The sequence below is a fragment of the Nilaparvata lugens genome, chromosome 2, assembly GCF_014356525.2.
Source record: "Nilaparvata lugens isolate BPH chromosome 2, ASM1435652v1, whole genome shotgun sequence".
Lineage (NCBI taxonomy): Eukaryota > Metazoa > Arthropoda > Insecta > Hemiptera > Delphacidae > Nilaparvata > Nilaparvata lugens.
The window spans coordinates 67477703-67765076 of record NC_052505.1 but is presented as its reverse complement, the minus strand read 5'-3'; the positions used below and the strand labels follow the sequence as shown (position 1 = coordinate 67765076).

The 287374-nt window shown below is 34.6% G+C and overlaps 11 protein-coding genes across 17 annotated transcripts; 5 read left to right on the top strand and 6 right to left on the bottom strand.

Annotated features, from left to right (window-relative positions):
• The first annotated feature begins 7675 nt into the window (after positions 1-7675).
• LOC111062077 (proclotting enzyme-like) lies at positions 7676-51525 on the top strand. Of its 2 annotated transcripts, XM_039422541.1 has the most exons (8): positions 7676-8000; positions 38122-38345; positions 39260-39811; positions 43153-43241; positions 46184-46319; positions 46957-47095; positions 48484-48629; positions 50343-51525. In XM_039422541.1, exons 1-8 carry the CDS (start codon positions 7904-7906, stop codon positions 50493-50495), a joined length of 1536 nt encoding a protein of 511 aa, XP_039278475.1. In that variant the 5' UTR covers positions 7676-7903; the 3' UTR covers positions 50496-51525. The 2 variants fall into 2 exon arrangements, with proteins under 2 accessions (XP_039278475.1, XP_039278476.1); XM_039422542.1 differs by lacking the exons at positions 7676-8000; positions 38122-38345; positions 39260-39811 and adding exons at positions 40485-40745; positions 41660-42211.
• Positions 51526-52366: 841 nt separating this feature from the next.
• On the bottom strand, positions 52367-64458 carry LOC111062076 (MIP18 family protein galla-1). The gene is made up of 4 exons (XM_039422539.1): positions 64064-64458; positions 59751-59830; positions 56979-57165; positions 52367-53305 (listed from the first exon to the last, which is right to left on the bottom strand). The coding sequence occupies exons 1-4, from the start codon at positions 64251-64253 to the stop codon at positions 53205-53207; spliced, it is 558 nt and encodes a 185-aa protein (XP_039278473.1). The 5' UTR covers positions 64254-64458; the 3' UTR covers positions 52367-53204.
• A 28540-nt stretch (positions 64459-92998) lies between these two features.
• Positions 92999-103230, top strand: LOC120349668 (paired box pox-neuro protein-like). The gene is made up of 4 exons (XM_039420165.1): positions 92999-93094; positions 98301-98346; positions 102932-103152; positions 103219-103230. Exons 2-4 carry the CDS (start codon positions 98334-98336, stop codon positions 103228-103230), a joined length of 246 nt encoding a protein of 81 aa, XP_039276099.1. The 5' UTR covers positions 92999-93094; positions 98301-98333.
• Positions 103231-104822: 1592 nt separating this feature from the next.
• LOC111048234 (paired box protein Pax-1) lies at positions 104823-122198 on the top strand. Its single transcript, XM_039420163.1, has 4 exons — positions 104823-104898; positions 104975-105195; positions 112679-112934; positions 121885-122198. Exons 1-4 carry the CDS (start codon positions 104823-104825, stop codon positions 122196-122198), a joined length of 867 nt encoding a protein of 288 aa, XP_039276097.1.
• Positions 122199-124364: 2166 nt separating this feature from the next.
• On the bottom strand, positions 124365-149232 carry LOC111048238 (putative glycerol kinase 5). Its single transcript, XM_039420162.1, has 10 exons — positions 148892-149232; positions 143820-143913; positions 140475-140644; positions 139900-139989; positions 132538-132855; positions 130699-130875; positions 129937-130062; positions 129137-129300; positions 128524-128657; positions 124365-125562 (listed from the first exon to the last, which is right to left on the bottom strand). The coding sequence occupies exons 1-10, from the start codon at positions 149030-149032 to the stop codon at positions 125405-125407; spliced, it is 1572 nt and encodes a 523-aa protein (XP_039276096.1). The 5' UTR covers positions 149033-149232; the 3' UTR covers positions 124365-125404.
• Positions 149233-151449: 2217 nt separating this feature from the next.
• On the bottom strand, positions 151450-181683 carry LOC111048239 (trimeric intracellular cation channel type 1B.1). Its single transcript, XM_022334110.2, has 8 exons — positions 181123-181683; positions 164372-164528; positions 162188-162283; positions 161683-161771; positions 159286-159373; positions 157769-157889; positions 156286-156452; positions 151450-152064 (listed from the first exon to the last, which is right to left on the bottom strand). Exons 1-7 carry the CDS (start codon positions 181241-181243, stop codon positions 156297-156299), a joined length of 828 nt encoding a protein of 275 aa, XP_022189802.1. The 5' UTR covers positions 181244-181683; the 3' UTR covers positions 151450-152064; positions 156286-156296.
• Positions 181684-182037: 354 nt separating this feature from the next.
• On the top strand, positions 182038-192777 carry LOC111048240 (osteoclast-stimulating factor 1). Of its 2 annotated transcripts, none has more exons than XM_039422538.1 (6): positions 182038-182232; positions 185677-185723; positions 186897-187014; positions 187390-187601; positions 188796-189031; positions 191749-192777. In XM_039422538.1, the coding sequence occupies exons 1-5, from the start codon at positions 182202-182204 to the stop codon at positions 189024-189026; spliced, it is 639 nt and encodes a 212-aa protein (XP_039278472.1). In that variant the 5' UTR covers positions 182038-182201; the 3' UTR covers positions 189027-189031; positions 191749-192777. The 2 variants fall into 2 exon arrangements, with proteins under 2 accessions (XP_039278472.1, XP_022189803.2); XM_022334111.2 differs by having other exon boundaries at positions 182056-182232; positions 188796-189027.
• Positions 192778-194326: 1549 nt separating this feature from the next.
• Positions 194327-237810, bottom strand: LOC111048241 (vacuolar protein sorting-associated protein 11 homolog). Its single transcript, XM_022334112.2, has 21 exons — positions 236952-237810; positions 227819-227887; positions 225278-225451; positions 219855-220053; positions 218365-218531; positions 217367-217456; positions 216734-216891; positions 214401-214634; positions 213606-213759; positions 213202-213348; positions 208947-209132; positions 208019-208135; positions 204051-204164; positions 203149-203372; positions 201223-201395; positions 199000-199201; positions 197856-197951; positions 197166-197253; positions 196759-196888; positions 195845-195964; positions 194327-194755 (listed from the first exon to the last, which is right to left on the bottom strand). The coding sequence occupies exons 1-21, from the start codon at positions 236964-236966 to the stop codon at positions 194505-194507; spliced, it is 3108 nt and encodes a 1035-aa protein (XP_022189804.2). The 5' UTR covers positions 236967-237810; the 3' UTR covers positions 194327-194504.
• A 2813-nt stretch (positions 237811-240623) lies between these two features.
• On the bottom strand, positions 240624-244280 carry LOC120350124. 2 transcript variants are annotated; one of them, XM_039422536.1, is made up of 4 exons: positions 244217-244280; positions 243063-243610; positions 242120-242710; positions 240624-242081 (listed from the first exon to the last, which is right to left on the bottom strand). In XM_039422536.1, the coding sequence occupies exons 1-4, from the start codon at positions 244250-244252 to the stop codon at positions 242009-242011; spliced, it is 1248 nt and encodes a 415-aa protein (XP_039278470.1). In that variant the 5' UTR covers positions 244253-244280; the 3' UTR covers positions 240624-242008. The 2 variants fall into 2 exon arrangements, with proteins under 2 accessions (XP_039278470.1, XP_039278471.1); XM_039422537.1 differs by having other exon boundaries at positions 240624-242089; positions 242128-242710.
• A 1015-nt stretch (positions 244281-245295) lies between these two features.
• LOC111048242 (adenylyltransferase and sulfurtransferase MOCS3) lies at positions 245296-263064 on the top strand. Of its 3 annotated transcripts, XM_039422534.1 has the most exons (9): positions 245331-245519; positions 246480-246692; positions 253682-253826; positions 255446-255538; positions 255778-255898; positions 257172-257473; positions 259734-259960; positions 261594-261828; positions 262879-263064. In XM_039422534.1, the coding sequence occupies exons 3-9, from the start codon at positions 253745-253747 to the stop codon at positions 263028-263030; spliced, it is 1212 nt and encodes a 403-aa protein (XP_039278468.1). In that variant the 5' UTR covers positions 245331-245519; positions 246480-246692; positions 253682-253744; the 3' UTR covers positions 263031-263064. The 3 variants fall into 3 exon arrangements, with proteins under 3 accessions (XP_022189805.2, XP_039278467.1, XP_039278468.1); XM_022334113.2 differs by lacking the exon at positions 246480-246692 and having other exon boundaries at positions 245296-245519; XM_039422533.1 differs by lacking the exon at positions 246480-246692 and having other exon boundaries at positions 245308-245453.
• A 2249-nt stretch (positions 263065-265313) lies between these two features.
• LOC111048243 (serine/threonine-protein kinase TBK1) lies at positions 265314-281934 on the bottom strand. Of its 2 annotated transcripts, XM_039422532.1 has the most exons (4): positions 280618-281934; positions 272504-272943; positions 270990-271262; positions 265314-267907 (listed from the first exon to the last, which is right to left on the bottom strand). In XM_039422532.1, exons 1-4 carry the CDS (start codon positions 281693-281695, stop codon positions 267500-267502), a joined length of 2199 nt encoding a protein of 732 aa, XP_039278466.1. In that variant the 5' UTR covers positions 281696-281934; the 3' UTR covers positions 265314-267499. The 2 variants fall into 2 exon arrangements, with proteins under 2 accessions (XP_039278466.1, XP_022189807.2); XM_022334115.2 differs by lacking the exon at positions 272504-272943 and having other exon boundaries at positions 280178-281934.
• Between the last annotated feature and the right edge of the window lie 5440 nt (positions 281935-287374).

Here is a 287374-nt window from a genome sequence, read left to right as displayed (position 1 = left end):
CAATTTGATGTATAATTTCACAAGATTTACGGACATCCCCACGACTGTTGCAGCAGCTTCAGTGTTGAGTGTGAGATCTTCAGTTATGCAAAAACCCTGAAGGCTTAGTTAGGCCCTGAAACATCAAAATATAGGATTAAAAGCTGTTATTTTAACAAGTTTACAATTTTAAGAACGTATATCACGAAAACTGTTGGATATATCAAAAATCACCATGGAACAAAATAGTGTAGAGAATTTATCAAGCTTCATTTCTGAATAGTTAGTCATGGCGGTTGAATGTATTTTTCTCAAGATATGAGCGTGTAATCAAAACATTGAAAAATGCAACTTTTAAAACACCCTTATCCCTTTAGCACTAGGGGTAGTGGTAGGGACTTTCCATATGTTCACCCCCTAACTGGTCCCAACAAAGCTGCGGAGTCAAAAATTGTGTTTAAAAAATGTTCTTCAAATTCCTTTGTCAATTGGTCTATTTTTGCATAACTGAAGGTATGATTTAATATATTTAGTTTATTAAATAATAAGCTATAATTTATATAAATTGTGAAGATCTCACACTCAACACTGAAGCTGCTGCAACAGTCGTGTGGATGTCCGTAAACTTGTGAAATTATACATCAAATTGAAGAGAATTTGATGCTCTATAAACTCATGATCAGAATGGATTTTTCCCATCGATATTCAAAAAGTTATAAGAGCAAAAATAGCAGAAAAATGAAGGAGAATGTGCTTTTTTTCAAAAATGTCACATCTTTTAGAGGGGATATATCAAAAATTAAAAGAGATATAGAAAAAAATGTTAGATCAGTAGTCTATTGTAGGATATTATGTGATCTTTAATTTCTTATGGAATAGTCTTGTCTGTAAAATTCCTAATGTTCTAGTTATATGCGAGAAACCAAAAAATGTTACCTTTTGAACCACCCCCGCCCCCTTAGCACAGGAAGAGGGGTGGGAACTTTTGATATGTTTACCTCCTCACTACCCTGGACAGAACTGAGGGGTCAAAAATTGTCTTCCAAACTTTTCCCTCCATAACACTTCCTTGATTGGGCTAATAGGTTAAATAAGTCCAGGAAATATGAGACATACGATGAACCAAACAGAATTCCAAGGTACCTAAAATACAAGGTACTGGCCACGCGCATCTCGCTCTTTTAATGATCAGAGTCAGATGGTCGGTGTGACCTCATTGGTGCTCTAAATATCTATTGTTCCTATCTGTTCAATATTGAGCAACTTTGTAAGTCTTTTTCACAAAAAGTAAATAACTTTCAAGTCCCATCGACATCTCCTACGATTCACACAATATTTATCTTCAATTTTTCTATAAATTGAATACTTTTGGACAGCTGGATCTTTCAGAATGATCGATTTTGTAAGAGCCTGCACATCGAATACCTGTTGCTCTCTTATTAAAAATTAACTTGCTTACCATTGCTCTTTTGTAATTCAATTACTCAATTTTAAAGAATTTGATAAATCGATCATTGAATAAGGAATTAAAAACGTGGAAAAATTGATTGTACTATAATATTATTTTTCTAAAAATTCTTGAAATCTTGCCGGTCAACATCTTTAAGGCAGTGCAAAGGCTAAAAATAAACTTTCTAGTCGTGATATTTTTCAAAGTTTTTCTATTTGCATATCATTAAGCTATCAAAATGAGAAAGTTTTCTCAGGAAAAGTTTTTTTCTGATCATGACTTTTTGAGATATGAGCGCCTAAAGATTAAATTTTTGGGACAGAACATTTCAAGAGATAAATCCATGAGATTTAGAGGATTGATTTTTCATGGTATTTTTGATCTAGTAAAACAAAAATTTTCTGAGAATATCAATTTTAAAGATAGTTATTGAATAACTTTTTCTAAAATTGATATTTAAAAAAAAAATATTTGTTCTACTAGATCAACAATACCATGAAGAATCCATCCTCTAAATCTCATGGATTTATATCTCACCGAATTTGAAATGTTCTGTCCCAAAAATTCAAACTTCAGGCGCTCATATCTCAAAAAGTAATGAACGAAAAAAAATGTTTTCTTGAGAAAACTTTTTCATTTTGATAGCTTCATACAAGTTGAATTACTTAGAAAAATATCACGAGTAGAAAGTTCATTTTTAGCCTTAATGCACAGCTTTAATCCTTTAGCACTCTTATTAATTCAGGAAAAAAATTATATACACATATATCCACATACTTCAACCAGGTGATAGTTGTGTGTTGCGGTCATATACAATATTTATCATTATTTTTCTCGAGCAGCTTTGTTAATCTTTTTCTAGAAAAGTACATAGCTTCCAAGTCCCATCGACATCTCCTAAGATTTAAACAATATTTACCTTAATTTTTTTTAGAAATTCATCACTTTTAAACTCCCAGATAATCCAGAATTCTCGATAATGTAAGGGCATACCGGTTTGTAGATAGGGAACTCTCATTTGATACTATGAGAAGGTATACTCGTAGAAGGAATCAGTAGATTTGATTTGGCAACATTTGAAAAGATGAATGTCTTCAAAAGTTTTCTACTGGGAGTTCTCTATTCAAAGTTTCAATTTCTCAACTTATAAAGTTAAAAAAAGGTACTGATTGTAGCCTATTTCTCCTAGTAATACTTTGAATGTTAATATAAGCCTATATTTTTCCAATCACTGTTTCATAATCATAAGAATAAGGCTTGGCATGGATACTTTAATAATATCTTGAGCTTTCTTGTTATTTATTACGTTGTACACATTCGCGCTGTTTCCTTTGTTCATTGTGATATTCTTCTGCAAACTCAACCAATATCTATTCTTTCAAAACTGATTCCAATACCAATATCAATTCAGAAGACATGGGAAAAGCTAATATTAATTTCATTGAAGTGAAATCAAGAGCGGTTGCAGAGAATAAAGGTTGTTAGTGCAGGGTTTTCCATCAGTGATTTGGAAGGAGAATGTGGATGATCAATGGATGAAAATGGTAAGTGTACCACTTTCCTTCCTTATGATATTTAATGATTTTGTTTTGTTATAAAGGATCAATTGGATTGATAAACAATTATTAAATTACAATTAAATTTTTGATAAAGAACTTTGGATTCAAAATTATTTCTACTCAGTGTCCAACTAACAATCTAGAAACATAATCCGAGCTGGTTGAAGAGATTGTCATCCTTTCGTAGTTTTTCAAACAAACATTCAACCGATCATTCGTCTTATAGAATTATCAAGTTTATTAGAAGGAATACTATATATTCAATGTATGATTCATTTTCATTAAATACATTATTATTGGATCATGAAGAGTTGCTGGTTTTCCCTTTCACAATGAATAAGGAATGAGAGTTTTACAATAAGAGAACAAGTATCAAATTAGAATTCCTCTTACAAATAATAAATAAGAAATATGTGTTTCACAATACGAGCAAGTATTCAATACAATAATTCTCAATTATTGAGAATTCCCCACGCGGTATGCATGCTTAAATAGAATTAATTATATTAATCCCATTATATTTTGTTGTGGAGAGATTCAACCAGAAAACTATTTCCTGATCAAGTATGTGAAAGCCATAATAATTTTCCTGAAAAAAAGATCCTCCTAAGGGATTAGGCAAGATGTTCTATTGATTCTACATATAATATACAGTACACAGACAAGATTGTGAGAGAAATAATATTATAGTACAATGAATTTTTCTAAGTTTTCAATTCCTTATTCAATGATCGATTTATCAAATTCATTAGCATTTAGTAATTGAATTACAAAAGAGCGAGGGAAAGCATGTTAATTAACAATAAGAGAGCAACAGGTATTCAATGTGCAGGCTCTTACAAAATCGATCATTCTGAAAGATACAGCCGTCCATAAGTATTAAATTTATAGAAAAATTGAAAAATTTAAATATTGTATGAATCGTAGGAGATGTCGATATGACTTGAAAGTTATTCACATTTTGAGGAAAAGACTTACAAAGTTGCTCAATTTAACATTGAAAAGATGGTTTGGATTTGTTACTGCGCATCTTTTCGTGGCCGCTACCTTGTATTCTAGGTACATTGCAGAATTCCATATTCTTTCCATCTTCCATTTTAGGTTTTAGGATGAATATCAGCTAAGCTAAATTTATAAAAAAAACTGTAAATTATTATGTAATTTTCAATAATTAATGAATGCAGTATGAACAACCTCTTTCATGAGGTTAATAATTTTTTCCAACACATTTTCCAGTTTCTCAATGATAGGGGATTGATAATAATATTTGTATAGGTCTTCTAAGGAACCATTATTTACAGCTGGCACCAATCAACTATACTTTAATACCAAACTACCGTGAGCACAGGTGACCTGTTTATTACAGCTGGTAACTTTAAATGTTTAATCATATTATCACAACATGATCTTGAATCATGATAGTATAGACATTTGTAACTTTTCAATAAGTATTATCAACAGGTTGCATATAATCTCCAAAAGTCACTGAACACTAATACTTATAATACAACTACATTAAATGCTGAGCCAATTGAAAGGGTATTAAATCTCATCCATTATCAAGAGATGAGTTGTCAAGAATAATAAAAATTTTGAATAACAAAAAACAGTAGGATTGGATGGGGTCTCAAGCAAAATTTTAAAAGAATGTGAAAATGAATTACTGAACCTTTATTGCATCTCCTTAATACTTCACTAGAGCAGGGTATTTTCCCTGATGATCTGAAACAAGGAAAAATTTTGCCAATTTTCAAGAGCGGTGATTCTGAAAGAGTTGAAAATTATAGACCATTAGTATTCTAAATGTAATAATGAAATTTTGAAAGAGTAGTTTTAAATAGGCTATTGCTGCACCTGAAGAAATTAATTTCATATGTGATGAACAGCATGGGTTTCAGAAAGGGAAATCTACTAAGACTGCAATAGTATCCCTTGTTGAAAGACTAATAGATATAATAGATTCAGGTGAGAAGGCAGCCGCAATATTTCTTGATTTATCCAAAGCTTTTGATTGTGTGAACCATAGAATATTATTGGAAATACTAAAAACTGTAGGTGTGAATGGTATAGAACTAAAATGGTTTGAATCATATCTCATAGGTAGAAACCAGTGTGTTGAGCTTACCAAGGTGGATGAGAATGAAATAGTACAATGAATTTTTCTAAGTTTTCAATTCCTTATTCAATGATCGATTTATCAAATTCATTAGCATTTAGTAATTGAATTACAAAAGAGCGAGGGAAAGCATGTTAATTATCAATAAGAGAGCAACAGGTATTCAATGTGCAGGCTCTTACAAAATCGATCATTCTGAAAGATACAGCCGTCCATAAGTATTAAATTTATAGAAAAATTGAAAAATTTAAATAATATTGTATGAATCGTAGGAGATGTCGATATGACTTGAAAGTTATTCACATTTTGAGGAAAAGACTTACAAAGTTGCTCAATTTAACATTGAAAAGATGGTTTGGATTTGTTACTGCGCATCTTTTCGTGGCCGCTACCTTGTATTCTAGGTACATTGCAGAATTCCATATTCTTTCCATCTTCCATTTTAGGTTTTAGGATGAATATCAGCTAAGCTAAATTTATAAAAAAAACTGTAAATTATTATGTAATTTTTCAATAATTAATGAATGCAGTATGAACAACCTCTTTCATGAGGTTAATAATTTTTTCCAACACATTTTCCAGTTTCTCAATGATAGGGGATTGATAATAATCATTTGTATAGGTCTTCTGAGGAACCATTATTTACAGCTGGCACCAATCAACTATACTTTAATACCAAACTACCGTGAGCACAGGTGACCTGTTTATTACAGCTGGTAACCTTAAATGTTTAATCATATTATCACAACATGATCTTGAATCATGATCATCTTTCCGTTCTTCGGTAGCCGCTTGGCCGGCAAGTACGAAAACATAGGTCTGTAAAATGGATAAATAAATAATTAATATCGGGGCACAGAGCTTCACTCGTTATTTATTTATTGATAAACAAAACACAATTCTTTAAAATGATTGGGAAAGGACTAATATGCACAGCCCAAAACTGTTTCTTCCCTGAATTTTTATTTATACACTATAAATAGTCCAAAAAGTAGGTTATGTTTCATGCACTTGAATTCAGGTCCAATTCCCAACCCAAACATTTGAAAACAGAAGAGTTCCAATTTAGATTGTTTGCAAACAAAATTGAGTAATAAAATATAACAGTAATCACTTAAAACTGTGAAATAATGATTAACTTTGAAAATTCTGATATACTTTAATTTAGAATGATATACCATGTTACGTCAACAAATCCTACTTTGATCAAGTGGATTGATTAAGCTGATTGATTAAGAGCCCTCCAGCAGCTGAGTGCATCTGCTAAAAAAGTTTTATGGTTGAAGGATTAAAAGAAAAATGAACTTTTTTGATGAATTTGGAAACATCGCAGAAATATGTTTTTATTTAAAATTAATATAATTATTATTTTTGATCAATAATGGATAATTTTACCTTTCAAACCCTTGAGGTTTCTTTATCTTCCAGGTCGTGTTTATATTTTACAGCTGGCTATACGTCAGTTTATGAATTTCGGGGATGAGATATTTTGATTTTCCTCGATGCACTCGCTCACTCTCCTTTAAATTCTTGTGAGGGGGGGCTCAAAATTAAATCTTCGGATGAAAGAATAACCGTGCAAGGATCTTCCTTCTGATTCCCACAGGGGTAAAGGGGTTTGTACCCGAACTGCGTCCTTGAAATTCCTTAGAGGTCAGCAGTGTTTAGAATTACTACTGACGACATTTTTTGGGTTTTCAATTCAATTTTGTGGAAGGGTTTGCTTCCTTGTGCTTGGGGGGGGGCTGTCCTGGGAATGAGAATATTTTTTTTATTTCAATTTTTGAAATACTCAACTCTCCTCCAATCCTCTTAACTTTCCTGATCACTTCCACAGATTTTTCCAATTATCGTGCCATACAGGCTACTATTGTCATGTTCCATTCTATCATCATCAGCTCCCCCATTCTGATAACAAGGAATCATGCTTTGCTCCAATCCATTAGGCCTACACCCCAATACAACAAGTTACAATTCAACTTCCAAATCATTCGATATGTCTATCGTTCAAGTTCACGAATTTTATTCCTATAATTACTGCGATGCTGTCCCATCATTATTTGTAATTTCATTCAATTTCCTACCATTTTCACTAAGGTTTAGTGACATAACGTGTTTTATGACTTTAATTAACGCATTTTTGTGCCTCTCTCACTCACTCACTACATCAACGTTTGTCAATATTTACAACTATTTACATGCTGGCCCATCAATTGCAATTTCGTCTGATTTCCCACTATTTTCACTGAGCCTTAGTGACAGATCGTACTTATCATTAATTCTCATGACGTATGTTTTATCCTTATCTCAATTACCTATTTACCTCACGATTTACCTTTACCCAACTTTACATAGTTATACTCATTTATCAACTACTTTCATTCACCTGTTTAAAAACAACATTCCTGTCAATGAACAACAAGAATGATAAAATCGAACTGTGGTATCATTGGTGAGATGTACTGAATGCGACAGGGGGGTGGGAGGAGGTGTCGCCGACTTGCAGAAAGTGGCAATGAACTCTGTGTGTAGGGTGGGCGGTGGTAGCTGTGGGGCAGAGGGGTTTATTCACCAGGTGGGCGCGTGCCATTCAGACTGAGTGTGAGGAGAGAAGTTTGCTTGTATACTGTGTGGTGAAGAGTGGTCAGTCCCCATCCTGTGCTCTGCTCTGTTCTGCTCTGCTCTGCTTCTGCTTCTGCTCAGAGCGTCGCGTTGCCTTGGCCTTCATCCTGGCAGCCGCAGCCCCTCAGTTGGCGGCCGAGTGTCAAGCAGCAGCAGCATCCCGCTCAGTGTTCAGCGATGTTGGCTTTTGCTCAGCAATCGCTGCTGATAGCAGCCTCAGCTTTCCTCGTCCTTCCGCCAGTCTTCGCCTACCAAGATGCCATTGTCATTGACGGTAAGTGGGATCATATGTCCACAAAATCTTCAAAATGCATTCCGGCCGCGAATCAGGGTCTGTAGTCAGACCGGTTTCACTGGTCACATTTGACAGAAGTGTGATAACTTTAAGGAAACAACGCTTGTGAAACGACTGGATGAAATGAGCCCTCGAGATTTTGTTGTTAGGTCTTCACTATTAGCATTCATCAAACTTGTAATATGGAGGAAGTGGTGAACAAAATAAAAAATCAGCCCTTTTTCAAATCCTGTAGTAAATAAAGTATTGTTACTTGTGATGTTACTTTTCAAACCTTGGAGTAACTGAACGTGCGTTAGCGAACTTCTCACTTTTGACTTACTAGAGCCCAAAGTCGTTTTCTGTCCGTTTGTATGCTCGACAAGAACTTTAGAGAGAATTGATCAATCAGAACAAATTTGAAGTGCATAAGAAAAAAAATGTTCTAATTAATCATTTGTCAGTCAGCTGGGATTATTTGCATGCTATTTCTGTAATTTTTCCATTCATAAGAATGCTATTATTCGGCAGTTGTCACACAGACTGTCTGTATGCGCCGACACATGATCTCAGATGAATAGTACAACATTATTTATAAGTTCTACATTAACTCACTTCCGTTAACGTCTGGCTGCCTGTCTGTAACATACGCGTAATTAATATTACTTGTGATAGCCGTTGCTATTTCTGTTCAAAGTGTTAAAATGTGAGTAGAAGCTACTATTCACTAACACTTGATTATTCAATGTATGGGTACCGTACTCATTCATTTAATTTTTGTATCATTTACTAGTAGGCCTACCTTCAAATATTGAGATCATTGGAACGGTTTGAGATATCGCCAATAATTTTCCTTTGAAATTCTGTATTGAAATCATGTATCACATGACCACGTTCCCATTTGAAAAAAAAAATGAATTCAAAATGGGGTTGGGTCCATTTATGACGGATCCAAGATGGCGGAAAAAAGATTTGAAGCGACAGAAAGTTTTTTTTCAACTGGAATAGGATTTCCATGCAACCTACACTACTGTAAGTTGCAGTACACATACTACATATACTTGTAGAATATATATTTAGCTCTTTCCATAATAATTCTCACCAACTCTGTATAATTACAAGTTGTGGATCTCAGAGATCAATACAACAGTTCATGAGCGAGTTCTTCAACCCAGGGGTCTGTAGTTAAAATATTGTTGGCTCCATGAAAATAATGATAAATCATTATAAAGACAAATTAATAAAATGGAGTGATAAATCATTCAATAAAATTTCATTTGCACGTTTCTAAACTCAATAGTAGGCCTACTTTTACCCAATAAATTATATCTCAGAACTCCAATAGAAGTGTTGAACTCAATTGAGAGAAAAACTATTCATTTGTCAGAATGTGATTATCGTATACAATTTTAAAGGTATTAACCAAATTTGTATCAGTAATATGTAAATAAAACACATTTCAATCAGATTGCATCAATTGTTTATATAGTCTGAATTCAAACACTTATAAAGAATAAAAAAACTTAAAAATAAAGAATATAAAAACTTAAAAATTATCTACTTCTTATCTAAACTCATGCTGGTTGGTACATGGCCTGAATGTCATTTTTTGTGGAGAATGCCCGGATCTGGAATATTAAATAGAAATAAATTGATCTTGAGCACACAAATACAGCTCCCACTTTTCGAACACGCAGCGCTATTGAAAAATAGTCAGGAGTCAGGAAGCTGCTGTCAATGAGTTATTGATGATTGATGTCTTCCTGTGAATTTTGTCCATGAAATTTCCCCAAACGTTCAAATTGAAAATGAAGTCACAAACTAATGTGTATGGCAATTCAAACAGATGACTTTCCAAGTTCAACAACAGCAGCAGATTATTTTCAAGTTCTTTCTATACAACCTTACAATGCTTCAATAGAAAGGTTCTATCTCTTAATATTAGCTATCGATCTCATACTTCTCAGAGCTAAATTCCCAATCACAAGAATCAAAATGCTCCCAAGATAAGTCTCAAAACTGTTATTACAGACACAGAATATTATTCATCATAATGTCTCATAGGGACGGGTAGTAGAAGTGAAAAACTTAGTTTATAGGTACGTAAATTCTAGTTTATTCATGTGAGCTATTGGGTATGCTTAAATGAAATTCCCAACTTATTACAATTGGTGTATCGTGATTAACTCAGCAACTCCACCAAATATTCAGTATACCGTTATCTAGAGATTTATTACTGGAAGCTACTTTGTTAGATACAATAGTTGACCGAGCGAAGTGAGGTCTAAGATTCAGGTCGACGGTTTGGCATTTCTCTTAATGTTCAAATGTTTAAATGTTTGAATGTTTAAATGTTTGAATGCTCAAATGTTTGAATGTTTAAATGTTTGGATGTTTATATGTTGTGCATTTACGGCGAAACGCGGTAATAGATTTCCATGAAATTTGACAGGTATGTTCCTTTTTAAATTGCGCGTCTACGTATATACAAGATTTTTTGAAATTTTGCATTTCAAGGATAATATATAAGGAAAAAGGAGCCTCCTTCATACGCCAATATTAGACTATAGAATTATTCATCATAAATCAGCTGACAAGTTATTACACAGATGTGTGGAGCACGGTATATAGAAGAAGTATATAGAGGTATATATTTTCATCTAAATACCGTGGTGTGGAGAAGCCAGTCTATTGCTGTATTTCCATAAGGTCTACAGTTTCAATCAGGTACTCTTGTGAATGAGAATACTGCGTGAGGTCTACTGTTCACAGAACTACTAGTACTTTTTACTTGAAAGAAAAAAACGTTGATGTTGTCAATATCACTATTTCTGTTCAAAATAAATTTAAATTACAGAGCTGGGTTTCATGGCAACATGGCAACACCTGCCACATCTTCAGCTGAACAGATATTTAATTGATTTTGAACAAAGTTGTGGTACTGACAACATCAACTTCTTATACTTTCAATTATGGAGCAATAATCATTCTAGAGCGATTATCGCAATCATAAATGAGAGAATGCATTATTTCATTAAAATTCAAATGGTTCTCGTTTAATAATATCGTAAACGTCTATTCAATTCCAACTTGACAAAATTTTAGTGATTCAGATTTGAGCTCGTATATTATCAAGCTAAATAGGTAGTTAAATAGGTGTTTCCGAGCATTGATGATCATTTTTTCTATTATGCTCTTGCAGAATGAGTCATTTGAATTATTTTGTTCAGGAAAAAAACAAATGAGATTTAATATTCTCTAATAGGGGAAAATTGTCTTTTTCTTTCTTCGTCTTTGCCATTATCCCAGCATTTCAAGTGAAGACCACATTTCCTTCACACAATCTTCATAATACGAGAAATCATTGATTATTTTCGTTTATTCGTATTTTGAGGTGTTCGACACCCATGAATAGATTTTCATGAAATTTGACAGGTATGTTCCTTTTTAAATTGCGCGTCGACGTAAATACAAGGTTTTTGGAAATTTTGCATTTCCCAGCATTTCCCAACAATCAAAAAATCAAGCATTCACTTCGGCAAAGTCTTGTTCAAATAAAGAACAGTGCACCTCGCAACCTATGTGAAAACAACACATTTGTGCTCTACGTCAAAGCAAACCTTCTTGTTATGAGTTTTTTTCCGGGAAATGTACGAGTTTGAGTGAGAACGGTTTCTGTCAAATTTCTGTACATTGTCGCACAGCTCAGCTGCTTACAGGAATCATGTCTGAGGAAACTCATGTCTGAGTGTCTGACGCACAAGTTCGACTGTTACCTACATCTGAAAACAAAGCCATAGTGCATTCGTGTTACGTCAGCACAGGTAGGGCTCCTACACCAATAAAAACACTAGCTGATATAGATATATACCAACGAATTTTATTGGTGTAGGAGCCCTACCTGTGCTTACGTCACACGAATGCATTACGGCTTTGTTTACTGAGGTAGTGCTGTTACTGCAAGCTTCTCCTTCTTCCCTACTTAAACCTGAATCGTGCGGGTTTATGAGCTCATCATTGGGTTTGCAGAATTTGGTTGATGGTTGTGCACAGAACATTGTCCAACGTCGTACATTGCGCCACAATTCATTCGTGAGCAGGGGTTTCCACTCATTGTGGAGCACCGTCGGAGCTGAATGCGCAGCCTAAAAATTCAATTCAAATCAAAATTAGAAATATTTATTTTGTTTCAAACATTTCCTTCATTTCACTATGAAACAAAGAATTAATTCAAAAATAAAAATACAGTGAAAACTCTACAGTTTAAGAAACGTTATCTGTATCTGTATTTACTCTCTCCCCACCCCTCAAGTATGTTATTATTGTTTTGATAAATAAATAGTGAGCATCGGTTCAAATATCAACAAAAATCCAATGATGCCACTCAGCATCGGTCCAAATATCAACAAAACTTTATAACGCCATTACATGCAAAGCATAAGATTCCACTAAACACTCTGTTCCAATCCTAAATCATCCCTGAACGATCAAGCATCACATGCAAATAAAATGAGTACAGAATCGAGTCGCAACCGCTTACTTCGTCGAGTGGAACAAGTTCTGTATGAAGGGCAGAATTTTCGTGCTCGACTTTTATAAACCGGTTACATCTTTTGAATATTCTTTGGACCCGCCTAATTCAACTTCTTCCACATGACATTTGAACAATCTCGAATCTGTCTTGTACTCATTGTTGTTGTTTTCTACTCTTTCTGCATTTTCCATTGAACTTGAACTGGCTGGATTAGCCTATATTGTTGGTTCTGAATTCTTGGCCAAGACAACTTGTTTTTTTTCCAACATAAACAAAACAGTTCCTTTTTCCAACATGACAATGTACGGTATTAGATCCATGAAAATAACTTATTGCTATGATAAATAAAAATAAGGTATCTGGTAATATAGTACCCGAAATCAAATTGTAACGTAATAAAATGAGAGAACAATAGATGATATTTTTATCTATGAAATACAGAGGTCATCGTAAACTGGGGCGAAGTTGATCAAAAATTATGTTTTTTCATGATAAATTCACTTCTAAAGTATTTTTTCCGTTCCAGTCTTAAGCCGTAGATGTCATTCCTTGTACTTCATCCCCAGGTCAAAGACAGTTTACAGGTATGTCTCCCCTCTAAATAGAATCCCAAGATTAATGAATAGTCTCGGATATGGAATAGATGTGTTTGCGGATGGTCTGAACACCTTCAAGAGGAAAGCACTCAGTGCAATCCAATGAGTTTAGATTAATCAGTTCATCTTGAAAAATGCTTCCATGTGTCAACTCCTTTAATACCGTTTTTTCTCCAGTATCTTCTTTTTTTCAATTTCGTTTATTAGATTTAATCGAGTTCCTAGTTTATAATAATTAATTCATCATCTCATTTTATTTCTTTCCCTGTACTGATCATCAATTTATTATTAATTTCATCTTCATTGATTTTTCCAAGAAATTATTATTCTCATTCATATCATTGTATTTTTTTTATTTAAAGATGAACGATTTTCTACTGTATATGTTTACAATAATCAGTTAATCATTATGATTTTGATTTTTTTAATGTATAAGTTTTTATTCCAAGTTTATATATCTTTATAAAATTTGTATTATGTAACTTGTGTTAAGGAGGCAAGTTTTGGGTTTTACCTGTTTGCCTCCACATAAATTATTTGTATGAAAATAAATAAATAAATCTTGAAAAATAAATCTTAATGAACTTATTCATTCAATCCAAATCTCGTGCATATGTACGACACATTTCTATTATATAGATTTAATATGAGAAAATTCAGTACCTCAATTTGAACACTATTGGATTTATTCTAGTTCAACAAAATTGGGTTGATATTAACTCGGTTGGATTAACTAATTGAAAATTATTCTTCTACTCTGGATCAATCAGCCCCTACAAATCGGCCTGATACGAGGCTAGTTGGATGATTTGTAACAGAAGACATTGAAAGATGTCGAGTAAGTGAAGACTTGTCTTAACTTGGAGAATGATCAAATTTAATGCAATGCTTTCAGCACAAACAGTTGAACGAGCCTAACTCAATTTACACAGAAGTGGCGTATATCAAGGACGTGGCGCTGACTATACTCACTTCCACGCCATTTCCGTTTGCATTGGATCATATACTTATATAATATAGGAGATATGAAAAAAGTCCGTATCACGATCGTGTCAAGCGCCTTGTTTAACCTGGGCTTTAATAACACGTTTAAAAATCGACAAGACACTGCCCGGAAAAGTGGAATATGTTTCTATGAATACACAGATGGTTGTTCTCTTCAACAATTTATTACTTGTTGAATGGATTTGTCGATGCAGAAATCACTCTTGATTTTGCTACATTCAGAAGTTGCATCAGCAACATCGACTGATACGGACGGATTCCCATGCATCAGTATCAGTGAAAGTGTACGGTATAGTGTCCCATAGGCTCCAATGGGACTATTCATACTGCTCGGCATGGCTGAGTGGGAATAGTCCCATTTGAACTTATGGGAATAATATTCTAACTGTACCGGTCACTGACTCTGATACCCTGATATGTGTGAATTCGCCTTAAGCAGGCACTGTTCAAAGAGGTGAATGTATCTATCTAAAAACTTGTTTTTTCGCCTGCTGTTTTCCTTTCGCGGTCAAAGGATGTATATAAACAGAACGATGACAAACTTGATGTGTGGAAGCCATATCCGTTATCAGATTGTGTTACTGTTACACGACGTCGTATCTCTAAACGAAGATGCTCAGCTCTAGATGCTTTCTCATGCTATCGTTGCTCATCTCTAAACAGATTCCTCGTGTGCACGGATTTCACCAGGGTGGGGCAGACACGCTGCCCTTTGATTTATTCAGTCGCGAGCTCGGCTTTTCATTATCCTGGTTGGGAGCACTCGCCCTAACCTAGCAGAACATGGTTTGGAGAGAGGCGTAGCTGAGGACGACAGGCCTAGCAGGAGGAGGCGGTGAGGGGACCTGTTATTGCAGCAACTGGATCGCCTTCCAAAAGATCAAGGCCACTTATGGCCCTCCTCAACTTCACAGAGGAGACATCCACTGCCGCGGCGGTCGGCCGGCCGGCGCCCTCTTTACTTCTCACTTGGCACTGCAGGCATCGGGCGATGCCCTCACACCCTCCCGCCCTCACACCCCTCCTCACACATCACAGCCATGTCAGTGCATTCTCCAAACTTTTCACGAATTTCCAAAATAAATAATTTCAAGAAAGCTTCCCATTCTACTTCGTTATTGCCCAACAATCATCCATATTGAGATCAACGTTATAAAGTCATTATAGAGCTTGGCCTGACAAGGCCATCGGAAATGATAGGAAACAAAGTTGGCAATTTTCATATTTCCATCGTCTCTTCTAGAACATGTGATTCAAATAATGTTTGTGATTTTCATTTCTTGTCAATAATGACCAATTTTTTCTCAAATATTTGTCAAGAAATAATATCTCTCTATGATTAAATAATGTAATAAAAAATTCCCACAATTGAGATTGAATTTTTTGATAAGCCTAATTCACTAAAGGTCCCATTCGCAGTTGTAGAGCTGAATTTACTGGCGATCCTCTCACAAGATGTCAACCTATACCTCGTGAGTGGAATAATTAATATCCAATTACTTACTTCTCAACAAGGAATAGTGGAAATTCATGTCATGCGCTGATTAATACAGGCTTGGAAAGATCATATTTCATTTTCAAATTAATTTGATAATTGAATATAGGACAGTATATAGTGGGCTATTTACAATGAAGATTATATATGTCCGTCTGTAGCACTCTAATTTTTTTAGTGAAAGATGAGACTTCATTGAATTATCTATCTTTGCGCACTGACGTCTCCTTTCCATATTACCATATCACTAAATATACTACTCAACTGGTGTTCATCCATGATCTATCCATTGAATTAATAAATTCATTCAACATTTCACGAGTCACAGAGGATTGGGAGGGATACAAAAGGCTCACAAATTTCAGTTTTCAGCTCTATTAAGACGTAGTATGCCGATTTTTTTTCCAAATTATAGCTTCTCCAAGATAATTTTCATAGAGTGCTGGATTAACAATTAAATGCGATTCTGACAGTATTGGAGTATTTTCATCATACAAATCAGTTGAATGTTCATTCGATTGCTGAGTCTTCTGCTTGAGTGAATTTTACTGTATTATGTCTTTGTTAGTTGTATTTCTTTCTCTTTCTGATGAGGGAAATTTATGACATCCCCACCACGTATGATGCCTGGAGTGTCATCCTTAGTAGTGGGTTAAAAAGGGGTATTCTGCTACCCTTGCATTCAACTTAAACTTTCCAAGTCCAAATTGCTTGCTGGAATTTATTTTTCTTTCTTTTTTTTTAATTTTTTGGTACCACGCTGGGACCCGTGGTAAAATTAATGTTCAGTAATATTTTCACCTGAAATTGAAATAAGCTTGAAATTTAAGAAAATGTGATTATTCAATTGAAAACTGTTGGCTACTGTTGATTCTATTAAATCATTCACTATGAAGAGATAGCAGATCTCGTGTGTATCCAGCGTTATTGTCCTGTCACCAGCTGGCTCAGATCTTTGAATAGTAGACTTGAGATGCGCGTGAACACTAGCGTCAGGTGATCAATTTTCATAACGGCAAGGAAAGTTATGTGAGTGCGCCACACCAGATTTTTGTTTTCTACAGTCAACTCCACGTGACAGTGAATAGCAAAGTAAGTACAAGTGTTTACTATTTTCAAGTAAGTACTTTGAGAAAATACATCAGTCTGATGAGACTTCAGTTCATCTGTGTGTTTTATGGCTTCAAGATCTTCAACCAGATTAGTTTTTGCAAATAGTGTTTTCCTTGTTTGAACTCAGTAATATACACCAGAAACTATCTCTGTTTATGTTATTGAAGCTGAAAGTTTTGATTGTAATAAAAAAGTCAGTTTCACATTAGCCTCTAAGATTTCTTCCTTGAATTGTTCTAGTTAATTGACCCAGGGGAGTGAGGTTTGAGATTGAAGTCGATGGTTTTGCATTTCTCTTTATGTTTAAATGTTTGTATGTTACGCATTCATGTCGAAAAGCAGCAATAGATTTTCATGAAATTTGTCAGGTATGTTCCTTTTTGAATTGCGCGTCGACATATATACAAGGTTTTTGGAAATTTTGAATTTCAAGGATAATATAAAAGGAAAAGGAGCCTTCTTCATATGCCAATACTAGAGTAAAAATCAGACAATAGAATTATTCATCATAAATCAGCTGTCGAGTTGATCATAAATTGCATGCCATGACGCATGCAATTCATCATCTCAATGTAACTTGGTGAAAAATCAGCTGCTGTGTGGACTCACTAATTACATGTGTCATTGAATGCAATTTTTATGTACGGTACTATTAAATGAACTATTGAATGCATGCAATAACGCATCCAATTAATAACTAAAATTACATAGTATTGACTCTTGAACTTTCCCTGCTTTGAACTTGGGCTGACCTGTTGCCAGTATGTCTTGAAGGAGATTAGCTTTTGATGTTTCTCTTTATGTTTATGTTTATTTTCATGTTCCGAATTTATGGCAAAACGCAGTATAGATTTGATAGTAGCATAGTTGCTTACAACAAATTATTAGCATTTTTGATACACCAACCCCAACAGCCATTAGCTGTTTTCACACTGATATCTCGCTGACAACATACAGACAGGATTTACTCTGATGGAAAGTATGAGAGGAGGCTGTGGTTTATAACTGTGCGAGGTCTACTGTTCACAGAACTACTAGTTTGCCAAGATAAAATTGTGAGAGTAGGTTTTTTGAAATGTAATTCATGCCAAAAGTTAGTGTAGAGGAAATATGATGTAGGCTTCGCTGGGTCCACAGGCGCCCCTGCATACTTGTTGTTGGCGATGGCATGGCAATGACGCAGGTTTAGTTGTAATTCCTCCTCTGATACCCCGTTCAATGAACATGAACATGTTGTACTCGGTTATCAATTCCAGCTCTACTTTTGTATACTTCAACATGACATCAAAGGAGGATACAGGAGATGTGAAGTAGTGTGCACAGTCCAAATCATATATTCATGCACTCGTCTCTAAACTTCTCAAAAACATCGGCAAGCAGTAGCACATCTGTCTTGAGGTAGAGGTTGCTATACTCTCCAAGGTCCTTGCATTTGAATTCAGTCGACACACTTTTTGCATGTTCATAAGCTTTGTCACTTGTGTTTGCATTTGTAAGTTGACTGAAGAATGATTCTTTAGGTGGAAGGTCAGTCTCTTGCAGTTTCTCCCATGAATCGCAGTACTCAGAGGGGAACACACGTTTTCTTGTCTCTAGTCCTAGCTTGTCGCCAAATTCTCTGGAAGTGTGTGGCAGCACTGCTGCCAATTCTTCAGCATTGGTGGCAGACTTGGTAAAGTTGATGACTAGGTTATCCAGGCTGTCAGGTGTGAATCTGAAGGTGTTGATGAAACAGAGGTGCAGCCGCTTGGAAACTTGTTTGGTGAATGTTGTATATTTCTCTGATGAATTTGGGATCACTGAGAGTTTTGATGAATCAGTTCCAAGATGGGGAATGATCAGGAGAGTGTCATAGTTTGAAGAGTTGTAAAGGAACACTGGTATGAATGTTTGTTGTCATCTAAAAGGTTGCAGGCACTGCATCGTGTATTTCGATATATTCCTGTAATATGGCCAGGCAATGGTCAATTACTTTATAGTTGTTGAATTTTTTGTTGCAGGCTTTGCAGAGCACTTGCCTCGCTTCCTTCACTTTTGTGAGTGGAAGGAGCTTTATTGCTCGGTGGTCCATTGCTTCTTCAAGATCTTTTGCACACTGTGTGAGTATCTTCATAAAGTGTTTAGCTGCATCGGGTCCCCTGTAGACAATTGGTTCTACAGGAATGAGGTTGGTGATTGTGAGCCATGATGGATTCAGATCCTTGCTTTGTGATACTGGATGACTTTAGTAGCTTTTCCAATCCATTTTTGCCATCTTTCTCAGGTCTTTCCAGAATGCATTTAAAATATGCATATGCTACCAACTGCAGTCTGAACTTATTCAAGTGCTTCTCAGATTTCATGGTGGGCTGACTCCCATCTTTTCCAGGCTGGGGCATGATGATCCGGGCAGTCTTGTTGTTGGCACAGTACTCATCATGCTCCTTCATCAGGCATTCTCCATCTCTGTCAAGGGTGTAGTGGGTGAAGCACTGTCGACAAATGATAATTTTTCATAATTTTTTGTAATCTGAGCTCTAAAAAGCTTCTCGAAATTTTTTTATAGCAATAGTGTATGTTTACTTTGTAGTTATTGCTGTCCTCAGATGTTTTCATCTTACTGAGCAGAAGAAGATCTATGTGGTCTGCCTTGACCTCCTTGATGACACGTCTGGGGTGAGTCATGTTGTCTGCATCCACATTGTACACATTCACTGATACTTTGGGGTTATTATTATTATTATAAAATCGATCAATTTGATTGATTGTTACTGGAAATGTCAATCCATTTAAGTTGTATTTGTCAGCTAATTGATGATAACGGGTATTGACATGTTGTGGATCACGCCCCTCAATGTATTTGGCAAGGATCACCCACTTGAAGCTTTGCTGGTCTGTGTTATGAGGGTTGATGATGGCCTTGAGTGCTGCTATCTGAGGTGGAAGCTCAATGTAGGAAGATCCTCTTAGTGGTACATGCCTGTTAATGTCGATGAGCAGGCCGTCAATGACAAGTAGAGTCCACCCGCTCGACTTGCCCTCAAACTTGAGCTCCTCCTCCAGCATCCCCTGACAAGCAGTCTCGACCAGGTCAGAGACTTCATCGATGCAGAACACTGAGTAGTTTCGGGTCTTGAAACATCCTGAAGCTTGTCTTTCTCCTGATTCTGCTCATCAAGGCTGATCTTGTAGTATGTTGCCTCCAGCATCAGATTAAACTTGATGGCTCCATGGGTGATACACTCCTGGGTGATGGCATCTATGATCTGGTTCTCCAGGCTTTCCAGTAGAGAAAGGGTTGGAAGTCGATCCGTTGTTGTGGAATAGGCTGCAGAGGCAGGAGTTGAATGCATCCTCCAACACAATGAATTTCCCCTCCTCAGTCAACTGACATCTTCTGGTCTTGGTCATCTGTTTCAAACAAAGTTTTATCATGTATATAAACTGTTATACCATGTGAACACAATTATATAGTAGATCGTGCAAAGGCAATAGAAGCAATGTTACATTGCTGTTTACCATCTATTGAAAGGTGAACATTTGTCTAACCTGATTATTTTATCTTCTTGATCTTGCCTCAAGGTGAGCAATAGGGATTAGAGCTTTGGCTGGAGGGATTAGGAAAGACAACTTTAGGAATGTCTTTGGTGAAGGAGAATGGGGGACTGATCGGTTCGATTAATTTCAAGCCATCCTGAAATGCATTCTTTGCAAAACTGGCATTTTGGGGATGTATGGATGCAATTGCTGCATGCACGGCAATAGGAGGTGACACAGATCTGCCATGTTTTTTTTCTTGATTTTTATAGCACCTAGTTAAAGACTAATTAGCTATTTCATTTTGGCTTAAATTGATAAGAATATTGTTTGTGAAAGTAAAACCCATTGGTTAAGCCTTCTTTATTGGTCAAGGATTAAATTGAAGATTATTTTTAGCATAAAAGGATACAATATTCTGCCTTTGCACTTCCAATCGAACACTTTAGCACTAAACTAATTCGTGTGGCTTTCTGCGTTGAAGTCTTCTTACTCCATGCATGTTGAGCAGCTTGATTGCTTCCATGTTCACATGTTGATGAAGTCTTTTCTCATGTTTTTCTGCAAATCTTTGGATTTCACTTATGACTGTCGCCACTCCCAGGTCGCGGTGGAGATCAGAATTCCTGATGTACCAAGGAGCGTCTACACAAATTCTGAGTACTTTATTCTGGAAGTGCTGGATGATGTCGATATTGAATGGTAGGGTGCAGCCCCATAGTTGAAGTCCATAGGTCCACACCGGCTTGAGAATCTGTTCGTAGAGAAGCAATTTGTTATAATTTGACAACTTTGATGTCCTCCCAAGTAGCCTGTACATTTTCTTGAATTTTATGCCAAGTTGTTCTCTTTTCTTCTTCACATGCTCGCTCCTTCCACCTAAGCTTGGCATCCAGCATCATGCCTAGATACTTTGCAGTATTTAAATAGGGTACAATATTCCCATTGAGTGTTAAAGGGGATATATTGAGCTCTTTTGTTTGTAAAGTTGACTTGAACTGACTTTGCTTCATTCAATTTTATAAGCCAGTGCTTTGTCCAAACATTGATCCTGTTGACTGCCACCTGCAATTTCTCTGTAGAAACTTCAACAGTTTCACCAACTGATAAAACTGCTGTGCCATCAGCAAATGTTGCTACTGTTACGTTTTCGGGTTGAGGTATATCAGATGTGTATAGGAGGTACAAGAGGGGACCTAGCACACTTCCTTGAGGAACTCCAGCCCTGATTTCTCTGAGAGATGAAAAAGCATCATCTTGTTTTATCCTGAAATAACGGTCTTGAAGATATGATTTCAGTATCAGACTGTATTCTGTTGGTAAGAACTGTTCCATTTTGTAGCACAATCCTGAATGCCATATTTTACTTTGTCGAAAGCCTGTGCTACATCAAGGAGAATTGCAGAGCAAACTTTCTTTTCCTCCAATGTATTTTCGATAATATTTGTTATTCTGTGCACCTGATCTATTGTACATGTGATCTGCCATGTGACACATTGTTATATAGTGATATCTATGATCTGTATGATCTTCTTCAGTATCACTATTATCCAGCCTGTGTAGAAAATAGTTGGGCTCTAGGTGTAGGTGTGCTTTTAACCAGATCAGTGTACACCTCTGTGCTTGTGTTGTGCACGCATCTGTGCTTGTGATGTGCACACATCTGAGCTTGTGATGTGCACGCATCTGTGCTTGTGATGTGCATGCATCTGTGCTTGTGATGTGGACGCATCTGTGCTTGTGATGTGCAATTTACATCCATCAATGGAGGTGTTGGGGGAATCATGTCTAGGTTTGTGGATGAGGATGATGGAGTTAGTTAATCAATATCTAACATTCTCATTGAACAAGAGGGTTGGTCCGCACTGTATATCATTGAGAAGAATTGTGGCGAACTTGATCGGGGTGTGGATGGCTCGAAAATTGATGCTGACCTTGAGGCCGATGATTGAGATGTATATTGCGGTGGGAACTGGTGATTGGATGGTGACCTTGGGCGTGGTGGTTGGGAACTGTATTGTGAAGGAAACTGGTGGTAGAGAGGGGAGGAAATACTGACTGATCGGTGAGTAAGTGGAATGAATTCACTATATGGTGGAGGTGGGCTATCAGATTGTGAAGAAGGAGGAGTAGGAGGGTTTTTGAGTTGAAAAGAGGGTGATGTATTGTGTTCCATAACCATGTCTGAAAACGACATACACGCCATTATTAGGGTTCTCTACTACTCCTACTGATGACAATTAAAAGTTTCAAGTGTATATTACTGAGTTCAAACAAGGAAAACACTATTTGCAAAACAAAATCTCCTAATGAGAGTAACTTGAATCCCAAATAGTACTTTCTTAGGAAAAAGTATTTTTAAAAGTGTTTCATAGTTTTTCTTCTTTGTTACATGCAGTCACAATACAATAATTATCTTCAGGACTTCAAGTTGATCTAAGCATTCCATTTAAACTGCAACCTCTGTACGAATAGATTTTAAATGTTCACCTTCATTCATCACCTCCTCCGCCAGCTGCCGATCCTTGCGTTCCATCTCCGTGTGGTCCATACTCTCAGTGCAGAGACATCGGAGGCTCTCCATGCTGCTCTTGTCTACCAGACTGCAAAGGAACTCCTCCCAACTGCCGACCTGAGTGCATCATCAACTCGGAATGTCACAGCAACTTGGCCTGTCTGGAAGGAAAGTGTCGAGACCCATGTTTTGGATATTGTGGAGTCGGAGCTGTATGCAACGTTATCAACCACACTCAAATCTGCAAGTGTCCTGAAGGAATATCTGGCGATCCGCTGGTGAACTGCTTCCCTGAACCCCCTGAAAGTAAGCATTATTTCTAACAACTATATTTCATTAGTAGGTTCCTTATTTTATGTACATTTCTGAAATAATGAGAATGTAAATTTCACCTCTGATAAGGGTTGCAAATACAACAAACATGGCTGACTAGAAATGATGACTTGTGACTTAAGATAATGAACATGATAACTTGTGTCAAAATAGTATCAATAAAATGCATTTCATTAATAAAAATGAAGTGAGAAATATGCATACTGCTCTATATTTTTAACAATAGTCTTATGAAAAGAGAGAGCTAAAACGAAACAAGACTGAACAAGAAATGAAAAGAAATTAAAATGAGAGAAAATATATTTGAAGATTTTCATTCCCAACGCATCCTTCTGAAGTTGAAATGAGAGAAAGAGGTATTCAAAGGATCTCATTCCCAACACATCATTCCAAAAAACTATTCATAAATACACTAGTTCATGTTCTAGGTATTTAATATATTTTTTACTACAATCTCATTGAATGCTGTTGAATTCCTGTATACTGTATATCCTTTTAACTGTGAAACTATTGAATAACACTAGAGCGTTATATCTGTATATCATTTAAACTGTGAAACCATTGAATAGGGCGATTTGTATTCTTATTAAATGTATTCTCTTCTATCTTCTGCATTATTTGTTCGGTTTCCTAGCTGCAGCACCTTTGGAAACAGGCATATACTTTACTTTGAAGTGAATTGGAATCATATTATCTTTGATAGCTCAATATAAAATCAACCTTTACATTATTATTACAGAATTACATTATTATTACACCTGACATTATTTTTACAGCAATTGAACCAGTTGTGGCTGATGATCTTTGCAATAATTCGCCATGTGGGCCCGGCGCTCGATGCAACAACAGCATCTGCACCTGTCTACCCAAATTCCAAGGCGATCCCTACTCGGGATGCAGACCCGAGTGTATGCTCAACTACGATTGTCCTCGCAACAGAACTTGTATTAGACGGGAATGCACAGACGCATGCCCTGGCACTTGTGGACAGGGCGCCCAGTGTGAAATCATCGATCACATTCCTATGTGCACATGTCCTTCGGGAATGGCTGGCAATCCGTTCATCCAGTGTCTCCCACAACAATGTCATTTCGTGAAACCATAAATTGTATACTTAGAAAAAAGAAGATTCAAGAAATAAAAGGATTTGAAAATATTTGTATACAATCAATTAATATTCGACTTATATGGGCTTATGTGGGATGGTCGGGAATTATAACGATAATTTCATATCATTATTCTTCACGTTATATTATAACCGCAAATGCTGGCACATCCTATTTAGCAGAGTCTATTTAGCAAAAAACTGAGAAAAATTGTTGTTTGCATCAATAGATTGAGATTTGCGATTAGAATCGAGTTAGTTCTAATATGGAGATGTAAACTAATAACAATAATATTGTTACATTGATTTTAATTCCAATAAGAGGTACAATGAGATATAAGAGGATACTCTGAGAATATGTGATATGAAAGAAGAAAGAAGGGTTTACATGCTATTTGGGTTCCAGCAAAACTTGAAAATGGTGAAAGCTCACACCCTATTTTATTATTATTATCATCGCTATTATTATTATCATTTTTTTTCATCCCCTGTTTGAGGTTTTGCTTGACCACCCTTTCCCTGGGCTTCGACCCCCAAGGAAGAGCGACAAGCGATTTTTCCAGAGTGACTGCTCCACATGTCCATGTGGTAAACAATCATACTGGGTCCATTACCATTAAATCATTTGCTCTGAGTAGACGTAATGAACCAAGAATGACAGCCTTCTGCATCTGACCTGCAAGTACAGTAGCAGGTCTCTCACAGGCTGGAATCGTTCTAAGGTTGACCAAAAATGAGGGTCTCATGCCCCCCAGTACACCTACAATCAACACCACCATTCTCACAGAGTAGCCTGGGTTTAGCCTGCGCAGCTCTATTAGTAGGTCATGATATTTCGTCTGTTTTCCTCCTCTTTGGTGACAATGTTACCCTCAGCTGGTGCTGAAAACTCAATGACATACATTGTCTTCGAAGTGATGTCAAGGAGGACAACATCAGGCTTTGTGGCTCTTGAAAGCCTGGTGGTGGAGAATGAGTAATTCCAATAAATTCGGCACCTCTCATTCCCCACAACAGATTCAATCTCCCCTGGGGCATAAGGCAGCACTGGTGTTTTGTCGATACCATATGAGTATCTAAGATGGTAATAGAGCACTCGCAGAGCAGCATTATCGTCTCTGGTGCTCTATGACACACTTATTATTATTATTATATTATTATTATTATTATTATTATTATCATTATTATTATCATACTTTTATTTTATAATTATTGATGGTTCACGTTTTAACTCTTCAACAAATTGTCCCCAATATGAGAATTCTTTAAACTGGTTGGATGTCACCATCCACTGATCTCATTGGTTTGAATTCCTCCGTCATTTACAGTATTCCACATTTCATCATCACATTCGTTTCTTTGAAAAAAGGAGGTTCCATGCTAAGATTTACTGCTAAGATTTCCTCCTGCTTATTTTTTTGAGTGATCTACAAAGAGGGCCGATTTCTTCAGGAATATAAATGAGAGCAACTGAAGACCAGCATGAGTACCGAGATAACTCCAGCCAAGGTCACATCACTTATGGCTGTTGGTGAGTCTAATCCTGTTTGATTTATTCGCTCGAAACAAGCGTGAAGAATAAATAGCATTTATAATGACGCCAGCCAGGTGGAGTTAACAAAAGCGGCCAATGAGAAAATTCAGGCCCAAAACGAGTCGCACATTTTCTTGTTTAACGTGAGGCTTACTCAACTGGAATAACTTGGATAATACACTACAACACAATGGTTTTGCAAAGAACTTTCGGTAATTGAAGTTTTGTGGAATCAACACGGATATCATCACAAAAATAAATATAATATTATTTATCCAATTCGACACTTAAACGCAAAGCGTTTATGTGTGTAGTCCCTATCTCAATCATCACTCCGTCCCATATATTCATTGATGATTGAATTCAATAAATTTAAAATCATCACAATGATTGGGAGAGAGACAACTGGTCTTACTCAATGAAGGTACGAGTAAACGGAACGAGTAAGTGAGGTGGAGATCAATGCCAATATAATACAGCTATGCAATGATAAAAACAATTCGAGTCATTGATAAAGATATTATAGATATATCGAAGGACGCTAGCAAGCTGAAATCTCCACCTCGATCTGACCGTTCTCTTCGTACCCTAGCTCTGTTCCTCCTCCGACTTCTGAAGAAAGTAAAAAATATAGAGTGATATTTTATCATCCAAGACTCAATTCAATTCAGTTTCCTGATGAATTTTCTGGAATGAGAAAGAAGTCCTTGAAAAATGTTGCCTTGCATATGATTAAAGGCCAAGAATTGGTCCATGATAAATAATTATTGTCATTGATTATAAATACAGTAATATAATTTCATATTGATAAACATGATACTGGGGTGAAATAGGCTATCTGGATTCCAATATGGAATTTTTCACTGCACCATCATCCACAAAGAAAATCTTACTTCCTCTTTTCTTGACTGTAATTAACTATGAACTGACAGCATTCCTTATACATTAAATCAATGCTTCATGTTTGATCAAATACTGCCATTCAATTCAACGTGTATTTCACTATGGAATCTATTATCGGACTGGTTCTAATAACACAGGAAAAGATCCATTGGTCCATCAGGCATTTCTATAGCTACTTGGTTGGCGGAATGAAAGTCTCCTATACAGAAATCATTTACGTATAGGGTACCTATAACACTCTTCTTTTCTATGATTGGTCACGGTACGCCGCTTCTTTTCATCAAATAAATCATCAATCTGTTAATAACAATGCATGCAGCTCAAATGCATTGATTATCCTGACCTGTAAGTAAAATCTGCGGGTGTCTATCATACAGATTCTCGAATTCAAACGCAACTCCATGGATTTATTACTTTTTAAGATCAGACCCCCAAAAATTTCCACCCAAGCATAGGCTAATAATGCATTGAGTTCAAGAAGATATTATTGTGAAATTGTCAAAAGCTAGTTATAATACCCTTTACAACTTACAGGCTTCTACAAAAGTTAGAAATGAGAAAACCCTTTTTCAGATGAACCAAAAACCAAGAAATCAGAGCTTAAAGTGAGAGGAAAACATTGTTTATCCGGCAGAGTTAGTACTAGAAAGCTTTCTCGACCTTCAATCTCGAGGTATAGGACCTCTATCTTTCAGCTCTGATGATCTCTGAACTTCACTTCTCCTATTTACATATTTTAATTAAATGATGACTCCCATACCATGAACCTCATTTCATTCCATTGGTTTCATTTTTGAATATTGTTAGTGGATTCTGACTGGTTGATGGGCAAAATATGACAATGCTTTGTTTGGCCACTAACTGGGTCTGGGCTCGGGGCGCACCCATTCGCTGGTCCAAGTTCAGGCGGTGACCTTTGTCTATTGTTCTCTGTTGGTGACGCGATCCTTGTCACGCGTGACGCTCCATTGATCAGCTTGATGATAACACCAACACATTTACTCGACACACTCTCTTCGGTTCTGACAACATGGTTCAAGCAAAACGTGCGATCTGGCCGATAACCGTCTTCGTCCAATGCAATGCGCCCAAATATTCTAACAACCTGATTCGAGTTCAGACAATCAGAGTTTCTTGTCATAAAGATGAGATAAAGTGGTCTTTCATTTTACAATAGTTTTTGGCTTATTATAGACAGTCTTATCCAATGCAACGGAGTAGTTTAATGTGAACAGTTAATGTAGTAATTTAATCTCATATCAATAAATGAGTATATCTTTTTACAAATACTTGTTTGCTATTTCGTATGATAGTGTGATTTGTTTAATCACCTCGGTAAAATCATTTCTAGGCATTTTGATATGAATAAGCTTTACCTTATTCTCTTACCTTATGCTCCTGAACTCTGGAGCAAATGCTCACGTATTTTTAAGATTTTTCATCAGCTGATTCACTTTTGTAGCCTTTATTACTTTGTTTTTATAGCTCACGGAAGCGCTAAATATGCAAGTAGGGTGCACCGCTTGTATTTGCGTCGTCTGCTCTGTATTCTATTTATGAATAGAGTTTTAGGTTGATTGAGCTTAGAATTTTGAAATAATAGCGTGAAAAAATGTCATCTCTATAATAATCTTCAGCATATTCTTATAATATCAATAGCCTTCATATAATCGTCTACACTCTCATCTTCTTAAATGCCTATTTCCTATTTTGTGATGGCTATCTTTATAACAGGTAGCTTTTGTATTTATTCGTTTGTAGGAATAATGGTGATTTATAATTATCATGGTTGAATCTAAAAAGAGTTTTATAGTTCTGAACTATATTGGTTGTGATCGTATCTGGTATAGTTTCCTCTTCCTCATACGAATTAGTTTTTATTATGAGCAAAAGGTGATAAGCTACTCTAGACTAGACGCACCTTTTTTGAAGCATTCGCTTCAAAAGTTTTGCAAATGCTCTAGATTATTCATACAATTTTGAGCAAAAGCTTTTACTTTTGAGCAAATGCTCAAACTATTTTTTTGATGAGCATGAGCAAAAGGTTTTGCTCACGTTTATTCATAGAAAATTAAGCAAATGCTCCATATTTTAGAAGTATGAGCAAATGCTCAACTTTAATCATATGGCCCAATCACTTGTTTGATGTACATGAAAAAAAACCTGAATGAATATAGTCGAAATGCATTCATAATTATCCAACTAGAGGCAGGTTAAATCTCAGAATTGATTCTCACCAATATGCGAGTACCCATAGGAATTGGAGAAACATGTCCATCAAGTTATTCAATGAGCTTGCCCCTGAGGTGAGACTCTTGAGTATCTCACTATTCAAATCACACATAAAAGGCTTACTTATAGAAAGATGTATTTATTCTGTTGGAGAATTTTTTGAATAGCTTCAGTGTTCATCCGTTTAACTGTAACAGCGTTGTTGTGACTTGTATTGGAAATACTGATATGGCCTACCTATAGTATATTAATTAAGTGGACCCCGGTTTTTTAACTACTATTTATCAATTACTGTTGTTTATTACTATTCGCCAATTTTGTTGTACAAATGTTTTTGACTGTTTTTAATTTTATTGTACGAGTATCTTGACGTTTGTTGCAACACTTTGTGTTCCATGACAATAAAGGATTATTATACAATTATAAGATATTCGGAAATATCTGACTAATTAAAATTTTGTGAAAACGTTTTGATTGATGAGTTTGGTTGCTGACATGTTAAGAGTATGCTCAGGATGTACAGTATTATTAAAAGACTTTTAATAAAGTCCGTAATAGAGTTCGTAGAAATTTGTACATGCAAAATCATGTCCCCGACAAGATTGGAGGGTCAAGATTATTGTCAACTGAAAGGGATATCTCTTCCAAGATTTAAAAGAATTGAAGATGAGAGTTCAACTGAAACCCCCCTCAAGCTGAGGCGTGAAGAATAGGTGAACCTATTCCTGATCAAAATACTCTTCCAAAAAAAGAAAAGGATATTATAGCAAAAGCACTATAATTATGACATTTATACTGTCTGTCAAATACATCGAATGATATTCTCAGCAGTTTTGACAGATCAAAGTATCAAGATAAGTAGTATAAAATGAGTGGTGGAGAAGAGGATAGGAAGGAGGAAGAATGGACTATCATTCAGGCTAGTAAATTTGATTGTTTTTGGAATGTGATACTGACAAGTCCGACAGCGGATACATTGCCCTTTTCGCATCAAAATACATTCACACTCACACACATACAAGAACCAGATACTATTGCGTCGTTTCTTACGTACCTTGCACGAAGCATAAACCCTTGGCAAAAAACCAGTTTCCAAGTTCGTCGAACCTATGTCATCCAGTCTTCATGGAAATATCATCATCATTCAACCCTGTTTCTTTTATTTTGCGGCACATCATAAGTATCTCAGACTACAACATGCCGATTGAAGTAGCATGATTGTATGCTAATTTCATGTCCTATCTGAAGTGATCGAACCGCGGCAGCATTTGCATTTGGACCTTAATAGGTCGCTATTCATTCTTCTATCTTTCGATAACAATCAGCAATGAAAAAATCAAGAAGCTTGAAACTAGTCGTTTGATCGATAGTGTTTGCATTAATACTGTGAGGCTAGGAAGTTTATATGATATGCATTGATAGAATAACGTGTTTCCAACGTATGTGGAATGTCGAGAGTGTGAAGAAAATAAATTATATTTTATTGAATAGGAAATTAACAGAGTGGAAATATAAATTAGTGCTCCTTATTTATCAAATCTAGGATTACCATTTAGCAGACCATACTAGTCGATCATTGTCGTCGTCCAAGTCCTCTTCTACCTAGATATATTATATTTTGAATGCTGATAAGGCATGAGATACTGATTTTCTCATCTTATATCTAGGATATTTAAATGAATCTATCAACCGATTCTGTAGATTATACAATACAATAGAAAGTATTTTGTGAGAATTCTACACCAATCAGAAATTGATAGAGGATTGATTAAGTCAAATGCCAGGATTGATAGTAGGGAAATTCTTTTTCACACTGAATGTACAGCAATGTTACTGAAAACTGTTGAGCATATTCAACTTTGGTTAGGTTGACTCAACGTAAACTACCGTACTCTTTACGTTTCAGTATATCAAGTGCTACAAAATCATGAAGCTCAAAAAATATTGCACTCTCATGGTGGAATGAATTATAGAAATAATTTCCAATTGCACGCATCCCAATAGTCTACTACTTTGGGCGTCAAAATTTAGTGGATATAAGAATTTTTCAGCCTTCAGGTAGTGTGTTAACAATTAAACGTGGGTCGGGTCGCAGATGAATTAGGATCACAATCCTTGATTATCAATAGTTAGGAATGTTTTATTTGTCCTCTCTCCAAACAAGAATAAAAACGTGTAAATTTAGACCTACTACTCCTGCAGCAACAAATTCATTTCTGCGGTGTAATATTCTGATTTCTGTAGGGTCATTTCTCCTAACTCCTATTTGCTTTCTCCACACATGGATTGGGAATAGTATAAAATTATAGAAACTCTTTAGAAATCCATCGATAGGAAGAGTATACCACTGAATGCAGTTTTTTATATGATCATAATATAGGCTTCCAGCTTTAGAATGATTTTCATGTGGGACGGACAGAATGCCAACGTGGGTTACACGTGTGGAGATAGGATGTAGGAGAAATTATCCTACATTTAATGGGTGGAATCAGAATTGTAGGTTATCCTCAATTTCTATAGTAGGGTATTTTTAGATTTTTCCCTCAAAATAAGCTTTCTTTTTATTCTCCTCTCAATAATATATGGCAAACCACTTAACTCATTAGTGAGCAGCTTGAGCTGGAGACCTCGCTGAAAAGTCCACTATTTCAGTCAGCTCAGCTTTTCTATTGAAATCAATAGGAAGTGAACAGGAATAGTTCAAGTTGCATTGAGTTATCAATTGCATGCATCATTGCATTCAATTATTAGTCCAGCTCAAAGAATATGTGTTGAAAATTAGAAGTTGATTGATGAAAGCAATCGAAATTGGTCTCAACAGACAAACCCACAACCTCACAAAAGACAATGACTCTAGGCTCTAGTCTTCAGTAGCAGCTTGCTGCGCTTGTTCAAAAGCTTGCTCAAACATGGCTAGAATTTTCATTCATTCATTGATTCGATGTTTTCCAAGTATAAAAGTCCGTATCGAAAGTGCATGTTTTATTGCAATGGTCTGGCAGTGAGCTCAGTAGTGTTGCGGGTGGCGTGCGTTCACACGTATTATTTATGTTGTAACGCGACTTGACTTCTTAATTTCACTCATCAAACGACCACTGAATATGAATGCTCTTCAACTTTCCTCATCAATAACAATATTGACCTGGCCGCTCTCTCTCCACACGTCAACAATGGCGAGATGTCTAGGATAAACACTGTCAAACTGCTGACGCCTGCTGACGACGGTTTCCTACCAAAATAGTTGAACAATAATATCATAAGAAATGAATTGAGTAATAAGTTTTATTTTTATGCTAAAGGAAAACAGAGATTTCAAGGTTTTGAAGTTGAATTTGTTCAAGTGGTTTTAGGCATTATATTTGAGAATTGGAGTTTTTCCAATTAACAAGTTTAAACCAAACCTGGTTGAACCAAGCTGTTGAATTATATCAAGATACAGTATATTGTTTCATAGACTATAGAGTGTCTCGTTTTGAAGTAAAAGCCTCATTAATGAGCACATTCTTCAGCTATTCCAATTCAGTTCAAACCTAAACCCTGTAACTAATGACAAGATCTGAGAGTGGACGTTGATCACATATGGCATTTAAATGGATGATAAAGAAAATTCAAAATGATGCTCAAACTAAATTTCGTGTACTTATTCATTGATGATCTGATTCCTGATTCCTTGATCAAGAAAGACTACGTAATCAATCGAATTTTCATTGATCCACTTTTAAAATGAAGGCGTATCTCGAAACTATTTTGGACCGTATACTCGATTGAGAGATTTCATATTAACTCATCAAATTAGTCACATTTTTCACATACTACCTAAATTAAGTTTTTCATGTTAGTTTGAGAAGTATCGCATATCTGATGGAGAAAATTATTGTGTTCAAATTAAGTTGCAGAAAATTGTTTCGCTTGTTGGTCCATCACTGTCATTTAACAATTAATTTTAATAGACGTTTTAGTTGCCTCCGGTAGAGAAGCTATACTCATCATGGAGTTTGAGATGTTTACGGCTGACTTAAAATAACATGACATTAGCATCGAAATCATTATTCTGCCGACAGCAAGGAGTTGTTAAAAGAACTAACCTGAGTTGAGAGCTTCTTAATTCCTACCGAGCAGACCAATGTTTGTTGCATACCATTTATTATCGGCGCCAATCTTCTTCTTGCATTGAAACCTATTTGTGTATAATAATTATTTTATAATCATCATATTTCCAATAGAAATGAGTTCTATCGAGCTCCGCTAGACAGAACGGTGTTTTATAAGCAGTTTGATAGTATTTTGTTCTCAGGGATGTATTTATTAATGCATTCTACGAGTCGAAGACTATCTATTCGCATTCTAATAGGCCTACTACAGACTCTCTCCCTCAAACTTCTTCTCTATTATAATCATAAATATGAACACGCCTATTCTATCTGTCTCCATCATAAACTCTTGAAATCAAGAACAACTAGCTACTTGAAGCTTAAAGCTCATAATAGATTAAATTTGATAAACGATTATGCTTCCACGTCCAACAACCTTATCCATTTATTTTTTCCTGTTCCGCAGTTTTTGTCTTCTTATTTGTTTTCAAATGTAAATTATTGAAAATTAGTGCAGCGAACTCGATTGCACCAATCGAGAGGTAGCATAAGGAGATTGATTGATTGATTGAGTACTTTATTTATGTAGATTACAATATATACTGGCTTATACACTTATATACAATAGCTTACAATACAGCAAAATTATACATGAATTTACATAATATAGACTAAGAAAATAATTATTGAACTCTATATGATATGAAAAAGCAATTTGTAAAATAATAACTATGGATAATAATTATATTGTTATGCATCTACATAAATTGGCGGAGCTTTGGACATATCAATGTCCATTCTTTGGAAAGAATATTAAAAATATCCTCCCTCTCTACAAAACAGAGAATGCTGAAATTCTCATCAATAATACATTAAGCCCTTTGTAAGCCCTTTCTAGGATCGCATTGGTTGAGATTCTAGAGATCTGTTTCAATATGTTATTCAACCCTCAGTCGAGTCGAATCTATTGGTAGAGTAATATTATTGGGAACATGAGAATATTATGTTTTCTCAACAGAAAATTCCCATCTGAAAATTAAAATAACGTTTTCTTATTGATTTTTTCACGGAGATTTTGAACCTCAATCTTCTCCAAGAACTGATTGAAATCAATCCACGTCCAACAGCAACAATATCCATTTATTTTTTCCTGTTCCGCAGTTGTTGTCTTCTTATTTGTTTTCAAATGTAAATTGAAATCAATCAGTTCAATAGAATAGAAATTTCTCGCCAAGTTGTCGTTGTTGGTTCTAATGAATAATTCTCAATATATCTGTTAATAGTTTTTTCTGGAATTAAGCTATTATAATTATTATTATTAATGTCTTCTGAGAATAGTCCATCCTTTAATAAATTCAGAAGAAGTGAATCATTGATTCGTGATCGAGGAACTTCTTCAGCTCTCTCTACGCGATATAAAGAATGTCGTTAATCACACATTAGAAAGATAGATCATTGTAACCAATGTACTAGGTCCTCTCCTCAGTGACCTGTGACTGTTTTTAAAACGGTTTTAACAAGAGTGAGAAGAATTGGATTTTGCAGAATGCTTCAAACCGGTTCTCTACAACTACCTACCTACAAAATTCGCGGAATATTAGGTCTGTTCCATTTATCATCCTACAGATACTTGAGGATTTAGATAAATGGTATTTGCTCCAACAGAAAATAAGTGCAATGTCAGAAGCTTCCAAGTATGATTTATCACCAACCAACATTGTCGGCTCTAATGGACGACTGTTGTGGGTGGTTGGGTGGATATCAGCATAGGATTAGAGTGAATTTATGGGCTGTGTGGTCAGTTGTTATTGAGAAACATTATTTTTGGATGTCTGAAAGGAGAAAAGTTGATATAATTCAATAGTATTCATTTACTGGTGGGTATTTGCATATTAATATTCTCAGCTATTGATAAATACATATGACAAAAATATCAGATAACAAGACGTCGAAAGCAATTTTTATTTTATTTTCATCTCTCTAGGGAATGCTCCCTTTTAATTTTGACAATGGAAGTAGTCGATCAACACATTAGAAATTAGCAAAATCTCTTGCATAGGTGTCCGCCGCCGCTATATAAGAAAATCCGCTTTACCACAAAAGGATTTTACATCCTCCTTCTCTGTGGCTTTATCCAGATTTTCTGATGCACAAGTTTAAAGAAGTCGAAAATTTTAGAAAGGTCGAGTACAGGCTGTACTAAAACTAAGAGATAGATCATCTAATTACTATGACGCTACATCATATCAGCTTGCCAGTTTGAAAAATTATTCACTCGGCAATACTAGCGAATATGAAGGTTGTTATAGACAGAGTACCTATATAGAGACGGCAAGCTACTAGCAGTCAGTGCTTTTAATTTCGCCACTTTCCATCAATTTCTATCTAGACATCAGTTTTGTAATGGAAATAAGTGAATGTGACGTAATAAAAGCACTGGTCGCTACTACCCTGCCATCTTCACTCTTCCAGTTTTAAGATCTGCTGTATTCACTATTAGTCCAGTCAAAGAAAGGTTATAGAGGGAAATTTTTAGGAGACAATCTTTGACCCCGCAGTTCTGTTTAGGGTAGTAAGGAGGTAAACATATCAAAAGTCCTCACCCCTACCCCCTGTGCTAAGGGGGTGGGGGTGGTTCAAAGGTACCATTTTTTGGTTTCTCGCATAAACTCGAAAACTATGTATCCTACGGATATAACTGTAATATACAAAATTGAAGCTTACATAATTTCCTACAATATTCATTTCACAACTTTTTCTATATATTCTCTAGTTTTCGAGATATCCGCTCTTGAAGGTGTGACATTAAAAAAACACGTTTTCCTCCAATTTTTTTTCAATTTATGCTCTTATAACTTTTTAAAAATCGATAGGAAAAATTCATGCTGATTAGGTTCTACAAACCTACGATAAGCATCAGTTTTTACGATCCAAACTATGTATCCTACGGATATAACTGTAATATACAAAATTGAAGCTTACATAATTTCCTACAATATTCATTTCACAACTTTTTCTATATATTCTCTAGTTTTCGAGATATCCGCTCTTGAAGGTGTGACATTAAAAAAACACGTTTTCCTCCAATTTTTTTTCAATTTATGCTCTTATAACTTTTTAAAAATCGATAGGAAAAATTCATGCTGATTAGGTTCTACAAACCTACGATAAGCATCAGTTTTTACGATCCAAACTATGTATCCTACGGATATAACTGTAATATACAAAATTGAAGCTTACATATTTCCTACAATATTCATTTCACAACTTTTTCTATATATTCTCTAGTTTTCGAGATATCCGCTCTTGAAGGTGTGACATTAAAAAAACACGTTTTCCTCCAATTTTTTTTCAATTTATGCTCTTATAACTTTTTAAAAATCGATAGGAAAAATTCATGCTGATTAGGTTCTACAAACCTACGATACGTAGGATACATTGTTGGAGAAAATCCTGTTGTTATAAGCCCTGAATGAGCAAAAAATTGGATAATAACCTGTTTTTTCAACAATTACACCCTTCAAGAGCGAATATCTCGGGAACAGTTGGAAATATCACAAAATTCCACTGAACAAAAGGTGTAGAGAATTTATCAAGCTTCATTTTTGAAAGTAAGTTATGTCGGATGAACGCATTGTTCTCAAGATATGAGCGTGGGAGCAAAACGCTGAGAAATACAACTTTTAAACCATCCTCAACCCCTTAGCACATGAATTAGGAATGGGGACTTTTGATATGTTCTTCTAACTAGTCTTAACAAAGCTGCAAAGTCAAAAATTTTGTTTAAAACATTCCCTCCAAATTCCTTTGTCAATTGGTCTATTGTTGCAAAAATTGAGATTTCACACTCAACACTAAAACTGCTGCAAAAGGTGTAGGGAAATTATTAAAATTGTGAAATTATACATCAAATTGAAAAGAATTAAAATTTTATTGCATTTAATTGCAATAGCATTTAATGATCTATAAGCTCATAATCAGCATGAATTTTTCCTATCGATTTTTAAAAAGTTCCTAAGAGCATAAATTGAAAAAAATTGGAGGAAACGTGTTTTTTTTAAATGTCACACCTTCAAGAGCGGATAACTCGAAAACTGGAGAAGATATAGAAAAAGTTGTGAAATGAATATTGTGAGAAATTATAAATATGTAGGAACTAGAGCACGTTGACTATGACGGGATTTGAACCTGCAACCTACAGCTACAGCATCAGGTACAGACGTCTTAATGCACTCTGCTATTCAGGCTTGGAAAAGAGGGCTAATTTTTTGTGATCTTGAAACATTATCATCTTCGGTACCGCTCGGCCGGCAATTCAAAACATGGGTCTGTAGAATGTATTAATAATAATTATTAACCCCCTATTGAAATTTCTGATCAGAATCCATCCCCAATATTCACACAACATATCCCCAAAGTTTCATGCCATCTGTCAAGTAGTTTTTGAGTCTATAGGGAACAAAAAAAAACTTACAAACATACCAACAAACAAACAAACAAACTAACACACAAACAGACATTCATTTTTGTATAATATAGAGATATCGGGGTACTGAGCTTCGCTCGTTATTTTTATTTATTGATAAACAGAACACAATTCTCTCAAATGATCGTGTTTATATTTTACAGCTGGCTATACGTCAGCTTATGAATTTCGGGGATGCGATATTTTGATTTTCCACAGAATCACTCACTCACTTTTTACTATCCACAGACGACGAAAGTCTCAGGTCTCAGCTGTTTCAGCCAAGGATGAATTATCCTTTTAATGTCGTTCAGCGAGTTTTCCCAAGGATGAGACCTAGTGCAATCGAATTTTTATATCTTAAACCTACTATGTTCCAAATTTCGTGAAACCATTAGATCCGTTCAACGGAGATCCGTTGAACATAAATAACCAGACATAAATATACAGAAATTGATCACTTAATATAATAGGATTATTATCATCTACAAAAAATTATTGCATTCAATTGTTTTCTGAAATCCTTGACAAACTTTTTTCATCAAAAAAGTAATTAATTTGTTCATTTATAGATTTGTTGAGGCATACTACGAAAAAAATGTAAATTATTCTATACTATTCTAGTATGAAATCCTTCAGATACATTTTTCATGTTGATAATAATGAATTTGGTTGCATTTGTAGCGGCGAGCAACGCGAGCGCACGTGATAAGCGACAGGGTGGCGGCTTCTGGAGCAACGGCCTGGTGCCGATTGGACCCTGCTTCAACAGCAAGGGTGACTTTGGTCAGTGCACGAGCTTCCGCCAGTGCTATCCCTACTTCAAGCTGCCAGACCTTACCACCTGGGAGACCTGGGTGCTCGGCCTCTATGACACCTGCACCTACTTCAGTCCCACCGGCAAACAGGCAAGTCTACATCACCAGTTGAACACAAATTACCGTAATGTTTTCCGGACAGAGTTATGCCACATTCAAACTCTCTATACTGATTCTCTACTGTTGAATCAGCCTTTCCTCCAAATTCAGAGAGAATATGATTGTCGGTTTTCGATCTTTATCAATTATATTTTTCAATTCGATTAATTGAGAAATGAAATTAGAGAGCCGAGTTCCTCTAAATTTAATATACCGACCATATTAACAAACTTATCTACAACTACAAAGTGGGTGTATTTGGTGAACATTTTCAATATTACTCAAATTCATATTAAATAAGAAACTATCATCATTTCTTGTGATAACTTTTTTATGTTGTAGCCTATACTATGAATAAAACAAGTTGTTACATGTGCAAAGTATAATACGTGTTTCCAAATTATGCGAAGTTCAATATTTTCATGCAAGCCCTTATATGACTATTTATATACTATTTGTCAACAGTCGATGCAGAGTTGTCAAATTAGATAAGATAGGCCTATATCCAGTCATATGGGCTTGCATTAAACGATCAAACAATTGAGATACCTATATCTATATTATATAATAGAGGAAAGAATAATTGGGATAGGAGATTCATGAATGACGCATTATCACGTCTGAACTATTGGATTTTTTGCTTATCGAGGATAGTTATAGGCCTATTTTAAATTCTTCAAGATTTCAGTAGGTCAAGTTTTCAGTTTGTCAAGTTTCCAACTAGACCCTTGCGGAGCACGTGTTACCTAGTTATCAATAGATCTGAATATGAATTAATTGATTATTATCGATTAAATTTTCAATATATTATTAATTCAATGAATTGAAATATTTCGCACAATGTCTCAGTTTATTCTATCAAGAGAAGGCCTATAGCTGTTGAATAGAGGTAAATTGTTTTGCAGATGTTTGGTGTGTGCTGCACGTCAATGAGACCAGTGGCTCCCAGTCCACCGGAGGCGGGAATGCCGCCAACAATGCCCGAGGTGGAGGAGGCCGAAATGGGTGGGGGGGCACCCAAGCCAGGGCCCACGGTACCCAACTGGCCGCCCCCTCTACCCACGCACCCACCCGACCACACCATTCCCCCCCTGCCGACGCACCCCCCGTCACCGGGCTGGCCCGACGCCACCTCACCTACTCAACCTACCCTCAAACCGACTAAGCCCACCAAACCACCAACCTTCAAGCCCAAACCTCCCCAAACTATCAAACCTCCGCAGACCGTAAAACCACCTCAGACCGTGAAACCCCCCAACTGGCCTCCAGCTCTCCCACCCCACCCCACTCACCCTCCAGTCCCTACTCACAAACCTCCACCCACAGTGCAGCCCATCACTGACGCCCCACCACCCGCGGTCATATCTGACGCATCATGCGGCGCCAAAAATGGTTACCAGGATCAGGAGAGAATTGTCGGCGGACAGAATGCTGATCCCGATGAGTGGCCGTGGATGGTGAGTTCAGCGTTATTGTTATTCTTGTCGTTACGAATGTGATATAATAGAAAAAAATTGGGTCCAGAACTGTAATTTTTAAAACAATACTTATTTTTATATAAATGCGTTTCATTCCTTCGGATTGGTTAAATCTTTTGTTACAAAAATTTACAACCGTATCTTAAAATCAAGAGAGTTTAGTATGCTTATGATTTTTCAAGAGACAGTATGGCTTCAAGGTGGAAAATTGATTGAGTTCATGTTTTGACATACAGTGGAACTTGGTTAAAACATAATTTAAGGGACCGCACATTATTTTGTGACGCTATATCAGGGTGACACTATAAAAGAGGCTTTTAACCGTAATTTTAAATGGAGGAAAAATTAAAAGAATATAGTTTTTATACGGAAAACACACTTTTATATAATATGTATTTCCTTAATTATCTTAGAAATACATACTTGAACATAAATAACCAGACATAAATATACAGAAATTGATCACTTAATATAATAGGATTATTATCATCTACAAAAAATTATTGCATTCAATTGTTTTCTGAAATCCTTGACAAACTTTTTTCATCAAAAAAGTAATTAATTTGTTCATTTATAGATTTGTTGAGGCATACTACGAAAAAAATGTAAATTATTCTATACTATTCTAGTATGAAATCCTTCAGATACATTTTTCATGTTGATAATAATGAATTTGGTTGCATTTGTAGCGGCGAGCAACGCGAGCGCACGTGATAAGCGACAGGGTGGCGGCTTCTGGAGCAACGGCCTGGTGCCGATTGGACCCTGCTTCAACAGCAAGGGTGACTTTGGTCAGTGCACGAGCTTCCGCCAGTGCTATCCCTACTTCAAGCTGCCAGACCTTACCACCTGGGAGACCTGGGTGCTCGGCCTCTATGACACCTGCACCTACTTCAGTCCCACCGGCAAACAGGCAAGTCTACATCACCAGTTGAACACAAATTACCGTAATGTTTTCCGGACAGAGTTATGCCACATTCAAACTCTCTATACTGATTCTCTACTGTTGAATCAGCCTTTCCTCCAAATTCAGAGAGAATATGATTGTCGGTTTTCGATCTTTATCAATTATATTTTTCAATTCGATTAATTGAGAAATGAAATTAGAGAGCCGAGTTCCTCTAAATTTAATATACCGACCATATTAACAAACTTATCTACAACTACAAAGTGGGTGTATTTGGTGAACATTTTCAATATTACTCAAATTCATATTAAATAAGAAACTATCATCATTTCTTGTGATAACTTTTTTATGTTGTAGCCTATACTATGAATAAAACAAGTTGTTACATGTGCAAAGTATAATACGTGTTTCCAAATTATGCGAAGTTCAATATTTTCATGCAAGCCCTTATATGACTATTTATATACTATTTGTCAACAGTCGATGCAGAGTTGTCAAATTAGATAAGATAGGCCTATATCCAGTCATATGGGCTTGCATTAAACGATCAAACAATTGAGATACCTATATCTATATTATATAATAGAGGAAAGAATAATTGGGATAGGAGATTCATGAATGACGCATTATCACGTCTGAACTATTGGATTTTTTGCTTATCGAGGATAGTTATAGGCCTATTTTAAATTCTTCAAGATTTCAGTAGGTCAAGTTTTCAGTTTGTCAAGTTTCCAACTAGACCCTTGCGGAGCACGTGTTACCTAGTTATCAATAGATCTGAATATGAATTAATTGATTATTATCGATTAAATTTTCAATATATTATTAATTCAATGAATTGAAATATTTCGCACAATGTCTCAGTTTATTCTATCAAGAGAAGGCCTATAGCTGTTGAATAGAGGTAAATTGTTTTGCAGATGTTTGGTGTGTGCTGCACGTCAATGAGACCAGTGGCTCCCAGTCCACCGGAGGCGGGAATGCCGCCAACAATGCCCGAGGTGGAGGAGGCCGAAATGGGTGGGGGGGCACCCAAGCCAGGGCCCACGGTACCCAACTGGCCGCCCCCTCTACCCACGCACCCACCCGACCACACCATTCCCCCCCTGCCGACGCACCCCCCGTCACCGGGCTGGCCCGACGCCACCTCACCTACTCAACCTACCCTCAAACCGACTAAGCCCACCAAACCACCAACCTTCAAGCCCAAACCTCCCCAAACTATCAAACCTCCGCAGACCGTAAAACCACCTCAGACCGTGAAACCCCCCAACTGGCCTCCAGCTCTCCCACCCCACCCCACTCACCCTCCAGTCCCTACTCACAAACCTCCACCCACAGTGCAGCCCATCACTGACGCCCCACCACCCGCGGTCATATCTGACGCATCATGCGGCGCCAAAAATGGTTACCAGGATCAGGAGAGAATTGTCGGCGGACAGAATGCTGATCCCGATGAGTGGCCGTGGATGGTGAGTTCAGCGTTATTGTTATTCTTGTCGTTACGAATGTGATATAATAGAAAAAAATTGGGTCCAGAACTGTAATTTTTAAAACAATACTTATTTTTATATAAATGCGTTTCATTCCTTCGGATTGGTTAAATCTTTTGTTACAAAAATTTACAACCGTATCTTAAAATCAAGAGAGTTTAGTATGCTTATGATTTTTCAAGAGACAGTATGGCTTCAAGGTGGAAAATTGATTGAGTTCATGTTTTGACATACAGTGGAACTTGGTTAAAACATAATTTAAGGGACCGCACATTATTTTGTGACGCTATATCAGGGTGACACTATAAAAGAGGCTTTTAACCGTAATTTTAAATGGAGGAAAAATTAAAAGAATATAGTTTTTATACGGAAAACACACTTTTATATAATATGTATTTCCTTAATTATCTTAGAAATACATACTTGAACATATATATTTATAGCTATAAATATTATCTAAAAACTCAAGTCTAAAAATCAAAATATCCCTTTGGTTATATTGCCTTCTCAATTTCGGCACAATTCTATTGACGTTATATAAGAGGTTTTATAATGTACTGACGGTACATCCAAGGTTTTCACAATGTAAATTACTTATGGTTTGACGGGAGCAATAAAAAAATGACGTTATATCCGTGTTGACGCTATGGCCTAGTCCGCAATAAGCAAGTTACACTGTATTTCCCACTTGTGAAAGCTCTTCTGGATGTGTTCCAGTTATTTTCAAGTTCCGTATGACATTTTCACATAATTTTGTATGTACGCTGATGAACCAGGGGTATCTACAGAGGAGGAGAAGGTTGACGAAGAAGCATTGAAATTCTTGGGGGCTTAAAGACTGACGCCTCCTGGATAAACAATAAGCATGAATTTGTCCAATTGTAGCTGTATAATGTTGTACTGAATTATTTGATTGGCAGGCAGCTCTGTTCAATGGAAATAGGCAATTCTGTGGCGGATCTCTGATCGACAACACCCACATTCTCACAGCTGCACATTGCGTCGCTCAGTAAGTAGAATAAGCTTCTCAATATTTCTTATCATTCTCATGTAACATAATACAATTTTTATATTCTATTATTTTAGGCCATGATTTGATTTATGAAACCTTTTGGATATTCATTAGGACTGATATAAATTTTACTTGCTTTATAAATGAGATCGGATAAACTATAAAAATAGAATAATATATAGTTGATGTTATGGAAGATGTTGTAGTTTCTACTACATAATGAAAGAAAATTACACTGTTATTGTTAACACAGGTTATAAGTAGATTACTGTTGCAGGTTTTACCATGAAACCAAGGTACATGTAATGTGTCTAGTTTTTTTTTATACAGTGGTATTCATTCCAAAATAATGGTGACATTTTCTTTTCATAATAATAGCAGCCTGAGTTCATCAATCAGGATTAGGATGAATGAATATTTTTCTATAAGTTTAAATTGATAATTTCATGAATTCAAAATATAAGATAGAAATAAATCTATGTTAGAAAATAATATCACATTTATAAAATCCTAACAATGATAAAATAGATGGGTTGAGTCATATTACTAATAATTAATAATCTAGTCCAGGCAATGAATGCTCAAAAAAGGGTATAGAAGGAAAAGTTGAGAAGGCAATTTTTGACCCTGCAGTTCTGTTTAGAGTAGTAAGGAGGTAAACATATCAAAAGTCCCCACCCCTACCCCCTGTGCTAAGAAGTTGGGGGTGGTTTACAGCTACAATTTTTTTTGTTTCACGCATAAAACTCAAAAACTATAAATCCTAAGGACTTGACTGTTATATAACAAATTAAACCTTACATCATTTCCTACAATATTCATTCCACAACTTTTCTATATCTCCTCTAGTTTTCGAGAAATACGCCCTTGAAGGCGTGACATTTTTGAAAAAAAGCACGTTTGCCACCAATTTTTTTCTATTTTTGCTCTTATAACTTTCTAAAAATCGATGGGAAAATCCATATTTAGCTCAAAGAGCATTGAATTCTCTTGAATTTGATGTATAATTTCACACTTTTACGCATTTCCCTTTACCTTTTGCAGCAATTTTACTGTTGAGTGTGAAATCTCCATTTTTGCAACAATAGAGCAATTGACAAAGGAATTTAAAGGGAATGTTTTCAACAAAATTTTTGACTTTGAAGATTTGTTGAGACTAGTTATGAGGAGAACATATCAAAAGTCTTCATTCCTAACTCAAGTGCTAAGGGGATGAGGGTGGTTTAAAAGTTGCATTTTTCAGCGTTTTGCTTCCACGCTCATATCTTGACAACAATGCGACCTTCTGACTCAAATAACTATTCAAAAATGAAGCTTGATAAATTCTCTACACTTTTTGTTCAGTGGAATTTTGTGATATTCCCAACTATTCCCGAGGTATTCGCTCTTGAAGGTGTATAATTGTTAAAATAACAGGTTTTCATCCAATGTTTTGCTCTTTCAGGATTATAACTCTCCAACAATGCATCATAAGAACTGATGCTTATTGTAGGTTTTTAAAGCATTAAATTCTCTTTGAAATGATGTATTAGTTCACTATTCAAAGTTTTCCTTTCATTGTTACAGAAGCTTCAATGTAGGGGGTGACATTTTCATTGCTGCAACAATAATTGATCGTTTGACAATGACATTTAAAGGGGGTGTCTGTGACACAATTTTTGACATTGCAGCTTGATTTGGACTAGCTAGTAGGTGAATATAGCAAAAGTGCGCATCTTTATCCCCTCTGTTGAAGATGTGGAACCGCTGAGTTGACACTTGTTGCAGCAATGAAAATTTCTTCCCTTCATTGAAGCTGCTATAACAATGAGAGGAAAACTTTGAATAGTGAAGTAATACATCATTTCAAAGAGAATTCAATGCTCTACAAACCTACGATAAGCATCAGTTTTGATGATGCATTGTTGGAGTTATAAGCCCTGAAAGAGGAAAACATTGGATAAAGTTCTGTTATTTTAACAATTACACACCTTCAAGAGAGAATATCTCGGGAATATGTCGGTTGAATGCATTGTTCTCAAGATATGAGCGTGAAGCACAACGCTAAGAAATGCAACTTTTAAACAACCCTCATCCCCTTAGCACATGAGTTAGGAATGGGGACTTTTGATATGTTCTCCTCATAACTAGTCTCAACAAAGCTCCAAAGTCAAAAGTTTTGTTAAAAACATTCACTTTAAATTCCTTTGTCAATTGGTCTATTGTTGCAAAAATGGAGATTTTACACTCAACACTAAAGTTGCTGCAAAAGGTGAAGGGAAATTCGTAAAAGTGTGAAATTATATATCAAATTGAAGAAAACTCAATGCTCTTTGAGCTCATGCTCAATATGGATTTTTCCCATCGATTTTTAAATATTTATAAGAGCAAAAATAGAAAAAAATTGGTGGCAAACGTGCTTTTTTCAAAAATGTCACGCCTTCAAGGGCGTATTTCTCGAAAACTAGAGGAGATATAGAAAAGTTGTGGAATGAATATTGTAGGAAATTATGTAAGGTTTAATTTGTTATATAACAGTCAAGTCCTTAGGATTTATAGTTTTTGAGTTTTATGCGTGAAACCAAAAAATTGTAGCTTTAAACCACCCCCAACTTCTTAGCACAGGGGGTAGGGGTGGGGACTTTTGATATGTTTACCTCCTTACTACTCATCTTACCAAAAAATGGTACCTTTAAACCACCCCCACCCCCTTAGCACAGGGGGTAGGGTGGGGACTTTTGATATGTTTACATCCTTACTACCCTAAACAGAACTGCGGGGTCAAAAATTGTCTTCTCAACTTTTCCCTCTATAACCTTTTCTTGACTGGACTACCGGTAATCGGAGTATCCATTCTACATAATTATTCGAAATATGTTTGAAAATATATAGGCATAATTAAATTCTGAATCAATTGACTATAGAAGATGGCATTCTTATCAATAATTAATCTATTGCAGCATGACATCGTGGGACGTTGCTCGAGTCACTGTTCGGCTGGCTGATTACAACATAAAAACCTCAACAGAAACTAAACACATCGAGAAAAAAGTTAAAAGGGTCGTCAGACATAAGGGCTTCGATTCAAGAACTTTGGTAAGAAGTTTTACATTAAATAATTTTGTCACTTTTTAAAAGACAGAAAATGTTTACATGTTGTTACTACAAGAGCAATAATTGATAAGTATGATTGTTTTAATAATCAGATAATTTATAGCAGAATAATCATCAATTATTGAGTATTAAATATAGTTCAATTACATAAGTTTTGTAAATAGGTTATTAATAGAAAGTATAAGTGCGAACATTCAAAATATTTACGAGACTGTTAATATATGAAATAATAATGGTTATATTTTAAGTAATAACGTTATACATAATTATGAAAATGATGTTTAAATATATGTTGAATAGTGTTACAATGGCGAAAATAATTTAATTAAAATTATCTATTTTGGCCAATTTTAATTCTGAGTTGATAAAAATTTGTTGCTAGACGTTCATCACTTGAAAAGTTCAACCTCCAAATTTGTAATACATCAATCATATATTTAATTATATAATTAGGACACTGGTAGAGACTTGTCCTTATACCATTGAGGAGTGTTTTAGAGCATTCATGTGACTCCATTCTAAAAATGACATGTTGTATGCCACTTGAGCACCGCTCAGAATTTGTGGCTTCACACAACAAAAATATAATAATAATAATTATTATTATTATTTTTTGCAGTACAATGATATTGCCATTCTCACCTTGGACTCACCAGTTTCATTCAGTAGAACAGTGAGAGCGATTTGCCTTCCGTCGGGTGCAGCGCGGTATGACGGCAAAGATGCCACTGTCATTGGATGGGGAAGTTTGAGAGAAGGTCAGACCAATAAGAAAATTATCGCTAAATATTGAATACGTTAATAAATAAGTAGAATTTAATTAATTGAAGATTTATCTATCTGTGTTTGCTTCTACTTCGTTGATTGACAGAAAAAATGTTGCAGCATCATTTTATTAAATTCATTAACATTGAATACTACTATTATAATCTGTCAGAGAGTTTTAAAAATACTTTCAACCTACAAGTGAACATGGTGGTGGTTAGACCAAACGAGCATTGAGCAAGAGCATAAAATATTAACTAATAAATAAATTAACTAATAAAATAAATTTTAGAATATTAACTTGAAATGAAATCAAAACATCAACATTTACTACATTTATGATCATATGTTTTGATGTTTACATGGGTTTGTGGATTTGAGTGAAATTTTCAATATTTTTTTGCAATTGTAAAGGAAGAGTTTTGTTTGGATTCGTATTTGGAAATTGATCAATCTAATAAATTCAAAATTGTAGTAGATACATTTTTTGGACTCAAAATTGTGTACGAATTATCATTTAAGTTACGTAAGTATCATAACCTTTAGACTGTCATAATGTATTACAGTAAGTAAAGAATGAATCCGGTATTTCAAATACAAATGAAAAAGTATAATAGTATGGTGAGCAAGAAAAGTATGATCAAATCGAAATATAGCCTCATAAAGTATAAAACAACAATATCTGACAAATTATTTTTCTACTTGTTAGGACGTTTATCTAAGAGTGCCTTGTAAATGCCCAAATGATCCATTCCACAGCATGGTGGATCACCCGCCAAGTGATTTTATAATTAATCAGATTGGATACCTCATGATTCATAATCTTCATTATAGTTTAAATCAATTTTTAACACTGACGACTTGCAGACTACTTCGTATATAATTTATTGTGGAAAAAAATTAAATATTTAATCACTGACTGAAGCAACCTTTTGAATCACATGGAATTCATTGTCAACAGTGTTAAAATTCGATATAGCAGTTCAAAATGGAACAAAATATTCATATTATTCAACAAGTCAAAGTTAAAAACTCTTCAGTAGTATCTGAAATGATAAAAAAAATATATATTTTTGATAAATTAATATTGACTACTAATGAATGAATGAATGTATTCTAATCAAAGCTGAAACCCCTTCAGTTGTACCACACAAATAGAATAGCTATGAGAAATGAGATGATAGAAGGAGAATCATTATTTGAAAAATAAATCAGAGTTGAAACTCTTTCAGTTGTATCACACAAATGGAATAGCTATGAGATGATAGAAGAAAACCCATTATTTAACAAAAATTGAGGTTGAAATCTCTTCAGTTGTACACCAAGTGGAATAGCTATAATATGAGATTATAGAAGGAGAATGAATATGTTTGATTTGCAGGTGGATCACAACCAAGTGTTCTACAGGAAGTGAACATTCCGATCTGGAGGAATGAGGAGTGCAAAGCGAAATACGGCGCCGCAGCACCGGGAGGCATCATCGACTCCTTCCTTTGTGCCGGCAGAGCTGCCAAGGATTCATGCAGTGTCAGTATTTCTATTCAATAACTTAAATTTAGTTTACCTTCATGGAAAACATCATGGATCAACCTATTAAGGAAAAATAATCTACAAATTCTTAATACTCAGGAGAGTAACATATTTTATTCTCTTATAATTTACTGAGAAGTTATACTTGACTAGTTCATCAGCCATTATATCAATATAACTAATTCCAATGTTGAGTTTGATTGCACTATTTTGTGTACTGCATGCTGATAATACAGCAATTGCTGCTTCAGATCCACGGGTAGAAAGAGTTGAAATTAAACTTGACAATGCTTTATCTGCTGCCAGGACTTGGTATGAGGTAACTGGCTTAAAGTTAAATGAGAATAAGTTATATTTATAATATTAAGGGCGATTAAGGGAATGAAATCAAATATGACCAAACAAATTGCTATAAATATTCAACGGTTATCATTCTCGATGATTAAGGAAATCAAACATGACAAAATCATTTGTCATAAATTTGAAAAAAAACTCCAGAAAAAGAAACAAAGGAGAAATATGGAGGAGTTCATATAGTATAAAAAACATCACTTCAACACCTTCAACTATTTTCAAAGGTGTAATAATACTGGTAATAAAAGTATAGTCTAACTCTAAATGCAGTTTAATGGGTATGCATCTAGTCCCCTACATGGCTGGCCTCTCAACTCAGGAATAGACAGTCTCACAAAAGGTGGGTTTAGCTAGGCTGTGGGTAAATGGATTATGCCATCCTTTATGAAAAAATACGTCTAAGGCTCAACTCACACTACCTCGACTCAAGACTCCAGTAGAGGATATCCCAGTCTCTCGACCTTAGGATATTCTTGCTCATTGTCACTATTTCAGTTCCATGCTACTCCATTTCTAACCTCAATTCACCTCAAATTTTATTGTAATTATCATGAATATACTGTCCTATCTAATTCTTATCATTGTCTTACCTAGAATGATAAAACAAGAAATAAACTGTTTCTAATCTGTGCTTTAACCATGAAAATGAAACTTCAAAGTTCGAATTCTAACCTCACTTCATCAAAAATACATGGGACTATGCAACTCAAGTCGCTTCTCGAACAACACGTCGAGTCACCGCTTGACTCACTCTCACACTCGTGAGCTTGCATAGACTAGAATCGACTGGTCTGAGTGTCACAATTTGAAAACACATGCTGCGTTGCGGATGGACAGGAGTTGCATAAGTGTGAGTTGAGCCTAAATGTCTGAATCATGTAATGAATATTCAAATTGAAGCTACTAACCTAATTTTATTCTAGACATGTATATGTAATGCTAAAGTGATTTTTAAATAGGCCTACTGAAAGTAGAATACGAGCGAATATCAATACAAAAATAGCGTCTTTTTCAGATTGCATCCTCATTTTTCCTGTTATTTCTTTTCCATTTTCCCATTGTACTTTTAATTTTTTATTGACCTACTTTAGTTGATTATCTTTTGTTTTGCTTGTTTAATTATCGTATCTTTGATTAGACTGTTTTCATCGATGTGATCGGTTAAAATAATTGACATAACGAAATAGAGGAGGTTTTCTATTCTATTTACGAACTAGCCTTAATCAGCTCTGGTTCAATTGTTCTAGGCTAATTATAACCTTAATTTTTGTTCTAGTTATGAAATGACTTGAAGTATTAGCTTATAAAGCGAATGATGAATGTGACAATAAATGCATTAATGTTGTATGCTGACAGGGGGACAGCGGTGGGCCTCTGATGGTTAATTCTGGCAAATGGATGCAGGTTGGTATTGTGAGCTGGGGAATAGGATGCGGAAAAGGCCAATATCCAGGAGTCTACACCAGAGTAACGTCCTTCAAGAGCTGGATAAATAAGAATCTCAAGTAATGGATTAATGAACCAAACATCCAGGTTTCAAATACAGTGGAATTGAAATGGGACGGGTGTTTCAAGAGCATCAAAGGAAAAAATTGAGGAAAGCGTTATATTACTTAAATTACTCAAGTACTTAATCAAACTCTTATCAAGCAATATACAAATAGGAGTTTGATAAACTAAATGGCATGTCCGGAAATGATAAATGAGAACAATGAAAGTATGAAATTAAAAACTTCCTCCAATATAAGAAGTATCACTTTGCGATACTATCAATGATATAGATCAAGTTATATTCGATATAGATCGATTCCTTGTCAAGTGTCATTTCGGAAATATTCTTGCAAAAACATTGAATTGTTGATTTATGAATAACTTTTCCCCAAAAATATGAAAGCTAGTTAGATATATGGAAAAAACAACAATTCAAGCCACAAACCAATAATGAAAACATTATTTGCGGTTAAAATTGAATCGCACGATAATATTTTCAAATAGAAGTTTCAAAAACATATCTTAGCATATTTGAAATATAGCATAATATGTTTACTAACATTTTATGTTATAATAAAATTGCTTGGATTGATTAAACTCGAATCACTAAGAATCAGATAGAACTGAAACGTACTGATATATCGGAGTAGTTAATTCTCGTTGGTACAACAGTGAATAGAGAAGGCTTCAATTTTTACAGACATAATTAATTTTATTGTAGTAACTTATTACCTCATTGAATTTATTTGAGCCATATAATTTATATTTATTAAAGATTTCAAGTAAGAGCAGTAGGCTAAGTTTGCCAGACAGTGCAGCCTGAGTAACAACACATTGAACTACTATGGTATACTAAATGTTACGATAGATACCCTATGATTCATACTATTTCAATTGAAGCAAACAATCAAGTACTGTAAATTTAATGTAGAAAAGGAATTGAAGCAGAACAATCTTAGAGTTCAATTCAATGTGATAAATGTTTGTAAATTTAAGGAATGATAGTGGAATAGAATGTTTGTATTGATAATAAATGTATTAACTTATTCGAATGACTTCATTCTTTATCCTATTTTTCAAATTTACTTGAAAATCAGATTCATTTTTCAATTCAATTTCATTTAAGGGTCAGCGATAGTAAAAATGAAGTTGCGGTGATAAGATTAATTTTGAGAAATGAGGTGTAGAGTAATTTTGTCGAAAGAAGAGTAGCAGTATGAATAGTCCAGATGAAAGGGTAAAATTAATTGATAATAATAATTATGGTTTGTTCAAGAAACCATGTTGACGTCTCCTAACTTTCATTATGTAATTTTGTGGTTTCTACAAGTCTTGGTAATCTAATTGGGTAAGATTATAAAAATGTGTAGGGGACTTGGTAGGCCTACATCGAACTGCTAATCACTGAATAAGAAGTATATTAATATTCGAATATTGGTATACAATAGGCTATTATTATTACTGCATATTAGATATATTCAGTGAATATAGATTTTACTATAAAAACTATATAATCTGTACTATTTCTAAAAAAAACATTTTTTCACCTTGGATGTTCTTTGAAAATTATTCAAAGAGAGGAAAAGAATATTTCTAAATTTAAAATTTGCATCTCATATTTATTTTTGGACGAAAGTTGACCTTGAACTTCTTACAGAACAAACATAACCTATTTTTTGGACATGTAATCAAAATTTGGGAATGGAATAGTTTTGGGCCAAGCCTGTTGTTCCTTCCCAATCATATTTATATGATTTGTTATTGTATCCACGTATAAATAAATAAATAAACAGTAGTTCATACAAGATTGCAATATTGCGGAGACTATCGTGGAAAACAATGCAAGACATTCATCAGTCATGGAATTAAAATAATATAATAGAAAATGGTTTATAGAAAAATAACGTTTTATTTATAAAATATATAAATTTCAACAAGTTAACATTAAAATATTTATGTAATTGACATATAAAATACTCAATTGTTGGTTTAATTATATACAGTAATAATTACAATGACTTCTATAAGGAATTACAAATTTAAAAAAAACTTCAAGTTTTGCACTTGTTGCAAATAATAAAATATTCAACTCTTCAAAAATAAAAATTCAAGATTTAAAAATCAAGAGTTCCAACAGATTCCGGTATATTTCAAGTGTTTATTATAATTAAAATGTATACATCATATAATCAGCTACTTACTAGTAAGGGACGAATAAAATTGTTTGTACAGAAATCAAGGAATCAGACTGCATTTAGTATCAAAATTGAATTTTGTGGACAGTTATTCTTATAACTTTTGTCAAGGACAGTAGAAGACTATCAGATTGATTGAGTCTAGATCGATTGGTCTCAATTTATACTCTAATTTTACAGTCTAAAAATAGAAGCAATAATAATAGCATTTAAAAATGGCATTCGCTCAACTCATTGTTTTTTTTAGAATTACAGTTTTTTTTCAATAGACTTTAGACTTTTTTATTCATTATTGGAGCCTTCAGAGATGATTTTTCGTACATTATCTCGCACATAGAATACCCAAGTAAGGCATTGCTAAGGCAACTATTCAACCTAAACAAAACCAAATACAAATTTTTCACATATTTCTGTTGCACAGCAAGTTTTGAATTACATGTTAATATCAACAGTTGAAAACATTATGCTATTACGTTGAAAATAATCTTACATTATAATACTTAACAATATCAGTCAAACGTTTGAGCTTGTTTCAATCGTCGCATTCTTTAATGCAGTTCTCGACCATTTCTCTGAGATTTGGATTTTCCATCGCGGCTGCCACTCGTTCCTTATCATTGACTTGCTTGTTTACTGTAACATATCATATCACATTATTAGTCACATTTATATTATTTTCAATGTGAATTAATGCAAAACACCCTCAGATCCTGTATCTCCTATTTAGGGGTCTCATATCATGTATCCTATCATTTCACCTGTTTGTTGACTAAAAATCCTATATTAATTATTTTCAGATCGATTATCCATCGTTTTACTTGTTTATTGACTGTAACAAATCATCTTCTTCTATATAACGCCCGTCCTTGACTGTTCAGCCATTAGACGCCTTGCCTTCCAGTAGAGCCTTGCTTTTTCTTCCATAGTGTTGCTTTCTCCTTCCAGAGCACAACACCTAGCCAGACGGTCGGCTGTTCCCTCATCACCGATGCACAAAGGGCAGATTGGTGAGTTTTCAAGTCCTATCCTGTGTCCTCTCAAGATGGCTCTGGAGATAGTTGTCAGGTTTTCATCCTGAAGGTAGCAACAGCTATACTCCTTGGCAAAGTATGAGATATTGCATTCGTTGTGATTAATTCCCATCTTTTGCCAGTAGCTGCAGCCTCCCAGTATGATTTTACTTTTCCTTTGATGAAGATTTAATGCGACTGGAGATTGTGGAGAAACTGACTGGTAGCCTTTCTTTGGCATTGAGCAGCCCGCTTTAGCCAGTCTATCAGCCTTCTCATTTCCCTGTATATCACAGTGCCCAGGCACCCACTGCAAATGAACATCTCCCTTGGACTGCAAACTTAGAAGACGTTGCTGGCATTCTATGACAAGTTTGTTGTCCTGCTGTAATTAATGGTGAGCTTATAACTTGTAGGGCTGATGAAGATTCAGATAGGAAATCAATATTATTTACTTCATTCCTACTCAGCAGCATATCTGCTGCTTCACTATCTTATGGCAACGATCTCACCAACAAAATTAGTACACATATGACCAACGGGGAATGAACCGTACTGGAAAGAGTTATGGTAGCCAGCACCGCACTTAACACTCATTGCTGAGCCATCAGTGTATATGCAAGCCCAGCTTGACTCAGGATAATTTGTCTCAAGCATCTGTAGAGCAGCAGCTTTTAACAACAAGGGGTGGGCATCCAACTTCTGCTCTGTGATTCCAAGAAGGAGCAGGTTAACCTTGAAATCAGGTGTCTCTTGAACTTTGTTGGGTCTCTGGAAAGGTTCTCTTTCTCCTATATCAATGTTGTATTTTTCTAGCAGGCAAATTGCATCGGCAAGAGGTGTGCATTGAGTCTTGAGATGAGAATTTGCAGCTCTATTGTTGTCCCGAAATTCATATCCAATCCTATGGGACCTCTCAAAGAACTTCATTACAGCCATGTTTCTACGAGATTCTAGTAGCTCAATTTGAGTTTGACCCTCTAGTGCTACAATGGGTGTTGATGTAGCTGCATCACATGCTATTCTGATGTTAATATCACGTTATGTCAGATCATTTTTTCAGATGTATTATCACTATCAATCAATTGCAACCGCCCCAGATGGGCCGTTAGAAAATCTCTAAAATAATAACGGGCGAGTTATGGGACTTGATATACAACAAAATTTTGCTTTCTATCTAACTTTCAAATTTCATTGAATAAACTAATCTACTCAAAATTTTAACAACAAATAATCGAAAACATTTTATTGCACATTCTATAAGTCAAGAAAGCAGCCTGTAAGATTTTGCTAACTGATCTCATACTCAACTATTTACGAAGGTAGCGTGGACTCAACTCATTTTACTATTGCAAATTCATAATGCTAGGGACTCGATCATACAAGGGTTTTTAGCATGAACTAGAAAATATAAAGGCACTCACCATTTTTCAAATTATAATTCCAACACTATTGGAATTTTCACTATATTGTTGACTCGCTAATATTAATCTTCAACAAACATTCGCACATTCACTTAAATAATTCATAGACTACTTCAACATAACTCACGGCGGGAAGAAAATAAATATTAACAAATACAACAAACACATTAATTTTGAGCCGTCGAGGCTACCTCTGGATTTTGATGTGATTCCACCCACGGCCTCATTGGAACTGGAGTTGTAACGCGAATTATGTTCCCCTTCCAACAACAAGATGACGGTCCACGTGGAGAAAGAGCATAATTCCACGGGAAGAGGGAAATACCAGTGTATTTCCCATTGCTAACGGGAATACCGCTCCATGAGAATACCTCAAACCTGCATAAAATTAAAAACTGACTGACTTCCCGGACGCGAGTTAGCAAAATCTTCTGCTAATCTTTTGGGAAAATTATTTTTCAACAGAAAAATTGATTTCTCACGATAAAAATTCTCACAGAAAATTCAACTACATGAACACAAGAGTCTGATTGAAAAGGTTCCAATCCTACACTTTCCCAAAAAAAACACAAAAAGCAATTAGCTTAATTTATTTTCAATATTATCACCATCAGGCTACACAATCATATCACATCGATTCAGAGGAAATGCTTAAATTTAAGTCATCAGAAAGCAATAATAAATATGAATAACATGTTAAATTGATACTTCATTTAAAAATTAAAATTACTCAATCCATACCATGAAATTAATTTTCACTAGATTTCATTATCAAGGTAAGATTAAATTTCAAAAACAGTTTCATGACCATTTCTCAAAACACTAGGCATACATTTACGACCATAAATTGAAATAGATAAATCAATTTATTTATTTACAATTGAAGACATTGATGAAGTAATCAAATTATGATCCGAGGGGTCTAGACTCTACAAGTAAACAGGGCGATTTTTAGACATTCATTCATGTACTTAGGACCTAATATTTACAACAAATTGCCAATTGAATTCAGAAGGTGCGATTCCTGTATCATTTTTTGTTACAGGATAAAGAGCTGGTTATTTACAATAAACGATATATGGATGGTTAGAGATGTTGTTAGATAACGGTGCTTGTTGAGCAGGTATTGTTCAGCGGCACTATTCGGATAACAATATTCATTTTGATAATTGGATCATGTTTAATTGAATCGTATTGTTGTCAATATTTTTGTTAATGGTATTATTCGTATTATTTACAAAGCATACACATGTTTTGTTTTAAGGTGTTTCTGTTTTTCTTATCATGCTCTACAGGCAGTAGTTTTTGTAATGTTTTGGTAATTGAATTCAAAACCTTAGACTAGACTCACATCTTTTAATCCTTACTTATACCATTTTTTTCTTTCTATTATTTATTATATTTCATCATGTTTTTCCCTTGTTAATTGTTTCGTCTATCAGCTATCTGATCACACTACTGGAAACGTGATCGGTCAAATTTCCAAAATACTATTCAATTTCTAATAATATGTTATGTAATTTGAGGAGGAAATAAATTCATTTATTCATTCATGTCTAATAGGGGTTTTTAGAAGAGGGATACGCCCTCGAGAAAACGATTTAAATTTAGCTACATGAAGGGGTATTTTCGAGTTATTTGGAAGCAAAGAGAAATTTCATCAATTTTTCCTGAACTCTGCAAAAAAGTAAGACCATCCCTAATTTGCAGGAATGCTGACATTCTAAGTGAATCTCAATATTCTTACTAGAGTTTGTATTTCTAGAGTTCTTACTTGTTCTACAAGCTCAACAACATGCAACATACACAATTCAAAGAATTGTAAATCGTCAAAATTCTCTATACAAGATTCACATTAAAATGATTACTCACTTTCATCTTCTGTATCATGAGCACCCTTTTTGATAGTAATGTCAACCTTGATTGCCTGAAGCAATGTTCTCTGCAACTTGATTCTCATGCAGAGGCCAATGAGCGTGGCCAAACTGCAGTGCGGCACAGTCGGGTTGAACTCGACGTGAATCACGCTCGCCGAGTTTGCGCCACCAAGCGATTTCACCTGCAATACCAACCAAACAATACATATATCTTTCTGTATCAGATCTAACTCTGTTCAAGTTGAGAGAAATATCGATAATATAATAAGGCAATGGTAGTTTATGTGAGTGAAAAATCAAATTTACATCTCAAACCTTATACCGAACAGTCTATAGTTAATTTGGTAACCTCCTATATAAAGCTGATGTAGCACTGCATTGTTATTACTATATTACTAGCTATCAGTTTAGTCGTTTTTTCAAGTCAGTCTGTTGCAAGAGTCTGTAGCGCGCACATCGCTTGTCATATGTGTTATGTTTCAAATCAAAATAATTTATTTGCCAATCATAAAAATAGCAATAATAAATGAAAACAAATACTTCATACTTATACAGATCAAAAATAGAATTTAAACTTAAATTTTTAATTGGCGTTGCCAGCAAAACCTAAGTTTGTGTGCTAGCAACGAGTACCAAAAGATGTCATTTAATTCAACATAAACATAAAAGATGATTTTATTTAAATAGTAGTAATAATAAATAAATAGATAAATAATAATAATCATCGTAGTAATATAATATCTGAAAAGATGTAACTTAGTGAAAATAATATCAAAGAAAAAATTTGTTTTAATACAGTAGATTCTAACTGTACATGAGGCGAAAAACATTGTTATTTCTAATCTATCTCTCTATATTTTTAATAACTGATTTATTAAATCTATCTGAAATCAATAGGCCCGGCAAAATATTTTCCAGTTTATTACTCATGTATATGAATTTTTTTGTGATTTTTATAAAAGTGTTTTCATAACCTCATTTGGTCTATTTTTATCAAAATTGGGAGAGAAACAGTTTTGGGTTTATCCTGTTGATTCTCTCCCAATCATTAATTTGATATTGTGATTGTGAAATAGAATAAATAAAAGAACTGTCTGTGACATACTGTTAAATTTGTTCTAGGAATGCGGTAATGAGATAATGAACGGAAATTATATAACGGAATGTTAGTTTCAAAGAGATTTTTATGCTTATGAACGGCTAGAATTAAATTTTTCACGTAAAGTTGTCTCACTGTTGAAATTTGGAAGATATTGAAAAAACTCTGCAAAAGGCTATTGCTGGGCTATCGTCTTGGTCTTCCAAGTGCAGCATTCTTTGAATTACGAAGATTTTATTAAAATGGATGTCCAATACCCTAATACCATATTGCAATATGGACTGGGCATATGCTGAATAAGAGTGTATTCTGATACCAGTATTAAGAATATCTCTGGGGAGAGAGCTCACTGCTGGCAAGAATACCATATAAACACTCTTATTGACATTCAGCGTAAGAATGTGTTGGTCAAGCTCTTACTCTTGTTTACTCTTATTCATGCTTTAACAAGTGTGAGACCAGACTCTGCCAAGCGCTTCGCTTCATCCCAACTTGAACCAGTAAAGACCAATGCCGTGTCATCAGCAAAAGAGATCGAATGACAACCAGCTATATCAAGTCTCAATAGGTCATTGATATATAGGAGAAGTAGAATTGGTGACAGAACCGTTCCCTGTGGAAGGCCGAATTCAGTTAAAGTTAATTTATTTGTTTTTCCATCTATAGTTAGAATTTGTGATCTGTCTATAAAATAATTCTCAAAAAATTTCAAAACTGTGCCACGAAAACCTATACTTTCCAACTTTCTCAAAGGACGGATTCAAGGATTCAAAGGTTCAAAGAGCCCCACACGTCAACCGGAACTTATGCCCCATTTATGTTAGTTGGGCAAAGCAATACCTGTGTCCTTTACATGATCCAGGAGTTTTTTCTATACTTATATACCTATATAATCTTATTCATTGGTTGTATCATCTTATTCATCACCTGGTTGCTTGCAGCCAAACAGAGCCCTTCTCCTTGCCCCTAGTCTCTCACAATCCAGTGTGATATGCTTGGCAGTCTCTTCAGACTGATTGGTCCTCGTGACCTACGTGAATTCCACTCCTGGCCTTCTTTGTAGGTCCTTCCGCTGAGGAAGGGGTCGCCAAATTGCCTATAGGGCGCCTGGCCACCCTCGACTCAGCCTCTTAACCTGCATTTGTGCCTGGAATTTTACCCATCTCTGGTCTCTTTGCTCTTTCAATTTGACCTCCTAAACTCTGCAGGGTCAAAAGCCTCACCTCTCCCAAGAAGTTTTGCCTGAATGGCCGCCCTTCTTTGAGCAGTGGTGAGGTTTGGTCTCTCCACCAGCAAACTCGTGACCTACGCGAGTTCCACTCCTGGCCTTTTTGTAAGTCCTTCCACTGAGGGAGGGGTCGCCAAATTGTCTTGTGTAAAGGTCAGCGTCATCCATAATCAGTTTGATGTTGGATCCAAATATACACTTCGGTTGATATCAAAAGAAGTACAAGTTAAGTCGGGGACACACGTATCATGCATCGTTCCGATCCTATCCGGATAGCAACGGCCTGGAATGGTACATGCCACACGAGTTAGTCAAGTTGATCTGTTCTTAAACCATCCCTCAATCCCACAAAAACATTGGACATAAATAGGATCAGAATGTTCTGTGACAGGTGTGGCACCGGCTTAATTTATTACAAGTTCTTGTTAATTTAACCTTACCTGTACTCCATCTTCGTAGACAACTTCCAAGTCTTCCAGAGTGGCTGGCTTTTCTGGATCTTTGATAGTACGAATGCAATCTGTACAAAAAATGACCATAAGAGTAACTATTAGGAATTATATACAGATTAGTTTTAAAATTAAATTTGGAATATCAGAACCGCAGCGGCTTGAGCACATAATTTACAAATTCATTAGATTCGATGATTCGTTGGATTTTTATGTTGTAACTTATAAACGTTATGGCGGTAGGGATAGATGAACTGGAGGTATTGACTACCGCGCGGTTCGAGTCGTCTCTAAGGAATCGTTCCTTAATATATCGACAATTTTTTATATTTCAATAAGATGCTAGTTTCACCCTCATTAGAGGGTAGCTCTGTTAGATATTGGTACCTCTGGAAATCAAGGTGGTATCATCTGCAAAGAGTACTGCACCTTGACTACGATACATGTAAAGTCGTTCAAAAGCAATTTGAACCTAAATCATTTATATTAATGGTACTAGATGCTTTACATCTTGAAAATTTCAGATTAGCTCCTCTCATTTGGATTTCCAGGTAAGATATCACTCTCATCCTAAAGTTGTGCTCAGAGAAAGGTCGGAGAAACGAGTTAGGATGGGTTTAAATGAAATATTCACTAACGTGGTAAACAGTAAGCTGTTAGTTGACTGAGAAAACCTTTTAGATGCATAGGAAAAGTATCTCTTGTGCCCGCTCAGGATAATTAGTAAGGCTTGAACATAATCAAAATATTGCAATACAGTATATTAAGTAAACAGTGGTGTATTATATCAGTGGTGTTTTCTCAAAGCTAGCCTAGCTAGCTGGGAAGCCCAACTAGGCTAGTTATAAGAAATAAATATAACTGCAGATTTATTATTCAAAGTAGAAAGCTTCGTAAAAACAGCAAAGGCTTAATGTTTCAACTCATATTTTGCGTTTGCAATGAGGCGCAACAAAGCAAAGCTAGCTCTTTCTGAGCGGTAGACGATGTTGCTTTTAAACGTTTGTTAGCTTTCATAGGTCTATTTTTTTTTGGCAAAAATTCGAATTATCATAAATTTCCTGATAAGTTATGAAGTTTTTGACTTTTGAAAAGTAATTTTAAAATAAATGACTGGGTTTGAAGTCTAGCCGGTGAGCTACTGCTGTTATCTCAGTTATTATCAAAGATATCGACTCAATTTTTCAAAATAAGAGAAGAGGAAAAAATAAAGCGCACTAGCCTATTTCGATACAACATCTTTCAATTTAATCATTAGAAATCGCTGTTTCAAAACTATCCTTATTTGCAGAAACAATTTTAATGAAATAATGCAAAATATGTTCATTCAATTGCAGTTTAAATGATCAAATGATTAATTTTAGTTTAGAAATGGCATGATTATATAGTTGGTAATCAAAACGTAACAAACGTATTATTAATGCAGCAAGATTCAACTCACACATCAGTAAAAGGAAAGGTTAGGCTTTTGCTTTTTTTTAAATGACAATAGTTTATGTTTATATTTTTATGTAAATTCTTACAACATGAAAGGAAAGGTAAAGAGGTTAGGTATTTGCTATTAAATGACAATATGTTGATATTATTCAAAATGTCCAATCACAGTGAATAGTGTCTGTGATCACAAAGAACGTTTACTTTCAATGATGCGCATGTGCAATATATACGGTACTGCGTAAGGTCAAGATGGTTATGGTTGTATCAGATTATTGCAATGATTGTAACTTCAATCTTCTAAATCATAATATATATTACCTATAGCAAAGAGAAATTAATGTAATCATGAAATCATAGGATTTAAAATATTGTATGAATATTATAGAGTTTCAATGTATTAATAATAGTCCAGGCAATGAATGCTCAAAAAAGGGTATAGAGTGAAAAGTTTGGAAGACAATTTTTGACCCCTCAGTTCTGTTTAGGGTACCTAGTGAGGAGGTGAACATATCAAAAGTCCCCACCCCTACCCTTCAAAGGTACCATTTTCTAGTTTCTCGCATATAACTCGAAAATTATGCATTTTACAGACATGACTATTCTATAAGAAATATACATCAAATTGAAGAGAATTTGATGCTTCATAAGCTCATGATCAGCATGGATTTTTCCCATTGATATTCAAAAAGTTATAAGAGCAAAAAATTAGAGAAAAATGTGTTTTTTCAAAAATGTCACATCTTTTAGAGCCGATAGATATCTCGAAAAGTGAAAGAGATAGAGAAGAAATTGTTGGATCAATATTGTAGGAAATTATGTAAGCTTTTATTTCTTATAGAATAGTCATGTCTGTAAAATGCATAATTTTCGAGTTATATGCGAGAAACTAGAAAATGTTACCTTTGAACCACCCCTACCCACTTAGCACAGGGGGTAGGGGTGGGGACTTTTGATATGTTCACCTCTTCACTACCCTAAACAGAACTGCGTGGTCAAAAATTGTCTTCCAAACTTTTCCCTCTATAACACTTCGTTGACTGGGCTATAATAGTAGGTATTCAAAAGTTTTTCAAGTGATAGAATTGGAATTGATATAATTGAAAGTCGACGTTATTCAAGGTTAGTTTTGAACCAGCTATTTCTAATATTATGCATCAGCTTGAATTGGGCCTTGATTATGTTAATGTGGTAACAGAATTCATATAGGTGGAGAGTTTAATGTACACCTAAACAAGGATAATGTTAAATCTCGTAAGCTACAGAATGTTTTGAGGATTTCCAACTTGTTCTGGACTGGCACCGACAAGAGGCTTGAATTGCCTTGATGGAGTAGCAACCAATGACAACCCAAGTGCAAATACTGTGATCATTGTGGACCCAATTTAGCTGATCATTGTGCAGTACTTGATGTGGAACAGCACGTGAAGGTGAGTACTGACTGTCCTGCCTGGGTGGCTAATTATAAGTTCTACAGCAGAAGGCTGCCTGACAACAGTGTAGATGCTCTCAGGAGGTGCCTGCAAGGAATTGACTGGACATTTCTGCAGATTATTGTTACAACCTATAAATGTTCAACCTGCTGCCGGGCTCGATGAGGGATCTTCCTATTGTTGTTTTCAAGAAGAGACTGTCAATGTAACTGATTTAAGGAAGCTATTATAGAGTCAGTGATTTCCTTGGGGATAGCTTTGAGGGACTGTGATAACACGCCATTTTGATTAAAGTTTTTTATTTCTTTAAAGCTATCTAAACGGGAACACCTGGCTAACGATCAAGACTTTGGATATTAAAATTGAATTAAATTGTATCAAAATAGGCTAGGGCGCTTTATTTTTTCCTCCTCTTACATTAAAAAAAAATTGAGTCAATATCTTCAATAACTGAGATAGCAGGGGAGCTCACCGGCGAGAATTTTGCTCTTTAGGCTATTTTTGCTTCTCTATAATTTTAAATATAGATTAAAAATATAAAACAGCGGTAGCTCACCGGCTAGACTTCTGCCTTAACAGACTTAATAGTAATCTATGAAGGTTTTTGACTTTTCAAATTAACCCTAAAAATACACACTGGGGTGTTTCACACCCGTGTTTTTTTTCTATTCTGCAGTTGACAATATCAAACAGATGGGAATTTATGGCCAGTCTAAATTAGGTTTGTAGTATTGTCAACTACTCTCCACCACTTCCAGTAAGTAATAGTATTCTACAAGGTCACCAGCTCATCTTGTTCTTCGTTTGGGGTGACAAACACCCCAGAGTGTCTTTTACGTAGGACTTTTATCAAACACTTTTATTACAACTAGATATACTTGTATTGTCACCAACAATGTGGTATGGGACGATGGATCAGATTGGAATAAATGCTGATTCTCTACAACTTGAGATTCAAAGCAATAAAATGAAGAGACGTGAGTTTTTAATGAAGTTGTCATTGGCAATGATCAAGCCATCCGTTCATACCGGATTAGGAGCTCCAATATTTAGGCGGAACATACGTACTTCTAAAATTATTATAAATATTGATAAGCAGTGCTCTACTTTTTATTTATGTATGCATTTGGAACAAAAATGAATAAGAAATGATAAAGTATGGTCTAAGTACTTGTTTTTTCATATTTTTCAAAGAAAAATGCAAAATTTAATTGGGTTGTTCAACACCCCAGTGTGTCTACTGTGTTAGCATAAAGTAGCCTAAGTGTGTCTCTGTAGGGTTAATGTGTGGAGGGGAGGTGGGTTTATTTGACAGAAGAGCTAGCCCAAGGTAAGGCTACTCTACTGAAGTGAACCAATTTCATGATTGTCAACAAAAATTCATAATTTCATTTATGAAACAAATTAATTATCATACAAGGGCATGGAGACTCTTACCATAAACTTGATCTTTTAAATCTTGTTTCCGTTTAGAAATTGTTTCCTCATCCAAATCATCCATTTCTTGATTCAAAAATCTTGAAGGTCGTTGTAGAGCTCTATTTACATTATCAACAAGCTCACCATGAACCATAACCTCATTCATGCCAACAAATGTTTTTGTTTTGTTGAGTAGAAGAGCCAACATGTTACGTAGAAATTATTTAGCTACACAATTAAAAATAAAGACACTATCACCTGAAATTCACTTTATTCTAAAAAAACTAATGTTTGATTAATCAAACATTATTAAATTTTGAGCAGAAATACTGTAATACGATGACTGAAGACTGATGGACAATTTTTCCAATTTACCAGGTGAGGTAATACCAACTCAAAAAACATTAAATTACAAAAGCATGTCCACGGGAGAGAGAGAATGCAGAAACCACTCTCGATCTTAGACAGCACCGTATCGCGCATGCGTTAGTAACGGTTTTTTCCTGTTCCATTCAGTCAGTTCTTTGAATGTAACGTTTTTTTGTGATGATGGTTACCGAGCACCGTAACTGGAGTACTCTTCAATAATATAATTAATAGAATATAACGGTTGTTATTCAACTAATGTTGAAAAACACTACAACTAAGTCACATTATTGTCATTTCAAAGCGAAAACCTTACCCCCAAACCTCCCCTTTTATATTCAAAACATTAGACTGATAAACATAAATCTTGGTAAAAACCTGTAATCCCTTCCAGAATTTTACAATTTCAAAGCAAAATCCTAACCCCCTAACCTATCTTTTCACCTTTGAAATATCAAAAACCATAATCCTTTCTAGCATATTAAATTTTAAAGCAAAAACCTAACCCAGCCTTATGAAACATTATCAAATATAACTTAGAAAACCTAACCCCTAACCCTTTCACATTCAATACTTTGAATTTCAAAGCAAACTCCTAACCCCCCTAGCCTATCTTTTCACCTTTGAAACAACAAAAAACATAACTCTATCTGGACCCCAGCCCCTTCTAGCATATTGCAATTTCAAAGCAAAAACCTAACCTATCCTTATGAAACATTATTAAATACTGTATAACCTAGATAAAACCTAACCCTTAACCCTATTTTGTCAATTAGTTGAACTTCCACATTGTTGATAATCGATGTGGCAACCTTGCAATGCTTGAAAGAGATAGCGCCATCTGCTTTGTTGAATGATACACAAGGATAGCAACACCATTGCAAATCACACGCTGCCATTATAACGTGGACCTCACTATAGATACTAAAAGAATACTTTTGAATAACTATGTGATAGCTGTGACCGTTACTGGCCGTTACTCTGAATCTGAGACAAAGAGAAGCTGCTGAGAAGGGTCGCATGAATTGGGAATATCTGGAACTCTCAATACCAAAAGTTTTTTAACCAGATCACTCCCGTGTTATCGGATGGGCACGTTAAATTGTCGGTCCCGGCTGAAGTATGACAGTCGTAAGGCCCATTGATGGCTTAAATTATATATTCAGGCGATGGGACCTTCCCGCAAGGGACTCCCCACCAACAAAAGCCATACGAATTTACTTTTACTTTTATCTGGAATTCAAAATATCTTGCAGCTGTCCGGAACAGTGGCTGAGAATGCCGTCTGAATCTGATTCCAACACAGTACCGTGATTCGCAGCGCAGGAAACGTACACATTCAATCAGTTCTTTGAATGTGATGCTCTTTGCTATGACGGCTACTGATTGAATATTTTGAATGATATCAATATATTGACATTTAGAAGATGAAGCCTCTTTGATCTCTTCTCTCAACTTGTGAAAATCCACATCTAAATCACGATTTCAGTTAAATCTTGCCGTCACGAAATCAGTTGATCGATACTCGGTCGCAATCAGCTGACAGTTGCGTTACCGGCTCGGTACTCTGTATATTGAGTTTTGATTAAGTACTGGAATCTGACTACTCTGATGACGGAAGAAATGCTCCTCCAGAATAGTGAAGTATGCGCAGGCGCTGATAACGTATTTGTTACAGCAGTTCCGTTCACTGTGATAACTGTTACTGAGCTGTGACTGGCATTCAGTGAACCTGCAACTGATTCGCCAATGCACGAAAACACAACATAACCTCGTTATGTCAAAATCGAAACCTTAGAACAGTACTAGAATAGACACGGCCCATTGTATATTCATACTGAAAGTCGATGAAGCCAACATCTACTGCCATATTGCCAAATCGTGACGTCAGCATCGGATAGAAAACTTTTCTGTAGAGTTTGTTTACATTGTTTTACATAGCAGATTGTGTCTATTCCAGCGGGAGCACAGCGGGAGTTTACCATTCTAATGAATAATAATTTACATCCTTCTGAAATAGACACAATCTGAAAGTTTTCTATCCGATGATGACGTCATGATTGGTTGATACGGCAGTAAATACTTCAGAGACTAGACTCCCCAGCATGTCTATTCTATAACTGGTCTAAGATCGAAACTTGTAACATAACCTCTAGTTCAGTCAAATAGTTGTTTTTAAGGTAACAGCCCAAAGACCTTAAAGAGATATAGACCCACAATGCCTATGCCTTCCCAATGATAGCTCTTACTTGAAATTGAAGGCCGCCATTGGGGTATTTTAGCACGAGATATTATATCTATATATATTTGTAATACAATAGGTCATAAAGGCATTGGTATGTAATAATCATTGATATATATAGTTAGATGACTAAGCTATACCTTCAAGCGTTTGGAAGCATGATGCCTCCTTCATTTCTCGTCGCCATTGAATATCCGGCAAGAAGTCAGGCGCCCAGACAGACTTATATGGGAAAACATCAACTTTCATTGCGTTATATCTTTCGACATACTTGATGTATTTCAATATAATTTTTTTTCAACTTTTCGTCATTTCCATTACCATATGATACAATGATTTGTTCATTGAACATTATTTTTAACTCGACCAAACATCTAATTTAGTAAACCTACCTCACTTCAGATTTTGATCCATTCTATTAGCAAATGAATCTCATTTTCACAATATTTCCCTATTACCATGTATTTAGGATATGGAAAATAAAACATTATTTTATTATAGATCACTAATATTACCGTATATTTTATTAGATGGCAAATAATAAATTAACTGTTATCACAATATTTCATGAAACTGTTTCCATTCGTTTTGCAACTTAAGTATAGGTACCTAACACTATACTCTATACTCCTATATTTAATATAAGATAATAAATAACTACATATTATAAGAACAGGAAAAATAAAACAAAAATTATAGATCGCTAATATTACTGTATATTCTATTAGATGGCAAATAATAATAAATTAACCGTTATCACAATATTTCGTGAAACAGTTTCTCATTCGTTTTGCAACTTAAGTATAGGTACCTAACACTATACTCTATATTCCTATATTTAATACAAGATAATAAATAACTACATATTATAAGAACAGGAAAAATAAAACAATAGCAATAATGAAGAATTTATAGACAATTTTAGCAAATAATCTATTTTTTATAACACAAATTTAGCATACAATATTTTCATAGTTCACAAAATATTTATTATAATATTACCGAAACTTATATTTTATTACTTGGCAAATAATGATAATGAATCAACCTAAGCACAATATTCCTTGAAACGATCATTTGGCACTAGGCTTAGCCTGCTTGAAACATGACTGATGAAAATATAAAAATACTTATGTATGAAAAGAAATATTTTTATCTGGCGCATGCAGATTCGTTCATCCATAAGCACTGCATGAAACTACCATACTTTGAATATTTTTTATTGCTTCAATAAGAAAATATTATCATTTGAAAAAGGCTCTTTTTCTACACAGCGAATACAAATACCCGACTTCTTGCCCGAAATTTCTGGTAGCTACACTAGCGCAGTGGCATCATAGCAGACTTCGCTCTTCTTAATCTTATTCTCTTTATCAATGGTAATAATCTTATGGGTTGCCCCCTCAATGGCGGATTTCAATTCCAAGTACGACACTAGCACTGTATGTGAGTATATGCATCTTTAAGGTCTTTGTAACAGCCCCAAAATAATTTTTCTCGACGGTTCTATACATATTTTGAGTCGCTGAATTCGAATATGGAGTTAGTTGACATGCCAGAGGGCGGTTTCACCCCCAAAACCTCACAGAATTTCGGATTTTTCCAATTTTTCCATTAATCTCGAGAGCCTCGAGTTTTTCGAGAAAAAGCATACTCTAAAAAATTAAAGATAATAAGATTCCTAATAAATTGAGTCGTTGCACAGGATTCTACCATTTTTGGTTCTGGAGCTACAAGTTTTCAAAAAAGATGTATTTTTATGGTTTTTCAAAATTATTCAATCCTACAACCTCTATCCTATACAACTTGGATATATTTCTAGCAATGATTAAAAAAATCACACATCACATGAAAGAACAATCACATAAGTGTGGCAATGTAATTCACTCTTCATCTCTAGCACCATCATCATCATCATCATCCAGCTCATGCTAGACTTTAAATACCTATGTTAAATGAGTTGTCTGGAATAAATCGAAATTGAGATTTGATAATAAAAAATAAAATTCCTCCTTGAGTGTATTTCAACTCATATTCCAATACAAAAGAAAATGGCAAATTTATATATTCAAAACTGTGTATCTCAGTAACCCTAAATGATAAAGAATGGTAAATGGTCTTGATTTGAAGAACAGAATCTCCTCTTTCATGTAAAGTAAATTATTTGAGCTGCTTTCATAATTTTTACCAACTCTGTATAATTAAAAGTTGCGGATTTCAAAGATCAAAATACAACTATTCATGAGCAAGTTCTCAACCCAGCAGGTCACTAGTTTAAAAGATTGTCAACAACTCAACTACATCTTATCATCAATACTACTACTCTCTACATCAATAACTACATCTTACCAAATAACTTACCATCTTCAGAAGCAAACGTAAATTCATCGATTGATGGCTGAAAATCATGCTTCTTTGTCAAGTGTCCTACTAACTCTGAATGTTCACTGCTTGGAGTTTTTCTGCAGTCTTCGAATGGACATATTGCTACTTCTTTCACATGACTATTACTTTTATGGAAATTTTGTAGATGCTGCTGTAAATTATAATTAGTGGACAATTGTTTTCTACATGAAGTACAATATTAGAACTAGATGATTTCACAGACATAATAGCTTCACGTGTTCACTCATTCACAATGCCTGCCGACTGTAGGCCTACATGCTCATTCGTTCACTGGTTCATGAAAACAAAGTAACAGTTATTTTTCCAAGTAGCAGGTAGCAAACTGCTCCAACGAATGTGTTACTCAAACAGATACTACGCTTGCACAGTAGAAAGAAGCAGTTCTACAGCAAGCCTCTCCTCTCTGATGAACTTAGACCAGTTATAGAATAGACAAGCAGGAAAGTCTAGCCTCTGAAGCCAACATGTACTGCCAAATCCACCCATCTTGACGTCACAACAGTGACGTCACGCATCGTATGGAAAACTTTCAGATTGTGTCTATTTCAGATTCATGGTGTTTTTAGGTTATTTCTTGCTATGGGCAAAAACGATATCGGTTAAGTTATAATGTGTTATGTGATATCGGCTTCAAAGTTATAATGTGTTTTGAAAATAATAAGGTACAGTAGCCTACAAAACTAATTTATTGTCATGCTGCAATGAGTTCACTTACATCTTAACCAAGGATAATAATATTACAGTTACAACTTACAATATTTATGTGTATAAATTTCAACTTATGCATGAAAAGATATTCCACTTTTTTCCTAAAAATTTCATTGTAATTATATGCTGCACAGGAGATTATCATTTTCATAAATAATAATTACATGAATAAATAACAATCTACTATGGAAAACAAGCTATGTTTAACAACAATGCATTGTTTAACAACAATGTAAGTTATACACTACAAACACTTACACAACAAACTCAAAAAAGTTTTCTATAATTTCTATACGATGCGTGACGTCACTGTTGTGACGTCAAGAAGGGTGGATTTGGCTGTAGATGTTGGCTTTATCGATTTTCAGTATGAATATACAATGGGCCGTGTCTATTCTATAACTGGTCGAAGCTGATGAACGCCTAATGTCCAGTATTGACGGGCGTACAGATTCGTGCAAGGTAGGCCTCGGCGAGGCAATGTGTGTTCTTCAGTATGCATTCCACACATGCATCGCCATTCAAAAAGCTATCTGATTAGCACATAACAAACGTCGCATGATATCAGCTGTTGACATCACGAAGGAAGAAAGACAGAAAAGACAACACTAGAGGAAGGAAAAGAATATAAGAAAGAGAAGGAGATAAGAATAGTGGAGAACGAAATAAGAATAGTGGAGAACGGAATAACCAAAATTATTATGGAGATGAATAAGCAGGCCCGGACCCAGGGGTGGGCGGACTGGGCGGCCGCCCAGGGCGGCAGGTTTTGGGGGTGGCAAATTTAAAGGAACGGAAAATTTTAAAATACAAATAAATAATAAATTCATAATATAAAATGTGAATGGTAAAATTATATAAGAAGCTTTTCAACCTCGAGCTAATGAAGACTTTTCTGAGACCAACATCCTCCAGATGAAGGAAAGAGAGAAGAAACGGAGATGTTCTATGACAATCTTCAAAAAATAGTGCAAAGGATATGCAAAACAGATCTTGTGGCAATTGTTGGAGATTTTAATGCAAGAGTTGGAAATATCCAGGTGTAGTAGATACTCTAGGAGAAACAGCAGTGAATCACAATTGGCAAGAATTGAGACAATTTGCTTCTTTTAATGGCCTCAAAATTACAAATACATTTTATGAGAAGAAAGATATCCACAACTATACCTGGAGTGCTAGAGGCTCGAGATCCATCATTGATTACATCATTGTAAATGATAAGATGAAAAGTCTGGTACAAGATGTAAGGGTATATCGAGGTTGTGATATATATACTGACCACTATCTCCTGATAAGTAAAGTGTTGATCCTCAAGAAATGAAGAACTGTCAGGAACAACCAAATTCAGAAGAGTGAAGTCTTCAAGATTAATCTTTTACAAGATGACAGTATAAAAGACTTGTACCCTAGGAGGTTGCAGGAGAATCTCTTGTTAGTTTCAACTGCACAGGGTATAGAGACAGAATGGAGGAATATCAAGTCATGTATCCAAAAGGCAGCAACTGAAGCACTTGGAAAAAGGTTGAAGAAGAGGAGTAAAAGACGAGTCAGAGTTTGGAACCAGGATATAAAAACTGCCATAAACGAGAAACAAAAGGCCTACCTTATATTTTTGCAGAAGAAAACGCAAGAAACTAGAGACTATTATATGCAAAAGAGAAACATTGCAAAACAATTGGTGAGAAAGGCTCAACAGGACTCCTGGGAGAGGTTCATTAGTGTCGTAGAAAATGATATACATGGTAGACAGCAATGCACTTACAAAATAATGAGATCTCTCAATAGGAATGAAAAAGATAATGCTGCATTGAACATGATTTCAGATGATGGATGGAGAGGACATTACAAGGAACTCTGGTACTCTGATAAAGAAGGCATGACCATTCCTCAAGATTCCGCAAGAACAATTCTGTAGATTTGATAACAATGGATGAGCTGCAGCTAGCATTGAAAAACATAAAAAACAGGAAGGCTGCAGGCCTAGATGGAATGAATGGAGAGCTTTTCAAGTACGCTGGGTTGTTCTTGGGATTAAGATTCTTTCATCTTTTGAATGAATGTTGGATGAAGTGCATAATTCCAAAAGAGTGGAGCACAGCGGAGGTTATATCTCTGTTTAAAAAAGGAAAACGCAATGACTGCAAAAATTATAGAGGTATAAGCCTTTTGAATGCTGGTTATAAAATATACTCGAGAATACTGAATTGTAGAGTTAAAAATATCGCTGAGGCAGTTTTGAATGAAGAACAATGTGGATTCAGAAAAGGTTGCTCATGTTCAGACAACATTTTCTCCGTAAAAAGAGTGATAGAGAAAAGGAGAGAGTTTAATCTTGAAACGCATATGGCTTTCATTGATTTCGAAAAAGCTTTCGATAGAGTGAATAGAAGTATCATGTGGAAGATTTTGATTAGAAGAGGTTATCCTTTTCATCTCGTAAATGCAATGAGATCACTGTACCATGATACACAAATAATAATCAATACAGGTGATAAACGACTGGACGAAATGGTAGTCAACCAAGGAGTGAGACAAGGGTGTAGTTTATCACCCACTTTATTCAATATATATCTTGACCACATTTTCCAAAAATGGAAATGTTGAGTAGGTTTAGGAATAGAACTTGAAAAGAACGTTCACCTGAATGCATTGTTATTTGCTGATGATTTCTTGATAGTGCAGGACAATGAAAATGACCTCCAAAGATCAGTCCATATCCTCAATGGAATAGGTCAGAAATATAATTTAAAAATATCAACTAAGAAAACAAAAATTATGGCATTCAGAGGCAAATATCCGGCCAGATCAAAAATTGTTATTAATAATACAGTTTTGGAACAAGTTTCTCAATATACATATCTAGGAAGTGACATTAGTTACAAAGATGAATTAGATATTGAGAAGAAAATAGGAAAGTTCCAAATGATAATATGTGGAAATATCAGCAGGACTTTGGGTAAAAAAGCTAGAACAGATACAATTATGAAATTTTATAAGGTAATGACCGCTCCAGTCCTCCTCTATGGTAGTGAATCATGGGTTACTACAAAGCCACTTGAAAGTAGAGTGCAGGCAGCCGAGATGAGATTTCTCCGAAGAACCAAGGGATGTGTCAGAAGAGATCATTTCAGGAATGAGGATATTAGGAAAGAATTGAAAATCTGCAGCATGAATGAAAGAGTTATGGAGAATCGGCATCAATGGAGGGAGCATGCTCAAAGAATGTCAGCTGAAAGAATACCATTAAAAGTCTATAATTATCAGCCAGTAGGCAAAAAAGATGTTGGCAGACCACGCAAGCGTTGGCAATAATAGGATTTTTTATGTTTATTTAAATAATTGGCCAGATGTGAGTCGGAACAGGTTAGAGCCTAATCCTTGTTTGTAAGAAGAAGACATCTAGATTGTAATTGGGATATATTGTTGATCAAATACTATATATGATCAAAATTGATTTTTTTTTCTTAAAATATCACTCATATTTGAAAAATCATAACTCAGTACTCATTGGAGATAGAGAGTTCCGAATGATCTCATTTCATTCAGAATTTTATAATCTTAAAAAAAGGCTGGAGCAAATTTTTTTGTCCGATCACTGATTTTGCCGGAAATAGCTGAAAACTGGAAAATGAACCTAAAATACGAGGTTTTTGGGCCACTCTGTATATAGCACAAGGAAATTTTGCATGATGAATTTTGGTTCTGAGCCTCTCTCATGTATCCAAATAAAATATTGAACAATCAGAACTACGATATAAATTGCAAGCACACCCCCTTTTTTTATTCAACTACATAGTAAATAAACTAATAAATATTATTCCAGAACATTTTATAAAAATAAAACCCTCTAAAGCACTTAAAACAAAAATTGAGAGCTGGATCAAGACCGAAAATGTTGTAGTCAAACTATTTCAACTCTAGGCATTCATCGATTCTTTATTATCATGTTTTATTCAAATTATTTTCCCCTTTACTATCTGAAAGTTGTCTATCAAACTAAATTCAATTTATATAATGCTATCCTGCACTTAAGGAATGATGCATATAATTTGCGTCCCTCCAATCCATTACAGTTTGATATTGACTTTACCAGCTTAAGTGTATGTAGACGTCAGTTTGAATATCAGTGTTACTTGTTTATAAATAAAGTCCCAACTGAATTCATTATTAATAGAATTAAAAAACCCATAATGAATCTTATACTGGATTGGATTAGGATAAATGCTTATTTTAAATAGTCTATATCCATTATGTAGTGTTTCATTCTTGTGTTATAAATTTAAAAAAAATATTTGTCATGGCTTACTTGAATTCGTCTTTTTGAGCTTGTCATTTGCTTATGATTTTGTTACTTTTTCTTATCGTTTGTGGGTGTTGAGATGTGACCTGGTTTCCATGGTTTTATTTATTCTAGTGGTTTGAATTAGCTCTTTTTTTTCTATTGACATGTTTGCTGTACCTAGTTGTTCAAACTCACTGCCGGCGCACAAGTTTTCTTTGCCGGTGGTGCCATTTTGTAAGTTAAAATATTTATTTTATCAATCTGTATTATTTTATGGCAAATAAATGAATATGTATAGAACGGTGCTCTTATCTCAGTCTCAGCTGTTGATAGTAAACTTTATTGCTTAGCAGGTAACAGTACATAATATTTTATACTCTTTCTAACTCTAACAACAATAATAATATCTTCTATTTCTTTGATTTATTCCATTTCATGGTTTCAATAAATTCAGGATGTCACAATGGATAAGGTCTAGGTTTGGAGCAAATGCAAAAGTTTTATTGTTGGTTATCCATCTTGATTTCACTATTATTATTACTATCAAATTTTGTAAAACTTAGTAAAAAAAAGTAAAAAAAAACACTCACATTCTTTGATGTGGCGACGTCCATTTCGTGCTGGTATTGCACATTTTCAAGCCAACTTTCAACACAAGTTTCTGTTTGGCTTGAAAATGTGCAATACCAGCATTACCAGTAACAGACAAGTTGAGAGACCTTACAAATGGAAGATATGAAAGTCACTCCTATATTTAAGCTATTTTTTTAAAATTCAGAGGGCATAGACAATATTTATAGGATATGTGTAATTATGGGTATGATAAAGGCTGAAGAAGTAGTTCCTCAGTAACGATTCTGCCGCAATATGAAATTTTTAAGTCTGGGTAATGGGGACACTAACAAATTCTGCCAGAAAGAAGAAAGGTTTAAAATTTAATTGTTGCTGGTCCCCACGTCACGATCCATTGTACTGAAAGTATAGATGTTCAACCGAAATGCTACAATTTTGGAATGAAGCTTGCTGCCAATATATTGTAGAGGGTGTGTTGTAGGGTACTAGTTGCAAGCACTTAGTAATAAAGAAATAAACAATTCTATTTGTCTCAATAGCTGATGAGGTGGATGGTGTTGATGGAATTACAGTGTTCACCATAAATAATTTTTCTCCTATTTTATTTTTATACAGCAGATAATCTTCACACTCTCAGGTAACTCCCAAGCCACACCTTTCTTGAACATTCTTAATCCATCATAAATGATTTGCAAGTCAACATGAATTGACTAAATGATTTGACATGATGATTCACAAGTCAACATGAGTTTTGTGAAAAATGGCAGTAAAATCGTAGGTCCACTACAAGCCACGCACAAGCCCAGAGCTAATCAAAGAATCATCATCGACAGAAAATAAAATTTCAATCAATTATAGCAGATCTAGGGCAAAACGTTTTGAAAATTGGAAAATTGGGGAGTTCAGGTTATTTGCAGAATCATTTCACAATATTGCATTGTCTTAGGACGAGAGCGTAGAAACGCTGTTGGTCAAGCGAGAAAGATTGAACAAGGCAAGTGACTGTAAAGAACACTGCTGGCAATTATGTGGCGAAGCAGTAGTGGCCTTGTCATCATAACGAGTGGTTGAGGAGGCCGGGGGCCGTGGATTAGCTAGCGCCGCCTCTTAGGGGAAACGCCTGGCCTGTCTTGTCCCCCGGGAATCCTATCGGCAGCGTACAGAGCGCGTTCCACGACCAAGCCAATTATTACTGCCGCCGCCTTCCAATCAGCCCTGTGAAACCTCCAGCGCGGCGCATCCCCCTCGCCTTATCAGTCTTCTGCGAGGTAAGCACCCAAGCCCGGTTTGAGTTTGTCGTCGACTGCGTTATCTGCCTTTCTCGGCGATATTGTCACCGCAAATCCACCTCTGATGAGCCGTTGAGCTTCACCTATTAACAATCAATGGATACAAAGTTAAAATTGATTGACAAAAATTCTGGTAAGAGAGAAAACGTCGACAAACAAAACGTTATTGGCAAAAGTACAGTTGAAAAGCCTTATTCAATAATAGAATGGTGATAATAGTATTTTAGATACAATATGGTATCTAACAAATAATTTTGTTTGGAGAAAACAGTCATTCTGTATTTCAGATTTTCGTGTCTCTAGCGACTTTTTTGAAATCAATTCAAACCCTTATTTAATATAAAGAGCTGATAAGAGCAATGAATGCACAGTAATATTGAAATACTGGTAGGTAATACGAATGGAAAAGTTATAACAGATTGCAAAGTTGGTTCAAGTTTGATGGTTCAGCGGCGGGAAGTTAACGTTAAAGGATGAATGATTGGCACGAGAAAAGAACGCTTAGGTCGCTTATCGTAGTGAGAAGGCCAGGCTGGATGCGTTGAGGGATTAGAGTGTCTGCCCGGGCGGGCGAGAGGCGAGAGCAACTCATTCACGGCACAACGATTCAATTAACCCTGCCTTGGGAGCTGCCTCTTCCACCCTCTCCCTCTAAACAAACCCCCCCCCCAACCTTACAATACCCTCACGATCAACTCTGCGCTTTCAATCTTCTCCTAATCTCAAACTCCGCTCCAGCATGCCAAGATGCCGTTCCAACTTTATTCCGGTAAAGTTTCGCTACTTTCATCCCTTTCCACCACTCTCCTCCCTGCCATCAGTACGCTTCTTTCCAGTCGCAAGCTTCTTTGCTTGAGGAAAGTGGAAACTTTCCATTTGATCCGCTCTCCTTATCTTCCACTCACTGGAGCCAGTTCACTTAATTATTTCCGACTTCATATTACTCTCATAGTTATTCTAACGGATAGCCGCCAACCTGTCTCCCCGACAACTAAGCAAGTACCGTAGATTATTGTTTTATACTGTTGTAATTCAAAATTTCAATTTCAATTTCAATTTATTTATTCACACACACACACACATAAGATACATCAATGTGAAATAAAAATTAATTACATCAATAAAAAAACATTACAGTATAAAATAAATAAAATAAATATGAGAACACATTACAATATTAGAAGGCAACTTATACATGTTATGTGGTGAAGAAGGGTAGAGGATCAAAAGTTTTTCCAACTATGGCTATCCATGTCATAGGAAGGCTTTTGATCCTTGGAATTTTTGGAAAGGATTGGGAAAGGGATGTGATAGAGCACAAGTAGGGGAAGTGAGCGCACTAATCAGAAAAGTTCTCTGTTAACTTATTATAGTTCTCAAAGGTAGAAGAAGTAGTTAATTTTGATCCAAGCATTGATATCTGTTTTTACTTTTTTTGTTATCTTGGCACAGCTAATAATTTGTTCAGGAATTTTATTTATAATTTTAGTGCTTAAATATTTGAGTTGTCTTCTAAAATGATGAGGAGAAAAGAATTAAAGAATTTATTTCAAAGGATGATCACTAATGTAACGTTTCACATGTACGTTACGACTGTACAGCCGCAAACCAGAACGTTAATAGCAATTCCGACTGCTCTTTGACAACAGGTGTTACAGAACACTCGTCTCAGTCGAACATTAAATGTTCCGATGAGACATTATGTTAGTGGCTGTCTACAGCATTTTTCCGCAAATGATAAATTAATATCGGGGCACCGAGCTTCGCTCCGGAGTACAAAAGCATTGAAGCATAAAAGCATAGTTTATATTTATTTATTGATACACAGAACACAATTCTTTCAATTGATTGGGGAAGGACCAACAGGCACAGTCCAAAACTGTTTCTTCCCCGAATTTTGATGTATACACTATAAATACGGTAGTCCAAAACGTGGGTTATGTTCCATACACTTCAAATTTTTAGTCCAAACATTTGAAAACAGAAAAGTTCGAATTTGGATTTTTCACAAACTAAATTTAATAAAATAACACCCATTAATCACTTAAAACTGTAAAATACTATAATATTAAGCGAGCAATTTCTGTATAATTATGTATATGGTTATTTTATGGTTACATGGTTATATATGGGTATATATTTATGTCCAACGGATCTCGATAACGGCTCTAACGATCTTCACGAAATTTGGAACATAGTTGGTTTATGATGGAAAAATTTGATTGCTCTAGGTCTTATCCCTGGGAAAACTCGCTGAAGAACATGAAAAGTATAATAATTATTCATCCTTGGAAAAACAGATTTTGTCGTCTGTCGATAGCAGAAGATGCGAATGTCTGTGTGGGAAAGTGACAGAATTATGTTCAGCTGTTGAATCAATCAGCTTATCTCACGGGAAATATTATTTAGAAATTTTAATCGACTTGATCAAAATAATCTGATGTGTTGACATGATATATGGTATATCATTCTAAATTAGAGTACAGTATATCATAATTTTCAGATTTAATCATTATTTTACAGTTTTAAGTGATTATTCAGTGCTATTTCGTTATTCAATTTGGTTTGTAAACAATCTAAATTAGAACTTTTCTGCTTTCAAATGTTTGGACTGAAAGTTGGACCTTAATTCAAGTGTATGGAACATAACCTAATTTTTGGACTATTTATAGTGTATCAATCAAATTTTGAGGAAGAAACATTTTTGGACTGTGCCTGTTGGTCCTTTCCCAATCAATTGAAAGAATTGTGTTCTGTTTATCAATAAATAAAATAATGAGCGAAGCTCGATGCCCCGATATTAATTATTAACTTTGAAAAATTTTATATAGATTTGTACTTTAAATAAAAAAATGATGGATCTTGAATGAAATCATATTGTAGGTCATGTCAACAAATCAGATAAGGTTGATCAAGTTGGTTTATCTATAATTACCAGTTAATACTTCTCATGGGAGAACTACAAGGTCTACTGGATCAAGTAGTAAAGACCAGCGAGGAGAGAGGGCTAACACTGAACACCAAAAAGATCAAATTTATGACAATAACGAAACACCGACAACAACCAGAAACACTATGGATTGGAGGCGAGCTAGTGGAGAAGGTCTGCAAATATAAATACTTGGGAACAATTGTCACTGACAACAATGACTACTCCGAAGAAATAAAATCAAGAATTGGACAGGCTAGAGCTACTTTTAATAAAATGAGGAGCGTACTGAGTAGTACTGATCTTAGCCTGCATCTCAAATTAAGAATGCTTAAAGGCTACGTATTTCCAGTTCTATTATATGGAATGGAAGCCTGGACTCTTAAAAAGAACGACACCGACCGGCTAGAAGCATTTGAGATGTGGGCTTATAGAAGAATTCTCAGAATAAGCTGGACTAGCAGAACAACCAACAAGGAAGTATTAAGAAGAATGGGAAAAGACAGAGAAATCATGATCACCATCAAAATCAGGAAACTGCAATACCTGGGTCATGTAATGAGAGGAGAGAGATATACACTTTTGCAAAACATCATACAAGGAAAGATACAAGGCAAAAGAAGTATAGGAAGAAGACGGATCTCCTGGTTAAATAACTTGAGACAGTGGTACAACAGTAGTTCCATTGATCTTTTCAGGGCGGTTGCCTCAAAAATCAAAATTGCCATGTTGATAGCCAACCTTCTTAAAGGAGACGGCACATAAAGAAGAGACTTCTCATGGGATCCGCTGATTTATTGCAATAATTCAACAGCTGAACATAATTCTGTCTCTCTCCCACACAGGAACTCGAATCTTCCGTTATCGACAGACGACGAAATTATCATTTGTTTTTCCAAGGATGAATAATTACTATACTTTTAATGACCTTCGGCGAGTTTTCCCAGGGATGAGACCTAGTGCAATCAAATGTTTCTATCATAAACCTACTATGTTCCAAAGTTCGTGAAAATCGTTCGAGCCGTTTTCGAGATCCGTTGGACATAAATCAATACCCAAATATATAAATATAATTATACAGAAATTGCTCGCCTAATATACTAGGATATTGTTGAAAATAATTTTTGCAGTAGCTAGCAGGAGAATTACACAGCCATTTTAACTACGGCTTGAAAATATTATTGCGTGTCGTCGCCGTCACGTCGTATCGTGTGTGCAAGTACATTTGATTATGTGCTTTATAGTACATATGTTGTGGAAGATATACATAGGCAATAATACGACTTGACATAAGCACTTTTATTGATATACACCGTGTGTCACGAACAGGTTTACACGTTTGATTTTATACTACGTGCCCATTCATGCACCGAACGTTTTTACATTTTACACAGTTCACAAAGTAGGCTCTGAAAATATTCTGGGAAAATTCCAACTACAACTCCAAATTGAAAAACGATACTTTGAAAACTTTGAAAAGGTGTTTTTGGTTGAATAGAATATTTTTATTGTTGTACTTTAGGGCAATATAACTTTTAAATAGAAAAAAAACTAGAACATAGCCTAATGTAAAACCTTAAAGTCAAAAATTATTCAAATTGAAATCCATCCACAGCAATACACTGATAACAGCGAAAATGATATAACAGCAGAAATGTTTCGTAAGCTCTTACAAAAGAAACTCCGCGGTTTCCGGAGAAGTTCTTCTATTGATCGTTTTAGTTCCTCATCATTATTGAAGTATGAACTATGGGTATGAACTTTTTCCTTCAAGTAACCCCATAAAAAGAAGTCACGAACAGTTAAATCTGGTGATCGGGGTGGCCAATCTAAAAATTCACTTCCACGATCAATCAACGGCCATGAAGTTTGTCATTTATTAATATTGTTTGACATGAATTGCGGAATGAGGTGGAGCACCATCTTGTTGGAAGATTGTTTGATCCATTTCTGGTAGCATCAAATGAGTCAAGACTACCGCAACGTAGTAAACAAATCAGATGATAACTCATGAAAGTAGTTTTTAAAGGAAGCGAATTGGAAAAATTTTCAATATGCCGCCATTTTGTTTCTACGTAGGTTAGGGAGCTGATATTTTCCCAGAATATTTTCAGATTCTACTTTGTAAACTGTGTGAAATTTAAAAAAGTTCGGTACATGAATGGGCACGTAATATAAAATTAGACGTGAAAACCTCTTCGTGGGACTCGGTGTATAATCGAGTTACTAGATTATCTATTTGTCAGTAGCCACACCACTATCACTCTCTAGTAAAATTCTATGATTAACCTAATTTCATTCTCCTAGTTACTCTAACAAGCAAATTTGGTTATCCATGAATATTATTGAACAAACGTAGCGATGAGCGTATCGACGTAGCGAACTTGGTTACTTTTGACAAGAAGCTCCAGTCATTGTCCGTTTAAGAGCTTGTTTGTATGTTGGACCATAACTTTCGATTTCTTTCATCAATCAACACATATTCTTTGAACCATTATACAGATCGATATCGTTGGCCAACATAATTGACTCACTCCTCCGTTATTTTTGAGGATATAACAGGATAACATTGGAAGTGCATGATAAAAATATTTATTTATTTATTTACATTAAAATATTGTAGAAATGTATGATTACAAATCACAAATCAGCTGTGAGCTGGATGCACGCATTATTGCATTAATTATGCATGTAATTGATAACTCTATGCCAACGTTAGTAGACAGAAGGTTGATCACTCACAGGTGTAAAATTCGAAGTGGTGGGGGGAACGCCAGCGTGACGTCACGTGTAGTAAAAATGTGATAGAGTAACCACACTGAGCATACAGTTTATTCACTGTATCTTAAAATACCATCGTCGTTTAATCCCCTCAAGATTGACCTAGAACTTAAAAATTCTCCATACTCATAGCGAATGAATCACGGATTCTAATGATGTTGTTAAATATTTCGAGTTCATTCAACGTGTACGGTATGAATAAAGTCAAGTTGAAAGTTTTTCAAGAATCTAAAAACGTGACACGAGATTATACTATTATAATCTCAGATTAACCCATAAAAAATCTTGATAAGCCAATGCATTGCAATAAACCGATCCCAATAAATCCGAAGAATTTCATTCATATAAATGCACTGAGCACAAGCTGGTATCGAGCACTTGTTCAACGAGAATCAAAATATCTCATCCCCAAAATTCACAAGCTGATGTATAGCCAAACTACAAAATATAAACACGACCTAGAAGATGAAGAAACCTTAAGGGTTTGAAAGGGAAGTTTAAGAGGTGGGGTTTTTGCTTTTATATGGCAAAATACTCGTATTATTCAAATGTTTTGATAATTATTGTAAAGCAGAAACAGAAATCTTGCATATCAGAAAATGTTTGTGTTATATAATTTGACTATACGTCACCATATGATTTTCAAGAATGCGATAATCTGCCTACTCTGTACTACAGCCTACGTCACGGCTGCAGTTCCCCCACTCCAATTGCATTTCAACTAAAATACTATAGATGAGTGACCAACCTTCTGTCTACTAACTTTGACTCTATGCTACTTTTGAACTATTTTTCTTGAGCAGGACATGCTATAAACCGGACCTGTGCCTACAACAAAAATGACCGCCGTAGTTGATGGCCAGCTTTAATATTTCAAACGGGAAGTAGACGAACTGTGATTTCGACAGACTGAGATTCTTCCAAACAGCTGATTAGTGATTTTTTCATAGTCAAAGGTCCACGAACTACGGTGGCCATTTTTTCTAGACTCTGTTCCGGTAGTATAAATAGGAGGTCCTGTCCTAACTTTCCACTGTTTCCACATGGAAAAGCTGACAGAATATCAGCGGCTGTATGAGCGAGCTCTCCAGCCCAGAGTCTGAATGAATAGAGCATTGTTATGTACAACTTTTAAAAATTGAGAATGTTTACATAGATCTCGTGTGTAGGCTACTATTCATCAGATTCTGGACAAACGAAAACCTTGTATTTTTTCTGTTTCTTGCATCCCATTTACATTTGCTGATTTGTTAAATGAAAATTAAACTTTATAATTCTCGGGAAGAATAATAAATTGGTTATGTATCTCGAATACCTATGAACCTATGATACCTAATGTACAATATCGGGGCACCGAGCTTCGCTCGTTATTTTCATTTATTGATAAACAGAACACAATTCTCTAAAATGATCGTGTTCATATTTCACAGCTGGCTATACGTCATCTTATGAATATTTCAGGGATGCGATATTTTGATTTTTCACATACTCACTCGCTCACTCACTTTTTTACCATCCACAGCTGTTTCAGCCAAGAATGAATTATCCTTTGAATGACGTTCAACGAGTTTTCACAAGGATGAGACCTAGTGCAATCGAATCTTTATATCATAAGCATACTATGTTTCAAATTTCGTGAAAATCGTTAAAGCCGTTTTCGAGATCCGTTAAAAATAAATAACCAGATATATAAATACAGACATTACTTGCTTAATACTAATATAATAGGATAATGTACAAATGAATCTAATAAATAGATTCCAGGTACATTATTATTGGTAATATACAAACCGGAAATTCTTATCAGTTAGCAAGAGTTCATTTGAATCAAAATCTATTTTCAACTTTCTAATAAGAAATAATCTTAGATAATTCTGTTAATTTTTGAAATAATTCTGTTGGTATATCTTTTAGGGCTGGTTTTCGAGCTCGGGATTTAGCTAATTTCTAGACTTTAAACAGCTGGAGTCAGAAAATTGGCTTTCCGAAACTGAAAAATAACCTATTTTAACCTATGTATAATATTAGGACAATTTGAAACTGAATTAGGAAATTGAAGAAGTTTTGGGCAATAGCCTGTTTTTTTCTTTTCCGATCATTGTATTGTTTGTGATAACCTAATAAATAAATTAATAAATAAGAGATTGGCGATAAGGGGATGAGTATTTTCAACAACTGTAATTCGTATTCTTATTCTAAATGAAAATGCAGACTCAATTTGTCGATTGCGATGAGCTAAATGAATTGATGGGTCTGTAAATTGGTTAGCCCACATTTCGACAGGTGTGCATTGTCTTTTATCATTTTGGCAGAAAATAATGACTAGTATTGAGAGGAGGAGGATGAGGAGGAAAAAGAAGAAAAAGAAAAGGGGGAGGAGGTCAAGGAGAAGGAAGAGTGTAAGTTTAGGGAGAATAGGATGTAGGATTGTGGAAGATTATGATAGTGGATTGGAAAAAATGAAATGGCAAAAGAATGATGGTCGAAAGAGAAGTTAAATTGCTTTTTTGAGACTAGCTTACAGGGCCACACTTTCATAACATAAGTCTTTTGTCAATAAATTTTTCTAAGAAGGTATCCGTAACTCTTTTTCCATCTTAGATCAGGTAATTTAGTTTTAAATTAACCAACTGATTATCATGAAGACCCACTCTGGATAAATCTCACTGAATCACACTTCATTAGAGCTGAAGTCCACAATTAAAATGCATAGTTTCTGGATGAAACTCTTTGTGTTTTCAAATCTATTGACATCATCCAATTAATATCTCAGAAATACGGTGAACAATTTAACAAAAAATACTCATTACTTACTTGTTTCCTTTGTACAGATTATTAATAATGCAACAACTGACTCCTGCGTTGTTGGAAAGCAGGTTGAAGCTGATTCGGGTAAATGGCACGTTTCTAATGTATTCTTCAGCTGTTGGTGAGAATATTCGATTGCACAGAAACAAGTATTTTCGTTGATAAAACGTGCACATTGAATGAGTTTTTGCAAAAGATCATGAATCCGTACTGAATCGATGACGTGACTGGTAAAATTGATAATGTAACAGTGCACCAACCTTTTGTGATATTTCGATCACTAATAAGAATAAAAAAGTGCAGGTACGCGAGCCAAATTAATGCCGCTGCTTCTTCTCACTTGCTTTTGTTCCAACAATTTACTGTTGAACAATCGATCAACTTCGACAATTTCCTGCAACTTAGTAATACACTCTGTTCTTAGTATTTTCCCCTTTCATCCTTGATTGTCATGAAAACAGCTTCTCTTTAGTAATTGGATGACATTCTGAACCCTTTTCATTCAAAAGTCTTTGACTAACTGTCTCTGAAATAATTGAATTCCTTCAGGACTGGAAGAATTGGAACAATTCCATTCATGAAGAGAGGATGACAATTGCTACGAGGATAGCAGCGAATTCAGTCAAGAACAGAGGTGTAAACTGAGAGCATCCGTAAGATTTTATGGCTCTTCTTCATTTGAATCATTTCACATTTCGTCAAAGAAGTGTGAATGAAGAATGATAATTTTACAGATATCATATTTGTATTATAATTCACAAAATCCTTTCAATTTTATTATACTATCCCACCACAGTATAAAGGTCAAACCAAAGTCATGTTCTTTCTACTACTCTACTACTCTTGTTTTTTAGTCAATCGCCATCGTTATCCTGTCAGATAACATAATCGTAACCGAAACCAATAAATAGAAATAATTCCACTGAGTATCGAGTAAAAGTCTATCACTTTAGTAACTGGCCTTCTGGAGGGGTTTGTAGTCGAGTGGATATACGACAATTCCTTCCCTACATCCCTAACCCTGCAGCTCTCTCTCTTTCCGTCTCTCAATATTTGCCTGTCTGTTTCCCTCGACCCCTGGATCTTGTTGCTATCAGATTCTTGTTGCACCTGCTGTCGCACCTAATGAGGGACGAAGCTGAGAGCAACCCACAATTATTGGTCTTCGTTTGTTGAAGCTAGCAAACAGCTAGGCTGCAGGTTTGTTTCTTATTTTTTAATTATCATTTGAACCACCCTACCAAACCGATTGAATGTAGACTTATCATAATTTCACATCTTCTGTTGATGTTTTCATAATTTCTAAACACTTCCAACAGACCTGGACTGACCTAACTCAGCAATAATTAACGAAACTATGAAGTTGCTTCACGTTCGTATATCATCTCACATTATAGATCTCACCTTTCCTGTTTGTTGTTTAAGTGTAGGCAGCAATAAATGGTGCAATTTTCACAATCAGACAATAAATCAATAAAGAGGCTACTATCGCTGGAATGTGGCTCAATTTATTCATTATTGATTTCCTGAACAGAATCGATGATTAGAAACTAATGAAATAGGCATGGTGTCAATGACTAATGTAATTAGTTAGTGAAATTTGAAACCGGCCGAATTTTTCTAACAAATCAGTAACATGGTTTTTTAAATATTTCCACATCGCCCTGAAATTGACTAACTGATAAAGTAATTATTGAGGAGAACTTGATCAGAATGTCTCGATTGTAATTGAAAATAGATGCTAGAAACAATACAACCTTTATTGGATATCGAAATCTAATATCAATGCTGTAATTTATTATTTTATCACTGAATTGCTATTGCTATGCTATGCTATGAATGTACTGTAGCTTCTTTCAATTCATTTTATAGAAAATGCTGATTGTACTTTTCCGGATCTACCTTTTGTAACCATTATTCGGGAAATTACTCTTCCTTATTATTTTTCTTCCTTTAATGTTACAAATTAACTACAGGCGAACTTAACACATTTTTTCATCGTAGACATTCCTCATGTAATTATTCATTTAAGCAACTTCATGAGGTAACCGGAGGTACACTACTTATGCACCTCACGATTCTAAAAATCAACTTTCTGATCTATGATTGGTTTAGAGCGTCTTCGTGGATCTAAACTCTAATCCTTTCAGTTCATCTGATAGGAGAGAGCTTTATCACTAGCTGGAATTCAAAATAATAGTTTTTTGGTAAGATACCAACTGCTGAATTATAAATTAAATGAACAGACTTGGTATCGGCAAAACCAATAATTTATTAAAACAACATAAAATACTAGTTTTGGTTGCCACATCATTAACAGTCTTCAGTAAACTGAAAGTTTAAACATTAAGCAGCAGAATATATTGTATGGATGAAGCTCTACGATTGGCCATTAGTTTTTGACCAATGGAGGTTGAGCTCTACTGTCATTGGCCAGGACACGCTCAAGTATTCCAATTACGGTCAGCAGAACCGTTACAAAACAACCAATGAAGAAAAACTCTCTGAAGAAGAATATACAATTTGAAAACCAGTAAACATAGAAACACAAAAACTTCAACAAAAAACAAAGGTAGACAAATTTATAAGAATAGAATGGCTGTCTTTATTTTTTCCTAGGAGAGCGAAGTTAAGGCGCAGCCGGCCCTCTCTTACACTTAACCCTCCAATACAACGCTGAATAATTCTATGTTACAAAAGAAGAAGAAGAAGAAGAAGAAAGAAGAAGAAGAAGAAGAAGAAAGAGAAATTATAGATATTGAATTGTTTTGAGAAATAGAAGAAAAAGAAAGAAAAACTCGCCAAATAACTCGCCCAAAACTCGCCCTGTACTAGGTCCAGCAACCCACACCACCCCTGTTCCACCTGAAAACAGCCGCGCCAAACCGACGAGGTTCCTCAATTCGTCTCAACTAAACAGGCAATGAGTTCCACAATCCACAAGCCGTCACAAGAAAGGACTTGTTAAGCATGACTGTCCTATGAATTGGGACAGCCAGCAGATGGGAACCATGCCGGGTACCACCCCAACCAAAGTAGAAGCCGAGATCAAATTCAAAAATAAACTAACAAGACAGTAGAAATTGAACTCTAATAATTTAGTGAGTGTTGTACTGGTTGTACTGTTTCATAAAGCTGTTAAAATGAATCATAAAGCAATTTGAATTACTTCTTCCTCTTGACATACAATTGATAACAGTAAGTTCAATAAAACAAATATTATAAAAGATCAAATATTCATTTATAAACACCCCATTGTTTTCAATTATACAATTCAGCTCTACTAGTTTTGAAACGTGATATTTGATGCAAACTATAAATTTCTTGTGAGAAAACGATTGGCCAAAAAGGAAGAAAACCAGCGAAGAAGATCAGGATGCGAATGGAGTGTTTAGTCTTGCAATTATTTTATATGCCTCGCAGCTCGAAGCGAGCGATCAATGATCTCTGGTTCCGGTGTCCAGATTTGGTCACCTGCAGTCTTTCGGTCTGTAATTCATGTTTTGAAACGAGTTGCCGTTTTTGCACTCACTGGAAGAATGGGGGGTTGAAGAGAGAGAGGATGAAGGGTGAGCGCCGGCGCGTGCCTCAGCATTGGCATCCAATTACGTCAGGCGGCATCCAAAATTACATTTGTCCTAAGCAATAATAGCCTCAATAAAATATCAAGTCGGCAATTTCGGTGGTGGCGAAAAATCTGTACAAATCGCCCTATAATTTTAGCTTTGCTAAGAAACCGATTTACTATCTTTCTTACGGTACGTTTTTGCTCTTCTATCACCTTTTCTCTCCCTTCGCGTGAAGCATGGACTGATGCTGGAACTAATCCAATTAAATGAATTAAGTATGTTGTCCTTGAGATTTGTTGTCAATTACAGAACATTTGAATTTAGAAGAAGTGATGATAATAATGAATTGAGAGATCATTACACTTGTTGCCAATATGGTAGCCTACCTCATACCGATTCTCTGGTAATTAAAAAATGTGGTTTGGCGCACTCACACAACTTTCCTTGCCGTTATGAAAATTGATCACCTGACGATAGTGTTCCAGCGCATCTCAAGTCTACTATTCAAAGATTTGAGCTAGCTGGTGACAGGGCAATAACGCTAGAGACACACATGAGGTCTGCTATCTCTTCATAGTGAATGATTCAATAGAATCAACAACAATTTTCAATTGAATAATCACATTTTCTCGAATTTAAAGCTTATTTTCAATTTTAGGTGAAAATGTTACTGAACATTAATTGTAGAGATTTTCATGCTCAATCTACTCCACTTGATTTTTTTTGTTTAAATTGTATCTTAAGCCTAATAATTGGGAATCTAAAATCGAACTTTGCATTGATAGGGCGGAGCTCCTGAAATTTTTACAAATATGGGACTTGTGGCAGTTGATAGAGCTTATCGATGACACACACACACATCACACATACAGACCAATACCCAAAAACCACTTTTTTGGACTCAGGGGGACCTTGAAACGTATAGAAATTAAGGAATTTGGGTACCTTAATTTTTTTCGGAAAGCAATACTTTCCTTACCTATGGTAATAGGCCAAGGAAAGTAATTATCCAAATTTCACTCTTGTGAGCCTAAAGGCGTTCTGTAATTACATAACTGGATGAAATGTTTCACTAACTCAGGCAATATTAATTTGAACATCTTTCAAATCATGAATGCTTTAGTGTGAAAGAAATGCCACTAGTCAAATAAATTATTCCCAGTGTAGTCATCTCATTTACGAAATAAATTAGTGATTTATAAGTATTATCATAGAGAAACAATAGCGTGAGTAGATATCCCATGATATAGGGAATTTATGTCGCAACTTTTACTGTTATCTCAAGCCGATTACTGTCGATTATTGTCAATTTTTACTGTTTTGTTGGGGTGATAGTGTATGAATGGCACAATTTGAGAGACTACCAGCGTCACACAGCTGCATAGGAAAGAACTATGTGAACTATCAGCTTGGGATAACAGTAAAACTTGCGACATAAACGCCCTATACCATGGGATATCTACTTACGCTATTGTTTCTCTATGGTATTATGTTGAACGATTGACCCTAGATCTTTGAATGATTACAACAAAAAGTCTAGTGTTCAGTACTGCGAAATTTGATCAACACATCTTATGGAACAATAAGACGTTGTAAAAAATGCAATTTCAACTTCTCTAATTGAATTTGATGATCATTCTTGATTTAATTGTTACTTTATTAAATTTCTCACAACTTGACTAATCATATGCCAACAAGCATGTGTTATAGTCACGTTATAACATCACGTTAGAGTGCTCTTCCATTCCCCCAATTTTCAAGAGAAATCTTACACAGAATTTTCATGCAAACTCCTCCACAAATTGAAGTATAAATAATATCAGAGCGTTCTCTTATTCCACCTCATGAGAGAATTTGAAAATAATTATGTGCCTTGTAACGTTAGTTTTATAAGTTTAAGCTACGTAACTCACGATACTGCATGACTGTAAATGTATCTATGTGCAAGTTTATATTATTTAGACTGTATCTACCCCAGTCAACGAAGTGTTATAGAGGGAAAAGTTTGGAAGACAATTTTTGACCCCGCAGTTCTGTTTAGGGTGGTGGGGAGGTGAACATATCAAAAGTCCCTACCTCTACCCCTTGTGCTAAGGGGGTGGGGGTGGTTCAAAGGTACCATTTTTTTATTTCTTGCATATAACTCGAAAACCAGGCATTTTACAGACATGACTATTCCATAAGAAATTGAAGCTTACATAATTTCCTACAATATTGATCCAACAACTTTTTCTATATCTCTTTCACTTTTCGAGATATCCGCTCTAAAAGATGTGACATTTTTGAAAAAAAAACACATTTTCCATCAATTTTTTTATATTTTTGCTCTTATAACTTTTTGAATATCGATGGGAAAAATCCATGCTGATCATGAGCTTATAGAGCATCAAATTCTCTTCAATTTGATGTATAATTTCACAAGTTTACGCACATCCCCAGGACTGTTGCAGCAGCTTCAGCTTCAGCTGCTGCAACAGTCGTGGGATAAACTTGTGAAATTATACATCAAATTGAAGAGAATTTAATGCTCTATAAGCTCATGATCAGCATGGATTTTTCCCATCGATATTCAAAAAGTTATAAGAGCGAAAATAGCAAAAAATTGATGGAAAATGTGTTTTTCAAAAATGTCACATCTTTTACAGCGGATATCTCAAGTTGTTGGATCAATATTGTAGGAAATTATGTAAGCTTCAATTTCTTATGGAATAGTCATGTCTGTAAAATGCATGGTCTTCGAGTTATATGCGAGAAACCAAAAAAAGGTACCTTTGAACCACCCCCACCCCCTTAGCACAGGGGGTAGGGGTGGGGACTTTTGATATGTTTTCCTATTCACTACCCTAAACAGAACTGCGGGGTCAAAAATTGTCTTCCAAACTCTTCCCAATATACCCTTTTTTGCGCATTCATTGCCTGGACTAATCACTGTACCATCAGGAAATCTATAATAGAGAAGTAATTGTTGTATGTTCCACTTTGAATATTTCAATATCGGGGCGCCGAGTTTCGCTCGTTATTTTTATTTATTGATATATAGAACACAATTCTCTAAAATTATCGTGTTTATATTTTACAGCTGGCTATACGTCATCTTATGAATTTCGGGGATGCGATATTTTGATTTTCCACAGAATCACTCGCTTACTTTTTACTGTCCACAGACGACGAAAGTCTCAGCTGTTTCAGCCAAGGATGAATTATCCTTTTAATGTCGTTCAGCGAGTTTTCCCAAGGATGAGACCTAGTGCAATCGAATCTTTACATCATAATCCTACTATGTTCAAAATTTGGTGAAAATCGTTAGAGCCGTTTTCAAGATCCGTTGAACATAAATAACCAGATAACCAGATATAAAAATATAAACAGACATACAGAAATTGCTCGCTTAATATAATAGGATTAAAAATTATCTGGAACAGTTCAACTATAGTCCAGAAAGAATAAGTAAACTGGAAGTGTTCCTAGCAAATTGAATTACCTCCAAACGTTTCAATCGAAGTATTTCTGGAAATTCCGTGATGTCATTTTACCATAAAGAGAACATCTCTGTATACTTACTTTATGACATAATGATAAATTTTGTTATTTCTTATTTTTCAAGATTTTGAGACTATAAACATTTTGCGTCAACCAAGGGCTCCTTTATCAACTTATTTTAATCACACCATATAGTAAAATTAGTTTCAGAAGGGATTATAATTAACAAGAACTGTTATTTTCTCCAGTGTAATTAATTTATTTTCAATATTATATTAGAAGGGTCTTGGCCTGGCGTGGCTTGGCTGCTAAGAATCTTCCACGAATTCGCGAAATCACTAAAATTAAATTCAGGCTAATGGGAAGGAAAAGGGGAGATAAAAGAAGGAAGTGTGCTCTCAACATTCGTACTGTCAGTATGCCAGTTGCTAGAAGGCAAGGGGTTCTGCTATTACTCTATTCAAGATGAGTTCACTTCCCACTAATGTTCAACCTCCCTTGAAAATATTAATATCAAGTTGGACCTATGGCACACTCGGCCATGGTGACGGTGGATTTTGGTGGACACTCCACCAAAACTACCACAAAGTGGAGGAAACTTCTTTATAAACTCAAAAAAATATATATTTAAACGAACCAAAGATCAAGAATATGGTAGTGGTGGACTTATAATTTTCGATTTTGGAAGCTTAATGGGACATGTAGGCCCACCATAATTATGATTCAATGAGATTATTTGGTCGCGCCACCAGCTGGTGGATCAAGAAATCGGGGCCCACTGCCACCACACTTTTGATGGTTCGTTTCAATTCAATTTCAATTTATTTATTTATTTCATACACACATACACAATACAATCACAAGTTTGTGACGTATTAACATGTAAACATCAACAACTATACACAATAAACCAAAATAAAGAGAAAGTGGTGCAAAAAAAGATGGAGGATTGAAGGGTTTTTCCAACTATGGTTATCCATGTACGTCTGGTAGCGCTTCCAATACGTAGTGTGACATGCTCCTTTAATTATATGATATCTTTTGGTGACTCCTCCATGATGGCCGAATGGTGTGCCATAGGTCTAATTGTAAAATAATCAATATAAATTAGCCGAGTTTGCATGATTTTGAACAGTCAATGTACGCGGGATACGGTTATCATTACTATTGACATAAAATTGTCATTTTGAAGAGTAGCTGAGCTCGTACAATGTTCTCGCTTTATTCAGTGTACAGGCTATGGTTATCATTATTGATTAATGCATATAATGTGTTTTTAGAGAGAGGTGTCAGATAGCTGTGTCCAGATGAGCAGGGGTGACGGAAGAGAGGAGTAAGAGTGGTGAAGGGGGGAAGTTCCGCGCGTGCCAAGCGTGAAGATGGCTCGGAGGGAGTGGCTAGAAAGAGAGGGTGACGAAAGCGGAGACCCTGATTGGTGGATGGCAAGGTGGCACGTGGTTAGGAGGGTTGGGGTTGGTCGAGCTGGTTGCCCCTTGCCCCCCGCACAACATGTATTAGCGTGTCGAGCGAGCGTGGCTGCCTTGAAACGGATACACTTTTCAGCTGCCGACACACTCACAGCACTGACAACTCTCCGCCGTTTCACGCTCTAACAGGTAATTCATCATTCCCGATCATCGCATGCTTCTTGTATCCATTACGGGTACCCACGGTACCTACTCCACTAAACATCCATAAAAAACATTCAGCAAAAACCAGTAAAATTCTTCCTCATTAAGAATGAATTACAATTTTTAAAAAATATTGTGAACAATGAATGATACCACTATTTACTGATATTGTAAATAATTATATTTGCAATATTCATAGATATTGTTTGTTATGTCTCTCCATAGTGATACAGTAGTGCTAGTAGAAGTTGGTTCCTATCCTAATCTAGTATGTAGATGACTGAAACTATACAAGTTTGTAAATTACTCGTACATTGATCTATTTCATTCATTTTCACTTCCATAAAGGCACAGCAGAATCCAGGAATTCAGCCAAGCTGTTATTTTTCCAATTCATACAACAGTCCAAATCAAGATCATTAGTAGGCCACCTAGTATGTTTTAATTGAATGATTCTTACTTGAAAGCCAATCATTTCCAACTCTTATTTCATGAGTAGTTTCAAATAGATATAGGCTCTATTTTTGCAAGCCTATGCAGCCTAGAAGTACAGTTTAAGGTCCCATTGACCTTTTGAAAAATAAAAGTACATCTACTATCATCAAACTGATAATAACTGCCGTCAAATTCTTTAACTTACTCATAATTTGTAATTCGTTTATAGAATTGTTGGGAACAATACATTTCAAACTTAATATGGAATAAGATAGGTTTCTACTTTTTCTTATCAAGTAGTTGGATAGGAATCCACTTTATGGTAAAAAACTATAAACCACTCACCAATATACATGAGTTGCAATCGCTTGATAAATGCTCTCATTTTGAAATCTTCCGTGTCATGAATCGAATTAATTTCGTCAAAGTCGAAAGTCAATGTGTGTTATTTCAAGAATTGTTTTCTTATAATTTGATAGCTGCAATTGAGTATGAATCTAAATTAATTTAATTCAATTTCAATGGAATAAAGTTCAAGATTTTGTGATCAATGAATAGCATTGATTATTTATTGAGATATTTATGATTCATCAACTTTAATACTTGAAAAATGTAGGTTCTTGCACATCATTCTATTAGACCACAACGCAACTGAAAAAGAATCAATGTGAAAACTTATTTATCTGTATTATCTATTTGAGTAGACTATATCACTTATATATATTTTCACGAGAAGAGAACAAGCTCAATAAGAAAAAAAGTTTTCCGTAATCGGAAAACTATGTACATAGTAGTCATTTTTTCTGGCTCCAATTCATGATAATTTCACAGGCAGTCTAATAAACTGCAAATAGTCATAATTATTATTAATAGACATGAATAGCTTTTTCATTGGATGTTTAATTTCGCATGGTAGCCTACATTGATATAGAACAGTTTATTAATGTCAAGAGTTTATGATATTAATAGCTGGAAAGAAACTTTAAATTAGTAGGCCTAATAGCTCTAATTTTTATAACATCCGAATTCAAATACATGGTAATCCCTAACTTATACGTTTTTCTGCAGTATTCAGATTAATAGGCTACTATCCAGTTACTGTATTGCACGTTGCGTTAATTTGAATGAAGGCGGCGCTCATTATGCTAAGAAAAGATATAGACATCTATTAATTGCCAGCACCAAGTAGCCCTATCAGAGATAATTAATCTTCTAGAATGAGCATTACTATTACAACTTAAAATTCCCACTCACGAGCTTTGCTATTTTCGCTAGGCCCACGAATGAGCTAAATAGTAGATGATTCTTAAAGAAGTCCAAGCACGTTGAATGAATTGCCTATATTTTTAGTTGAACAGAAAATAATCGGGAAACATTCCATTAATATGAGAGACTTTGAAATGTAAAACTAGATAATTATGAACCTTCTTACCATCCTCATCTTACCACCTTACCTTACCTCACCTGGAAAAAAAAATTGCTAAACTGGACCAATTTGCTTGGTAAAGATTATTAGAGGGTTTGACTCCAATACCTTAAGCAAAAATTTGATAACCTTTCAAATTTGTTATTGTATCAACTCTGCATCATTCTTATTGAAAATGTTAATGCTCCTGTGTTCCCATCAATAATCTAGTATCGGCTTCAACCAACAATGCCTTTGCTATCTGTTATGTGAAGAGAACTAGTGCATTACCATTCATGATGCAACAATTCAATTGGTTTAACCATTTTTTAGAGTCAAAATCAAATCATACCTAAGTTAAATCATCTAGAGCAGATTATTATCACTTTCAGTCATTGGACTGTTTCTAACAATTTGGTTTTGAAAATGGTTTTCAAATACGTTATAACTACTGGTAGGCTCGCTTATAACACATTTCGTTCACCTGAACACTCTGTGTCCCCGGGGCGAAACTATTGAAACTCAAACGCCTGTGCAGTTTTCAAACTTCATAGATCTTGATAATTCAAAAATCTTCCTCATAGTTATCAAATACATCTACTTCCAGTGAAGTTTGAGGCATTCGCAAAGCAACCAAATTCGCACTCCCTCAGCTGCACCAGTTTAAAAAATGTATACTGTGAAGTTTCTGTCAAGACGTTCACAAAAGTTAGAAAAATCCATCAGCACGAAGAAATCGTTGACTCCAGGTATAAATGTAGAATATTTTTAAAAAGTTACCTACTCCTAACCAGATCCTGTGAATTTAAAAATTGGCCTCGATCGTTCACGAAAAAGCGAAAAAATGTAGAAACGCTGTTAACGCGGAAAACGACTTCATCCTAGTTCCGAGCTAAACCTGTAGTCTAAACCAAATACATCTTGTTCGCAGGAAAAGTAAAAATATAAAACAATGTAGAATAGTCGATAGAACTCTTTTGGACATGACTCTGATATTGTGATATTTCTAAATTCATCCAACACTCTTTCCGTAAAAATTCAAACTTGAACGCTTACGGATGAGATGTAAGCATCTTCATTGAAGAATCATAACTCTGTGAAAATTTCATTACTCTCTAATGTAATCCTTTTCCAGTCCAAAAAAAAAACGGACTGAAAATGATCACTTTCCATAGTCATTCACGAAGAAGGTGTCAGAACGGAAGAAAACGGATAATCCTAGAATATATAATAAATAACGAATAAAAAAAAAGCGACTGAGAAGATAACGATTTACAAATTAAAATAAAAAATTTATTGGTTGGAAGAATAATACTAGTCAGCATCCTATTATCTAGTTTAAACTCATTTATACTATTGGCTAACCAGTCTGGAATTCTAATGTCTACATGATATTGAACTAAAAAAATCATTTTTTCAATACCGTAACCGATGAAATGAACAATCACTCTTATTTTATAATTCTATGATATTTAGATATTCGATTACTACAACTACCTCTTGATCGTGCGATGCATTAACATCCTCTTGTAAATATTTTCTTGTAAGGCTACTCTTTTCAAGAGAGAAGAGAGAAGAGAAGAGAAGAGAAAGAAGGCTCTCTCTACTGGCTATCGGTATATTTTTATCAATTAAACTCTCAATAAGTTTTCCTAAATTGGTTTCTTCGCATGCTACAAATCTTATTATTATTTGATGGATATTCCGATGAGTTAAGACTATGATAAATCGTGACGAGCTCCCATCGTTGAATTTATTACAGTATCATTCTCCCAGTCTTCCATATCGTTACACATTATCACGTACATGTAACTCAAGCCATAACTGAAAGATGCACAACTCTCCAAGGATCAATAACACTATTTTGGAATGATTACATCGGCTTATTATTGATGGCAAAACAGGTCGCGCTATATGTTGAGTGCAAATAGGAGTGATCCGTGGAGCGTGGCAGCATAGAGCCACCCCGCGTGACACAATAGTGTTGACTCGTGGGCTTAGGAGTAGCGTCGACCCGTGAACAGCGCCTGTATGTTTGACATGAGCAGAGGAGCGCCAGATTGGCCAAATCCCGAACATGTCGTTCTGGCCCATGGATCACGTCGCCGCTATATCTCGTCACGCAACGTTGCCATCTCACGCTCCATCACGTTTGGCCGCCGCGTCCTCCTATTATGCGGACCGGGTCCGCAGTGGCTGAATTCTGCTGATAAAACCGCGTGTCAATTAAAACGTCGCTCGTGCTAAATACCGGCAGCTTCAATTTCACCTCGCTGCTCGCTGCTCCATGTTCACTGCTCTCCTCGTATCATCCCCGTGTAGCCTGGATACCTCCACTCATCCCCTATCACCATTCATCCCATATCACACTAATATTGAACAAAGTGACTTTCAGCGGGTTTCACTCATTGTTTTATCTTGATATTCGATTTCATAGATTTATCAGTCATTATTTGCTCACAAAGCAAAATACATTTTCAAGATACGTACATAGTTCATCCATGAAATGCTTAGAATACTTCATTCTTCTATTTACAAATTGGCTTGCTGTATACACACTTAATAATTCAATTTAATTCATTGCCATCTATAAAAATAACACAAATTTCTTTCAGTGTATTCTAAAATCAGTGTATCAATATCTACAATCAATGTCTAAAATCAATGTCTTTCAGTGTATAATATGAAAAAAATAATGCTAGAAATACATAAAATGAAATACAAAGCTCTTTAAACTCTGATATTACTGAATATGGAATTTTGCTACTTGAATTTCCTTGCAAGAAATGTAGTTCATTATATACTTCATATTATGGAAAGAGGGCTAGACCTCTCAAGAAGGAACTGCAACCAGTATATGTAGAGTAAGAGTGAGAGTAGATTTGGGCTAGTACTTAGAGAATCATAATTGATGTAAATTCACATACAAATAAAAGAAAGATCCAAAATTTTTCATTAAAAATTTGAAGAATCAACAAAACTACATTTCTTCAAGAAATTTACTGACTTGGGCTACTTTTGTTACCGTCATGTTTCAATGTTACTATCAGAGTCTCACATTGTTTTTTTACATTCTCTTACCCACATTTGTTACTACATTGTTTCTTAGTGTCTGACTTACATTGTTTGTTTCAACTGTCGCACTAATTCAATGGCATTCATATTCCACTTCCTGAGAGACTCAAGATAGTGAGAGACAAACCACTCACTAAAAAAAATGAAAGATGAATAATTATTGAATTCCTCTTTCAAAAACTCTGTCACATGTTATCAAAATGATCAACGAGGAACACACAAAGCTTGAGCACAAATTGTTTCAATTTGATGAGTTTGATTAAATTGTGTTTTCAGCTATTGTGAAGAAGTACCAGCAGAGGGTCTCCAATGCCACACACTGGTAAGTATCAGTTATTGCAATTCTAGATGTTTTTCTAGACTATAGGCCGAGAGCGAAAGAAAATAACAAGGAAATTTTACAAGTATAATAGCCAAAGATATGATCGAGCAATGTAGTCTATTCAATTATCCAATTATATTCGTAGGATATATTTATCCAATGATAGGTTTGAAAGTATGATATAATTGAAGTTCGTTATAATACAACCTACAGCTTTTGAATACTTCCTTGATTTCGTTGATCAACTCAATTAAATTTCAAAAACAAGTACTCAGCAGACTATTTTGAACTCATAGCATAGAATAGAATAGAACAGAACACATTTTGCAGATTAGATTAAACTCATAGGATGGGTTAAAAATGTGTTTGCCCACAGAGGAAAATGACACAAATTTTATTGATTCATTGTTTTTCCAACCCATTCCAATTTTCTGTAATTTTGACCACGCTTTCGATGTAATTCTTATCCGGTAGTCTTGTCTAAGTGAATGGTGCAGAAGTCTGTCGAGTGAGGATGACGTAAAGAGAGGCATTAATCAAAGTTTGAGTGAAGAGCTGAAATTTTCGTAATTGACTGACTGAGTATCAGTAGTTGTACATGGACTGCAACAATTATTGGGGCTCAATTCTATCATTAGCCGGCCTGTTATTATTGGAGACAGGTTTGGGTTGATGCCTGCTTGCAGGTGATTGGTTCGCTCACGTACTTGGATTGGCCAAAAAGCAGACCGCTGTTAGCACGTGCTCCAAATGCATACGTCTCATGGAAATTGGATGCACTCTGAGTGCTTTCATCAATCAAATTGTACCACTGACCAGTTTTGTGTAATTGGGTTACAATCACTCGATAATAATTCAACATAATGAATTTAATCACAACGGAAATCAAGAGTTGAGTGGCAATGTATTGTAGCTCCTTTATTCTTGTAAATTCATTAGACATTTACTATATACCGTGTACAGCGTTTTGTATTTTCGAAAAAGTATATATTAAATATGAATATAATTCAGGTAGGTATTCAGAAATAAGCTTGATCTTAAAGCTTGAGAATTGTATGTTTTGTTTTACATCCTGTTCAAGTAATTTCTTCTGAAAAATATAGTAGCCTCAATGAATAAATGAGAGTAGGTGTATTACAAGTAAATGACTCGGAAATTGATGAAATAAAAACTGTAAAATAGAACTGAAATAAAAACACAACTCGGAAATTTATAAGAAACAGAAAAGTGATACTGTTTGGATTTTCATTCCATGAAGTATGATAAAAGTATACTCAGGACCGAAATACACTTCTCCGATATTCATATGAGACAATAAATGAGTGTATATCAATCAAGGTATAAAAGTATTCAAACTGATAGAGTAGTCTGAAAATGATAGAATGAATAGTGGTGACCAGTAGACTTGATAGCAGCTATGAGCTACTTAATGACTTTGAAGACTGTGGGTTGAAGATGAGCCAACAGGTAAAAGAAATCAAGGGTTGTTGATAATTATGTTATTTTCATTGGTCCTTCCTGGTTTGAGAAGTCCCGTTTGTTGAGTTTCTTCCTTTGGTAAACAGAAAAAGTTAATTTCCAGGCCACCCCAAAGTTAACAAGGCCTAAGGGATGTCAGTAATGAAAGGGGTGAATCAATTTTGGTCTTCCATACTTTTGTCTATAAGCAAGATTACAGGATAACGGTGCCTAGATGCAATAGGACTTCCTTAGGTTTCGATATGTCATTGATACCTCTTTTTTGTGAAACCTATGATTAGATATTTTTCGGAAGTGGCTCATTTGTAATTCGTTGTCAACGTTAGTGGGTGTTCTTTAGCCAGGTATGACGATGAAGTTATTAGGTAGTTTAACTTCCGATTTGTAAAAGGATACAATATTATTAGTAAGGTGAGAGAGAAATTATTATTAAGCCAGGTAAGATAAAATGGTAAGATATTTCCATCTGGAAGATTCTGAAAGCATAATTACTTCACAAAAAGAATTTTTTGCGTTAGAATCTTTTGTAGTATAAAACTCCGCAATGTGTAAACCTTTGCCTAAAATAATCACGTTCTAAGCATTCACAAAATGGAAATCCTGCCTCTCATGAATAACAAATTGATTTTTTATAATCAAAATATGCCTTCATGTCAGCATAATTATGCAATTAATTTTTGTGTTCCATGAATTTTCATATTGATGGCGCTCAATGCAATTTTACGTATAAAAACTCTAGAGTTTTCCTTGAGATCAAGAGACGATCAGTTAATGAGATGCAATTCGGTTATTTGCAAGAATTCATGAACGTGCAACTTAATGGCTCAGTTACAAAAATACGGAACACTTGATTATTGTCCTCGCAGACTAGCGTCGTATCGCACAAATATGATAAGCCCCGGCTCTTCGCTCTCCAGTTGGAAGGGAGCTTGCTGGCCAGCTTTGTTCACACACAGTAGTTATGAGCTTACGAGTATAAATCACTTACCAGTGATTAGGAACTCACCTAAAACTGTAGGTCCATCCATTTCTCATCATCATCCCTTAGCCTAGCGCTTAGTATCATAAGCAAACAGACGAACAAAACATTATGTAGCAATCTTCTTATCTGGCTTTTGAGGTTCCCTCAGAGAACATCTGAAATTCATAGAGTAAGCTGGGGTTTCGTTTGTGCGTAAATGCCGTCGTCGACCACGACAGGGTGAGAATCTCAGATTGGGTATATTTCAATTTGTCTAAATAACCTAAAATATGCTAAATTATGTTCTAATGTAAGATTTTGTGTTTATAATTTTTTATACTCTCAAATGGCAATATGTTTATTTTATTAGAAATGTTTTGATTCTTGAGTAATAAACACAAATAATGAATTTAGATTTGAAATTTGCACAATATGAATATCAACCATGCTTGTCGTCATCGACTGCGGAAGTTTACGCACAAACGAAAATGTACCTTTACCAACAGGCTTTCGATGAAAGAAGCTCACTACAAGAAATTTAATCATTCAATGCTAGTTATAAGGTATATATAATAGTCGCAAAGATTGATGAATAATTATTTAAAATTTAATCATTCAATGCAATATTGATGAATAATTATTTAAAATTTAATCATTCAATGCTAGTTATATGGTATATAATAGTCGCAAAGATTGATGAATAATTATCTGCCGATAACTCTTGTTACCACATCATCATTCAACTCAATTTGAAATTCTCTTTAGTACTAGCCTTGGAAATGGTTCATCTATCTTTTTGGTTTCCTATATGTTACTCATTTATCCCATACATCAAGTATCTATTGAAATCATATTATCATGTTTCAGTAGCTTTAGGTACATCAATATTTTCATTGAGAGTGCTTCACACTATTTACACTATTAGTTTCCTTAGTTCCGTACCTACATGAAACGATGTTATCGAGATCGAAGGTCTAGTCCAAGAAGTTTTGCTGGTATGCAAGATTTTTATTAAAATATTTGGGTAAAGTCGTCTCAACACTCAATCGCACACATTGTATCACGTCTCAGCTGTTGCTACTTTTCATTATCCTTTCTTCTTCAATCTGTGGTATGCAGGATTATTCACTCTGTGAATGTCTGAGACCAGTCTGATCGCCCGCCCACTGCGACCTTTCATATTAAGGTTCACCAAATGATACACATTAGAAGCCCTTTTGCCCTAAATATCAGGTGTCAGAATTACACGTTATTATTACACTGCTACCGGCGTTGTCGGCGACCGTCTCTCTGTCTTCTAATTTATACGTAATCAAATAAAATTTCGCCCATCACACAAAACCAGGAATTATGTTCAACTGTCTAGAGAGAAACGACACCTAAAAAGTAAACGTCCTGTGGTTTTGATTTGTTGAGATAGGTTGGGGTCCAAAGTCAGGTCAGGCGTCATTCACTTGATTTGTTTCTGAATCCATGATTAATTCACTCAACTTACTTTCCAATATAATTTTCAAGGAGAATAAGCTGGAAAAGAAGAATTTTCCCAGCATTATAGAAGTAACAGTGATGGCGATTGAGCATTATTAATTATTCATACCCTTAGGACATCGGAAACAACAGGTAAATACCAAAATATGTTTCCTTAACACAACAATAAGTACAGTATACAGTTTGATTGAAACAAAAAAAAAGATACTAAAACTAAATAATGCTTGAAAAGAAAAAAAACAATAATGATTGTTTTGGTACCGGGGATCAAATTCGGGACCTCGATCTCTCGCGGAGAATTCTCTCCCAGTTTCCTGAAAACTGGAGTACACTAGTCCAATCAACGAAGAGTTATAGAGGGAAAAGTTTGGAAGACAATTTTTGACCCCGTAGCTCTGTTGAGAGTAGTAAGGAGATATGAAAAGTCTCCACCCCCAGCGCGACCGAAACTGAAAGCTACACATCGACCTGCTCGTTCTGTTGATACCCCTGCTTATGCAAGAGAATAAGAAACATTTTATTGTTATTTGAGTGTTATCCCAATCAGCAAAATCAGCTGGATTCAACTTCAGCCTTGATTGGCAAGTGAAGGCTGCTTCTAATTCAAGCCTTGAATCAAGCCTTACTGCTGACTGGGATGTATTTCGTTTTGAACAGGACAAGCAGGTGTGAACCAATTGGGAGGTGTGTTCGTGAATGGGCGTCCGCTGCCCGACTGCGTGCGAAGGCGCATCGTCGAGTTGGCGCTGATGGGCGTCAGGCCATGCGACATTTCGCGTCAGCTGCTCGTCTCCCACGGCTGCGTCTCCAAAATACTCACCCGCTTCTACGAGACAGGCTCCATCAGGCCTGGCAGCATTGGAGGCAGCAAGACCAAGGTATCAATTGCCACAAATCACACACCATATCAATTCACACTTTTTCAATCGATTTGGTTTTTACAGTCATCGAACTAAACTTAAAAATTGAAAAAAAATTAAAAGATCTTGATCATTTTTCATTCAAAATGTTTGAGTTGTATAGAATTAATGTATGTGTTTGAAAAATCAACCTCTTATTTGAAAAATAGATATGTCTCATGCTCACTAGTGCCTCATCTCCTCCCCTTATAATTTTTATCCATGGTGCTTTTTTCTAGCTCTAAAGCCCATTGTGGGCTTTGTCCTACTCCACAACATTCCTCCAAGCACCTCTATCTTCTATGAATCTTCTCCATCCTCTATAACCCATCCTTATTGAATCAACACTGATCTCATCTTCCCATCGTATTCTCGGTCTGTCCTTTTCCCGTTTTTCTTTGAACACTACTTTTGGCATTTTGTTTCCATTCATCATGTAAACATGTCCGAACCATCTTAGTCTCTGTGCCTTTATGAAGCGTACTATACTACGGTCTTTTATTAATGTTTTGAGTTCAGCATTAGTTCTCCTTCTCCACTCTTCTCCTTTTTTAACAGGACTGTAGACTTTTCTGAGCACCTTTAATTCGAATACACTCGAATTGTGATTGTCTTCCACGATTCAGAACCACAGGTAATACTACAGGCTACTTATAAGGTATTCATGAATCTTAAGTTTGGTGCTTCTAATGATGAGCCTGTTGTTAAGAAGCCTCATGTTGCTGTAATATGCTCTATTTCCCGAAAATATTCTTTGTTTAATACTGGTGCTCATCATATTTTGATTATTAAATTCAAATCCAAGATAACTAAAGCTTTTCACTCCCTCAAACACTTGAATACTCTGTAAACTCTTCGTGTTTGAATTCTATATATTTTCATGTATTTGTTTCATTTTCATTGACTATGAAACTTTTGTGCTTCTCTTTTGAGTAATTTATATTCTGGAGAATATCTTTTCTTCTGTCATTCATGGTACTGTGATCCGATAAAAATATAAATATCTTTTGCAATTGGTTGACTCAATCTGTGAATCCTAATATGTAAATCAATATGAATTTTATGAAACAGTATACATATTCTATGATATCCGTATTTAAAATCCTTTTCGTGAATATAGAATAGAAACCACCGCAAAGCATTTGCGAAATGGAGAACACTCAAAAGAAGGCTAGAATCTATTAAGATTCATCAAATCCAGCGCTCCGTTATTGAAGTAACTCGGAAGCAGGTGTGCTCCTATAATTGGTGAACTCATTGGCACTATAATAACATGTCATCACTACTCGAGGATTGTTTGACACTCGCAATAGAAGCAAAATTCAAGGGAATGCATAGCAAGCCATATTCAAGATCAATTCAAATCGGCTTTAACTGACAAGGGGTTTTCAAGGCAAAGTCAAGACTTGTTTGACCCATGCAATAAAAGCTAAATTCGAACAAATACCTATCGAGCCATATTCAAGATCAATTCCAATCAAGTCTGTCGGCTTTAACTGACAAGGGGTATTCAAGGCAAAGTCAAGACTTGTTTGACCCATGCAATAAAAGCAAAATTCGAACAAATACCTAACGAGCCATATTCAAGATCAATTCCAACCGAGTTTGTTAGCCTTGAAAAACAAGGGCATGCTGCTTTCGATTCTAGTATGGAAATTCAAGGGGATTCCAAGTTGAATGTCAAGCAAGATCGTTTCCAGCTGGATTCAACTTCAGCCTTGATTGGCAAGTGAAGGCTGCTTCTAATTCAAGCCTTGAATCAAGCCTTACTGCTGACTGGGATGTATTTCGTTTTGAACAGGACAAGCAGGTGTGAACCAATTGGGAGGTGTGTTCGTGAATGGGCGTCCGCTGCCCGACTGCGTGCGAAGGCGCATCGTCGAGTTGGCGCTGATGGGCGTCAGGCCATGCGACATTTCGCGTCAGCTGCTCGTCTCCCACGGCTGCGTCTCCAAAATACTCACCCGCTTCTACGAGACAGGCTCCATCAGGCCTGGCAGCATTGGAGGCAGCAAGACCAAGGTATCAATTGCCACAAATCACACACCATATCAATTCACACTTTTTCAATCGATTTGGTTTTTACAGTCATCGAACTAAACTTAAAAATTGAAAAAAAATTAAAAGATCTTGATCATTTTTCATTCAAAATGTTTGAGTTGTATAGAATTAATGTATGTGTTTGAAAAATCAACCTCTTATTTGAAAAATAGATATGTCTCATGCTAACTAGTGCCTCATCTCCTCCCCTTATAATTTTTATCCATGGTGCTTTTTTCTAGCTCTAAAGCCCATTGTGGGCTTTGTCCTACTCCACAACATTCCTCCAAGCACCTCTATCTTCTATGAATCTTCTCCATCCTCTATAACCCATCCTTATTGAATCAACACTGATCTCATCTTCCCATCGTATTCTCGGTCTGTCCTTTTCCCGTTTTTCTTTGAACACTACTTTTGGCATTTTGTTTCCATTCATCATGTAAATATGTCCGAACCATCTTAGTCTCTGTGCCTTTATGAAGCGTACTATAATACGGTATTTTATTAATGTTTTAAGTTCAGCATTAGTTCTCCTTCTCCACTCTTCTCCTTTTTTAACAGGACTGTAGACTTTTCTGAGCACCTTTAATTCGAATACACTCGAATTGTGATTGTCTTCCACGATTCAGAACCACAGGTAATACTACAGGCTACTTATAAGGTATTCATGAATCTTAAGTTTGGTGCTTCTAATGATGAGCCTGTTGTTAAGAAGCCTCATGTTGCTGTAATATGCTCTATTTACCGAAAATATTCTTTGTTTAATACTGGTGCTCATCATATTTTGATTATTAAATTCAAATCCAAGATAACTAAAGCTTTTCACTCCCTCAAACACTTGAATACTCTGTAAACTCATCGTGTTTGAATTCTATATATTTTCATATATTCTGTTTCATTTTCATTGACTATGAAACTTTTGTGCTTCTCTTTTGAGTAATTTATATTCTGGAGAATATCTTTTCTTCTGTCATTCATGGTACTGTGATCCGATAAAAATATAAATATCTTCTGCAATTAGTTGACTCAATCTGTGAATCCTAATATGTAAATCAAAATGAATTTTATGAAACAGTATACATATTCTATGATATCCGTATTTAAAATCCTTTTCGTGAATATAGAATAGAAACCACCGCAAAGCATTTGCGAAATGGAGAACACTCAAAAGAAGGCTAGAATCTATTAAGATTCATCAAATCCAGCGCTCCGTTATTGAAGTAACTCGGAAGCAGGTGTGCTCCTATAATTGGTGAACTCATTGGCACAATAATAACATGTCATCACTATTTGAGGTGTAGCAGCAAAGTAGTCCCTATATTTCAAGCACATTTGGCAGCCTGGTCTCACCGATATCAAATCTCCTATTAATCAATCCAAATTATGTGTTTCTTAAACGTTTTCGTTTGCCAAAATTTATAGGCATTGGTGTTGTTCTAATAGTTTTTTATCATCCACAAAATTCTTGCCCGAAGCAAACGCATTCCAACCTATCAAGATTTCTGAATGCCTGAGTTATCCTCAACTTTGACTATCCGTTGCAAATGAAGCACTTTTCAGAAAATCAAAATCTCTAATAAATTCATTCATATGCAACAATGAATTAGAGCCATATTGTGGAGTAATACCAGCGATGGAAATTGTTTTGAATATCACAATTATGCAGAAACATCATTGCTTGAGAGATTGCTCAAGCCCCCCGGTCTATAACTAGGCTTAGGGCAACTTCCCAAAGCAAAAACTTGTTGGCGCCACACTTAGTCGATGCAAATTTTTCAATTTCTTTCACGTATTGTATTGAACTCGAAACATTTAATAAGAGAGGTTAATAAACACTCTGAATCATTATCCAAAAAAATAAATATAAATATTAGGTCTCAACAGGACATTCATTAAACCAAAATGTTTTGGGCCTAAGAAAAAGGTCGTAAATGAGCCTAGGTTGCCCATAGTACAGCGCTTAGACCGGGCCCTGACCTGGCCTAAGAAATTTCAATATGTGTCGAAAATAGTTTCAAATATCAATCTTAACAGTGCAAGAACATGAGTGTCTAAAATCAGATAGAATTTATCGTCGAAAAGTGAAAAACTTATTTTCAACTTAGTTACGATTAGAAACTATCATTATTAGGTTTGGTTTCCGATAAAAGAAAAGCTACGGTAGTGAAAATAATCGTTTAATGTTAAATAGTTAACAAACTCTGATGATCTCAATGGATACTGTATAGTATCATCTTAGATACCGTACTAAATTTCTTTGATGAGAACTAGTAACTTACATCGTGTGATCGTCTGGAATGACTGCTTAGTACAACCTTACTAACCAAACACGAGGAAACTCCGTTACAAGAGTTTATGAGGAGAAAATCTATTCAATATTCAATCATTCAATGTTAAATAGTTAAACTCTGATGATCTCAATGGGTAGCCTACTGTATACTATCATCTTAGGCTACATCTTAGGTACTACATTTCTTTGATGAAAATGAAAACTAGTAGACGTACGGTATATCAGTTGTGTGTTTGAAGTTGATGTGAAGGGTGTGAAGTGTGAAGCGTGGCCTCTGGCAGATTGCGTGTCGCGATGCAATGCAGTGTGTGATAATACAGATGTTGACCGTAGGGGTGAATCAGGATGGAGGGGAGAGGGTGTTGCACTCGTTAATTGGCATATCGGTCGACAACAAAACGATGCGCGATGTAATGGTGCCGATAACCACCACTAGTGGTACCGGTCAATAATTGATGAGCTTTCTCATCGATTTTCGGGTCAATCGCGTTAGACACTTTCAAACTTACATCGTGGGTCTGGAATGCCTGCTTAGTACAACCTTATCAAATAAGCATAGGGAAACTCTGTTACAAGAGTTTATAGGGAGAAAATCTATTCATTTTAAATATTGAATTGAGCAGCTTTGTATGTATTAAAAAACTACATACTTTTCAAGTACCATCTTACACAATTCATAGTGAATTTATATTTAATATTCTAGAGCTTCAACACTCTTTTAGACGGCTAGATATTAGTTGACTATACTCTGTAAAAAATTACTTCTTACTTGGGATGGACATGCGCAGCAGAGAAGGCATACAGCGGCAGGGATACAACGGCGGCTATGTGCCGTTCTGAACTGGTCAGAGTTCTCTAATTTCCAGTGAGTATTCAAGCGCTCATGTTAAGTTATGAAGTTTCCTCTCAGCAAGCACTGACTCGACTGACTTTAATCGACAAAATGACAATAGCGCTTCCACCTATGACTCTATCCATCACTGTAATTGGCTGATCTCCCTCCATTTCTCTGTGCCGCAAATTCCTCAAAGTCTGGAGTAATTTTGTATGGAGTATAATGTTGTTGCTATACATATTTTATTAGCTTTCTGAAGAGTTGATCGGTGGACCAATTTACCCATTCCACAGCATCAATATGCTATTAAGCATAGCAATAACATTGATCAAAGAGCGGAGTTGTTGTCAGCTATTAGAGTCAAGCAGTCTAAACAAGCTGTACCTAATTCTATAATATTTTATTTATCATTTATTTATTTTTCTAATTTTAACAAGAAGCACTGAATATTAAGACAGCACTCAGGCATGCGCTGTTGGCTTCCTTCAACCTCAGCCCTCTCCCGTACCGTACCAAAAATCCAGGGATCAACTTGTCAGTCCACATGTACCCTTGTTTGAAATCAATTGTAGGGTACTGGCTGTTCTTGTCCTATTATTATGTATATATCTTTTCACGAGTACGTGGTAGCAGACGACCATATTGAATTGATGTCCCATAAAACTCATGGAACATATCTTATAGCACCATTATTATTTATAGACGAAAATTCACGTATTAAGCATCATTCGAAAGAGAGTGGCCGTGGTCGAATGGATTAGATGTTGGCTTTTTAATCCAGAGGCCCGGGTTCTAATCCCAGACCGGACAAGTTTTTTTCTCAGGCCACTCCCATGTTTCGGATGGATACGTTAAGCTGTCGATCCCGGCTGCTTAATAAGCAGACGTTAGGTCATGTCAGAGGCCCTGGAATTGATCAGTTGCGACCTAAAATCTCTGACACCAGACCTGGGCTAGCCAGGTCACTCGATATTATATTGGAAAGAGAATAAAATTCTTTAAAACTTGTACTTGTTACTTACAATTCACATTTATATACTACTTTTATAATTAAATCAAAAATAAACGTTTTGAATTTAAACATTTTTTAGGCTTTCTGGGAGCAATAATTTAAATTTGAGAAAGCTCATGCCTTGCTACACTAAGGTAAATTAAGTACTTTATTCAATGTTTTTCCAAGAAGATCATATATGTGGACTGTAGACGTGATGTTCCAGGAGGAATGTATGATTTGACTGTTCTATTGGTGAAATGAGACATCAATTCAATATGACTGCATTACAATAATATTCAAGGTCATGACTGCTACCGCACACTCTTGGGCTGGCCACTAACGGAAGAACATGCATGATACACTCACTGGCGCCGACTCCATAAGGCCTGGGTGGGCTCAAGCCCCCTCAAAAATAATTTTGGGGGGGCGGAGCCCCCCCAAAATTTCAATTGTCTAACTTAAAGAATCTGTCAAAAGTATACAGTTGACCGAGTATCGGAATTATTGAAAACAGAAAACAGCATTTTAATAACTGTTAAATATTCTTGTCATCCTTAAAATTTAAATTAATCAATTTCAATGTTTAGAAAGTAAAGACAAAAGACTTCATAAAATAAAAAACCCGCAACTGTAGTGGTACCTGGAACATCTGCCAGTCCCAGTAATAGTGACAGTTTAGATTTGAACAGCAATAAAAAGGTAATCGGTAAGGGAAGATCCTTTCAGAAGTCATGGGTATCTAAATATTCTTGGTTAGAATATGAAAATGAAACTGACAAAGCATTTTGTAGGTCTTATCTAACATTAAAAAATGTGAACACTTTTCCATCATGGTGGATGAAACAAGTGATGTTTCGATCCACGAACAAGTATCATTTTGTATTAGGACAGTAAATGATGATTTGACCACCAATGAAGATTTTATTGGATTATATGAAACGCCAAACACTGATTCTAAAACTTTGTTTACTATTGTCAATGACATTCTGTTACGTTTGGATTTGCCCATTGAAAAATTGAGAGGACAGTGCTACGATGGTGCTTCTAATATGAGCGGAAAGTTTAATGGACTGCAAAAGTTAATTTTAAACTTGCAACATCAGGCCATTTTCGTCCACTGTACTGCACACAGTCTTAATTTAGCAGTTGAAGACAGTCTTCGGTGCCTGACTTGTATGAGAGACATTATGAACCTTGCAAAGGATCTAATTAATAATATTAGAGAATCCCCAAAAAGGATGGAACTATTCAGAAGTGTAATCAGTGCCAATGCTACCGTTCTACATGATACATCAGGAATTCGACCACTTTGCCCAACTCGATGGACAATGAGAGCATCAAGTGTGCAACAAATCTTGAAGAATTATGAAAATATTTTGGAGTTGTTTGAAACCATCTCTTCCTCGGATAAGAACGAAGCAGGTTATAAATGTGCAGGCTTTTTGGAATCAATGCTGACTTTCAAGACTTATTTCCTTTTACAGGTTTATTGCTATGTAATGAACCCAGTTGAAGAGGTAAATCGCAAAGTTCAATCACCTGATTTGAGCGTAACTGATTTAGAAGATATGTTTATTAACCTAGTCTGTATTTTGGGAGAAAAGCGTGGAGGGTTTGAGGACTTCTGGAAGTTTTGCCTATCAGTGAAGCCACCATCAGTAGCTGAACCGGAACTAGCAAGAAAACGCCGCATTCCTCAACGGTATGAAAACAAGGAGGCTGGAGCACCCCACACATTCAACACACCAGCTGAATTTTTTAAAATCAAATACATTGAAATTTGTGAAACTGTGAGGTCTTGTGTTGCCAGCAGATTTGATGCAACAGGACTGTCAAAGGTCATTGCAGTGGAAAGGGAGTGTCTGTCTGTTTTAAACGAAGGACAAAAAAGTGATATGACACGCTCTAAAGAGTTTTTTCAAAATGATCTGGACACTGACAGATTATTCATTCTTACATTTGTCAATGTTAAGTGACATTTCCAAACAAAAGAAGCTGCAACTTCGTACGTTGAATGATGTTAAAAAGTACTTTGAAGTTTGAACTAGAACCCAGTGTGAAGGAAATGTTACCAGAACTTGTGAAAGGCTTGAAACTGCTTCAAGTTGTGCCGGTGACGTCAACAACTAACGAACGTTCATTTAGTGCCCTGCGCCGCCTCAAAACCTACCTTAGAGCTACAATGGGACAGAAAAGACTCAACAACTTAGCGATAACTCATGCTCATCAAGATATTTTGGAAGAAATAGACATTTGTCAAGTCATCAACGAGTTCATTAAAAGGAATCCAGTCAGAAGATCCAGTTTTGCACTCTTCTAAGGACAAACTGTTCTGTTTTCTCTTCTAAGGATAAAAGTTTCAGGTAAAGCCTCAAATTCTGTTTACTTTACATTCTAATGTCAATTTTTCATGTCATGTTTTTTAAAGACAGTTTTCAGCAATTCTTTATCTCAGAATTCTGTTATTTAGGCTACAATAATTTCATTCAATACTACTTAAATTATTTTTTAAAGAGGTTGGCTGTATTTTAAACACAAATACAAAAACACACATACATTTAAAATACAAGAACTTAATTTTTGATTGAAACTTATGTAACCTTTACCTAAAATAAATAGCTTTTGAACCTCTTAGTAACAGTCAGTTTTGTTACCTATTTTTTCATCCATACTTGATTTTCTAACTTTGAATTCTAAGCAAATTATCCTATTAAAGAGCTAAGTTGAGAACAAAATTTTTCAATAGGCCTAGGTTTCATAACAGGCGATGGACCTATTTATTAAAACTTATACATGAAGTTGATTGGTTTACTGTTAATTACACTTTTAATGTTGTTATAAAAGAACAAAAACAATGAGCAATCTTCACTTAAAAAGTTGAAAAAATACTTCAAACAAATTTTATATGCTCAATAAAAAGCAATTTTTTATTTTATTTTAGTCAAAACTTGATTGTTACTCATCATCCAAACAAATTGTATTGTGTTTTGAGGTTTTTTTCCCTGGTTTATTAATACTGTGTAAGTAAAAAGATAGCCTAAAAATGCTTCTGAGCACCTTAAAATTTCAAAAAATTTTCGGGGGAGTGCCCCCGGACCCCCCTGTTCCTGGGGGGTATTCCATACCCCCCAGACCCCCCGGTGCAATTGAGCCCACCCAAAGTTTTTGATAAGTCGGCGCCCATGGATACACTGGCGTCTACATTGTTGTGTAATCACAGCGATAAGCTTTGAGCCTAACTTTTTTAGGTCAAGTTATGGTATCTCTGATTTTTGTAGTTAATTTTTTCTTTGCTGCTCTATCTGGTTGAATTATTTGTACGAATGGTTGAATGTTGGTGGTGCAGCAGGTGGCAACGCCGACCGTCGTGAAGAAAATCCTGCGCTGCAAGCAGGACAACCCGGGCATGTTCGCCTGGGAGATCAGGGAGCTGTTGCTGACTCAGCGTGTCTGCGACCCGGCCGCCATTCCGTCGGTCAGCTCTGTCAACCGCATTCTGCGCAACAGTGGCATCTGTCCACCTCCTCTCGTCGCCCCCTCCACCCCCGACCATCACTCACCTGCCCCTGCCGCCACCGGCCATCATCACCTGCAACAGCCTGGTAAGCTAGAACACAGAAAAATTAAGATTGTGTAATATTACATTTTTTCTCACATTGGAATCGAATCTTCAATTCGAGATCTATGAAACTTTATAGTAAATATCAGAGTCATTGATAGACAGACAAACTTTTCGACTGAGAATTTTTTTTATCGTAAATGATTGTTGCATTGTTCCATGGTGTCACCGAGGCTGGGTTGACAGAACAGAATTAATAGATAAATAGTTTATTTAAATCGAGATGATATATAAAAATTTAAAATAACAGTTTCAAAATAAAGTTTTATTGAGAACAAATATAAAATGTGAGTTCTAAACTTGTAATTTATAAATTTGTTGTTGACGTGTCATGAAGTCATCACTGATTTTGAGGTGCGTCTACAAAGCTTCCTTGTAGCTTTGTCTTTTCCGGCGTCTCTCTGAAACATGGCTGGCTGTTGGGTGTTGCAATTTTGTGCTCTTTAAATAATTTTCATTTAAGTGAATTTATTAATGTTTTAATTTGAGTTTTAATCAGTTTATAGTGTTCTATTTTGTCTGTTTATTGAATTGTATGTATACAAGCCAATAGCCACTGTTTTTTCAACTGTAAACTAGATAAGTATTTTAGTTCGTAGTAACTGTAGATGCTTAGGCTGGTAAGATATAATTCTTTGTCTATTTGTATAATATTTTGCAAAAATTCATCTGAAGATTATAAGTTCATTTGCTCTGAAAACTGGATTTCTCATTCATAGGCAATAGATCCATTCATAATTTATCAAGAATCTATTACATTGGAGCCGACAACTATCCTTAGGTTAATAGGTGTTAAATGCTATCCAGCCGATTTGGGAAAAATTGGTAGCACGGCAAATGGTACGCCCTGGTGTGGGACTCAAACTACAAAATATATCCCTGGTTATAAAAAAATTATTGGTAGGATAGATATCTTGATAGGTTATGAATGGTATACTGCTGAGTGGGAAATCGGTTCAAGAGAGATCAAGTTTTAATGAATAGATATCAGTGCATATTACAAAATGGCAAACATTAAAAATGATCTGAATCTTATAGCATTCTTAACACAAAAGTTTGATGATTTGAAACAATATCAAAGTGCTAGGTTTGATGAGCAAAATGCTAAGATTGATGAGCAAAATGCTAAGTTTAATGCTAGGTTTGATGATATGAAGCAAGAATTTGCTAGCATAAGACTAGAGCAGGTTAGTATAAACCTTCTATTGAAAAATGCACATGAAACATTGAGTGATAATCATGAAGATGAAAACAAATTGAAGCAGGATAATAGTAGTGTTAAGATACAGGATCAACTCATTCAAGTTTCTGACAATGTAGGCCTAGTTACTGTTGTTGAAAAAGTCAACCTTAATGAGATAGTAGAATTGAGTAAAGAAGTAGGTAGGGAGTTGTCTTCACTGAAAGTCAACTATCATGAAAGTAATATTGCTACATTGAAGGTTAGGAAAACTATAAACAAAGTGAATGATTACATGAGACAGGTTTCTGTGGAGGTTAGGAATAATGTGAACAAAATGAATGTTGCTTTGAGTCAAGTTGATGAGTTCAACTTTCAACTGAGAATTGAAAAGGTATATGCAATGCATTCTCAAGTGAACATGACTAACTTTTGTAAGCAAAATGGCTTTGTTGAAACAAATGAACCCATGAATAAAATCATGTTCTTGAAGAAAACAAAGCACAAAGTTTCCATTGATGTATTAGTATTCAAAGGTTGTTTCAAGTTGCTTATTTACAAGATGATGACAGTAAATCACATGATGAAAGGGTATTCCCCAGCACACAATGATTAGGGATCCTGTGTTATGCCGGGATTCAGAATAGCATAATCGCTACGCAGTGTATGGTAAGAGTCCATAATTGTGTCTTTTTTCTTTCCTGTAGCCTATTTTTCTTGGCCCTTAATCTTTTCAAATTTCGATTCTTTCCTGTCTTTGTGTAATGTTCAGTAAAATTCTTCTATGATGCATATCTTAACCAATCTTGTCCATAGTCATTTAAATTTGTATTTTTTTTCTGAAATAATTTTAGAAGTTAAAATAGTAGCTTATTTTCCTAATCTTTAAATTGTTGATAAAACTTAACTTTTCTAAAATCTATCCATTGTAGTGTAAATAATTGTTTGCTTGCGGTATATTTTTTCATCATGTATTACATATTTTAATCATGTCTATTTTTTTTTAGGTATCATATTAGGTAATTAGGTTTTTCAGAGCAAATTTTGTCCCATGTTCTCATCTTTCATTGCATATCGTGCCATAAGCCATATGTAATTAGGTTATAGTTTCCTTCTGGGCTTTTAACCCATTTTGCATTTTATTTTTTTTGCTGTCCAATACTTTGGATTTTTGGTAGACAAGTAGGTGTGATTCTTTTAGAGGTGTGGACGTGAACCACATATGGCTGGACTCGATTATCTGACCTACTTGTTTGCGATATAAAAACCTTAAGACTGCAACATCAAATGTTTGTAAAAACTTTTGCATACTTTTGTTCTTGTGGTCCGATACTAGAGTCTGCTATCACATTGCCTTACAGACATCTAGGAACTATCCACCCAGTCACAATAGTCAACATTTTTTTTTTCCTTCACCAGTTGTTTTTGTGGGAGTGATAGCTCACAATTATAACAAATTAGAGTCATACTTGGAATTTACAAAATTCCATAGTAGTATATTTTTATTAAATATACTTCCTCATGAAAGTTCAGTACTGACATGTAGGATAGGCTCTAATTAAGCTTTCTCTTCTTTGTATTGTTTTAGGAAATTTATTTACCCAGTTTTCTTTTTCTCTTGTTTGTATTTTTTAGGAAACTTATTTACCCATTATTCATCTTGATCGTCTTTGTATTATAATCTTGAAATGTTTGTACTTATTATACAGTCTTTAAATTATAAATTATTTTAAAAAATAAATGGTTCAATTTAGAACATGCTGAAATCTATTCTTATGTATAAATTCTTTTGTTATAATAAATAAACTTCAAAATTTGAAAGTATTAATGAATTGTGTAGCCATATATATGTGATGTATTGATGAAAGTTAACTTGAATAATAATGTTTTCATTGAATAAAAACGTTTTGTTATATTATTAATTGAAATAAGTTTTTGTGATTGATGTCTTTTTCTAAATTAAAAAAAAAATTGTTTGTTCTATAAATTTTGATATGATTGATTATCGTTTGAAATGGATGCTGGAGTGTATGTAGAATTTTTAGTGGGGTTTGTTGATTAGAATTTTGCTGGTATGTGATTGTTTTTTGAGATGGAAAACCATTATTGCCTAAAGAAGAAATGACCAGAAGGTTATGACTTAGAGAGGCAGTAATGAGATAATATTTTTTGTGTTGACTACTTATGTTGATTGCCATAGATGCAAAATGATGATTAATTATGAATATTGATTGCCTTTGAAGCAAAATATTATTGATGTTTTGAATGATTTCTTGTTTAATGATTGATAGTAAAGTTTTGTCATGAAATGTAGCTTGTGTTTAGAACATTGAAAAGTCGAAATAAACTATAGTATCCGACAAACGATGATTAATAATATTAAATAATTTGCTTTTTATACAATTTTTGAACACAAAGTTAAAACTAAATAATTTTGAAACCCTGAATGATAAATCATAAATGTGAAATGAACTTGCTATAAATGAAATGTTATACTAAATGATAATGAAATGCAGATATATTATGAAATGATTGTGAATAGAAGACCAATTGTCTGAAATTATTGAAATATATATTGAAATTAATTTTTGTTGTGATGATCTGATGTTTTTTACAATTTTGATAATGATACAGGGTGTTATGAAATTCTATTTCTATTTTGAAGAATGGATTAAATTTTGATATTTGAACAATGAATAGATGGAAATGAAATTTTTTTTTATATTGAAATTTATAATTGATATCTCCATATTTCACAATTTATGTATTGCTGACTGTATAATAAGATGTTAACGAATTTCAATTTTATATTGATGACTATATACTTGAAAATAATTTTCATGTGTATTAGATTGTATTGATAGCCTAATCAAGTTTTTCTTCTTAGTTTATAAGCATTTTAAGATAACAGGTACAGCACAGACATTAACATTGAAATAATTATCATGTGAATCTCGAAATCGGCAACAAGTGAACGCCATGAAGAGTGTTAAGAACATTTGGGTGATTTTCGAACTAGTGTGACTCAACTACGCCTAGATCTACGCTGATGCCTACACTAATAACTACGCCAATGTCAACGCCAATAACTACGCCAATATCTACACCAATATCAACACCAATAACTACGCCAAAATCTATGCCTGTGCTGATGCCAAATCTGCGCCAATGCTGATGCCAACGCCAATAACTATGCCAATGTCAACACCAATATCAACACCAATAACTACGCCAAAATCTACGCCAATGCCTATGCTGATACCAATGCCAAAATCTACGCCGATGCCTGCGCCAATGCCAATGCCTGCGCCAATGCTGATGCCAATGCCTGTGCTGATGCCAACGCCAATATCTACGCCGATGCCTGCGCCAATGCCAATGCCTGCGCCAATGCTGATGCCAATGCCAAAATCTACGCTGATGCCTACACTAATAACTACTCCAATGTCAACACCAATATCAACACCAATAACTATGCCAAAATCTATGCCTGCGCCAATGCTGATGCCAATACCAAAATCTACGCCGATGCCTGCGCCAATGCCAATGCCTGCGCCAATGCTGATGCCAATGCCAATATCAAAGCCGATGCCAATGCTGACACCAAAGCATATGCCAATAACAATGCCAACGCTTATTGCTGACTTTGTATCTCAAACTTCAACACTACTACATTACCTGGAGGTAATTGCCATCCATGTTCACATTCGCAACTTTGAATTCAGAATAACAGTCACAGTATCATGAAAGAATTGATTCAAAAATCCTCTCCTAAATTATTCCTGTATGCAGAACTCTAAACCTTGAAAGCTGAAAATATCAAAAAACCAAACCTTACCTAAATTAATCCTCACCTAAATTAATCCTGTATGCAGCATCTATCTCTTTTCCAAAAAACGAATTACATTGTCATTTCAAGCCTGAAATGTACATTGTACAATTACAAATATGATACAAGATTTACGTGACTCTGTATCGAGTTTGGTATGCAGCCGTCTACTACAAGCATGAGGCAATGCTAACTGAGATGTCACCTGTATCGAGTTTGATATGCATCAGTCGACTACAAGTATCAGCCCAACACTACGTGCATCCAGATCAGCCCAACACTATGAGTATTCGTATCAGCCCAACACTGATGTCATCACACTGGAGTCACACTTAACTGAAAATCATACTGAGTGCCTTAACGGACTGTTTTCCAAAATGTGCATCGATAAAATCAACCGCGTCAATAGTGAAAGAAATGAACATTTTTTGATTTATTGAAATTTTATGTGAAAATTAAATGTAACAATTCATCAATTCATTTAAATAAATAAATAATAATAATACATTTTTCATTCAACATACTAATTTTTTTATGCAATAAAAAATTGAATTTTTCTATCTATTAAATTTATGTGCAATTTCAAAAAACTATTCTTTACATATTAAACTTTCTGTTGAGATATTTTCCTTTAAATTATAAAGCTAAATCAAAAGTAATTTTGATATTCTATACTTTGAAATATTGTTTGGAAACATATAACAAATGCTATTGATGAATTTTTATAATAATTTTCAATTATAGTTGACATGTAATGTTTTAAAAAAAAAATTGTTACTGTTCTCGAATTTACAATTCAAAATTTTCATTAGGGTCAATGTAATTTTTTTTTCTTTAAATTTTCAAACAGTAAAATTTTTTTATGTCAAGAGGGGGGTATTTGTAATATTACATTTTTTCTCACATTGGAATCGAATCTTCAATTCGAGATCTATGAAACTTTATAGTAAATATCAGAGTCATTGATAGACAGACAAACTTTTCGACTGAGAAGTTTTTTTATCGTAAATGATTGTTGCATTGTTCCATGGTGTCACCGAGGCTGGGTTGACAGAACAGAATTAATAGATAAATAGTTTATTTAAATCGAGATGATATATAAAAATTTAAAATATCAGTTTCAAAATAAAGTTTTATTGAGAACAAATATAAAATGTGAGTTCTAAACTTGTAATTTATAAATTTGTTGTTGACGTGTCATGAAGTCATCACTGATTTTGAGGTGCGTCTACAAAGCTTCCTTGTAGCTTTGTCTTTTCCGGCGTCTCTCTGAAACATGGCTGGCTGTTGGGTGTTGCAATTTTGTGCTCTTTAAATAATTTTCATTTAAGTGAATTTATTAATGTTTTAATTTGAGTTTTAATCAGTTTATAGTGTTCTATTTTGTCTGTTTATTGAATTGTATGTATACAAGCCAATAGCCACTGTTTTTTCAACTGTAAACTAGATAAGTATTTTAGTTCGTAGTAACTGTAGATGCTTAGGCTGGTAAGATATAATTCTTTGTCTATTTGTATAATATTTTGCAAAAATTCATCTGAAGATTATAAGTTCATTTGCTCTGAAAACTGGATTTCTCATTCATAGGCAATAGATCCATTCATAATTTATCAAGAATCTATTACATTGGAGCCGACAACTATCCTTAGGTTAATAGGTGTTAAATGCTATCCAGCCGATTTGGGAAAAATTGGTAGCACGGCAATTGTTTTATTCTATGCCTGGAGCTAGTTCAAGGAAGCTAGCTCTGGAATGAAGGTTGTCAGTTCGATACTCGCCTGAGCCAAATTTTTTGCAATGAATTTTCAACTTTGATGATGATATCCGCATGTAGTTTTCACAAAATAATGAAAAATTATTCTATTTTTGTATATTTTTCAATAAATTCCAATATTGACCATTTTGTAGACTTCAAAGTGAAATTGATAAAATAAAACTTTAGATTTCCAGCATGGAACTATAAAGATGCATCCAAGGTAATTGCTCCTTTGCAGAACATGGGTTACACCCAATTTTTCTAAAGATAATGTTGTTTTCCTTCACCTTCTATATTTCAAATCGTATTTCACTCTTTGGAACAGAATACTAATTTGTATACTGAACTCAACTTCTTAGACAAGTATTTATCAATGATTGTTTTAAATTTTACCTGTTTTGCAGTTTTGCAAGATGATGGCCTAACCATATTATTCTATGAATAACACAGTAAAAAATCTACTGAAAATTATCTAATTGAATTACCCTTTATTTTATCACAGCACAACTAGTTGCAACTCTTCAAGAGCCATTTTCAAGTAGCAACTATAAAAAAAGTGAATGATTAAAACCTACCTTTATACAAGATGCTGAAAGTATACATACAAGATATGAAAGTTTTAAAATACCTAATTATACAATCTCTAAATTAATATTTATCTTCATGATAGATAATTATTTAATAAACATGAAATGCACTAAGAAACAAAGATAATATGTTTTTCTAGGTGGTTCAACACCCATCTACAGTAACTATATTGCCCGTAATATAGTTACCGTACTGTACACCTATCTAGTCTTAGCATCATTAGACCTGTTGGATAAAACAGAAGGAACTATAAATTGAACTTTAAAATTCTTGAGAGTGAAATGTTACCTATAGTCCGGGCGCAAATGTCATGAATGAGGCACTCCGTGCCTAGATCGATATATCTTCATGCGCTGTACGTCAAAAACTCTGCATGATTTCTGGTGGGTTTTTCCATAGGCTTGAGGTAACAAGCTAGAACTATAAAATCGATTTTTTATGACTACTTCAAGATAGAGATTTGAAAATGGTCTCAATCTCTTCGTTACAACAATACGAATAAGAATATTCATGATGGAAACAACGAAAATATTCGACATCATTGAAAAATTCAAGATCGCGGTCATTATTGACAGAAATTTTTATATCGCTTGCTATTGAGTTATTGTGAGAGATATCTTATTGGTTTCATCACCAAAGTGTTAAGAATTAACCAAATCATGATGCTCGAGAGAATCGTCTCATTTCGACCACTCTTTTCATGATTTATTCAACTTCAAAAACTTTAAACATACATTTTCGGGGACAATATTCCACTTTCCACCCTGTAAATTTATTCGCAGTACACTAGTGTTAATGGTACAGTGTTTTAGATTATTTCCAAAGCTTTAAAATGCCATCTGGTTGGAGGCTGTAGGTACATATTCCACGGCTGGAGCGTCATCGGATAAAGAGATTATACGTGATGGCAATCTCAAAAATGTTTGTCATGATGAAAAAAACAATATTGCGGAAAAAATATGTCGATTTTCAAAAAATCGTATTTAATTCTGATAATTTCGAGGATATCGGATCAATTCAGCCACCTGGAAGCTTCAAAATAATCATACTACAATATCTGAAAGATTTATCTAATTCCAACAACTTTTACTATGGTGAATATAATATATGGGCTTTAGACAAAAAAAAATATGCGTTCTAGAGGAAAATTTTATAAAACGAAAATTTTAGAGGAAGATGTTTTAAATATTTTCGTCTAAAAAACGTTTGAATATCTTGAACGGTTATTGAAATAGAAGCGATATGGCAAAACCCTGAACATTTTGGCGACCATCTTGTTTCCGAGGTGTTTGCCTGTGATTTTGACTTATCATCATCACTATATACTATTATATTTTGGAAAAAATTGTGATAAGAACAGTCTTAGGCTAAGCCTGGTGCTCTCTCCCAGTCATTGCTTTATGATTTGTAAGTGTTTTGATGAATGAAATAAATAAATATAATACAATCTACAATATTTAGAATAGTTCGTGTATGATTGATTATTCTTCTTTTGTATGATTACGGATATGGAATATTTATAGTTTGTAATAGTTTCGGCATTCATAGTTGCTCAAAAATGTTGGTTTCTATTTTGACAGGATTAGCTGAAATGCCAGCACCGATGCCGTTCCCAATCTACAGCAATCCAAACGTGTACTGTACGGCGGCAACAACAACAGCAGCTGCAACAGCAAATGCAACAACAGCAAGGCGTTGCAGCAGCAGCAGCAGTAGCAGTGAAGAGGAGAGCGAGCCACCGCCAAAGAAGAAGAATCCCTACTCCATAGAGGAGCTGCTCAAGAAGACACCGGAAACCAGCAAACGCTCACCCATACTCCTCTATCCTCCTTGCTGTATCAACCGGCAAAGCATCTATCTCTCTTCCAACATTATTATTCCCTACTCAGGATAGAGATAACTACCTTAGGCCTACTTCCTGCTCCCAACACTAAAATCTTCATACTGGTTTCATAATAAGAACACATATTTAAGAGTTCAAAGAAGCATTACCTGAAAATGAAGCTTGATAATATGATTAATGGATACTACAAATATCATCCTAGAAGAATAAATAATATAAACATGAAAAGTTACATTTCATTACGGTAAAATCACGTTTTACGGTTAAGGGACTCAAAATTTTGGCAAATTTAAAAAAATCTCAAAAATACAACAAACATTACCAAAAAATTACCCCTCGAACCATAAAAATGAGAAGTTGCACACACAGAAATAGCCTTCGTATAAATATTCCTTAACTTCCCTAAAAAGTGAAGTTCTTTCTGATGAATTGACCAAACCGGGATTAACATTGAACAGATGCTGATCACAGATTAAATTGATTTTGTTTGGTGCAGTCCATCAATTTCTATTTTCTGAAAGTTAATACTATTCAAGGCAATACTTGCCAATACAGTGAGTAGAACCTCGATATAATATACACCGTATAGTACATTCCTCGTTATAGTACATTTTTGAGCGGTCCCTTGAGATGCACTATATCGAGGTTGAAATGTAACGTAATCAAATAATGGTTACTTTCAACACTTGAAATTAAACATTTCACATTGGGTTTAGTGTGATAAAACTTTCAGTGTACAATAGGCCTATCTAACTTATCGATTGTATTGCTTTTTATCGAACTAAAAATCCCTATATCGGCTATCTATCTTGTTCAATCATGTATGCATTTGTATTTCCACCACTCTCTAGCCTACTTTCCATGAATAAAGTTTTGATACACATTAGAAAAATATTCGATCAAGAAACTTCATATCGTGAATAAGATACATAGGTAAAATAATCGATTTGGATTTTTTTGTTTAATTATAGGAAAAAGAAATTGCATGAAAGGGGCAATAGCTAATCAATATTGTTTCATTGAAATAATGAAATAAAATTATTGAGAAGCGAAAAATCATATCTACATAAATTGACACATCGGTACCACCTACAACTAAGAGACTACATCGATTAACTATATAGTTACGAATATTTAATCATGAATAGTATTGAATCCTTCATTAATTACAAGCTGACAGTGAGCCTGCTGCAACCATTTATTAGATGATTCAGTCACCAGAAAAAGATTGGATGGATTTACGACTCTGCAGTTTAAACATTCCGCCCTGACTGAAACATCTACCTATAACAGTTAATCTGAGCACCGATTCTTGTGAACCAAGAATCAGTCTTATAGTTGAGAAATAACATACATGGGAATAATATTCAAGAATTGTAATTTTCCAACAATATTTCTAGCGAATTTGTGTAAACCCTCATCAAATGAAATTAATCCAAGCTTACAATAATTCATACTCTTTAGTAAGGGAAATCTGAAGAGATTATCTGAAACTATATTGTTAATCTATATACTAAAATAAATAATAAAAATTACATGTTAAGACTTCAGTTTTCATTCATTATTAAGTGTGAGCTTCCTCCTCAATCGAATTTCATATTTTTATTATCATTTGTGACATATCAAACCCATAATTATTGCAGTCTTGACTTTATTATATGGTATAGCACTACCCTACTTTCTTATAAAAGAGATTATTATTTATGAAGAATCTAATGCTCTTTTAGTATTTCTTAATTTGATTGAAAATTATGTTTTTTCAGAAATATGATGACCGTTCCCATACAAATATTGAGAAATCATATTTCGAAGTGATATCAATATTTTTAAACTCAAATCTTACTTTAAATCTATCCTCTGTATGAAAATTATAACTTTAATGAAACGCTATTGTACATTTAAATCAGCAAATGTCCAAAATTTTATTTCAATACATTGTTACAACTTTGTATTGTAATCAAAGTTTTCAAATTGATACTACAATAATTTATATTTTTATCGAATTTACAGTTTTAGCCTTATCATGAAAGCATCATTTATTGTGTGAATAACATGATAAATTTATTCAAATATAGATTGTACCCTATGTTTATTGAGAGTAGCTGGTAATTTTTTTATAGTCTCAAGTAATCAATTAGTACAAATTGTATAGATTGTTGGACTTAAATGTAAGATGAGGTTGACTAGAAGAAATCTGGAAAAAAGGAAACACCGAAACCCATCAAATGTCCTTTATTGGAACAAATTGATATAATTTAATACCAATAAATTGAGCAATCAACATCAGACATTAAGATGTCCATAGGCTAGTAATATAAAATCTATTTACTATTGAACATGATGATCCAAATTATTGAATAATATGATCACAATCACAACAAATATAAAAATATTTATTTTATAACATTGAAAAATTCAATTCATTCAATTGTATAGAATATTTAAATCGTATAACAACAAAAATCCACTACCCACTAATCACAAGGCTTTGATTATAGAATTACTGATATGTTCGTCCCAAAATTAGTTCTAGGCCAGAATAATTAGTTTTCAATGCACAACAGGAGTATAAAGCTATCAACTTACAATTAATATATTATTGCACTTGACAGGAGATTAGAAGACTCAGTTCCAGTTGTCTTTTATAAAAACGAATTATACGCCTTTTTTAAAAAATCACAGAACAATCACTCGATTAATCAAGTAGGCTATAAATATAATGATTTCCTCAATTTCCGAATAATCTTGAACAGAATTCGCAAAACTGATCATCAGTTTAGGTGGCTTATTGCAGATATTTCTAAACAATGATAGCGAGAAAATTCGAGGTGAAGCTTCAGGGCTTGGATTCGAAATCCAAGAAATCCGTGTTTGAGGCATTAAAGAATAATTGCCAGAGAGAACATTGTATTACTGATGCTTAATATGGCAGGAAATCAACTTATAGTTATTAATCACTTTTAAACAACTAAATTACGACATAGCAGTCAGGTATTTATAAATAAAAGCTATTAGCTTATACTCACATTAGTGAGTATAGCTAATATATACTATACTAATGTGAGTTTAAAAGTGATTATTAACAAGCAGTTCGTAATGGAAACAAACATTGAAGAGTAATAGTTATTGTCTTTTCAGTTCAGGAATTGATCATTTTCTTGATAACTTTAAAATATACTGTAAACTATGTTGAGGATATAATAGTTACAGAAAAATAGTATTGCCAACGACACTATAAGTGTCGTGTTTGGTAATTGTCATGCAGTCTCTTGGGCATACCATCCAGTGAATCTTCCTACAGCTTTCTTCCAGTTGTTGAAAACAGAGGCATATTCTGATGCAGTATCCTTTCGAGGTTCAAACTCCCTGTCCACTTTTCTAAGTGCTTTCAACTCGTTTTGGTCTTTCCATATACCTGAAAAATTATTTTGATTAAAAATTGCTATGATAAAAACTTAAGACAATTGAATTCCATTTAATTGTTTCCAGAATATAGGCCTAGTTGCGGATAGATTTTGGAATTATTTTGAATGAATAGGCTAATACATTTTTGATCAGCATCTTTTACCACACTCCATCATAGCTGGAAAATTTAGATGAGATCTAAATGACACTTATGATCTTATTACATTATTAGATCTTATGACACTTTAGTGTCATAGAGTATCGGACTAGATCAGGGAGTGTGTTGATATTGGCTGAAGAGGAAACACAGTTTCTTGAAAGCGTAACTAAATTGTAACTACAGTTTTTATCTAGACCTAAATTGGATTATAAATCAACAATCGTTGATGTATCAAAACGATCGTTTCAATAAAGGATGAAGAATTCAGAAGACGAATAACATGTAGCAAATCTAATAAAATATAGTGATAGATTCGATCCTTTTTCGCTTGAAATGTACAATGAAAATAAATCATAAAAATTCAACTGAAATGCCAGAAATAGCTGAAGAAATTTCTAGTCATGCAAATAATAAGGCACCTAAAATAAAAGTTGCATTATCTCAATCAACTAATATGTTCAAAACAGTGATACTCGAGATACTTCGGAAAGGAGGAACTCCGTGTAATTGAGTTGAATCATTGTATTTTGGAAAGTATTTTTTCCTCCAGCTCCTGTCCAAAGTGCTTACTTTACTCCCTGGAACATAATACTAAAGTGTCACTTTTTCGCTCTCGGGAGGAAAAAACAGGAAAACTCCCTAAAGCGTAAAAGTGAATCCATTTAAATAACATGGAAAGCATCTCTATTTTAAAAATGTATATTTGAAATCTCTATTTGTTTTACAAAAGTTAGTTATCAAAACAATAATGAGGTATCCGAGAGATTTCCCAAGTGTCACATTGTTTCAAAATTCCAATCTGTTCACTATAAGACAATTGTTCATTTTAAAGACTATTAAGAAACATGTGCTCAAATTAAAAAAATATTCAGAATTTTCAAAGAGTAACTAGACAAGTCGCTCAAAACTTAATCACAATTGAAAGAGTTGATAGCACCCTATCCCGTAAAAGTATTTCATATTTGAGAAATAAACTCTATAATAAAGTTCCAAGAGGATGGTTGATAAAGAAGCCTAAAATAAAAGATTTCCATACCTGGGTGAAAGAAAATTATTTTTATTCAATTAATGATTTGGTTTAATATTGATTGATGTTGTATGAATCTTAAATTCAGCTTTATGTATATCTTTAATTTATTGTTATTTCTTAGAATGGAATATTTAGTTGGTTGAATGTTAATTACTGTTAGCCTATATTATAATATTGTAGGATCATTTTATATATTAATATTAATGTATAAGTGAATAAGTTATATTAAGACTCCACGTCGGCGTACAAGTTTTCTTTTGCCGACGTGTAGCACAAAGTTGTCAATTTCCTTTCAGTTGTATTCTGTATATATTTTTGTGCAATAAACGATTTGATTTAATTTGAAATAGGTTAGAAGGTCTAAGCTCAGATGAGGAAGCATATAGAGTAGTCATTAAACCAACTAAATTCAATACCTCAACCAGAAATTTGATCAATATATGAAATTTATGTTTGTATGCTAAAATTATTACAAACTTCATATCATTATATTAAAAAAATGTATACATCTTTTTTATTCCATGTTATTCAAAATATCAGCCAACGAATATGCCTCATTAACTAATCAAATTTGAAACGGGAGCTTCATCATAGCTGTAGTTGTGGCGGCCATTGTTGTTACAACTTTTGCCGTCAGATAGCGCTGTCGGCGGAGAACTGTGACAAGGTCTATAAAATACTGGTCATGACACTATTGTTGTGAGCAGCCATTTTATGGGGTCTTTTTGGCGGTACATTTGAAAAACCAATCCAATTCAATTTGCTCGTAACAAAATTATGCATTTTAAAAACAATATTCTAGTTCAGATAATATGTGAATTCAGGTTTTCAATTTTTTAATTATGAAATTTCAATAATAAATGCTTTGATAATTCATTTATTTATTATTAAAAAAAGTTCTTATTCTTGTAAATCAAGGATTATGATTCAAAAGGCATTGGGACAAGACAGAAATATGCGAGGCCAATTTCAAAAAGAGTTTTAAGTTCCCGATCAATTAAATCTAAAAATCAACAATTCAGTTCCTAGTTGGAATCTAATTTATTATTATTCTGTCGGAACAATTTATTTTACAATTCAAAGCCAAGCAATATCCCTTGAACAATATTACAAAATAGCACATCATGTTGTTCAATCCATAATGATAACAGCTGATAAATTTGAAAATTGGTGAACTAGGACCCCATAAAATTGCTGCTCACAACAATAGTGTCATGACCTGTATTTTATAGACCTTGAACTGTGATTACAAGCCAGCTGTTTCTGTTTACTTTTTAGATTATGTTGTAACACATTGTTTGGTCACGTACGTTTTTAAAAATGATTTTATTTGCAGTTTTTATAAAAATGTAGGTGGAGGAAAAATGTTGTGTATATCACGAGTGAAAAATGTTTTTTCTCCCTCAGGAAAATTGTTGCCCTCGGCTTCACCTCGGGCTTCAAACTTTTCCCACAGGGAGAACAGTACTTTTCACTCTAGATATACAAATAACTATTTTCTAATTACTCAAGAATTATTACTATGCTACACAGATTTAGCATTTATAATCAGAATTTTACTCATCACCAAATAAAATTTATCATGTGGATGATTCACGATCTAGAGAATGGTGTCTTTGAAATGATAAATTTTGAATCTTCGACTGGCAATTACAGTGAAGTACGGTACTGTATTCAAAAGCTATAGAGACAGTACATTTTCATCTATGCTTAATGATTTACAATGCCTTTGATCGCATATACTAGGTTTTACATGAATATTTTTAGAACGAGCGACTTACCTGCTGCTAATCCAGCAAAGGTGGCAGCTCCCAAAACTGACATTTCTGAACTTTTGGCGCGCTCCACCGTCGTGTTGGTCAAGTCAGATATCAACTGTACTATAAAGTCATTGCGAGACACTCCTCCATCAACTCTGTCAAACAAAAAAGCAAATTCAATCAAATTAAAAATGGAAAAATTTAGTAAATAGCAATGTAGATAATGGATAACTCACTAAATATTTTTCATTAAACTGTAATTCATTAAACTATTATGAAGTCTTTTGAAAATTATCAGTGGTTGAATACTTTATATATTAACTTCTGTATTAATTATTCATCCAAGGATTCGTATAAGTATGATTTTTTAAAAATTAAGAGAAAAGGGTAATTTTACATGAAATATTCTATCTCCATTCGGCAATATTTAATAAACCAGATATATCAAAGTAAAATATCCTATGTTCCAAAACATCATTGACAAAAATACAGTTGATACTATATTTTATTGACGCAGAAAAATGCCACAATCATCCAATGTACCTGTACTATCCAATTTCATGTATTATGCTGATATTTTTAAGAAGCACAATTATCATAGAATGTTGAAATATTTTGGATGTTAGTACGGTACCTTATTTTATCAATTTTGTAACTGGTTTCACCGACTAGACAGGAATGCATCTCTACTATTCGGAAAGCAATGCTTTCTAGAACTGCACGCAGGAAATGAGGAGGCCGAGTGGTTCGTTTCACTCCTAGAAATCCGGCTGCCGACTTGTCATCATTTACTGGAGCCTGCAATGTTCCAATGAAAATAACTTTCAATAGATTTATTGAGTGGAAAGCAATAAAATCATTCAAAATATAAAATATGAGAATTGGTCAGAATTTCCCAAGCAAAATATATTCATAAGAAAACTGAGATTCTCAAGGATTTCTAAAGCAGAATAGAAAGCGCAAAAAATGATATTTAGAATATAATATGTGAATTACGTGAATAGAAGACGTGAATACTGGAATAAAGTGGTTCAAAAGAATTAGAAAACAAAAGTGTAATCTATCCATTATTATTCAGGAAGCAGGGGTGTTACTTGCGCCTACGATATTGGCATGGTTTGAGGTTTTCAGGTTTTTGTGTCTACGATTCCTTATTGTTTATTTTTCAGCTGTTCTATTATTTTGAGGTTAACTTATCAAATTGACTGATGAAAACATTGTAGCGTTTGTATGTTCTTTCAGGTGAGATATTATGTACTCGAGGACTTTTCGTCTTACAGTCATATTGGACATGTGAAATGTTAGTGGTCGGCCTTCTATATTATCTACTTCTAGAGACCATTAGTACTTCACATTCAGGCAATTTATCGGTTGTTAGTGGATGTGCAATTCGTCTTCAGCAACTTTATGGAAAATTGAATAATGAAAATTTACCTGTAGACCACTAAATGCTGGAACAAAATAGACTCCGTCGTTATCCGGTACTGAAGTGGCGATTTTCTGTGATTCAGAAGGATCGTTGCCAACATAACCTGTAAAAATAAGATAAGGACAATTTTGCTAGAAGAGTCTTTATTTTGTAGTGCAAAGTATTACAATATTCTATTGTTCGAAAATAATATTTATTGTTGTTTGAGCTACCCAATAATTTGAGAGTGAGTTCTGCACAATCCTAGCCTGAAAGATGCTGAGGTAATCTTCCATGGACGCATCCACGACTCGGTTTCAAATTACAAGTGAACCAAGTTTTGAATTTAGTCAAATGATGATCAGCCTGGATTTCTTTTAAAGTTTTAAAATTTTGAATAATCAATACAGTACTTTCCAGTTATCAGTGATGATTTAGTGACATATTTTTATTAAATTTGGTTTTCAACTTACCTAAATTCTAAATTCCTAGTTTATATATATTTTGTACTCAAAATTGGACAAAACTTACGAAGTAGTGATAAGCATAACCTTTTTTTGGACAATTTCTATCCAAATTTGGAAAAGAAAGGAAGAAATCAATGATCAATTTTGAATATGATTAAATTATCAATAACTGCATGCTGTTGAGAAGGAAATAGTGGGTATTATGAATAATCATAGAACGGAGTAATTTCACATTAGTATTAAATAATGAATAATAAATTTTACATAGTAATTTATTTTTTAAAAATTATTTCTAGATGTTATGGTTTTTCAGAACAATACACAAGTTGAGAAAAATAACAAAGTGAAGTAACTGCTTAGTAGAAAAGTACCTGCAATCGAAGCGTGAGGTTTTCTGCCAGTATTGACATTGAGGAATGATCCTGTGCCTATTGTCACCTTGGCATCGCCTTCTTGGAAGCAGCAGGAGCCAAACAGGGAAGCCGACTGGTCTGACAGCTGCAACATAGTGCCAAACTTCAACTTATCCATTGATGGATGTAACAGACAACATTTAGTCAGAGGCAAGTATTTCTTCGTCAGCCTCTTGGTTACTCAAATTTATGAAGGATGTCGAACTGTACGCTAGGATTTGTACAAACAGATTGGCCGCGCAAGCACAATTTAAAAAGGAACAGTTACATCACCTGCAATTTAGTCACCCATCAACATATCTCAGTGAAATGTTTAGTGTTTTTTTTTTCACTAAAAACCTCTAAAATGTATTTGGCGAGTGTAGATATTAGATTTAACAGCACGACTTCGGGCCCATAACTTAAATGACCGTTTTCAGCTATTGGAGACAAGCTCTTTTTGTTGACTCTGCAACGAAATCATGTGTTTAATTGGGCGTTTTTAGTGTTAAGGGAGCTAAAGTTTACTTTGACATCTTTGCAACGAAAAGTGGAGTTATGGCTTTATAAATAAGTTAAATGCCTGATTTTAACTTTATGTGACGACTCTGCAACCGGGCATAAGATGTACAAAGCAGTGTCAATAATGTCAACTAGTTTGTATTAGAAATGTTATTCTAAAACTTTCTAAATAAGCTACTGATTATTTCAGTTTTGCTCATAATTATTGGAGAATAAGGGGACCGTTTTAAAACCAGTTGTTTTCAACGTATTAGTAATTTCATAGACCTACTACTTTATTTCTTAGAAATTTTAATGATTTATAAAAATTATTCAACAAACAACAATTTATAAGCAGATACAAAATGAACACTTTGAATACATTGATGAACACTTTTGTTATCAATAGCTTACAACATTTTTTCAAAAAAATTATGTAATGAATACTCAATAATCAATGAATAGTTGAGCTCATTATATCATTCCAAAACTTGGAGATTCAACTACCCACCTATTAATAAATCATCAAGAGTTTTCAAGATTTAATAAGACAATAACATAATTTGTATAAGGTTTATTGTAAGTTATTCGTTTACTGTAGATTAAATTCATTGTATTCAACTGTTCTACAGTGGGATTCACGTTATAAGTCAGCACCTGATTAAACATTAGTTAGCTATCCTTGTCTGTCATCGGACAAAGCAAATAACTCTTCTCTTAGAGTAAATATGTTGCCAAAGTGATTGTTGACTATGAAAAAATATAACGAATTACTAGAATATTTAATCTCAATTATGAAAATTCATTATTGAATTATGAGTGAATATATTTTCTTGGCGAATAAAATATATCTAAAATAGAATTGATCTACAAGAACTAACAATTAATATTAGATCAAATAATAGCGAAAAAATTTAATTCACAGCTACATTTCGAGTTACCACATTTATCATGAATGACGTCGTTGTTCTTTGAGAACATGTATAGAAGAATTTTATTATTCGACTGTATCTACTAGAAGGCAGTGGTAACAGAAATTTAGCAACTACCATTCCAATCAGTCCTATCATTTCCACTGACTTTATAACGTGAATCCCACTATCTACTAAAAAAGGCAGTGGAACAAAAAATTTGCAACTTTGCCGTCTAATCTTTTTTTCCACTGGGTTCATAAAGTTAATCTCACTATAGATGAATTCTATAACAATTTTCAATAGATTCCGATAAATATCACCAATAGAATTCAATAAACAATATTGCTATTTACGAGAGAAGCGATGTGAATGGGTGCTCCGAAGAGGCAGGGGTCAGTGTGGCCGAAATGGTCGCCGGATGAGTCGCAGACGGCAGGCATCATGGAGCGTGGCAGCTTGAAGAGCGCGAACGCCCAGTCGGCCCAGGCCATGGTGAACGGGTCGAAGAGGCCGGTGGCGCTGGCACACGACACCTCCGTCACAAACACGTCGCCACCCGTCAGCCGACGCAGCAGCCACGTGTCCACTGTGCCGAACATCAGCTCGCCTCTGTCGGCTGCCTCCCGCACCCCCGTCACGTTCTGCAGCACCCACAGCAGGCGCAGCGTCACCTACAACACAACACCATTCCACCAAAGAACACTTTACATTCAACTAGTGTATTTATCATCTATAGTGACTAGTCCACTTTAAAGTACACAATCAATCAAATCATTTTTTATTTTGACAAAAAACATAGTACAATAATTGAAATAATTTACTATCACTAACTCAGTGAAATAAAAATATAAACTTCTATACAGTTAGTTCCTGTCACAACAAAAATACTACTTGCCAAATTATTCTTAATTTGTATGCAAGTAGGAGGTCAATGAAAAAAGTTTGTTGATGCTAAACTCACACATATTTCTATTTCAAATCTGTATTTGCAAAGCAGGTAATAGAAGTATCACAATAGAATGGAATTCAGATAATTACAGAAAAATAACTCTCAATAGTTTCAGGCAGACATCCAATAAGTCATTTAAATATTTTTTTCAAGTATTTAGTTCTCAACATTTCTTACTAATTCTGTATCATTCTCTAACATTTGCCGACTTCGATTGCTTGATAAAATGTAAAAAGATTATAAGACCTTGAAAACATATTTACAGCGCATTGGCAAACAATTGAAATATTGGAAAATAGGGAAAGAGTGTTTGATCCTTCTCACACCCTTCATACACCGTACTATGGCTTTTTGAAGCCAAACAACTAGTGTATTTATTACACACACGATACAATACAAAAATGAATACATGCAAAACAAACAAAAATCATATTATACCAAATCTCTCTGTAGTGAGAGATTTCTCCACTTTATTCTATGTGTTATATTCTATTCTCTGAGGAGCAAAAAAGGGGAAGGATTGAAGGGTTTTCCAACTATGATATAAATGTACTACTAGGAAAACCTTCAATCCTTGAGAGGTTAGAACAAAGGTATCAGGAGAAGTAAATAGAAGGTAGGTATGAAAGGATGGGATGAAGGGGGGTAATGATGAGATGAGAAAAACGATAGGACTAGGTGGTTTAAAATAATTTGAAAGACTAGAGGATTTACTGAGGATTACAAAAGTCAGAAGTATCAGAAAGCAAGCACACAAGTCAGAAGAGTACTGCTAGTGATAGTATCTCATCGATAGAAAAAATAATTGCTCTTTTCCAAGTGTTTAGGACTATATTGACTTTTTTAGTTATTTTGTCACAGTTGATATAATGTTTGGGGATTTTATTTATAATTTTATTGCACACGTATATAAGTTGTCTTCTGATAGTTTCAATGTTAGCATTGTAATCAAATATTTATTTTATAAGTTGCCATTATTACGAATGAAATCTACTCCTGTTCTCGAAGAATATGTAATAACGATTTTGACTATTATTTCTCCTTACAATAAGCACGTGAGTGTATTTGTTTCATTCCTTGATTTATTTGTTCTCTCTCTCACTTATTGATTCGTACATTTATTTTAATAGATTTATTAATATCGTTTAAATATATTTATTTGATATTCATTTCACACATTGATCTTTGTAGATTTGCTCCTTTTGTTTCTTCTCCAAATATTCATTCATTTTATATTTTTGAACTTGAGCTTTGAATAGTAAAAACATAACCAATTTTTTAGACATGGTGTTATTGATTATTAAGATTTGGGAGTAGAATAGTTTTGGGCCAAGCCTGTTCTATTCCCAATCATAATCATATGAACTGTTATTGTATCCTCAAATAAATAATTTTTTCTCTAAATTGGAATTGGAATTTATTAATTTTTGTCTGCCTGCACTGCTAACAGATCATGTTTTGTTATATTATGATGATCATTCACTATTATATAAATATTGGTTATTTAAGTTTTAGTCTATTTATTCGATCGTTTGTTTAATCGCATTCATTATTTTTTTAAATTCATTGTTTGTTCATCACTTCAATGCCGATTCATTCATTCATTTTTTACAATGTATTCTTTTTTATTATGCACGAGAAATTAGTTCAACAAACATTTTGATGAATTAATTACAAAAGAATTGATCTTTACCAAAAGATTTGATGAATTAACTTATTGTTTGTTCATGACAATTACATAGTGAAAAATTTACGTTGAGATTTTACTAGAAAGATTACATACCATTTTTTTTTTTATTATTATTATTTGAAAATTAGCACCTAGTCAGAGACTAATAAGCTATTTATTTTATCCTAATTTTACTAAATGGACTTTTTCAAACCTCATCCTATGATTCAGTTTGTCTAGTTTTTGACTACAATTAATAAATTAGTCTAGTTTGTATCCTATAAAATATGTTCATACAATCAAGTTAGTAGGCCAATAATAATTTGTTTGGTTTGAAGGGATGAACATTTCACTATCACTAACACCAGCTTCAAGCCATCAATTCACAACACAAATTTCACTTCACTAACTCATGTGGTTTTGTTCTTTTGAGCCTCCTGACCAGATTATCAACATCAAGCAGCTGGATTGCCTCTATATTGTCGTGCTGGTGGAGTCTCTCTTCATGCTTGGCCGCAAAGTGCTCAATAACTTTCGTGATGATTTCGTGAAGGTCGCGGTGAAGATCAGCATTTCTGATGTACCAAGGAGCGTCAACAATATTTCTTAGTACCTTATTTTGAAATCGTTGGATGATTTGTACATTGGATGGTTTAGTACAGCCCCAAAGTTGAATGCCATAAGTCCATACTGGTTTCAGTAGCTGTTTATATAGTAGAATCTTGTTGTATATGGACAGCCTGGATCCTCTTCCCAGCAACCAATACATCTTTTTGAATTTAATTCCTAGTTCTTCCCTTTTCTTCTTGACGTGTGCTTTCCATTTGAGCTTGACATCCAGCGTCATACCCAAATATTTGGCAGTATTAGCACGTGGAATGACTTTCTCATATATATAGACTGGAATATATTGAATTCTTTTATTAGTAAAATTCACATGTACAGACTTGGTATCATTTAGTTTAATTAGCCAATGATTTGTCCATGTGTTTACTTCATTAACTGCTCTTTGTAGCTTTTCTGTAGATTCCTCAATATCTTCTGCGACTGAGAGAATAGCAGTATCATCTGCAAATGTAGCTATAGTGACTCCTGATGGCTTTGGAATGTCACTAGTGTACAGTGTATACAAAACTGGTCCTAGGACACTTCCTTGGGGTACACCAGCTTTAATTTGCCTTATTGTAGAATATTCATTAACCAGCTTCACTCTGAAATATCTCTCGTCCAGGTAAGACTTCAATAATTGGCTATATGCTGTGGGTAGGATGGCACAAGCCTTCATGCCAAACCTTGTCGAAAGCTTGGGCAATATCTAAGAAGACAGTAGAACAAACTTTTTTCTCCTCAAGGCATCTTTCTATTACTGTTGGCAAGATTAAAACCAATTCTATAGAATTGGTTTTAATCTTGCCAACAGTAATCTTTCAAAAAGTTTTGTTAGTACCGGTAAGAGTGATATTGGTCTATAAGAGGTTACTTCATTTAGTGACTTTCCGGGCTTAGGTAGCATTATAACTTCGGCTACTTTCCATAAACTTGGCACGTACTTTAAACGGAAAGCTGCATTGAAAATATGACTCAATTTTACAATTGCTTTTCTAGGAAGATGTTGAAGTATTTCTCCTGTTATGAGGTCACATCCGGGTGATTTCTTCTTTGCCATATTATTTATTTCTTAAGTTCTCTTGGCGATGTTGGAGGGACATTATCCAAAAGTCTTGGCTGTATGATTACATTTATTCCATCATTGAGCACTCTATCATCATGAGGAGTAAATGTTTTCTCAAGATGGTTTGCAAACAAAACCACTTTTTCCTTACTGTAGGAAGTTGTAACTCCTTCCCTTTGGTTGTGGTTAGTCTCGAGCCCCATCTAGTATTCTTCGAGTTGAAGTTTCCACCGATGATGAATTTTCCCGTGAAATTTCTTAAAAAATCACTGTAATCTGGTTTCTTTAAGCTGAATCGAGGAGGGCAGTAGACAGCTGCGATCGTTATCATTCCACTCGAATGGCATGTAAGTTTCACTTTTACAGAAATCGACTGGAACTCTTGCAATTCTATTTTCTTATACTCATGATGAATTAATTCTTCTTTAACCATCACCGCACTTCCTCCACGAGCACTGTTCTGGGGATGTACTGCATGATATATTTTGTAACCTCTCATTTTCAAATTTGATTGCTTTGTGAAATGTGTTTCTGAAATTAGGCAAACATCAATTTTTTGTTCAATTAGAATTGCCAATAGATCATCTTTATGCTGTAATAGACCATTGGCGTTCCATGTCATTATTCTAAATCTACCTTCCATATTTCTTGTAAGTGCTTTCTTTCACTTTAGTATTTTCTAGTTTTTCTAGTCTAGAAAGAATTGTTTTATTGAATTGCTCCTGCCTAACTAGCTTTTCAAGAATTAATTGGAGTTGAGAGGCTATATTCAATCCTAAATCTTCACCTAAGCTCTGGGATATAAGTTGGGTTTTCTCATTCATTTTGTTAACTGGGACTTGTTTTACTCTATCCGAATAAGACTGATTCTCAATAACTCGAGCATCTTTTAATACCCTTTGAGGCACAGTAGTTTTATTTCCCTCGTTGGTTTTTGGTTGTTTCTTCTTATTCCGAAGTGCTTGCAGTTCTTGTGCCACTAGACACCCTCTATAATTAGCTGGATGTTCCATTCCACAATTGTAGCACTTTGCTTTTTCTTCTTTTGGCTTTGTACAGCTGGTGGTAAGGGGGGGACCGGCACATTTCACACACCTGGGATCTTTCCTACAATATTTTTTAGTATGCCCCCAGGCTTGGCAATTTTTGCATTGGGGTAGGAATTTCGGCTTCTTAATTGGCACAACCTCAATTTTCATGCCCATGATTGCATGGATTTCATAAATTTTATTTATATTCTCTGAATTATCAAAAGTGAGCATAAAAATTGGAGATTACATACCATAAGAATTAAAATCTACTCTCAAGCAATGTATTCTATATTTAATATATTAATACCAATAATAAATGTGGGAGAGGAATGTTGAAGAGGTCACCTGTTTTTCCTTTTCCAATACGGTACCATTTTAATGATAAGTGGTTATGTACAAATTGAAATGGATAAATGAATAAATGGATATATTGAGGCAATATTTTAGCTCGGGCACCCAATAGTTTAATAAAAAATTATTAGTAGCCTAATATTCTTGAGAGAGAAACTGATGAAATCGAAACAACAATAATATGCATCAGATTGATATTAAATAATAATTATTATAGCATAACACAAAAGTAGCAACTGATATAGATAAGTCAGTCTTCTCTTATATAATACGGTATATTTAAGCCCGGCCATTGACCCCAACTTCATATCAGCCACTAATATTACTCAATTAGCTGTATCTTTGTTCTTCATGATAAATAAGAGGAGCAAATTATTGATTAGAAAAACTAGTTTCAACGTAATAGAAAAGTAGTTTTTTACCTACTTTAGCGAGTTGAATTTTAATATTTAGTAACATAGGTCTACAAGAGGATTGGTTGAAAAAATCCCAAAGTGGAAAGTACAGCAAAAAAGTTTGGGTCTATAGTAAAAATATCTTGCTATTAAATAGTGTCAACTTTTCAGGCTATCCAATTTTGCAATTAAATAATATTTTGGCCTACATTTTTAATTATTGATTGCTCGATATAAGTTAATCAAATAAAGTAGAGATGCACCAAAGGTGTCTAACTGCCAGATAATTATTTTGATAACAGATCCATCAGTAAATTATACACTTTATGACTAGTAGTTCTGTGAACAGTAGACCTCACGCAGTATTCTCATCCACAAGTTGAAACTTTAGACCTTATGGAAATACAGCAATAGACTGGCTTCTCCACACATCTGTGTAATAACTTGTCAGCTGATTTATGATAAATAATATTCTATAGTCTGATTTTTACTCTAATATTGGCGTATGAAGGAGGCTACTTTTTCCTTTTATATTATCCTTGAAATTCAAAATTTCCAAAAACCTTGTATATACGTCGACGCGCAATTAAAAAAGGAACATACCTGTCAAATTTCATAAAAATCTATTACCGCGTTTCGCCGTAAATGCGCAGCATATAAACATTTAAACATCAAGAGAAATGCCAAACCTCTACTTAAATCTCAGACCTTACTTCGCTCGGTCAATTATTTAAAATGAATCAAAATAAATAATTTACCTGGGCATTCATGAGTTGCAGAACACTGCCAGCGAGAAATCTTCTATTTCTAGTAATGAGATGAAGACATTTGGAACCCATGCGCAAGGCCTAAACATAAACATTGTATTACTTGTTTGCAATTATTTACATGGTATTATTATTTGCAAAGGTAATGAGCAGTCATTAAAAATATTGGAGGTTGGAAAGCCTTCAGTTTCTTATATTGATAAAGAGGATTGTACTGCATTTACTGCACCTAAAATCATAACTATCTTTCAACTCAATCCTCTGTTCAAGTTTGAGATGTACTAAAAATTTAAATTTTAAGTTCTCAACTAACACTCGAAAGTAAAATAACAAAACATGATTTTTCATCCAGTCGTATCTAAATCAATGTTTATTATATCGAATGAAAATAGACACTACTGCAGAATATAATATGATGTTAGACAACAACTGAAGAATTAGAATACTGAGAACTACGATTATAACTACTATTACAAATATTTATATTCTCCACCCGTGATTTAGGAATTTTCAAGATGGAAGGGTTATCAAAATAGGACTGGCTTCTCCACACATCTGTGTAATAACTTGTCAGCTGATTTATGATAAATAATATTCTATAGTCTGATTTTTACTCTAATATTGGCGTATGAAGGAGGCTACTTTTTCCTTTTATATTATCCTTGAAATTCAAAATTTCCAAAAACCTTGTATATACGTCGACGCGCAATTAAAAAAGGAACATACCTGTCAAATTTCATAAAAATCTATTACCGCGTTTCGCCGTAAATGCGCAGCATATAAACATTTAAACATCAAGAGAAATGCCAAACCTCTACTTAAATCTCAGACCTTACTTCGCTCGGTCAATTATTTAAAATGAATCAAAATAAATAATTTACCTGGGCATTCATGAGTTGCAGAACACTGCCAGCGAGAAATCTTCTATTTCTAGTAATGAGATGAAGACATTTGGAACCCATGCGCAAGGCCTAAACATAAACATTGTATTACTTGTTTGCAATTATTTACATGGTATTATTATTTGCAAAGGTAATGAGCAGTCATTAAAAATATTGGAGGTTGGAAAGCCTTCAGTTTCTTATATTGATAAAGAGGATTGTACTGCATTTACTGCACCTAAAATCATAACTATCTTTCAACTCAATCCTCTGTTCAAGTTTGAGATGTACTAAAAATTTAAATTTTAAGTTCTCAACTAACACTCGAAAGTAAAATAACAAAACATGATTTTTCATCCAGTCGTATCTAAATCAATGTTTATTATATCGAATGAAAATAGACACTACTGCAGAATATAATATGATGTTAGACAACAACTGAAGAATTAGAATACTGAGAACTACGATTATAACTACTATTACAAATATTTATATTCTCCACCCGTGATTTAGGAATTTTCAAGATGGAAGGGTTATCAAAATAGGAGTGACTTGTTCATAGACTTGATACGAACCTTCATGGTCATAGACTTGTTCCATTGCTGGACGAGTGAGTCGGCTCGTAAGTCCTGCCAGGTAATAAAGTTATGATATGGCTGGCCAGTAGTTTTGTTCCATGTTATAAAAGTCCCCCTTTGACATGAAATTCCCATAACGGTAATGTCAGATGCTTTCAATCCCGCTTCTGAAAAATAATACAAAGGTAAAAACGATATATTTAAAAATACTCAGTAACTTTTCAGATTTCAACTTATGCTCACGACCAATATTTATCGGAAATCTTTATTTGAAAAGGTACTCTAAGGGAATGCTTAAAGTACTCTTGTCATTTCAAGAATTCCTGCTCCCGATTTTTTTTTTTCAAAATTAGGTACCGAAAGGAATAAGGAATTATTACTTGGAATTCATACTCATAGATTAAGACGATGATTCAATAAACTTTAATACCACAGATAATTGTGACTTTTTTAAATATCTTCAGCAAATTTTCATTGTTATTCTATATAATTTTTGAATTTTAGCTATGACATAGTGTGAAACAAGTCGTTATTTTAGATTAAAAATAATTGTGCATCTTATGCTTCATCTACTCTCGCTCTAATAGGATTCAGCCTCGTAATGAATAACCTACAACTTCTTATACGATGTGCAAAAATTTCAGTAGTTCAAGGTATCACAGGTTGTTTTGAATTCATTATCAAAGGTTGTTTTGAATTCATTCCAATGCAACAGTTGTTAAGATAAAGCAGAAATCTGAAGCTCCTACAGACTAGATTACTGAATTAATTCAAGGCCAGTAAGTTATTCCAAAACTGAGAGCGTGTGTTTTGGTTCAGTTACTGCTAATAACGAGACATGATATCGTAGCTATCTTCTATTTTCAACAATAATGTTACAAATAAAAGGGTACTGGATTATTTTTGTTTCATTTCAATAATAGCTTAATAGTCTAATAGCAAAATAGCTAAATACTCTCCTCCTCAACTAAATTCTTGGGACTTGTAATCGACCAGAATTTTTCCTGGAAGGAGCACATTAAGAGCTTAATGAAAAAATTGAATCAAGCCTATTTTGTAATTTAAACTCTTTCCAACTCACTCGACAGAAACACATTATTGACCGTCTATTATGCATATGTTTACTCCCACTTGAGCTACGGCACAATATTTTGGGGTAATTCTGTAGACAGCCGTAGAATCTTCATCATGCAGAAAACGATATTGAGAGCTATCTGTAGACTGATATCAAGGGACTCATGTAAAGCATTTTTCAAAGACCTTAACATACTCACACTTCCTTCCAATTACATTTACCAGCTAGTAGTTTTTGTTAAAGTAAATATCAATAAGTTCCAATTTTGTACAGATAATCATAAATATAATACTCGAAATAGAAATATTATTGCATTTCCAATCCATAGAAATGTAGCTTTTGAAAAAACTCCATTTTATTCAGGAATGAGACTCTATAATAGGCTGCCAACAGACATTCGAAACATTGAATCAGTCATTTTATTCAAACAGGCAGTCAAAAAATGTTATTAGAGAAAAGCCTATACGCAATCTCAGAATTTTATTCACAAGAAAATTGAATTTTTATATATAATATATATCATTACCATCCTTAATGATACTTGACACTTGATACCTGAATAAATATTTTATTATTTTGATTGTATGTATTTTAATATTAGGATTAGTATTAGTACTGACAAGTTACCTGTCAAATTTGATATTCCCAAAATTGATGTAATGTAATGATTATTAATAAATAAATAAATATTGTAGTAGCTAGTATCAAGTTGACCTATAAAGAAAAAGTGAGTGGTTCTTCTTAAAATTTGTCATAGTTACACAGTCATATAGCTCATACTGGCATTTTATATAGGCCTACTCACTTTTCTTAGAAACCGTGTGATTCAGTAAGTAAGGACAGAGAAATTATGATGAATGAGGATATTTTAAATCTCGAACTTTGAAGGTTATTTTCATTATTTCCTGGAGTTACACCTTTACAAGATGATCCTACATTGAATTATAAAACTCCAAGAAATTATAAAAAGAACCTTCAAAGTTCGAGATTTAAGATATCCTCATTCATCATAATATGCTTGGAATAGAATTCATCAACAAATATGTTTTTCACAAAACCCGATGTTTGTTAGTGTGTAGTCATAGCTAATTAAGTATTTATAATTTATTAAACAAAAATATAAGTTGTAATACAAGAATAAATTCTATTGTGCACAACCCTCCTCACACACAGGCTAGTTTTTAAGTGAGGAGTAGGCCTGCCATTCTACATAACAATATTTCTGTCCCCGATTACTGAATCGCAAGACGGCTTCTATATGACCTTGAATAGTAATTTCAGCCAGCCTTGATGATTACTCAGCATAATAATTTGGATATTCTGTTTCCATTAAAGTAAATAACATGATAGTATTGTGTTCGTTCTCATTTCTTTCAGACTTGAGTTGTTTTCAAACTTTAACAAATATTATTTCTAGATTGGAAGAACGATTTTTGCAATATTTTCAATCCAACTATTATGAACAATTTGTGATAATACACTTTTATTTTCTTTGAAGAACATTGTATTACATTCAACTACAATAATTCATTAAAACTTTGAAATTTAGAACTTCATTCGAAATTGAGATACAGAACTACTTGTGTAACGGCCGCAATAAAAAAGCAAATTTCATCCGGTTGTTTAGGATAGAACAATAGTTGTGTTGCTTTGTTCTTAGCTTAGAGCGCATTGATCAGATTTTACCTTAAGTTTTCTGTAAAGCAGCATAGGTATACAATGAGATAATAAATTTTGTATTACAATAGCTATTAGTCATGAAAGTGAACAATGACATTTTTAATCTCTAGCGATGATATATAATAGCATTTCAACCTACGACGATAAAGCAGATGGTCCCTATGCTGAGACGTTATCGTTAGTCTGAAGTTTAACAAATGGTCGTTCTAACAGACAAGACTGCCTTATCGCACAAGCTGAGATAAGCGCCGTGCTATGGGCTTGCCCGGTTAGAACGGTGTCTTGAGGCCAGTCATGAGCTGCAAAATCATTTCACGGTGGTTCGGACCTCACCTTAAGCTGTAGGTTTACTCATCTCTAACCACCATCCCTAACATTACTCCCACAGCTTATGAGGGCATCATCCACAGCAAAGAGTGACATAGCGTCAATATTCCGAGCCTTAATGAAGGTAGATTTACGTTGAGGGTATAAATTAACACATCAAAATGTTTCCGTACGTCGAGTGCAAGTCTTATATTTTTCCTGTGTAATACACACAATACACCCAACAATTTATATTTTTGTTTCTGAAACATGTTACTTACCTTTGATTGCATTCTTGATCACTTGCACAATAGAGTCGAACAATGTATCTGGTTCAATTTCAACTCGTCCATATGAAGGACAATGTAATATGACCTGGAAAATAAAATAAATCAAGTAAAATTATCGAAATACACTAAATAATAAAACTAGATTATTCCAAGCAGAATAGAAGGATAACACACTTTAAAGAATTGTATGTAGAAAACAAACAAAAATTATAAATAATCTAGACACTATCAAATTTATATATTTTTTAAACCCTTTCACATAAGAAGAAACATTGAGTTTATCTATTATGGAGGTTTGCATGAGATCCATTGGAAATTGAATTCAATTAATTTATTGCTATTGGAAATATTAAGAAGTAAATAGTTAGTATTCAGTTTTAATTATATTTAAAAAAAATTGAAAGTAAAGCGATAGTAACTAATTGAGAAAAAATTCAATAGCCATGAGTTGGAAATTATTGGAAAGCAGCCATTAACAACAAAGTTGTATCTCAGGAATCGGTAGAATTCATTTATTAAGAAGTTAGAAACACGTTTGCTGGTGAACAGAAAAACAAGTTCTACCAGATAAGAGTGACATGGTAACATTAGGCTACAGTATGATGTACAATAAGTAGGACAAACAACTTGCTCAGATGTTGAACTGCAGAAAATAAATTTTCAGTTCAGAGCTGCTATCTTCCAAGTTTAATGGAGCGATACAGAAAGAATCGTTCATCAGTCCTACTTAATTATCAAATTAAACGTTGCTTTTCACTTCGCAAGTCACGTTGAAGATAATTTATTATAATTCAGAAATTGTAATTTAATAGTCAAACAATTACACTGCAGTCACTACAGTGTAAGCCGAATCGAATGCTATTCTTTATTACTAATATGCTTGGAATAGAATTCATCAACAAATATATTTTTCACAAAACCCGATGTTTGTTAGTGTGTAGTCATAGCTAATTAAGTATTTATAATTTATTAAACAAAAATATAAGTTGTAATACACGAATAAATTCTATTGTGCACAACCCTCCTCACACACAGGCTAGTTTTTAAGTGAGGAGTAGGCCTGCCATTCTACAATTGCATTTATTTCTCCATTGTTTGTGAATATGATTTTTTTAGAATACATTTTTTATCTCTTTATTCTTACTTTGTTATTGATTTTTGTGAAATGAATGAAAGCAGTGTTTGGTTTCGACAAAAGTTCTCTTGAGTAAAGCATCTTACATTCATATGACAAGAATATTTTATATTTTATGGTTGAACAATGAAAAATAATAAGTACTGTAATAACAAATATTTTAATATTGGAAATCTTTGTTTCAGGGTTTTCAGCGTGACGTAGGCCTACTATAAGTCTTCAGAATGGAATATATTATGTTCGATTCCATGTTTTCGTCATTTCTGTTAACATCAAAGAATCTAAAATGACATATCATCTCAAATAAAATCAAATCAAATCGTTTTTTATTTTGACAAAAAAACACAACTCAGTGAAATAAAGATATAAACTTCTATAAAGTTAGTTCCTGTCAAAATAAAAATACTACTTGCTAAATTATTTACAATTTGTATGCAAGTAGGAGGTCAGTGAAAAAAGTTTTTAATGCTACATTCACACACACACTCACACATCTTTCTCTTTCAAGTTGGTATGTGCATAAAAGGTAAAATTAGTATTATAATAGAATGGGAATCAGATAATTACAGAAAAATAACTCTCAATAGTTTCAGGCAGACATCCAGTAAGCCATTTTGATATTTGTTTTTTCAAAAGTATTTTGTTCTCAATATTCTTATATAATCAGGTAGATAGTTGGAAAATTTTGGCCCCAAAAAGACAAAGGATTTCTGAAAAAAAGTGTTATACACTCTGGGGTGTCTAGCTAAATTTTCAACTACTCTTCTAGTTCTGTATACATTATCATTCTCGAACATTTGCCGACTTCGATTGCCTGATAACATGTATAAGGATGATAAGACTTTGAAAACATATTTATAGCGCAATGGCAAACAATCGAAAAATTGAAAGATAGGAAAAGAGTGTTCGATCCTGCTCACACCCTTCATACACCGTACTATGGCTTTTTGAAGCACAATTAGAGGTGCTAGATGGGTTTTGTAGGTGGATCCCCAGCAACTAATGCCATAACTTAATTTGGAATCCACCAGAGCAAAATAGAGTTGCCTGAGCACAGCTGAAGGAATGAATTTTCTAAGGTGGTAGATTACTACCACCACAATCACAATTGATTTGACTACAAGAAATTGTATGAAATTTTAATGGGTGAAGGAGTTGCCAAGGAGTAGACAATGTGAATAATATATATTTGGTTTTAGAGAGGTTTAGGGCTAGGCCATTCTTATTGAACCAGGAAAGCATTCAATGATTATTTGTTGTAAATTATTATGTACGATGGTCATTGACGATTATCCAACAACTGTAAGATTAGTATTGTTTGGAGTCCCTCAAGGCGATTCTTGGTCCCCTGTTTTCCATGTAAATGATCTATGACATTCCCTGTTGTGTAGCGACTGAGTCCTTTCCCTATACAGATGATACTTTTTATTGATGTCGAGTAATAGGAATTTAGATGGTTCGAAGGTTGAGACGGAAATTCGGAAAATAGTCGAGTGTGTTAAGAACCTAAATTCAGCTTATATTCAACCTAATAGAAATAATTTCATTAGTCATAATGCCAGTAGTTAGTACTGTTTATTAAACTTTAGTCATTACTCAGTATGCCAACTATGACGCTATTGACGGCCAATTGGCTCACATATCTTGAATTGACTGTATAAGGTGTAAAAAAACTTCAACAAGTGAGAATTAAGTCGACGTGGAGTAGCTTACATGCCTACATGTTATGATTAATAACATGCATTCCGTAGTTCCGAATTATGTGGACCCCATGGCTGCTGGCTCTTTGAAAAAATTCATTCGAATAAAACATTGTTGTTTCATAGTTGGTTTGAGCAAACTAAGAAACTGTTAATTATTATCAGTGTTTAAATACATTGATTTTCAAGACAATCTTGAAATAGTTGGAAAATTACTATTCTTAATGTTTTATAAGTTTGACTAAGTTTAGTTAAATAAGTGTATATTATTGACATAATCAACTCTACGACATATAATACTACAACTCTACAACTCTACGACATAATCAACTCTACTCATATAATCAACTCTACGACAAGGACCAAGTCAGGTCCACTTTCTGACACAGTCAATCCAGATATCTGGTCATGACTAAGGAGAGAAGTATGAAGTACCGTATTGCATAATATTGCAACTCGGATGTTGCTAACTCCCTATGTAGTGGAATACAGCGGTGAGCGTACATGTGTTGTATGTGCCAAGTAGAATATCTGTGTGTGCGATACAATATTGGTAGACATGGGACGAGCATCTGCTTCAAAAATGTGTTCTGAACATTCCCTCCACATTTCTCTGTGAACTAATCAATTGTTGTAAAAACTAAAGATTTTACACTCAACACTAAAACTGCTGCAATCGTAGAAAGTTACATTCTAATGTAATGAAATATTATACAACAATTAAAGATTAAATAGGCTATTAAACATCAATCGAAGATATTTTGATGCTTTATAGCCTACTCTATCCTCATAATCATAATTTTTTCTTATGTTTTAATTAATCTTAGAAAAGTTATGAAGCTAGAAAGAGCAAGAAACTGAAAGCAAAACAGTTTTTTCAGAAATATTGCACATTCAAGACCAGATATATCATAAACCATAGAAGGTACAAACATGATTTCAGATAAAACTTGTAGGAAAATGTGTAATATTTGATTTTTTATAAAATGGTTAGGTATGACCGTAATACACATTGTTTTCGAGATACAAGAGAAAAACCAAAAAATGGTAGGCTAACCTTTAAACAACCCCACCCCCTAAGTACAGTGGTTATGGATGGTTAACTTTTGAATTTCCCTAACTATCTTTAACAGAGCTGCGGGGACAAAAAGTGGGTTCCAAACTTTTTCGTCTACACCTTCTTTTCAGCATTCTTATCCTTGACTATTAAGTAGGATCTTTCATTGAAGCGGGATTCTTCAAGAAAATATTTTTTTTTAATTTATTGCTTATATAATTATATGAAGTGAAAAACATTGTCATTTAGTTTACTGTTTGATAAGTGAAAAATTATTTTTTGAACATAACAAAAATTTTGTCCATTAATCTATGCATTTCTCAAGTTTTCCATGACATATTGCAGCATATTTATACTGAAATCGTTGATTTCGTGCTGTGATCGTTTTTCTTCAAGAGTTCAGGTTTGAGAAGTGTGGCTTGACACTTCAAGAATTGCCATGAACGTTTTCAATGCTTTGTTTACAAGACATGTCTCTTCCCAGAAAAGGGTGCCTCCTCAAATAAACTTGAAGAATTAGTTACTGAGTGAAATTATAAAGAAAAGTTAACGTTAATTTTTTTATTATTTCTCTCTGGTGTAATATGTCCCGTTTCACTGAAAGACCCTATATTTCTTTTGTATAAATTATTAATAGTAATTGTGAAATGAATAGAGTTTGGACATTTTATTTTTATTCTTGATCAATAATAAACTTCATGAGTTTTTTATGTCTGTGAAAATATATTATGTCAGAAATAAAATCAGTGCTTATTCAATGTGTTTCAAAATCTATCGCCCAATTTAAATGTTAACCTCATCCTAAATATAAATTGATGTTAGTACAAAAATAGGCAAATACACTTCCCAGAACGCTTAAAACCGCGTTTGAGAGGTTTATTTCTGTTTTTTTTAGGGAGAGTTAGGCTTGTAGGCCTCCCCCCATACAAAGTTTTATGTGAGCGCCAGTGATGTAGAGATGTTAATGTCATGACAAAAAGGAAAATTAGCTAACTAGCTAATAACCAATATGATTGAACTAATTTACATATTTATTGAGATGAAATTAAAATAAAAGATTGTTCACTATATAGAATACTATGGCCTAATGTATGGTGAGCTTAAGCAGTTTTATTACAAAAACCCTGTTTATTACAAAAAAAGAGGTAAAGGTAAAAAAATAATAATTTACCTGTTCAGAGCTGTCTCCAATAGTTTCACCCTTATTGTTTATTATATGACATCGGACGCTTGTGGTTCCAATATCTAAAGAGGCCACAAATTTATTTCTAGAATCCAATTGTTTACCACTGAGCGCATCACCACTCTCCATTTTAAAGGTTCAAATTTATTAGTTGAATCAATTAATAGCCATGTGCAATTGATAATTTGACAACTTTTGAAATGATTACACTTGTAGTAAAGCTAAAACTTTATATAATGGAATTATTCTAATGTCAACACTATCGGCAACAGAATCAGAATGACTACTTTTGAGTTTTGACAAAAGACGAACAGACGACGACAACATAACCTACATTCTCAACATATGATTTTGTTTTGAAACTGAGTTAGTTAAGTGATCGCTAGGTAGAGCCACTTCATCGAGCGCGGTTTTATGATACTCCGCTCTTGCTGAGACAAAGAGAGGCAGAATACATACAAATACAGGCCCGGTTGCACAAAAACCGGTTAAATTTTAGCCGTGTTTAATTTTACGAGAACCAATCAGAGAAGGCTTTGTGGAAATAATCACGCTTAATTAATTTAACCGCATTTTGTACAACCAATCCCTGATTGGTTCTCATGGAATTAATCACGGTTAATTAATTTAATCGGTTTTTGTGCAACCGGCACACAAAGTTGGTGGAAAATTATGGGAACAGCTTGATTTTCCTTTATCAGTCAATCGTATAATGGTATCTATTGTTACTCCTATACAAAGCCGAAAATAAGGAAATTTTCACCTCATAATTTTATAATATAGGTACGGTATCTAATATTTATCTAATAAAGGTTTACGCTTCCGTGTATTGTATAAAACGTATAACTCATATTAAGACCTTTTCAAAATGATGTATCACAATAATACCTTTCTTGAGCTAGGACGCCTATTTAAGTAAAATACTACCACCAACAGGTGTTTTCCGGGAAAACATTAAATGTGTTTTTTCTGTTCTCAATGCAATATACAAATACTTTGTTACTTAATTATTTTTATACATTGTTAAAAAACGATTCGGCAACGTTGCAGAGCAAGAAAATGATAATAGTGCTATTTTCTTTGTAGAAGGATAGCAACACCAATTTTAATCAAATGCTGCCATTATTTGGTGGAACTCACTATAGTATTGAGCTTGGATAATGGAAGGAAGGTTAATGATGATATGTAAAAGGAACTACAGTTTTATGGTTTTGAACAACCGGGTGAGAAGCTATGATATAACTTCATCTTCCAATCACCCATCCCAGAGTCCCAAGAACGCAAGAAGTACGGAAACAACAAGACCACTCATTAATGGTCAATCACACTCAACTTAGGTATACACAGACAGAATGGATCACTCTAGGGTCATTTCTTCCCGAGTTCCGATGCCAACATAAGACAAGTGGTATGGGGGCATTGGTCAACAGTACTGAAAAGTGAACGCTGGTTTAACATGAAATGTAACTAATCCTTGTGATCCATTACACTTTATTCATCCTCACAGTGCTGGTGCTACCAAACAGTTTTTCAGCAAATCAAGTAAGATATTTTTGATCACTGGCCAAAAATAAGCATACCTAACTTACCTGACTTGGCCACTAGTAACTTGAAACTTTTCACCAAACTGAAGACATGATTGGTGGGCTACGCTTCCTAACTAACGAGGAGATGCAAGACAACGTCATAGATTACTCCAACTTAATTGATTATATAATTTTAAGAATAGGGTTTTGTGGTCTGGTCCACTGGTATGGCAAATTCCTCAATCTTGACGGCAATTATGTAGAAGAATAATCTTACGTGTGAGTAACTTTCAGTGATGATATTATTATTATTTATTTATGGTCAACAACATTACAGTTATTAGAAAATCATGATAGAAGATCCATTAGAATATAGAATACGACTATTCCCGTGATATGGCATATAACTTACTTCTGAACGAGAAAAAATTATAGTATGATACCATCAGTGAAAATTAATTTGCTTTCATATACAGTAGGTATTGCGAAAAAAATATGTTTTATTATTACTAGTTTACTATGTGCTATCTTAAACATCATGAGTAGTAAATAAAATATAGAAGTGATTCACCGAGACTGTGAGATATAAATATGATATCTAGTAAATCTAGATATCAGTATATGTAGATATCTAGTATATCTAGATACAAATATGAATCTAGTAAATTTTTGATAATTATATAAATGCACATACAAAATGTGATTAAATATATGCTTTGATAACTCAGTCAGATAAGGCTTAATTAGCCTTTGTCTAATGCCGGGTCAAAATGAATTTGGACGCCGCCAAACGCTACACTTGGATGATGACATCGTCTCACCATCAGAATGGACTCAAATTACATATTTATACACTCTTTCTCACTTATTAATAAGTTTTCACAAACTAAGTAGCATTAGTGCAAGCAGGCAGTAATTTCTGGAAGATAACTTCGAGATCACTAGTCTATTTTCTCAATGTTTCTCTGTTCGGTGAAATAAAATACAAACGAAATGTGATAGATAATGAATGATACAAACTCAGGTTTTGAATATTATATAATTACAAAATGGTTAAAAACGTTTTACAACTGTATCATACTTGCAGAAAATTTATATAGAATACAACAGTATTTTAATAATAATTGCAGTCAATACATTTAAAACAAAGAATATAGTACGTCAATTCACATTTAAAATTCATACAAATGAATAATACTGCATTATTCATGTTTTGAAAACTAATTACAATAATATTTCAATTGGTGGGCGAGTAATTCAACGACGTAAGGAGATTGCACCCACATCCAATCTCAATCACAGAAACGAACAGTTGAATTACTTGCTCAACAATAGTAATATTGTTTGATTCTTTTGAAAAGAACAATAAACTATTTGATACTGCACATACATGGTTCAATACAGACAAAGAAATAAATCATACAAATCACATTTAAACTAATTAAACAAAAATAAACATTAGAAAACAGCAAAGTTAATACTAATAATGTTAACTTGAACTGTTGTTGTTGAACTCATTCAGAATTGAACAATTCTGAGTCGGTCGTGTTCGCGTCGAGTGTTCCCTTTCCATATCTGACTAGTCAATCTTTTTGGCTTTGATTAAATTGGTGTTATTTGATCTGCCTGGCCACCCTGAAACAACATTGCAACTAGTCAGTGTTATTTTGTTATTTAATTTGGTTTTTAAACAATCTAATTTCAAAATTGGACTAGAAATTGGACTCAAATTCAAAAGTATATGGAACATAACCTACTTTTTAGACTATAGTGCATAAATCAAAATTTGGGGAAGAAACAGTTTTGGGCAGTGCCTGTTGGTCCTTCCCCAATCATTTTAATGAATTGTATTCAGTAGGGGTATTCACAATGTTGGAATTAGCTGGCTAAGTCGAGCTATTCGCTAACTCTTGCTATTTGCTAAGTCTGTGTTAACTCAATGCTATAGTATTATGATAGAAAAAAATAACAGACGAGATAGCAGATAGCGTAGGTTTGAGTCCGCTAACTCTAGCTAACTCTGTTAAAACGTCGGCCATATATTTTGTTCTGGTCATATTTGGTAGCAAAAGTGAGGTTATAAACTTTGAGTTACACAAATTATCCGCTTGAAGCGCTATTGCAGTTAGCTTATAGATTAGACCAGTTATGGAATAGACACGGCCTATTGTATATTCATTCTGAAAGTCGATGAAGCCAACATCTACTGCCATATCTCCAAATCGTGACGTCAGCATAAGATAGAAAACTTTTCTGTAGAGTTTGTTTACATTGTTTTCCATAGCAGATTGTGTCTTCAGCGGGAGCGCAGCTGGATTTTACCATTTTATTGAATAATAATTTACATCCTTCTGAAACAGACACAATCTGAAAGTTTTCTATCCGATGATGACGTCACGATTTGGAGATATGGCAGTAGATGTTGGCTTCAGAGGCTAGACTTGTCACACACCCAGCGTGTCTATTCTATAGCTGGTCTAAGGCTTATAGCAAGGTCTATAAATACAGGTCATGACACCCATGTACCTTATGGAGCAGCCATTTTATGGGGTCTTTATGGCGGTACATTTGAAAAACCAATCTAATTCAATTTGATCGTAACAAAATTATGCATTTTAAAAACAATATTTTAGTTCAGATAATATGTGAATTCAGGTTTTCAATTTTTTAATAATGAAATTTCAATTATCAATGCTACAGTTATTCTTTTATTCATTATTAAAAATTGTTCTTGTTCTTGTAAATCAAGGATTATGATTCAAAAGGCATTGGGACAAGACAGAAATATGCGAGGCCAATTTCAAAAAGAGTTTCAAGTTCCCGATCAATTAAATCTAAAAATCAACAATTCAGTTCCTAGTTGGAATCGAATTTATTATTATTCTGTCGGAACAATTTTTTTACAATTCAAAGCCAAGCAATATCCCTTGAACAATATTACAAAATAACACATCATGTTGTTCAATCCATAATGATAACAGCTGATAAATTTGAAAATTGGTGAACTAGGACCCCATAAAATGGCGATTTTGCAATGCATCACGGGATTGTGTCATGACCTGTATTTATAGACCTTGGTAGCAAGGTAAATTGGTAGCAAGGTAGCTGATAAATTTGAAAATTGGTGAACTAGGACCCCAGAACAGGTCTATAAATACAGGTCATGACACAATCCCGTGATGCATTGCAAAATCGCCATTTTATGGGGTCCAAGTTCACCAATTTTCAAATTTATCAGCTGTTATCATTATGGATTAAACAACATGATGTGCTATTTTGTAATATTGTTCAAGGGATATTGCTTGGCTTTGAATTGTAAAATAAATTGTTCCGACAGAATAATAATATTTAGATTCCAACTAGGAACTGAATTTTTGATTTTTAGATTTAATTGATCGGGAACTCTTTTTGATATTGACCTCGCATATTTATTTCTGTCTTGTCCCAATGCCTTTTGATTCATAATCCTTGAGTTACAAGAATAAGAACAATTTTTAAAAATAAATAAATGAATAATTGTAGCATTTATTATTGGAATTTCATTATTAAAAAATTAAAAACCTGAATTCACATATTATTACTGAACAATATTTTTTTTAAAATGCATAATTTTGTTACGAGCAAATTGAATTAGCTAGATTTTTAAAAGTACCGCCATAAAGACCCCATAAAATGGCCGCTCCTTAAGGAACATGAGTGTCATGACCTGTATTTACAAACCTTGGCTTAAAGCAAGGTCTATAAATACAGGTCCTGACACAATCCCGTGATGCATTGCAAAATCACCATTTTATGGGGTTCTAGTTCACCAATTTTCAAATTTATCAGCTTTTATCATTTTAGATTGAACAACATGATGTGTTATTTTGTTATATTGTCCGAGGAATATTGCTTGGCTTTGAATTGTAAAATAAATTCTCCGGACAGAATAATAATATTTAGATTCCAACTAGGAACTGAATTGTTGATTTTTAGATTTAATTGGGAACTTCAAACTGTTTTTGAGGCTAGCCTTCTGTCCCAATGCCTTATGAGTCATAAAGTTACAAGAATAACAATAATTTATAATAATAAGAAAAATGAATTATTGAACCATTTATTATTAAAATTTCATTATTAAAAAATCAAAAAAACTGAATTTACTATTATCTGAGCCAGAATATTGTTTTTAAAAAGCATAATGCATGATTGTTTTTATGAGCAGATTGGAATTTCAAATGTACCGCCATAATGACCCCACTTAATGACCGCCCATAAGGAACACAAGTGTCATGACCTGTATTTATAGACCTTGGCTTATAGCAGTTGGTTTTCGATGGGGCGTTCAAAGCCCCACAAAACAACATTGTGAATACCCCTCTTGTATCAATAAATATTTTAATCACAAAAATCCAGTAGGCTTAGTTATTTAATAAAGATGGATTCTAACAGATATGTTTCTAATTTTATAATAAATGATAGATCTGAGTTAATCCAATCAACAAGAGAATCAACTGTATTCTGAAATATATAACTTGCAGTTAAGCTGGATTCGCACATAACAGTGACAATATGATTCCCATAATATAAATTGGTATTATTAATACTCAGCTGAACTGAGTGAGAATAGTCCAATTAGAACACGTGAGAATTATATTTTTACTGTTCATTGTCACTTTGGTGTACAAATCCAGCTCAAGTTACGTGTTTCAGAATTCAGTAGATTCTCTATTTGATTGGAGAATATGTGAATCCTGGAATACATCTAGTTATACTGTATGTGCATTGGTTTTACTTCATATAGGTGAGCAAGTCAGAATCCAAATTCAAGACGGGACGGCTGAATAGTGTTACTGCGCATAAAGTTCAGCCAGTCTGTGTGATAACTCTTGAATAACAAATCAACAGTGAGCTGGATGATAGGTTACTACAATTTTTCTCTTATTAACACTTATTTTTATATTGTTATATCCTCAAACAGAACAAAGGAGTGGATGAATAGCGTTGGCTAGCGATCCGTGTATGGTTCGTATAACATTTGTTGAAAATTTGAAGTTGATTGATGAAAGCAATGAAAAGTATTCTTTGTACAAACAAACCCACCCACGGACAACGAATCGAGTCATCAGTCAGAACTCGCTACGCTCGTTCAATAGGGTACTTGATGTTTTTTTTTATTTCTTCAATTTACATCAATAATGTAATCTGATCTAATTTAGCAATCAAAGACATCATGAGAACAGATTGTTTAGCAAGAATACGCTCAATGTATTATAATATAGTCTTTATTATATCTGGAAAAGGTGTATTCTTTGGAATAAAGACTTTTTAGGCTATTATATTCTGCTGAAGAAATTTGAAGATTGCATCAAGTAATAGCAAAAGCATTGGAGCAAGGTTTTAAACCAAGTTATAACAAGTTTTATTTCTTTGTTATTCTCTCTATAAAAAAATATTCTCACCTGCAATTGGAACAATTTAAATGGTATACATACATTAATAGGTTATACATTCCACGAAGAGAAATACTTCTTTAAAAATCTATAAATTGATGCATTCTACTGATCTCAAAGCAATATCTTTGCTGTTTTCGAATCCAAATTGATAGCTTGGCATAACAAATTAGACATGGACATTTTCATGAATATCAGTTGTTATCAGAAGTGAACAATAATTATCATTATTCGAGCACATCAGTATCCACAGTAAAGAATACGCTTAAAGTCTAGTTACGAATGCTCATTTCAAGAATCGCATTCTGTACAGATGAATTCAATCCTTGTACCTTAGATTTCCATGAAGCCTAGAAAGATATTTCAAGCAAATGTTCAAGAAGGAAATTATCAAAGATTTAGTTATCCTGGAAATAATACTCACAAATCATATTATTACTCTTTTTTCTTAGCATCAGTTTTCTCATCTTTAGCCGCACCGTGTCCGAAAAGTTTGGCGAAGGAATCGAATATGCCACCCAGGAACAATGCACAGAACAAGTTTTCGAATGGCACGAATGGATCATGTATTCCAAGAAGGATAGAAGAAAGCTGAAAAACGAAAAACAATGCAACAACAGTTGATAGAATATGTTTTCATTATCGTACTTGACAATTACTAGCATTTTAAAAAGCTGTTGTTGATTTCAAGATTATATCCTTAATTGAGTTGATTGATTCAAAGTTGTGTGGGATATGCAGCCATTCAGAGATCATAGCCACCTCTAAAGGTGCGTACAGATTTACGCGCCGCGAACATGAGCAATTCACTTTTAATCAGCTGATGCCAAGCTTTTTATAACACTGTATCTTACCGTTTCTGTTAAAATACAGATATAGTCAGCTGATTAAAAGTGAATTGCTCATGTTTGCGGCGCGTAAATCTGTACGCACCTTTATACAGAGATGCATTGGCACTGCACTAGACAGGGTACTTATTTGAATGTTTCCTATGTAAGATTGAGAAAGTTGCAGTGTCAAACTAACGTCCTATCAATAAGAGCTTTCAATAGATTACCGTTGTGTTCCAGGAAACTGAGTATATTTGTATATTTATATCTCCAGTATCTGTATTCAAAACAGATGTGAAACGGATGCTTTTAGAGAACCAACTGTACCAGTGAGTGAACAGTGTTGGTGAGTTTTCTTTGATCTCCCTTGTGATATTGTAAATAGTTTCTTCCAAGCTGATTGGTTTACAATATTTATTTAATTACCGGAATTGTTAAGTTATATTGATTAATGTTTAAAAGTATTGTAATCTGTTTTCGTTATATTGAGATTGATATCTGTGAATGTACCGTATTCCGTATTCAAAAACAGATGAAAAATCTTCAGAATTGAATATCAACCTACTAGTGATGGCAATTTATAACATTATTAGATTATATAATTGTAAATCGAGTACACCCAGAAGGCAGCCATTATCCTGTTATATTAAGCGAGCAATTTCTGTATATCTGAATTTTTATATTTGGTTATTTATATTTATTTATGTCCAACGGATCTCGAAAACGGCTCTAACGATTTTACGAGATTTGGAACATAGTAGGTTTATGACATAAAGATTCGATTGCACTAGGTCCCTGGGAAAACTGAATGTCGCTGAACGACATAATTATAAAGAATAATTATTCATCCTTGGAAAAACAGCTGAGACTTTCGTCGTCTGTGGATAGTAAAAAAGTGCGTCTGTGGAAAATCAAAATATCTCATCCCCGAAATTCATAAGCTGACGTATAGCCAGCTGTAAAATATAAACACGATTATTTGAAGGAAATTGTGTTCTGTTTATCAATAAATAAAAAAAAACGAGCGAAGCTCGGTGCCCCGATATTAAATGTTTATAGCAAAACGAGTATAGTTACCTTGAAATAAACGAAGAATATAACAATTCCAAAGTAAACCAGTGCATGAGGAGCGGAGATCAAATCAGTTTTCTTATCCAAAACAAAAATAATAGATGCCACAATGCACGCTTTGGTTGGGCTGAAAAATAAAACGGATCAATAAATCAATGCCATTCACTATATAGATACGATTCTTGAGCACAACATAGTTTCTGCTTTCACGACACAACAGGAGTATTTATACAAGCACTTTCACATGAATTAGAAATTTTGTAATATCAGAACTATTAACTTCAAGAATCCTTCACACTGGACAATTATAGTACAGTATGATTGTAATAAGTAGTTGGTAACGAGTGCTTCATTAAGGACGCAACCCAAAGTTGAATAATAAAACTTATGGCACTACATATGTGTATATGTGGATTCTTTATGACAGTATTAAATGATGAAATTGGTTATGGCCGCGAGGCACATGTTATCCCGCACTTCCAAGAGGCTGCCTGCGTACTGCATATACCGCGCGCGAACCACTCAAGTCGGTAGACAAGTATCAGCTTCAGATGATAACCTTCTCAGCGAGTCTTTTAGTTGACTCTGCAACAAAAAATGGCTCAGATTATTTATAACTTCCGCGATCAACATTGTTGGCCAGCAAGTTAGTTTCTTATCATCTTACACACTACCAGTTGTACGAAATTTATTGATCAACCATATTTTGTCGACTTATTAGGAACTGTAGTATGGGGAAACTCTATTCGAAACTTAATCATTCTTGTTATTATTAATCGAAACTTACTTATTCTTGTTATTACTTATTCGAAACACTCCATTCTTGTGCAGATTTGTAAGATTCACACGCAATACAAGTATTTAAAATAAGCATGCTTTCATCTGTGGAATAAACACTTCTGACACATTTAAACTAGCATTTGACTTTCAATATACTGTTGCCAGCACACAAGTTTGGGGACTTGAAAAATTTTTCCTAATGTATTACTATTTTCTTCTTACAATTTGGGTTGCGTCCTTAATGAAACACTCGTTATATTTCATAATAAGTATATAACTTACTTTCAGCTGTTCCTGTATAATTGGTCTTATAATTTTTTGAGGAAGAGTTATTCGTCAAGTAAGGGTATTTCCAGAGAAAAAACCACACATGTGGCAAAATTTCTAAAGAGAACAAAATATACGACGTAATCCAATTACTCCAACAGGAAGATTTGATGTTATTGAAGCTTACAAGTTTTTGGAAATTTAAAACAAATGGAACTAAAAGTACTAATTGGTAGGCTACATGCTTCGCATCCCATCGAAAGTTATCAAACATTGGCGCCTCCAGCAAACTATTTTTTTGGAATTTGTTTTACCAATTGAGTTACATAGTACTTGAGTATCAATTAGAGTTGCAAAATACTTCAACTAACTTATAATTTGTTTCTACAGTATAAATAAGATATCAATATCAATGTCATATTATATCATCAATTACAATGAATAAATTAAACTAAACTGAGTAGGAATATACTTACAAACTAGGCTGCATGAACTCCATGGCAGTTGGGGTCCAAACACCTCTTATCAGTCTTTCAAACAGTTTTGTAAAACCAGCGCCATTACCTGAAAGTGATAATATTATTGCATGTGAATCACAAATTTTATTTAGAGGTGCATAAAATTTCGACCTAATCATTTGATTAGTGAGTGGTTAATCTAAAAGTTTAAATTTTATGCTATAGTTTACTAGGTTTCATAGATTCCATTCATAAAATTTAAATTAGATTATTCCACACAAGTGATACAGATTGAACTTGACATAAAAAATGATAAGGGAAACGTTTCATGGATATTTGATGTGATAAATGTTGTATTAAAATTGAATAGGTGAATGTCAATAATTTCTGAATAGACTCTTGAACTATAAGAGATCAACATCTTCTTCCATTCCCGAGAACCTAACAAATTCCTCAAAGTAGAGTATTTTATTTATTTGGAATACAGTATACGCTGATATTCAATGAGTTTTAAAGCCTAGTCAAATAATAAACCTCATTTATTTCACAAGACCTATATTGAGGCAAATCTTTATATCCATACAGTTTGCACTAGATTGCAAAAGCTAATAGAATAATCAGAATTTCATATAAATTCGCATGTTTGTAAAATACATAGAAAAAAATCTGGTGTGGCGCACTCACACAACTTTCCTTGCCGATATGAAAATTGATCACCTGACGCTAGTGCTCACGCGCATCTCAAGTCTACTATTCTAAGATATGAGCCAGCTGGTGGCAGGACTATAACGCTGGAGACACACGAGGTCTGCTATCTCTTCATAGTGAATGATTTAATAGAATCAACAGTTGCCAACAGTTTGCATCACATTTCCTCGAATTTCGAGCTTATTTCCATTTTTAGGTAAAAATGTTACTGCACATTAATTGTAGAGATTGTATCTGAAGACTGATAATTGGGAATCTAAAATCAAACTTTGCATAGATGGGGCGAAGCTCCTGAAATTTCTACAGATATGGGACTTGTGGCAGTTGATAGAGCTTATCAATGACTATTATAGGTATAATTTAGCCGCCATCTTGAATTGCATTTGATTGAAATTGTTCGTGTCCGATACTTATAGTGTTATAGTGTAAGGACCTTAAGTTGCAAATTTCAAGTCATTCCGTTGATTGGAGACGAGATATCTTGTACACAGACGCACATACACTCATACACAAACACACACACACACACACACACACACACACACACACACACACACACACACACAAATACCCAAAAACCACTTTTGGACACAGGGGACCTTGAAACGTATAGAAATTTAGAAACTGGGGTACCTTATTTTTTTCGGAAAGCAATACTTTCCTTACCTATGGTAATAGGGCAAGGAAAGTAAAAGAATTCTTAATACTGTATTAGGTAGATGAGTGAAACCAATACCTACTATTACTTCAGGCCCCACAACTGGAGTTCTGATACACTATGACGTCACTACATGCATGAGATGACATCTGAAGTAATAGTGGGTATTGGTGAAACTCGCATCCATATACGAAACGTACACTTACGAGCAGTTATTAATCTATTGATTTGCAGACCGAATGTTGTGATTTTTATCTGCTGTGATGTAATAAGAATAAATTTTTCTTAATTTTTTCCCTAAAGGTTTCCCAATTAATTTGTGTTTTATCTTCAAATATTGTTCCTTGGATGTTGTTTCTCAAAGATTCTCTGTATTGATTATATTTATTCTTCAAGATTTATTTTATTTGTTTGAATTGTTAATCAAATGGTTTACTTTTCAAATTTATGAAATTGTTTCAAAATTCAAAGATTCCAACATCGAATGTTTAATGAACAAATCCTGATGAAATTGAGGTTCCAAACCAATAGGTTTTTAAACTTCTTTAACCTTTTAGAGATGTCATGCTAGTTGCATATTGAGAAAATGTTGCATGCCATCATTGAAAAATGGTTTGACAGCCCTTTGGCTTGTCCCAAATTCTATTTCAAACCATCCCAAAAATGATCAATCATGTCCAGCGTACAAAAAATAATTGGTTCTTTTATCGTTGTTCAATTCGTAGAAACTAAGAATTAATTCATAAATTGTCCCCAATTCTATATTTAGACCCCATTTCAAATTTCACCAGAACAAAAACTTGGTTTGAGCAACAGTTGATTCTAAACCAAAAAAAATATTACAGAACCAATTTAAAATTGTCTGACTGGATCCAACTGCCGCTAAAATCTAGTTTTCTTTTTTGGTGAAATCAGGCCTTAGAGATCACATCAATCACCTACGCACTTTTCATTACCCACGCAAGGCAGAAAACCTACGTGGGCATCATCCATAATGGAAAATAATATAGATCACAATAAATTGTAAAATATTCTATCAATATACTCACCTTTCAGAGTTCCAATAAGGATCATTATTAGGTAGGCGTTGGGATAAAGCTTAGCGGCGTGTGTTACACCATCATAGACTTTTTTACACCTGAAAAATTAATTCATAATAGTAAGTTTAAAACAACAGTATTAACTGAAACATTAAATAGGCAACATGGAAAGAATAAGTTTGGTCTCATAAAGGTCTCGTTAACAAACTGGTAAACTTACAAAGAGTCTCACCACCAATTCAATCAACAATCAATAATATCAATTTGCTAAACTGAAAAACTAAAAATAACCAAACTTTATTATGATGCATATTACTTGACTTGTGGCTTATCTAGGTGTATGTTTCTATTTATCAAGGGGTATAGGTATGCTTATCATCGCAGCGTTGAATGTGAACTGTGAAGACTTCAATTTGATTTTAAACTCAATTCAGTAATATTTTAATTTAAATATTTATTTAATCATAGCTCTGATTTAATAATAGAGAAGCTAATAATGATAATTGTATATTACCTGTAAATCTCTTTCATGGCTGAGAACACAAGTTTGACGGGTAAGAATTTTGCTGCTTTGTATCCTATGTCGAATGGTGTGTAAAAAACTACATACCTGAAAAACAAAAATTAAATTAATCAGTTGAATGGATTCTTGTACTCAATGACAAAAGTGATCTAAATATTCATTTCTGATTCTGAAAGTGTTTGATGTGAATAATGTTTTTATTTCATTTTTTTTGTACTATCAATAAACCTTGATTAAAATCCTTCCGCCTGGGTTTAAAAAAGGTTTGATTACTATATCTTGATCATCAGAATTGTTTGAGGCATAATTCATCTGACTTACCGTATATCTTGTATTTTCAAGACTGGGAGGAATCACGTTTATCGGTTGCCTCTTCATGTATTTTCGGAACGGCAAGTGGAACAGTATCTTTAAATATTACTTTGGATGGTATTTTCTGGAATTTTGAGAGTACAGCCTAATATTCTACTCAACTTGAATCTTTGGAAGCTGATTTCGAAATACTTTTGGAACAATCCTCATCTGCAACTTTATCATCCTCAGGGTTTCCAAAAAATTGTTGGTGTTTAAGTCAGTTTTCTCAGCTAATTGTTTAATTTCCTTGTTTTCAAAACTGGATGGTTTTAGGTGAGTTCCGAACCACCTGAGAGCCCTAATGCATGATAAAATACAAGTTTAATAATTTCCTATTCTAATAACCAGCTGACTATACTGGTATTATTAGTTTGTATTTATAAATGCAATAGGCCCCGTAGGCCCCTGGAAGTGAACTTAAAAGGACATGACTAACTTGGAGAATTTTAGTCAGCAATCAAACTGCCAGCCAATAGGAGCATTAGGCTCTCGTTACTTATTTAATTTTGAGTGATCGCTTATCAACGCGACCGCTGAGCTGACCACTAATTCAGATACGATGCTGATCGTTCGACAAACGAATTCCTAAAACTTATTTATCATGAATTATCAAGTTTTTTCTGTATATTCAATGTTCAATGAGTAGTGTTATAAAAATTAATTTATTTTCAAAGTTTCGAACATCAAACAATTTTCAATATTAGTAGATTAAGTAAAAACACTTACTATTTAATAAGGCATAAAAATATATTGTAAGACAATCATTAAATAATATGGTAGGGAAATACGTTCATTTTTATAAATTTATTATACGGTGCAGTAATGATTCTAATATTTTAGATTTGTCATCCGTGGAAAGTATTCATTTCTGCATTCAACAGTAAAACTGGATTCCCACATATAAGTATCAGAGTCCATATCCGGTTCCGTGAAGATATTATTCTCATAAGTTCTTATTCATACTTACTCGGTCGGGCTAAGTGAGAATAATCCCATTAGAACTCATGAGAATAATATTTTCACTGTAACGGAAACGGACACTGATACTGATATGTGGCAATCCGGCTTAGTATTTGAAATTTGATCATCCCTGGAAACTATTAATTTGCGCACTCAACACTAAACAGTTTACAAGACCTACTACTTGAGGACTAAATTAATTAATGATAGTAAATGAAAGATATCACTCTTTCACTTTCAAGAGATTTAAGATATGTTTTCAAGCACGATATAGTTTGATTCGCCATCAAACATGTTGTGAGTAAACAATTTTACCTTCCGGTAGTCGCGCCCTACTCAATCACACGAGCAGTCGCGTGTTGTATTTTGTACAACATCCAATCTTCCGAGTGTTATGTACTCTGTTTACTGTTAAAACATATTAATTAATTGTATAATTACTTTTTCCATCTTCTTGGATTATTTTACGACTATGAACATTTGGATGATTACCATTTCATAGCCCAATAAGGTTATCAAGCAAAGCCATCAATTCGGTGTTATTGGTTCGTTTACAGTCCCCGTATACACAGTCTTTCCCTATCTTATGCACAGTGCGACTTAATATGCACTGTCGCGACTAAATGGCACCTAAAGACTGAACCATTGCTCGGTTGATACTGCAACTCAGTGCAGTGATGGGGGAAAAGTTTTGGAATCCATAGTTGACTCATTCACTGACACCACCCCATTCAATAGTTTTGGGCAGCAAAAAACCTGACACTGTTGTACTTTTTACAACAGCGCGACTGCCGGAAGGTTAAAAAGGGATACTGGATTTCTATTTTTATCACGATATAGTTTAATGAAAGACAACTCTACCAAACAATAGTGGCGACAGTCAATTGTTGTGTGTTTTTCAGAGGTGCTAGGATAGGTTCTCCTAGGAGTCCATTGCAGAGCATGCCACCAGCAAACACCACAAGCATTGTGGATAGCCAACATGACATGGGGTGTTTCCTCGAGAAAGCTTGTGCTCCTGAAAGAGAGAAATGAGAAAACATCAATGTCAATCATCAATCAATCATGTCACAACCACTACTTTGCAAAATACCTCATCAAGTTTCAAGATCATCTACTTATTCATTTGAATTTCTATGAAGGGGTTCTATTTAATTATTTCACCGTTTCCATTTTGAAAGCAGACGGAGCCGTTTTCATGGATAATGACAGCGCAGTGAGCTGAATATGATCTAATGCGATGAAGCCCTTCAAAATGCAGACACGTATATCACGAAGGACTGAATTTGCAGGCAGTTGCTTTCCATTGAATCGATAACAACAGATTCAAAATCAGCACTCTCTTCTAATCAAAATGAAATCTTTCAAATACTATACATAGTTTGTTTCTACTTGAAAACTTCTTTCTTGAGGTCTCATGATCTTGATTCTTGAGATCATTGATTATACAGAGTGGGTGAAAAGTCCGAGAACCGCTTAATATCTCATACACAAAAGTAAATTGATGGAGGGTGTGATTGGGGATCCTACTCAAATTGAAAAACTACTTTACAATGACTTTAAAAATCTGGTCCGCCATCTTTGATCCGCCATATTGAATGCAACTTCATTTTTTTAAATAGGAAGGTGGTCATGCGATACATGATTTCGATAGGGAATTTCAAGAAAAAATGAATGGCGGAAACCGCATATCGATATCTCAAACCGTTTCGAATATATTCACATTATTAATCAATACTATTCAAAGCAGAAAGGAGAGAAAAAGTCTGAGAACGGCTTAGTATCTCATAAAAAGAAGTGATTCCAAGATGGGTGTGATTGGGGATGTTACTCGAATTGAAAATACTACTTTACTATGACTTTAAAAGGCTGGTCCGCCATCTTGGTTCCGCCTTTTTGAATGCAACTTTATTTGTTAAATAGGGAGGTGGTCATGCGATATATGATTTTGATATGTAATTTCAAGAGAAAATGGATAGTGAAAACCGCACTTCGATATCTCAAACCGTTCAGAAGATATTCATATAATCAATCAGTACCATGCAAATCAGAAATGAAAAACATGAGTTAAGTTAAAAATTTAAGCTCCCTTTCTACCAGAAATATAATAAGATCCAGAGGTTTAATGACAATTTCTATTCAGTATATTAACAATAAGTTTAAATTTTGAAAATTTGTAGCAAAAAATAACTGAATTCATAGACAGGTAACCGAATTTATTTTGTTCACTTCATTGTTATGAATCAATTCACGAGATTGATTGCGTTACAAGTCTTCTGGCTGATTTTATTGCAAATTGAGATGAAAAGCAATAAATTTTCGTGCATGATAAGCACACAAAGTGGTTGAAGTTCGTCGCATATGTTGGAAAAATACGAGTAATGAACAGAGTTCACCACTATGTTTGTTTTAATAGGCTATATTATAGCTCAGAGAAGCATGCGACTGGGAGAGAGACTCTAAATATAGCTCTTTTCAAACAACAGCCAAATGACTTCAACTTTCAGAAAAATCTTCCTACATCATTCACTGGTACGATTATTTTTTTATTAAACCAATGTGACGGTTGGATGTGCATTTTCTAATATTTTTAAACAATTTACCACTGATAGTTACAGTGTTGGAAAACAGAAGAAAGAATACTTATACATAACAATATAAGTTGAATACTTATAACAATATAATTTCGATCAGATTGATGGTTCCAGAGATATTTTGGGCTGACTGAAAAAAGTACCAGCCTTATTTTAATGTGGCGGCCAAAAAACAATTTCCCGACACGAGTCGGATTTTTGGGCGGTCGAATTTTTACACGTTGTAGAGGAAGGTATCATACACAGCTACCATTTCCGCCAACAATCGTTATTGTTGCAATTTTTTTCAGTTTGAGCACGTATTGAGCCACAACCTCCGTACAAGGAGGTAGTGATTGAGCTGATATAACTATATTATTAACTAGTTTTGAGCAGTACAGATTTTTATTTTATCTAATTATAATTAATCTTTTAGATACAGGAACTCAATACTCTGCAATAAAAATAAGAAACAATGCAAAAAACTACATTGGGATTTTCAATCTCAAATTTCATTTTATAACAATAAAAATAATCATTACATTGGAAAATTTGACATTCTATTAATCTACTCTACTTTAGCCTTGATCATTGCCAAGCCATCAAAAGAGCAGCAGCTGCTTATGAACGTTTGATAACCATCATAAATCAACAACAAAATTTTAGCCAAAAATCATAATAATTGTAGTTTGATAATATTGCAGGTTAAAAATTGCAAGTGTTCTAGAAATATGGCGACTGAATCTTTTTCTCAATTTAAAATAGGCCTAGCTCATGATTATTATGTAGAAATTCATTCAGTATTTTACAAGAAAAATGAATTCAGGGAAATGCAACTGTAAAAGATTGGTAAAGAAGATTAAAACAAACAAGGCAAAAATGTTAATAAGTGGTGATTCAAAACTAGAAGTATATTCTATTTTAGTGGGTATTATTTCAGTGGCAATTGTCTACATAATTTACAACTACGAGATACTGGTAACACGTTTTAGAGACATTTTTGGACATCGCGAACAGAGAGATTCTGGTAATAGAAACAGTAGAAATTGAATATAAAATCAAATAATGTGTATAAAATAAAAATTTTAATCCACCTAAATTTTTATAATTCTAGCCTATTCTCTCAATGGATTTAGTGCCAATAACTACCAATTAATTTAGAGGTGTTTATTTATTAAGTAAAAATAAACTGGTTATCCAACTCTGGTCTTTAAGCCGGTGTCGCATGCAGAGATGGAACATCGTGAGGAAATCGCTCATGAATAACGTCAAGTGTAAACGTCACCGCTATGACGTCTACACCGGCTCTAATGCATGTGTAGAGGAGCCGTTATAATAAACTTAAATGGTTCTTGCAAAAACCCAACATTTTTTAATAATATATATTAACATTTATTTCTACAGGGCTAATTATTGACAGTGTTATTATATGGAATTACTAGTGCTCTTTTATTTTATTTTATAACACAACCGGTTTCAGGTAGGTTATTAATCTCATTATTAAGTGTCCAAATATATATGGGTTTGTACAACATGCATTTGTGAAACAGTTTATGGGTTTATCCTGTAGATTCTCTTCCAATCATTTATTTGATGCATGTTGTAATTGTTCAAATGGAATAGTAAATAAATAAATAAATATTTTATTGGTCATAAATATTTCCAGAATATATAGACCATGTCAGACAATCATAGAAAATAAAAGGTTTACACATTTTTTAAAACTACTGTATTAGTAAAATATACTAATTATTAGAAAGTACTTAGGAATACATATTATAAATGAATAAATATAATCTTGAGGCGGAACTAAGACTGTAAAGTGTTCTTAGCAGTCCATCATCAAATACAGTATATTTTTCTCTTTTTCTATGTTTTGAACGGAATTTTGCAAAATTCGTTGATAAAGTATTTGATTGGCCCCTCCAGCACAGCCTGGAGAGGACCAACTCGACGAGCACATGTGATGAGGCGAAAATATAACCAGATTAGTCAAATGTGCTCATTTTTTGTTATTGCCGCAGAGGAGATCGGTTTTGTTAGGAGGATGGTGAGGAGAAGAGGGGGAGCAGGTGGAGACCCAGCCGAGGTTTAAAAATAATCGACTCAGGCCAGAAGGGAATGCGCCTGCTTTACGGCCTGACTCAGCTAGCAGAGAGACACTTAGCTTGGCAACAAACAGTATTCCAATAAAAACAATCAAAGTACTAGAGTTGACAAGACAACTGTTAGACAAATGATATATGAATTAAAGCATTTTAGTTTCTAATTGGAAAGAATAATCTTTGTTGGAAACAATATTATAAATGAACCAGGTAAAATGAAAAGCAATTAATTTAATTAATTGATTTCGTTTTGATTGAAGACTTATGTACACCAATGCGACGGTGACTATTTCATCTGGATCTAAGCTGGATTCGCAGACAAAAGTGATTATGAACAGTGAAAATATAATTCTCATAAGTTCAAATGATATTATTCATACAGAATATGTTGGGCTGATCCAATTAGAACTCGTGGGCATTATATTTTTATTGGTGTGCAGTAATATCAGGATTAGTGTACAGTTAAAAAATAATTGCCATAAGTTCTAATAAAAATATTGCCACTCAGCCCGGCTGAGCGAGTATGAAATAATAGTCCTAATAGAAATTATATGAACAGAATTTTTACTGTACCGGATACCTACACTGATACTAATATGTGAGAATTCGCATTTAACCGCCGTCATAAATTCTGTCCCTCCCGTTGCCATAATGTGGATTGCAGTGGTGTGCACAATTGTGGCACAGAAGGGACTGTATTTGCAAATTGCGAACATTAAAACAAAATATACAGAATGTTTCAGAAGTAGTGTCGAAAATTTTAGGGTATTGTTCCTGGATGATAGGAGACTACAAATGTCGTATTTGAAGTGTCCAAAACTCAGCGGTTATCCTTATAGGTGCCATTTTGTTTTTCCACTTAGGAATTTTTATCTCAAGAACTAAATGTTGTATTGATCTGAAATTTGGAATGAATATTTATGCTATACAGACTCTAATTTGAAAAATAAAATAAACAATTTTCTTTATAAATGTACAAAATGGCGGCCATTTAAAATTTTTAATTGCAAATTTCACGAAAACCGTTCACTTTACAAAAAATTTACAAGAAGCAAAAATGTTATCGAATTTTATCATGATTTCAAGGATACCTAATTGACCGAGCGATGTGAGGTCTAAGATTCAAGTCGACGGTTTGACATTTCTCTTAATGTTTGAATGTTTAAATGTTGCGCATTTACGGCGAAATGCGGTAATAGACTTTCATGAAATTTGACGGGTATGTTCCTTTTTAAATTGCGCGTTGACGTATGTACAAGGATTTTGGAAATTTTTCATTTCAAGGATAATATAAAAGGAAAAATGAGCCTCCTTCATACGCCAATATTAGATTAAAAATCAGACTATAGAAATCTTGTGTAAGCATGATCTGATCAAATAAATAGTTGGTGTATCAGTGTGGATGTGCATAATTATGGTTTGGGACGTCGTTCAGCTATAAATTTTATTAATTCTATTGATAAAATATTTGTTATTATATTCCTTAATTGACCGAGCGAAGTGAGGTCTAAGATTCAAGTCGACGGTTTGGCATTTCTCTTAATGTTTAAATGTTTATATGTTGTGCATTTACGGCGAAACGCGGTAATAGATTTTCATGAAATTTGACAGGTATGTTCCTTTTTTAATTGCGCGTCGACGTATAAACAAGGTTTTTGGAAATTTCGCATTTCAAGGATAATATAAAAGGAAAAGGAGCCTCCTTCATACGCCAATATTAGAGTAAAAATCAGACTATAGAATTATTGATCATAAATCAGCTGACGAGTGATTACACAGATGTGTGTAGAATCCAGTCTATTGCTGTATTTCCATAAGGTCTATACTTTCAATCTGGTACTTGTGGATGATAATACTGCGTGAGGTCTACTGTTCACAGAACTACTAGTTTATTAAGATTGATCAAAGAATAACAAAGAAATGATCTCTTTTCGCACTGCATGCATGCACAAGACAAACAAGATCATCTGAAAACCATTGTGAAATCAGCTGTATGGTCATAATGTAACTATACCGAGTTTCAAAGCTTCATCATAAATAAAATTGGAAATATTGATGTGTCTAAATGGTGAGAAGTGGTTAAGCATGCAGTACGAAAAGTATTAATTTCTCTGTTATTATTTGACCAAACTTAATAAATATGGTATCCTTAAAGTCTTGATAGAATTTGCTAACTTTTTTGTCTCTTGTAAATTTTCTGGAAAGTGAACGGTTTTTGTGAAATTTGCCATCGAAAATTATAAATGGCCGCCATTTTGTATATTTATAAAGAAAATTTTTTATTCTATTTTTTAAACTTGAGTCATAAATATTCATGCCAAATTTCAGATCAATACAACATTTAGTTCTTGAGATGAAAATTCCTAACTGAAAAAAACAAAATGGCACCTAAAAGGATAACCGCTGAGTTCTGGACTCTTCAAATACAACATTTTTAGTCTCCTACCATCCAGGAACAATACCCTAAAATGTTCGACACTACTTCCGAAACACTCTGTATAGGATAAATTTGAATGTTTATTTCTTAATTAAAAATGTATCATTTAATCATGAAAAATTATGTATTTTATTTGTTTATGGAGAAAACAGGTAACCCCATTATTTTTTGAATATAATGTCCTGGTGCATGAAACCAATTTCAAAACTCTTTAGTACATTCCAAAAAGTGAGTAAGTAATCAAATAGCAAACCTCTCATAAGTGAGAATCATACAAGGTGGGGCTGTTGCCATCGTCAAAAAAATGTGGAACATTTCAGTATAAGGAATTTCTATAATGACCTAATTAAAGTGAGTGAATGAGTTAGTCAGTTAAGATATGTTTTAGTAGATTGTGACATTTTACATGCATAGAAGGACGATGTGCCTATGTCCTGGAGGGACTATGGGATGACCAGGTGACACGAGCGAGCAAATTGACACTCTGTCGACAAGATGGCACCTGCCAGTATTCAGTAGGTGACATGAATATCAGGTGACGGGAAGTAGACGGGTGGACACCCAGTCGCGTACCGATATCTCTCGGGACAAAAAAAATGAATTAAAGAGTTTTGAACCCTTTTCTTTAGAATTCTCAAACCTTATGTTTCCATACTCCCCAAATAGCTTAAGACTTTTTCTTGATGACAGCTCTCTGTGTAACTGGCTTTTAGACTGCTACCGTCATTTAGGCTCCAATGTAGATCAAACGTTCATGGAATCAATACCCGACATAGGCATGACATCAACATTCCTTTTGTCCGTCTGGAGAGGCTGAGGTTCAGTCATTTGATCATGAGTAAACGTTTATTTAATAAATTTACCCTCAAATTTAGAACAAGAGTATTAAAAAACTACATACGTGGCTCTGCTTAATCCCTTTTTATGATTTTGAAGAATTTTTTTCAGCTGCCTGGTTCCAGCATAGACCTGCAATGCTTTACAACCGCTGAAACCATATAGGCAATTCATTCTTAATTGAGACGCCGAGTAGTAAACATCGTTGTTTAGAGCTGCGGAACATAATAACAATTGTGTTGTGATTATTGCAAAAGTGAGTTATAGCTGATAGACTAGTGAATCCATCCGTTACGTTACGTATGAGATCACCGGTCAGGGCGCCATATGGATTAATTCCGGAATTCGAGGAAGTGGGAGAAGAGCAGGAGCAATCATCATCTTCAGGACAGGTCCAGGAGTCCCCTACAATGGAGAAACCAGCAGAGCAATCTACATCAAAGGTAATCAGCAATGAATTTTCAAAGGATTATGAACTTTTAAAGCAGATAAAGCACGAACTTAATCTATAGGCGGAAGCGGAATTTGAAAAAAGAAAAGTTCTGAGGGCTGATTTCGACATATTTTCAACAAAAACTTTGCTATCTCTGAACTAGGAAAAGAATCATTTTTAAACGGATGTAAGCCTCTCTACAAGGTTGGACCAAAGAACAAGGAAGTAGTTCATTGGATCATTGAATGTGAGCCCGAGATAAGAAGAATTCTAATAAATAGGAAACGAGTCTTTGTCGACATGACTTCTTGCAGGTTAAATGACTTTATTTCGGTTCAACGGTGCTTCAAGTGCCAGTGCTTTGGTCACGTTTCAAAGTATTGCAAAAAAGAAAGTGAAGTCTGCGGTCACTGTGCTGAAGATCAAAGTACTAAAGATTGTCCAAATACCGCCAAGGAAGCAATATGTAGCAATTGTAAGAAGAACAAAAAGCCATCAAATCATAAAGTTCACGATCCACAATGTCCTAGCCACCAGAAATCATTGCAGCAATTGATTGAAAAGACTAATTATGGGATTGTTTAAAAATATATATTGTTCTCAAAAAATAATAAATCAGACTGGAAATATTGTGATGGATATTAATGAAATTTTAGGTAATTTGAATTATACATATAGAGTTCAACAAAGATCAAAAAGTAGGACATCACTCGTATTTAATTTTGGAGGTTACACTGACCTGAATATTTCCTTCGCCAGCGTAAAAAACGGAAAAGTAAATATTTCCAAGGGCATTGCTACCGTAGTAAATAGGAAATGTATGAGCATTGATTACTTCAATAGTCTAACTACTATATTTTCACAAACAAAGCAAATTGATGCGTCGGTGAAATTCGACGAGACATTGAAAATACTCAATTTGTTTTTATTGACAGATAATAGTAACTTGCTTTCCAATCTAGAAATATTACTATCTATGATCGATGAATGGGCTTCAGATAAACAAGCTCTGACAGTTGGAATTGATTTTTTTGGAACCATGGCTGATGTATCTTGTATTGATCTCTTAAGTACTGTCTTGGCAACAAAACACATTAAATATGTGTTTTACTACAAGGGTATAAATAATCTTACATTTTTAAATATTCCAGAAGAGAAAAACAATGAGAAACCATGTCCAACGGGATACTTACCTGAAAAACCACCCAAACATGAATTTATAAATAGTATGCTGGAGCTCAGAAATCTTCTGAGTCAACATGATCAGATAAATTCTATTATTTACTATGAAATTCTGACTAACATTACAAAAAAAACTTATTGAGCTCTTATTCGTACCTAATAGAGATAAAGCGTAAAGAGATGAATATTTATGATAATAATCTAAGAACATTTCTATGGCCAACTAGGAAAAGTTATAGAATGGGCTTCTGCTTGGATAACGAAGGAACCTACGTGGAATTCAACGAGAGTAATAAAAGATTCTTAACAAAAGAAAAATACATTCTTGTTAGTAGAGATACACAACTCATGTTAAACGGTGAGCTGTATCAGAAAATATCATCAATTGACATTTCTGCTTCAAGTCTTCCTAATATTACGTGGATAGATGGTGTGCCAGGGTGTGGAAAGACGTTTGAAATACTGAACCAGCATAAACCAGGAATAGATTTAGTTCTCAGTCAAACAAGAGCAGGAATCAAAGACATCAGAGAGGCTGTCATTCATAAGTACGGTAAGGATTACTGTAGAAAGATAATAAGATCAGATTACAGAACCGTTTCATCTTTCATTATAAATGGAGTGGGCAAGAAATATCATCGTGTCTTTATAGATGAGGCTGTACTGATGCATGCTGGCTACATTGGTTTCATTGCGAAATTATCAGGATGCTCCGAAGTTTTCCTACTTGGTGATTCTAAACAGATTCCTTACATCGAAAGGAGTGGACTGAAAGTTAGATGGTCTCATCCTTCAGTTTTTTGTGAGTCCACACGGAAAGTGACTTTAACTAGAAGATGTCCGATCGATGTATGCTGCGCACTATCCAAATTCTATGGTAAAATTGAAACAACTAGTGGAACTCTTCGCTCAATTAGGAAGACCATCTTTAACGGCGGTCTTCCACAGCTTGATCCAGAAACACTTGTATTAACATACACGCAGAATGAGAAAAAAATTATTCAAGAGTTACTAGGTGACAGGATTGATAAAACAATAAAAATTCACACGATACACGAAGCACAAGGTCTTACTTATAGAAATGTTATTCTAGTGAGGACAAATTCAAAGGATCTAGAGATCTATAACAGTGAAAGTCATGTGATTGTAGCACTCAGTAGGCACACTCATAGTTTCAACTATCTAACAACAGCGGAGAATGATCTCATATCATTGCTTATAAAAAACACATTAAGCTTTGATGATAAATATATAATGAGATGGCAGAGGAAAATAGAGGAGAACAAGCATGGAGGGGTGCGTATGAATAAGCATGATGATGAGTAATAATAACGTGCTGGATGTGGCAAATGAACTTGATTCCGTGGATGAGATAGAGGACAGTGTGATTGAGGATAAACAACAACTCCACGTTGCTCTTCAACACTCTAATATAACTGTATTTTCTCTCAATATCAGAAGTATTAGGAAGAACTTCGATGACCTGATGATTCAACTACAGGATATGTCCCATGATTTCGATATAATAATACTAACAGAATGCTGGATCAAAAGAGATTATACACAGAAGCAACTGAAGGACTACAATATTTTTCACTCTTTGAATAATCGTACTCAAAATGATGGAGTAATTGTATATGCAAAGGAAAATCTCAATGTACAATCGGTAGAACTAAATATCAGACAGGCCAACGTTCTTCATCTACGACTTCAAACATCAAAGGAGAGATATAATATATTAGCAGTGTACAGATCACCTTCCTACGCCAGCATAACAGAGTTTTTAGAGGACTTTGAAACAGTGCTTGGTAGACTGAGAGGTCAACTTATTATTTGCGCAGGAGACTTCAACATTAATACGCTACAGCCACATCAGCATTATCAACTTGATGATTATTACGACTTATTGAGTGAACACGGTTTGAAGAACTGCATTAAAAAGGCTACCAGAGTAACAGCGGGAACGTCTTCTTGTTTGGATCATATGTTGACCAACTGTAAAAGTAAAATCCATCCAATCGTGTATCACTCGAGTATCACAGACCACTTCATTACAATTCTTGGACTGGAAGAACATCAGTTAGACAGAACAAATGGGGATGAACAGAGCTCAACTAACTGTCAACTCTCAACTAACTGTAAATCTGTCAACTTGAACGGCTTGAGGAGAGGACTGCGAGTGGAACAATGGACGGAGGTTTTTGAGTCAAATAACACAGACTCAGCTTACGAAAAGTTCCTAGAAATTCTACAAAAACATATGGAGAGCAATACACATCATTACAGACAAAAGAAGAGAATCAAGAGCATAAAACCATGGATAACACGAGGACTTATCTCAGCTATAAGAACAAGGGATTCTCTAAATAGAAGAAGGAAGCTGGACCCAGAGAACGGAGAACTCGCTAACTACTACCGAAGATACAGAAATACACTGACGTCACTCATCCAAACTACAAAAGAAAATTATTTCAAGATGCAACTAAATGAAGCAAACAATGATGTAAGGAAGACATGGAAAATAATCAAGGATGCTACAGATTCAGATCAGAAAAAGGATATACAACTGAATGCTTTGAAAATTAATGGTGACATAGTCACACTGAAAGATAATCCTAGAGAACTATTGAGTCATGTAAATAATTTCTTTGTTAATATTGGAGAGAGTATGGCTAACAAAATATCTGAGAGTCTGAATAAAAATATTAACGAAATTATAGCAGATAATGTACCAGAATTGCATGTACAGAGTAATATGTTTCTTTTCCCCATAGATGAAAAGGAAATAATAAACACAATTGATTCTTTACACATCAATAGTGCACCAGGCCTAGATGGATTAGATAACAGGACCTTGAAAGGAATAAAAGATTTAATTTCTAAGCCTTTAACTCATATTTTTAATCTGAGCTTGTTATATGGTACTTTTCCAAGAGCAATGAAGCAAATCTGTGTCAGACCTATACATAAAGCAGGCGATAAACTAATTATTAGTAATTATAGACCTATTTCACTGATTAGCAATGTATCAAAAATTTTAGAAAAACTAGTTAAATCAAGATTAATAAGCTTTTTAGAAATTAATAATATTCTTTCTCCTAACCAATTTGGCTTCCGCAAAGGTATAAGTACAGAATTAGCTGTACTAGAATTATCAAAATTTGTAACTAGCAATTTAGAGGAAAAGAATAAATGTCTAGCAGTATTTTTAGATTTAGCAAAGGCCTTCGACTCTGTTTCCCATGACTTATTAATAAAAAAGCTTGAGGCAATAGGTATAAGAGGAGTGCCACTTGAATGGTTCAGATCCTACCTCAGCAATCGACAGCAAAAAACAAAGGTTGAGAACCATGTGAGTGCAGAGGGTTCCATGAAGTTTGGAATACCTCAAGGAACAGTTTTAGGACCAATTTTGTATTCGATCTTTGCAAATGAGTTGTGCTCCATTCAAATTCAAGGTAGAGTTATAGCCTTTGCTGACGATACAGCACTCCTTTTTCAAGGAAAAAACTGGGAAGAAGTGTTCCAAACAGCAGAGATAGAACTCACAAAAATCACTAGTTGGTTAAGAAATAACTTATTGTCATTGAATTCAGAAAAAACAAAATTTTTAGCTTTTTCTTTAACAAATAGCACAAAACCACACATGACAACAATGAAGCTCCATAATTGTGATAGAAATTGTAACAATAATTGTAATTGCCCACTAATAGAACGCTCTGACAATATAAAGTATTTAGGAATAATAGTAGATGATTCATTGAAATGGAACAAACACATAACATATACAACTGCCAAAATAAGGAAGCTTATATACAAATTCTATCAATTAAGGCGTATCATAGACAAAGAAATGTTAAAAACTGTATACTTAACATTAGTTGAATCTCTTTTAAGGTACGGTCTGTTAGTTTGGGGTGCAGCTAACTTCAGTTTTATAGATCCATTATTTAAAACTCAAAAACGCATTTTGAAAATAATGGGAAACAGGGAAATCCAGTTTTCAACTGTAGAATTATTTATAGAAAATAGAGTACTCAGCGTTAGGCAATTGTATATATTGTTGTTATTAGGGTATATGAAAAAACATCAAAATAGGAACCATATCATAAATCATAGCCATAATACTAGAATAAGAGAACGTTACAATCAAGAAGTACCAAGAATGAATACAGCGTTTGGGCAAAGATCACTAGGATATTTAGGGCCTACAATATCTAATAGAATACCATTAGAAATCAAAGGAGAGGAAAATTTCAATAGGTTCAAAAGAAAAATTAGACATTGGTTATTCAGTATTGGGATACAAAGTAGTGAGGAACTAATAGTAAGTAGGATTTAGATTTAAGCAGTATTCTTTTTAAATAAGGTAATTTATATGTAGAAAATAGTACCTCGGTTTAGTATCTTTGTACTAGGTGATGCTTAGGGTAATAGATATAGTTTTAGATTTTTGGAATTTTTGTATTATCTGTTGTAGCATAAATTAGTATTAATTTGATGATAACCTCGACACATATATTATATAGTGAGGTATCATTTTTGTAAACACTGAATATTGTTATATTATTGAAAATATATGAAAAAAAATATGTAATGTATGAATTTATGGATAAACTCCTCTGGATGTGTCGTCCAACATCCAGAGAAATTATTATTATTATTATTATTATTATTATTATTATTATTATTTTAACTTATTGGCCATATCATTTACCTACTAACTTATTGACTTAAGATGTTGATGGATCAAGAAATATATCTATCTACAAGCCATATATGGGCAGTACATTCAATGGCATCTCTCCTACACGTTAAATCTCACCACATACACTTCCCAGCATTGGCAATGAAGTCGTTAGTCTTCTTCACTTCAAACTGCTTGGTTCAATATTTTCAAGGATGGAATAACTCGGTGGCCGATAGAGAGGAGTCTGAACGAGTGTTTAGATGACAACCAGAGAGATCTGATCTTAACGCTGACTCTTGCCAATCATCTTGTTAAATGAGTTAATTTGTATTTTGTGACAATTAGTCAGAATATGACAATATATATTGTTTGTTTTTTGACGACGCGATCGATCCAGGAATGCCATCGATCTAAATATTGGAAATTATGAATTATGGAAATTACCTGAAAAGCAATACTGTGAGTAAAACATGCAGATCAGTTTTGAGGGAAATTTTCAAGGGATTCTTGTCGTTGGGGAGTGGCATGACAACAGATTCTGAGTTACAACTACCTAGATAAAGATTATCTGAATATAATAACCTACCTAATCAACATAAACCGAAAATCTCGTTTTCTGTGAGTGATATTTTCTAAAGGTATGAGTGCCCCATAAATCAGTTTTTGAGAAAGGCTTTGCTTGATAATAATTGCGCATGCCTTTGAAAGTGCACCAATGGCATTAGCTTAGACCTAGGCCTATAGAAAATGTAGAATGATAAACAGCCAAATAAATAATGAGCGTTGCCTTAAATAGATTTTTTGATAATAGGAATTATGTAGGCTAATTATGGTTTGATATAAGTAACGCTAATTCATTCTACAATAATGTAGAGTTAAATGTTAAAGAAAGCTCACCTAATTATTATAGTGTCTAATAATTATAGCTGTAATACCTATATTTGATAAAAATTGGTGTTACTTTCCTTGTGTATCATTCAGCAAAGCAGATAGATTAACAATGAAAAATATAATTAACAGAATATTTCATCTTTATTATAAAAATGTATGACCTATTAAATTATTAAAGACTAATTGATAATTTTTAACAAGAATGATCAGTTAACATTACAATATAAATTAAAATAGTAATCCAAGTTTTTTAAAATTATTTTTAGTTCTAACATGTTTCGGCTTTATGATGCCATTATCAAGTCATAATAGTCAAGTCCTAGTCAAAATAATCTTTCAAGTCAATAATTCTTATTTATATTCAAAATTAGCCCTAAGGAAAAAATACAGTTAATATTACATCTGCCATACCCAAATATCCAAAGTCGTAATCAGGGCCAGGTCTTCCTGGATAGATCGTGTCAATTAAACATGGTACATAAAACTGTAGGCAGCGTCACAGCAAAGCTTTCGCCGAAAAATCCTCTAACCGGTAGAAGCTCCTTCCAACAAGCCACTTTGACAATGAGCTTCTGAACACATTGGCTGGGCGTGCCCTAACCGAGTTCGGCAGGCAGTTGAAAATTCGCACCGCCAAAACAGGAAAACTGTCCTTCACTCTTGACAGGCGACCGCGCGGCACATCCAAGTCAACCCCCCTTCGAGTTCCATGTGAGTGCACTTCCTCCCTTCTAGCAAACGTGCAGATGTTTCTCCTGACGTGTAGGAGCGATGACAATATGTACATGCCATGAACTGTATGGATGCCTAAAAGTTGGAATATGGGCTGACAGTGTGCATCATACTCGCTAAAAGTCATTACACGTAATGCCTTTTTCTGGAGCAGGAGTATGTCCTTCACATGCGCCGAATGTCCCCATATCAAGATGCCATACTGTATGTGGCTGGCAAATACTGCATGGTACAGCATCAACAGGCGTTCAACAGTAAGCTCTTCCGAAGCAGATAAGTCACTCCTGAGAGCCTCCCATGATAATTTTTTATCAACACAAAAACCGAGTAAGGAAACAGGTTCAGCATCAGCATCAAGAATCTCTGTTCTACTTACTTAGGGGGGTACAGACAATCCCCTGAGTCTTGGTCTCATTCAATTTCAGCTTGTTATTGGAGAACAACTTCTTAGCCTCAGAAAAGAGCTCCTGTGCTTCGAATTTTGCATCACGGGGCCGTTGGCCCTGACCAATGATGGTGGTGTCATCAGCAAAAAGCAAGCTGGAACCATCCAGGTTCCTATAGGAACAACTCCAGGTTGATATCATACCGATATCAGTTGTCCTCTATAGAAGACAGTGGCAACGCAGAGAATCGGCAACGTTGTTCTATATTTCTTTACTGCCATAATAACCTGGATCTTACTATAATTATAGGTTATTATTATGATGATATATAGTTTCAAGCAACCAAATAAGTTACAAAAAGAATGAATAGTTACCTTATTAATAGAGTAATAAAAATACAGTAGTGATAATATTAGGCTAGGCCTAGGCACACTAATTGCAATGACTAATCAGTGTGAGTTAAGCAACAATGTGAAGTATCGTGAATAAATGTGACTAGTCTTGTCTTGACTAACAGGTGTGTGCCTAGCCTAATAATAATAACAGTTAATAGATCAGTTTGATCCACAGATTAAACTATTACGGAGAAGGCTAACTTGCATGCAGCCCTGCGTGCATGGCGCCTTGGGCAAATGTTTTACTAGCGCTCCCTTTATTACTATAATGAAAGCAAATAATCTATGTTACTTATATCTTATGAAGTGAATAACGAGAGATAACAAGATCACGTCTTTCAAACACAAAACTGTAGACCTCTTAACATTCTTCAGACGATTGAAATCGGAAAATCCTCTCTCTCCAGAGCAGTTGGTGATTTCTCTGCTTAAATAACAGTTACTTCAAGATTTGAGAAGGTAAACTTAAATTTATTCAAACACTTCATGAATTCCACCAAGTTCTTCCTGTTCTCCATACATTTAAGTGCAAACATTCATTTTCAATTTCACTTCTAATGTCATTAGGCTAGGAGGCATAAAGCTTGTTCGCAGCTTGTGGTATGACCACTTTCTGTGGTCCTTTTTGAACAAGAGCAAACAGTATGGTATTCAAATCTTATCAGTTAGATTTTCAAAAACTAATAGTTCATGAGATATATAGGCCTACTTATAATTCCAATGTTTTTTAATATTTAAATTTTGCATTTCCGGTAGCCTGTATTATGTCAGATATTTTTAGTGAGTATTTTGATTCTGTAAATTATTTTCATTATTTCTTATTTGCGCTTTAAATAATTTGGCGCCCTGGGCAAATGCTCAGTCTGCCCATATATATATCCCGGGGCTTGCTTGCACGGTAGTCTTAATATGTTTTACTAATAGTTACTGTCAAGTATTGTATTCTCTTACCTGGTCCAAGATCCTCCCGGACATGTAGTGCACATAGAACACTGTGGGCAATATCGAAATAGGGAAACATTTTCAGTTTTGTTACCTGGTTAGCCAGGTCTAAGAAAGCTTCTGGATCCATGGTGTCAACACTTGAAAGGTTGCCCCGAGCCCTAAAATTCAGTCACCCTCACCAATGCTAAACGCAACTCACTCCAGGTCTCACTAGGGACTAACTTAGCGTTTGGATTGTTAATTTCCTAAACCTAAACTAAATGGGTATGCAGCAGTACAGGAATAACACAAGCCTCGTGACTATGCCGCAAAAATAATCCATCTCAAATCAGAAATACGCATGCGCGGTAAATAGCCGGCACCACTTCTTGGAGTGTACGATTCTTCTTTATAGATGACAATTGAACACACTGAAACTATTACTATTACAATAAATTCACAATATACCTATTATCAAATTATTCACAGGCAATTACGACTTGTGCCATCAATTATGTTGAATTTGCTTTGATATCTTTGTTTATGTTTTTGGTAGTCTGCATCTGCATACAAAAATCATCTGTTTATGTTTATAGTCAGTGCCTTCTAGAACTTCTTTTCTCTTTCTCTTTGGGGAGAGCTTCAGTACTGCAAAATTTCAAACTGTCTAGTGCAAAGACATTAAAGAGATAAGGTGCATCTTTAAGGTCTTTGGTCTAGTGCATGAATATAAACAAAAAGGTTCTGTTCGATTGGGTTTTAAAGATGGAAAGAGAGGTTTAGTTTCAGCTCTTGAACGGAGAAACATCCATTTTATTCAAAAGTTGTTGATTATTTCATATAATAAACACAAATAATTGAAATACTTTACGCACATTTCATGTGTGTTTTCGGTAATATTTTTTAACAGTCAAACTTCAGGAAGTAGAATTTTTCCAGTCCTGCAGCTGATAGCCAGCTGAGACATGTAAATAAATAAATGTGACGTAAACAATAAATTTGTGACGTTCAACTAATTTTAAAGTTGAGGTTATTTATTATCTACTTTATTAACTTGTTATTTTCTTACTTTCCTAGTGGTAGAAAAGTATGAAATCAGATCAAGAATGAATCCACCAAAATTAAAACCTAAACCAGGTAAATGTAATCTAGTCCTTGACGACCTTTGTGTCTGTTGTCAATTATTTGAAAATGTATTGTCTTAACTTGGAACACTCCCTGATTGTTCAAAACTTTCTTTCGGCGAAAAGTTTACATAATGCTTGGTTTACACCAAAGCTATTAACATTTTGTTTATAACTTAATCCTTTTAGATTTTATTAGATTGAACGGAAGTTGACAAACACATGTCATCATGTAGCCTACATGATAAGTTATGTTCAATCTAATATAATCTATAAGGATTCTATGGATCGCTTCTGGATCCATGGTGTCAACACTTGTAACGTTGCCCCGAGCCCTAAAATTTAGTCACCCTCATCAATGCTAAACGCAACTTACTCCAGGTTTCACTAGGGGCTAACTTGGCGTTTGGCTTGTTAATTTCCTAAACCCAAACTAATTAACTAAATGGGTATGCAGCAGTAGGCTACAGGAATAAAACAAGCCTCGTGTCTATGCCGCAAAAATAATCCATCTCAAATCACATCTCAAATACGCATGCGAAATAAGGTGAATAGCCGGCACATGACCACCTTCTTGGAGAGTACGATTCTTCTTTATAGATAAAAATCACATAGATATCATATAGATAATAGTCTATCACTATTACAATAAATTCAAAGTTATTAAGTTTGGTTTAAACACAGCTTTAGTATAAATTTTTGTAAATAGGTAACCTTCTCTGATTGTAATTCATTGGCAATCAAAGAAATTATAATTGTTAAATTTGTGTACCTCAAACTCAAATTTCCAAAATTTATTCTTTGTATACAAAACTTGACTTAAACGACTTTAAGAAATTGCATCTTAAAAGCGACGGTGTCCACTAAGGAGGACAAGACAAGTGTGTTGAGTTTGTATACAAAAAAATCATTCACGCGACAGGCTTTGATTTTGATAAATTAGGTCCACGAAAGTGATCACTAAAGTGAAGCCCACTGGAACACGTCAAGAAAAAGTGAGAGAAACAGCTGCCCTAAGGCGGAAATCAAATAAGAAAATAAGCACTTACCACACTGCTCTCCAACATATAGAACTCACGGAGCGAGTACAGAGGGAGATCCGTCATCAAGCTCTTCAGAACCCCTCGAAACCGCATAGCAAGCAGATCCCTGTCCAACAGGAGCAGCCTGTAATAGAGGCTGTTAGACATATGGGTCAGACCAGTCCGGGTTCTGCTCAGCCTCTGGTAGGGTACATCCAGCCTTAGTCTCCCCCTAGTCTCATACGAGTGGAAGCTCTGTCGGGTCACGATAGCAACCCTACGTTTGCATGTGTTCTGCAAAGAGTATGAAGAACATAGAGGGAGAAGACGGTGAGGATCCTCTCTTTAATAAAGATTGGGTGACAGTGGGCTAATATATTAGCCCCACAAATAATCCTCAAGGCCCTCTTGTGGAGACGAAAGACTCGGACGACATCTGTGGTTCCACCCCAGAGGGGAAGGCCATACAAAATCAAGCTCTAAATAAACCAAAATAACAAAGTTTAAGATAATGAGGTGACACACTGTATTTAAGACCTCTCAGTAGGAAAACCACCCTGCTCAACCTGGAGCAGACTGCCTCAATGTGCTCGCCCCATGAAAGCTTCCTGTTAAGGATGAACCCTAACAGCTTTGAACGAAAAACAGCTGTTTAACAGCAGCTTCTAACATGAAATAAACACCAATAACAATGAACAAACTACTGAAAAACTACAAATTTTATTGATACAAAAAATGTATAGAGCAGCCAAGATTTATTGAACAACAATAAAGCTCGGGACACATATAACCGCACCGAGCCTGTGCCGAGGTACGACCGAGCTACGTCCGCGACACGGTGATGATGGTGGGAGAACACACATATCCGAGCGGCAGCAGTGTCTCAGTTCTGTAGTGCTACTGTGTTCTGATTTACGAATGTGTTAAACTATTGTTAATAATATAACACTATTAAAGCTTGTTACATCCGATTTAAATTTATATTTTTCAACTAATTACCTATAGACGATGAGAATCATAGTGCTGGATGCGTAACAATACCACAATCAGTCATGTATCGGAAATATATATCAGCAATAAAATTGCTATCTTCTGAATTATGTATCTAAACGTAGTTTTAAATTTTAAATTTAAGACACAGTCACGGGTTCCTTCTTTTATACTTTTGTTGTTTATTTTATTATTTATTATATTATGTCTATCATACCTTTGGCTTAACTTATTATTTGGTTATACTTTTACTTTTGGTTTAACTCATTTTCTGTTCAACCATATTTCTCATCACTTTGATCATAAAAAACTGGAAAATTCCGTATCTCATCAATAAGTTTTTCACTCTCTATGTAAAAAGAGCCCGCACCGTCTCCGTCAAAAAGTAAACTGAACTAGTCGGTGACGGCTCGGGCAACAAACGCGGTGACGGTGCTGACGTGATGCGGTAGTATGTGTCCCTATACGTTTGAAAGCATTTGTTTTCTCACTCGCCGTAGTACGTCCGTTACACGGCCGTGCCGCGGCGCAGGCTTGGTGCGGATGTATGTGTCCCGGCCATAAATCGAAGATCAAAAACCTAACATCAAAAATTTTGCCTTTGCTGATCACACAACATGTATGACAAACATGTGTATACGCACATGCTCAACACACTTGTGCTGTCGTTAATGACCACCTTTAAAGAGCGCTACTTCTTTTTGTGGTGCAAATACTTATGCCGCTTACTTACTTTTGATGTCTTCACCACGGTTCTAGGATCGAGGAATTGTCTACAATGTGTATCTAAAAATTGGCCCAACAAAGGGCAACATCGGCCAACGCTAATGTGAATGGGTGGTTTGCCAACGCTGGCCATCATTGTGCACTAGTTAAATTGCAGGCTGGGCGAGGCTAGGCCAGCTTACTGGGCCAAGTGTGGACTAAGCATTAGCGGCATCTCAAGACGCGTGATTAGAGCCACCGCGTCTAGAGCACATAACCTATAAATTCATTAGACATAAATCGTAGAAGCATTATAGTAGCCAACACTTCTTATCAATTTCCCGCCATAACGTGTTTATACAAAATAAAAATCCAATGACTCATCGAATTTAATGAATTTATAGGTTTTGCCGTCTACGGCTGTAGCGACGCATCTTCTAAGGTACGAGCGTCTAAAGACGCGTCGCCGCCTTGAGACCTATGTCTTGATTCAGAGCAAAGTAATATAGCCTCAGACCTAGCATCTTGGGGCTGCTCACCTGACAAAAGATGATACCACCTCTGTAAAAGGCAATAGAAACAGTGTTATCATTATTAAAAATAAGTTTTTTTTATGTGAACCCTCTCGCTTTTTGTAAAGCCAATGTACTTAGAAAAGTAAGTAATAATATTGATAATGACTGTTGTATTTTTACCTATTTAATATAAATGTCTAATAAAATTTAATTTTTTTATTTCAGGACAAGTGAAAGTGGTTCGTGCACTCTACAATTATACGGCTCAGAGAGTAAGAAGACTTGCCTTTCTTCAATTTACTGGCTCCTATTTGCCGAAGAATCTATCTGCTTTTTAATAGAGAATTTTGTTATGAAACCTTATCAAGTTAGAATAATTCGAGTAAAAGCTTATTCATATAACATTCTAATATTATAAAATATATCTTATTATTTACTAGAGCAAATATCTACTTAGTTTGGATCACATTATAATATTGCACTTTATGATAAGAATATTGACTGGACCAGGTCTAGATTGCTCAAAAATTGTGATTTGCCAAATTCCAAGCTATAGAATTAGCCGTGGAATCACACGCATTACATTTTTAGAAACTTACTATATCTGTTCAGAAAAATAAATATTTATTTTTGGATCACTCTGTTTAGAAGAATATAAGAGTTTAGAAACTCCTTGAAAGTGATATAACTTTTGTGGTCAAAAGGACTAACTTACTTTGTCAGGCTACCCCTTCTGTGCTGGAATCTACACGCAACACCAGTATCAGTTTAAGTAGCAAGTGCCTAGTTTCCATTCTGGCAATTTGTACTATCATAACAACACGGTGAGCTGTGCCAGCTCGTTGAGCGATTTTTACCTTACCTATTGTTTCCATTTCCATTTTGGGTGCAATAACAACGTAGAAGCTAACTTAGCACTAATGTAGACGCTACCTCTAGTAACCTTGAGCACTAAAAAAAATATAGAAGTAACCAAAACCCCCTAATTTGTTTTGTATTTTCGGAAATTTGATTTACACATTTTGTATTTGAGGGTGCTGGATCCAAATCCGAAATCAGAATCTTTCTATCTTCATTCATAAGAGAGATACAATTTGAGAAAAAAATATGAGTAAAAATAAGCGAAATGCGAAACTGCAACATTTGTTTTGCGGCATATTGTTCTGGCGCAATTGTTGCTGAGAAACGGCCTAGTTTAAATGTTGTAGATCGTTCCCATTTCTACAAGTTTCCGTAATTCTATCTCTAGTCATGTTGCTGCGTTAAATCTGTAGTAATGAAAACGAGGCTTTATGACAACATGCCTCAACATTAAATAGGCCTATTTTACATACATACAGAAAAGTGAACAAAATATTGGATAATGGGTGACGATAAATATTACTTACTCGACGGCATAATAGTTTGATTTAAATAATAATAATTATAATTCAATCATTTTCCAGGAAGATGAACTTTCATTCCAAGAAGGAGATATTCTCTACGTGTTTGATCAAATTTCCGATCCAAATTGGTGGAAAGCTCGTTGTGGGAACAAGACTGGAGCTATTCCAAGCAATTACGGTAAACAAATATGACTGTTCTCTATTTTATTTCAAAACACATTGAAATCCAAGTTAATATAATTTAATTTGCTTTACGCGTAGGCTATATCCAAGTTTACAAACTCAAGACGTGGCCAATTTGCGCCTAGCTTCTTATTCTTTTCAAGATTAAATTTTTCTCAGCCATATGTATACGTTTATACACGATTAACGGTTTCATCAAATTCAATAACATAATTTAGCTTTAAAGTACGTCAAATTGTTTCAATTATTATTCGGCAATACTTAACTTGTCAAAGATTTGTATAGTTTGGTTGAAGCTGGTTGAAGAGTGTTCTCTCCACTTGTTGATTTTTTATTTATTTTTTGTTAATAACTTTTATTTTACTTGCAGTGGAAGCGCACACTGAGATGATTGACAACCCCCTACACGAAGCAGCAAGAAGAGGCAATTTGAATTTTCTCCAGCAATGTTTGCAACAAGGTGTTTCAGCGACTGGACTAGACACAGTTGGCAACACTGCTCTCTATTGGGCTTGTCTGGGAGGTCATTTGGATTGCGTCACTGAACTGCTTGCAATTCCTAAACTTCCACTGGACGCTCAGGTATAATTTCAGTTACTCTATGTTATTATTAGCTTATGCATTATTTTCCCAAAAATATTCATTTTGAAAATAACCCCTATTCTAGATTGGCAATCCAACCAATAGATGAATAAATCTCAAACAAGCACATAATCACGTCACAAGTATGCGATTATAATATTTTAATCTATGAATATTCTGTATTATAGTGATCATTCAAACAACATGGAAAAGTATGTTATATTTATAATCTTCGTTGACGGTAGTTTAGTGACGCCCAATTCACGCAGAACGGACGTCGAGTAGAGACGTGACGGGTGCAATTCTAATTTCAATTTCTGTATAGTAGCGCTCATCGAATTTCCATCTAGGTGTTTGCCCTGTTGTCAATATATTTGCAGTAGCAGAAGTCTTCGGGGTGATTTACAGCATTTAAATGGAATTTCGTTTAATAATAATTTCTATTTATTTCAAAATACAACTTAAATTAAAATAGTATACATATATTTTGCATTGCACACCAGACGGGTGGTACAGTGGCATTTTGATTCTATTTACATTGACTTCAATATACATACAATATGTTTTGAAGATACAGATACAATATAATGTGATTGGAAGAGACAGACACAAATGTCTGTAATCATAATGTCATGAAACACCAATATTTGGTGACTATCTTACAGCAAATTGTAGGACATATATCTGTGCGGTACATAGTATTGATTACCGTACTATCAAGTGTATTCAAACTGAGTTTACTTGATCTCATTATTTTAAAGTAGACTATACAAATTTATAAATATTTAATGTTATTCAAAATACCAGCCAACGAATATTTTATCAACAGCTAAACAAATCTGGAGTCGGGCATTATTGTTTTGAAGCTCTTATTGTTACAAATTTTGCCGACATATAGCGCTGTCGACAGTGAGCTCTGCCAGAACTCAGAACTGTTTACTTTTTATGTTATCTTATAAAAGATTTTTACCGGTCACGTAAGTTTTTTAAATTCTATTTTCGGTTTTTTTTAATGCAGGTAGAGGAAAAATGTTGAGTACATCACGAGTAAAAATGCTTTTTCTCTCTTAAGGAAATTTTTGCCCTCGGCTTGGCCTCGGGCATCAAACTTTTCCCCTCAGGGAGAAAAAGCTGTATTTTTCACTCTAGATATACAAATAACTATTAACCAACAAATAAATGTGAATATTGCAGAATAAAATAGGAGAGACGGCACTGCACGCAGCATCAAGCCGCGGCCATTGCGAAATAGTGGCATTGCTGTTGAGTGCGGGTGCCGACCCCACCATACATAACATGGATGGCGAGACTGCGGCCAGCCTCGCTTCGCCCGCCGTCAGGGCGCTCATCACCGCATCAACGCACAACACCATTCCCACTTACAGCACATACAAACCACAAGATTATGCTGACGACTCTGATTGAGGTAGGTCTAATCCATTCATTTAGTCAATAGTCATCATTTTTTAGCAATCATCTATAATAAAGGAAAGAATTGGCGTATACGCGTACGGGATAGGAAATACGCGTATGACGCGTATTAACTACTCAACTGATTAACTTGAAATTTTGCATATAGATTCTTAATTTACCGAGGATGATAATTATTGTTAATTTTCAGTGAAATTAGACAATATCTTTGTTTTCTTATTATGGAGAGATTTCACAACATCACCATCAATTCTACTAATTTTATTACCGAGGATGGTTATAGGCCCATTTTAAATTCTTCAAGATTCTAGTAGGTCAAGTTTTCAGTTTGTCAAGTTTTTAATTAGACTCTTGCGGAGCACGGGTTACCTGATATTCCACAATAATATTCGCCTGTAGTGAGATTCACGTCATAAAGTCAGCACCTGTTTAACATTGGTTTGAAGATTTTTATACATTAGCTAGGAATATTCGGTTATAAGTTGAAAATCAGGTGACATATTATCATAGGGTACTGATAGTGTAATTTACTGATGTAATATATTAGTATTTTGTATCATGTTGTATATATTTGGCACTTGTATTGTATCTGAAGACCTCAGATATTGCTGCAATAAAGATTCTATTCTATCATTGTCTGGCATTAGACAAAGCAGATAGCTCTATCTTTTTCTATCTCCGCACTGTAAAGGGTTGTGTGGCAGTGAGGACCAGGAGTCCTAACTCCGCCCTAATAAAGGCAAATAATCAATCAATCAATCACTGTTTTTAAATCGTGTATGAACTAAAAAAATATTTCATCTCAATATTTTATGAGAAAAAATATTTTCTTGACGAATAAAATTCATATGGGAGTGATTTCAGTTGATCAGTATTAACAAGAATCAACAATTAATATTATATTAGATATAACGGAATAACTTGGATCACAGTTATCTAGGTAGGCCTACTATAGATGGCGTTGCTAACTGAAAATTGGCAACTCTGTAGTCCTGTTATTTTCACTAATTTTATAACGTAAATCTCACTGTTGCTATAATTTCCAAGAAATTGTTGGCTCAGCGATCATGGTTCTTAGATATCTATTTCCATAGACTACCTATATAGTACCAGTAATGTTTTGTTCAATCTAGACTACTAAAATAGAATCACGCACCTCTTTTTAGAGATTCTGTTTATCGTAGAAATAGGATTACTGTATTTTGTTTCTTATAACTTTATCTTTCCCATAGAAATCTAAGCCATAGATATACAAGAATATAAACAGATTCGTCGTTTCCTCAATAGTCCAGTCATTATATACATTGGTGCATGCAATTTATATTGTAGTTCTGATTTTTTAATATATTATTTGAGTATATAAGAGAAGTCCAGAACCAATCTCTTCATGCAAAATTTCCTTGTGCTAGATACAGAGTGGCCCAAAAACCTCGTATTTTCGGCTCATTTTTCAGTTTTCAGCTATTTCTGCTAAATCTCGTAATCGGAAAGAAAAACTTGCTCCCGCCTTTTTTCTAGATTATGAAATTCTGAATAAAATGAGATCATTCGGAACTCTCTATCTCCAATGAGTACTGAGTTATGATTTTTCAAAAATGAGTGAAATTTGAAGAAAAGATCAATTTTGATGAATTTTAGTTTTTGATCAACAATATCTTCCGATTGTTACCATTTAGATGTATAATTCGAAATACCTCTGGGCGTATTTTTGTGCTCTACAATCTGAGATCAGGTAGAGCGCTCTACCTCATATAGATTTCCAGGTACACCTGACAACAATGCTCCTTGTATTGTGAAAAACACCTAATTTTCAGCTTTAACCATCATCTCATCACCAACTACATCGACTTCACATTGATAATTCGCACAATGACATAAGTTCATGAGATCATGTTCTATGAGAATCACCCGTTAGATGCACTTCATTTCAGTATTTCCTAGTGGAGAGGCGCGCTTAAGGACACCTCAAGGATCAAAATTTCAAACACTTATAATTTTTGACACAATGCTCAGATTTCATCATACTACACTCCATTCTTCTCGGCTCGTCAAGGCGGTCCAAGATCATGCATTATAAGTCAAATTCGGTCGAAAAGTGGAAAAATTTTTGTTACTAAAGCCCATATTCCAATACACTAAAAATGGCCAATTTCTATATTCAAAGCTGCTTGTCTTTTGAAATACTTCTGATGAAATTCCCAAATCTAGTGAGGATGTGAAAATTATCCCGCTCTACCCACTCCAATAAATAATACGCCCAGAGGTATTTTGAATTATACATCTAAATGGTAACAATCGGAAGATATTGTTGATCAAAAACTAAAATTCATCAAAATTGATCTTTTCTTCAAATTTCACTAATTTTTGAAAAATCATAACTCAGTACTCATTGGAGATAGAGAGTTCCGAATGATCTCATTTTATTCAGAATTTCATAATCTTAGAAAAAAGGCGGGAGCAAGTTTTTCTTTCCGATTACGAGATTTAGCAGAAATAGCTGAAAACTGGAAAATGAGCCGAAAATACGAGGTTTTTGGGCCACTCTGTATCTAGCACAAGGAAATTTTGCATGAAGAGATTGGTTCTTGACTTCTCTTATATACTCAATAATATATTAAAAAATCAGAACTACAATATAAATTGCAAGCACACCCCCTTTTTTATGTCTATATTGACTGGACTACAAACACTAATTAGAAATTTTTCATTTCCACAGCGTTTCCAGTTTTGAAGACCCCGAAATATTGCAACGTTATGTTCGGATAAAGTCTTCCATTCATCAGAGAATTTATTGAAAACAGTATGATGGAACTCGATAAAAATTATTGTTATTCAACATAATCGTATGCTATTGCTACTTAGCTTGATAATCGTTGGAGATAAGTATATTATTGTTATCTTAGTCTTTTCAGACTTAATAAGGCGACTAGTAGATGAGAAAATATATATTAGTTTATATCTGAATCTATATCTGAATAGATAAGATATATCTGATATTGATAAGTTATAAGATAGTTTGGATATAAGTTTTTATCTGAATACATATTATAATTTGATATCTGAATCCCAGTAATTTCATAAAAGATTATTATAGGCTTTTTTACTTAATTTAGAAAATAGTAGTGTTTATACATAATATGAACACGTGCACACGTGGTGCTCCCAAAATATTTCAACATAGAATAGGCAATTTATTAAATAAAATTGTAAATGTAGGTAATGAATCTTTCAGCTTCCAATCTATTCAATAGTCAATTAGTGATACTGAACTTTCTATGCCTACTTATTTTGTGAAGATTCATAAAAAGTTCATGCCAAAAATGCATGCACTACAATGGAACTCAGAAGTTGCAATTTAGACCAAGTGAAGAAAATTTGTAATCTTCTGAATTTCATTTTAGTGCATAATATTTTCAATTTTCATGATTCTTTAAACTTGAAAGTTTCAAGTTTGATTATCACAATGCATAGATTACATCACGTTGAAAGTTATAGTAGCATCGAACAACAATGATATTATGTTTTATCGATTATGAAATGTATAACTCATCAATCAGTTTATCATTTTCAATAATTATCAATCTGCATTTATTCATCCATAATGTGATTACTTGTATAAGTGACTGTGAAAAGCTGTGATAATCACAAATCAGCAATAATAGTTTTATTATATTTTCTAAATACAGAGTTTAATTTAGAAGTGAAAGTGTTATATTATGAGAAATATATTTAAAATAATGAAATTTTCTAGTTATTTTTCTTTGTGTTCCAAACCTAATATTGCTTGAGCGAAACAGAGAAGTCTAGATTTTTTAGAAAGAACTTGGAAATGTAACTTGGAAATAATATAGTCGGCACGCCAAGAGAAACATCCTGGATTGGGGGCTATCCAAAGCCATACAGAGACTTTGTCGCGGCGTCCCGACTGTACAATTTCCATTCAACATACTAGGGTCACAGAGTTATTAGTCACCAGAAAACAATTGAGTTCGACAGTATGTTTACCTTGATAATTAATAATTATTACTCTGTTTTAGTGAAATAAGGTTAAAAGTTGAGGAAGCAGTTTGTTTCGTGGTCGCGCTGACAAGCTTTTGATAAGATAATCCAAGTTCCATACACCTGCCACTCCCATTGGTCTCTTAAAGAGCAAACTCCTCTAAATATCGTTCGAGTTTGAAAAATCGCTCCTCGGTGGTTTGGAACTCACCTTGAGCTGTCCACTCTTCTCTCATTACCCAGGCTGGAAATCATGTGGGCATCACACTCAGAAAAATTGTATTTAATCATGCATGGAGACACCAGGTAAACCCATATTTTTGTCTACTTACATCAAACGAACAAACACATTTTTTTAAAAGACAAAAACAGAAAATAAAATCAAACTGTTCAGAAATGTGTTCTGGTCAAATTATACAGATTTGAAAAAAATATCATGAAAATAGAAAGTGAGCTTTTCACAGACATACTTATTGCTCAACTTTACTGCAACCAAAAATAAATCATCCAACCTCAATGGTAATAAAATATACTGTTACAAAAAACTACGAATCCATAGGCCTTTTGCTTCTGTTTTTTTTAGGTTGTACTATATGATACGATCATACGAACAAACACATTCATATATCCAATTCAGCACACCAGTATTTAGACCCAGGAACACAAATAGAAAAATCACTTTCCCCAATCCAAGCTATGACGTAATGATATACCGATTTGTTACAAACAAGGTTTCAGGTGGTAAATTGGAATAAGGAATATGAAAGAGACAGATGGGTGAAAACAAATCGATATTATACTGAGATGGTGTATGATCCGCTCCTGTGGTACTTATTCCTCAAACATTTGTACTGACTGGATATATATTTCACTCTAAGTATTTCAAACGATTTAGGGCGTTGGCTTTTACTCTCAATATATTTTCACAAACACAAGCACAAGTTATTAGTCAATTACTACACGAAACGAATATATTATATTTACAATAATAATGGGACGAATTTCCCACGATGATATATTCAAAAATAACAAATTAAACAAATAGGAGTTGCTAATTATGGATCAACTATCCAAATGAAAAACAATGATCTTTCGACAATGAGATGTGTTTTGCAACTGAGCTGAGCCCCGGACGGCTCGCCTAGAGCGGAAGGGATGGCTCAAGTAGGGCGGATGAAATAATGTGACAAAATCTCCTTCTCAGCACTATGCAGCGGACAATGGAAAACTGAAACTACTAAACAAAGAAACTGGCCTGAACATATACAACTCATTCAATGAAAAGTAAAGCAAAACTCAATAAATATTTTTAATAAAAAAAACTATAAACTCTACAATGATAAAATTATAACAATTATTGTTTGTTGTAAATATATAAATGATTATAACGAATATATAAATGTATTTTTTATATCAATTGCAATTTGGTTCAATACTTTTCGACATTAATTCTATGAGTTGGTTATGTTGTGACTAGCTTGCAAACGGGTTGAGATTCTTGTCGTAATCATCGGCATCATCATCGTCGTCGAATGGGTTGTTTGAGCGCGGGTAGTCCTCCTGTTCGAATGGGTTGTTGCCGAGCTGGCGATAGGATTGAGGTGACGATTGGTTGGCGATTGCGTCGGCCAGCCGCAGTTCACTGGCAGGCGTCAGCTCAGCGCTACACGACTCGCCAGGCGACAAGTTCGCTTCAAGCGTTGAGCTGTAACTCTCCTCTTTGGCTGCAATTATAGTACATCTTATTAATATTTTATATCATACAATCTACGATCAAAACTGTTTTTTCCGAATTTTGATAGAAGTAGGTCAAAACAAATCGAGAAAGGTAACTCAGTATTTGTATATTTTTAGACTTAAATTTTGACCTTTGATAGAATACATCCAAAAAGTAGGCCATGTTCAATCACTTTATCGATTCAAATTTCAAGTCTAAAAACATACAAATTACTGAGTCACCTTTCTCGATCAGGCTAGACTCAGCATAGCTAGGCTAGAGTCTAGCCTGATCGCAAAATGTGACACATTCGCCGGAATATCTCAAATTCAAATTGTAAAATTTCAAGTGTTTTTCTTCTATGAGTTCTGTGATTTCTGTAATTTTTATATTAACTCAATTATGAATATATCATTATGAAATAATAGAAGATATTCAATTTTTGGACATAATCGATGTAAGAAAAACATTTTTCATAAAACAACAGAAATAATCATGAAAACTATAAAAATAATCGCCACTTTCACCACTGGTGATAAGTGAGTGATATTTATTTTCCCAAAATCTGCTATTTGTGAAAGACTGAATACTTGGTGATCCATATGAGAACTTAGTCGTCTTCAAGTTAAGGTGAGCAGGCCCTTTAATTTTATTTTCACGAATGAAGTAGACATTCCAGTTACCAAAGAGTGGGTGAGGTAAAACAAGAAAGGGAAGGATAAGAATATACTCGGTCGACATATTAAATGTTTACAGATAAGAAGGATGGAAGGAAGGATGTTACACTACATAGAGTTAGTAAATGAACTTGTACAGCATATTGAAGTGGTATTTCATAAATTTAAAAATAAATCCAATAAAGTGAAAGCACTCAGGAAATCTGAAGTGATACCCTACTACTCTAAAGTTGACTAGATTGTAATTAATTCATCACATCAAAGATCAAACCAAGTATATAAAAATAATAAAATCATCTTGACTTCTAACCGAAAAGAAGAATAAGTTTATTGATCAGATTATACCATATCAGGATAACCATTTTTCAGATAATGATGAGAGATGAGAATAATGAATTAATGTAGAAATGTGAACTCACCAGGTGCTGACATAGTCTTTGGTAGAAGTGATTGAGGCCGCTGATTTCTAACTTGTGTTGTGGGAGAAACTTCAGGTATTTTAGCAGACTTTTTCACGTTGGAGACAATAGACTTCTTTCCTGAAAAATTACAATAGGTCATCGGTATAAAGGTTTTCAGGCTACAGTCTACTCTCAATAATATTAATTCGAAGGGACCAGAGAAAACCTTAAAATTATTGAGAGTTCATATTATCGAAAATTTGAATGGAAGAGGGGAGAAAATTGAATTATAATTTTCAATGTTCGAACACAGTATAGAAAAGTAGAAGCTGCAGATGAATATAATATGATAAAAACAATTTGATAAGATAATTTATATAAATAATAAAAAAAAATGGGGAGCGGATTGACTCAGTGGTCGCGCTGATAAGCTATCGCTTAGATAAGTCAAGAATCATGCGCCCGCTACTCCCTTTGGAAGGGCGACCGCTTGAGCAAACTCCTCTGGATATGATTCATGAGTTATAAAATCACTTCCCGGTCGTTCGGAGCCCACCTAAAACTGTAGGTCCATTCATCTCTCATTTATCATCTGCCTCATTACCCATGCACAAGCCTAGCCACATGTGGGCATCATCCTCAGCAAAAAAGTAATTCTGTATCGAATTTTAGTCTATAATGATTCATTTTATACAGGTACTCAACTAATTCGAAATTAATATAAAAACTGAATAGAGTTTTATTCTTTTTACAATACATATACAATTATTGGAAACGTCGAATTTCAATTAAATGAAGATCTATAATAAATTACAATTTCAATTCCTTAGAATATCGCAAATAATACAAATATTGATTTTAAGTCTATCGTCAATAGAAAATATAAAATATATGTTTGTTTGTTTCTTAATAAAAGCAATACTTTCACTTACTCATTTCATCGTTGATAATAGTGAGTTTGTTGAAGATTCCACGGCCAAAATAATCAGCAACTAACGAGAATCCATCATCAGCTCTTTCCAGTTGACTGTGGAATGTCTCATGTAGATCACTATTCTGAGCCTACACAATAATACAACTCATATCAATTATAGATAATTGAATACCGACTATTTCACTAGCCAAAATATATATTTCTGATTTCTTCTGGATAGTACAATAATAATAGCCCTAAAATACAAATGATCAACAAGAGAATACTGGAATAGTGATGCAATGCCAGCCAATGCAATTCACATTTATTTTCAAAAACATGACACGCGATTATGAAATACAATACAAAACAATCATAATGACTGGAATAATTTGAATAGCAATAGTAAGTGTCCAATTTTGTTACCTGTGCTTTAATGACATCAAAAATCTGCTTATTGTTAGGAAGGCACTCTGGACATTCATTCTCATGATCAGCATAACTTTGGAAACAACTGAAATGTGAGACAGTGAATTCACAACTATTAGTAATGTGCAAAGAATGATAGTAATGAAGTATGGAAATTGAGATAATAGTAAGTTCATTGGAAGAGAACAACAGAAAAAGTTATTTTGACCCGTATTCTCAGTAACAGTTTAATAGAAATTTATGCTCAATAGCTACTCGTATCTATGTTCAATAGATAGTTGAATAGTATGCTCAATAGCAATTTAGCTGTGAACAGTAGCCCTCGCGCAATTATCTTAAACAGATCTTGCATAGTGTGTAATTCACTTTGGCAAAGCCAACGTTGAAAAACAAATATCAAATATTTTGTACTCTTACACATTGGATTATGGATTACTACCAAGCGCTGTAGGGAGAGTATTCACGTTTCTCTGAGTAGAAATAATCAAGAAATTCTTCTAACTCCTGAAAAGAAAATGACGTACTATAATTACGAAATAAGATACAATTTCATTAATTAATTCAATCTCAAGATTATATCTCACCCATTCACTTAAATATTCATATAAAATGGGTTTGAGAGATCTTTGACGTAGTATAATGAAACTCCTAAGAATTTTGAAATAATGATTAAATTGCAATACTCACTGTTGATGGAAAGAATGTTGGCAGAGGAAATGAACAGAAGGAAGTTCTAGTTGGTTATTGCAGGCACTACATCTTGAGCCTTGGAATGTGATTGGTCTGAAAAACGTTGAACATTATCGGAATCCAGTACAGCACTTGCTTTTCTAACTAAGATAGCCTAAGATCCGATTTCATTCATTGAACACAGCATATTATCAGTACAATACACTGTTGAATAATATCAAAAATACATGTGTAGAAAAATATAAGACTATAAACCATAGTCATGTTAAATACTAATTACAAGGATCTAGAACATAACAAACAGAGTAACAGGTATAGTAGTATAGTCACATCCTATCATAGAACTTGAATCTACATGAATATCTACATATCAATTGTTTCAAAATCTTCAATATACTCTTGTACTGTCTATTAGAAATTTATAGAGCAAGAGCAAGATTAATTTCTAGCAATATATAGAGTAGACTGAATAGCACAGTTATCACCTCCTCACAATATTACTCAAAACACACTCTTGATATTGTCCATAAAGCAATAACCACCTGTTCTATTCTCAGTATTTACTGGTAAAGAATTAATATATTTAATGCTTGTCAGTAGTTTAGTGATTGTTTTATTATAATTTTATTGGCATTCGTATGATTGTTAAAAGCCCCAATTATTGCCAGTCCACGTTAATTTTGATTTTATGCCTGTTTAAACGTTGTGTTGCATTGCATGTTTTGTATTGTAATGTCTTTTTTTTACTGTAATTGCATTTCTGACATAGCCTAATGCGTTTCATGTATTTTGTTTGCTGAAATAAATCATTGAATCATTGAACCTTGCATCAATTAGATCAATACTAAATCAAGAAATCCTGCTCTTCTCAATATTTTTCTTGTGTACTTTTGAGTACAGGAGAAGGACAACCAATCTATTATTGAATACTAATAGGTAAGCTGCCTTCCATGTGCTCACTATTTTGCTTTTTAGATTGCTTCATTATGTTGAAGCAAGATCCACCTTAGAACTAATATTTCATTAGACATTTACATACATATTAATTTAAATTGACATGGTTTCCGCAATTATTATGGATTTTTGAATGTACAAAGTTTATAAAATACACCAGAATTTCTATTCAACAGTAAAAACTCACGAGTTTTGAAGATCATGGATGAGTTTTCTTATTCGACTGGAATCTTCAGTGTATTTGCGTATGAGTGCCTGCTCGTGATCAGTAGTCTTGAGTTCATTGCGCAGCACACTGTTCAGGTAGGAGCGCACATCACCAATTTCCACTGACTTCCAACTGCAAACTGCATCCACCACTTCCAGTGGTGACAGAAGCTGCTTACTTTCTGTGCCACGAGAATATGAAAAATTGATATTAAACAATTAAAAAATCAATTTCAAGATGAATACTTATACTGGTTATAAACTCTCATTACAAGGATGTTCCATCATTCTACACAGTTACAAATAAAGTTATAAAATCATAATGAATAATTAACGTAATACTACCGGACCTTTTTTGAGATTGAATAGAAATAATTATAATAATATTATTTTGCCGTAGTAAGTTATATCGTATAAGAATATATGGTGATTAATTATTGACATTTTTTATTGGGTCGGACGGAAGTTGAATGCTCCATGATAAATTATTGATTTTAATAATCCTGTGTTTTGAGTGAAATGTTTTCTGCCACTTTGTAGAATTCATGTTTTCTAGGAGAAGAAAGAGTTTCAAAGAGTTTTCTAGGACATTTATTGAATCTTTAAAATCAATACAAGCGAAAAGAGGGAGGCTTGAGAAAGTGCTGCATCTCTGGATTTTCAATTCAAATGGGGGTTTCCGGCTCATTTCTGCCAGGCTAGACATGTATTAAGCTTATTTATTTGTTTGATTATGATGGAGTTGGTTTTTGGTTTCTTCAAGATAGCAATAAACGTTTAGGAAGCAATCGACGCAATATCTATATTGACTAATAAGTTTTTCGTCATCAACGATTCTCAAATACATGTAGAATGCTGTTAATTAATGATGTAGTTTCAGGATACAAATTTAATCTATGCGATTAAAAAAAAGTACCAATGTACTCAAGGGAGACTTAAGACAAAGCCTCCTCTTGGTTATGCTTGCCGTCTCAAGTCTCCCTCTAATTTCTCCTATTAATGCATTGATTAATATTAGTCCTTCCAATTTTTTATTTGAAGTTGTATGCAGAACTGTACCGCTATTGCATGCAGTCATGGAGTCACATTAAAAAAGATCCTAACTCATGATAAGGTAAAAACACAGAAAAAACAATGAGAATAGTTATCTTGAAGGTCGTTTGTGAAGTTATTGAGAAAGGAAGAAGTTACTGAGGTAGCCTATATGAATAGTGACCAACGATCACATAATACAAATAGACGGAGCAAGCAGGCTGACTTTTGAAGCCAACTTTAGTGCGATGACACAACAAGCATGGCGGCGGCCTTGAGCCTAGTCAACCTAGTACCGAGCGCTCGAGCACTCAGAGACCCGCCAGCTCACTCTTGAGACAGCTCAGGAAGCTTGATGTTTGTTTAGTAGGTGTTCAGTGAACTTGGTTTATTTCTGTACCATCTAAGACAATGCCACATACTTGTACTGCTTACGGATGCTTCAATAGAGAAGGAAGCATTGAAGGAATACAATTTCACAGGTTAGTATTGTGGCACATAGTTGTATGCGGCTCGGCAATCTCGGCATCAGTATGAGCGCTTCGCTTGGCTATGTTCTGCCGAGAATACCAGAACTGCTGATCTTAGAAAAAAAAGTTCAAATAAAAAATCAAATTAATCTTTTTATCTAAAACTTTCTCGCTTACGAAACTTGCCCACCCTAGAGATGAAAATTTTCCTCGCATACCAACTTTTTCATCAAACGTTTTCATTAATTAAATTTGAAGTTACTTACATCACATTTCTAAAACATTATTACACTGAGGTAATTGCTAACAACACACTTAGGCTAGGCGCACACCAATTAGTCAAGACAAGACAAGACAAGACATGATCAGACACGTTCAGTCACAATACTTCACATAGTTCCTTATGAAGACATGTCTAATTGCAATGTCTTATCAGTGTGAGTTGCGTCATAAGAAACCATGTGAAGTATTGTGACTAAACGTATCTGATAATGTCTTGTCTTGTTTTGACTAACTGGTGTGCGCCTAATCCTATAAACGGGCCCTAGTATTGTATTGTTGATTTTTTCATGTAAGTTGTACGATGGCCATGTAAGTTGTGACTTATACTTTTGACCATACATTTTTTTATTTGATCAGATTATAATTATTTATATTTTATTATTTTATATTATTTGATTATAACAATAACTGATTCTTACCTATAACATACAATATTTCTTTGAGGATGGATGAAGGAACATCACGATGTCTTGCTCCCGCCCATAGGGCCTGAACCCATAGACTCGAGTCTTGGTTTCCGAAACGTTGACAGCAAGCAATGGCACTATCGTAGTCTTTTTGTGTCAGGTGATATTGCAAGATTTGTTGGTACCTACAAGATAAATTCCATTATTGATAAGTAGATACTGTTATTCTATTTTTTTATACATTCATAAAGTTTCAAGATACGAGATCTGTAACAAAAGTTTCAGGACTGATTTCTTCCTGAGTAGTGGAGCGTGTACAGACCGGTCCTACTGGGTGAAGTAGTGGGGGAAGGGTGTCAGCTAACATACTACAGCTGAGCATTTGCCTCCGAGACTATGGAGTGAGCAGAGCGCTTGTGGCGTAAGTGCACTTTTTCCTCATTCGAAAAATGGATTCTAACTTGGAGCATCGTTACGCGATCTAATTCTGTGTAAGACTGAAAAACCCGCTTCAGAAACATTGCTTATGATTCAAGGAAGAAGCCTTGCCACGTGCAAAGATTTCAAATTGGAATCGCCAGAACTTTGAAGATGACAACTTTTCTAGAAGATCATCAACCAGTCGAAAGGACAATACTGTGGACAGAGTTTGTCAGCTTTTGAATAAGACCGTCGTCTTAATACTAAGATGCGTACAGACTTATGCGTCACAAACACGCGCATTTCACCTCTAGACTAATTGGCGATGAAGTGGGATTCAAGTCAATCACATGACAGTGTCCAGGATTGTGACTGAGAATTTGAACATGAGAAACCACCACGACAATTCCCCCGGCACTAACACTTTGGCCAAGTTCAACGTGGCAACGCTGCCTCAATTCACCCTACAGCTCTGACTTGGCTCCTTCTGATTTTTCTTTCCTCCGAGTCAAGAGCCACCTGAAAGGAAAGCGAATCAAATCAGTTCAGAAGGCGTCCAATCAATAGCATTCCACCCGAGGACTTCTACAAAGCCCATAATCAATGAAAAAAGCGCTGTCAAACGCTGTATAGGTGGTCAATAGTTCTACTTTGAAGATTATTAGGCCACTGTACTGAAATTATCAATAAATGTCTTGTTCTGTGAACAGTCTTGAAACTGAACATGTTGCACAACCTGTTATCAGTTAATTAGTACGTAATAAGTTGATTAGTAGTGTCATAGAGAAAATAACACATAAGTATGCAATCTTTTATATACTATATTGTGCTATCTTTCCATCTATCTATCTCATGCTATATTTTCTCGATGGTAGTATGTTTCATGGATCTGTATGTGGGGTTCTACTAATAGTCAGCGCTGTTTGTTTTTGATAAATAACTAATATCCATTTAAAAAAAAGGTGATATGAAAGTTAAAACTGAATTCATCTAAATTTTTATCTTGAGACTATATATATATTTATTTCACCTATAGCTAGAGATTTCATCTCAACTTTATAGAAACTTTACAAATTATTAACGATAAGAATAATTATTATAAAAGGTTTTGCCTCAAATTAAATATTGATTATTCATTATTATTATATGGACATTATTCATTATTATTTCGCGGATTAATAGCGGATGAATTGGACTCGGTCGCAATCGGTTGAATAGTGCGTATGCGTGTGAAAGGCTGACGGACAATGACTGATGCTCTACCGGAGAATTGCTATCCAGGGACAAAAGCTTAAAAAAAACCGGTGAGTCCATTCCAATTTATCAAAATTAAGTTATAAAGGACCCTTAGGTCGAGTCAGTTATCACAAAATCTCTGAAACCAGAGAAAACTTATCAGTCTCCATCTTAAGTGAACATAGAAGTTAATATGAGCCTGCAATAGTATTAAGGTTTAGAAGAATTAATTACTGTAAATTCTGAACGACTAGATACTGACGTGATGATGACCAGACTTACATTTTATTCTCCTCGTACAGGAATATCAATCCTGGCCGAAAGTTGACAGCCTGACATAGAATGAGAACTTGATGTTTGTCGCAGTTAGACTCTGGAGATTCCAATATTTTGATGATCTTCTGTTCGTAATGCAGTTTGCCGGTGAACTCACTAAGCTTCGACCACACGTGCAAGTAATGCTCCACCAGGGTGTTATAAACTAGTTGACTCAATTTGCTGCTGGTCTGCAATAAATTTTCACCAATAATTAAATAATTTAATATAACTATTAGAAAATGTATTTACACAGAGAATTATCGTAATTAGAATAGAGAACAGTTGTGTCACAGTGGCTCAGGGACAAAACATTTTATAGACTATTTTAATTGTGATATGTTTTATTGAACAGTGTAATATTTTTTGGCTTTTGTTTATGTCAATGACGTAGCCTAATGAACTATATTGTATCTAATGGCGAATAAAACTATTCTATCCTATTTATTATAACATGTCGTATATAAAAACAAAAGGGTAATAGTTTACTCAAAAAATATCAATTAATCCTAGAAATAAATAAAAATTATTGAAATAACTTATTAGGCTTTTGGAATTCAATACTGATATTAAAGAATCTTGAAGAATTAATACAGGTCATAAATGGAATAATTTCATAATGCGTCATATTGTTCTACTCAGATATTGTTATATCTGAAAAACTCACATTTCAATGCACATAGTATGATCAGTTGTTACAATTGAAAAAATAAAGATTACGACGATGCCATATGCATTGAAACTAAAGTTTTGTGTAACTAGGTAAACTATCCAAGGAATTAAGTTTTAATAGTTTCACAATTTTTTTTGTCGAGGTAAAGCAAAACATAACAAATTATAATATTTAATAGAATAAATTGGTAACTCACCTCGATTAGATGCTCTAGGAAATCGATCAAGCATTCAGGATTATTTAGAAACAGATGTATAAAATCTTCGGGTGGGGCACGATCATATTGGTCCAACAAACCATCAGTTGCGAGCTACAAATAAAAATGACTTGAATAAAATATACAGAAAGATCCAATTATTTCGCAGCACGGTGATAGTTATTCTCAACAAATAATTAATAGACTAGGAATGATATATTTTAAAAATGAATGTAATTCATGTAAAATAAACCTATTTTTTAGAAATGTAATTTTTCCGCTAAAAAAACGCTCAAACAACTTTTTAATTTCCATTGCTACCAGCTTGATGGTTGTTACACTTATGCAGAATATTTCATCATTATATTGTGCTGCAATTTTTATAAGGTTTGTTTTCAATCAAACAAAATAGTAAGTTGAGGAACAGATAAATCTGAAGATTTAGGAAGCCTCAGTACTCGTAAAACGACTTGTTCTACAAAGAAATCTTGCAAAATTTATGCTTGATTGAAGAAAAAAAATTTTTTTGCGTGATGTTGCAACATCTTGCTGCAGGCACAAGTCTCTATCATCTACATCTAAAAACGCAATAAACTGTAAAATTATGTTCGAGTGGACTTTAGCTGTTTTCGTTCCAGTGAAAAAATGGGCCTCCAATTGTTCTGAGCGGAATTTCACAACAAGCACAGACTTACTGCGAATGTAATGGAGCCTCATGGAAAATATGAGAGTTTCAGTAGCCCCAAATTTGTTGTTCTGGCTATTAATGTATTCATGATTCATGCCTTAAAGTATTCTCAAGTATTTTGTTTTGCTGTGTGCTGTGAGCCTGTGCGTTTTTTTATAATAGGTATAGCTTCATTAGCATTATTAAATTTTTAGCATTGTAATTTCTTCGTTAGCATTACTGACCTGAATTGATACAGAATAAATAAACTGCAACTCACTGCCAACACACAAGGAATCTTATGTGGCAGTGCCAAGTATTACAGTGATGTTATTGATGCACTCAAGTTACAATCAATGTTATTTATATTGTATTGTAAAAATATGTATTTGTAATTTTTGGCAATAAATTCAATTCAATTGTGCCTCATCAGAGTTCAAAACGTGATTAAAAAGAAAAATACTATTGCAAAAACGTAAAAACTATTGGCAGTAATACTTTTTCTTTTTCAGGTTCTTGAAGTTCTCTCAAGTTCTTGGAACTTAATAAACGGAAAATTCTAACATTATTACTCACTACGCATCTCAAAAAGATTACCGACACTAAAACTGCCGCCTCCAGCAAACGCAATTTCGCGGTGTAATGTGTTTTATAAATTAGGGTTACTTGATAATTGAATCAGTACAATAGTTGAACACGTATAATATACAGTATTTGAATACCTTTTGGGGTGAATGATGGACGCATTTATTAATGGATACATTAAGGGTTTCAACTAATTTATAAAATTAATTGACCATCATATTCGATTTTTATCTTACAACTTGATATTTCATGAACACCGCCCGTCTGAATATTTGAACAAAAACACTCACAAACAACCATCTTGTATGATTATCATGTATTTTTAAAGTTGCAAAGATTATAAATAAATATACAGACACACACAAACACACACACACACACACACACACACACACACACAAACACACACACACACACACACCTGATTTTGTTCCTCACTTGGTCGATAATTAGTACATAGTCTTTTCAAAAACTGAGTAGTTTCTTTTGGAGCTTTTTCCATCAGTATACTGCCATAACGAATTGTATTCTCAACAGCCTGTAAATAAATAGAAAATAATCATTTGAACAATGCAGAAGCAATAATACAGAACATGAATGAAGGTTGCAAGTTCATTTGACCGTCATTAATCAATAAAATATTCATCAATCAACGTAAAAGTTCAATAACTCCCAGGTAGGTGAAGTCTTTCACGTTCTCAAAGCTGTACTCACCCACCAATAGGTTTTGTTCTCTTCTGTTGTGCTGACGTCTGCTTTGATGTAGGAACTTGGTCTTATCACAATTCACCTTTAGACCAATCTCATTAGCTGCATTTTCCAAGTTTGTGAACATTTCTTTGACTGCTGCCACCGATCTTCCTGCTAGGTCCAGGTCATCTGCATACCCTAATATCTGTTGGGTCTTGTTTATTAATGTACCACTTGTATCTGCCAGAGTCCCTCTTATCACCCTTTCTAGTGCAAGGTTGAAGAGAACTGGTGCTAGGCCATCTCCTTGTTTCAGTCCTTGTTCCACCTCAAACTTATCTGTCATTTCCCCATCTATCTTCACCTGACAGGTGGTCTTCTTCATTGTTGCTCTGACAAGTCGTACAAGCTTTGTTGGTATGCCAAGATCAAGCATGGTTGAGTATAGCTTTTCTCTGTCGATGCTGTCGTAGGCCTGCTTGAAGTCTATGTATAGGTGGTAGACATCTATATTGAACTCCCAGAACTAATTAATAGACTAGAAATTATATATTTTAAAAATGGATGTAATTCATGTAAAATAAACCTATTTTTTGGAAATGTAATTTTTCCGCTAAAAAAACGTTCAAACAACTTTTTAATTTCCATTGCTACCAGCTTGATGGTTGTTACATTTATGCAGAATATTTCATCATTATATTGTGCATCATTGTGCTGCAAGTCATAATTTTTATAAGGTTTGTTTTCAATCAAACAAAATAGTAAGTTGAGGAACAGATAAATCTGAAGATTTAGGAAGCCCCAATACTCGTAAAACGACTTGTTCTACAAAGAACTCTTGCAAAATTTATGCTTGATTGAAGAAAAAAATTTTTTTTTGCATGATGTTGCAACATCTTGCTGCAGGCACAAGTCTCGATCATCTACTTCTAAAAACGCAATAAACTGTAAAATTATGTTCGAGTGGACTTTAGCTGTTTTCGTTCCAGTGAAAAAATGGGCCTCCAATTATTCTGAGCGGAATTTCACAACAAACACAGACTTACTGCGAATGTAATGGAGCCTCATGGAAAATATGAGAGTTTCAGTAGCCCCAAATTTGTTGTTCTGGCTATTAATGTATTCATGATTCATGCCGTAAAGTATTCTCAAGTATTTTGTTTTGCTGTGTGCTGTGAGCCTGTGCGTTTTTTTATAATAGGTATAGCTTCATTAGCATTATTAAATTTTTAGCATTGTAATTTCTTCGTTAGCATTACTGACCTGAATTGATACAGAATAAATAAACTGCAACTCACTGCCAACACACAAGGAATCTTATGTTGGCAGTGCCAAGTATTACAGTGATGTTATTGATGCACTCAAGTTACAATCAATGTTATTTATATTGTATTGTAAAAATATGTATTTGTAATTTTTGGCAATAAATTCAATTCAATTGTGCCTCATCAGAGTTCAAAACGTGATTAAAAAGAAAAATACTATTGCAAAAACGTAAAAACTATTGGCAGTAATACTTTTTCTTTTTCAGGTTCTTGAAGTTCTCTCAAGTTCTTGGAACTTAATAAACGGAAAATTCTAACATTATTACTCACTACGCATCTCAAAAAGATTACCGACACTAAAACTGCCGCCTCCAGCAAACGCAATTTCGCGGTGTAATGTGTTTTATAAATTAGGGTTACTTGATAATTGAATCAGTACAATAGTTGAACACGTATAATATACAGTATTTGAATACCTTTTGGGGTGAATGATGGACGCATTTATTAATGGATACATTAAGGGTTTCAACTAATTTATAAAATTAATTGACCATCATATTCGATTTTTATCTTACAACTTGATATTTCATGAACACCGCCCGTCTGAATATTTGAACAAAAAAACTCACAAACAACCATCTTGTATGATTATCATGTATTTTTTAAAGTTGCAAAGATTATAAATAAATATACAGACACACACAAACACACACACACACACACACACACACACACACACAAACACACACACACACACACACCTGATTTTGTTCCTCACTTGGTCGATAATTAGTACATAGTCTTTTCAAAAACTGAGTAGTTTCTTTTGGAGCTTTTTCCATCAGTATACTGCCATAACGAATTGTATTCTCAACAGCCTGTAAATAAATAGAAAATAATCATTTGAACAATGCAGAAGCAATAATACAGAACATGAATGAAGGTTGCAAGTTCATTTGACCGTCATTAATCAATAAAATATTCATCAATCAACGTAAAAGTTCAATAAATACCAGGTTAAAAAGTTGAAATTGATCATATTCTAGTTTCAATTAGTTATTGCCTTTAAATATGGTTAAGTTTTTTCAGATTATTAAAAATTCAATATTTTCATACAATCTTGTTCTAGTATTATTTTCCACCCAAATTCGAATATAGAGCTACAAATACAAAGGATACTATAGTTTGATCACTTCTCAAAGCATTTAAATTGATAAACTTGGGGTAGTGGTTGGCTCTGTGGTCGCGCGGATAAGCTATCGCTTGGATAATTCAAGTAGCGCCTGCTACTCCCCTTGTAAAGGTGACAACTTGAAGAGCAGGCTCCTCCGAATTTAATTCATGAACTCAAAAATCGCTTCCCGGAGGTTCGGAACCCACCTAAAGCTGTAGCTTCATCATCGTCCATGCACAAGCCTGAAGATTTATGATCATCACTCTTAGCGGAAACAAAACCAGGCTCGTATGCACTTGAACGCTGTAGATTCTCAAGCACTGACAAATGGCCTAGCCAAATTATTTGTCTATGAATGCACGAATGAATAAATAAAATGTATTATTACAATCGTCAAGTCTGAAACTGTTGGCCCAATGAGAGAGTGCAATTTTAACAAATGTGACACCTATTTCTATAAAAGCAAATTATGCAAATCACCAGACGAAAGATGCAGCCAACAAATTTATGGTTACCTCATTGAAATCTAATTTTGCAAGGTAGCTCAACGCATCAGATAACTGATTATTGTCTTCTATTTGTATTTTGAGGTACCACGAATGAAGACGATGCTTTTCAGCAAGCAGCAGAGCGTCAACTGATGAGGTCTGTCTGCACACATTCAGGGCCACCTCTACATCAAACTTTACATCTCTATCTTTCTGCAACAGAATATACAACATACAAGTCAACATAGTTATACAAACCTCAAACCTACTTTCTATTTCTACTCCAATCCACTCTTAGTAACAATATATACTCAGCTTTTTGGCTTTAGCAACAGTTGTTGAGTAATTTATGAAAGATCTTGACAAGTTTTCTATTAATAAACGAACATAGATTTACCTAGTGAGATTCATGTTATAAAGTCAGCACATGATTAACATTTGTTTGATTCATGTTATAGAGTCAGCACCTGATTAACAATGGTTTTATCCTTTTCTGTCATTAGACAAAGCAGATAGCTTTATCCTTTTCCAAGGCCACAACGTTTTCTAATTGTTAGTATCCTTTGTAGGATTATGATAAATTAACAAAATATTTCTCAACAATAACAATGTATTATTGAATAATGAAAAAAATACTTAAATATAAATAGTTATTTGTATATCTAGAGTGAGAAGTACCACTTTTTCTCCTAGAGAGGAAAAGTTTGAAGCACAAGGCGAAGCTGAGGGAAACAATTTCCCTGAGGGAGAAAAAACATTTTTCCTCCACCTACAGTCTAAAGTACTTACTTTACTCCCTGAAACCTAATACTAAAGTGTCACTTTTTCGCTCTCGGTAGTAAAAAACAGAAAAGCTCCCTAGGGAGTAAAAGTGACTCTATTTAAATAACATGGGGAGCATCTCTATTTTGAAACTTACATTGTAATAGGTTAGAAGGTCTAAGCTCAGATGAGAAAGCATAATAGAGGTGTCTGTCATTGAGTAAACTGAATTCAATACCACAAGCAAAAATTTGATTAACTCATGAAATATATGTTTGTATGATAATTATTATATTCTTAATATTAGTAGACGATAAAAATTTATACAATTTTTGAAATATTTTATTCTATTCAAAATACCAGCCAACAAATATTTTTGATCTGCAATTATTCAAATCTGAACCGCGTGATCTGGAGTCAGCCATTTTTGGTAGCTGCTCAGCTGATATAATTGTTACAACTTTTGCCGATAGATAGCGCAATCGGCAGTGCCAATCAGACGACCGGTTTTTAGGTTTTAGATTTAGGTTATGTTGTTAGGAATCATTGTCACCAATACGTAAGTTATTAGAATTATTTTATTTGCAGTTTCTATAAAAAAATGTAGATGGAGGAAAAATGTTGTGTACATCACGAGCGAAAAATACTTTTTCTCCCTCAGGAAAATTGCTTCCCTCGGCTTCGCCTCAGGCTTCAAACTTTTTCCCACAGGGAGAAAAAGTCGTACTTTTCACTCTAGATATACAAATAACTATTTCACTCGCGATGTACACAACATTTTTCCTCCACCTACATTTTTACTTTCCTTGCCCTATTACCATAGGTAAGGAAAGTTATTGCTTTCCAAAAAAAATTAAGGTACCCTAATTTCAAGTTTTCTATACGTTTCAAGGTCCCCTGAGTCCAAAAACATGATTTTTGGGTGTGCGTGCGTGCGTGCGTGCGTGTATGTGTGTGTGTGTGTGTGTGTGTGTGTGTGTGTGTGTGTGTGTGTGTGTGTGTGTGTGTGTGTGTCTGTGAACACGATAACTCCATTCCTAATTAACCGATTGACTTGGAATTTTAAACTTAAGGTTCTTATACGATGAGGATCCGACAGTAAGAAATTCAATAGAATTCAATTGAAGATGGCGGAAAAAATGGCGGATAATTACTAAAAACCATGTTTTTCACGTTTTTCTCGAAAAGGGCTCTAAGGATTTTCTTCAAATTTATACCATGGATAGCTATTCATAAGCCCTATCAACTGGCATAAGTCTCATTTCTGAGAAAATTCCAGGAGCTCCGTAATATTCTTGAGAAAAATGGAGGATAATGACTAAAAAACCATGTTTTTCACGGTTTTTTCGAAAACGGCTCTAACGATTTTCTTCAAATTTATACCATGGATAAGCTATTCATAAGCCCTATCAACTGGCATGAGTCTCATTTCTGAGAAAATTTCAGGAGCTCCGTAATATTCTTGAGAAAAATGGAGGATAATGACTAAAAAAACATGTTTTTCACGGTTTTCTCAAAAACGGCTCTAACGATTTTCTTCAAATTTATGCCATGGATACCATGGATTCATAAGCCCTATCAACTGACATGAGTCTCATTTCTGGGAAAATTGCAGGAGCTCCGTAATATTCTTGAGAAAAATAACAGTTGTTACTAAAAAACCATTTTTTCACGATTTTCTCAAAAACGGCTCTAACGATTTTTTTTCATATTCATACCCTGCATAGTTATTTATCAGCTCTATCAACTGGCATGAGTCTTTTTCCTGGGAAACTAATGGGGGGTCCACCCCATCCTTGAGAAATGGACTTTGTAACCTCCCTCTCGTGCATGAGTTAGGTAGGTAGAGCAGTTTATAAAAATCTGGTGTCGTACACTCACACAACTTTCCTTGCTCATTGATCTATAAGCCTCATTCTTAAACGAGGATAATTTAGGGGAATAACATTATGTCGATTGGCGGCTGAATAATTAAAACTACGATATTGTTATTGTGTTTAGAGTACATTTTCCTTTGTTTGAATTATGGAATTTGAGGATTTTTTAAAAGTTGTCTAAACAGCTGTTCTACAACTAAAATATCGACATGTGTTCTTTTGAATAAACTGCTGTACCTACCTACCTCACGCACGAGGAGGCTACAAAGTAAATTTCTCAAGGATGGGGTGGACCCCCTGTTAGTTTCTCAGGGAGGAGACATACAGGGTATGAATTTGAAAAAATCTGTCAAGTCATTTTTGAGAAAATCGTGATAGAAATTTAACAAAATTCATTCTTCTCACGAATATTAAGGAGCTCCTGCAATTTTCCCAGAAATGAGACTCATGTCAGTTGATAGGGCTTATAAATAGCTATCTAGGGTATAAATTTGAAGAAAATCGTTAAAGTCGTTTTCGAGAAAACCGTGAAAAACATGGTTTTTTTAGCAATTATCCGCCATTTTTTCCGCCATCTTGAATTGAATTTCTTATTGTCGAATCCTCATGGTATAAGGACCTTAAGTTTAAAATTTCAAGTCAATCGGTTGATTAGGAATGAAGATATCGTGTTCACAGACATACACACATAAACACACACAGACCAACACCTAAAAATCATGTTTTTGGACTCAGGGGACCTTGAAACGTATACAAAACATGAAATTAGGTTACCTTAAATTTTTTTGGAAAGCAATACTTTCCTCACCTATGGTAATAGGGCAAGGAAAGTAAAAATAACACAGTCATAGTCAAGATATTTCATCTGTAGAACAGCTGTTTACAGCTAACAGGAAAATATTTTGAGGAACCATAATTTATTATTATTAACGAATGTGTTAATAATATTAATAAAGTTACTTATAATCATAAAGCTGTGCCCACACTGAACAAAAGTTCGACATACATGTTCGGCAAACATGTTTTTTGAGGAGCTCAGGGACAAACATTTTTAAAAGTTTGGAAAATCATTGTTTGTCAAACAAAAATTACTGTTTTTCAAACATTTTCAGAGTTAACAGCTGTGAAAAATAAAACCTGTTCTTCCCACTTACCAATTAATATTTTGTTTGGTGATGCGTCCACACTGGCCAAATATACCAATATTTTACGGGGCAAATATTGTTCGTCAAACATAAAATAAAATTTGCCCAAACTTTTTCAACAAACATTTATGTCGAACATATGTTCAGTGTGGACACGGCTTTGGTGAGGCACCATTTTATAACATTGGTGCCACCGAATAATCATTTAACCAATGGTTATTGAGATATTCCAATAACTTCTTATATTTTTCATGGAATGTACTGAATTGTGCACATTTTATTTGAATATCTTGCATTGGACTCCACATTTCATTTTATGTAAAATTTGACTATTTTAGAAAATATATTAGAGCCATATATTAGAGCCATAAAATGATTCAGTCATTGAGATATTATAATGATTCAATGGAATTCTAAAAATATATTCATATAGGTTTTGAGGAACCATAATTTCAAATGAATAATATTGATAACTAAGCAGTATTATTATTTACATACCATAATGAATTCTTTCAATTTGTCAATTTGATTGAGTTTGGTGTAGCAATTGAGCAGCAAAGCAGTGTGATCGGCGGTCGCCTGTCCTTGCTTATGCAACGCCTGCAGATAAGTCGTCAGCTTATCTATCTGGTGTGATGCCACCAACTGTCAAATACACATAAATATATGCTATTATTTTATTGTATCCATCCACCAATAAGTACATTTTTGATGCTTTCTTATCATCACAAATATCCCTTAACATTTTGAATTGAACAAGCTAAATGAACATTGGTTCATTGCATGTCCTTCTAAAATGTATCTTATGCAGTTCAAAAGTAGATAAGATCAATAATAATTTTGCCAAGAGAAATGTTAAGATAATAATTGCCAAGATATTAGAGTATAAATGACAAAATTACCTTTCTTATGACATAGGAAGGCTCTAGCTTGCCGATCGTTTTCATGTACTGCTCTATTGCACCGTTGTGGTCCCCTTTGTAATAAAGATGATCACCATATTGCAAGAAAATCTCCACCAGTGCATCTTCATCATAGTGGTGGTTCTTAGCTATTCTGTGAAAAATCGAGAAATATTTTTTTTGAGTTTATACATAGGATTCAGCGTTATAACAATCAGTAGTGTATTTTTTGTAAAAAATACATCAAGTATAAATATTATATTTTAATGTTAGTCTACTGAACTGTAAAATAGTGTAAAAAAGTGTACAACAGTGAGATCGTATGCCTTTCATTGTTGTGGTTAGCCTTACGAGAGAGAAAAGTAAGACTAGGTTATGACCTTGAACTAATCTGGTGATAGTGATTCGTGGATAAGTGATCACAGTTGCTGCTATTTCATTTCCTCTACTAGACCAAATGAAGCCCATATGCACCATCTCTGTTCAAACGGTGATTGATAAGCTGTTGGTTTAAATTGGGAATGTGGAACATTTTAATAAAAGCGACCATAACTTCATGTAAACCACAATCTCCGTGAAACGTAGATGGTGCATATGGGCCTGAGACAATCATTTGAAAAACTACTCAATTGGAGAAAAATGGATTCATTCCAGCAAGGTGACCAATAATTTCCATGATTGAAAATACTGTGTGATTACAACAAAAACGTTAATTTTAGAAACGAATCAATTCTAGAATCAAATGTATCCATTCATGGTAGAGAAATAAAAAAATATAATAAAAATGTGTATCACCTTATCGACACGTCGTACAAATTTTTCTTCAAAAGTAAGGCAAGCTTTGATTGGAGATCTTTTTCGACCAATTGGCACATGGAATTAGATCCTGTCAGCAGATAGAATGAGCCCCACTCAGCCAACACAGCTTCAACTTCTTTCAGAGGAACTGAGAAAACTATAAACTTGTTTTGAATGTCCAGTACAGTCAAAGTGAGAAGATCTTTATCTGCAGGTGCCTTCTGTTCATTCCTGAAAGAACGACGTGCAATTCTAATTATAGAATTTTATGTAGATGACAGATGACATAAAATAATTTCAATAGAAACTTGTAGAATGTTTTGCTTAGGATACTAGCAATATCTTCGACCAATGTGTGGATTATGGAAGGGAAGATGAGGAAAGTTATGAACTATAATTATAAAATAGAATGTATGATTATTAATGAATTTGAATAGTTTGTTTTTTTCAGATTTATTTCTAGATTTGTAGATTCTTGATTTGCTTATTTAACGCCTATAGGACATTATAATGACAGAATTTGTTTGACAATAGTGTTGCTATCCTTCTCTAACATTCGACAAAGCAAATAGCGCTATCCCTTTCTAGCTTTGCAATGTTGTCAGTTTACCAGAAATATTTTATTTGTACTTTTGACAGTGACTGTACAGATTTAAACAAACAATCTTTAGTTCAGTATTCTAACAAAATACTTTAGTAGAGGAGTCGTATAATTGATTAATTTTTTTTTTTTGAATAAATGAAATAATGTTTTAGATATTATCGTAAGATAAATACGAATTATACGAATAAGAAATGAAATTTTATAATCCTAGATTTCGTCAATCCTCACAAACAAACTTCAATTAGCCTACCGGTGTAGATTACTGGTACCGGTATATAAATATTGAAAGGTTATTTCAGAATTATTTCCATTGATATTATTATATTATAAATAGGATTTATATTTTTCTATTACTTTCAAGAAAAATTGAAATAGAATATTTACCGAATGACTTGATTTCTGTTTATTTGAAGTTCAGATTGATGTATCAGAGCATTTTAAATTAGCTGCCGAAATGTCAGGTGTGTGTGAAAATAAAATACTGTACTCAGTTATGAAAGTTTTGAATCAATTGATGTAAAGGAATAGTTTCCCTTGAATGAAGTTTTTGATGAATGTAGTATATTAGACATGAAACTAATTATTTTATCAAAGAAAATAAAAACTTATATTGGATCAAATGTAATTGGGTGATTTAAGTTACAGCTATCCAATATAGATGGTTGTGTTTTAGTACAGTCTGTAGCAAAATTGAGTCAAACATATAGAATCGGCAACCCTGTTTCCCATCTTTCTTCACTGCCATTATAACGTGGACCTCACTATAGTGATACTGGACTCGCCAATATAGTAATATTAAATTGATTTCAAGAATATTATTATCGTGGAGGTTCCGAACCTCTAAAGATTTAAGTTCTATATCTGAGCAGTGCTAAAGCAGACACCGTTCCAATGGGAGAATCAATAGCAATCCGATGAGATAATTATTATATGTGCAACTGGACAATTGCCTGCCAGTTCAAAAACCCCCAATTTTTTCACTCTGGAAAACATGGTGCACGAACTTCGGACCTACGTGTATAAAATTGAGAAGTAGATCAGTTTTAGGCTATAAGCATGTTGCTTTCTCACAGTCATAGCTACATGAATTGTAATGTATTAATAAATGATTATTAGGTTCAGCCATTTAGTGCAAGCTTGAGAAAGTTTTTTCCTTATTCTCCAAGTGGGTAGGATCCTTATGAGGATCATATGAAGGGATCCAAATTTCCCATAAAGGATCCCACCCGAATATTAAGATATACAAAAGTTTTAAGTTTTACAAGGTAAACATGTCTTCACATTGAATTGAATTTTATTAATTGATTTACATCTATATCTAATTGAATTCAAATTTATTTGAAAGAAATATTCAAGTGGAAATTGGAAGTATTGAAGAAGCAAAATTATGTTTCATACATGAATCAATAACCATATGATAAAAAATGAACTTTTTCATAATCAATTACTGTAGCATAATCAAACTGTCAAATAAGAACCAGAAAAAATACAAAAAATGGAAAGAAATTATAAAAAATGAAAAGAAATTATTATTGTAATGACAAAACAATAATTTTCGAATGAGAAAATGCTTCTTACCCGAAACATTTCATACCCAATACATTATGTTGACATAAATTTAGAACACGAGCATGAATAATATGCCTACATTTTCAAACATTGATCCACTATTAGATAATTTCATATGGTTTAAACACAACATTCTAAAAAATGACGCAGCGCTTACCCAATTGCAGGTGTAGCTGTCGATGAGTTTTGAGTTTTCTTCTTAGTTGAATCCTTAGCAATGATCACAATGTAGCTTTTGAATGCTTGCACCATGATTTTCTGGCCTTCTATAGCGTAGCACGGCCCACGGCCATCAGTTGTATAGCAGTAGACTGCCTGAAAGGCAAAACATTACTCAGAGACAATTGATAATAGATATATGTATTAGATCTTAGATAATAATATATCATATATTTATATATTGCGAATTTTTAATCATGAAAAGGAACATTTTCATGTCAATGGATCTCAACGTGAACATTATTGATAGGGTATTTGAAGAATGAAGAAAAATTTATAAAAGTTAATATTGAGATTTATCAATGATAAGTAATTAGATCCAAACGAATCTTTACTTGAAATTTATTGGTTCTTAAGTATCTTATGAGAAGAAAACTTATATAGGACTGATGGTTGAAGAGATAGTTTTCATGTGGGATTGTCTCTTTCCTACTGAATTATAATAGTTTAAAATAAAAGAAAGGATTGATATGAGAATGATTTTTAGGAATATAGAAAGAATGGTTTTCATTTGAAAAAATCATTCATGATAAAAGAAGCGTATTGTTTCACATAATGCGGGATAACTCACATCATCCCTGCATATCATGAAATGATCCATTGAAACATAGTCGAGCAATAACGAGCATTTGGCACTGCATCCGATCACATCCAATCTAGTCTGAAAACAAACAATTCAGAATATCAAGTCAGTGTGGTTATTATGAGCTGTGGCCTACAATAATGAAATAAATATGCATATTCCTACAATCTGTGAATAGCTCTTACACAATGACATATACACAATAAACTGAACTAAGCTCATTTCTGTGTAAAAACTATCGTAAAACCATTTTTTACAATAAAATTCACACCAGATATAGAAATTTTGTGAAATGTCTCTATATTGAGGTGAAAATTAATTTCATTCATTTCTCCTTAATATCTTTTATATTATGTTATTACATTTGATTCCAAATAGATTTGACATAATTGACTGGGTGGTAAGGATATCATTGATCGTTGATCCATTTTTACTATAATATAATTGAATTTTATTTCAAATAGATTTGACATCATTTACGGTGTGATAGTGAATATTAAAATTATTAGATTTTTTTTTAAATGACTGAAGACTGAAATTCATCATTGTTACATTTTTATAGTGAGACATTTTATAATTTGATGTAGATTCACTACTTTCACAAACCGAACGTTATCTCTTGAAGGAAATAAATATTATCTCCTTAATAAGACACAACTTAATTGGTTCATATTTCTATAGCACACAATAAAATCTGGAAACTAGACGTAACATGAACACATCAGTTGATATGTATGGGTATTTCTATACTAACGAGCAATTGCGATTCATAAATTTTTAAGAAGTATTCACAAATAGATGAAAAACAAGCCATATTCAGTTAATAATCTATTGGCAATGTTGATTTGTGCTTTATGCATTAACAAAATCCCCCATAAAATCATAAAATAAACATGTATTCTTAAAAATGTTATGCATTCCACACTCAATGGATAAAATTATTCATCAAAATTAAAAATTTTAAAAGAGAATAGAACGTGGATTACCTTTGTCTCTCTATCTTTGTGAGTTATATTGTAAAAATCTACAGTACTCAATGTCACTACAAAGAGATACGTATTCTTAGAGGTTTCTTGAATAGAAATTCCTGTTACAGATTGCTGATTTTCTTGTAGAATTTTCTGTTTAGTCCTCCTTTCTCTTGGTAGATTACCTGGAAAAGCCACGGTGCAACAGTTAAACAACCAACATCTTACACATCGTATACAGCAGATTATACTACAATAAAAAGTCAGAAGATATATAAAAATATGTTCAGGAGATGAAAGCAGTGCTGTAGTAATAAATTCATCTGAACAAAAATTTTAATTCACAAATTAGGCATGTTAATGTAATAAAATATATGTAATGGATGTGATACATAAAATATATTTGAGATTTCATCATTATAAACAAAAATGAACATTTAATGTTATAGCAGATACAGATATACCGGTATAATTTGTATCACAGCTATCTACTATAGAAGGCAGTGATAGCAGCAATTTGGCAACTCTGCCGTCCTATAATGTTCAAAGACTTTATATTGTTAATCTCACTACAGGCACAAGTGAGGGGGTACTTGTGAATATATTGAAAGTGTAAACATCATCCAGCAACAAACAATATACTACTTACGCTATGAAACTTATACTCAGCAGACAAACATATCCTTGATTTTTTGAAAAACACCTACTGTTTATAAAATTTGAGAGAATATCAGTTTTGGGCTGAGCCTGTTGCTCTATCCCAGTCATTGCTATATGATTTGCGGAAATATTATTAAATGAATAGAAGACAATGGAATCCGAAAAGAGGCCACTATACGTTAATATAATTTCCACTCAATTTGAAACGTGAATCTCAGGCTGGCCACTAACAGTAGAGCATGCATGAACGTGTAAGTTAGGATTGCGATTAATCAAATAGTCTTATTTGAAAATGAATTTATTTGTTAACTACATACTACAATAATTTTAGCAGATAGAGCTCCGTTTGCTATATGCGCTAGCTCGGAACTAACTACTAATTACAAAGCTACCTTCCACTACAACTATGCTGTATCAACAATAATGGAATGAGAAGTGCTGAGTATATAGGTAATTTTAGATATATAAATTGTATGTTTATCAGGCACACAGACACATCAACACACATACATGTTCATCATGCATGTTTTGTCATCAGCAAGAGTCTACTAACCTGAAATAAACAACTGATAACAATAAATAAGCCACTGGAAAATCACAAATTATACTGATAGAGAAATAACTTAACCTCAAATAGAGCAGCAAAGGAAAAATAAACAACAAAAAATTGGAGATGCAAAAACCTAACCTCAACAAATTTCTCGAAGTTTTCGCTATGATGACAACAAAATTTATGACGTCATGAGTAGCATGCATGTTCTACTGTTAGTGGCCAGAGTTACTATAGATATTTTATTAGAGGTAGTTTAGAATTGTAGAAGAATGAGGGTGAATGATAGGTGAATTACCTCTGTAGAGAGCGACCGAGCCATCAACGAAGCCAACGGCCATGATGGTGAGCGACTCGTTGAGGCAGAGACAGGTGGCCTGCACCGCGCGACTTGGCAACGCCGCTCTCAGGATGCGAAGGCAAACCGGGCTGCCGTGTCGGTCCACTTTGTCAACGTCCCACATCTTTATGAGCGGATTCACGCCGGGCTCATCACTCTGAAATAGAACACTCTTTCATCAAAATCAAATAACAATAGTTACACAAGAGTATATCCATCATCATACTCAAATTACAATAGTTATACAAGAGTATCTCTAGTGGAAAATTTTTACACTGAAGCACGCTGCACACAGGGTCATTACTAGCGTCCTCTAACTGCTACGAGACAGCGGAATTGCAAATGTCCGGAACTCAAATGTACATGGCATTTCCAATTTTGTGTACCCGCGTAAGCTAGTGAATGCTTAATTGACACTACAATTGTCTCTGTGTGCAGGTTGCTTGATAGACGGATGATATTATACCGTTAATAGTTTGCACGGTTTTCGGAAAAATCTCAGTACCTCTGACAATGTCTTGAATCTTATTGAGGGAGCAGCAGCAACTACAGTCATCAGTAGCTTAGAGCACAAGAGATTTGTGAACCTCAGAGCATTTGAATTTTACAAAGCTTTTTAGTCGGTAAAGCATAATATACCATCTGAGAAGCTCTCTTTTTATGGCCTTGACAAGTTAGCTGTGGATTTTATTGGTTCATAGTTGGGTTGCAGAATGCAATTTGTCTACAGAAACTCCAAATTCTCAAGTGGTGAGTTGGTTGGGTATGGTGTCCCTCAGGGTTCAATACTTGGTCCGCTGTTGTTTATCATTTACATAAATTATTTGTCAGGTGTGATAAGAACCTGCTGTGATCAAAACCAACCCTATCTTTTTGTCGATGACCTGGGCTTATTACGGACTGGAAAACAAAATATTGACACAGTTGTTGAACTGAGCACATCAAATATAATGGACTGATGTGCTTTAAACAATTTGTGTCTTAGGGTCGTTTGCACAGTATAGATTGCTAAACTCGATTAAGTTAATCTGAAAGTTTAAACTTGAATCAGTTTTCTCAGTGCATTTACTAATCCAGTTTAAGTTAAACTAGTTTAGCGTTAAGTTGGTAATAGAATGTCATCGTTTATGATATATGGAAGGCTGATTTTTACAGGAAATTTGTTATTTGTTTACAAACCATCAGTAAATTTAGGTTATGTAGCTACTATTTCCTTGTTGAAAATCCACAGAGCTGTAAGCTGTACGAGAATAAAGGTGAAAAGCGATCAAGAAATTATATTTAGTAGGCACCAAAAAATATATTTTAGAATGGTTTTAAAAAAGCGATTTTGTTACGCTTAAATTTACTACGGTCTTCCTCGTTTATTAGAAATCTCTCGAAAGCAAAATATCTCAGTTATGTGTTATTGAAAATATGTTTCCTAATCAAAGACCACTGTTAAAAATTGTCTTATTTTCTATCAAGTGGTTTATTTAATCAAATACTGGATTGGCAGTTGCTTTACTCAAGCAAAACCGTTAAGAAAATTCTCTTATCATCCCGGAAATTTAAATCATTCGTTTTTGCCCAATTTTTCTCAGTTAAAATTTCTTCGCGGTCATCTTTATCAATCGCATTAAAAACTTCTATCAATTCCTCCATTCTCCATTATAATTATTTTTACATTCAAATAATGATTTACTATAACTTAAATATTATCGCTTGTTATTCAGGTAAAGTGAGATATATCGGATTGGTTTTACCACCAGTGTTTAGAATCAACCAAACAATGATGTTCCACGAACTTTTACTATGGTGAATATAACTACAAACTCTTGAAATCAGAATTTTGGCCGCCATCTTGGATTTTTCTATTATGACAAACATTTTTGAGATTGCCATCATGGATAATCTATTCCCATACATCTTTACGAAGAGATTGATACCATTTTCAGGTCTATACTTTCAAGGGGTCATGAGTTACATGGTTTTCTAATTATTCAGGTTTGGCATATGGTGAAAAGTGTTTTCCGTTGCAAACAGTAGTATTTTCTCTTTTTCCAATGTCGCTCCAGCCGTAGAAGGTGGTCTTACAGCCTTCAACTGGATTTTGAATTTTTTATAATATTCCACAACACTGTGCCAATAATATTGGTGTTTGTTCACTCTGAATATATTTAGAGGGTAAAAAATAACATTTTTCCTAAAAAAAATCTAATTTCAAGAGTTTGAAGTTATATTTACCATGGTAAAAGTTGGTGGAATTGGATAAATCTTTCTGATATTGTAGTATGATTATTTTGGAGCTTCCAGATGGCTCAATTGATCCGATATCCTCGACATTATTAGAATTACAGACGATTTCTTGAAAATCGACATATTTTTGCCGCCATCTTGTTTTTTCATGATGACAAACATTTTTGAGATTGCCATCATGGATAATCTCTTTCTACACCTCATTATAAAGAGATTGATACCATTTCCAAGTCTGTACCTTCAAGGAGTCATGAGTTACACGGTTTTCTAATTGTTGGGACTGGCATTTGGTGGAAAAAGCGTGTTTTCCGCTGCAAACAGTACTTTTTACTCTTTTTCCGATGACGCTCCAGCCGTAAAATATAGACTTACAGCCTCCTACCAGATATCATTTTGAAGCTTTGAAAATATTTGTAACCTACTGAAAATTATCTAATTATCAATTACCCTTTATTTTATCACAACACAACTAGTTACAAATCTTCAAGAGCCATTTTCAAGTAGCCCTATAAAAAAGTGAATGATTAAAACCTACTTTTATTCAAGATAGGTATATGAAAGTTTGAAAATACCTAATTATACAATATATAGATTAATATTTATCTTCATGATAGATTAATATTTAATCAACATGAAGTGCACTAAGAAACGAAGATAATATGTTTTTCTAGGTGGTTCAACAACCATCTACAGTAACTATATTTCCCGTAATATAGTTACCGTACTGTACACCTGTCTAGTCTTAGCATCATTAGACCTGTTGGATTAAACAGCAGGAACTATAAATTGGACTTTAAAATTCTTGAGAGTGAAATGTAACCTATAGTCCGGGCGGAAATGTCATGAATAAGGCACTCCGTGATCATTATTATTTTTTCAAATATAACTCAAAATTTGAAAATAAAAGGATTTCTTATTTTAAGAAGAAACTGGTTAAATAAGAGTAAGCTAATTCTTCATAAGTTTTATGCATGTATTTCTACTTGAAACTATACTCAATAATAATAAATTATTGTAAGAAAATCATAACATTATAAACAACTACAAACTTGAAAATCAAGAAAACATTTATTTGAAAAGGCAAATAAGATTAATTCTTTGAAAAGTTAGTAAATAATGTAGATTTTTCGTGTCTTGGAATCATGACAGCACCACATTAAAAATAAAAGGTGAACATGAAAATGCATCTACTGTTATATTAAATTGCAGTTACCGGTATTTTAAAATAAAATAACTGTAATTATCTATTACATCTTATTCATATTAATTATTTATATTTTATAGTGATTTTATATTTCAAATATAAGTAATTTTATATTTTAAATCAAAATTCTCCACTATATGTTTAAAAAAAAAATGTACATGAACATGCTTCCACTGTTATTTAATTATGTTATGATTTTCCTTTAGAAAATGGACTGCACGTGAGAAGTGATACTTGACTAGTAAAACTTTCCCACTCCCTGAACTCTGAATAATAGTTATTAAACAAATTTTTCGTCATTTTCAATAAGATGTAACACCACAATAACAAAGAAAAATACCCAGTACATGGGTATTTATGTCAATCATGCTCAGGAGTAAAATGCTATTTGGGACTGCATGAAAGACCGTTGAATACATTTTATCATCATTGCACTATCCTTGGAGGATAGTTACGGCAAAAAGACAACTCAGTCTTCTCCAAATTCATTAAAAATTATTATGACCCAGTTTTTGATTATTTACCCAGGCCTTGGGTAAATACCCAATTTATATTTACCTACCTTGGTTCGTTTCTCTTATTTTATTTTCTATTCTACGTGATTTTCTAATAAGTCCTCAGTAGGCTAACTTTAAGGTGGTAATTAATAATTACCAAAATAATAATAATTAATAAAAACTACCCGCAGGGTATTTACCCGGCCCACATCACTAGCGTGTTGTAGAATATTTCCAAAGCTTTGAAATGGCATCTGTTTGAAAGCTGTAAGTCCATATTCCACGGCTGGAGCGTCATCCAAAAAGTACTGTTTGCAGCGGAAAACGCGCTTTTCCACCATGCCAAACCTAACAATTAGAAAACCGTGTAACTCATGACTCCTTGAAGGTACAGACATAAAAATGGTATCAGTCTCTTCGTTATGATGTGTAGAAAGAGAATATCCATGATGACAATCTCAAAAATATCTGTCATCATAGAAAAATCCAAGATGTCGGCCATTATTGACAGACACTTTTTTGAACTGGTTGCTTTTTGGTAATAGTGAGAGATATCGAATTGATTTCACCCTCGAAGTGTTCAATATTCACTGAACAACATTTAATGAATCAATCCCATTTGTAATACTTTTTCCAAGAGTAAAATTGAACTTTTCTGAAAAAAATAAGCCTGAAAAACTTAATTTTTGGGCAGCAAAAATTGGAGGTTTTCCAAAACTCATTAATTTTTTCTTTGAGATGCCGTCTCCAGAAGAACAAGGATGGAGAAAAATTGAGGGGTATATGAAACAATAATGTGCTTGAAACATTGTGCTCCACCTTTCCTTCTGGAATTGAGCAGATATGGTTGTAAAATCACAAAATGCACCAGAACTTGCATTTGTGTCCATAATCAGTTCAAGTGCACAGAAATGTGCATTTGCAATGGTGATCCAGAATATTATGCGATAATGTAAGAAATACAGGAGGAAGATAATACCTACATAATAAGCGATGAAAAAGGGAACATGATGACGATAAATAGGAAAAATAATAATTTTCAGTTTAATGCTGTCACAAAATTCTGTTGAACATGATTTGGTAACATAGCAACACTAACCACTTTAAAGTTAGCCTACTGAGGACTTATTAGAAAATCACGTAGAATAGAAAATAAAATAAGAGAAACGAACCAACCTTCAGAACATTTAGGTCCGTCTTCAAAACGATTTTGAGTTTAGATGGTTGAATAACTAATTTAGTTGGTTAACTACTTAGTTAGTCATTAAGTAATTAATTTAAATGAAAAAAATATAGATTTAAATTTTTCCAGTTCATCATTTCCATTTTAATTTTCGTTAGTATCGATACTGAAATTTGATACTGTCGATTTTTAAAATCAACCGTACTGGCGCACTCAAAGTCAAGTGTCCCTCTTTATTCATAAAGAACAGTGTACTCACCCCAACCGTGACAAGGTAAGGCAGATTACGAGACATTTCAAGCAAGTTGATATTGATGTTGTATGCTTGAAATGTGTTGAAAGTGAAGTTACGCGTGATGAGGTGAACTTTTCCATCAGAATCTCCAAGCACCAGCAAGCCATGTCCACTACCTGTTGCAGTAACGCGTACATCCTGTAAATTTTTACAATGCTTGATATTATTTTTAATATTTAAAAGCGGATTGTAATGCTGAAAATATTTTTTTTTGCTGCTGAGTATCAGTTTCATAGCATAAGTAGTATATTTTTTGTTTGTGGATGATGTCTAAATTTTCAATATATCCATGGATGCCTCCCTCACTAGTGCCTATACACGTTGTCAAGCCAATAATAATGATAGGACGTCAGAGTTGCTGATTTTCTGTTACCACTTATAGTCGGTATAAGTTCTGGCCCCCTGTGGGTTGGGGGAGCTTTGAGTCGAACATTGTACTCAAGAATGTTTTGAAACCCAGATTCCACCCACAGTATCCCTGCTTGTCGTAGGAGGCGACTAAAAGGGACCCCAAGGCAACTCCGGAAGTTGCCTTGCCTTCAAACCCACGGGATCTGCCCCATCAGAACAGTTTCGGAGGGGAAAAATGAAAAACCCAAGAGACCAGAGGTGGGTGAAACTCCGGCACAAATGTGGGTCAAGAGGCTAAGTCAAGGGTGGCCGGGCGCCCTATAGGCAACTTGGCCACCCCTTCCTCAGCGGAAGGGCCTACAAAGAAGGCCGGGAGTGGAACTCACGTAGGTCACGAGGACTAATCAGTCTGAAGATACTGCCAAGCATATGACACTGGATTACGACAAGGATTGCAACCAGGTGATGAATGGGATGTTAGTATAGGGAAAAACTCCTGGTTCTTGTAAAGGACACAGGTATTGGTTTGCTTGGGAACACAATAAGCTTCGGTTGACGTGTGGGGTTCTTTGAACCTTTGGATCCTTGAATCCGTCCCTTCAAAAACATTAAACAATAAATAATATAGTCGGTAGCTGTGAATCATGTTATTCATTTGCCTAGAACAAAATAAAAAAAAGCTATTATCGGCAGCTGGCCGACTATCAACAATGGCTGACTCCAGTTCGCGCGTTTCAGATTTGAATCGTAGATGGAAAATATTTGTTGGCTGGTATTTTGAATAGAATAAAATATTTAAAAATATGTTTACATTTTTATCGTCTACTAATATCAACTAAGTAATATCATACAAACAAATATTTCATGAGTCGATCAAATTACTGGTTGGGGTATTGACTCAATGACAGACACCTCTATTATGTTTCCTCATCTGAGCTTAGACCTTCTAACCTATTTCAAATGTAAGTTTTTAAAATAAAGATGCTTCCCATGTTATTTGAATGGAGTTACTTTTACTCCCTAGGGATTTTTTCTGTTTTTCGTCCCGAGAGCGAAAAAGTGACACTTGAGTATTATCATAGAGAAAAAAAAGCGTAAGTAGATATCCCATGTTATAGGGCGTTTATGTCGCAACTTTTACTGTTATCTCAAGCCCATAGTTCATGTAATTCTTTCCCGTGAAGCTGTGTGACACTGGTAGTCTCTCATATTGTGCCGTTCATACACTCTCACCCCAACAAAACAGTAAAATTCGACAATAATCAACAGTAATCGGCTTGAGATAACAGTAAAAGTTGCGACATGAACGCCCTATACCATGGGATTTCTACTTACGCTATTGTTTCTCTATAGTATTATGTTCCAGGGAGTAAAGACACTTTAGACAGTAGGTGGAGGAAAAAGTTCTTTCATACGTCCCCAAAAGTAAAAGTCCAGTGGCGTAATCTTTACCAATTTTTCTCTATTCAAGTGAAATAAATTACAGTTATTCTAAACTTATGTCAAGACCAAGAGGGTTTTGTAACATGAATTATTGTTTGAGATAATCAAAAATAGCTTACAAATGACATGCAAAGCAGACTGAGACTGTTGCATTGTTGTGACAGACTTTAGCCGCATGCCTTGGCATGCACTGTAACTAACCCCCAGCGTTGTCTTATCACTAAAGCTGGCATATCTCAGTTATTATTGATCCAATCTTGAAAAGTATTTCCAAACAATGTACAAAGCTGTAAACGTTTTTACTCAAACTTCTTACGTTTATGACATAAATTTTAAAGTATTTCGTATTATCCCCATATCCTTTAGGTGTATAGTTAAAATAATCATCAATTACATTTTGAAAGTTCATTATTATTTTCTGGAAGAAAATCTCCAGTAAACTGTTCGTTCATGGTAGATTAGATCAATAATAGATACAATTTTATCCGGTTTTTCTTAACCACTCGCCTCCTTGTCGTCAGCTGTTCCTTTGTGTTATCAGTTGATAACTCCTTCAGTGAGTGGATTTTGTGTATTCGATTAGTTCGAGGAGATTCATTTTTCTTGACGAAAAATGTTCCAAAATGGAAAGTTTTAATTATGATTCATGAGTATAGTAACTCAGCTTTGAAGACTTTTCATCAGTTTTGAAATCAAACGAACTGTACCTACCTCAAGTGCTTTGTTAATGCTTCCCCCGTCCGCATCATAAATAATGTCGAAAAAATTGAACCTTCTCCACTGAAATAAAATTGATAAAGTGACAAATCAGATAATTTTCTTCAATAAATAATGTATAAGTTAAGAGATAAAATTACGGCATCACAGAGTATAAACTTTTGTCAATAAAATATTCTATTCCTAATGGGTTTTACTTCCAGGGTCGTATTTATAAACAATTGAAAACTTGGCGTACTGACCCCTGACGAATTGTAAAATTGAGGTACTGAAATCATGAAGGGCTGGAAAAAGACCTATCGGTAGATAAGGAATATTTATGCAAAATTTCAAGTTATAGTTTGTGTAAAATAAGTTGAGACTTGGCCCTCCATCCGAAGAAATTACAGGGTTGCCAAATCGTGTAAAATTACAACTTTCTCAAATTTCCAATTCAACGTCAGAATTGGATGTAGAATATCATCCCCGATATCCTAGTAGTACTAATAGAAGCTTCAGGGTTGAAGGATTAAAAGGAAATCTAACTTTTATGATAAAATTGGAAAATTGGATTGAATATCACTTCTCTCAGAATCATGGGGCGTCGTAATGCATAATAAGTTTAGATCAAATTAACAGGGAGAATGTCTCCTTTCTGTTGGTGTCTGGATAATTTTTATCCGACTTATAGCTATTTTTTATTAATGATTATGTTCGTCAATGTCGAGACATTTCAAGCAGAAATCATGAAATTTTCGACATGCTAGAAACTATTTTGTTTCAAAAGATAAGTAGGTGGTGAAAGCGAGAAAGTTTCTCAGAAATAATCGAAATTATTTTTCCAATCAAACGTACTCGGAAGAGCGTATTTTGGCCTCTCAGGAGTTTCAAAGTCAAGGATAGCGGCTGAATGGTGTGCCACCATTTATGCTATCAATAGCTGGGATCAACAAAAACAAAATACAGAACGATTGAAAAATTCAGCAACTGCAACCCACATGATTATAAATACAGTAACTATATTACCCATAGGGTAAAATAGTTACTGTAATTAAAAATAGTGAAAATAATGACAACCTCTCCTCGAATAATCCAAGCAGTGTTTCATTACAGCCTTTCTAGAGGCAATCAGCTGCTTGCGTTTGAAATAATAATTCAGTCAAATATCGTGTGAATTGCCAGCCTTCAGCATACAATTTGGTACACAATGCATACTAGTAGTTCTGTGAACAGTAGACCTCGCGCAGTTATAACGACGTCCCAAACCATAAGCACATCCACACTGATAGACTAACTATTTATTTGATCAGATCATGCTTACACAAGATTTAATAATTATCATAACGCTTTCCGGAATTTAGCGCAAGAAAACCAGAAGACATCTAGGCGCCCAGACGAGCTGTTATAAGTTCTTTGCATCCTATTTAATAGTGCATAAAAATTCCATTCAATGAGGCATGCAATTTAGTCTACACAGCTGCTAATTTTTTACCAAGTTACATTGAGATATTGAATTGCATGCGTCATGGCATGCAATTTAGTCAACTCGACAGCTGATTAATGATGAATAATTCTATAGACTGATTTTCACTCTAATATTGACGTATGAAGGAGGCTCCTTTTTCCTTTTATATTATCCTTGAAATGCAAAATTTCCAAAAACCTTGTATATACGTCGACGAGCAATTTAAAAAGGAACATACCAGTCAAATTTCATATAAATCTATAACCGCGTTTCGCCATAAAGGTGCAACATATAAACATATAAACATTCAAGCATTTAAACATTAAGAGAAATGCCAAACCGTCGACTTGAATCTTAGACCTCACTTCGCTCGGTCAACTATGCAGTTTATAACTTTAAAAATCCTTGGAGACCAAAATACGATCTTCCGACTACTTTTGCCAATTAGAAAAATAATTTCAATTATTTCTAAAAAACTTTCTCGCTTTCACCACCTACTTATCTTTTGAAACAAAATAGTTTCTAGCATGTCGAAAATTTCATGATTTCTGCTTGAAATGTCTCGACATTGACGAACATAATCATTAATTAAAAAATAACTAAGTATAAGTCGGATAAAATTATCCAGACACCAACAGAAAGGAGACATTTTCCCCGTTAATTTGATATAAAATTATTACGCATTACGACGCCCCATGATTCTCTGAGAGAAGTGATATTCAAAAGAAAAACAAATCTTCGCGATGTTTCCAATTTTATCATAAAAGTTAGATTTCCTTTTAATCCTTCAACCCTGAAGCTTCTATTAGTACTACTAGGATATCGGGGATGATATTCTACATCCAATTCTGACGTTGAATTGGAAATTTGAGAAAGTTGCAATTTTACACGATTTGGCAACCCTGTAATTTCCTCGGATGGAGGGCCAAGTCTCAACTTATTTTACACAAACTATAGTCTGTTTAGTAGTTCAGACGTGATGATGCGCCAATCGTGTATCTCCTATCTAGTACAAGCTAATTCTTTTCTTTCAAATATTATACTAGGGACATTTAGTTTTCAACAAATAAATAAATAAATAAATAACTTGATTAATAAATGGAATATATTAATAACACATCCTGCTATAATTTATAGTACTAGCAAATACATAAGAAAGATTTTAAGAAAAAAGTAAATAGATATGAAATAAAAGTAATAACAAATAAAAAGTAGAATTTTAAGACGAACGCACGTAAAAAATATTTTTCAACTTTACAATTATAGTATTCTTCAACATAATTACCGTCAGATTCGAGGCATTTTTAATACATCACGGTCCGATCTGGCCGCTCCAATCACAGGGCGTTTGGTGCGAATGACAAGCTCTTCAGCTCTGTGAAAGTCGCTCCCAACCGCTATCTTATGTGATTGGAAGTTTAAAAATGACTCATTTATTTTAGTTTTATTTCCAGTATATAAAATGCAGTTTTATTATTGATGGTATCAACATTGAAATTCGATATTTTATTATTCAGTATTGATGCACTCAAAGTAAAGTGTCTCCTACCTAGTTACTAAACTCGTTAATATGACGGGACTTACAGCCCCACTGCAGCGTTAAAAAAGTGGTGAAGACGGTCTTCAACGTGAGCGTGGCGGTGTTTGAATAGAAATTCGGCAAGATGAACAGCAAAGTGAGGCTTTTTGCAGCCAAACCGTGGAACAGCCCAACGAACCTCTCGCCATGCTCTCTCAACGCTGTTTGATCGGACCTCTCTCTTCGGATCGATAAAGTTGATAAGACAGATCAACAGTGAGGTGGTCATATAAGTCTTTGTTTGACAATTGATACGTTCTCCAAGAATCACTGATTATTATCGTCCCCGGCAGAACCCATACTTGAATTAAATTTAAGAGTCTCATTACCTCCAGCCTCAACTTACACGAAAAATGATTTGTTTGAGTTGTGTTCAATACCAGTAAATGCCCATTGACACTTTATATATCGACCACGATTGTACTTTGATTTTATAAATTTGCCTACACATATTTCCACCACTTTTCCCGGACCACCCAACTTTTCAGAAATGTTTTCCATAGAGAACATAGAGAATACCTGACGACAGAACAAGAACCAATCAACTATTGTTCTTTGGAAAAGTCCTAGTTCTCTCTTGAGAAAAGTATGCCTGGGCGGTTTCCGGAAGAGAAGAGTAGAAACAAAGTGGAAGCCTTTGTCGAGAGTCAGTTTGATGTTTTCAAAAAAGACCCCATCTTGGCTGAAGCATGAAATCCGCAGGGAAATTTCTTTAGTATCTAAACGATACTCTCTTACCGCAACGAAAAAGCAGACTATTCCTATTCAGTTTTACTTCTGTGCCACATCTTCCACAAAATGTGCTATTTTTTAAAACTTTCTGTTTGAGTAGAAAATCTAGAACGTCCCCCTCGATCATTCTAATACTTTCAAAAAACATCACTTTGCAAGAAACACACTCCATTTTAAATTTCACAAAGAATACCAGTAATAACAATAATAGCTATAGTAATAACAATAAAGTTTACAAGGACTGTTTCCAGGGTAACCACACATTGGTTTTTCAAAATTTAAATTACAACTACAAAATAATATAGTAACCTTATAGGTTACAAATAGTCCTTAGACCATAATTATTCTTTTGGGGGCACTTTAGTATATGGGCCGCGGAATCTAGCATTGAGTCCTACATAGATCGTTAGAGGAGGTCAAGACAAGATCAACCATGTATAACATTGTTGTCGATTTCCAAAGATTTGCTGAAAAAACATGGCGAAAAGTTCAAAATTTTTATAACAATTTTTATTTTTAATATTTTTTTTATGGCTACAATATGTTTTAAACTAGTGCAATCTTATGTAAAATTTGACGAGGAATCCAATGAAACTAATTTCAGGTTCGCAACTTCAGTAATCTTTGAGATATTGCAAAAAATGTGCAGAAAAGTGCAAATTTTTTGCTTTAAAAAAGGTTAACTTGTTTTCATGATTATTAATAGGTATTTTAAACTATTGGATTTAGTAGAATCATACATTTTAAAGGAAAAATGTTCAGTCACTTGATAGCCTAAATTCAAAATTGTTCAAGATATTTGGGAAAATAAAAAAAATTGCACACTCAATACTCTTCAATTATCATATTTAATTTTTTTACTACTTTTAGTGACTACTAATTTAGCTAAATCTCATTGGGATTTTTGCAGGAAATTCATTAAAATAGACTTGAGGTTGGAAAATTTTATAGGTTAAGGTATTTGGAAAAAATACAAGAAAATGTAGTATTTTAGCTTTAGAAGAGTTCAATATGTTCGCATAGGCATAGTGCAGACCGATATTGAGGATCACATTTTATTCAGCTTCCAATGCAATTCTGAAGCTTTAAAAGATTGTAAAAATAATTGAATCAAATAAAGCTTTTCCTAACCTGAGCTTTTTCCCAATCCAAGCTTCTCCTAACCCAAGCTTTCCCCAACCTAAGCTATTCCCAAACCTAGTTTTTCCTAACCTAAGCTTTCCCTAATCTGAGCTTTACCTAACTTAAGGTCTTTCCAAGCTAAACGTTTCCTAACCTAAGCTTTTCCTAACCTAAGTTTATCTCACCCCAGCCTCCTTTAACCTAAGCTTTTCCCAACTTAAGTTTTTCCTAACCTAAGCTTTTTTTAATCTAAGCTTTTCCTAACCCAAGCTTTACCCTAACCTAAGATTTTCTTCAACATAGCTTCCCCTAACCCAAGTTGTTCCTAACCTAAGCTTTTCCCAATTCTTAACTTTTTTCCTAACCTTAAATTTTTCCTAATCTAAGATTTTCCTTACCTAAGCTTTCCTCAAACGTAGCTTCCCCTAACCTAAGCTTTTCCCAATCTTAGCTTTTTCCTAACCTAAGCTTTTTCCCAACCTTGGATTTTTCCTAATCTAAGATTTTCCTAACCGAAGATTTTTTCTAACATAAGCTTTTCCTAACCTAAGCTTTTTCTAATCTAAGTTTTACTAACCCAAGCTCCCTCAACCTAAGCTTTTCTCAGACCCAGCTTTCCCGAACCTAAGCTTCTCCTAACCTAAGCTTTTACTAATCAAATCAAATCAAATCAAATCAAATGTTTTTATTGTCGTTCACAATTATACATGTATTGACAAAGTCATGAAAACGGAGCATAGTCCTTAGTCTAAAGCCGAGATGAATAAAAACATAATATATATAGAATTTAAACATTAAAAATAAATAAACTTTAAAAATAACACCAGGACAGACAATAAAATTTGGAATTGAATAACAGAATTGACTGAAACAACACTTCAGCACTTCTAATACTTAACACTAAATAATTATATGTGGATGCTCAAAGAATTCCTCAATGTCATAGAAAGGATTTTCACTCAGCCAAATATCCAGTTTATTGAGAAAAGTCATATTATCATATTTGTTAATGGACCCCAACAAACTATTGTAAACCTTTTTGTACATTATACAGTGACTATTAAGAGATTTACTTAATCTGCAATATTGGAAATTCATTCTACCCCTATTACGTGTGCTGTGTGAGTGGACATGTTCATTAAGAGTTGTTTCTGGTAATTTCTTTAAAGAGTAAGCAGCAAGTTCAAAGATATAAAGATTGATGACAGTCTTAATATTCAATTTTATAAATATAGGCTTACAGTGATCCAAGGGACCTGAAGCATTGATAATTCTAACAACTTTCTTTTGCAACCTCAATATCTCTGCAACCCTCGGAGAATTGCCCCATACAAGAAGACAGTATTTAATAAGGGACTGAAAAAACGCAAAGTAAGCCATTCTCACACTATGTGGAGTCACACATTGCTTCAGACGTCCAATGAGATAGATGACTCTTGAAAGCCTAGCTTTTAAATAATCAATGTGTTTTCCCCAGGTCAGTTGATGATCAATGTGTACCCCTAAAAATTTAACATTATTTACAATATCCTGCTGAGTATATTCATTATCATATGGTCTCAGACTAAATATGACATTTTCAGTCTTATTAGCATTTAAAAGATATCCATTTGCTCTGAACCAGGCTCCTGCTTCATCAAGTGAGTTATTAACAACATTTGAGAGCTTAGCTATATCATTAGAGACATTCAAAAAGGTAGTATCATCCGCATATAATACTGCTCTGCTCGAAACATTGTGAGGCAAATCATTGATACTTATAAGGAATAATAGAGGACCCAGGACGGATCCTTGAGGTATGCCATACTTCAGGAAAATTACATCAGACCACTCTCCATTGACGCAGACGGTCTGCTTTCTATTCTTCAGGTAAGACTCAAATAGTGTTAGAGAAACTCCCCGAAAACCGTAATAATGAAGTTTCTCTATCAAGTCACCATGGTCGACGCAGTCAAATGCTTTGCTTAAGTCACAGAATGTAACCTGTGCATAAGACCTATTTTCAAATGCCTGCAAAATGTCACGGACCAAACCCTCAACTGCATCAACAGTTGCTTTGCCTTTTCTAAAGCCGAACTGAACTCCTGATAATAAGTTATTTTCCTCCAAAAATACAACAACTTGCTCACATATTATTATTTCAATAAGTTTAGAAAGAACAGGCACCAATGACACAGGACGATAGCTCTCTGGTTTATCTTTAGACCCCTTTTTGAAAATAGGGCACACCTTTGATATTTTAAGTTCCTCAGGGAATTTCCCCTCTTGCAATATTCTGTTTATGCATGCGGTCAGTGGTTGCACAATGTGAGGTATTATTTTTTTCAAAAAATTGTTCGACATGTTATAATAATCATAGCTGTAAGAGTTATTTAACTGTTTTGCTGCCTTTAAAACATCAATTATTGTGACAGGTCTCCACTCGAAACACCTATTTAGCCTAACATTAACTTTATTAATACAATCTTTTACTGATATATCAGTTTGACAATCTCTCTTTTAACCCTATCAACGGACTCAACACAGTAACTGTTAAATGAATTTGGGGATATCAGTGGTTCAACGCCTTTTGATATATTACAACTTTTTTTTATGAGAGCCCATGCAGTCTTACATTTATTATTGCTAGATTCGATAAGTTTACTATTATGAGTAACTTTGGCATTAGTCACCTCTCTGATATAGACTTTTTTCAATGCAGTCAACTGGTTCTTAATTTCGACACTGCCTGTGCTTTTATGTAATAAATGAAGTGAAATTATCCTATCCTTTTCCTTGGCTAAATCCTGAGTATACCAATTTTTCTTTTTTACTTTGTTTATGATTCTACAAGGCTTAAGAACCAAGAAAACCTGTATTATATTGGTCAAGATCATAAAAAAGAATCATAATCAAAGCTTTACCTAACCTGAGCTTTTCCTAACCTAAGTTTATCCCAGACCCAGCCTCCTCTAACCTAAACTTTTTCTAATCTAAACTTTTCCTAACCCAAACTTTACCCAACCTAAGCTTTTCCCAAACCCAGCTTCCCCTAACCTAAGCTTTACCTAACCCAAGCTTCTCCTATCCCAAGCTTTTCCCAACATCAACTTTTTCCTAACCTAAGCTTTTCCTTATCTACGTTTTTCTAACCCAAGCTTTCCCCAACCTAAGCTTTTCTTAGACCCAGCTTCCCCCAACCTATGCTTCTCCTAACTTAAGCTTTTTCTAATCTGAACTTTTCCTAACCCAAGCTTTCCCCAGACCCAGCTTCCTCTAACCTAAGCTTTTCCTAACCTATGCTTTTCCTAACCTTAGCTTTTTCCTAACCTAAGCTTTTTCTAAGTTGAGCTCTTTCTAATGCAAGTTTTCCTAACCCAAGCTTTCCCTGACCTAAGCTTTTCTCAGACCCAGCTCCCCCTAACCTAAACTCTTCTCAACCTTAGCTTTCTCCCAACCTGAGCTTTTCCTAACCTTAGCTTTTCCCAACCTAAGCTTTTTTTCCTAATATAAGCTTTTCCTAAACTAAGATTTCCCTAGTCCAAGCTTTTCCTGACACTAGCTTCTCCTAACCTAAGCTTTCCCTAGTCTAAGCTTTTCCTAACCTAAGCTTCCCCTAACCTAATATTTTCCTGATCCAAGCTTCTCCTAACCTAAGCTTTCCCCAATCTAAGTTTTTTCTAACCTAAGTTCTCCCTAGGTAGCAAAAAATGGAGTTGCAATATTTTTATTTGCCCAAATATCCTGAACAATTTTGAGTTTAGGCAATCAAGTGACTAAACATTTTTTTTAGAATTTATCATTCTACTAAATCCAATAGTTTAAAATACCTATCAATCACCATGAAAACAGGTTCACCTCTTTTAAACCAAAAATTTGCACATTTTTTGCAATATCTCAAAAACTACTCAAGTTACAAACATGAAATTAGTTTCTTTGGATTCCTCGTCAAATTCTACATAAGATTGCACTAGTTAAAAACATATTGTGGCCATAAAAAAAATTATTAAAAATAAAAATTGATATAAAAATTTTGAACTTTCCGCCATGTTTTTTCACCTAATCCTTGGAAATCGACAACAATGTTATACATGGTTGATCTCGTCTTGATCTTCTCTATCGATCTATGTAGGTTTCAACGCTAGATTCCGCGGCCCATATACTCAAGTGCAGCCGAAAAATACATCTATAAGCCAATATAAAAGCAAAAAATAATAATAAGTTACGGAATATAATTTTTCATATAAGTACGGTAGTAAAAACCTTCTCACCTCCAGAAATGCCATGTTGAATTGATAGAAACAAGGAGACTTGAAAATTTCAAGAATCTAATTAAAAAGAAATGATATCAGTTTAGCCTAACTGAATAATCCTTATTATTGTGTCTGTGTAAAACGTATTCTCATTTTAAGCTCAAGAACCCGCTGTTCTAGGGTAAAATTTACCATTGACAAAAAAAAACTGATATCTGGAACTCAACTATAAAAACTGGAATTTTAATTTAAATTATTTGTCAAGAATATTGAAATAGCTCTAATAAGTATTAGCTAAAAATAATATATTAACAGAGCATAGTTAGCTTAGAACAACCTAACCTAAACCTAAATGTAAATACAGCCAAGTCCAAAGGTCATCTTAACCTTACGGAGCACCATATTGAACATGTGCAGGTATTGTTTTTTTATCAGTTCTTTGAATGTAACGTTCTTTTTGATAACGGCTACTGAGCATTGTAATATTGAACATTTAAAAATCTCAACTATTGCCATTTAGAAGCGATCTATCAAACTTAATCCCAACTTGTGATGATTTACATTGTTAAAATTTACATTGTTAAATTTACATTACAATAGGAGTTAAATCTTGCACTTGGCACGCAATCAGCTGATCAATACTATAGTGAGGTTCACATTACTATCTGCAATAGATTGAAACTCCTAATAATTATTAATAAAAACAAAACAGTCCACATAAATTTCACTCTATCCAATAATTCGAACCAGCAGATTAGTAATAGTGTTGACTCATTGAACCACACAAAATTCCTAGGCAAATTCCTATTCCCAATTGATAAGAATCTGAACTAGCATGCTCACACAGACGCCCTATGTAAAAAAAAACTATTGTCAGCAGTCTATTTAATCAGAAGAATACGTAATATATCCGACGAAGGCACAGCTCTTGTGGTCTATCATTCACTCTTCGCCTCACACTTGAAATATGGTATAACTGCCTGGCAGTATGGAACCACCATACTGAGAGTCGACAGAGTTAAGCACTGCAGAGCCCTTTTCGTCAAACACAAAATCCTCACAGTTATATAATTGTTCATTCAATGACAATTTATATCTCAATGAAACTTGGTGGAAAATCAGCTGTTGTTTGGACTATTAATTGCAAGCAATGAGGCATGCAATTGTTAACTCGGAGTAGCATATTATTTTCTCTTGACTTTTCTCTGCTTTCAACTCGGTAAGCTCTTGATGATAGTAGCATAGTTGTTTACAACAAATTATTGTCGATACAACAACCCAAACAGCCATTAGTCATTCACACACCGATATGCCATCAAGCACTGCCGATAATGATTTGGACATTATTCAAAATAAGATATTGAGGTATCTTCATTTTAAAAAGCTTATCACATTTCGTCCAATAGCTTCTTCCACTGAAACTTTGAGGTCAACATTTAGACCAATAATTAAAAACCAGAAGATCCATCAGAGCATTATTGTTATTATATGAAATTCTAAATGATAAAATTCTCATGCCAGATTTCATCAATTCATAAAATTTCCATGTTCCATGCAATAGACCAAGACTTAATAATGCTATTTCAAATACAGTTTGTCAGAACCGCTCACCATTCCGATTCCTACCCAATTAGAACAATAGACTGAACCCATTCCTTGAACCTCCCCCCCCCATCTATGACTGCTACAATACATTAAAAAAAACTTGTGAAAAATTATGCTGCTTAATTGATGATAAAATTATTATTTCTGAGCTCTACTAACTCTTTATATTTTTTTTCTTTGTATATACATATTTTAAATACACTTTCTTTTATACCTCTTCACTAACTTTCCTGAATCTAACTCAAATATCATTCTCTTTCAATCTTATTAGTTGTACTGAATCGTTGTGAATATTTAATTGAGTGCAATATTATTTAATTGACCGAGCGAAGTGAGGTCTAAGATTCAAGTCGACAGCTTGGCATTTCTCTTAATGTTTGTATGTTGCGCATTTACAGCAAAACGCAGTAATAGATTTTCATAAAATTTGACAGGTATGTTCCTTTTTAAATTGCACATCGACGTATATTCAAGGTTTTTTTGAAATTTTGCATTTCAAGGATAATATAAAAGGAAGAAGGAGCCTCCTTCATATGCCAATATTAAAGTAAAAATCAGACTATAGAATTATTTATGATAAATCAGCTGTTTAGTGGATTATAATACTACCCATTCAAGAACATTGGAAATATATCTTTCCATCAACGTTATTAGACAGTTGACTATAATAATACCCATTCAAGAGCATTGAACATCTTGAAAATGTATCTTTCCATCAATTTTGTAGACAGTTGCAGCCAGACCTGATAACAGCACTCACACTCACATTCCAGGATGACATGTCACAATACAATAGGACAGAAAGCTCTACACTATGTTTATTCAGGATTTTTTCTAGACATTTTAAATTGATAAATGATTTATTAATTTTTGAGAAAACATAACAACTGATCAATGTAACATTCTGAGCGCGAGGTCTACTGTTCACAGAACTAATAGTTTTGTTTCCCTTTCTATTTGTGAAGTTATAACATAACCTTACACAGACACATCAGGACAGGACATAATAATTATTCACTCTGATGGACAATAGAAGAGAAGAGAAGAGATGAAATCAAATCGATATTCAATACAAAATTGAACAAATTGATACATCTTGATATAGCGAGGTCCATGTTATAATGGCAGTGTGTGATTTGCAATGGTGTTGCTATCCTTGTCACAAAGCACCTATCAGTCAACAAAGCAGATAGCTCTATCTCTTTCACGCTTTGTGATGTTGCCACATCGTTTATCAACAATGTAGAAATTCAACTAATTGACAAAATATTTAATCTCAATCATAAAAATTTATTATTACATCTTTAAAAAAATATTTTCTTGACAAATAAAATATTATTAACTATTTTCAACAATAATGAACAGTTAAATTCATCAGATATACCAGTATCAGCTGTTTGGGTGGCAAGGCTGAGATCTGGCAACCCTTTTCTCCTATCTTCCTACACTGCCATTATAATGTGGACCTCACTATAGTATTCATTGAACGATGACGTCAAAATCTTAGACCAGTGAGACCCTTCACATATTGTGATGGGATGATTTTTTTTCTTTAAATAAGCTATTATAGATGTCCTTGATGAGATAAAACTACTTTTTTGAAAAAAAAATCATAAGAAAAAAGTAATAATATGTATCATATGTGATACAATGCCAAGTACCTTGTACCTCAACTTATAATTTTTATGTATCACACGTGATACATTACCAAGTATGCAGCATCTAAGGTTCTAATGCTTATGTATAATTCTTGATACTCTACCTGGTCATCAAATACATAAACTTTTTGAAATAGTTATCTTAATTTTTCATGAATATTGTTCTACAATAATCATGATTTTCTTATCAATTCCTTGGGCCTGTTTCATAAAAAATTACAAACTAAATAATTACATTAGTAATTCCATAGACAAACATAATAATACCTAATACTAAATACTAGTGTTATTACCATAGTAGTAACTTGGTTTATAGTTATAATTCTGATAATGCAGATATATTTTTACTATCTTCTAATAAAAAATAAATTTTTATTGTGAATTTCCAAAATTCAAGTTGCAAGTTACGATATAGGCTACAGGGTATTGGAAAAATAATATGCAATTTAGAAATAAAAATATACATTTAATTGCTAGCATATACTAAGTGGTAATGCTGTAAATTATTTAATAAAATAGTAATGAAGAAATATAAAAAATATAGACACTTGTAGAATTATTTACTCAGCTTAGAAGTATGTAATCAAAGTCTTATAGTGTTATCTAATCTAATTTCTTATTATTTCATATTACTGTGCTCACCTTGCACACTCTCTCTCACTTTAATTTATTTCGTATCTCCCCCTCTCTAATTATGCCATTGAAAAATCAAGATACATTTATTGGGTAACAGTCATATAGTGAGCTAAGTGCTAATGATGTAAATTACATAGTACCTAATAGTAATGAAAGAATAAATAAAAATGTTTATAGAATTATTTACATACTAAGTACGGTAAGCAAAGCCTTATAATCTAAAATAAACCTTACAATCTAGTCTGCGTATTTACAGTACAATAGTACATTACTGTAGTGTACCAATCTTATACAATTACTTACATCTACTTTCCTGTATTTCCTTTTTCCTTATGGAATAGTGGAAAACAATTCCTCTCACCAGTGAAGCACAAACGAAGTTGACATCTTGTGCAAATAGCATTTGTTTGTCCCGTGGGGCAGTGCATACATCATCCCCTTTTACCGAAAATTGGAAAATGATCTGTACAATTATATCGCACATCTGCTGAAGGCCTTAGAGTTTTGGGAGTCTTGATGATTTTTTCGGGCCGTGGTACTTGCTCTACTTTGCAGTTCTCTTGCGTCTGCCATAAAGCAACAAGCTTTGAGCAATTGAAGTTCGAAATTCCTTCAAAATAACATGCTTTCCGCCTATTTTCAGCAGACCATGATATCTCCTAGAAAGCAGCCAAGAATTATTCACACTAATATCTAATAACTGTGAAAATATCCCCAAATACCACTTATGCGATCTTAGACCTGTATGATAGAGAGCTACCAGCATATCGGCTAGGTCAACTCCTCCCATGTGCTGATTGTAGTCTTTTACAATTTGTGGACATGGTACCTCAATGCGTTTTTTTTTTTTGCTCAGTTGAGTATCGTGATATTTTACTGACTGGCTCAGTAGCAATGTAAGTGCTACATAAATGCACAGGTTTATTATCATACCATTTTACAATTGACACATTTTCCTTATTGTCTACACGGTAATCAAATGAACATCAGCCCTTTTTTTCAATTCCTTGTCAGATAAAAGCTCACAACCTCGAAGGCGATTAGTTCGAATTGTTCCTAAGCTAAAAATTCCCAACTCATATCGCAAGTAGTGCATTAATTCAAGAGATGTAAAAAAATTGTCAAAGTACACAACAGATCCTGGCATATTGTGGATACTTTGACAGAGTGCAACTACTATTTTAGCACCAAAACCAAGTTGCTGCACCTCATCTGTGAACACATTATTCTTAAATGTATCATCCCCACCATATATATATATATATATATATATATATATATATATATATATATATAATAAAGTCATGTATTATACCAGAGATGCTGGCTCTGACATACAATTTGAATCCCAACTTTGTTGGCTTATTCTTCATGTACTGGCTTCTAGAGCCAGCACGGGTACCCTTATAGGGGATCATCATTTCATCAATGGAGTTTTTTTTCTCCTGCTCTAATGAAACACATTTCTGTCTTATGTGCTCTAGTACAGGTCTAATTTTGTAATAACGATCATCATTCATGTGTTCATTATTAGCAAAATGTAAAAACCTCCTAATACTTTGGTATCGTTTCAATGGCATTATATTGGCTATTTTATCAAATCTGAGATTACCTGACCAGTAATCGGTATAGCTGGGCATTTGGACAACCCCCATAAGTAACTCTATGGCCAGAAAATCCATTATATCATATTTATTTATACCCAAACATTTACCGGACTCTTGTGTAGAGTATAAATTAGTATTCTCTACTATCAAATCAATAAGAGCATCATCAAAGAAATACTTAAAATAGTGATACGGTGTCTCATGTCTCTCAGGATGTGGGAACTCAGGATCAGTAATGGCTGCTTCACCTCCAAAGTGTGTTTTTTTCCACCTGAAATGAACAGTAAATTTCCCAAATTAATCCATTTGTTTTATTAGTAAAATTCTCAGAAAAAAACAATAATATTATACACATGAACAATAACTTGTATTGCTGAAATATTATTGATTGTTCTTTTTATTAGTCAAACAAGGCTGCTTCTACATTACAAGTGACTGGCCAAGTATATAATAGTACAATATTATTGTTTCCACTGCAGTTCAAAAAAGATATATATATATATAATATATATATATATATTATATATATATATATATATATATATATATTATATATATATATATCAACAGCAAAGAAAATAATGTTGAGTGTTGTATTGATAATTCTTTTTTTTTGTACTCACTTGAATTGTTTTTGAGTCAGTTTCTTTGCTGTCTTTGGATGAGATATCCTTTTCTGCAAATGTGTCCTTCCCTCCTTGGAAGTCCTTCCAATGGATGATGCACGTGTTGTTCTGGAAGGCGGAGTCATGATTCTGGACACTCCAGGTTGTTGTTTGTCTCTATCAACAGATGGTGATGGTTGTTCACTTTTATTACTGGACTGTTGTTCATCTGTGACAACAGATGATAATGGTGATTGTACTGTTGTAGCAGGTGAAATGCAGGATACTCCAGGAAGCGCAGTATGCATCATTTCAGCAGTTGGAGATGAGCCTGTACCTGATTGATTCACATCCAATGTCCATATCTCCATAGGAGCATCTGAAATGTCTTCAAATATGAGCTGCTCATAAACTGGGTCAAGGATGGTGAGACTACTGTGCTCTTCTACATTCTTTTGTGGACCATCAGCCAATGTTGATTCATCATCAGATGATTCTTCTGCCTCTGAATCAGCAAATGGTTTTGGAACAAGAGACATTATATAGTCTATTCTCCTTTCTGGAATCTGGAACAAAAAAAATTGGATTTTATTAGGCTAATTTCTATTATAAAACAATATAAGTTGAGTCTATTCTATCCATACTGTATCAACAACGTATTGCCATGCATGGAAATTATTATGCAAATGTCAATACAATAAGACTAAACTAACTAGGATTGGGTGGCTCAGCTCGTAGCAGTGTCTATCTAGAATAAATCATCATCAGCAACATCTAGAATAAATTATAACATGAATGAACACGTTATGATATTATAATTGAGTGAATTCTAATAAAAGTTATAATTTATTTTGGTTGTAGATTAGTTTTTCTTCAAATATTCAAGCTATATAGAACTGAGCAATGTATTATCAGTGATACATAGCAATAAGAAAGTGATCATCTATGAGCCGAGTATCAAATGTGATACTATGCTTGCAGGAGTTATGTCTCTCATCACTTGGCAATGTATTACTGGTGATACGATAATTTCAATCTTCAAAAAATGATACTAAAATTAATTGAAGTTTTTATTTAAACATATGTATACAATCTCTGTCATTTGTAGATCAAATTCTGATCAATTAAACTTGAAATAAAACGTGTAACTAATCGAACTTGAAATAATTTACCTTGATACGCAACACGTTTTTCCGCTTGGCAGACATCTTTGTTGACACTGAAGTGAAGCTTCCAGCAAGCTCTGTTGTTTATAACAAACACTAACAGATGGCAGCACTATCCCACTGAGTAGAGAAACGTATCACAAAAATAATGATACTGTGCCAGCTCCCAAATGAAATACCGTACAGAAAAAAAAATATTGAAAGCAACGTATTATATTTGATACGTTGTCAAGTTAAGGGTTATAGAATAAACATGCTGGGAAGTCTAGCCTCTAAAGCCAACATCTACTGCCACATCTCCAAATCGTGACGTCATCATCGGATAGAAAACTTTCAGATTGAAACTCCAACTGCACTCTCGCTGAAATAGACACAATCTGCCATGGAAAACAATGTAAACAAACTCTACAGAAAAGTTTTCTATCTGTTGCTGACGTCACGATTTGGAAATATGGCAGTAGATGTTGGCTTCAGAGGCTAGACTTCCCAGCGTGTCTACTCTATAAATGGTCTAAGGGATAGCATAAAACTATCCCGATCCCGATGTGAAAAAGTGCTCACCCAACCCATAAGCTTCGTACACATATACGCGCTTCCAACTCGCACCGAGCACGCTCCGCCCTCGTTCCTCCATCGTATTGCAGTCGCTCCGCCCCCGCACGGCAATCGCACCCATCATGAACGTTACGGAAGATGTTAGATCTTCTCGCGTTCCCCGGTCGATCATCAATCGCTCTGCTGGAGTGACGTTCGGTTGCGGAGCAGAGCGAAAGTCTGTACGCACCTTTAGACCAGTTTTAGAATAGACACGTTGGGAAGTCTAGCCTCTGAAGCCAACATCTACTGCCACATCTCCAAATCGTGACGTCATCATCGGATAGAAAACTTTCAGATTGAAACTCCAACTGCACTCTCGCTGAAATAGACACAATCTGCCATGGAAAACAATGTAAACAAACTCTACAGAAAAGTTTTCTATCTGTTGCTGACGTCACGATTTGGAAATATGGCAGTAGATGTTGGCTTCATCGACTTTCAGTATGAATATACAATAGGGCGTGTCTATTCTATAACTATTCTAAGCACCCAACCAAAGAGCCACGAAGGTGGTGTCCACGACTGTCCAGCTGTTTTTCAGCTGACGCTCACCCACCGACCCACCAAATCAGAAGAAAACCAAAACAGAACAGATACAGCACAGGACAAGAGCACAGTTCAGTTGACAATTCAGCGTGGTTGTTGGGTAATTATATTAAAGTTAATATTGTAGTCTCTATCTACTGAGGTCTGTCAACAAATTACAAAATTTGTAAGTATAAAAAAATTGTTTATAGTCCAGTCAAGGAAAGGTTAAAGGGGGAACAATTTTTGACCCCGCAATTCTGTTTAGGGTACCTAAACTTACTTACTTGATACTTGATGTCTGGGTCGTTGACTGGGAGTGCCAGATAGACCGCGTCGTAGTCGTGTACCTAGCCGGGTCATCCGGCAGGAAAAAGCGTCTCTTCGTCCATTTCGTTGAGCTAGTAGGCTACAAGGGCCGCTCAAGAAGTTGGGTTTTCAGGGCTTTCTCGAATCTCTTAAGTTCCATTTCCTGAACATCGGTGGGAAGTTTGTTGAAGATCTTCAATGCCGCTATCTGGAAGCTCTTCTGATTGCTTGTCAATCGAGTTCGTGGAATTCCCTGCTGACCGTGTATTGTAGTTGTGGACCTCATTTCTCCTTTTCATTTTTTCATTATTCTTCCTCACATGCATCAATGCAACGAAAACATATTGGCTGTAAACAGTCATTATTTGAAGCTTTCTGAACAGCGGCCTGCAATGTTCCAAATAATTGGAGAACGTCATTATTCTCATAGCTCTTTTTTGAATCAGTATTACATCCTTGCAATATGGAGTGTGTTCCCACATTAGGAGATCATATGTGACATGTGTATGAAACAGTGCGTGATATACTTTAAGCAGGTAGTTTGCAGAGACAATGTTCCTCAATTTAAGCAACAAGTGAGTAACCCTGGACAGCTTAATGCAGACATTACTTATGTGATCACTCCAACATAATTTGCTGTCAATCCAGAAACCGAGTAATTTCACTGGGGCATTGTCTGTATGTCTAATATCATTTTTCTTTGTACAGACTAATACCTGGGTTTTGTCTTCATTCAATTTCAGCCTGTGATTATTGAACCATTGCCTTGCCTCACATGTTCGAGATCTGCTTATATCCATTGTCTGATTGATAGTTTTACCTCTGGACATGATTCTAGTATCGTCTGCAAATAGTACTGAGCCATCTTGTGCTGTAAAGTCGTTCATGAGTATGATAAACAGCAGCGGGCCCAGCACAGAACCCTGTGGCACGCTGTGACAGTTTGCTTTCACTTCTGATGTTGCTCCTCCTATAGAGACTACTTGCCTCCTATCCTTAAGGTAGTCACTGAGGGTACTCAGCACTTCACCACCAATTCCATAGTAAAGAGGTAAACATCAAAAGTTCCCACCACTACCCGTTGTGCTAAGGGGGTGGGTTGGTACAAAGGTACCATTTTTTAGTGTCTCGCATATAACTTATAAACTATGTATCTTACAGACATAGTACCTTATACCCTCTTCTTCATCCATTACCCATAATTGTAGGATCGATGGCGTCATGTCATGAATAAAAAAATATAACAAAAAACACTAAATTGATCAAGATGGCAGTGATCAAGTTCAGATTGAAAAAATATATGTATCATATGAGGCCTTGCTCTTTAACATAATGGCACTTTAGCCTGATAATATTTGTGACAGGTCAACATTCATTATATTCCTGGACATCATAATAAGCCCTGGTTCTCAGAAAACCGGTCACAACTCTCTCGAACACGCTGAGGTCCAACTGCTTGACCCCTGCAGGCAGCCTGTTCAAGTAGCACAGTGCTGAACTCCTATAGCATACCCGCGATCTCTGGAGGCGCATCCTGGGGACGTCAAACAGCTCTCGATGCCCAGTGTTGTGGTGATGCACATCAGTCCAAATCAACAAATTTTGTTGATTCTTCTTCACGTACATGATGCAGAGAAGGAGGAAGTGGCTGATTACAGTCAGAATACCCAGCCTAGCAAAAATGGGCTTGCAATGAGCAAGATGTTCGCTTCCAGTAATGATCCTGGCGGTCCGTTTATAAACTGCAGACTTTATATACTGTAATAAACTGCAGACGATGTTTTGTGTCTTGCTCTCATTTAGCTGGAAACGGTTTACCAGGAACCATGAGGTTGAAGACCGCAGATGCTCCGCTGACCTCTCCAACATCTGCTGAAGGTCAATGCCAGACGACAGCAATGATGTATCATCAGCAAACAGGAGAGTTGCACCACTGTCGTTGATCATCACGATGAACAGGATTGGCCCCAGAATTGAACCCTGAGATACCCCAAACCTGACAGGGAGTGGACATGAAACAGCTCCACCCAATGACAATACCTGCGTTCTCACAGTCAGGTATGACTCCAAGATGTCAAGAGCAGAGTCCATAACCCCATAATAGCGAAGCTTCTTGATTAGTATGTGATGGTCCACACAATCAAACGCTCTGCTCAAATCACACAATGTAAGTGCCAGGGACTCACCATCCTCAAACACTGATCCAATTTTCTCAGCCACTGGATTTACTGCATCAACAGTCGACCTCCCCCTACGAAAACCAAACTGCATACTCGAGAAAAGGTTGTTTCTCTCAAAAAACTCATCAAGTTGGGGTTTTATGACCGCTTCAACCACCTTTCCAAAGATTGGAGTCATAGATATATAAACAGCCTGAAGCTGTTTAGGCTCTGGTGGTCACCCTTCTTATACACAGGAACGGTTCTCGAGGTTTCAGGAAGTCAAGAAAAATGGCAGATCTCAGGCAGTCATTAACTACTGTAGCAAGGGGGTTCGCAGTAACATCCACCATCTCTCTAAGCAAGAATACAGACATGCCATACACATCAGGGCTTCGGGATGGCTTGAATGAACGAATAATCTTCTACAGGGCAGGCGGAGTGATGGGGCGGAAGAAACACAGACGAGCATTCACTGGTGGAACTCGTGCAGCTAGCAGCTCAACTGGATCACCAGCAACTGTGGGCAGGTTATTCACGATGCTGTCAATCGACTCAACAAAAAAGTTGTTGAATGCATCAGGGCTCGCGAAATCAAGCTGTCTCCTTGGCAAGGACCGATGTGAGTTTATCACATCCCATGCCGCCTTACAGCGATTCGGTGCATTTTAAATCTTTGCAGCAGTTGCCAGCTTCTTAGCCTGCTCGATGTGATTTTTATAAATGGATTTGGCACGTGGGTATATCTCCCTGTCGTCATCGTTGCCATGTTCACACCTATCCTTCAGAGCAAGCATAAGTCCTTTCAGCCTGGCAAGATCATCAGTATACCACTCTTGATGACTTCTCATCCGTCCCTGTTTCTGCTGTAGCTGCTGGGAGCGATATGGTTTTTGTTTCTCAGGAAAAAAGAGTTTGAATCTTTCATAAAAATGATTGAAGAAAGTCCCAAATAATCCAGAGTCACCAGGGTTCTGGAGCACTACATCCCAGGGGGTGCTGGCCATATCGTTTTTAAATAGTATCAATGTATTTTCATGTACAGGCCTTGATCTGAAAATATAGTTTTCATGCCAAGTAGGTGTTTTATCACTCACCATGGATGGGCCACACAGTGTAAGATTTGATACCAGTGCAGAGTGGTCATCACCATGAAGTTCAATGACTTTTGTGCTGAAAACATCCGGTTGAAAGCTCACAGCAACATTGTCCAGGCAGGAGACTCCTCTGGTGGGCTCGGTGCAAGTGATGTACTGGCCAAAACATTTCAGAAGCTCGATATATATCTTGCCTTTGAGTCATCACCAATAAAATTCACATTAAAATCACCAGCTCCTACAATGCTATATGTGGAGTGGTGTTGATTTAAAAAAGACAATAAACGTTCAAATAGGTCACAAAACCTGTCAAAATTACCACTGGGAGAGTGGTACAAAGAAAGAATAATAATATGGTAAGTGGGCACTATCACAGCCACAACTTCCAAGTCAAGTTCTATACAAAACACAGAAACATCAATTTCGGTGAAGTCGATATTGTTCCGAATGTAAATAGCAGAGCCACCACATCTGGTAACAGTTCTACAATAAATTGAGGCAATTGTAAGATCAGAAATTGTTGAGTAGAAATCTGACTCACCCATTGTCAAGAAATGCTCACATAACACAATATATCGAGCTTCTGATCTTGAACAAATAAAGAAAGAATACCCTGCTTGGATCTAACACTCTGTGCGTTCCAATGACCTAGAACAAGATTGGTTTATTCGGCTTCAGAACATCCTATCACAGGTGCTGACTGACACTAATCGGGTTGTCTCCCTAAAAAAACACGAGTGTCTATAACTGGTGCTTTTGTCACAAAAATCTTCGAACCAAGGCACCAGAAGGCCATCAGCATTGAGCAATTCATCCACAAGCTAAATTAACTGTTATACCGTTTACAAAAGTAAAGCATACAAATTTCCTACAATAGGCTATTCATCTCACAACTTTTTCTATATCTTCTTTAGTTTTTGAAATATCCTCTCTTGAAGGTTTGACATTTTTGAAAAATCACGTTTGCCTCCAATTTTTTTCTATTTCTGCTCTAACAATTTATGCAGTTCTCAGCTTTTTGCCTCCACGCTCATATCTTGAGAACAATGCGTTCAATCGACATAACTACTAATTTAAAATTATTTTTGACAAATTCTCTACACTTTTTGTTCAGTGGAATTTTGTGATATTTCCAACAGTTCCCGAGATATACGCTCTTGAATGTGTGTAATTGTTAAAATAACAGGGTTTATCCAATTTTTGCTTTTTCAGGGCTTATAACTCTCTCTAAAGTTTTGAACCACTACCGTCTCCCAAAACCTTAATTCCAATCTAAAAACCATTGTTGTTTTATTAGATATAAAAAAGCTTTTGATAGCATCCCTCATGATTCTCTTTTTGATAAACTCCGAATATATGGTTTTAGGGAAGTTTTCCTTGACCTTATTAGGAGCTACTTGTCTGATAGAACCCAATCCCTATCTGTATTATAATGAAACTAATACCATTAAACTCACCCCTTATGGCCTCCCTCAGGGCACTGTTCTACGCCATTACTTTTCATAATTTATGAAATTGATCTATTAAATTTAATACTTGAAAATTCAACTATAATATGCTTTGCTTATGATACAGCTTTGTTGATGATACAGCGGCTATTTTCTCAGGAAGAACGTTGGCTGAGGTTCATGAAATTGCAGAGCAAAACTGCTTGAGCATAAAAAAGTGGCTAGATAAAAATACTGAGAATAAAAATACATTATGAGCTTAAAAATACATAAAACCAACTATATCACCTTTTCTTTCAATAAATTAGGACAGCCAGACAGAGAATTAAACTTGAAACTCCATTCAAATTGCAACCTTAACCAAACTCCTGCACTTGTCATCATTAGTAAAGTTGAAAATTGTAAATATCTAGGTATCTATATAGATGAAAACCTAAAATGGGATATCCGTATTAAATTCATTTGCTGAAGGATGAAATACCTCCAAATTTTATGCAGCTAGAAAAATTCTGAATCTAACTCATCTTAAAACGCTTTATTTTGCTAAAACTTAGTACCGGTACAGGCGATAATGCAATACGGAGTAACAGTATTGGGAGGGTGTTATAATTCCCATTTGGAAGAAAGTTCATAATGCAGAAATTAATGATATTAATAAATCTATTTTAAATTACCCCAGATTTTTCCCGACAGAACTTATATTAGATTAATTCAAGGTTTTGACAGTTAGATAGTTATATGTTGAAAATGTAATTAAATATTTAATAAAAAATAGAACCAATTTTCCATGCACCAACAAGTCATGAAATAGACATTACAGCTTGAGACCTACTTCAAATAAGTATTTTATACTGTATATAATACTAAAAAACGGGGCACCGAGCTTCGCTCGTTATTTTCATTTATTGATAAACAGAACTATGGCTTACTTTAGATAATATCTATAGTAGGATGTGACAGAACACAATTCTCTAAAATGATCGTGTTTATATTTACAGCTGGCTATACGTCAGCTTATGAATTTCAGGGATGCGATATTTTGATTTTCCACAGATTCACTCGCTCACTCACTTTTTTACTATCCACAGACGACGAAAGTCTCAGCTGTTTCAGCCAAGGATGAGTTATCCTTTTAATGTCGTTCAGCGAGTTCAGGGATGAGACCTAGTGCAATCGAATTTTTATATCATAAACCTACTATTTTCCAAATTTCGTGGAAATCGTTAGAGCTGTTTTCAAGATCCGTTGGACATAAATAACCATAAATAAATATCATGGCACTGAACTCCGCTCTGGAGTACAAAAGCATATACAATTTATTACGAAAGAAGAAACTATAATATATTTATAGTTCATACAGAAAGGTTCTATCTAATCACAGTGGATTGAGATTAACTCCCAGAGGAATGCAAAAATTTCTCTCACAAAAGCATGTTAAATTTTAATCCAAATCAGAGAAGACCATTTCAAAAAGATAGCTTATCAGATTGGTTCTCAGATTGAAATTAATCAGGATTAAAATTTAACCGGCTCTTGTACAACCGGCACTAAGTGCCTGATTGAATGATTACAAAAGTTCTACAGCTGAGTCATAATTTTGTCTCAGTTCCACACACATGCACTCGCTCACTCACATCCATCATCAACAGACGACGAAATTATCAGCTGTTTTTCCAAGGATGAATAAATCTAATTATTATTTAACGAAAATCCTGAATAAATGCTGCAAATCACCCCGAAGACTTCTGCTACTGCAGACATTGACAACAGGGTTAACAGCTAGATGGAAATTCGATGAGAACTACTATCCAAAAATTAGTTGCCAGCCCGGGAATCGAACCCGGTACCTCCCAATTGCTAGTCAGGAATGCTTACCCTTACACCAAACTGACAATCTCTGGATAGCAGCGCTCATTTTATACGAAGCCATAGCGGCCAACCAGTTACAGATGGAATTAAATGCATTCTCTATTTAATTCCATCTGTAGATGAATAAATCCTTTTAATGTCCTTCAGCGAGTTTTCCCAGGGATAAAACCTAGTGCAATCGAATTTTTATATTATAAACCTACTATGTTCTGAATTCCGTGAGAATCGTTAAAGCCGTTTTCGAGATCCGGTGAAATACAAACATATAAACATTTAAATATATAAACATTTAAACATATAAACAGAAATTGCTCGTTTAATAGTAAAGGATAACCAAAAAATATAAAAATACAGAAATTGCTCGCTTAATATAATAGGATATTAAAACAATTAGACCGCAACTCATTTATCTTAATACTATAATAATCAATAAAATTATCATCATCATAATCATAAAATTGATCATCATCATAATCATAAAATTGATCATCATCTTAACAATGCTAAAATTACAAATAAAATGAAGCAAGAAATCATTAATTCGATAAAAAGCAATATATTTTTAATCTTATCTATTTATCTGTATTGTTATTTCATATCCTATCACACCTTTCCTTAGCCCTGCCTATCTACCTACCTTATTTCACTTCCCAATCTCACACCCTTCCCTTTCAGTTAAACCTTACCTGCCTATTAAATGGGAAACCATAATTGGCAAGGTATTTACCCCTTTTTTCTTCTAGCACACATCATTTTAGAAATACTGTCTTTTTTAAGTGTTAATAACATTGTTACTGTTATTTTTATTGTCGTTTTGTTGTATATACTATTGGTTTTTCTCGTTCTATTTTTGTGTTTCGAATAAATTTAAATTGAAATAATTCAAAATAGCTGAAACATTACACTACCTCTTTATTTTATTTTGTGTTCAATTTTCTAGTTTTTTGAAATTTAATTTAAACGTGGACTGCGACTACGCCTAAATTGATAAATATGATTTGATGGTTTGAAACTCGGAAGACACATGCCGTATCTACATGTTGGCCCAATGAAGGCCAATATTGACCAACGCCACTGTGTGGATGGGTGGCTTGCCAGCGCTGGTCTTCATAGACCTTCGTTGGGTTACCAGACTTGGCCAACATGTGGACTAGGCATAATATTAGGCATGAAATATTACAGCTTGTGAGCAATTTATTTGTACATGTCATAAAATGATTCATATCTAAATTTCAGAAAAGTAGACATTGTTCCTATATTAATGAAAAATGTCTTCTCCAAAAATGCATGAGTATAATTGAGTATGACAAAATGATGATATGATCCCCCAAATTAAAATGAGGGCAAGCAAATACTTATGATTAAAAAATAACCTGCTAGTTTGTAAATCAATTTTGGAAGAAAAATGTATTGCTTTTAATATATTCTTTAAAAAAATTGTTTCAAATAAAGTCTTGTTCGTTCCAGGTTTCGTATTTCTACAATAAGCTCCAAGACTGAATAAATAATTTTCCTAGGTATAAATCTACAATGGAAACAAAAAATAATCTTTCCAATAAAGATATTGCACGATACAGCAGGCAAATAATCGTACCAAATGTTGGAGTAGGAGGTAAGTTATTGTTCCCAGACACGGGTGAGCTTTTTCAAAGATATTGATTCCAAGGTACCGTCATGAAAATAATCAAACAAATTCTAAATTTAGTCGTTTTCATGTCATCTAAATGTTGAATCAATTATAAGAATACATTAATGTGATACTGTTTCAGGAGATATTGTTTGGTGATTTCACAAAACAGTAAAATTATGAAATGTCATTATAAGAAGGTTAAATTTTATTTTTCCTTCAAGAGTAATATTTCCGTTTAGACAATGAAGAAAATCCAGATATTGTAGAAAATCTATTCTAAACTTAGAATATCTTCAAAATTGAAATAATATTTTTTTTTAATGTAATATATTATAATTTACGGTATTCATATGAATGTTTTTTCTGAGATGATGTTAACATAATCTCTTGACATGTGAAAAAGTAATGGTTGTGTGAAGATGATCGACTGATTAACATGACAAGTGAACATGGTGCACACTCCAAACCCCTTCTTGTTAGGCTATATTATTTTGTAAGTTGTCAGCCACTTTCTTCTTTCCTGCCTGATGTACATCGAAAAGAGCCATAAATACATACATGATAACGCCGTCAGATGTGCATCACTACAACACAAGACATCGAGTGGTGGTGATTGACATTCCAGGGTGCGTCTCTAGAGGTCGCAGGTGTGCTACACGAGCTGAGCGTTACGCTTCTTCAACTAGCTGCCAGCATAGGTGAAGCAGTTGGAATTGGGAGCATTTGAAAGAGTGGTGCCCAAAATGCTTGAAGGGCAGGGTTTACTTTAGTTTCCATGATGCTGGCCTATTAGCTACGCAAGGTATTGTAGTTAGTTTTATGGGTAGGATCCTACACACTGACATCTTGATCATGTAGTTGTTGTATAATGTTTTCAATAAATATGTCTTTATTCACTTGCAGCTCATTAACATGGCAATGGGAAACGTTAGTAATTACAATCATTAGAATGCTGAAGCATCGATCCCACAAAGAGAGTGGTTAATGGATGAATATGAAATGGCTTACAGCTTTAGGTGGTTTGCTAACCTCAGGGAAGTGATACCAGAACTGAGCTAGTCGTTCTATATTTATTAATTTTATCTATTCTATATGCTAGCACGACCACGGTGCCAACCTTGATAAGACTTATTTGATAATTCGCTTGTCTTCATATCAAGTGAGAATCGCCAATCATCATATTTTATGAATTCTCAATATTTCACAAGTGTCATTATTATAGATGTTTTGTCTTTTGACTCAACCCCACTTTCTGAAAATATTTTCAAATTCAATTGAATAAAAGATTCTCAAATTGCTTCTTACCCTCCCAAACATTATTCATGTCCTTCCCTACAGACTCTTGAAGTAGCTGATCTTTGGAAGAAATAGCATATAATTTTTACTATCTTTATAATGAAATTAGAGGTTTCCTGTACTGTTATAAGGTTTAAGCTTTCTACTAAATGAAAATGTTACTGGTCAGTAAAAATTACATTGATTTCTGATGATTTGTCAATATTTTCATGTGACACATGATTGAGTCATTGAGGGTATTGGCCCTAGGATGATATGTTATCAGTTTGAAAGGGTGGTGATAAATAATATTATTTGTTTTGCAGGTCAATGCAAACTGAAGCAGTCATCTGTTCTGATTGTTGGCGCCGGTGGCTTAGGATGCCCATCATCTCTCTATCTTGTTGGAGCTGGAATAGGTATGACAAGATTGAGACAATATAAAAATGTAGTGATAATACTCCATCTTTCATTTGAAAAAAATAATACGAGTATAGAATCTCAATATCACACATACTATACAAACCGAATTGATGCGTAACGACAGGGAGCTGAATTCTAATCTGGCCAGCCAGCATTCACATAATGGATAAAATAGATGAAATAATTTTATGTTTATTACATTCTCAAGTCGAATGAACTGTATGTCTTTTTGCAGGTCGCATCGGTATAATTGATTATGATGTTGTGGAAGAAAATAACCTACATCGACAGCTATTGCATTCTGAGAAGTCGGTTGGTGAGAAAAAAGTCAAATCTGCTGCAGAAGCCCTAAAAAGGTACCGTATTCCAAGTTGAGGTCCTTCACATTGTTTAACTCAACAGCTTCTATAGATTCTTGACAAAAATCTCATCTATGTATTATCAATTATCAGTGATTAGCTCATCTGGCTCAGCTCAGCTCAGCTCTAGCTCATCAGTGATTAGCTCATCTGGCTCAGCTCAGCTCAGCTCTAGCTCATCAGTGATTAGCTCATCTGGCTCAGCTCAGCTCAGCTCTAGCTCATCAGTGATTAGCTCATCTGGCTTAGCTCAGCTCAGCTCTAGCTCATCAGTGATTAGCTCATCTGGCTCAGCTCAGCTCAGCTCTAGCTCATCAGTGATTAGCTCTTAACTCATTGGCCAACTCCCATCAATCATCCAATATAATGTCAAAATTTACTCATCGTAACCCTTAGCGCCTATTTTGGAAGGTTACCTTTCTAGTGTTAAGAAGTATTTTTTGCCGCTCCAATCCAAATTCTAGCTGAGATAGGATAGAATGATTAATTGTCAATTTTTTCAAACTCTTGCTATCGATTCTAAGAGCTGTCGCTCCTCTCACTCTCAATTTCCAGTTATCTTTTCAATTCCAACACATCTGTTCTCATTCTCTGGTTCATGAAATTTATTTATTTGTTCTTAATGTAATAATTACTTATGTAGGAATGAAAATTTATACTACAACGTACAATCTTGTGGTCAGAAAAAACAATAAAATCATGAATTTTTTTTATTGAATAGCATCTAATTTCAAACAGTTTTTAGTATTATTCTGGAGGGAAATAGTGGAGAATTCATTTTTCCTCCGGATATAATAGTTTTATTTAGATGAATGAATAAATAATAAATGTTTATTGTCAAAAAACAAAAATAAAAACAGTAATATTTTTTGGCGTGGCTGGAATAAAATTACTAGTTGGTACACTTTTTTTCTCAGACCGGGGTATTTGGTATTTCATCCCATCATCTAGTATCAAAACAATAATAATAATTAACTCTTTATTGTTAAAATATCAATGCATACAAAAGATAATAAATAACCTAGACTATGACTAGGCTTTGAAACGTAAAAACAAGAGGCATTCAATAATAAAGAATAAAATGTAAACGGAAGAAAAAGTAAAAAATGAAAACTTTTAGAATTTGAGAAATGTGCACTCAGACAATCAATACCCGAAGCTAGTCTAAAATAAAATAGAAAAAGTGTACTGTTATTTATTCTATGTAATTAAAATTTCTAGTAGCCCTATTGAAATGAATCAAAACCACATAAATAATAATTGTTTGTAGGTTGAATGAAGATCTAGAAGTGGATGAGTATTACTTGTCATTGGATAGCAGCAACGCGATGGATGTAGTGTCAAAGTACGATGTGGTTATCGACGCGTCGGACAATGTGGCCACCCGCTATCTGCTGAACGACGCATGCGTGCTGAGTGGCAAGCCACTGGTGTCCGGCAGTGCACTGCAGATGGAGGGTCAACTGACCGTCTACAACCACAACGGAGGCCCTTGCTACAGGTGCCTCTATCCGACGCCCCCACCTCCGCACACCGTCTCCAACTGCTCAGATGCTGGTGTCTTGGGAGTCGGTATGTTCAGTATAATAACATTGATTTGCTATCCTTGCAATGGCCTATATGAATAAAACCAGAGCAAATGCTCATGAGCAAGAGCATGGAGCATAAGGCTTTGCTCATGAGCAAAAGGTAGAAGCAAAAGCATTTGCTCATTTTTATATGAATAAGCTTTACCTTTTACTCTTACCTTATGCTACTGAACTCTGGAGCAAATGCTCACGTATTTTAGAGATTTTTCATCAGCTGATTTGCTTTTGTAGCCTTAGTTTGTTTTTATAGCTCACGGAAGCGCTAAATATGCAAATAGGGTGCACCGCTTGTGTTTGCGTCGTCTGCTCTGTTTTCTATTTATGAATAGAGTTTTAGGTTAGTTGAGTTTAGAATTTTGAAATAATAGCGTGAAAAAATGTCATCTCTATAATAATCTTCAGCATATTCTTATAATATCAATAGCCTTCTTATAATCGTATACACTTTCATCATCTTAAATGCCTATTTCCTATTTTGTGATGGCATTCTTTATAACAGGTAGCTATCTTTTGTATTTATTCTGTTGTAGGGATAATGGTGATATGTATCATGGTTGAATCTAAAAAGAGTTTTATAGCTCTTAACTATTGGTTGTGATCGTATCTGGTATAGTTTCCTCTTCCTCATACAAATTAGTTGAGCCATTTCACTATGAGCAAAATGTGATAAGCTGCTCTAGACTAGACTCACCTTTTTTGAAGCATTTGCTTCAAAAGTTGAGCAAATAAGTTACTCTACTTTATTCATACAATTTTGAGCAAAAGCTTTTACTTTTGAGCAAATGCTCAAACTACTTTTTGGATGAGCATGAGCAAAAGGTTTTGCTCACGTTTATTCATAGAAAATGAAGCAAATGCTCCATATTTTAGAAGTATAAGCAAATGCTCAACTTTATTCATATGGCCCATTATACAAACCAAAAAGCTCTATCCTTTACTAGTTGAAGAAGCATAATCAACTACCAAAATATTTTATCTCAATTATTATAAAAATATTTTTCAATTATAAGAAATATATTTTCTTGACGAATAAAGTTTATTTGAGATAGATTCGAACATTATTAACAAGGATCAGCAATTAATATTACAGCAGATAAATTAAGGTGCGTACAGACTTAAGCGCCATAAAGATGCGCATTCCACTTTTCAACAGCTGACGCTATGCTTATAACTATATATTACTATTTCTTTGCAAATACAGGTTATAGCCTAATAAGATGAGCATCAGCTGATGAAAAGTGAAACGAGCGTGTTTGTGGTGCATAAGTCTGTATGTAGCCTCAGAATATATTTAATATAAAAGTCGGTGGTAACAGAGAATCGGCAACCCTGCAGTCATATCATTTCCACTGGCTCTGGCCTTTACAAGGTAAATCTCACTATAGCATCTTCATAAACATAGGAAGGCACAGTTGAAAGGACTGTAAAATAAGAAAAGCTATGCAAGTAGTGCTGTAAACAATATAAAGCTGTTCTTCCATCACTTTTTGATGTTCTAGTAATCTGTAAACAAAATCAAATAATAATCTAATGAATAAGTCTAGAAATGTATTTTCTATGATCATAGAAATCTATAACCTTGAAGATTTTATAATCAGATCTATAAAGGTACGTGTAGACGTGTGTATGAGACAATCGTCAATTTGGCAAATCGCAAGCATCTCAGCTTATGAAGTGGGTTTTAAGAAAAATATGTCCTTGATTCAATAAATAGAATGTTCCAATATTAATATTTTCATCCTAGTGCTGATATTCCATTTTAGCATAGCTTGAGGACGCTCTTCTTCCAAAAAAGTAAATTCTATTGATAATATTCTTCCCCTCCGAGTACCAGTAAGTTTATTAATCTTCATTCCTTTTCATGTTAAATCTAGCTCCAATTTATTCTGAAAGTTGTTGATTCTCTTTTAGAAGATTAGCTTTTACTTGTGAAAAATGCTGTTATTTATTGCAAGCCTGATGTTTTGTAAAAATTAACCGCACATTAATAAATACAAGCACATCAAAAATAACATTTTACATTTTAAAATCACCTATTTGTTTAGTGTCGATGAGAGAAATTTTTATTATTGTATAGTTATGCTATTTTATACAATGTATACATTTTTTAACCGCATAAATCACTACTAATAACCACTGTTGATGTTTCATTAATTGTTAAGCACCAATTTTCCATTTGTGAACGCACATAATCTGTTTCATTCTCAGAGAGTGATGAGAAATATATTTGACAATTTTGCAAGTACCTGGAGTGATTGGAGTGTTGCAAGCGTTAGAAGCAATAAAAGTGCTGCTTGGTCAAACTGGAACACTGGACTCGCGGCTGCTGCTGTTTGATGCTTCCGAGTCTACATTCAGAAATGTCAAGCTGAGGAAGAAAGATGCCAATTGTGCTGTTTGTGGCCAAAGCCCCACCATCACCCAATTGATAGACTATGTACAGTTTTGTGGATCATCTCCAAATGATAAGGTGAGGCTGATCTTTTTGATTACTTGTAAGAGTTTAAATATAGGTCCTGTACTGTACAGGGGAGGGCCTCAGTTCCTCACGATCTCAGTTCATCAAGTGCCTATTTTCACCATTTCATGAAAAACTGAAACAAGCTGCAGGCGGATACACAGGGAGTGTATCAGCTCGTCAAGTCAGCTGCAATGTTGCAAAATGATGTAGATTAATGTGTCAATAGTAACATAACCTACAAACTAGATTATATTTAATGATGTTTTGGAGGTAAAAGGGTAGGTTAGTTTTTTATTTGTAATATGCTGGTATTCGAAATATTGTAATAACTTTTTGAATATTATTGACCGAGCATAGTGAGGAATACGTTTCAACTTGACCGGATTTGCTTTTGTCTGTATGTATGCATGTATTCTACAAATTTTCGGCCGAACGCGTGAATAGATTTCTGAGATTTGGCAGTAATTTTCCTGTTTGAATTGCGCGTCTACGTATGTGTAAGGTTTTTTGAAATGTTTCATTTCAAGGATAGTATAATGGAAAATGAATTTCTTCTATACTCTAATATTACTATAGGCTATTCATTATCTTCTACTGAACATAGGAAAAATCAGACTATAGAATTAATGGAATTAATTAGCTGTCAAGTCTATTTTAAATACATGCAATTAATAACTGAATGCAACTTGAACTTTATTATTCTCTTGACTTTTTACTGCTTTCAATTCGGGCTGTTCAGTTGATTGACTACTTAGCAACGTTGCCATTCTCCCAACGGCATAACATTTTATTAGAGGAGGCTGTTGACTAATATAACTGCACGAGGTCTACAGTATTACTGTACTGTAATAATATTATTTAGTAATTACAAATTACTAATAGTACGGTATCATTCGAATATATGATACTGTATCAACTGGACTTTCTGAAAGCAACTGGAATTTAATTGAGAACGTGATGAACTGGATGTCACCCCTGTACAGAAGCTGATAAAACTTATCAAATTAGAAACAAAAACAAACTTTTCAAAACGTATTTTGCAACCCTGACACCTGAGCAGCATAACAATAATAATAAATTAATTCTCCGATTTCAGTCTTGTATAGTTCAGATTGTTCATTGAAAATTGATTTATTAGATTAAGCTACAAAAACAAATGAAATTACATCAAAGCTGCTCGGCTTGAATTAATATTTTATCATTTTCTCCTGGCATGGTACCAAGTTTGGAGTAAATTTGATTGATGAAAAAATAAAGTAGATTGGAAAAACCCTTCTAAAGCTGGCCACTAATGCAAGTGAGTAAACCAATTTCTTAGTGGCCAGCCCAAGAATTGAATCTTGAAAAAAATCTCGTGGGGTATAGAGTTTTATGAAGGATATAATCGACCTATATTACTTTGAATATTATTTTAATTGGTGCTTTGTAATCACATAGAAGTAATTTTTCAACTATAAATTCTCTTAACTCTACAATCGAATGCATTATGATTAGAACAGCTTATTCAATCTATTTTGCTATTTTTTTTTAAATACTTAACCTTATATTCCTTCAATATTTTTGTTTAGATTATTATTATATTATGAGTTTTCAAATGTATTTTTCTTCGGTAATGAATTTGAATGTTTTGATTTGTTGTTAGGATAAGGGAATCACTTTGCTAGATGACAAAGAACGTATTTCCGCAGTGGAACTTTCCAAAAAGATTGAGAGCGAAGAGAAATTCTTATTGATCGATGTTCGAATGGAGAATGAGTTTGAAATTTGTGCTTTACCAAGATCTGTCAACATTCCAATAACCAACATGGAAAAGGCTCGTTATGTTGAGGAAATAAAAGAAGAAATCAAATCAAAGACAGATAATCATAGCGTTCCAGGTATGTGCCCAGTTTTCTGAGAGCCTCTAGCCCATAATATAGTACAATAGGAACCTGCCTAAGAGACTACTGACTTTTCTATGTCTAGCTTATGTTTAAAACAGTTCAATATTTTGTCTAACTACAGACAAAATATTCCAATACAACAATATTATTGTCAGTAGGTTTTCCAATATTAAATTTTATGTTGCAGCTTTCATTGGTTCCAAACTCAAAATTTCTCACTAGCTTGATGAAAACCTGGGTTTTTCAATTTTTTTTAAATATTTTATAAACATTTTGGGGAGATATAGTTTTGGGTCAGCCAGTTTTTCCCTCAATTTTTTTAAGATTCAAATGCATCAATTTTTGTATCAAAAATTTCATTTCAACTATCGTAGCTGAATAATACTGATTCACACTTTCATAATATGTTTAATGTACCGTATTACAATAAAAATAAACCTTGAAAAGTTTTATTTATTTTTATTTAAATTTCAGAATATTATACAAATCAAATACATGATTAGAAAAGGACCAACAGGCCTAGCCTGAAACTTTCGGGAATTTTGATTGATAGAAGTATGGCTAAAACGTAGGTTATGCTGCTTCACTTTGAATCAAACTTCCGAGTCCAGAAATATAAAAACCATATTAAAATTTAATTAGATTGAAAATCAAAAAGAAAGAAAATATTGCACCAAACTGTATTGATATTAACATAGCATATGTTATCCAGTAAAATACGATATGAAAGTTTCAAGGAACAGCCTCAAATTATAATTAAATATATTTTTTACGTAGATCACTGTCTAATTTATAAGGCCGTCTTCTACTGAATAAATCCTTAGCCCTCATAAAAACGGTATGTCTAAAGAAATCTCTAAGCAAAGCAAACCAAGTATAGCACGTGTTGTTATTCATGCACAGTGATTATTAACCATATGAATGTCTCTCTTCATGAAACTTTGATTTTCCGACCTGAAGGATTTTAAGTAGATGATATCGTTCTGTGGATAAAATATGTTAAATCTTACAGTTATGTAACTACATGAATATTTTTATTTCCAGTATTCATTGTATGTCGGAGAGGCAACGATTCTCAAAAAGCTGTGAGACTGTTACAGACTATATGCGGGGATTTGAGAGTTGAATTCAAAGATATTAAAGGTGGCCTTCATGATTGGACCAGAACAGTAGACTCTAATTTTCCAATTTATTGATTATTTATAAGTAAAAAATTAATAGAAGAAAAAATAGTAGTTTTAATTATTGGACTAACCAATCGATCAGTATCCTCTCCCATTGTAACATCTGAAGCTGTTTACAGACTTGCGCGCCACAAACACTCGCAGTACACGTTTCACCACCTGATGCTTTATTAATATATTTATCTGTAAAAATACAGTAAGATACAAATATAATAAGCATAACAACAGATTATGAAAAGCATAAGGAATGCAGTGTGTTCGTGGCGCGAAAAGGCGAATTCCCACATATCAGTGTCAGAGTCAGTGGCCGGTACAGTGAAAATATAATTCCCAAGACCAAGAGTTCTAATGGGTCTACTCACATTCAGCCCGACTGAGCGAGTATGAAAAAGCATATGTATATTAGAATAATATTCTCACTGTAACGGACACGTTTACCGACACTTTATATGGGAATCTGCATTCAAGTCTGTTCACAGAAAAATTCAAATCTAGTTTGATTTAATTTATCTCGTTTACATTGACAAATCTAGTTAAATTCAATGACAGCATATATCTACAAAGGAAAAATATGTAGCAATTCATTAATTTACAGTAGATAATTCAAAACAATATCCATCCTCCAAGGGTGGCCACTGGTCGTAAACCGTAACTGATTTGATTATATCCAAATGTCTTGAACCAGGCATTAGAGTTGGGCGAAAATGGACTCATTCAAGGAGCTAATTTCTATTATGTTACTAAGTAAATATATTATTAAGTAATAATAATATAACCTTTGTAATGTAACCTTTTCAAACGTGCTTTCTCCTATTTTGGTGATTCCTGGACCTCTAAGTCCTCTGGTGTTCATTTCCATATATTTAGTTTTTTGTTCGTTAATTATTAGGAGTTAATTTCTATAATGTTACTAAGTAAATATATTATTAAGTATATTACTAAGTGAAAATGACCCTCAGTGGAACAAAAGGTATGGTTCTGAGTGAAGGGAAAGTGAGCAGGGAGTTCACAATAACTGATGGCGTGAGACAGGGTGACGTACTATCGGCCTTACTCTTCAATATTGTTCTTCAGAGGGCAATAGAAAGCGTTGACAGGAGAGGCAATATCACAAATCGAATGACGCAGGTCTTGGCGTATGCAGATGATGTTGTCATTATTTCAAGAAGCATGCGGTCATTGGAGGAAGTCTTCCTGCAGATCAAGAATAAAGCCAATATAGTAGGCATTGAAGTAAACGAACAAAAAACGAAATATATGGAAATGAACAACAGAGGACTTAGAGATCCAGGAATCACCAAAATAGGAGAAAGCACGTTTGAAAAGGTTACAAGCTTCACATATTTAGGAACGGAAATTGACTGTAGAAATAAAATATCTTTGGAAATTAAACGCAGGCTAATGCTTGGCAACCGTGCGTACTTTGCAAATAGCAAACTGCTTAAGTCAAAACTCCTTACTAGAAACACAAAAATGGAGATTTACAGAACGCTCATAAGACCAGTTGTCACATATGGATGTGAAGCATGGACGATCCTGCAAGAAGACTGCAAAGCGTTACTGGTGTTTGAGAGAAAGCTGGTTAGGAGGATCTACGGTCCAGTACATGAAAATGGTGCATGGAGAATAAGAAAGAATGCCGAAATAGAAGCCATCCTGCAAGGTAGAAATATTCTCCGGTTCGTCAAGGCTAAAAGAAAAGGGTGGCTTGGACATGTTGAAAGAATGGCCGATAAACGAATGCAAAAAGGAATGCTATATAAGAAACTGGAAGCTGTAAGAAAAAGAGGGAGGCCGAGGGTTCGATGGTTGCAGGATGTGGAGAGAGACTTGAGAGCGATGGGAGTGAGAAGTTGGAGGCAAAAGGCAGCAGACAGAGACGCTTGGAGGCAGATTGTGGAGGAGGCCAAAGCCCACATCGGGCTGTAGCGCCAGGATAAGTAAGTATATTACTAAGTAAATTGTGTTAAATAGTTGCAGGAATACAAACTGGTTGTGCTCAAGTATTGTATTTCATTCTAGAATAATATTTTTTCCATAAATAATTGAATTTTTCCTTTATGTAAGAAATATTATTTCGATAAATTAAATTATTTTTGAAAAACCGTTCCTACCATGCATGGACTACATGCATAATCCATGATCTCACAATATGTATAATATTAAATTAATATTCTCGCGTCACTGAATGAAACTTGAAATAATTGCTAAATATACTATACTTATTGCCTAGAATCATGATTAATGTGTATTTTTATCAAAAAAGGGTTTTCATTATTCAAGGATAACAGCACATTTTCTTGGATATTTTTATTTACCTGAAGAAATATTAACAAAGTAATTTAGAATAAAAAATAAGCAGTCGCATATAAATATAATAGAAAACTGATAATCTCAGCTCTCATCAATCATAACCGAACAGACTAAGAACTAATTACCACTTCAAGGATACAAACATGGAAATACAATTATTCTTTTATAATGATATTCTAAAACATTCAAAAAGTTCGTTTTTATTTTGATAATAATTATGCGAAACGATGAACGCTTATCTAAAAAAATGGTTCCAGACTCTAATGTAAACTAATTTTGAACTCAACAAAATAGTAACCTCTTCCAAGAGAGTTATGTGCTTGTGGTAAGCTATAAAAATATAATGATCAAGTGAATATAAAATATAGTCTACAATTAATAAAAATAGGGTATAGCGTTGTACTATCAATAGAAAATTGGTATTTTTATAAATAATAATTTTGTCTGATCAGTAAACTGTCTTATCACAATACTAATTATAACACTAACAATGAACCCAGGATTCAACCCAATCTAAGGCCAATAAAGAAATCTACCTCTTATCAGCGGCAATTATTAGAAATAAATTCATATGGAAACATGCAAGAAATAATTCCAATGACATAAGTAATTCTCTGGATTTGAAACATTTTGCTTGCATCTTAACTAGACTACTTTTCAAAACCCAGAACACTTCTTACATTAATATTCCTCTTCTTTATAAAAGCAATGTTGTACATTTTTCATCCTGACAAAGTCAATAGGCCTATTGGAATATGTCTGAGTTTCAAACATTTTTATTATACTGGGTGCTTTATTTTTATGACAGAAACTGATATTTACAAGACTTATTACCTATTAAATACACTTGATGGCATAATGCACGTTTTGAAACAGAAACTGTGGTATAATAATTATTGTACATGATAATTAATAGAATGCTACACTTCTCAAATTTAATAAGTCTAAAATAAAACTTAGCTGTCTCGAAGTCTGAAAATGTATCATGGTTGAATTCATTAAGCTTAATCATAATTGAGTAATTGAACGTGAATAGGTTTTAGGCGCAGAATACTAGTAATCTTAGAAAAACCATACAGATGGACTGAAAATAGTAATAAAGTTCTTTGGTTCTAGAAGTACAATGATAAGGTGCTATTATGAAAAATGTAGTGCTCGCTGTCAACAAATTAATACTTGAAGATAGATAACGTCTACTGCATAATTTGATAGCGATAACGTGGTTGTTATTCTCAATGATACTCAAAAACTCAACGGGTGAATTGGCGTCTTATCTGGGAATGTGACAAGGAATTCGATGAGAGAATATTCGTTATGGAATTCTGAACACTAGCCTATTAAAGTTGAATCCAATCATTCACAGCAATAAAACACAACATGAAAATCTTATAAATGAGCAGCACAAATGAAATTGAATCGACACTGTTTTTTCAAACATGCATTAATACTGGGTTAAGCAACTTGAGAAGTTACACACACATCATTTTTGGATGTACGATTTTTTGTCGTCCTTATAAATTGTTCCACATTGAATGGAACTTGACAAACATGATCACATCATATTTTTGTCAAGTTATGTTCAATATAATCGAATTTATAAGGGGGCAAAAATCAATGGTTGTTTAACTAGACTTGGACCGACCAGTATGCACCATCTCGGTGATAGATCAACTGTTCGTTCAGCCCTCAAAGAAACATTAATGAATATACAAGCATTAAACGAAGATGGTGCATATGACCTTTAAACTCATCTACGTTTAACGCTAATTTAGTTAGTAGGAAGATATGATCGCATTCATTAAGTGTTTCATACCTGGTTTAAACAACCAATCAATCTCCGTTTAAAACGAGATGGTGGGCCTTATTTGAAAAGTAATGCCAGTCATCAGGGTGAAATGAACAGCTAATACTCATTAAATTAGCGAACTGATAATGAATGCCGGGAAATCCTAGTGATGGATGAGACAAAGTGATGAATGTCTCTTTTCCTAGTGAAAAGATACATGAATGAGATCCAAACGAAAATTTTGTGTTAATAAATGCAATTGCTAATACTAAATTCAATGAATGGGGAATTTGTCATCAAGTCACAGCCGCAGAATGAAATTTATAGGAAAGACAGTCGAAAGTGAAGTAAGAAGGCATGAGCATTTTCTTCTGAATTGACATCATTTTTCCGATTCGCTCTTCTCTTCAGCCGCCAAGCCTTTGAACTGCCTGATGAGGTCGGTGTTTTCACTGATGACGGTGGAGATCTCGTCCTGGCCGCTGAGGATGTCCTTGATACTGGTGCGGAACAAGGACTTGAGTTCCTGGCCGCGAATGCGACCAGCGCCCTTGACGCGACTCACGTTGACCAGCTCGTCGTGGAAGCTCAGGTCGTTGTCGACGACTCGCGCCACCAATGCGTCCAGCCTCCGCTCGAACGTCTCCACATCCTTGTCGAGGATACGTGCCTGCAGGTACACCGTCTGCGCCATCTTGTACCAGTCGGCAAGCATGTCGGACAGCTGCGTCACACACGGCGCCACTTCCTGCTCCAGCGACATCTTCAGCATCTTGCCCGTTTCAGCAACCTGAAGTATTCAATTAGCATAAACTAATTTTTTGTAATCTCAATAATTCAAACAAAAAATATTTACAATCAGTACCTACAGAGGAGAAACGTAATCTGCTATATTAATAAAAATGCTTGCACAGTAAATTTGGCTTTCCATGAAGAATTTTTCATGGAAAAACAAAAATTTTTCCATGAGTCCATATTAATTAAACAAACCCATATATGAAAGAAGGAATCGTTCATGAACTGCTAAAACTACCACCTCATAGCTCCCCAAACTATACAGAGTGTCCCACGAAAGGTGTAACAGCCGAAGACAATTTATATACTAAATTTGCAAAAAACATTTCCAGTAACATTTTCTTATATCGACCTTAGTTTTTGAGATTTATATATTTTTCGATATTTTCAAAAAACATCAATAACTATAAAACTATCAGTCAAAATATTATTTTAAGAATATGGTTGGAAAGAGAAATTTCTGATAAGATTCATATAATTTGTTCCTTTGATGTTTGAACTTTTCATCAAAGTGGAAAAACAATTCATAGAGCCGAAATTTCAAACAGTTTGAACGCTCATAAAAAGTCCAAAAACATTGAACAAAAGAACAAATTTTATGGATCTAATTAGCAATTTATTTTTCTTTCCAATCATATCCTTAGAATTAGATTTTGGCTGTTAGTTTTCTAGTTATTGACGTTTTTCAAAAATCGTTAAATCTTGAAAACTAAAGTCGATATAAGAAAATGTTACAGGACATTTTTTATTGCAAATTCCATGTAGAATCTATGGTCTTCAGTGGCGTATCCAGGGGGGATATGGGGATGTATTCCCCCCCCCGGAAATGGAACCTGAATTTTTTATGGCTGTATCAGCCACAAAAAAATAGCACCTAATAACATATTTTCGTTATATTTTACTAATTAAATTAAGTCGAGAAATATAAGGGATGAGAGAATAGCACTGCAATAGTAATGATAATAATAATGAGCTAGACAGTGACGAGTGGTCTAGTGCGTAGGGAATAGATAGCAGGGGATAGAGAAACTACAGATATTACTTCAAAGATCACTTTTTAACATCTACTATTATAAAGAAATTTAATATAGCTTATATTGCTCTAGATTATGGTTTATTCAGTTTCATGCATATCCTTAAACAAAGCTCCAGCAGCTTCTAGATAGTACCCCCGAAAATTTCACAGTTATGATGAACGTGCATAGTTTCTACCGTGGACAGGAGGGACACAACCCTCTAATATTTGAAAAAATGTCTTATCCCCCCCCAAAAAAAAAACAATGTAAGTTTAAATACTCAAGTGAAAATCAAGTAAATTTGGAAAAAAATTTAATCAAGTTTAACCAACCTATAAAGTTGGTTATGTTGGTTAAATGTGCTTTATTGGAGCCAAATTAAGCATTCTAGTAGCTTGTTAGCAGAATAAATAATGAGTAGGCCTTCTACAACATCACCATTTTTTTTAAACAATTGAATGACAAATAAAATTCTACTCCATTCCATTCTATTTGTTATTTGATCAAAAACCAATAGGCCTATGACATTTTCAACGGAAAATTTAAATAATAAGAGGCCTACTGATCACCAAAAAAACTTGAATGGAATGTTTGTTTTCAAGTGGAAATTGAGTAAAATCGCACCAAATTGAAGGTATATTTTCAAAAATTTCCGGACCACTCTTTGGGGAAGGGTATTCCATACCCCCCGGTGTCACCCTCAAATTTTAAGTGCTTTCTACTCCAATGTTATGATCCCCCCCCCCCGAATTTTTTTTCTGGTTACGCCACTGATGGTGTTTGCCTGTTACACCTTTCGTGGGACACTCTGTATAGTTTGAGGAGCTATGGGGTGGTAGTTTTTAGCAGTTCATGAACGATTCCTTTTCTCGAAAGTATATGTTCATCATATTATTGAACGTACGTACAGTCTTTCTTCAAATAACCAACTCCAGTACTGTTGTTTGAAAATAATAACTATTGTACAATAAATTCTGGCTTCTGGACGATAAATCAGGCAATATCAGAAGTGGTTGACTGCACTCTCAATCTGGATTGCCACACATCAGTATCAGTGTACATGTCCGGTACAATGAAAATAATCCCCACAAGTTCTAATGGAACTATTCACACTCGCCTGGCCGGGCTGAGTTGGGATAGTCTCATTACAACTCGTACGAATGATATTTTCACTGTACCCAACACTTTCTCTGACACTGATATGTGCGAATCCAGCTTCAGGGAGTGTGCACACTACACACAGAGCGATCAGCCATTCCGAATTCATAATATTACTTATAATTGGAATTTGTACACTTGTCAAACCCCTTTCAATTCCAGAATAAAAAAATAATATCGAGTGTAGTATTGAATGTGATAGTAATATTCTAGCAGATATTCATAATATAGAATGAAATCACTTTGGTCAGTAGTTATTGATAGAAAAAAATAGATTAGTTTCAGACTAGAATCAATTAATCTGTAGTAAACTTAGATATCAAGCAGTAGAATTCAGTAGTTTATTGATAACACTGTTTCAGTTATTAGCTAAATCTAATTAAAATTGAAAAATAACTACTTCTTTAATAACTACTTGAAAAAGTTATTAACTACTTCTAAGTACTGTATATTTCTAATACACATGACTGTAGTTTCGAGCTGAAACCAACATATCTTCAGTTGCACTGATGTAGACTGCCGGCCAATTTTGGAGGGCCATGAGGCTTATTATTGGATGAGCCTTTGTAGGCTATTCACTAGGTGAGTTTTCCATGTTGGACAGCATCTTAGTATGCGCATATTTTTGACTACTTCTGTTTTGTGTTATACACGCTTTTGTTTGATTCTTTTTGACTTCAGTTTTGTCAGCAGGCCTACTTTTTTTTTTTTTTTGTTTTCCTGACCTGTCCCTAGGGGTCCAATGCCCACCTTATGGACATAAAATTACTAATAACAAAGACCTACAGTAGTTTATCTAAATTTATTTCGGCTAACAGTAGATGAAAGTGATGAATTTAATCAGCACATTAACATGCAAAACAGATAAAGGAAATTGAGTAAATAGCGAGTTGAGGAGCTTACCTTGATCTTTTCGAGTACATGGAACTGTTCGTCGTTGAAGGTAAGGTTGCGCGTGGCGCGGTCCCGGAGCAGATGCTGCCAGGAGTCCCTGAGCCGGTCAACGAGGATGCGCGCCCTGGCCGGAGCACGACTCCTGTGCGGGCATGCGCAGTCGCGCGTCGTCGACTCCCACTCGCGCACCAGCGCCTGCTCCGCCACGTACCGCGTGTACAGCTGCTGAATCGCCAGCGACAACCCGCTTACCAGCTCTTTCGTTAGAACGTCCATCTTTTCCTAAACAAACAATAACCATAAATATTTCTTTTTTTTTCAAATTCAAAAACTTTATTGTTTCTTCCAAAACCAATACATTCAAAAATTTCACTTGAACAGCAAAAATACAAGAAACCAATCACCTGCAAGGAAAATCCTGTGCGCAGGTGAGAGTTGCCAACATTACATTAACAAAAAATAATAAGAAATTCAATATAAAATTCACTATTCAAATCAAACTGTATTGCCTTACAAAATAAATGTAAGACAGGTTAAAAATATAATCTTATTAAGACCGATTCCCACATATCAGTATTTTATTTCATCTATTATACATGTCATAGGCCATTCAGAATAGCATTGACAATTGTCATATGTATATTTGTCTGGTACAGTGAATTCATTTTTCACATGAGTTCTAATGGGACTAGGCCTATTGCCACCCAGCCCGGCCGAGCCAGTATGATAAACACATTGACTATAATAGTCATAGAGAAAAAATAGCATAAGAAGTTACCTCATGGAATAGGGCGCTTATGTTCCAAACTTCACTGTTAACTCAAGTCAATAGTCCTATAATTTATTTTTGGTGAAGCTATGTGACGCTGGTCTCTTCTAATATTCCAGCCCGACCTACGGTTTTTACACTCTAACCCGAGGGGGTGAGGAGGTACTCAGCCGTTCCAATTTCCATCGGACTATTTTCACGTGGTTGACTATAGTGAGCCCCCGGGCTGGAGAACACGCTTATGATTTTTAAACCCATATAATAAACTATTGTAATGTAATCTATAGTTCACTCCACACGGGTAGGCCTAAATAAGTGAGAATCAAAATTCAATACATCTGACATCGGCGCATAAACGGCAGAAAGTCTGTTTGATAACTCCCAAAACATAAATCATCAGTCAGCTGGATGATAATGACGTCACTGGATGGCACTTTCTATGCTATCCAGTTATATCCTTGAAAAGGATAACGGAGTTAGTCAATTTCGTTGGCCATCGAACTCGATCTGTATAATGGTTCAAAGAATGTATGTTGGAAATGAAAATCTGGTTGATCAAAGTGTTCATACATATACACAAACATACACAAGCATTTGAACATAAACACAAACAGTCGGACAATGAGTTGAAAGTAGAACTAGCTAACGCTCTAATGAATTTGGCGACCCACTTGTGACGCAATCAATCCAGCCCTGCTGCTCAAAGATTAAGACATAAGATTAAGTTTTTGTAAAGTAAACCAGTAAAACTTACCCTCCAATTGATGAATGATGCAGTACTTTTGACACCCAGTAGATTATGAACGGTTTTCTGTCCTCTCATAACAGCATCAACCATTAGTTCAGCTTCCTTGGCTAGTCGCTTCAAATGATTGCACTTTGAAATAACCCTGGTAAGTTCATCTCCGACCACTATGTTAAACATTGTGACACTATCGTGCGTCAGTTTACTGCACATTGACAACCGTTCTATCCTCCTTTTACAGACGTGTCCAACACTGCAAGCTGTTTTAGCTAATGTAGCATCATTCTCTACCGATACATTATTAGGGAAAGATGGGAATTTTGGTAACTCTGAATCTGCAATGATGACAACATTGTTATTTTCTTTGCTAAAGAGCAACATCGGGCTAGCCAATTCTGTTAGTGGATAAGTTCGACTAGGTTTGCCCTCTCCAACAAGGCTAGTTAAATGTGTATCTTTGAACAGTATGATAGAACTCAGGAACTTTATTCAACAGTATGATGTTCTGAATGCGGATTTATATAGGGGAGTACTATCATCACTGAATAGTAATATCTCTTCTTCAGCAGCATGTATTCAAGAGATAAGGCGAAACGAGATGAACATCTACGACAATCGACTTAAGACTTTCCTGTGGCCGACATCCACTACATATCGAATGGGCTTCTGTTTAGAAAATGAAGGAAAATACGTACCCTACAATGAAACAACAAAGTCATTCTTAACTAAGGAAAAGTATATTCTAGTCAGTAGAGACACCCAATCATGCTGAATGCTGAGCTGCTGAAGAATATTCTAAAAGTTGACATCACAAATTGTAAGATGCCAAAAATAACTTGGATGGATGGAGTTCCAGGGTGTGGTAAAACTCACTTTAGCAACATACACCAGGTAAAGATCTCATTTTGTGTCAGACAAGAGCTGGAATAAATGAAATTAGGCAAGAGGTGAATAGAATTCACAAAAATAAATATGAAAGAATAATTAAACAGGATTATAGAACAGTTTCATCTTTTATAATAAACGGATCAAAAAAGCAGTACAAACGTGTTTTCATAGATGAAGCAGTATTAATGCATGCAGGTTTCGTGGGATTTGTCTCATCTCTCGCTGGTGCTTCTGAGATTATTCTGCTAGGAGATTCAAACCAAATACCTTACATAGAGAGAAGTAAATTAACAGCTGAATGGTCACACATTTCATCTCTCTGTGAGAAGAGAATCCATCAAACAGTAACTAGAAGGTGTCCAATAGACGTCTGCTACATCCTTTCCAGCTACTACCAGGACATTAGTACGAAAAATGAGGTCCTGTTATCCGTCAGACCTCCAATAACAAATGGAGAACTTGGACCACTTGAACCTAACACTCTGATTCTTACATTCACTCAGCTCGAGAAGAAAACAGTGCTAGAAGAGCTGCAATCAAAACTTCACCCTTCAGTTAAAGTCCATACAATTCATGAAGCACAGGGCTTAACTCACAAGAATGTAGTTCTGATAAGGAACAATAAAAACAACTTGGAATATATAACAGCACACAACATGTAATAGTAGCAATGAGCAGACACACACAAACCTTCAGATATATCACAACAGGGCAAGAAGATTTAGTGCTGACCCTAATTCGAAAACTAAAGGATGTTAGTGAAGAGTTTCTCTTAAGCTGGAATGAAAGAAACATGGAAGGGATTAATGAGAGTTTAAATAATGAGTAACAACAACTTATCAAATTTGCTCAGCTTCGAGGATCTTGATTATTTTGAAGAAATAACGATGAAGTGATCAACAACAGTCAACAACTTTGTGCAGCATTGAGTTCTTGTGATTTGAGCATCTTCTGTCTCAATATAAGGAGTATCAGAAGAAATTTTGATGAGCTGATGATTCAATTGTGCGACATTAATTTTTCTTTTGATGTTATTATTCTAACCGAATGCTGGATTAGGACTGAATTTGTACTCCAGTCCATTCGAGGATATGATGTATTTTCCACCATAAACAACCCATTACAAAATGATGGTGTAGTTGTTTATGTTAAAGATAGTATAATGTACAATGTGTTGAGCTACATATTAACCAGGCAAATGTCCTACATATTCGGTTGGATGCAGCAGACAAAAAGTGGAACATCCTTGCAATATACAGATCACCGTCCTTCAATGATATTACAGATTTCCTGAGTGACTTGGAATCGATCCTGAATGAATTAAGAGGGCAACAAGTCATATGTGCCGGAGACATGAATATTAACACCCTTCAAATTCGTCCACATCATCAATTGAATGACTACTGCGATCTTCTAAGCGAGCATGGGCTCAGACTCTGCATTAACAAGCAACCAGAACTACAACAGAAACTGCTTCTTGCATAGATCACATTGCTACCAACTCCAGAGATAATCTTTTTCCAATCATTTATGAATCAACAATAACTGACCACTTCACCACAATTCTAGGAGTGCAACATATTCGAGAAATAGTGCAAATGAAACTGGAACACATGAAATAAACGAGAAAATAGACATTAATAGCTTGAAGAATGAACTACTGAATGAGGAGTGGATTCATGTTTTAGAAGATAATAATCCAGATACATCTTATGACACCTTCTTATCAACTCTGAGACAACATATACAAAATAATATCAAGCAGCATCGGCGGCAGAAGAAGTACAAACCCATCAAACCATGGATCACCAGAGGTATAGTAGCAGCAATAAGAACCAGAAATCTACTCAACAAAAGAAGAAAGGAAGACCCAAACAACATTAACTTAACCAACTTCTATCGTCGGTATAGGAATACACTCACAGCTTTAATTCATGAAACAAAGGACCAATACTATAGAGAGAAATTGTATGAAGCTGGAAAGGATAATAAAAAAATGTGGAAAGTAATCAAAGATGCTACTGACTCTAAATCAAAAACAAAAATGAAATTGAATGCTATTAAAATAGATGATAGGATTTTCAATCTAAAGGAAAATCCAGAAACTGTGCTCAACCACATGAATAACTTTTTCACAAATGTAGGTGAAGAAATGGCGGAGACAATAATAGATTCCTTAAGAAAACCACTAGACCAAATCATATCCCAATATAAACCTGTTACAAGAACTCTACACTCCATCTACTTTCACCCAGTAACTGAAGATGAGCTTCTTGAAGCTATTAGTAGTTTGCGAAATGACAGTGCTCCAGGACTTGATGGAATCAATAATAGAACATTGAAGTCGATAAAAAATGTAATTGTAAAACCATTAATTCACATATTTAATTTAAGTCTGTCAAAAGGAATTTTTCCAAAAGCTATGAAAGAGACATGTGTTAGACCATTACATAAAGGAGGCGACAAAACAAATGCCACCAATTACAGGCCTATTTCACTTATAAGCAATATTTCTAAGATTTTGGAAAAACTGGTAAAGAAACGTCTTGTGAATTACATGGAAAAAAACAACTTACTATCTAGGAATCAATTTGGTTTTCGTGAGGGGAGGAGTACAGAAGATGCGGTATTAGAATTGTCAAATTTTGTCACAGATAAGCTAGAAAATAACAAAAAATGTGCAGCAGTGTTCCTGGACCTAGCAAAAGCTTTTGACACTGTTAATCACAGTTTGCTGCTGAAGAAATTAGAAGCCATGGGAATTAGAGGAGTTCCTCTAGCATGGTTTAGATCATACCTCTGTGACCGGCGTCAAAAAGTCAAAGTTGAAGAACATCTCAGTTCAGAGGAACGATGAAGTTTGGGATTCCCCAAGGAACAGTTCTTGGGCCAATTCTGTATTTGGCATATGCAAATGAGCTATGTTCAATTAAGATAAGAGGAAGAGTAATAGCTTTTGCTGATGATACGTGTATACTATTTGAAGGAAACACCTGGGAGGAAGTTTTTAATCTGGCACAGGAAGAATTGATCAAAGTCGATAAATGGTTAAGAGAAAATTTGCTTACAGTAAATGCAACAAAAACGAAATTTTTAGCCTTTTCTCTGACAGAACGGACGAGACCACCGGATTCTTCAATAATCCTGCATCACTGTGGAAGCACCAACAACCCGTGTGATTGCCCTTCAATTCAACAAGTCAATGAAATAAAATATTTAGGAACAATAGTGGACAACAAATTCAAATGGGACAAGCACATTAATCTATCAATTACCCGGATCAGGAAGCTTCTCTACAAATTCTATCAACTCCGTAAAATCCTCAACTATGAGACATTAAAAACTGTTTATTTTTCTTTAGTGCAATCAATTTTAAGATACGTCATAATTATCTGGGGAGCTACGAATTTTACACATGTTGAACCTCTCTATAAACTTCAAAAACGAATACTAAAAATAATAGGCTTCAAGGAGAATCAATTCCCCACGAACATTCTTTTCAAGGACAGTAAAGTACTGAGTGTAAGACAACTCTACATCCAGGCTATCATCACGCGAATGAGGAGAAACAACGAACACATAAGACTGGCAGATCATAACCATCAAACAAGGCAGAGAAACACGTATTCAATAGTACCAAGGATGAACACTACATTTGGGCAAAGAAACTACACATATTTGGGACCAAAAATTTATAATTCAATACCAAGTTACATTAGGGAAGAATTCAATAGACACAGGTTCAAGAAAAGTTTATTTTCCTGGTTGGTTGATATTGGAGTGGAAAATTGTGAAATTTAGTTAGACTGTAAATATTGAAACTATTTATTCTTCATTCCACTCTTTACTGTTTTTCATTTTTCTAAAAATAACCTTTCTTATTATTATCCTTAATAGAACATTAATATTTATTTACTAATTCCATAATTTGTTTGTTTGTATTATACATTTTGTAACATATTTAAATCTGGGTAGATAAAAAGCCCTAACAGAAATAGTAATAGGTCTAAAAATAAAGTAATTGGCTAATATCGCCAAGCAGATAATAAACAAGATTAGATAGCATCAGCTTGTTCTGGCTAAATGGTACAAGAACTTAAAAAGGATTTGAAGGAAGTTTACTACTCATAAATAGATTATTTATAAAATATTTGAAGATTGAGGTTATATAGATGTATTCACGGATCGGTGACCTAGAGATCGATCAAACCGAAGAACGTAGAATCTGACCAAAACCCCTTGGCAGAGCTTTATTGCATTCGGATGGTGTGCAATGTGAAAAAACACCCGTCCACGTGGCTAATTATTAGGTAGCATGGAATTAATATTAATATATAGAATATTAACTAGCATGCAAAGAGCATAAATAAAAAACCAAATAAAAATAATTTAATGTATTCAGGAAATAAGAGTTACCAGGCGCATGAATACCTAATAAAATTTGCATGCACCAATAGTAAAACGGCAGTTAATAGGCGGCAACTGTAGGCCAATTCAAAAATATTTCTATATATTTATATAAATGTACTAGTTTTTGTATTATAAATTTGTGTAATCTATGTTATCAATATGGCTCGAATGCAAAGAAATTATTAATCATATAATCTAAGCAATATTTTGGCATTTTTTGTAAGATCTATTTGAATTTAATGGCGGAGGATTGGGATATTTAAATTTTATGCTAATTTGAAAGTCGGAAAGAGGATCTGTAAAACTTGAGAAGGAAGAACCAGCACTCGCCAGCCAGATGCCACCATAAGAGGACCCCAAATATTTTAGAGCGAAGTACCTTATTAATAATTTTGTAAAAATTAAAGTTAAAGTAAATTATTAAATTTCTTAAAAGACTTCGTGATGCTATTGTGAAGCAGAAGTCATTTTTCATTTTTATTAAATTTATAACCCCTTGGAGGAGACGATTCCGGCTACCATATTCCCGGACCACATGGAGTTGGATCGACATCGGCGGCTTACAAGAAGATTTTCGACACGTGAGTGATTTAAATTTGAATTTAGTGATGGGCGCCCTAGTGCTTCGAAATAATCTGATGATCAAAGCTAGCTCGCCGAAAGGGTTATTATAAATTAAGAAATTAATAAGAGTAATACTTGCGCAAGTAAAAATTAGTATTAAAGGTATTTAATTGAAAGAAAAATATAGATCAATATTTTAGAAATTTCTATTTAATCAAAGAAGTACGAAATCTAGGCTATCAAACGTATGCATACAATATTTAATTTTTTGCAATACAATTTGCGATAATTTATCATAGTTCTAATTCACTAGATGAATGGCTCTACCTATTCCGTCAGGTGCCGAATCTTGCACCCTGAGATAAAAATATATATTCGATACAAATAAATCTACTAAATACTAGAGATTTTAATATATAGATATATTTGGATTATTAGTGGCTAATTTATCAAGCTGATCTTAGAGCACATATTTTTGATTGAATTATCCAAGCAGACAAGTATTAGCAAGTACATGTCACAGCTACATGCCAAAGAATGCATATGATTTCAAGATAAAGGCACATGGTAATGATTCGTGCCACAAATCTAGAATATAAAGTTTAGCCTGTGATATTTTTATTGATTTCAAATATTGTTCTATTTTTATATTATATTTTTTATCGCTCTATATATATTTTTTGCCTCGATTGATCTTTGCATTATTTGTGTAATATATGTGTGAAATTTTCATGGTGTGCAATTTATTTTTTATTCCTCATCTCTATAGTATAAGTATCATTTTTATATATATATTTATTATTTATTGAATTACAAGAGTTATAGGAGAAGCCCATATCTAGGCCTATCAAGATTTTTTAAGACTGAATACTATTAGAAAACCACGCCCTAATTATATTAAATCTCATGCTTTACCGACTGATGCCAAGCAGGAGGCTAATCGTTATTTAAATATAAAGAATAACGTGACACAAAGACATGTCGTACCAACGTGGGACTGATGATGAGAGCCAAGCTCATTGAATAATTATTTGAAATTAAGTCAATAACCATATTGAAAATTATAGATAACTTATACGAGTTGTGAGGAAAACTGGCGAAGGAAAATTTGTATTACTTTTTGGGGAATCAATAGCTTTAAATAAAGAGAAATTATATGTTTTAAAGAAATTTTTTAATATTCCAGCCCGACCTACGGTTTTTACACTCTAACCCGAGGGGGTGAGGAGGTACTCAGCCGTTCCAATTTCCATCGGACTATTTTCACGTGGTTGACTATAGTGAGCCCCCGGGCTGGAGAACACGCTTATGATTTTTAAACCCATATAATAAACTATTGTAATGTAATCTATAGTTCACTCCACACGGGTAGGCCTAAATAAGTGAGAATCAAAATTCAATACATCTGACATCGGCGCATAAACGGCAGAAAGTCTGTTTGATAACTCCCAAAACATAAATCATCAGTCAGCTGGATGATAATGACGTCACTGGATGGCACTTTCTATGCTATCCAGTTATATCCTTGAAAAGGATAACGGAGTTAGTCAATTTCGTTGGCCATCGAACTCGATCTGTATAATGGTTCAAAGAATGTATGTTGGAAATGAAAATCTGGTTGATCAAAGTGTTCATACATATACACAAACATACACAAGCATTTGAACATAAACACAAACAGTCGGACAATGAGTTGAAAGTAGAACTAGCTAACGCTCTAATGAATTTGGCGACCCACTTGTGACGCAATCAATCCAGCCCTGCTGCTCAAAGATTAAGACATAAGATTAAGTTTTTGTAAAGTAAACCAGTAAAACTTACCCTCCAATTGATGAATGATGCAGTACTTTTGACACCCAGTAGATTATGAACGGTTTTCTGTCCTCTCATAACAGCATCAACCATTAGTTCAGCTTCCTTGGCTAGTCGCTTCAAATGATTGCACTTTGAAATAACCCTGGTAAGTTCATCTCCGACCACTATGTTAAACATTGTGACACTATCGTGCGTCAGTTTACTGCACATTGACAACCGTTCTATCCTCCTTTTACAGACGTGTCCAACACTGCAAGCTGTTTTAGCTAATGTAGCATCATTCTCTACCGATACATTATTAGGGAAAGATGGGAATTTTGGTAACTCTGAATCTGCAATGATGACAACATTGTTATTTTCTTTGCTAAAGAGCAACATCGGGCTAGCCAATTCTGTTAGTGGATAAGTTCGACTAGGTTTGCCCTCTCCAACAAGGCTAGTTAAATGTGTATCTTTGAAGAGTATTATCTGGTTTTCAGCAGTAATTTCAGTTTGCTCGTGAACCAAAGCCTGGAAGTCACTGTATACATCATCTGGATGCACATATATCCTTATACTCTGCGCCTTATTGATATGATACACATGAACAGGTTTTCTTGTTAAAGCATTTGTTACCTCAGTGAAGAACTTGTCAAATGTCCAAATTCTCTGTGAATCAACTTCCAACAATCCAGCTAACAATGGGGTTACAAGTTTCTTCAGCCCAGCGCTGAGTTGACAGTTTTTGGGCAAATCTCTGCACCAGTCAATTGGCCCATTCTCAGATGTTTGTATGCCAGAAATTACACCAGATGCTTTTTTGGTTGTAATATAATACATGGTCTCTTTATTGCGCCTACCTCCAAAAGGGCGAAATGGTAAGTTACCTGTAGCAACATGATACAGAGTGACACCTATGGACCACAAATCAACTGTAGCACCAAACGTTTTTCCAACAGGCTTACGCAAAACAGCACGCTCATACATGTCAGGATGCAGATACTCTTCTGTTCCATACAGTGACATAAACTGTTGATCTTCTTCCAATTCCCTGGCTGCTCCAAAATCTGTGAGTTTGTATATTGTTAGTCCATCGCTACTAATAAACTTCATTATGTTTCCTGGCTTAAGGTCTCTATGAACCAAATTATTATCTCGTAAATGCTTCATGCCTGCACTTAAATGTTCTAAGACGAGCAAAAATTCCTCTTCTTGAAGACCATAGGTATTTTCTGGATCGTCCAAAATGTTGAATAGGCTTCCTCCTGTACATAGTTCCATAACAATTACTTTGCCTCTTCCCTCCTGCTCTTCTTCAATTGCTAGTAATTTAACAATATTTTCATGTTTTACTTTTTTAAGTACTTCAAACTCTCTAACCTGGACATCGTGTGGTCTCATATGACTCAGTTGGTTGAATGTTTTGACAGCGACTGGCTCACCATTATTTCTGTTGATTCCTTGAAAAACTGCTCCAGTTGCACCTTTTCCCAGGACACTAGTTGTACACCAAACGTAATTTGTGGAGCCTCTGAGAAAAGACATTGTTAATAGATTGGTAAGTAACTAGTTTGATAAGATTCTAAACATCTAATTACTGTTTCTAAATAACGTTTATAACTATTCATTCAGAAAGAATTCATGTACAAAAAATATGGGAAGGCCTGTATTTTAATCCAAAATGATATAAAACAAGTGCTCAATAACAATAAACACAGGAATCAACTTAACGTAACAAGTCTATCATTCCATTATTCACTAGGTTAACCTTCAATTCTGTCTGCTTTCTATTTTTTCCTATTATTCAATATAGAAGACGATACGTCCTTGTGTGATCATAGAGTGGTCTCTATAATTTGTCTTTACTCGTAGCCAAAATTGTCTTTGCTCTCTGGACGGAACAAAAGTGAATCAATGAATTCCTCGTTATAAGTTTTTACTGTTTTCAATATTTTTAAAAGCTCATTTACATACAGAGCTGCTGGGAACCATTTTGTTAATTAGAGGAAGGATGCTATATAGCATAATCATAAAGACCATTTGTAAACTCTAAGGTTCAACTTTAAGAAATTTATATTGATTTTAAATTGGTAATCAATAATTTTGATGTAAAGTGGACTGTATTGAATAGAAAGGAAACAAGTGATATCTCTACAGAAACAAGTACATGCAATGAATATATAAAAGAACAACTCACCGAAAATCTGCAGCGTACCTAATGTAATATTTATATTATTGAGCTTACAACTCCCAGGTAAGGTATTCAGGTGTCCCCGAGGTAGGAGATGAATCAAGGATGGTGAAAAGGCAAGCTTAATTGTCATCTACTGTTGGTAAATTCGGCTTCCATCATATAACGTTGCACATATATTTCTGACGAGATATTTACAATGTCTTTAAAGACTATAGATCGGTGAACTTTCCAATCGAAAAATAATAGTTTAAAACTTTCAACTAAAGGGAGTTTGGCAAACACTCTTCCAAACGTAGGTTTATGGTGTACGATTTAACATTAACGAAAAAGTAATAATTTGAAGAACGATTTTCTTCTGGGAATGATCGATGAATAATAATTATCAATTCCCGACTCAAGGCAAGCTGTTACAAAGCGAGACTGAACTGAAAGAAAAAACCTACCGGCAAGTGAGCGCGACGCACTCAAGTGAAAGAAATACGAACTGAACGAGGAGCGCGCGTCCAATTCAAAAACGAAAAATGAAAACTAGAGCTGGCTCCAACATCCCCCCCCGGCTGAAAAGCTATTTTCAGACAAGGCTAGAGAACAAAGAAACGAAAAAAAACAATGAATAAACGACGAAAGAAATAAAAATAAAACAAAACGAGAATAAAACAAAAAATGCAAAAGGAAAATTATTGAGTAGGCAACGGATACAACTTTGTAGCCAGCCTTTTGAAGCGACCATTGGCGCACCGCACCATAGCCACTCGAACGACACCGTCAGCACCGGGAAATACTTCCTCAATCACCCCCAGAGGCCATTTCAACGGTGCGACATTTGGTTGATCCACTAGGACGATTGTACCAACCGTGAGAGGGGTGGAATCCTTACACCATTTCACACGGGTTTGTAATTCGTGTAAGTATTCTTTGCGCCAACGACTCCAGAAAGACTGAACCATTTGATTGACTAATTCAAACCGATCCAATCGATTCATTGGACGATCTTCCACATTTAACATAGGAAGGTACTTAAGAGGTGTCAAAGTGAGAAAATGAGTCGGTGTGAGGGCAAGGGGTTCACTCGGATCCGCGCTCATTTGACATAACGGGCGTGAGTTAAGTACAGCCTCAAATTGAACTAAGACAGTGTTCAATTCTTCGTAAGTCAACAACTGGTTACCAATAACTCGAAACAGGTGTGACTTTACTGATTTTATATTCGCCTCCCAAAGACCGCCGAAGTGAGGTGAACCTGGCGGGATGAAATTCCACTCAATGCTATGATCAGCAAGTTCATTCTGGAGCAGGTTTTGATATTCCTTGGAGTTCAGCATCCGTGACAATTTTATTAGCTCATCATAGGCGCCGACGAAGTTGGTACCATTATCGGAATACATGACCTTACAAGGACCTCGTCGAGCAAGGAAACGGCAAAAAGCTGATAAGAACATTTGGGTCGATAAGTCCGAAACTAATTCAATGTGAACGGCTTTAGTTGCCATACAGACAAAAAGACAAATGTACGATTTAAATATGAAAGGATTCCGACACCTGGCCATGGTGATTCGAATGGGTCCACCATAATCAACTCCACATTGGACGAATGGTTTAGACGACAGAGTTCTACAGGCTGGCAGATTGCCCATTTTCGGCGGTGTAAGAGTGGGACGATAGTGAAAACACTTGTTACATTTTCGTACATGACTCCTTATAAGGACACGGGCTGATAAAATCCAATATTTTTGTCTCAAAATAGACGCCAATAAATGAGGTCCAGCGTGACAGTGCTTTTCATGAAAATAATCAATCAAAAGCGTGACCAATGGATCATTTTTTGGTAATATAATCGGATGACAGCTGTCATAATTCAACTCAGAATTTTGTAAACGTCCACCCACACGAATAATATCATGATCAAGAAAGGGTGACAGTTGTTGAAGATGAGAAGTACATTCTTTCCCAGCTTTCAATTCCAGTAATTCTTTTGAAAAATGAATTTTTTGTACAACTTTACACAAATGTTTTTCCGCCAAATCGAAATCTAATTCATGAGGTTTAGGCAATAGACGAAGTACTTTCAATATTAACACCATGATACGCAATAGACGTTGGTAGTTGGAACAACGAGCAATTAAAAGATGAATCGAATTAATAGATGAATTTTCCGACTGTACTACAGTGACAATTGAGTGAACCTTGACCTCAGGTAGACACTCTATAGGGTCCAGATCAACCTTGACGGGCCAATCACTCTCTTCTAACATTAGCCAAGAGGGGCCAGACCACCACAAATCATGACTAATTATTTCAGAAGGGGATAAACCTCTCGAAATGGGATCAGCTGGGTTTGAATTTCCTGCCACGTGTAACCAGTCGTTGATAGGACAGTCTTGAATTTTCTTAACTCGATTAGCGACGAAAGATTGCCATCTAGATGGACAGCCCCTGATCCAATGTAAGACTACAGTTGAATCCGATAATGCAACAACGCGAGTCACGTGACAACGAAGGCTCAAAACAGAGACAACAACCTGTATTAATTCAGCGAGCAAGAGCGCCGCGCATAATTCAAGCCTAGGTATGGATAAAGTCTTAGATGGCACGACTTTTGATTTAGCGCACAACAATGTGATAGTTGCAGGTTGCATATCCATTTGAGATTTTATGTAGATCACACCACCATAACCTAAAGTCGATGCATCACAGAAACCAATGACAGTAATTTTCGAATCATTCATCACTCCTAAATGACGTGGTATGAAGAGATTGGACAACAAAGGGAACTCCTTCTGACATGTCTCCCATTGAAGCGCAATAGAGGGAGGTACTGAATCGTCCCAATCAAGACCAGCATTCCATAATTGTTTAATTAAACATTTAAGAAACAAAGTTAGGGGTGACAAGAGTCCCAAAGGATCGAAAATGCGTGCTACTACCGATAAAATGTGACGTTTGGTAGGAACAGACTGATTAGGATTCACTGAAAAACAAAACGAATCACTACCAGGTTGCCATTTCAAACCTAGGACAGCCAACAAATTTCCCATCTCGAAATCTTTAGACAAGGCCGATTTTTCATCTTCTGAGAAATCATTCATCAATTCAGGTGAATTGGAACTCCATTTAGTAAGTTCGAATCCGCCTCTCTTGAACAATTCTTTAGCCTGACTACAAAGACGATTTGCTTCACCTAAAGAAGACACACTTGTCACCAAATCATCCATAAACATGTCACTCGGAATACGAGCTTTCGCATCAGGGAAATTTTCACCTTCTTCTTGAACAAGTTGATGGACAGTTCTGAGAGCTAGAAACGGTGACTCACTCAGACCAAATACGACAGTTTTTAATTCAAAAATTTGTATGGGATCATTGGACGAAAATCTCCATAACAAACGCTGAAATTTGCGACACGATTCATCAACAAGAATCTGTCTATACATCTGCTTTATATCAGCAGTTACAGCGATAGAAAATAACCGAAAATTGACTAAGAGAACGAAAATATCCGTTTGCAACTTGGGGCCGATATGAAGTATATCATTCAATGATACTCCAGTAGTAGTTTTCGCGCCTGCGTCAAAGACAATACGCAAAGGCGTTGATTGACTCTGAGTTTTGATTACAGCATGATGAGGTATAAAATAACCACTTTTATCACTCTGATTTTTTATCAATTCCATGTGTCCTTGTTTGAGATAATCCAAGAGGACATCGTGATACACTAAACCCTTGAACCCTTGAACCCTAGCATGCACAAACGATTTACAATAAAATTGGATAAGTGCTTGCCAAATATTTGAATAAAAAATAGCCAATAAAATCCGGCCCGGAGGACCAGTGTAAACTCTAAGGTTCAACTTTAAGAAATTTATATTGATTTTAAATTGGTAATCAATAATTTTGATGTAAAGTGGACTGTATTGAATAGAAAGGAAACAAGTGATATCTCTACAGAAACAAGTACATGCAATGAATATATAAAAGAACAACTCACCGAAAATCTGCAGCGTACCTAATGTAATATTTATATTATTGAGCTTACAACTCCCAGGTAAGGTATTCAGGTGTCCCCGAGGTAGGAGATGAATCAAGGATGGTGAAAAGGCAAGCTTAATTGTCATCTACTGTTGGTAAATTCGGCTTCCATCATATAACGTTGCACATATATTTCTGACGAGATATTTACAATGTCTTTAAAGACTATAGATCGGTGAACTTTCCAATCGAAAAATAATAGTTTAAAACTTTCAACTAAAGGGAGTTTGGCAAACACTCTTCCAAACGTAGGTTTATGGTGTACGATTTAACATTAACGAAAAAGTAATAATTTGAAGAACAATTTTCTTCTGGGAATGATCGACGAATAATAATTATCAATTCCCGACTCGAGGCAAGCTGTTACAAAGCGAGACTGAACTGAAAGAAAAAACCTACCAGCAAGTGAGCGCGATGCACTCAAGTGAAAGAAATACGAACTGAATGAGGAGTGCGCGTCCAATTCAAAAACGAAAAATGAAAACTAGAGCTGGCTCCAACACCATTATAATAATAAAGTACAGTGTTTATATGACAGCATGTGTTCCATTAAAGTCAGAGGAGCTAAACAATCAGTGGATAGACTCCATCCAGCAATTTAAGAGAGGATTGTGCATTGTACATCACCAGGCATTGGACCTGCTGGCTGCCTCAGTTTACCCTCCAGACTCTCAGCTTCTGACCTGGCGCCCTGTGACATGTGAGGATGTTTTATGGATTGTGACTGGCTTGAGCAAATCTGCAAGTATAGACATTTGATACATGACTAGCATATTTATTAAGGACATCATATTGTCTATTATTGTGCCTTTAACTGTTTGTATTAATCAGTGTCTCTTACAGGCCGTTTTTCCTGATGAGCTGAAGGTTTCAAAGACAGTACCAGTCTTCAAAGATGGAGACAAAACTGACCCTTCCAATTATAGGCCAATTTCTATTCTCCTTATAATATCGAAAATGTTTGAGATTGCTGAGCAGCTCCTTGAGTATTGTTAGCATTGCGG

Bases quoted from the DNA above. Each gene is read 5' to 3' on its own strand.
- LOC111048238 (XM_039420162.1), bottom strand. From the start codon at position 149,032: ATGGAGAGTGGTGATGCGCTCAGTGGTAAACAATTGGATTCTAGAAAT. The intron at 132,856-139,899 runs GTAAATTATTTA...GTTGTGTTGTAG, and splicing joins TGCAACTCATGAATGCCCAG to GTGACGCTGCGCCTGCTGTG. The intron at 128,658-129,136 runs GTACCGTACTAA...TTTGTTTGACAG, and splicing joins TACAAAATTGATAAAATAAG to AGTTGATGGAGGAGTGTCTC.
- LOC111062077 (XM_039422541.1), top strand. From the start codon at position 7,904: ATGTTGGCTTTTGCTCAGCAATCGCTGCTGATAGCAGCCTCAGCTTTC. The intron at 8,001-38,121 runs GTAAGTGGGATC...TTGCATTTGTAG, and splicing joins AGATGCCATTGTCATTGACG to CGGCGAGCAACGCGAGCGCA. The intron at 39,812-43,152 runs GTGAGTTCAGCG...TTTGATTGGCAG, and splicing joins CCGATGAGTGGCCGTGGATG to GCAGCTCTGTTCAATGGAAA.
- LOC111048234 (XM_039420163.1), top strand. From the start codon at position 104,823: ATGGAAATTCAAGGGGATTCCAAGTTGAATGTCAAGCAAGATCGTTTC. The intron at 104,899-104,974 runs GCAAGTGAAGGC...CGTTTTGAACAG, and splicing joins TTCAACTTCAGCCTTGATTG to GACAAGCAGGTGTGAACCAA. The intron at 112,935-121,884 runs GTAAGCTAGAAC...CTATTTTGACAG, and splicing joins TCATCACCTGCAACAGCCTG to GATTAGCTGAAATGCCAGCA.
- LOC111048243 (XM_022334115.2), bottom strand. From the start codon at position 281,695: ATGTCTTTTCTCAGAGGCTCCACAAATTACGTTTGGTGTACAACTAGT. The intron at 271,263-280,177 runs GTAAGTTTTACT...TTGTTTGTTTAG, and splicing joins CATCATTCATCAATTGGAGG to GAAAAGATGGACGTTCTAAC. The intron at 267,908-270,989 runs GTAAGCTCCTCA...TGAATACTTCAG, and splicing joins ATGTACTCGAAAAGATCAAG to GTTGCTGAAACGGGCAAGAT.
- LOC120350124 (XM_039422536.1), bottom strand. From the start codon at position 244,252: ATGTCTGCCAAGCGGAAAAACGTGTTGCGTATCAAG. The intron at 242,711-243,062 runs GTGAGTACAAAA...TGTTCATTTCAG, and splicing joins CTGACTCAAAAACAATTCAA to GTGGAAAAAAACACACTTTG. The intron at 242,082-242,119 runs ATATATATATAT...ATATATATATAT, and splicing joins CATGACTTTATTATATATAT to GGTGGGGATGATACATTTAA.
- LOC111062076 (XM_039422539.1), bottom strand. From the start codon at position 64,253: ATGTTGGCTCTTCTACTCAACAAAACAAAAACATTTGTTGGCATGAAT. The intron at 59,831-64,063 runs GTAAGAGTCTCC...TTTTTTGTACAG, and splicing joins TTTAAAAGATCAAGTTTATG to ATTGCATTCGTACTATCAAA. The intron at 57,166-59,750 runs GTAAGGTTAAAT...TTGGTATTGCAG, and splicing joins TCTACGAAGATGGAGTACAG to GTGAAATCGCTTGGTGGCGC.
- LOC111048242 (XM_022334113.2), top strand. From the start codon at position 253,745: ATGGAAACAAAAAATAATCTTTCCAATAAAGATATTGCACGATACAGC. The intron at 253,827-255,445 runs GTAAGTTATTGT...TTTGTTTTGCAG, and splicing joins ACCAAATGTTGGAGTAGGAG to GTCAATGCAAACTGAAGCAG. The intron at 259,961-261,593 runs GTGAGGCTGATC...ATTTGTTGTTAG, and splicing joins GATCATCTCCAAATGATAAG to GATAAGGGAATCACTTTGCT.
- LOC111048240 (XM_039422538.1), top strand. From the start codon at position 182,202: ATGAATCCACCAAAATTAAAACCTAAACCAG. The intron at 182,233-185,676 runs GTAAATGTAATC...TTTTTATTTCAG, and splicing joins AAAATTAAAACCTAAACCAG to GACAAGTGAAAGTGGTTCGT. The intron at 187,602-188,795 runs GTATAATTTCAG...TGAATATTGCAG, and splicing joins AACTTCCACTGGACGCTCAG to AATAAAATAGGAGAGACGGC.
- LOC111048241 (XM_022334112.2), bottom strand. The intron at 217,457-218,364 runs GTAATCCACGTT...GTTTGTTTTCAG, and splicing joins ACAAAGATAGAGAGACAAAG to ACTAGATTGGATGTGATCGG. The intron at 194,756-195,844 runs GTGAGTTCACAT...CTATAATTGCAG, and splicing joins AAAGACTATGTCAGCACCTG to CCAAAGAGGAGAGTTACAGC.
- LOC111048239 (XM_022334110.2), bottom strand. From the start codon at position 181,243: ATGGATCCAGAAGCTTTCTTAGACCTGGCTAACCAGGTAACAAAACTG. The intron at 164,529-181,122 runs GTAAGAGAATAC...TCTCTCTTTCAG, and splicing joins CCGGGAGGATCTTGGACCAG to GAGCACAAGCTTTCTCGAGG. The intron at 161,772-162,187 runs GTAATATACAAT...TTAATTTTTCAG, and splicing joins GCCATGAAAGAGATTTACAG to GTGTAAAAAAGTCTATGATG.